The 288,358-nt window shown below is 38.9% G+C and overlaps 1 protein-coding gene and 1 pseudogene across 2 annotated transcripts; both read right to left on the reverse strand.

Annotated features, from left to right (window-relative positions):
* Positions 1-621: 621 nt before the first annotated feature.
* Positions 622-176,946, reverse strand: FANCC (FA complementation group C; the record flags this gene model as incomplete). The annotated part of the gene is made up of 15 exons (XM_080819948.1): positions 622-1,197; positions 1,600-1,779; positions 17,901-18,107; positions 22,279-22,453; positions 24,697-24,778; positions 27,228-27,303; positions 34,463-34,562; positions 35,880-35,932; positions 46,427-46,583; positions 66,760-66,924; positions 93,774-93,838; positions 94,740-94,853; positions 170,425-170,519; positions 174,961-175,045; positions 176,782-176,946. The coding sequence occupies 14 exons, from the start codon at positions 176,944-176,946 to the stop codon at positions 1,627-1,629; spliced, it is 1,692 nt and encodes a 563-aa protein (XP_080676074.1). The 3' UTR covers positions 622-1,197; positions 1,600-1,626.
* Positions 176,947-251,595: 74,649 nt separating this feature from the next.
* On the reverse strand, positions 251,596-252,888 carry LOC308353647 (large ribosomal subunit protein uL30-like; annotated as a pseudogene). Its single transcript has one exon. The product of its transcript is annotated as a large ribosomal subunit protein uL30-like (transcript).
* Between the last annotated feature and the right edge of the window lie 35,470 nt (positions 252,889-288,358).

Consider the following 288,358-nt stretch of genomic DNA (forward strand, 5'->3'; position numbering starts at 1 on the left):
AACAGTCTGAGGTGAGTAAATCTTGCTGATACTGTTTGCTGTGAAATACAGCATGAGTGAATTTTCACCACAGGAGCTGGATTCCTGACGGGCACTCGCGGTAGGGACTATCCAGGCTACCACATGACGGTCCCCTTCTTCATGCCCACAGAGGCTGCTCACAGCTTCCATGGCAAATAACACAGAAGAGAGGTCCTCGACTCCAAGTGAAGCCTACGACTCATTTTTCAACTACTGCACATTTTGATGAAACCTTTTTATATGAAAGTAATAATGGTGGTAGTTGCATCTATTTTATCAGAACACTGCTTAAATTGCAACATTTCTCAAAAGGCAGGCTCAGGTCAAAAATTCTTGAATTTTCCAGATCTTTGGGTGGATCCATATACCAAAAGAGTAATGCCCCTAAAACCACAACCTCTAATCCAAAAAATATTACTCCTACCTCAAACAGGAGCCCAGACTGAGGGTGATTCAGAGATTACTAACACATAAATGAAGGTGGACAGAAAGTTCTGACTGACCCAACCACCAGAATGTACACAGAAAAGCACATAATCAATGCATATTAAGAATAAACCTGAAAGGGGAAACATTTTTAAATTAATGTGAAGTAATATTGGGGTTACCAATTCTTTATTAGAAATTTCTAATTCCCAGGGCACCTGGGTGGCTCAGTTGGTTAAGCATCTGATTTAGGTCATGATTGTAGGGTCCTGGGATCAGGCACCTCATCGGGCTCCCTGCTCAGCAGGGAGTCTGCTTCTCCCTCTCTCTCTCTGCTCCTGCCCCCCCCCCCCACTCATGGTCTCTTTCTCAAATAAATAAAATCTTAAAAAAAATTTTTTTTTGAATTCCCACTTTGGTTAACTAGACAACTGATACATAATTGCTTCTAATGTTTCCAGAACATGTCCTATACTCTCCCGTCAGCCGTCCTTGAGGTCATACGAGCTCCTCTGGTGGCAGCATTTAGCAAACAGAAAGCAAAGAGAGGTAGCACTGGAACCGGCTTTACCCCGTTGGCAAGTACCGTTCTCCACAGCAGGGCTGGCTTGTGTGCCCACCAATGAGCAGTGGTCCTGTTCACTACCATTTTGCTATCAGTCTCAAGTGGACTCTGTTTCCCTTCTAAGGTCCCCGAAAGGCTCCTCGATGAAGAATTTCTCAGGGAATCAAGACAGTGTGGCTTTATCCCTGCAGGTCAAAAGAAACACCAATAACAGTAACATGATTTCTGAAAAAGAGACCTGTGCAAAAGAACGAAGTTACTTTCTAAATTGATCGGTGGTTCATGCATTTCTTGGTCCAAAGACTTTGAACCAATCAAGTCACAGTTGCGTATCTTGGTTTGATATGAGGGAAAGCAGAAGTAAAAATCTGTTCTCCGATGCAAGTCTTGTCTTTAGTGATTCTCTGACAGCTGGGATGAATAGGTAGGGAATGCTCGAGGCACAATCCAGTCACAAACAATAAACTGGACTGAGTGTGCGCTAAAGGACCTGTCTTCTCACTTTATAAAATATGTACCAGCAGATCATGCCAAGCTGTCTAGGGCTCATTCTCACTACTCATTCCATGAAGAGACGGTCTCATTACCTCACGAGGCCGCAGGGAGCCTCGTGCCTACACAGCAGTGCCGGCTGGGCGCAGCTCTGCGAGGAGCTCTCTGGCCAGCTTTCTCGGCCTCGTGGCTTCCATGCGGAGATGATCCCATCTGTACAAGGTCTGGTCAAGAAAGCCAGTCATCTCATGGATTAACTCATCAGTTGGAGCCATCTGCAACGAGCACAGAGGAGAGAGAAAACTAAAACACTAACCAGGCAGATTCATCTTAGTCCAGGGAACCAACCATACCCACCCTTCCCCGAAAAGCAGCTGCATTCCTTTTAGCTTCGAAGGGCCCTTGTTTTGTTTGCAAGGTGATCAGGGAGCAAGTCTGTTCTCAGAGGTTGGCCATCCAGTGGGCAGTGTCATTTCCTAGTGACCACCCTCTTCAGACGGCCAGGCCGAGCCCCGCAAGGGCTACAGAAAGGCACCGCATTTCCTGGAATGCCTCACAAGCCACGCCGCTATCCGCCGTGGGGAGCGAAGGCAAGTGAACATGCTGTGGCCTGACTGCCTGCACACAGCTCACACTAACACAAGAGCTGGAAACCGCTGGAAGGAAAATGCCACCTGTTTCCACACGAACAGCTTTATAAATGGCATTCTTGGGCTAGCAACCTGGGCCCACTTGTTTTTTAATAGCCATCTAAGGTTTTAACACCTGATTCTCAAGGGAAGCAGGAAATGCAGGAATTGTTAGCCCTGCTAAATATAGCCTCAAGGCATTCTTAGTTGTTGGTGTCTAAGTATTTTCCTATGAATTTCAGCTCAGCAAAAAGGGAAGGGTGAGAATCTCACAACTGAATTGTGTGAATAATTTCCTGTGATGTTTTTTTTAGACACAAGCACATGAAGAAGCCCTGATTGTGGAACTGATCTATACACTCACTTTGTGTGGGACACTTTATATAGACCCCTCAGTCAAACCGCAGCCAAAGGTCAGCTTCCCCCCATGTCCACAGGGAGCCTCTGATAGGGTGACCGCCTGCCCTGGGGCACTCGGACAATCCCACCACCCCGGAACCCCTTCAGCTCAGGGCCGCTGTCGTGGACCAGGCACTGAGGCAGCCACTCTGGCAGCAGAGGATGCTGGGGGCACAGCGCGACAGCATGACTCTTCAACTCCGGCTGACAGGGGCTCTGCCAGGGTGTCGGGGGCAGGCCACTGGCCAAGGGGGGCTTCACTGTGGCTCCTGGTGTCCATATTAACCACTGTGTGGGTTTTTTGTTTTGTTTTTACTGTGTTATTTTAGTCACCATACATCATTAGTTTTTGATGCAGTGTTCCAAGATTCATTGTTCACATACCATACCCAGTGCTCCATGCGGTCCGTGCCTCCTTAACACCCACCACCAGGCTCACCCCTCTCCCTACCGCCCAAACCCTCACTTTGTTTCTCAGAGTCCACAATCTCTTGTGGTTTTCGCTCAGAATCACAGATGCTGTGGATGACCTCTGACCTCTGTCAGATATAGTCTGTCTTTGCGGAGAAACTGCATGAGCCTCCCCGGAACACCTTAAGAGAGTCAATCTACTTCCTAAGCCCTAAGTGTGGGGAGAGTGCCAGTGACCCCAGGGGCTCCCCTGGGCTGTTAGTACGGCAGGGGCGTAGCCATAACAGCTGACTATGGAGGCCACCTGCCCTGACCTTGTGTCCCCAACCTTGTGCCATCTTCACGAGCCAGGTCACGGTCTCAAGTCGTGCATGCCCACCTCCCCGCAGCCCAGGCAGGCAACCTGGACAGATGACATGCATCTGTCTAGAGATGAAATTCATTTGAGTTCAACAACTAGAGATCTGAACTCTCTATTTCAGATGTGAGCTAACTTTTACCTGGAACTTCTGTGGTCCAGCAACAAAGATAACAGCAGAAGGAGAGAGAAACATGAACTCAGGACAGGACAGGAGGCAGGAGAGAGTGAGCCTTAAGGGCAGGAGGAATCCCAACACCACCTGAGCTGCTTCTGCCTCATCCTAGTCAAAGGGGCACAGAGGAAGTGAGCAGGGCAAGAAACCTAGTAGCCAGAGGAGCAGAACACCAGAACCCAGTGAAGGGGCAGGGCTTCCGCAGAAGTTGTTCAGTGGAAATTCTCAGAAGCCCAAGGTGGGAAGAAGCTGATTACTGGGGCCTGTGCAGGAGCCTAGGGGAGTAGTCTGTAGGGAGTGTCCTACAACGGAGGCTGGGGTGTGGGAGGCCACAGCCTTTAGACAAGGCTCAGACACACAGCCCCTGCTGTGTGCAGCCTAGAGTGTGCACAGCTCCCCAAAGTTGATGAGGGGATAAGAAGGGTAAGACCAGGAGCTCAGGAGCTGTTCTGCTCGGGTCTGAGTTCACATCAAAGCTAGGTCAGGGTTGGGGTCCTGAGGGCTCCTAGAAGAGAAAGGCCATTTCACCAAAACCAACACCTCGACCATTTGCCACCACCTGCTCCCAGACCAAGCAGACCTAGCCCAGGACTCCTTCCAGGGTGCTTTCAGAGAGAGGAAGTGATGCGATGGGGGATGAGGAGAAACCCATGAGAGGCTGGCACTGTGCAGAGGACTCCTTCCACCTGTCCTGTCTGTAGCTGCATCAGCCAGGATGCCTTCAACCTGTCATGAGCCACTACAGGAAGCCTTCCAGTTAGGAAATCTGGTATGTTACTAAAAATAGTTTCAAAACACCCACAAGGACGGTGTCCAGGAGGTTCTCTAGATCATGATGGATGGGCTCCAAGGTGCCCAAACAGCTAGCACCTACTAAAAAGCCAATGTGTAAAGAGAATTACTGTGTTTTCCCTTCAATGAATTTTTTTTGCAGCCGAGCAGACTTAATGATATTTTATAAAGATTCACTGGAGTTTTCCAACTTCACTTAGCCTCAGGTATAGGTCAGCAGCATTAATGTATGTCTAGGATACATGTTTTGTGTGTTTTGTGGGAATGGGCTGCCCAGGAGAGGCAGCAAACATAAATTTGTGATAATACTCTATCTCCTTATTCACAGCGTCTTCTCTATGGGGTGACTTATGGATGATCCAATCTGAATGTGGACTGTTTCCCCAGAATGGGTGGATATGTGATCGGAACAAACAGATGAGTATTCTCTGGGCCACTTTCTTCTTTTTATACCCTACGGGCAGGGTCAGGCCAGCTATCATCTCCATGGTTTGTGAAGCAGGGCAAACTCCAACATGGGCCTGCTTCTCCATTCCCAAGGTAACAGGATAGAAGCAGAACAGGAACTCCCTGGGGAGAAGGAGAGCACAGGCTCCAGGAGGAAGAGCTTGAGTCCCAGCTGCCAGGCTTGAGAAAGCACCCTCAGGGCAGAAGCTCCATCCACAGGAGGGCATGGTCTGGAGGTCAGAGATCAGGTCACAAAAGTACCACCAGTGTTTTCATGATTCACAAGTGCCTGCTGTTGACTTATCATGTTAAGAAATAATTGCAATATCTTATTAGTTTCAGGCTTATATCATAGTGATTTGGTATTTTTATATGTTGTGAAATGATTCCTGTGATGTCTAGTTATCAGGTCGTCATACAAAGTTATTACAACAATAGTGGCTATATTCCACATGTTATACATTATGTCCTCATGGACTTATTTTTGTTCACTTGTTTTGTTTTTTAGATTCCATATGTAAGCGAAGTCGTATACTTGTTTTCCTCTGCATGACTTCTTTCACTTAGCATATACCCTCTTAGTCCATCCATGTTGTCTGCAAATGGCAAGATCTCATTCTTTCCTACAGCTGTGTAATATTCCATTATGTACATATACCACCTCTCCTTTATCCATTCATCTATTGATGGACACTTAGGTTTCTTCCATATCTCGGCTATCGTAAATGAAGCTGCAATAAACAGGGAAGCATATATCTTTTCAAATTAGCGTTTCCATTTTCTTTAGGTAAATACCCAGTAGTGGAATTACTGGATTGTATAGTAATTCTATTTTAAAGTTTTTGAGGAGCCTTCATACTATTTTCCACAGTACTTGCACCAATTTACATTCCCTCCAACAGTGCACAAGAGTTCCTTTTTCCACATCCTTGCCAACACTTGTTTTTCTTGTTTTTGATTCTAGCCATTCAGACAGGTGTGAGGCGATACCTCATGGTGATATGGATTTGCATTTCCCTGATGATCAGTGATATTGAACATCTTTTCTTCATGTCTGTTGGCCATCTGTATATTTTCTTTGGAAAAATGTGTATTCAGGTCTTCTACCTATTTTAAATGGATTATATTTGTACTTTTGGTGTAGAATTGTGTGTGTCTTTTTAAAAGAGATTTATTTATTTATTTGACAGAAAGAGAGACATACTGAGAGAGAGGAAACACAAGCAGGGCTACTGGGAGAAGGAGAAGCAAGCTTCCCGCTGAGCAGGGAGCCAGATGCAGGGCTCGATCCCAGGACCTGGGATCATGACCCAAGCCAAAGGCAGATCCTTAACAACTGAGCCACCCAGGTGCCCCTTGGTGTAGAGCTGTGTAAGTTCATTATATATTTTGGATCTTAACCTTTTATCAGATGCTATTTGCAAATATCCTCTATTTAATAGATTGTCTTTTCATTTTGTTGATGGTTTCTTTTGCTATGAAAGCTTTTTATTTTGGTGTGATTCCAATAGTTTATTTTTGCTTTTGTTTCCCTTGTCTGAGGAGACATATCTAGGAAAATGTTGCTAAGGTCAATGTCAAAGGGATTACTTTCTACGTTTTCTTGTAGGAGTTTAATGGTTTCAGGTCTCACATTTAGGTCTTTGATCCATTTTGAGTTTATTTTTGTGTATGGTGTGAGACAGTGGTATAGTTTCATTCTTTGGCATGTAGCTGTTCAGTTTTTCCCAACACCATTTATTGAAGAGACTGTCTTTTCTCCATTGTAGATTCTTGCCTTCATTGTCATAAATTAACCATACAAGCATGGGTTTATTTCTGGGCCCTCTATTCTGTTCCATTCATCTGTGTGTCTGTTTTTGTGCCAATACCATAATGTTTTCATTATTATAGCTTTGTAGTGTATCTTGAAATCTGGGACCCTAATACCTCCAGCTTTATTCTTTCTTAGGATTTCTCTGGCTACTCAGGGTCTTTTGCGGTTCCAGACAAACTTTCAGTTTATTTGTTGTAGTTCTATGAAAAATACTATTGGTATTTTGATAGGGATAGCACTGAATCTAGAGATTGCTTTCGATAACATGGATATTAATTCTCCCAACAAACATGGCGTATCTTTCCATTTGTGTCATATTCAAATTCTTTCATCAATGTTTTATACTTTTCAGAGTATAGTCTGTCCCCTCCTTGGTTAGTTTATTCCTAGGTATTTGATTTTTTGGAGCTACTGTAAATGGAATTGTCTTCCTAATTTCTTTCTGCTACTTTCTTGTTAGTGTACAGAAAGCAACTTTACTGAATTCATTTATTCTAATAGGTTTAAGTCTATGGTTTTCTATGTGTAGCATCATGTCATGTGCAAATACTGAGTGTTTACTTCTTCTTACCAGTGTGGATGCCTTTTAACTTTTTTTTTTCTTGTCTGTTGCTGTGGAAAGGGCTTCCAGTACTGTGTTGAATAAAAGTGGCAAGAGTGGATGTCCTTGTTTTGCTCCCAATCTTAGAGGAAATCTCTGTGTTTTTTTCCACTGAGTATGATGTTAGCTGTGGGTTTGTCATATATAGTCTTTACTGAGATACCTTCCATTTAAACTTAACTCTGTTGAGAGTTTTTATCATAAAGGGGTGTTTAATTTTGTCAGATGCTTTTTCTGCAAATATTAATATGATCATATAATTATTATGCTTTGTCAATGTGGTGTGTCATAATGATTGATTTGCAAATACTGAACTATCAACCCCAGAATAAATCCCATTTGGTCATAGTGAATCATACTTTTTTTAATGTATTGTTGAATTTAGTTTGCTAATGTTTTGCTAAGGATTTTGCATCTATGTTCATTAGGAATAGTAGCCTGTTATTTTTTGTTTTGTTTTGTTTTTTTGCAGTGCTTTTGGTTTTGGTATGAGGGAAATATGCCGGCATCACAGAATATATTTGGAAGTTTTCCTTCTTCTATGTTTTTGGAATAGTTTGGGGAGAATAGGTATTAACTTTTCTTTAAATGTTTGGAAGAATTTACCACTGAATCTGTCTGGTCATAGACTTGTTTTTTGGGAGTTTTTGATAACTGATTCAATTTCATTACTAGTAATTGGTCTGTTCAGGTTTTCTATTTCTTCCCGATTCATTTCAGGAAGACTGTATGTTTCCAGGAATTTATCCATTTATTCTAGGTTGTCCAATTCGATCTCATGTAATTTTTCATAATAGTCTCATAATCCTTTGAATTTCTGTGGTTTTGGTTGTTATTTCTCCTCTTTCATTTCTGATTTTATTTGGGTCTTCTCACTTTTTTTCTGCTTAAAGGTTTATCAATTTTGTCTAACTTTTCAAAGAACTAGCTCTTATTTTCATTGATCCTTTTGTTTTTCTTTTTTCTTTCTTTCTTTTTTTTTTTTTGGTATCAGTTTCATTTATTTCTGCTCTGAACTTTAATATTTCTTTCCTTACACTAACTTTGGGCTTTGTTCATTTTCTACACTTCCTTTAGGTGTAAGGTTAGATTGTTTGAGATTTTTCTTGTTTCTTATGGTAGGCCTGTATTGCTATAAACTTCCCTCTCAGAACTGCTTTCACTGCATCCCAAAGATTTTGAACCATTGTTTTAATTTTGTCTCTATGTGTCTTTCTGATAGCCTCTTTGATTTCTTCACTGACCCACTGGTTCTTTAGTACCATGTTGTTTAGCCTCCATGTGTTTGTTTTTTTCTTGTGATTGAGCTCTAGTTTCATACCATAGTGTTTCGGAAAGATGCATGTGTGATTTCAATCTTCTTAAATTTATTGAGATCTGTTTTATGGCCTAACATGTGGTCTATCCCGGAGAATGTTCTGTGTACACTTGAAAAGAATGTGTGTTCTGGTGTTCTGGGGTATAACGTTCCGGGGCTGTTCAAAGACACTGTTTCCTTATTGATTTCCTGCCTATCGGATGATCTAGTCATTGCTATAGGTGGGGTGTGAAAATCTCATACTGTTATTGTATTACTGGCCATTTCCCCCTTGAACATCTGTTCTTTTTGCTTTATGTATTTAAGTGCTTCAATGTTGGGTGCATAGATATTTATAATTGTTATATCCTCTTGGTAGATCAATGCCTTTTCATTACATAATGCCCTTGTCTTTTGTTACAGACTTTGTTTTGAAGTCTATTTTCTCTGATATAAGTATTGCTACTCTGCCTTTCTCTCTCTCTCTTTTTTTTGGTCTCCATTTACATGGAGTATCTTTTTCCATCCCTTCACTTTCAGTCTGCATGTCTCTTTAGGTCTGAAGCAGAGTGTCTTGTAGGCAGTATATATATATATATATATATATATATGGACAGTATATACACACACATATACATATATACATATGTATGTATTTATTGCCATTTTGTTCATTGTTTTCTGGTTGTCTTTGTAGTTCTTCTCTCTTTTTCCAAAGATTTTATTTATTTATTTGAGAGAGACAAGAGGATGAGCAGAGAGAGGAAGAGGCAGGACTCAATCCCAGGAACCCTGAGATCATGACCTGAGCCAAAGGCAGACGCCCAACTGAGCCACCCAGGTGCCTGGAGTTCTTCTCCTTTGTCTCCTGTTCTTTTTCCTTATGATTGATGACTTTCTTTAGTGTTATGCTTGGCTTTTTTTCTCTTTATTTTTTTGTATCTAAGTTTTTGGTTAGTGACCACCGTGAGGTTCATATGTAACATCCTAATTATACAGCAGTCTACATTAAGTTGATAGTCACTTAAGTTTGGACACATTCTAAAAGAACTTCATTTTTACCTTCCCACCCAGTGTTACATATACTACTACTTTTTGCTACTTTTGTCTCTTAATCTTCATACTAGCTTGGTAAGTGATTGTTTTACTATCTATATGTGTTTCCTTTTACTCATGAAATTTTTTTCGTTTTTATAATTTTTTTACTTCCAATTATGGCCTTTTCTTTTCCACTAAGAGAATTCCATTTAACATTTTTTGTAAAACTGATTTCATGAGGATGAATTCCTTTGAATTTTATTTATCTGGAAAACTACCTTTCAATTTTGGATGATAATCTTGCCAAGAGAGTATTCTTGCTTGTATTTTTTTTTTCCTGTTCATTCCTGTGGGTCCCCATATGTTATTAATTGCTTCTCTCTTTCTGCTTTTAAAATTTTCTCTTTATCTTTAATCTCTGACATGTTACTTATTACACATCATGGTGTAAAAGTTCATCTTGTTTGAAACTCTCTGTGCTTCTTGAACCTGGATGTCTATTTCTTTCCCCAGGCTAGTTTAATTTTCAGCTATTATTTCTTCAGGTAAGTTTTCCAACCCTTTCTCTTTTCTCCTCTGGGACTCCTACAATGCAAATGTTTGTTCACTTAATGTTGTCCAAGACACCCCTCCCCTTAACCTCATTTTTAAATGAGGTTAAAAACTCTTTTCTCTGCTCAGCTTGGATGTTTTTCCATTACCCTTTCACATCATTGATCCATTCTTCTGCATCCTCTAATCTACTGTTGATTCCCTATAGTGTACTTTTCATTTCAGTTATTGTATTCTTCAACTCTTGATCGATTCTTTTTTACATTTTCTATCTCTTTGTTAAAGTTCTCAGTAAGTTCAGCCACTCTTCATTCTGAGGAGTATCTTTATGATCATTACTTTGAACTCTTTAGCAGGTAGACCCATTATCTCCCTTTCATTCAGTTTTTTTCCTGAGGTTTTGTGCTTGTTCTTCTGTTTGGAGCATATTCCTCTGTGTCTTCATTTTTCCCGACTTTCTGTGTTTGTTTCTATATATTCAGTGGTACAGTTACTTCTCCTAAACTTGAAAGAATGGTCATTTTCCATGTAGAATGTCTGTGCCTGGTGACTTTGACTGGATGTCTGGGTCTGTGTCTGGTGTAGGCTGGGGGACCCAGGATGCTCTGTGCAAGGGGCCTATGACGGGTCAGCAGAAGCCAAGGTGGGGAAGGGTTGGGAGGGCCCAGGGTGCTCTGCACTGAGGATATCTTAGCAAGTCATGTGGAGCCAAAGTGGTGCTGGCCTGCATTTTTGTCACTTTGATGAGATGGCTGGAGCTAGAGTGAATGCTGACCAAGGCTTGGGCTAGTACAGGCTAGAGGCCCAAGCTCACTGAGGTGATAGGCTGACTGGGGCACCTGAACCCTGCTCCCATCCATGCTATCAAGGTAGGGGGGAATGTAAACCATGGTGCTTGCCAAGGCCTTTGATCCAGAGGGAGTCCTCCCCTGCCCAATGACTGGCAAGGTTCTAGGGATGGATCCTTTATATTTTAGTTGCTCTTTTAAATCACATTTTTCTGTTTCTCAAGGTGTCTGTGGCTGTGTGGGCTAGAGGCATGGGGCTTGCTGGCTTTGGTGCCCAGACCTGCCTCATGTCTGTGCTATAAAGGTGAAAGGAGAACATAAATCATGGTGCTCACCAATCCCTCTGACCCAGAGAATTCCAGCAGCTCCTCTACTGTTTAGCAGGGCACTAGGACTGATTCCTTTATATTTTAGTTGGCTTTTTTTTTTTTTTCTGTGCCCCAGGGCAGACAAATCTACTCATGGTTCCTCAGTACTATCCCTCTCCAATGTAGTTCCAGTGTGTGTGTGTGTTGTGGGGGACAGGAGGTTTCCCTTCGTTACCGTGTCTCCATCTTTCTTGCCATTCTCTATGTGGTCTATCTTCTGTTGTGCAGAAGATTTTCAGTCAGCCCTCAGGTCTTCAGAAGGAATTGTTCCATAAACAGGTATAGATTTGGTGTGTCCATGGAAATAGGCGAGTTCAGCATCTTCCTAAATAGCCATCTTGGACCAGAATTCATGACTTAATTATTTTATAACTGGAAGCTTGTTCCTCTTAATCCCCTTCACCTGTTTCACCTCCCCCACCCCCAACAACCACCACTCTGGTAACTATCAATTTGTTTACCGTATCTATGAGTCTGTTTCCATTTTATTTTGCTTTTTCATTTGTTTTGTTTTTAAATTTTAATTTTATTTTTTTAAATAGTCAAGGACATTTTAATTTTATCTATCTATCTACTTTACGTAAGCTCTATGCGGGGCTTAAACTCATGACCCCAAGATCAACAGTTGCATGCTCTGGCAGCTGAGCCAGCCAGGTGCCCCATTTTGTTTTTTAGATTCCACATATAAGTGAAATCATATGGTGTTTATATTTCTTCTTTATTTATTATTTTTAAAAAAATCTTCTCTTTATTTTACTTAGCACAATACCCTCAAGGTCTATCTATGTTGTTGCAAATGGCAAGATTTCATTTTTTAAAAAATTTTTTATGGCTGAGTAATATTCCATATACATACCACATCCTTTTTAACCTTTCATGTACTAAGGGACACTTACGTTCCTTCCATATCTTGGCTATTAAAAATAATGCTACATTGAACACAGGGCTGCATATTATCTTTTTGAATTGGTGTTTTCATTTTCTTCAGATAAATACCCAGAAGTAGATTTGCTGGATTATATAGCAGTTGTATTTTTAACTTTTTAAGGGACTTCCACATTGTTTTGTATAGTGGCTGCACCAATTTACATTCCTGCTGTAGTGTATAAGGTTCTCTCTTCTCCACAGTCCTGTCAACACCTTGTGTCTTTTTGATAATAGCCCATCTGACAGGTGTGAGGTGATATCTCATTGTGGTTTTGATTTGTGGTTCCCTAATGGCTAGTGATGATGAAGATCTTTTCAAACATCTCTTGGCTATCTGTATTTCTTTGGAAAAAATGTCTAAGTCCTCTGCTCATTTTTTAATCAGGTTTTCCCCCTTATGTTAAGTTCTTTTTATATTTAGATATTAACCCCTGATCAGATGTATGATTTTCAAATATGTCCTCCCATTCAGTAGGCTATGTTTTCATTTTGTTGATGGTCTCCCCCACTGTGCAAAAGCTTTTTAGTTTGAGGTAGTCCCATTTATTTTATTTTAGCTTTTGTTGCCCTTGCCTGAGGAGATTGGTTCAAAAAAAAATATTGATGTTGGAGATGAAGAGCTTACTGCCTTATGTTTTTTCTTCTAGGAGTTTTATGGTTTCAGGTCTTATATTCAAGTCTTTAATCCATTTTGAATTTACTTTTATATGCGGTGTAAGATAGCGGTACAGTTTTCCTAGCACCATTTATTGTCTTTTCTCCATTGTATATTCTTGTCTCCATTCCTGTAGATTAACTAACCATATATGTATGGATTTATTTCTGGACTCTCAATTCCATTCATCTGTATGTCTGTTTTTTGCCAATACCATACTGTTTTGATTATGATAGCTCTGTAGTATAGTTTGAAATCAGGACATATGTCACCTCTACCTTTGTTCTTTCTCAAGACTGTTTTGGCTATTTGGGATCTTTTTTAACCACAAATACACAAACATAAAAAATTTAGGTTTCTTTGTTCTAATTCTGTGAAAGATGCCATTGGTATTTTAGTAGGGATTGCAATGAATCTGCAGATTGTTTTGGGTAATAATTTTAAGAATGTTAATTCTTCGAAACAATGACCATAGAATATCTTTCCATTTATTTGTGTCATCTTCAATTTCTTCCATCAATGTTTTATAGTTTCCAGAGTACAGGTTTTTCATCTCTTTGGTTAAATTTATTCCTACAGGGTGCCTGGGTGGCTCAGTCCATTAAGTGTCTGCTTCGGCTCAGGTCATGATCCCAGGGTCCTGGGATCAAGTTCAGCATTGGGCTCCCTGCTCATATGCAGCTCCCTTTACTCTCCCCCCTGCTCATATGCATACTTTCTCTTTCAAATAAATAAAATCTTTTTAAAAAGCAAATTTATTCCTACATATTTTATTCTTTTCAATGCAATTATAAATGGGGCTGTTTTCTAATCTCACCTTTTGATGTTTCATGATGCTTCATGATAGAAACATAACCCATTTCTGTATGGTAATTTGTATCCTCTGACTTTACTACGTTAATTTATTAGTTCTAATAGTTTTTTGGTGGAGCCTTTAGGGTTTTCTAAATATAGTACCATGTAATCTGCAAATGGTGACAGTTTTATTTCTTCCTTACTAATATAGATGCCTTTTTTTTTTCCTTGCCTGATTGCTATGGCTAGGACCTCCAGTGATATGTTGAATAAAAGTGATGAGAGTAGCATCCCTGTCTTTTTTCCTGATCTTAGAAAAAAAGCTTGCATCCTTTTTTCACCATTCAGTATAAATGTTAGCTGTGGATTTGTCATACATGGCCCCTGTTATGTTGAGGTACATTCCTTCTATATCCACTCTTTGCAAGTTTTTATTATAAATGGATATTAATTTTGTCAGATACTTTTTCTGCAGCTATTGAGATGATCATATGATTTTTATGCTCTGTTTTGTTGAATTTGGTTTGTGACTATTTTGTTGAGGACTTCTGCATCTGTAGTCATCAGGGATTTTGGTCTGTAGTTTTTTTGTGTGTGTGGTGTCCTTATTTGGTTTTGGTAGCCTCACAAATACGTTTGAAAGCATTTCTTCCTCTTCATTTTTTGGAATAATTTGAGAAGGATAGTCATTAACTCTTATTTATTTATTTGTAGAGAGTGAATGGGGAAGGGGCAGAGGGAGAGGGAGAGAGAGAATATTAAGCAGGCTCTACACCAAGCATGGAGCCCAATGCAGGGCTTGATCTCACAACCCTGACATCATGACCTGAGCTGAAATCAAGAGCAGGTCGCTTACCCAACGAAGCCACCCAGATGCCCCATTAGTTCTTTAAATGTTTAGTAGAATTCACCTGTGAAGCTGTCCGGTCCTGGAATTTTGTCTTTTGGGAGCTTTAAAATTATTGATACAATTTCATTTCTTGTAATGAGTCTACTCAGATTTTCTACTTTGTATTCAGTCTTGGATGGTTGCTTGTTTCTCAGAATTTATCCGTTTCTTCTAGGTTTTCCAATTTGTTGCTCTATAATTGTTTGTAGTAATCTCTTAGGAGCCTTTGTATTTCTGTGGTGTCAACTGTAATTTTTTTCATTTCTGATTTTATTGATTTCAGCCCTCTTTTTCTTAATCAGTCTGGCTGGAGGTTTTTCAGTTTTATCTTTTTAAAGAACCACGTTTTAGTTTCATTGATCTTTTCTTATGTGTTTGAGTGTGTGTGTTTGTGTGTGTGTGTGTGTGTGTGTGTGTGTGTTTGGTGCCTCTTTCATTTATTTATGCTCTGATTTTCATTAGTCCCTTACTTCTACTAACTTTAGGCTCTGTTCTTCTCTTTGCAGTTCCTTTAGATATAAAGGTAAAAGTTAGGTTGTTTATTTGGGGTTTCCTGTTTCGTGAGGGGAGCCTGTATTGCTGTGAACTTCTCTTTCAGCTGTTTTTGCTGTATGTGATTAATTTTTGAAAGTTGTTTCCATTTTCATTTGTCTCATGGTATTTCATTGGTTTCAGGTGACAAAAATACCTCCAACACTTTCATGATTCAAAAGTGCCTGCGGCTGACTTTTTGAAGTAACTTTTAATATTAGACCAGTTTTAGATTTATAGTTTACTGAAAAGATAATACAGAGAGATCCTGTATCTTCCACATCCAGTTTTCCCATTGTTAACATCTTAATTTTATAGTACATTTGTCACAATTAATAAACCGATATAGATATACTTTTATTAACTAAAGGCCAAACTTCATTCTGATCTCCTCAATTTTTCCCTGATGTCCCTTTTTGGTCCCAGGATCACATCCAACATACATTATATTTAATTTTCATGTCTCCTTATGCTCCTCTTGGCTGCAACAGTTTCTCACACTTTCCTTTTTTTGATGGCCTGGACAGTTTTGAGGAGTACTGGGTAGGTATTTTGTCAAATGCCCCTCAACTGGGGCTTGTCAATTACTTTGCTCAATATTAGACTGGGGCTACTGGTTTTGGGGAGGAAGACCACAGAAGTGCCATTTTCATCACATTATCCTAAAGGTAGCTATAATCAAAATGACTTATCACTGTTCTCGTTGACCTTGATCACTTGGCTGAGGCAGTGGCTGAAAAGCAACTATTACACTTATACCCGGCCAGAGAGAAAATGTTAGTTGTGACTGACGTCTATGGACCACATGGGACATTTTTTAGTTCTCAGCTATGAAGTTCATCCACCCTAAACAGACTTGAAATTAAGTGAGGTATGCATTGTATAAAAGTATACAATGGATTTTGTGCTAGGGTGGGTGCTGAGGAGATGGCACCTAGCATGTGTAACAGGTGAGTCCTTTTCTGCTCTTGGCAGTGCCCAGGCTCTTGAGAGGCCTTCTGTCTGAACATGAGAGGCAGGACTGACAGGCTGGCTGCTGCAGCTTGCCTGCTCCATGCTGACTCTTCTACTAGGACTGAGGAGAACCTCCCCAGTGTTGGCTTCTGAGATTCTTGGCAGTCCCACTTATCACTGGGACTCCCCTCATACTCACATTCAAACAGAACCTGCCCGGGGAAGGGAGCAAGAGGGGGCTCTCTGGGTTCTGGGAACATTCCTTTCTTGAGTTGGTTGCTGGCTGCATAGTTATTTTTGGTTTATGAACATTAATCAAGCTATTCATGTCCTGTATGTATATTACAAGTTAATAAAAAATAGAAACAAAAGCAAATAAAAATTCTAAGAGCCAGCAAGTGGGTGCTTTTTAAACTTGCTCTTTTAACCATTTTTAAGTGGACAACTCACTGGCATGAAGTAAATTCATAATACTGTACAACCATCACTATTACCCATTTCCAAAACTTTGTCTTTATACCAAACAAACTCTCCATCCCTCTCCCCTGCCCAGCTCTTGGTAACCTTTATTCTACTTTTTGTCTCTAAAAATTTGCTATTTTAGGTACCTCATATAAATCAATCATACAGTATGTAACCTTTTGTGTCTTGCTTATTTCAGCATAATGTCCTCAAGGTTCATCCATGTGGTACCATGTATCAGAACTTCATTCATTTGTAGGGCTTAAAAATATCCCATTGTATATACTGACCACACTTTATTGATTTATCTGCTGATTGACACTTGGGTTGTTTGCACCTTTGGCTATTGCGTGTAATGCCATTATGAACAGGGGTGGCTAAGTTTCTGTTTAATACTACAAATTCCTTTACAAAGAAATAGAATTGCCAGATCATATGGTAATTCTGGTTAATTTTTTCAGGAACCATCAAACTCTTCCACAGTAGCTGTACAATTTTAATATTCCCAACTGGAAATATGAGACTTCTAATTTCTTTCTTTCTTTTTTTTTTTTTTTTGAAAGTTCCAATTTCTCTACATCCTCACCAACACTTGTTCTCTTCCATTTTGTTGTGTCTATAACAGCCATCCTAGTGGGTGTGCATCATTGTGGGTTTTGTGGGTTTTGATCTGCACTTCCCTAATGGCAAATAATGTTGGGCATTTTTTCATGTGTTTAATGGCCATCAGTATATCTTCTTTGGAGAAAAGTCAATTTTGATCTGTTGCTCACCTTAGATTTAGATTTTTGCTATTGTTGATTTGTAAGAATTTCCAATATATTGTGGATACTAAACCCTTTCAGATATTTGATTTCCAAATGTTTTCTTCCCATTCCATGAGTTTGTCCTTTCACTGTCTTACTAATATCTTTTGATGAACAAAAGGTTTTAATTGTGATGAAGTTCAATTGACCTATTTGTTGTCGTTGCCTGTGCCTTTGGTGACATTATCCAAGAAGTCACTGCCTAATCTAATGCCATGAATGATACTCACTTTTGACTTGGACCATTCTTTATCCCTCACATCAGCTGGGTTTCAAGAAGGAATTCATTGTAAATAGTAAACATACATTTTTTTAAATTAACAAACAAAACTCTTTGGATTGCTACAGTGAACACATCTCACTGAAGACTTACTCCTCTTGAGGGGAATGGAGTCATGCAATGTAACTAAAAGAGTAAGTACATGGGGACACATAAGATCTAGCTTTGGCTATGGGCCCTGGTAGCAAGCTGTGACCTAGAAGAAGTCCCCTTCTTTCTCTGAGCCTCCATTTTCTCTTCCATGTCATGAAGGTGTTGCAACGGGGCAGGCTCTGGGGTCCCAACTGTCCTGCCCATCCCTGTTTGGATAGCACCCTGGTACACACACCTGTCAAAGGCCAGACCCTTGGCCTCTTCCCTGGAGACAATCCACCTCTTCCTTGGAATGTGAGTGAGACTTAGCGTGCTACAGAAGGGGAGACTTACAAGGGTGAGGACTTCCCCGGCAATCACATGGGCTCTAGGAGTCCAGAGCAGGAAGTTCAGGAGGAGGCGCCTGATGAGCTGTTGACACAAAGGTGGTCTGGGGTCTCTGTCTCGGCTCTCTGCAGCTGCTGCCTGCAGATCCTCGGCTGAGAGAATTGGACTTCTAAGCAGCTTTTTGAGGCGGATAAGCACTGCCTTTACCTCTACCTGGGAAGTATAAGGTGAGAGATTAAGGAAGAGTCAAGACATGCATGGTTCTAGGATTTATTTGGGACTTTGAAGCATGCCCCCAGAAAGACTAGAGGACTCATGCCCGAGGGAAGGCAGACAGAGGCGACTCATGTCTGAGCTTACACACTGCTCCACACAAACCCAAATGGGCGTAAAGGAAATTTCTTGACTTTCTTTCGTCTTGCTCACTAAGCAGCCAAGGCACCATGCCAGGAATTTTTTTTAAAAGAAAGGAAATGGAGAAAAATCCTCAGCAGAATGCAGTCAGATTTTTATATTGTGGGAAAAAGAACAAAAAGCTCCTTGAAGACTCGCTCACTATCACAGCCACAAATCAATTAAAGCCCCATGCAACTGGACCTCCACTGAGCCAATGTTCTGATAAGAATGAGGTTTGCCTTTTGCCTTTTGCTATCTTTGAGGGGAGGAAACATACACACACACCCCACATTTGTTTTGTTTTAGACACTAGAACAGTCTGTTCATACATGTTTAAAGCCCAAGCAGAGGTCACAAGTCTGTGGAATGCACATAATAATGGTGATTGTTATAGGTCTGTGGGTTGTTTTTACATAAAAAATTCTTATTTCATGCTGAGACTTCTGCTTGCTATAATGGTACATCGAGTTGTGACTTGGAAACAAAGAAAAAACTGAAAAGCCATAGATCCAAAATGCCACATGGCACTCATGAAGAGCTATGTTCCGTCACTTTCGGAAGACTACTTGGGCCTATTCTGAGAATTCCCATGACCAATTTTATGGATTTTGTGTGAGTCTTTTTTTTTTCCCCCTGGAAGTTAGAGCCTCATTCAATGAAGTCTGTCATAAACTCCAGTACACTAGGAGTGCTGTGTGAGCTATTCTGACCACAGTCTAAGACCGTGAGAAACTGTACCATGGGGCTCTTCCACGGAGAATGGCAGCATTCCAGTAGGAGAGACTACTCTCTCACCACCTGCTTCTGTCAGCTGGGCCCAGCCTGCCCTCATCTGATGGCATCTATGGGAGCCCAAGACCCTCCTGCCATCTGAATGGTGTACAAAAATGTCAGAGCTTAGGAAGCTCTGCCTTCATATCCATTTTATTCTTGACTGAAGAATATCTTCTTGACTTTCTACCTTTGTCCAGTACTCCCTAAAACTGGTCTACTTCATCCCGGACCATCTTTCCCTTTAAATGCCTTCCATGTCCATAAGCTTCTACCTGACAGGCCAAAACTTTAAACACTTTTTAAATTGTTTTTAGATAAAAGACATAAGCTTTCTTTTCTAAGTAATACTTTTTATCCTGCATTATGAAAATTTACATATGCTCACTGTAGAATTAGAATAAAAAGTATATAACCCCACCACCCAAATAAAAGTTCTGATCTAACTTAATCTCAGACTGGTCCTGCTCCATTTTCTCCAGAGGAGATGGAGGAAACCAGGTTCACATCCTTCTCATCTTTCTCCCATGCTTTGTGAACACAGCACGATGTTTTCTTACAGTTTTCACAATGCACTGAAAGCAATGTCATGTATCTATGGTCTTTGAGAACATGATTTTTCACAGCAGAATGCTAGTTCATGGTTAGAATATGTCATAATTTATTTAGTCAGTTCTTTACTATTGAAAGTTTAGGCCATTTGTAACATCTACAATTACAATAATGCTCATGTCTTTATAATGCTCATAAATCTTTGTATGGCTCTCTAATTACTTCCCTAGGATAATTCCTCGAGGTAGAATGACAAAGGCCATTAGAGAATGGCCTAATTCTTAGGGATATACAAACACAGGCAGTTTTTGTTTTTATCATGATCCAATTCAAAGTCAGCAAGAGAAGATGGACACTGGCTGGCAGTGAACATGGTCTGCAGAGAGCAGGACCGGTCTCTGTGCGGCGGTTGCTCTTGCTTCCTCATTACTGAACCTCAAGGACGGCTGGGGAGACAGTGCTTCTAGCCACGGTTTACTATCAGGACTGAGCAATTAACCGGATTTAATGACACATTTTGAGGAAAAGGCACAGATGTTGTCAGGCTCATTCAAATCTCCCAATAATCACACGTTCAAAGGCAGCTCACAGTTTGTTTCTCAAGTCACCCAACAGACCATCAAAGGGATTAAAGCTTGAAAAACCCAGGAAAGCCAGAGGTATGTCTTACTAGTTAAACTAGGAAAACTGAGCCCATTTGCTCCTCAGGACGTCACACACACCAGCGCCTCCAGCTGGGCACAAAGGAGGAAGAAAGAGGCTTTGGGATCACAAACATGAAGTGTGGCTTCAATCACAAGATGAATAGCCACCTCTGACAGGGTAGCTAAGACGGAAGCAAACATGCTGGCCCTAAACTACCCTCAGTGAACAAATTAATCTATTTTTTTTTTAAAGATTTTATTTATTTATTTGTCAGAGAGAGAGTACACACAAGCAGGCAGAGAGGCAGGCGGAGGCAGGGAGAGAAGCAGGCTCCCTGCTGAGCAAGGAGCCCGATGTGGGACTCGATCCCAGGACCCTGGGATCATGACCTGAGCCGAAGGCAGCGGCTTAACCAACTGAGCCACCCAGGCGTCCCAAATTAATCTATTTTTTTTTAAGATATTTTATTTATTTGAGAGAAAGCAAGAGAGAGGATGATCTGTAGGGGAGGAGGGAGAGGGAGAAGCAGACTCCCTGCTGAGCAGGAAGCCCAAGATCATGACATGAGCTGAAGGCAAACGCTTAACCAACTGAGCCACCCAGGTGCCCAGAACTAATCTATTTTTATCCAGTATACCTAAGCATCCTGGAGTAAGAACTATCCACAGGTTTTATTAAAAAAAAAAAAAAAAAGACAAAGTTAAGTATTAGAAAGACATGCCAATGCAGAACTTTCTAGAAATTACATTTTTGGGGGGGACAATTTATTTCTCTATAGTTCAAAAGTGAACCTCTGTTAGTTTCTATGATCAATACAGAATTTAACACATAACCTTCCAACTTAAGCTTATAAACAATCAAAGTATATATAACAGGGCTTTGCAAATCCTTACTGCTACATACATTTTAACTACTACTATAATTAAAAATAAGGATTTCCCTTAATTAGAATTAGGAGTTCCCTTAATTAGTTTAATTGATATTTTAAAAGGGAAATAGAAGGCTTTCTTTTTAATCATGCAGCAACCCTCAAGTACATTTTGTGGATTATGATAACTTCTTTAAAATGTTCTATTTTTGATCCAAAATAAATTATCGCCAAATTTCAAGTTTCCAAAATCCAAAACTCTTTCTTTCCTCTACCATGCAAGCCTTTAAACAAGTAAAATATACAGACATATCTGTATTAGTCTCTGCTTTTTTCCAACAACGGAAAACATCAAGCAAATAGGAGCACTGTTCTCTATATAAAGAAACCTGCTCCCTTTAATTATTGAAATTAGCAAAAAGTGCTAGCAGTTAAAGTTTTAAAAACTGGCAAATAAATGTATGCAAGGGAGGTGCCAATGCCTTTAATCAAAGCGTGGCTTCCTGTAATCATTACACTCCACATAAAACAACAACTCTCTTTGCCACAGACATTCAGTCTAGCACTTAGTGGCTCTGTTATTTATGGAATGCCCAAGACCTTTTTCAGAAGCTAAGGGGTTAACATCAGATTACTTTAATAAGAGTTCTAAACAAAGCTGGTAATGTGAGGATCTGTTGACTGATCCAAAAAAGCAGTAAGTCAAGACAGGCCAGGCTGCTGATCAGAGAGAGGACTGTGCTCCTCAGAAGAGCAGTCGGACTCTGCACAGCAAATGCTAGAGAACGTGGCCCCTGGGCCAGGAGCATCTATAAACGAGGGCAGAGGTGGCAGCCGAGCAAGAATAGATAAAACGTGGGGGATAGAAGGGCTATGCCTCGTCTACTCGATGCCTCCGAGGAAAGCAGAGCAGCAGTGTCCTGTCTAGTTGACTCTGTGAGGAAAGAAGACGTCTCCGACCACACACCCAGCACGCACACACCTATCTGGGTGAACATCGACTTCCTTCCACAATGAACACAGTGAACACTCAGTGCTTAGGTGCCTGGGGGTTAGTAGAAGCCAAACCCACAACAGGGCCCCTTCCTACAGGATCCTTTCTGTTCCCGAGACGGACCCGGAGCCCCCCACGCAGTGGGCCTTGCCACCCACCATGGTCTGTGCTCGCTTCAGACTCCCGTCACGTGGGCTGTAGCTGAATGCCAAGAGCCAGAGCAGGGCCTCAGGGGGTTCAGCTTCTGACATCACTAACTGCTCAGCCGCGATATCAGCCCATCCTCCAAAGTGAATGAACAAAAACCAGCACTCAAAGGGGCCTCCGTAGGACCTGGAACAGAACCAAAACACATGGCAGCCGGCAACTTGATTTCTTTCTCTTTTTGGTTCTTAAAGCTACTGTAATGTTTGTGAATGGTTGGCTTAAATTGTTCTTATGCACTGAAGTACAACTTGCAAGGAATACAAGTTAGACTCAGAAAAGTAGCTCACAATGCCACGCTGAACTCATCACAGGGCCATCAAAGGCAGGTCTTTCAAAACACCAGGTGCCCTGAGGACTTCACACATTTAAATCTTTATATCCAAGGACCATGAGTGAGTACAGGCCTTTGACAAAGAAAGATTCAGGACCATGACCAACAGGAATGCTACAAGATGAGAACCTACAGGCCCCCTCTGCTTTCTAGCTGGCCTGCACAGCTGGGCTGCCGTGGAAAGTGGGGCCCCCAGCCATGAGGCGGCCACCCAGGCAGCTCCAGAGCAAGAAATGAGGGGGCTCCTGTGGGTCCAGATGGAGACCAGGGAAGGGACGCAGACAGAAACATGCACTATTTCCTTTCTGACAAAACACAAGGTTCTGGTCAGTACTTTGGCAATTAGGAATTTTGAATGGGCTGCATACTGTATTCTTTCCTGTCATCACATGTATGTCCAAGCTGAAAAGTTAGAAGCTTTTGTGAAGCTATCCTTTTGTCACGCTGGGAACTGAGAGGTGCACTGGTTGTTTAAAGGGTAGACTCTGCTCAAGGAAATGACCTATTACTACGCACAATGACAGTGTCAGCAGCTTAATATCTCCCCTGGAGAAAATGGAGCAGGACTGGCCTGAGATCAGGGTAGATCAGAACTTTCCTTCTGAACCAGGGAAACTCCTGGAACAGGAGAGTTCTGCGCCTTCCTTGGTTGGATCTGGGCCTGCTGTACCTGTTCCGAGAACAAGTGATTAAATGTTGTAAAATCAAGCTTGTGGAACAGTGGAGAGAAAAGAAAGGAGGGTATTAATCTTACTTGTCCCACAGGAGGGAGATGTGGTGCTCTGTGGGCCACCTCAGTGGTCGGCTGGGTTGTGATGTCTCAAAAGCAAGGGACAGGCTCCACAGGGCCTCTTCCCTACAGACCTCACTATAACGTGAGCACCAAGGCTCTCTCACGCTTCCTGCTCACAGGTGGGCATCACACCTGGATGAGAGCTTAGAGTGCGGCTTGCACAGATGGGCCTGGTCCTTGCTGTTTTCTGCAGTCCCAGTGGCCAGCTAAGAAGTGTGTAAACCTGTTCACCCACTCCTCCCTGCAGGTGGAGACTGGGACCTACTTAAGACAGATCTAGGTTAGGTAGGAGTCCCACAGGGCTTGGGGGCTAGGTCCTGCTCTGCAACAGAGACAACCTAAAAGGATGCACATGGGGCTGACAGGTGTTACAGGTCATTACTATGGCCAAAACTCTATCCCTGCTTGGCTGCTAGTTCTTTTCCTCTCATGTACTGTTGGGGAGGGGTAGGTGAGTAACTGGCACAAAGCCTTCATCAGTGACTGCGAACATAAGGAGGACCAGCCAGACTTCGTGATGGCTCAGTGAGGAGATAACAGAGGATTTCAAGAGGGAATAGTGGCAAAAGGAACAAATGAAGCCAGCTTCAGTAGGTCAGCAGAGACAACAAATAAAAAATTTACACTCTATAAAAGTCTAAGTCAAGAGGAAGCAGAAGGGTATTATGTCACAAAGAACACAGTAAAGCCTAAATGTGATTGCTTTTAGGAAAATAATGTGAAAAGGTACTTAATATCATGTTAGAAATTAATTCATATTAGAATGGATTTTCTAACTTTAGACACATATTTATTAAAAAGAGGAGGAAAAGGGGCCATTTTATCATACTGTGCAAGAGAAGAGTTCCCTTCCCTTGAGAGTAAGAGGAAAGGAGAAGCCAAGGGACCCAGAGGGCACTGCCCTTCACCTTCTGCATGGCTGGGGGTGGGGCAGCATGTAGGCACCGCCTTTCTTACAGGGTCTATTCTTCTTATCGTTATGCTTGTATATTTCAAAATCCAAAACCAGTCATTATTGAGGACAGTTTCTACACAACGTATTTACATATGTACCTGTTGATTCTGAGCTGCTCAAAGTGATACGTGTAGCTGGCTATGTGTTTCCTCCACTTCTCAGTCAGCAATATGCTTACCTCTTTGGGGATGGTCGTTAATGCCAACCCCTGTCAGCCCTCCGTGAAGTAAAGATCAGGATCAAGAGAAAACACTACGATGCAGACCTAGGAGTCGTCAGGATTTGCTTACCTGTGAGTCTGGTCTTCAACTATTTCTCTGAGCATTTCGGAAATATGTTTCAGTGGCTGGTGCCACAGTTCTTGTGGGATCTCTGTGGGCAGAGAGACACACCAGAGGGAACTGAAGAAAAGTCAAACCCTTTAGGACTATCTGCTGCTAAGACCAGAAGAGCTTTGGAAAAAGGCCTTATTTTTCCTGATCCATGGGACCCATACCACTGGCCTCATGCTATTCCCAGCCGATATCCACCCCTTAGGCCTGGGAAAACCCTGTGTTACATAGAACTAAACTTCACAGGCTGTTTAATTCAGATATGCAGAAAGAGTCAAACCGCATAAGCAACCTGCCCTCGGACTGGAAATGTTGTAGGGCGGATAGCCCAGGTTTTTTTCTTTTCTACCCCCCACCCCATCACTGACAATTCATGATTTCAAAGTACATGGAGATGGGATAAAAGTCAACAAGGAACTAAGGATAGGCTGCCCAACTGTTTTTCTATGACTATGATGAATTCAGAATATGATTTCAGATTTAAACGAAACAAAAGGCCAGGAAAGTAATACACGGTATCCTACAAACAAATGTCCTTTCTTGAGTTAGTTTTTCTTGTTTGACAATTATCCTATGATTTTAGACACATCTGAACCTGTATGTGTCTGCAGTTCTAAACAACATCTAAAAAAGTTACCACTTTTCCATGTGGTGATAGATTCTGTAATTAAATATATCAGAGGATAATGTAAGCGACGGGGTAAGCACTGCCAATGACTCCACAAATGTCATGGATACAGGATCATACATTATCTTTCCCTCCTCTGAATGTCCGTAACTCTTGACTGGTAGCCTCTGAAGGCATGTTTCATTTTCTTCTTCGTATTAATTATTTAGACCCTTATTTCATGTCCCCCTCTACTTGTAGCTCTTGGATAGTCAGGGCTCATAAGTGATCTTTTATGCCCCACAGGACTTTACAGTGGGCACAAAATCAGTTTCTGATGAATAGAAAATTCTACTATTAAAAAATACTTCAGGGACACCTGGTGGCTCAGTCAGTTAAGCATCTGCCCTCAGCTCAGGTCATGATCCCGGGATCCTGGGATTGAGCCCCAATTCATGCTCCCTGCTCGATGGAGGGAGCATCTGCCCCTCCCTCTGCCCCTCCTTGTGCTCTTTCTCTGTCTCAGGTAAGTAAATAAAGTATTAAAAAAATACTTCAATTTGTGAACTTAACATTTTTCCCCCAAAAAGTAATATGTTGAAAAAAAGAATAGGAGGAACTACTGCTAAAATTCACTTACTTATTTTTGGACATAAGTCTGGGACAGTCACACAAAGGAAAAGATAAATGGATGACTTCATGCCCAAGGTATCACCTTAGTCTTTTGTTTATAGATTTCCCAACTTAAAAACTAACAATTCCCTTATTTTTTCTGGAGCTCATTCAGCTTTTCACACAGGCTGAGCCCAGGATTCTCTAATCTGACCTAAGCTATAAAGTGTACCCCTAGAAAGAGAAATGCTGACTTTTCTGTCTCGTTATCAAGGTTTTCCCATTGTGTTCCCACAGGATGAGTTTCACAACACTGTCGACCACAGGTTCCATCAGACTCATTATCACCTCTACTACTCGCACCTGAGAGGAGGGGCTCAGCTGGGTCACTCTGGGTGAGAATCTACAGCTTCTAGAAAAAGGAACAAGAACTGGATTTTGTTAAAATGCCCTGAAACTTTGAATCATCTACTTTCCTTGAATAAATCAATTTACTCAAGTCTTGGGAAAAAATGCAAGCAAAACTGACATAAAAAAGGAGTATTACCAGCTCTTTCTATCTTCTTTTTCCCTCCACAGTTAAAAATGCCTTCTTCTCTAGCAGAGTCTCTGCCTTTCCCTCAGATGCCAGGCTTCCGTGGGAAGGACTTTATTCTCTATGCCTGAAATGTAGCCTAAACACAAGTTCCCGCACATGCTAACAAGTCCACCCCAGTTGGGTTAAGGATGGAACCATCACTTCCCCAACTGGATGTGGCCAATGGAAGGCTGGCAAATGAGATTAGAGAAGGCCATGATCTATACACTTAACTGAATTCTTTCAAAAGTCTTCCCTTGACTCAGGAGAAATTTCCCCTAAATTTCCTAGGCATTGTTCATCATTTTATCTTTCCTTCTGCAACAAGCGGCACAGAGTGGAAAGAATGAAATACAAATATCTTCCTCAGCCAAATCTTAGCCTGTTCCTGGCATTCAGGTGGATCTGGCTAGCACCAGTAGAGGCCTATGTTATCCGGAGCAGACTATCAAAATCTAATGAGAGGATGATTTTTTTCTTTCTTTTGGTAAGTGATGATAACTGGGAAGTCCAGAAAATTCTCATATCAAAATCCCACAGAATGTGAGACCCTGAGAGGTTGAAGGGATGTTAGAGATGACCAAGTCCATCTCCCCTGTTTTATAGATAAAGGACTTGTAGTGAAGGGTCATGATTTGTCCATGTTCTTTCTTAGAAAATATTTTAATATGATCAGAATCAACTTTCACATACCTTTTGGGTGTTGTAGCAGCACCATAACAAGAGATGGAGAGCCATAAGGAAAGTAGGTCTTGAATGTAAACTTCAGCTACAATAGAACAAAAAATTCAAAACCACATGAACATTTGACTTGAAAGAGATATTAAGAAAGAACAAAATCTTGCATCATCTGCCCCAAAAAGACCTACTAGTACTAACATGGTCAGAATGTTTTCTTAAACATTTATTTTTAAAAAAATGCTTCCAATAACCTTGTAAATATGTTCCAGAAAAATGAACCTTTTTGAAATCACCTTCTGGGGCTTAAGAAAAATAAAGTTATGTTCCTGGTGTCTTTACAGCAGTTCTTTACCTCACATGAACCCAATTATGCACATAAATCTCCTATTTAAGTGAGAGTTTCCAAGGCAGTTGTGAGATGCTAGGTATTCCAGCATGATTTTTTAACAACAAAAAAAGCATGAAACAACAATGGTGCTCACAATACTTTGAGGGCCAAAGTAGTATAGTTCTTTATATCCTCTGAAGGCAGAGTGGCTTTTAAGTACTTTTATAAGAAATTAAACGAAAATCTAGAAAGAGTGAAGTGCTGAGGCTTTGATGAGTTTTGGTAAATCTGTAAATCCATCACCCCAGTCAAAACAGAGAACATTTCTGTCACCCCAAGAAGTTCCTTTGTGGTTCTACCACTCCCCAGCAACCAATATTTTTATTTCCACAAGAGAGTTTAGTTTTGCTTATTCTTGAATTTCATATAAATACAAAGAGTATGCATTCTTTTGTGTCTGGTTTGGCTCAACATCTTTTTTTGGAGATTCATCCATGTTACTATGCTTGAGTCATTCATTTTTACATTCTTTTTTATCGCCTGAAACAATCACTGTATGAATATACTGTAATGTTTATTCATTCTCCTACTGAGGGGTATTTGGGTTGTTTCCGGCTTGGGGTTACTATGAAAAAAAGCATCAAATTAACATTCATATTTATGTCTTTTTGTAGACACGTGCTTTCATTTTTCTTAAATACCACAGGAATGGAATTACTGAGTAGATGCCTGTTTAACTTTATTAAGAAAATGCCACGTAGTTTTCCTAAATGGTTGTACCATCTCACACTCCACCAGCAATTTATGAGAATCCCAGTTGTTCCACATAGCAAACATTTGATATTGTCAATCTTACTAATCTCAGCCACTCCAATGGGTATGAAATGTCACCTCTTTATGCATTTACTATGCATCTTCTTGACAGCGAATGATGTTGAGTGATTTTCATGTGTTTACTGCCAATTTATATATCTTTTTATAGCATGTATTCATTTCTTTTGTACATAAAAAAACAAGTTCTTTCTTAGGGAATAAGAGATTTATGTAATCTAGACACAAGTTCTCTGTTAAATGTATGTATTGAAAATATTTTCTCTTGCCTGGTGGCTTGCTTTTTCACTTTCTTAATGATGTCTACCAAAGAAAAGAAGATTTTCATTCTGATGAAATCTATAATTTACCTATTTATGGTTTATGCTTATGGTTTATGCTTATGGTTTATGCTTTTTTTTGCATCCCTTGTAAGAAATCTTAGATGGTTCCAATGTAAAAAAATATATATTCTCCTATGTTTTCTTCTAGGAGCTTTATAGTTTTAGCATTTATGTTGAAGTCTATGATCCATCTCAAATTAATTCTTGTATTTTGTGAGGTAGAGGTTCTTTTTTGCCATATAGATATCCAGCTTTTTCAGCCCATCTGTTCAAAACGTTCCTTTCCCCCGCTGAATTGCCTTTGTGTCTCTGTCAAAGACCAACTGACTATACACGCACATACACATGTATGTGCGTGTATAAAGGATAAACTATATGGATATATATTTCTAGACTCTTCACTCTTCAGTTCTACCGATCTATCTAACCTTTTGCTGATACCTCACAGTCTTGATCACTGTAGCTTAAAGTCTTGAAATCAGGTAGTCTGAGTCTGCCAGGTTTTTTTTGTTTGTTTGTTTTTTGTTTTTTTAAATTTGTTTTTCAAAATTGTTCTGGATATTGTTCTGGAATTATATGGGTTCTCTCTTCAAATATTTGTTTCTTTAAGCAATGTTCTGTAGTTTCCAGTATAGAGGTCTTATACACCTTTTATTAAATTTACTTCTAAGTATTATTTAAGATTAATTTATTTATTCTGGTAGGGGGAGGGCATGTGGACAAGGGGAGGAGGGAGAGGGAAGGCAGATTCCTCATTCAGCGCAGAGCCCGATGCTGGCCCAATCTCAGGACCCCGAGATCATGACCTGAGCCGAAACCAAGAGCTGGACACCCAACTGACAGCGACCGCCCAGGCGCCTCTTAAGTATTTTAAGTAACTGTGCATTCGTCTTTCTCTCTTTGCTTCTGTCAATTTTTGCTTCATGTATTTTGGAACTCTGTTATTAGGCCCATAGCCATCTATAATTGGTATTTCTCCTGACGACCTGACTGTGGTGCCATTATAAAATGTCTCTCTTTATCCCTGGTCATACCTTGTCCTGAAGTCAATGTCATCGCGGCTTGTAGTGCCATACCAGCTTTCTGTGCTTATTATCTGTATAACCTTTCTTTGCTTTTAATCTATCTGTGTCTTTATAGTTAGAATGGGTCTCTTGAAAACAACATATAGTTGGATCTTGTTTTTTTATCCAATCTGACATTTGTGCCTTTTTACTAGCATATTTAGCTAATTATTATTTAATTTTTGTAATTAATATACTTGTTAGTATGTTTGGGTTTAAGTGTACCTTTTGATGTTTTAGTTTGTCCCATTTATTTATTTTTTGTTCCTCTGGCAGCTAATAGTCCCGTCTTAATGACGTCTCAAGTCCATCAGTTCGTGCCTTCATTTCTGGGCATCCGTGACCCTACAAAACCCTCTCCCACTTCTCATATAAGAGATCTAAGGAGACAGTTAGCAGAGACCCCGATGTAGCTTCCTTTTTTCAAGGCTTAAATCTCCTCCAATTTCTATGTACTTTTTTGGTTGCTCTCTAGTACCTTCAAATTGTTTTTAAACATATTTTGCTCAGAGTTTATAATTTTTATGGGAGATTTAGTCTAATACATTACTGGACTCTGCCACAGCTGGAACCAGAAACTGAACTGATACGCAAGTTTAGAAAAAGTGGCTTGTTGTGGCAACACTAATCCAGCTGGGCACGTTGATGGAGCTGCACTGTACTTGCCAAATACAACAAGGGTGAGAGGAAAGGATAAAAAGAGAATGCGAAGCACTGAAGACAAACATTTCTGACAATGGGAAAGAATGTGGATGAATGGCATTTCTCATAAACTGTTGGGGGGAGTATAAATTGGCCCATCCACATATGAGAACAATTTGGCAGCATCTACAGAAGCTAAGTCTTTGCATACCTAATAACTGGCACTTCCATTCCTAAATATATGTCCCAGAATGTTCACAGCAACCTTATTTCTAAAAGAAAACAAAATCTGGAAACAACCCAGAGGCCTACCACCACTTTCCCAACAATGTACTATACAGCAACACCCCACCACGGACGGCTACACACAACATAGGGCAATCTCGGTGAATGGAAAAAACAAGGCTCAAAAGACTGCATATAGTATGCTACTCTTGTCTGTTGTTTGTTTTATGAAGTGCCAAAAAGTATAGAAAACATGGTTTAGGAAATCCATATATGTGATCATACTATTTTCAGAAAAAGCAAAGGAACGATAAACATAAATTCAAAACAATGGCTATGTGGGGGAGAAAGGCCAGGCTATGTGGATACAGATAAATTATTGTTACGGGTCCAGGTCTCGTTTGGATAACAGATTCATAGATACTCATTTCATTAAGAATAAATGCATGCATGAATGAATAAAACATAGAAAGGAAAGAGAGTTATTCATGGATCACACAGGACACGGGGTGTTATGCATTAAGGATTATGATTAATCTAAAAATGGGCACTCAAGAAGGCAGGAGATCAATGATGAGAAATGTTGTCAATTAAAAAGGAAGGCAATCAGGAACAGCCCTACAAAGGGAAATGACATAATACATTATATGAAGGCCTGTGCAAAGATAAGAGGTTACAGCTCTCTTATTCTGAGCCCAAAGTCAGGGCGATGAATTCTTCTTTCTTTTTTGGATCCCTGCCCTGCTTTCCACTGGGACTCAGCGTGTACCCCTTCATACCACCAGAGCCATGTAGCCTGAGCAGGGTAATATTCTAAATGAAAAGCAACAGAAATTAAAAAAGAAAAGAAAAGCAACAGAAATAGAACGAACAATCCTAAAATTTGTGTGGAACCACAAAAAACCCTGAACAGTCAAAGTGATCTTGAGAAAGAACAAAGCTAGAGTCAGCATACCCTCTGATTTCAAACCTTATTACAAATATATAGTAATCAAAGCAGTACAGTACTGGCATAAAAATAGACCTACAGATCAACAAAACAGAACAGAGGGCCCAGAAATAAACCCACACATACATGGTCACAGAACCAAGAATACACAAAGGGGAAAGGACAGTCTCTTCAATTAATGGTGTTGGGAAAACTGGACAACCACATGTAAAAGAGAAATTGGACCCCTATCTTAACAACATATACAAAAATAAACTCAAAATAGATTAGAGACTGGAACATTAGGACCTGAAACTATAAAACTCCTAGAAGAAAACACAGATGGGAAAATCCTCAATGATGGTCCTGGTGATGATTTTTGTATCTGACTCCAAAGGCAAAGAGAACCAAAGTGAAACTAAGTAAGTGAACCACATCAAACTAAAAAGCTTCTGTACAGCAAAAGATACCATCAGCAGAATGAAAAGGCAACTTATAGAATAGGAGAAAATATCTGCAAATCATATATCTGAAAAGGGGTTAATATCCAAAATATATAAAGAATTCATACAATGCAATACAAAAAAAGATCTGATAAAAAAAAAAGGATATATGAACAGACATTTTTCTGGAGAAGACCTACAGATGGCCAACAGGTACATGAAAAGGTGTTCAACATCATTCATTATCAGAAAAATACAGATCAAAACCACAATGAGGCATCACTTGACATCTGTAAGAATAGCTAGTATCAAAAAGACAAGAATAACAAGCGTTGGCAAGAATGTGGAAAAAAAGGAACCAGAGTGCATTGTTGGTGGGAATGTAAATTGGTGCAGCCCCTCTGAAAAGCAGTATGGAGGTTCCCTGAAAAAGTAAAACTATAAATACTATAAATACCAAAGGATCCGGTATGCCACTACTGGGTACTTACCCAGTGAAAATGCAAACACTAACTCAAAAAGTAGTTAACTAACTGCACCCCCTATGTTCATGTAGCACTTTCATGTCATCAATGACATGAAAACAACCTAGGTGTCCACTGACGGATGAATGAATAAAGGAAATGGACTATTATTGAGCCATTAAAAAAAGTGTTATCTTGCCATCTGCAACAACATGCATGGAACCTGAGGGCATTATGCTACGTGAAATAAGTCAGACACAGACAGACAAATACCATATGATCTCACTCATATGTGGAACCCAAAAAAACAAAACAAAGCAAACAGCACATGGGCTCAGAGATAGAGAACAGATCGGTGGTTGCCAGAGGCTGACTGGGGGGTGGGTGAAATGAGTGTAGGGGATCAAAAGGTACAAACACTTCCAGTTATAAAATAAGTTAAGTCTCACGGATGTAACGTACAGCATAGCAACTACAGTTAATAACACTGTATCGCATATCTGAAATCTGCTAAGAGAGTAGATCTTAATAGTTCTCACTATAAGGAAAAAAAATTTGTAACTTTGTGGAGACAGAAATTAACTAGACTTACTGAGAACATTTCACATTATACACAAATATTGAATCATGTTGTACACCTGAACCAGTATTTGTTAATTAGGCCTCAATAAAAAAAAATAAGAACAGACAAATCAATTAAAGCAACTGCAACTCCAGTCCAAATACATAGTGCCCTAAGCCAACAGCCAGGAGCAAGGCTGATAAGACAAGCACACTTAAGCTAATGCTTTAACCAGTGTCTTCTGCCCCAGCCTAGGTGTTGTTCAGGAGTCAAAGGGACAAGTCTTCTAGAGGTTGGTTCCTAACTGGGAATACAAAGAATGCACAAGAGAGGAAAAAAGATATTTATAATCATGCCTCAAAATGGGTGTGAGGGCCAACCAAAACCTTTCTGCAGAGCTCTCCTCCCTCCCGAATTCCACGCTGGGTACCACTGAAACGTGGTTTGCTACATTCTATTTAATCTCCTTAGGGAAAAAGGATGGGAGAAAATACATCATAAATATTTATGATTGCCTTAAAAAGCGGAAACATCTGCTAAAACCTGAGAGGTTTCTTTGGTGTAGGGTGAGCAGAGCTAGCATCACACAGCACGGCTGTCTTCAGTCAGGTTGCGGAAAGCATGTGAGGGACCGAGGTCCACCTCCTGGGAAGCTGCAGTGGACCCAGGTATCTGGACAGGCAAAGCACCACACACAGTACAGGTCACTTAACATGCCCGAAAGTGAAAGCTCTGGTAGAATGCTTCCTGTTTCACAAGGTCCCTCTAATCAGTCCCCCGGCCCTTGGCAGGGGTGGTCTGGCTTCTACTGATGGAGCACCACAGCGTAAGTCTTCCTGCGGCCCCCACGCCTGGCTTCTTGATCGCTGATGTGTCTCACTTGCACCTCTTAGTCACTGCCATTCCTAGCTGCTTCTCTATAATGATTCAAATCTCTTCTTGTCACTCTCACTGGCTCCTTTCTCTCCTGGAACCCAATTCACATTTGGGTCTCTCCTAGCGAGGCAAGGGAACTCTAGTAATTAAGAATGTTAAGTACTGCTTTGTAATATGTGGCATTTCCTTTTTAGCACATGCCATATAGACTCCACAATGCCTGGGCAGGGCAGAGGCCCGCTTGGCAGACAGCAGGCAACCCAGGGCCCAGAAAATGCTTCCTCCAGGTGGCACGTGCTGGCATGACAGTTCTCTGACACTATCGTAGGTAAATGCTTCTGAGTACCAGGCACAGGGCAGACAGGAACTACCCTGATTTATTTTCAATTTAAATGGTTTTACCGTTGCTGGGGCATTCATTTGGAAGCGTTCTTCATAAGCAAAAAAACAGTCCATCAACATTACTAAAAATAAAGTGCTCCTTCCTGGTGATTAGCTAGATACTCTTAACAAGCCTTTTCTGTCCTTGGGGGAATGATTAATATATGCAATATAACAAACCTGCTTGTTTTTTTTATCCAGAGCTTCCACAAAGCACCCTGTAAACACTTGAATAGCGGCTATTACTTCTGGGGCTCCGTTGGTTTCCAGGAGTGCATACCTGAGCAATGCAAAGACAGATGACAACACATTTAATGATTAATCTGGCAAACACGTGAGGCTGAATTGTAAAAGGGAGAGTGGACACATTTTGTGCCATAAGCTTCAGCAGTATCTTAGCTCATCAGATTTCAGTCCTTGTGTGAAAGTAGGAGAAATTTGTCATTCTTTTTCTAAGTTCTTTCCTTAAAATAGCAATCTGTGGAGCTTCTTTTCTTGGTTTTTAAATTATTAAGCACTGAATATCCCTTCCATACAGGCCTGAGTGCTCTTTAGAAATACTCACACGCTGTATGCCCAGGCATGCAAAATCAACAGACCTTTTGCTTTTCCAAGTGGAGAAAGAGCTGCCCAAGGGGTAAAATGCCTTGCTCAAATCCACCCAGCAAAGCGGTGGAAGAATCTGTGGGAGAATCTGCATCGTACCTGGATTGGTTTCTGTGCATTTTCTTACAACTAACTTTATGCTGAAACAAAAGGTATCACCTCAAACTCTGCTCGCTTTAAGCTAAAAAGATCATTCTGATTTACTCCCGTGCTCCCTTATTTAGCCTGAAGTTGGTATGCTTCAGCACCAACTCAAGGGCTGGGTTATTTGCTGTTGTAAAAATTCCTTTCCCTAGTGTTGCTGTCTGCCCAGGAGGCTCTGCTGCTGAGGGGAGGGGGATGGCTGGGGGAGGGTAAGCCCCCCCCCCCCCCCGGGCTGCACCAGCACCTGGAAAAGGGGACGGAAACCCTCCCTGGGTAACAAGCTCCCACTAACTGCCAACCATAACCCTACCTGCTATCCAGTGGTCTCCCATCTCTCATCATCTGGAAATCCAATGAGCTTCCTAAGAAGTACTCATATTTGCAAAATTAATGTGTTGCAGGATAACATGCATAACTGATTTTGCCTTTCAGCTCTCTTAAGAATGGCATTATTTATTTATTTTTCTTGGTTTCTCCTTAGCTTTAAAATCCTTTAAAAAGATTGGTCAGCCCTCATGTGGTGAAGGAAGTACACTGCTATGTTTTATTTTCAGCTGAGAAAAATCCAACATGAACATTTAATAATTTAATACCTAATTCAATTTTGCATTTCTATTATTATTATTAAAAATTTAAATGGCTTTAAAAAAGTTATTTTAATTCTTAGGCATTGGCTTTTAAATATACACTGACATTTCGGTTTTACCAAAGAGCTCAGAGTGGTGAGACAGAATCAGAAACTTAACTTCTCCATGGTAGAGCCAGAGACTATCACAAAAATTTTTATTCATATTTGGAAACTGAGCTTTTCTGGATCAGTTATTAGTAAAAACAGCACACCATTTACCTGAACGTTTCATCGACAACTCTGAATATGGCAGGGTGGCAAGCTGCTTCAGGCTGTGAAGGAAGAGACCAAAAGAAAGTAAAATACCAGAAGCATTTCACTGATAACATATGACCGGTAATTATCAGATTATGAGTTGTCCAGAACTGCTGGTATCTAGAAAATGGGCATATCCCTTCGGGTTAGATAAAACGAAAACAAAAACAAACAACCCTGAGTACATGGAAAAAGGTTTGCATTACAAACACGAACTGGTTCTCTAGGAGCAAAGAGATTATGGGCAAGCTTTATTTCCTCTTTATACTCCTGTATGTTCCACATTTTCTCCAATGGGCCAATATGATCCAGAGAAAGAATCAATAAGTATCATGGGAAATTTAAAAATACCTTTCACCAGCATGCTGTAGTAAAGGCAGAGCCTACCTGTGTAGCTAGTTTATACCTGCCCATGTATCTGGCTACCCCGCCATGGCCCAGGTCTGGGTCTGCTATCTTTTCATTCCTCCTTATTAGGCAATGAATACATAGTAATTTAGAAATATTATTAAGGATAACAGTGACTACCACCATCCTGGACTAAATGATATCACATCTCAGTGTACTATGAATTTAGCAGTTTAAATTATTTAGGATGAAAAAAGGGCCCATGAAAATAAAATGTAGATACCATCACCTTGAACAAGAAAAGTAATTTATTCTGTGAAATTTTTGTGATGATTTTGATGATTTCAATATGTAGAAGTTGACCTACTGTGGCCTAGGTGGGCTTCAGTGGGCCTGACCCAGGTTCTCTATCTTTTCAGCTAGAACTCAAAGCATAAGATTAAGCCAGATGAAAATGCCATTTGGGGCGGGGAGTGGGGTGGGGGGGTGAGGGTGGGGCGCCTGGGTGGCTCAGTTGGTTAAATGTCTGCCTTTGGCTCAGGTCATGATCCCAGGATCCTGGCATTGAATTCAGCATCAGGCTCCCTGCTCAGCGGGGAGCCTGCTTCTGCCTCTGACTGCAGCTTCCCATGCTTGTACTCTCTCTCTGATAAATAAATAAACAAAACCTTAAAAAAAAAAAAGAATATGCCATTTGTGTTCTGAAATAGAGATTTTAGAGTAGCATCCAAATGTGAGTAGATTAAGCTCTACAAGGGACATTTCTTTGAGTCCTACTGCACTTGATATGACCAGCTTCACAGCCCCCTCAACAAAAAAGAAGAAAAGATATGCTTTGCCTCCTAAGTTTTCTGGGTCATGCTGAAGAAAGAATGGAACCTATCTCCATTGATTTTCTTTTCCACTCTCCAGGATGCACTTTTGAATTGTAACATTGAACGTATGCCATCTAGTGTTCACATTCTGCCACTACAGGCTGTTGCAGGGGGCTCCCGGCTAGAACACTGCCACTTGTTCAAAGGATGGGAAGATTTCCTTTTAATTACTGGAAGTGAGAGATTTGTTCTTTACAAGTTACAAATTACTACTCTTTAAGCAGAGTAACCCATATTCCCTAATCCTTCACTGATGTGCATTTTTATCTAAAAGAAGCCAACTAAAAATTCTCATAGGTAAATTCATTATGTACTCAAGAAATAATTTGGCAGGACCATGGTTCAACAGAAGGGAGGCAAATTATTTCTTGGCTTTGATCTCAGGCAAGTCAGTTAATCTCCCTGTGTCTCAGACCCACTGTAAATAATAACAGTTATTAAGAGGTCACTGGATAAATGCCCAGAAAATATCGTAAATGTTTCTACATATTCATAATGGAAAAATCAAACAAGAAGGGAAAAGCAAACTATATGTCTTACAGTGATTCATCAGATTTTCCAAAAATTTTTCAAACGTTCATAGATGGACAATATGCCTGAAAAAGTGTTTAAGACCAAACAACACTGTCACGTGCCCACAAGCAGACAGACATACAGAGCCTGAAAATGTACTGCTAGAAAACCAAAATTGAAAATGGTAAAATAGTACCATTCTTTTCGATCCAAATGGTCTAACTAGTCCAGAGCCACTAGGTAAATTTGATGCTAGGAGAAAATCATTCAGTACTAATTACAGGGGGGTGCCTGGTTGGCTCCAGTCCGTTAAGCATCTGCCTTCAACTCAGGTTATGATCCCGGAGTCGTGGAGTGCTGGGATCAAGCCCTGCATCAGGCTCCCTGCTCAGCAGGGTGCCTGCTTCTCCCTCTGCCTTTCGCCCCACTTGTGCTCTCTCTCTAATAAAGAAATAAAATCTTAAAAAAAAATACTAATTACAGGGATTTCTAAATGGCCAATGAAAAGATAATCCAATGGGTAGAACAGGGGGAGAAGCAAGAATGTTCTAACTCAGTTTGTTAAGAGACAACTAGAGTTTGGACATACTTTTTCTTTTTTTTAAAAGATTTTATTTATTTATTTGACAGAAATCACAAGTAGGCAGAGAGGCAGGCAGAGAGGGGGGGGAGCCAGGCTCCCTGCCGAGCAGAGAGCCTGATGCGGGGCTCGATCCCAGGACCCTGGGATCATGACCTGAACCGAAGGCAGAGGCTTTAACCCACTGAGCCACCCAGGCGCCGCATGGACATACTTTTATGCAGTGTTTTCTATCAAAACCGCGCAATCCAATGTTTTAAATGTCTCCAGAATGTGTGGGACCGCCTGCTCTCTCCATGCCAATGGACTCTCTGCTTAGATTTCCTTCTGTCTAAATATTTCAGACTTTCGTTTGCTCTCAGCCTGCTTCTACAACTCATTTTAGCTTTTACAACAGATAAAATGCCAGGAGACAGGAGAACCTTGCTGAAACAGCAGTGGCGGAGATTCTGATTTAAAAACCAGTCTTCCTTGCTGCCCCAGAGCTGTGAACAGCTCTTTCTCATCTGCAGCCTTTACTGACGGTTCTTAAAGTGAGACTCTTTACGCTTTCCAAGCACATAAATTCAGGGTCAGTGAGTCCCCTCATGAGGCTGGAGTGCTCACAGGCCAGGCATGTGTCCCAGTGACATCAAATCACAAAAGTAAACTTAAGCTGCTTTTCTTATCAAGAGAATCCTCCAAATAGAATTAAAGTCTTTGGAAGCCATAAAGTCGTCCCCCCGCCCCGCCCCAGCCAATCTTTACAGCATCCTTGTGAGGGAGGAGCCAAACATTTAACCCCTCTGTGCCCTGTCATATTTGTAGAATGGGACCCTACAGTAACCCACCACAGGCCACTCTGCAACCCAGAGCTGCGAACCCTAGCTCTAAAGCCCTACAATCTGGGTGATTATCTTTCTTGTAAAAATGAGGGAAAGAAAAACTTTCTTGGGTTCCATCTGTTTGTCTGTTTTTCTCCATCCTACTAAAATCTGTTCCTTCTCAATCTCTGCTCTTCTCCATCTGGCCTAATGATTTCCATGTACAGATTATCTCAAGTCTAGGAAAACTATGTCACCAAGAGGCCATCAATAACACACATTTTGCCCTACTCCCCTCCCCTCACACCACCCCCAATCCTTTCACTGAATGTCGGAGGGTGAACAGAAGATGATGATGGAGTGCTCTGACTCCGGCTTCCTTTTCTTATGGACCAGATTGTTCTGTTGGGTGTCAGAGTTGGGGTTAGGGTTAGGGTTAGGGTTATCTCCTTCCCATCTTCCACAGCTACCCAGAAATGCACCGTTTATCTCCTCTCTGCCTAGAACAGCCCATTCCCAGCCCTCAACAAAACAAGGGAAGACAAAGTCAACACAGGAAAATGCGCTGTGGCCATGTGCTGTGCTCTCAGTCTGTGTTGTGGGGGAAAGGTGAGGGAGAGGCCAACTGTACCAATAACATCCATGCATACGCTCTGCCCTTGATGCCTAATCTGTTATTTTCATCCCAATTCATCAAGGATTATTACAAGCCACTTGTCTCTTGAAAGAGGCCTGAGAACATGGAAGTACAGAATTCTCATGGAAGAAATCTTTCCTCTCTCCTATGATTTTCTGATTCCTTGTGTGTGCTCGATAGAGTATGGGGAGGAGGGAAAGAAGAGAGAGAATACAAACCAGAAAGGGAAATTGTACTATGATTCAAGGTAATTCACAGACAAAAGTGAATGCCTCACAGAAGAAAGGGCAGTGAGAAAACAGAAAAGTTCTCAAGCCTTTTCCATTTATCATCCTTCATATCATCCTTAGATATTTTTATCTAAAAAATAAAGAGGGAAATTGGAGGTAAGAGATAAGATGAAATTCAGGAAGCCAGGAACAGATTTTAAGATAGTTAAATATTTTACTCAGGAATGGTCATTCTCTTTAAGAAGAAATGGCTGATGAGAAGCTTGCCCTCCAGTGAACACAGTGAAGCAGTCCCAGCCCACTCCTCTGAACCCCTGACGGGTGGGAGCCCCTATGGGGTGTGATTACGTGTTACACGTATATAATTAAAGGGTAACTATATTTATCAGAAAATAACTTTCCTCTTTTAAAAAAGGGATTCTCCAGGTGGTTCGTTTTAATAGTAAACTCCTTTATGGAATTCAAAAAACAATTTGGTTTTTTAAGATATCGACTTATATGAAATATTTATATCTATTGTGTAAGGTAAAGCATCTTTATTAGTATGTATATTTTATTACACCATTTTCTTCTTTTCTGCTTTCAGAATGCTAAACATAAGACTGTAAATATCCCTTTTACATTTCAGGACTTATTTTGTTTCAAAACACTCAAGTTTCTTTCAACAAATTTGAGCTTGGAAAAATTATTCTTTCTTTTTAATCTTTACCAGATGTTGTTTACACTACAAGCAATTTTTTTCAGTACTCCATAATGCAATTATTGTTTAATTATTGATAAACGTATCATTTCTGGGCTTAACAGAAAAACAACAACTTAAGCACCAAATATACTTCTTTTAAATTTACCCGTGCTCTCCAATGTCACTCTGGATGCAGAACTAAGACCCCCTAAACCTAAAGTTCCTTCTACCCTTGCCCAGTGGCTTCTACCTAGTGAACCTGTGCAGTTTGAGCTTCCTGCTGCTTCCTGGCTTAGTCACTAAGTGGCACCGAAACCCCGAACACTGCACTGTCTTTGTTTTTTGTTGTTGTTGTTGTTGTTTTTTCTCTCCCTTCATTTGTCTGGTCAGTTGCAAAGTCCTGCATCCCCAACAGTAAGAATCCTCAGCACTTGCAATCTGGGCCTCCTTTACAGAGATGAAGCTTAGAGAGGGGGAGGGGGTGTGTGTGTCTGGTGCCCCCTAGAGGTCAATGCTGGGAAGTGTAGCTACTGTCTCAGATGCAGATTCTTCCCCCCACCCCCACCCCCCGCCAAAAATTTTATTTATTTATTTCACAGACAGAGATCACAAGTAGGCAGAGAGGCAGGCAGAGAGAGAGGGAGAAGCAGGCTCCCTGCTGAGCAGTGAGCCCGATGCAGGGCTCGATCCCAGGACCCTAAGATCATGACTTGAGCCAAAGGCAGAGGCTTTAACCCACTGAGCTCCTCAGGCGCCCCTCAGATGTAGATTCTTTACCTTTTTGCTACAAGCATAAGGCACCACCATGCTTTTCTATCTGACCACTGCTAAATTACATGCACCACATTAAAGAGCTAGAAAGAAAGAAAGAAAGAAGTGCTTAAAAGACTGCTAATGAAAAAGCAGGAAAAGAAAACCCTAGAACATTAGTAAGAAGTTATTCAAGCACAGAAAACTGACATCATCTGGGATGTGGAGTTAATTCTTCAGTATAATCTTTTATTAAAGGGGAACTGTGCTGGGAATGTTGTGCAAAGGAAGTTTTTCTTTTTGAAGTGGCTACAACTGCTCTTTGGAGAATGAAGACAGGAACACATCCCATCTCACATCAGAGAGGACACTGAGGTATCTGCATGTTTTTTTACTCTTAAGCTCTTACTAGATTAAGAACCAATTCCTCCCCACCTGCCCCCAAGCTTTACTGAGGTGTACTTGACAAGATAAAGGAATTATTTTAATTGAGCTACAAAGACTTTCAGGTAGGACGGAATATGAGGAGTATTTTCCGATTCAAAATCTGAATAAACAAAACAAAATGAACCCGGCTGCCCTTTCCCCTCTCCTCCCTGCTCTTTCCTGGGCAAATCTTTCTGTGAAGGCGAGGGAGCAGCTTCTCTGGATCCAGCTGGAGGGGCAGGCAGCGTGCAGGGTCAGCCAACGAATGAGTGAATGAAAGGGCATGGGAATCGGGGTACATCCCGGCCCTGGCATGCAGCAGGGCAGCCAAGCACAGCGCCACCGTGCCACCCAGCCAGGGCTTCTCATTCAAATGTGGAGTAGAAACAATAGCTTTCTGGGCTCCACAGACAGAATTGTAACTGGAAAACATACATTCTTCTGATTCTGCTCAGTCTTGGGAAACCAAACAGTGTCAAAAAACCTGCATAATTAGCAAGCGGCTTTCACTGCTTTGGTGACATCAGTTTTTAAGGTAGGTCTGAAGCTATGGATTACGGTCTTACAGTGTGTGTTCTGTCAAGGAAAATACAAAACTATCTGCTTTGAAAAGTTTCGGTCTGCAGAGTAAATGACAAACTGAGGCTAATACTGCAATTTATTTAGAAGCCACCAGATGTGGCAGGTAGCCATGAACTTGGGGGCAGTTCAGCCCATGGAACCCAGTGGGTAAGTCTCAAAAGTAAGCAGGTTTTGAAAACTTGTTTTTATTTTATTTTTTTAAGATTTTATTTATTTATTTGTCAGAGAGAGAGAGAGAGGAAGAGAACATGCGCACACATGCAGGGGGAACAGCAGGCAGAGAGAGGAAGCAGGTTCCCCACTGAGCAAGGAACATGATGTGGGACTCAATCCCAGGACCCTGGGATCATGACCTGAGCCGAAGGCAGACACTTAACTGACTGAGCCACCCAGGTGTCCCTTGTTTTTATTTTAGAAGTCAAAAAGATATATATGCATTTAGAATTAAGGTAATATTAGATGGGTGCCTTATTACTTAGTCTTCAGGCCTTACAATCTACACATTTAATGCAATCTGTATCAAAATACCACCAGCAATTTTCACAGAGCTAGAACAAACAATTCTGAAATTTGTATGGAAGAAGACCCTGAATAGCCAAAGCAGTCTTGAAAAAGCAAAGCAAAGCCGGAGGCATCACAATTCTACACTTCAAGTTATATTACAAGCAGTATTAACCAAAACAGTATGGTACTGGCTGGCACAAAAGGAGATATGAAGATCAATGGAACAGAATTGAAAATCCAGAAAATCCAGAAATAAGCCCACAATTATATGGTCAATTATCTTCAACAAGGCAGGAAAGAATATCCAATGGGAAAAAGACAGTTTCTTCAACAAACGGTGTTGGAAAAACAGGACGCAACATGCAAAAGAATGAAACTGGACCACTTTCCTACACTGTACACAAAAATAATTTCAAAAAGGATTAAAGAACTAAATATGAGACCTGAAACCATAAAGATTCTAGAAGAGAACACAGGCAGTAACTTTTTAGACATCAGCTGTAGCAACTTCTTTCTAGATATGAAACTTCTTTCTAGCTATGTCTCCTGAGACAAGGAAAATAAAAGCAAAAATAAACTATTGGGACGACATCAAAACAGAAAGCTTCTGTACAGCAAAGGAAACAGTGAACAAAACGAAAAGGCAATCTATAGAATGGAAATCTGCAAATGCCATATCCAATAAAGGGTTGGTATCCAAAATAAATAAAGAACTTATAAAATTCAATATCCCCCAAAAAGAAACAACAAATGAGCAAAGGGAAAAAAGAGAGACAAACCAATAACAGACTCTTAATTATAGAGAACAAACTGATGGTTACCAGAGGGGAGGTGGGTGTGGGAAGGGGTGAAATAGGTGATGGGGATTAAGACTAGACTTATCATGATGTGCACCAGGTGATGTATGAACGTGTCGTATCACTACAGTATACATCTGAAACTAATATAATACTGTATGTCAACTACCGGGAATTAAAATAAAAAGTTAAAATAAAAAGAAGAAGAAGAAGAAAAGAAAATGCCAGGCTTGCAAGTCCCTGAGAGGCCAAAGCACATTTGGGGAGATCATTTCCCTTTATACAACCTGTACCACACTTTTATCTTTTGTTTTTGCAACATCTTGTAACTATAGAATTTCCAGGGCTATTTCTGGATAGTCCCAAGAGATGGAAACATAATTAACAGTGCTCCATATAAAATACAAGTTACTTAGACCATCACACTTTAATTACTCTCAGAATCCAACTCTAATGTAATAGGTATCAAGTTTCTTCTGGAGGAAAACACAGCAGGCCCCTGCTATCTGAGTCTTCCAGATCTCTCTGATACTTCTGCACGGCCTTGTCACTGCACCAAGATACTGTACTACGATAAATGAATCAGATGATGCAATTAGGAAGGAGGTTCTTCAGGTTACCCGTGTGATCACTCAGTCACGTCACAGGCATATTCCAGCCTGCCTGGTTTTCTGGCACTGTAGACCCAGGATGCCTGAGGAGAGCAGCCCACGCCAATCAGGGGCTTGCAGCTCTGTACTGTAATTACCTCCTTGAACCACAAGGCATACAGAGGTCACATCCTGCCAATGCCACAATGAATTAAACCAAGTAACACCCTCTGGAATCCTCATTTAACCATAATGGAAGCTCCGAATCCCTACACACATGAGCCTGATAAATACTTCTGTAGATCAACGGACTTTGAAGCTGTCTGCCTGGGGGACATTAAACTATGAAAGCTGGAGACTGAGGCTATGCAGTGCAGTGTTCAGTGCGGGGGCCTGCCTGCTGGCTCTCATATGCCGGGTGATCCTGTGCTTTCTGAAGCGCTTTCAAGCCGGAGGGCCACAGGTTTAAAAAGGACATGGGGGAGGTTCAGAGAAGAACCAAAGGACCAAAGAAAGCCTGCAGAGTCAAACCGACTCAGAAAAGCCGAAGGAAGTGGAATTTCTCCATAGGGACAAGACCTAAAGAAATAAGGACCCTGAAAGCAAGGAAATAACTCAGTTACTGCATTTTGTCCCTGAAAAAGGACTAGAGAAAATTAAATTATACCAAGTACACTTAAGTTAGAAATACAGATTTACCTGATAATAAAGGTAGTGTTTGGAATGGGCTGCCAGGGACTTCTAAAAAGCCTTTGTTCATTCTGAATTTTACTCAACTATTTTTATGTAAGGTGCATTCTTATTTCTCAACCTTACTATGCAACTCTTTTGAATGGTGAGGTCAAGCAGTAATTTTCCCCAAAACAAAAAAACCTCTCGTGCTCTCTCAGTCTTTTATATCTATCTTCTTTTTGTCCTTCTTTTCCTGTGAAACACTGTAAACGTCCACATCAGCTGGGCTCAGTTTGTGCCACTCAGCTTGCAGCCATATGGCTATGGGCAACGGGAGCACCATCCACAGCGGCCTGGGAGGCGCCAGAACATGAAGGCAGACAAGAGCCTGCAGAGTAAGGGAGAAGGCCTGGCAGTAGCACAGGAGAGCGGTGGGGACCTAAAGGGACAATGGGATGGTGGAAGAAGGCAACTGATTCAACTAGGATTCCCTAACACAGCCTCCAATTTGAAAGAGGAAACAAAACAGGAAGTTCCAACTAAATTAAAAAAAAACAGAAGGTGCCTGGGAGGTGGGCGTTGTGTGCACTCAGCCAACCTCAGAGCTCCCCACTTTCCAAGTCTCAGCTCAAGTGGGGAGGTAAACACTTTCTTTTGCCCAGTTTTCCTAGCCCCCAACTGAAGATCTGACTGTTCACCATCTCTGAAGTAATTTTCTCCACCTGTACAATAGGAAGAAAATCTCTGCGCCCTATGTTCCCAGGTTATGAAAGCTAATGAGAAAACATGTTAGAAACCACTGAGGTCCTCGTAAAACAGATGCCCAGGGAGCATGGCATCTCCTGTGGTTTTTGACTTGTTTTTTCAGGGTGCATTGGTCTTTATTCCTGCTCTCACAAAAATGCACATAAATTCCACAGAGTTGCCTCCCACGAAGGGAAAACACCCCCACGGTGAGATTCTGAGGACTGCCTGTGAGTCCTGCCATCTGACCCTGGTTTAGGAAATGAAGCCAGTCCATTTGGCCCACTGAGCCCCCAAATTCCCAGGCCTGAGAAGTCCCAAGTGCAAGGGAGGGCAGGTGAGCCACCACATGGAGGGAGGGTTCAAGGCTAGAAGGCTTATAGCAAAAGAAAACTTACAGAATTCTTAGTTGTTTTAACCTTTCTTCCAGGATTTTGTTTTATACCTCCTCTCATTTGTAAGGTCTTCATTTTTTAAAACTTAACTTTTCATGTGGAAATAAGAAATACTGTTTTAAAACAGTGTGCCTTAATATCAATTCTTGTGCATATGCACTATACGTTGTGGTGCGCTGATCCAGTAAATCTCACACCTCTCCCCATTTTCAAGACATGATCCAACTATGCAGAAAAGCCCCCTGTGCTGGGTATTTCTATAACAAAAGGCAGTTTAGGTGCCAACTGCTCTCTTGTTTACATTTCCCCTTGCTTTAACCAAAAGAGATGATACCCAGGGTCCTCTTTAAGGATTTTTCTCCTAATCAAAGCCCAGCACGTACCAGTAATGAATCTTTCAAAAAACATTCGATCCTTCTCAGGAAATTTCTCGCACTGGAGATTAGCTTTTCAAAAAGATGCAGTGTTGCTTTTTCAAGGCTGGGAAGGTTCCGAAGCCAGAGGCAGACTACAGCTGACTCGGGGAGAGAGATCTTCTTCCTTTCAGAAAGAATAAACAAATTTTAAACAGAAATGGGTTACTAAGAAAATAAGATTGAGAGAGATCAAAATGCAGTAACGAGTCCAGTTTGTGGATCTTCTTTTCATCATGGCCGTACAGCAGTTAACATTTACAGTAATCAATGAATATTTACCAAGTGTCCGTTTGCAAAATAATGTAAATCTGCTTTCAATTCAAGAAATTAGAGAAATGTCCAAAGTAAGAAACGCTTTCCAAAAGGAAAAACAAGCAGTAGTGATGGAACAAGTGTTTGTGAGGGAAGATTAGTGATAAAGAGTAAGACAGGAAAACGCCTTTAAGTATACAGTCCCGAATTTAAAAAATAGCTGTGTTTGAATGTACATTGTAAGGATTTCAAGTATGTACTCAGACCTGGGTTTGAGTCCCAGAGCCACCACCCACTAACTCGGTGGCCTTGGGAAAGTTACTTAGCCTCTAAACCTCAGTGCACTCATGTGTCAAGTGGGCCTACCTCCCTCACTGTGTTCTCAGAAGGATCGAATGCAATAATACATACATGTTCAGAGATTAGGACAACGCTTGACATCTAGTAAATATTCAGTGGCTGTATTTGTGAATCGCTTGCTTGAAAGTTAAAAAATATCTTCCTTTAGTAATAATTTCAAAAATGGCAGTTATGGCCTGGTAGAGCCACAGCTCATCCCCACCATGATACTCTATGGGCCCCCAATATTTTGTGTAGCTATGTTTCCACAGGAGAATGTCTTTGGAGGTTCCTCCTGAGTCATGTCAGTGAATCGGGGGTTCTACCCCCTCTCCTGGGAGGTACCATGAGGGCACACCTAATTCTGATCTACCGGAGGCTCTGGGACAGCAGTAGGGCTGTCGCCCCAGGGCACTGCCTGTGACCACTGGGCCTCTTCCGGCCTAGGGAGACTTCTCTTTGTTCTTTCAGCCCAGCTTTCCAAGGCCTCCCTCCCTCTTCACCTGTGGCACCACAAACAGCAGAGTGCTTTCCAGGTTCTGCCCAAGATGTTTACTGCCTTTACTAAGAAAAAGAAAAGCTCAGGGCACAAAGGCTCCCTATTACCCCCAAACCCCTTCAGGCTTTCCCTTCACCATTGCTTCTGGGCCATTTCTCTGCAGGAGCTGGCACGAAGCCCAGAGCATGGGTGCAGGGGCAGGAAATGAATAGGCGAGTCACAGGGCAATTTCTTGTGATTTCTCTTTTTTCTTCTCCCTCAGTGTAACTCCTGTAGACCTTTGTCTTGGATTAACTCTGGGGCAAGGCCAGACAAAGCTAAAGAGTTGGAAGGACTCTCACAAAGCAGGCAGAGTACAGGACAAAGGGCAGGAGCGAGGCCCTTCTGACCCTCTTTCTCATCTCACATTCTCACCCTGAGCTTCAGCTCTTCTGGGAAGTCTTGCAGGGCCCCTCCCCCTCACCTCCCCACACCTGGCCGGCTGGCAGGGGGGGCCCTCTCCTGTATCACCTGGCACATCGGAGGGCCACACTACCGATGTCCTCTCTTATGCCACTGGGGCTTTGGGCTGCAATTCCCATGCCACCTCCCCTCTCATCCTGGATGACAAGGAGCTGGTGGGCATCCATGCAAGGAAGAGGAGCACTTTCTGTGTGGAACTCAAAGTGCCAGGTGCAGGCCAAGCAATTGGGAACAAAACAGACCTGGTCTGTACCCCTAGCACTTGGGGCCCAGTGGGAGGTACATGTATACATACCAAATTGAGGAAAAGGCAATGAAGGAAAAGGACAGGCTGAGGTAAAAGAGGGTAACAGAAGGGGCCCGACTTGGACTGGGTGGTCAGGATGCTTCTCCAGCTGAGCTGAGATCAGCTAGGTAAAGAGTAGCCAGAAGGGCATTCCAGCAGAGGGAACGGCAGCCCTGATGGTCCTGAGCCAGGGAAGAGCAAGGTCAAAGGAAGAGAGAAACCCCAGACTAGCGAAGATGAGGTGGTTGTAAGGTTTTGGGATTCGAAATTTTGGGAAATCAGAAATTTGGGAATAGAAATTCAGTGATTATTCTGGTCCCAAGGACTTTAGAGAGGAGTGCCAGGATGCCGTTTACAGTCCAAGATCAGTCCGGCTGCAGCAGAGAGAACTGAGCGTGGGCCTAGAATGGGTGTGGGGAGCCCAGGAGCACAGAGGAGCCGGTGCTGGCGTGACCTGGGCAGCAGTGGAGGAGTGAAGTGTACTGGCACGTACCTCAGCAGTTACATCAAAAGGAACTGGCAATGAATGTGCTGAGAGGTGGTGAAGGTGAGGTAGGAATCAAGGCTTCCCAGCTTTCTTGAGCAACTGAGCTGGATGGAAAGAAGGAAAGATAAGATCCGTGAAGGATTTACTGAGAGCTCAGTTTGGGTCTAGGAATTTAGAGTATGTGAGGTACACTCAAAGAAGAGTGACTAAATACGTCCTTGAATATCCAGGTTGGAAGTTGTGGGGAGAGGCCTGGGCTAAAGACCTACATTAAGGAACCATCAGCCAGCATGGAGTGGCATGGAAGTGGAGAACTCCAAGAGAGGTCTGTGTGGGGAAAGAAGAGGGCCCAGGTCTATGCCCTGAGCAGTGTCAACAGGCCGATAAAGATGAGGTGTTGCAGATGGAGGAGGCAGGAGACACACCAGCAGGAACAATGTCACCAAGAAGGAGAAGGCCTGGCTCTGACCAGCACTGCTGAGACTGAGGACATGGGGAGGGAACCACATGCATGACACTGGGCAGGCCCTTTGAGACCTCCCCAAGGACATGGTTTTCATAGCATGACAGAAGCCAAGGGCAGTCTATAAGGAGAGAAAGTGGAAGTGCAGCCATTATTGAAGAAAGGTCTTCAGAAGGACAGCTATGATGGGAGTGACAGCAGGAGGCTGCACAGGGGTGGTCTGTGTGCGGGGCAGTATGGCCGACTGGTGAGCCAAGGGGATAGCTGCCATTTATTAATCACTTACCTGAAACCATGCTAAGCATTTTACTTGTATTTTAATCCTGCAAAACAGGTACCTTAATTATTCTTATTTTATAGACAAGGCATCTGAGGTCAGAGAGGGACCAAGGACTCACAGCTACGATCTGAACCCAGGAGGTCTGATCCCAGAGCTGGCTGTACCTGTTTCTCCACTCTGTGGACTGGAAAGTAGAGGGTGCTGCTCAGAAGAGGGGCCCTGGCCCAGGGGAGTGAGCAGATGGCATTCCTGGGTAAGCAAGATGCCTGGCCCTATGTTCACTCCCCTCAGTGTTTGGAAAAGTCTTTTCAAAGTCTAGGCTGTCAGCCAGTTTTAGTCACATTAACAGACCCCTGGGAGAGGTTTCCAACCAGCTTTCTACAGGAGAATATGCCTGGACAGGGACGAGGGTTATCTGTGGCCTCTGGCATAAACCACAAAGCCCACAAGAGGCTGGGATGCTCTGAGTGGCAGAGGAACTTGGCTGCTCAGTGGCTCCTTCCTTCCCAAACAGCAGGGATGTTTTTTGACCTGCATTCACCACATGTTATTTTATTTTTTTCAGGATCCATATGAAGTAACTATGTACAGCATTAGAGAAGTTTCTCACTTCAGTGAGAGTTTTTTTTTTTTTTTTAAGATTGTATTTATTTGACAGACAGAGATCACGAGTAGGCAGAGAGGCAGGTAGAGAGAGAGGGGAGAAGCAGGCTCCCTGCTGAGCAGAGAGTCCCATGCGGGGCTCGATCCCAGGACCCTGGGGATTATGACCTGAGCCGAAGGCAGAAACTTTAACCCACTGAGCTACCCAGGTGCCCATTCAGTGAGAGTTCTTCATGCAGCACCATTCCCAGGACCTCTGAGCAGCCATGTGCATCAAGTGTGACTTTCACCTAATCTAATGGTCACAGTGGCCGAGTGATGCCTGGCAGCACAAAGGTATGAGCTGTTGAGAATGAGCAGTGGATGAACACGAGCAAGTATAAAAAGGAAGCTAGTGTAAAATGGTAGTTCCATCAAATATCTGAAATAGAAGATATTGCTTAGTTAAAAATTTACATAAGATCTGCAAGATTATATACTCAAGTCAATAATATTTTTGTTCCATTCTCAAGACAGGGTTCTATTCTCTGTATTGTATGTTGGGCTCTGGGAGGCTTAATCGGTTAGTGGCTGCCTTCAGCTCAGGTCATGATCCCAGGGTCCTGGGATCGAGCCCCACATCTGGCTCCTTGCTCAGCAGGGAGCCTGCTTCTCCCTCTGCCTGCTGCTCCCCCTGCTTGTGCTTGCTCTCTTCACCCCCATCCCCTGTGTCAAATAAATAAATAAAATATTTTTTAAAACACAAAACATAAAAAATAAAAAATGTGTATGTTAACAATTACCTTTTTATTACCTTTTATTCAGAGTATACTCTATTATTTGCTGTGATTAAATTTATGAACCCACGTTTAATATTTGAACAAAACAATCTATTTTGCTCTAAAACATCAAAAATTTAACTCTTTATAATCAACACTGGTGAGGAAGAAATCATCAAAACAGTATGATCTTAATATACTTGCATAACAGAATTTGGACCAACACATTCATATCATGTAAAATGTTCTGGAAGTGTACCAGGTTGGTTTTGAAATAAAAAAGGCAAATTACATTATATGTCCATTATATCTCAATAAAACCAGTGGCTGGGAGAGGCAAATTATGAAAGGAGAATGCAAATGGCCAATAAAAGTATGCAGATTTTCAACCTTATTAAGAGTAAAGGAAGGTAAACTAATACAGCTATCATTTTTGTCCTCACACATCAGCAAATGTTTAGGACAACATTCAGTGCTAAAGTAGGTACAGGGGACATATGTTCTCAGAGGTGAGATGGAATGGCTCTTGCTCTTTTGGTTATGCATACCACCTAACGAATTGTAAAGCAGACATCATCCTGGCCTTCATAACCATACTTTTGTGAATCTGCCTGGCAGAAATACAAGCATCAGTTGGAGGATAGTCACTGTAGCAATATTATAAAAACAAAATTAAAAACAACTTGAATGCATGTATTGAAGTACCTGAATAAATTAATGTCCATTCATATCGGGGAATATGGTCCTATTTTATAAAAATGAGCTGGATTTATATCCCTTGAGGGCTAGTCAAGATGTGTTGGTTAAAAAACAGGTGTAATGCTGTTTTTGGTTTTTGTTTCTAAAACTACTTAAAAACTACTTAAAAAACTATTTTAAAAAAAGAGAAAAATTGTTTTATATAGATTCCTATGTTTACAAGAATATAAGGTATGGTTATCAGAAGTACTAGAGGGTGATAATGAGGATAATTGACATTTTCTGTATATACTTCTGTATTGTATAGTTTGACCTGATAAAATGAATATATATTTCTGTGGAAATTTAAAGAACCAATAAAGTCACAGAAGATAAAAATGTTTTAAGGGACACTGAAAAATTTCATTCTACTGAACATGTGTTAGTCATAGAAGCACTAAGGCTGTCCTTTTTCTACTCTAACTAAACCTACTCTATCTACCTAGCCCACACAATGATCAAAAGTTGGTTCTCCCAAATTCCTAGCTAATAATCATGGTGTGTTTTCTGCATTATAGCTATGTTTTAGGAAAATGAGATTGGGTGTTTGGGACTTAAGTGTAATACATTAAAAGTTTCTCATTTAAGGGGCGCCTGAGCAGCTCAGTCATTAAGTGTCTGCCTTCGGCTCCAGTCATGATCCAGGGTTCTGGGATCAAGCCCGAATTGAGAGCTCCCTGCTCAGCAGGAAGCCTGCTTCCCTCTCTCCCACAACCCCTGCTTGTGTTCTCTCTCACTGTGTTTCCCTCTGTCAAATAAATAAATAAAATCTTTAAAAAAAAGTTTCTCATTTAAAATAGGAGAAATAGGCTACTGGTCAGTGCTTTCCTGTAGAACATCTGAGTCTTATTACTTTTTTTAAAAAAAGATTTATTTATGTATTTGAGAGAAAGAGAGAGAGAGAGAACACGTGTGTGAAGTGGGGGGAGGGAGGAGCAGAGGGAGAGAATCTTCAAGCAGACTCTCAGCTGAGTGGAGAGCCTGACATGCGGCTCCATCCCACGACTCATGAGATCATGACCTGAGCTGAAACTAAGAGCTGGACACCCAACCCACTAAGCCACCCAGGAGTCCCAAACATCTGAATCCTAGTAACAATTTCTGACACAAAGCAGGAGAAGCCTGACAGGATACTACGTGTCCAACACCTCCCGCTATTAAAGTCTACTTGATAAATGCCTCCTTGGCATTTAGGAAACTGTACTTTGTTTTCCCAAAATACTGAGGCTATTGTTTGTCCCATCTTTTCCAAAAAGAGACAGTACATAAAGAAACTGGTTCAGGTGCTTAATAATTTTGGCTCCATTTTTTTTTGTCTAGCTACAATAAAAACAGAATGTGGAATTCAATTCTTTGCAAGAACAGTTCCTAATGAGGGCAGTGCCTGTTGGTAGGGAATGTCAGAGAGGCAAAGGGAAGGAAGAGGCCTCCTCACTCAAGACAAACATAGGCAGTATTCCACCTTTCCAAACCGGAAAGAGATCAGGGCTGTTTGGGTTGCCAGAGAAGCCCACAAAAATTGGGATCAGCTTTTCTGGAGAAGTACTTAATTCCAAGGAATTGGAAAGAATACTCTCTATTATATCCCAAAGGATATAATATGTATTTCCATGTATTCCATAATACGCACTTCATGTATTTCCATGAAAAGTTGATTTAAGAACTATAACGAATTTGTGGACTGTGCCATCACTGCCACTTACATGTTCAAAGAAATCACTTTTCAAAACAAAGAGCAGAAACACCAAGCAAAGGAAATGTCCAAACCCAAACATACTGGAATATCTATTACAAATCAGAATCAGCAGGTTTGTATTTGAAAAGCAAACTTTTTCAATGACTAATTTTGTGACCATATCTTATTGAAGTTTTTTAAAAAAGAGGATCTCAGGAAGTCTAAATAAATGGATAAATAAAGTTTTAGTTATGACTACTCTTCTTTGCTACCTTTCTGTCCTTGGTATTACTCTAGTCTTTCTTCATTTATAGACATTTGCCTTTATCATTTGACAACACTTGAACCCTGATTTTTCTTATCTGAGCTGAAAAAGCAAAGAACCAGAAGCTTGGCAAAAGGTCAGGCTTTTCTTGCAATATATTTTCTTTTACTCCAAAGGTAAGACCCTTTGGAGGCTGTATTAGTTCTTTCACCAACAGGATTTTAAAAAAAATTTTAATAGGGAATAAAATATATGTGTGTGTGTGTGTGTGTGTGTGTATGTATACAGGTATATATGTATGTACATACACACATACATATGTATGTATGTATGTATATATAGTTCAGCAAAAGGAAATTAGCTTACATTTGGTCTTGGCTCAGTAATATTTCCATTACAAGGAAAAGATGTAAGCTGAAACTTAAAAAAACTTTATAAAAATGATATAATTACTAAAGTCAACAGTAAAAGCAACATGTGAACAGTTACGAACATTTACTCTGGGTGCGAGGCACCACGCTAAACATATTACAGATATGAGACCTGTTCAAATACATTTCAGTGTGCCTTATGTCGGTTACCCCACCACAGTTATAATAGGCAGCGCCTTTTGAGCTCTCCAAAGTGTTTTGGTGACGATTATGAACTATATGGTCACACCGTGAGGCCAGCTGGCTGATCAGTCCTGCATCCATTCTTCCTTTCATTTGTTCAACTGACTTACTCATTCTAGTATGCAGAAAAAACTTGCTACCCGGTCATGAAACTCCTCGATATTTTTGAAGCAGTGGAGTTAGATTTACCTTAGAGGCCACGTCACATTGAATCACTTATACTCCACAGACCCCTGGAAGGATTTCAGCAGCCCTCCCAGAAAGGTTGTATGCAGCCAGCAGCCTGCATACACGCTGTGAGGGCAACTCCAGGAACAGACCTGAGAAGTTAGGTTTGACATTTAGGCCAATAAATTAAATATTTCCTCTAGGTTATCTAAACTGCAGAGGGGGGCAAGAATCTGCTGTTTAAAATTAGACAGGCAGCCCTTTTAGAAAATACATGACTGTATCTGGAAGCCAAGGCGACAGACTCCCAGCCAATAGTAAAACAGATGAAATTCCACTAGTGTATTGTGGTAGGCAAACAGATGGAAGTCTAAACACAGGGCAGGGCGCGCTGGTCAAAAAAAGTATGTGGTTTCTAAATGACCACAGAGCACATTTGGCGAACTGCTCAGGGGGCTGGAGGGAGAACAGTGCTGGGTGTGGGGTGGTAACTTGCACTGACTGACTGAATCAGCCTCCCCATGTCAACATGTGGCTGGGATGCTCTGTCCATGGGAAAGTGTCCATGGAAAAGTGCCAGCCCTTACGCCACTACTTGGGGAACTTGCTGAGCTGAAGCCATAGGAATTGGACAAGCTGAAGGCCACCCAGCATTTCTGGACTGTCTGTCCCCCATGGATTAGCAGATATAATTTTCCAAACCAAATAAATTTTATTAGTTGCTGAGGGATCACATGCTATCAGAAGTAAAATAAACAGCAAAGGAGTTCAGGCCTACCCATGAAGCCACTGCCCTCAGCATTCTGCTTGAGCACTGCGGGTGGAGCAAAAGTAGCCATTTTCTGAGCATGTCTCTTCCTCACCAGTAATTTCTGCAACAGTTGTGAGAGGTTTTACAGGGGATGCCACGGGGCGTTCTCCTCCCATTTCCCTGTAATTCAAGTCTTGCTGAAAAAGCCTGGAAGCACAGGTTGCTAAGCCCTGATAATCTGATAAAATGTATTACTAAATAAATCAGAAATAGAGCTGCAAAGGTGAAAGGCAAAGAGCATTTTACTTAAAAGTAAATACTTTGAAAAACTGCTTTGGAGTATGAAAAATGAAAGTTGGTAGGGTAAGCCACCAGAAACTGAAGTATGTGAAGCACATTTATCACATTATATAAACTTTTAAATTGATTATTACTTAGTATCTTACATAAATAACAAATATAATTGATCAGGGGCGCCTGGGTGGCTCAGTGGGTTAAGCCACTGCCTTCGACTCAGGTCATGATCTCAGGGTCCTGGGATTGAGCCCTGCATTGGGCTCTCTACTCAGTGGGGAGCCTGTGTCCCCCTCTCTCTCTGCCTGCCTCTGCCTGCCTCTCTGCCTACTTGTGATCTCTCTCTCTGTCAAATAAATAAATAAATAAAATCTTTAAAATATATATATATATTTGATCTAACTCCTCAGGAAATTCAGACATACTGGGTAAACTGTGACAAGTTTATAGTAGGTAGAAAAAGACTATATTTTTTAAACATGAGAATCCGGTTTTGATTTTTTTCAACATCAAATAATTTAACCTATTTTTTCTAAATCTTACTTTAACAAATTCCTGCATTATAACATTCCATGTAAAGTGAAATTAAAATTTACATTTTTACATTAATTTATAAGAGTTATATATGAAAAATAGCAAATACCCTACTGGTAATTACTTCCTCTGAGCTAACTGGAAGAATAACAGTGATTTTGAGATGTTCATTTTCCAAATGCAATGATATAATAAAAATCAGTTTAAAGATGGGGAGAAGATATGATTACTACAGATAAAAAAATTCAAAGAAAAAAAAACCCAAAATACAATTAAAACCTTCGAAGTAAAAAAATGTCTAAAACCTATATATGTGGAAAACAAGTAAAACACTCTTTTAAGACCAAAAAGTAAACCTGAACAAATGGAAAGACATAAGTGTTCTTGGACAGGTGGGCACAAAGTCTTCATGTCAGAAAGAGCCAGTTCTCTCTCAGTTAACCTATCTATTTCCCAAGAGCCTCCCCCAGACAACATTAGCTATCTTTCCTGAAGCTAGACACAATGGTTTCAAAGTTTACTTAAAAGATAAAACAAGCAAGAATTGCCAGAAAAACCCTAAAAAGCTAGAGAAATGGGGAGAACTACCTTTATTTTTATATTAGCTGTATTTGAAAGGCACCATCATTAAAACAAAGTGGTACTGGTATGTGAATATACAACAGGCCAAAAAACCCCAACAAAAACCAAAAACCAAAAAACCAACCCATAGAGCAGAAAAAAACAAAATAGGCCCAAATGCATACAGAAGCTGGAAGTGTGATTAAGAGGACAAGGAGTTTGCACACTTTATCATACTTGAAATGGCAGAACACTCTGTAATCTAAGAGTGGGTAAAGCAACCATATTACTTCAATAAATACTTTGCAAAACCAAAACAAAGAGAAATTGGGAACCTAGAGATTGAAAGAGACTTTTGAACCTATCAGCAACGTGTGAACTTGGGACTCTGATTCCAAAAGAACCAACTGTAAAAAAAAATTTCTGAGACAATCAAGAGAATTTACTGTCTGACTAAATACGTGATGGTGCTAAGGAATAAGTATCAATTTTTAAATATAATAATGCTATTGTAGTTAGTTATACAATATATATACATATTTTGAAAACAACCATATTTTCAAATATACTCTATGGAGACTTCCAATTTTCTGTTGCACATGAATGGAGCTTGGAAGTCACCACTCTATCTTAACAACAAGTACAAAGCAGAACACACTGAAAAATCAACAACTCTTCTTGTATCCTTAAAAGAGGGTAGGACATAGGACAAATCTTGGCCCCCAAGACTGAAAAGACAAATAAGCAAATATAAGAAATTGTGACTTACTCAAGTAGAGATCTGTAAGTAGAATCTACCCTAGGAACCAGTGCCAGGTAGGAAAACCTGAACTAGAATTAGTGAGTGGCTGGAGGTTCAGTGTGGACAACTCTGAGAGTTAAAAACTTCTGTGGGATCCAGTCATAGAGGGTCCCCATAATATTACGAAATTTGCCTCCAGGAGGTTAACCAGGTTCTCACAGTAAACGTTGGGAGTAAATCTACTTCTGCTTTAGGTTTTAAATATGATAGAGCACTCCATTCTTAACAAGGTCTGCCCTCAAGGAAAACTAGTTTACCAGAGCCTAACCTCATGTCATATGCTCAGAGCCTAACAGACCTGTGGGAAGGCAAATAACCAATTCCAGCCAGCTCTGGGCATCTGTCCTAAGTAAGGGGAAGGAAAAAAAGCCCGAGAAACCTGTGTGAGGTTCACAGTCAGAGGCATAAGCTCACTAAAGGACTGATACCTAATTTTAAGACCATAGAACACTTTCCCCCCACTCATATCTCACCACCAAACTATAAAAGCCTATTTACAGCAGTCTTGTTACACAGTACATCATCTCTAGCTATCAAGAAAAGAGTGACAAAGCATATCAAAAGGAGACAAACCCCCACAATTTTAAGAGACAGAGCAATAACCAGAACCAGGCATACAGAGATGTTAGAATTATCAGACTTGGAATTAAACACAACTATGATTAATATGCTAAGAGCACTAACAGACAGCATGCCAGAACAGATGGGCAATGTAAGCAGAGATGGGAATCTTAAAAAAACAAAGAGAAATACTAGAGATCAAAACCACTGTAACAGAAATGAAGAATACCTTTGGTGGGCTAAACCACAGACTGGCTGAGGAAAGAATGTACGAGCTAGAGGATATATCCACGGGAACCTTGAAAACCAAAAAGAGAAAAAAAAAAAGATAAAACAGAAGAGAATATCTAACAAATGTGGGACAACTGTAAAATATGTTACATATGTGTAGTAGGTGTACTAGGAGAAGAGGGAGAGAGAAAAAAATTTTTTTTGAAAGCAGTGACCAAGAATTTTCCCAAATTAATGTCAGATACCAAATCACAATCCTAGGAAGTCCAGTGAACACCAAGTGGGATAAATGACAAAAGACTACACCTAAGCATATCATTCTGGAAATACAAAAATATCAAAGATAAGGAAAATATCTTGAAAGAAGCCAGAGGGAAAATACAACACTTAAAAAATATATTTATTTATTTATTTACTTACAGAGAAAGAGGGAGAGTGTGAGTGGGGGGAGGGGCAGAGGGAAAGAGTCTTCAAGCAGACTCCCCCTGAGTGTGGAGTCCCACGCAGGGCTTGATCTCACAACCCTGAAATCATGACCTGAGCCAAAACCAAGAGTAAGACGCTTAACCAACTGAGCCACCCAAGTGCCCCTACATCTTAATTATAGAGAAAAGAGATAGGATTATATCCAACTTCCCAGAAATCATGCAAGCAGGAAAAGAGTGGAATGAAATATTTAAAGCATTGAGAGAAAAAAAAAATACACCATCTGAAATTCTGTACCCTGCCAAACTATTCTTCCAAAGTGAGGGAGAAACAAAGGCTTTTCCAGAAAAAACAAAAATTGAGGAGTTTTGTTGTCAGTAGACCTACCCTGTAAAGAAATTAAAGGAAGTTCTTTAGAGAGAAGAAAAGTAACATAGGTCAGATACTCAGATCTCCATAAAGAACATCAAAGAAAAAATTAATGAAGGCAAAATAAAAACTTTCATTTATCTTATTCTTAACTCATGTAACAGAAAATAGACTGTTCAAATAATAAATAGGAACAATGTACTTGATTATGTATATTTATGTGTGTGTATATATGCTTAGGGTGCTTACATATAAGTGAAATGAATGATACAAGAGACAGAAAAGAGGAATTAGGATTATTTTGTTATTTAAAGGTACTCATTGCGGCGCCTGGGTGGCTCGGTCAGTTGAGCGTCCGTCCATCCAATTCTTGGTTTCAGCTGGGGTTGTGATCTCAGGATCATGGGATCCAGCCCGGAGCTGGACTCTGTGCTCAGCAGGGCATCTGTGTGTCCCTCTCCCTTCCCTCACTTGGACTCTCTCTCTCTCTCAAATGAATAAATAAAATCTTAAAAAAATAAGGTACTCACTATCTGTGAAGAGGTATAATATTATGTGAAAGTGGATTTGGATTAGCTATAAATGTATATTGTAAACTCTAGGGTAATTACTAAAAAAGGTAAAAAAGAAAGTGTAATGAATATGCTAAGAGAGAAGATAAGAATGGTATCATGTTAAATCTTCAATTAAAACCACAAAAGGCAGAGAAAGAGTGGAAGACAAAAATGAACAAATAACAAGGATAACAAATATAAAACAGTAAGGAACATAATAGATATTAATACAACTATGTTAATAATCACTTCAATCACAATCAATCATCTAAATGCACCAATTAAAAGACGGACAGAGCAGGTCAAAAAACAAGATCCAACTATATATTGTCTACATGAAACCAACTTTAAGTATAAAGAAACATACAGATCAAAACTAATGGATGGAGAAAAATACACCATGCTAACACTAATCAAAAGAAAGCAGGAGTAGCTGTATTAATTTCAGACATAGTAGGCTTCACATCTAGCAAAGTTATCAGGAATAAAGAAATTCATTACATATTGATAAAGGCATAAATTCTCCAAGAAGATATAATAATCCTTACCTTGTATGTGCCTAATCATGAAGTGTAAAATTATATGAGGAAAAAGTAACAGCATTGCAAAGTAGATGAATCCACTATCATAGATGAAGACTTCAACATCCCTCTATCAGAATCAGACTGATCCAGCAGACAGAAAATCTGCAAGGACATAGCTAAACTAACAACATCATCAATCAACTGTATATATTGCCACTTTTGTATACTTCATCCAAACACAGCAGAATATGCATTCTTCTTAAGTTCACATGGAATATTCACCAAGATAGACCACATTCTGGGCTACAGAACATACCTTCATAAGGTGCCTGGGTGGCTCAGTCATGTAAGCATCCAATTCTTGATTTCAGCTCAGGGCATGATCTCAGGGTTGTGAGATCTATCCCTACAGCTCTGCACTCAACGTGGAACCTGCTTGGAATTCTCTCTCTCCGTTTCCCTATGTCCCTTCCCTCCCTGCTCATGCTCTCTCTCCCTCTAAAAAACAAGCAACCCCCCCCAACCTAAATAAATAAAATACATCCTCACAAATTTAAATGAATAGAAATCATACAATGTCTGCTCTCAAGATCACAATTCAATTATAAACTAGAAATCAGTAACAGAAAGATAACTCGAAAATCCCAAATTATGTAAAGATGCAACAACACACTTCTAAGTAACAAATGGATCAAGTAAGAAACCTCAAGAGAAATTTAAAATTATTTTGAACTAAAGAAAAATGAAAACAAAATTTATCAAAATTTGTGGGATGCAACAAAAACAGTGTTTAGAGGAAAATTTATAGCACTAAATACATACTCAGAAAATCAGCAATATCTAAGATCAATAACCTAAGTTTCCACCTCAGGGAGGTATTTAGAAAAAGAAAAGCAAATTAAATCCAAAGTATCAGAAGAAAAGAAAAAGTAATAATTAAAACAGAAATCAGTGAAACAGAAAACAAAAAATCAACAGAGAAAAATCAGTGAAACCAGAAGGTGGTTCTTGGAATTGATCAATAAAATCCAGGCTAACTTAAAAAAAGAGAGAGAGAGAGAGAGAGAGAGAGAACAGAAATTACTAATATCAGAAATAAAACTGGAGAAATCATTATAGAGCTTATGGACATTAAAAGGATAATAAAGGAACTGTATGAACAACTCTATGCCAATGCATTTGGTAACCTAAATGAAATGGACTACTTCCTTGAAAGAAAACATTCTAACAGAACTCACATAAGAAGAAACAGGCTGAGTAGGCCTATACCTATTAAAGAAATTAAATGAACATTTAATAACCTTTCAAAAAAGAAAGCACCAGGCCCTGCTGAATTCTACTAAACATTCAGGGAAGAAATTATACCAATTTTCTACAACCTCTTTCAGAGGAGAACAGCAGAGGAAATACTTCTTAACTCATTTTCTGAGGCCAGAAATACATTAATACCAAAAGCAGGCAATGACATTATAAGAAAACATAGAGATCAAAAACAAAACAAAACAAACCTTAGAGACCAGTATCTCTGATTAACATAGAAGTAAAAATCCTCAATGAAATATTAGCAAATTGAATCCAACAATGTATAAAAAGAATTATACATCATGACCAAGTGGAATTTGTCATAGGTATGCATGGCTGGGTTAACTTTTAAAAACGAGTTAATGTAATCAGTCACATGAAACAAGCTAAAAAAGAAAAGTCATGTGATTGTATCAATAGATACAGAAAAAGTATTTGATGAAATCCAAACCAATTCAATAAAAAAACTCAGTAAACTAGAATGGAGGACAACTTTCTCAAATTGATAAAGAATATCTTCAAAAACCTAACAAGAATATTGTTTTTTTAAAAAGATTTTTATTTATTTATTTATTTGAGAGAGAGAGAGAGAGAGAGAGACAGCAAGAGAAGAAACACAAGCAGGGGGAGTGTGGGAGGGAGCAATCTGATGGACCCCCGGACTATGACCTGAGTCTGAGCAGAAGGCAGACGCTCAAGATTAAGCCACCCAGGCACCCCAAATTAATATTGTTAAAATGTCCACATACCTAAAGCAATCTATAAATTCAGTACAATTGCTATCAGAATTTCAATGGCAGTTTTCACAGAAATAGAACAATCCTGAAATTTTTCTGGAACCACAGAAGTCCCCAAAGAGCCAAAGTAATCTTGAGAGAGAACAAAGCTGGAGTCATCATGCGCCCTGATTTCAAACTATTTTACAAAGCTACAGTAATTAAAACAGTATGATATTAGCATGAAAACAGGCATACGGATGAATGTAATAGAACAGAGAGCCCCAAAATAAAGCTATGCATATATGGTTATTCTATGACAAAGGAGCCAAAAATACACAATGGGGAGAGGACAGTCTCTTCAATAACTGAACTTGGGAAAGAACTAGAAAAATAATACTAAAAGTTATATGGCACCACAAAAGACCCTGAATAGCCAAAGTTAGAGATATCACAATCCCAAATTTCAAGATCTACTACAAAGTTACAGTAATCTGCTATGGTACTGGCAGAAAAACAGACACATAGATCAGTGGAACAAAATAGCCCAGAAATAAACCCATGCTTATATGGTCAATTAATCTGACAAAGGAGACAATAATATACAATAAGTAAAATACAGTCTCTTTGACAAATGGTGCTGAGAAAACTGGACAGCTATATGCAGGAGAATGAAACTGGACAACTTTCTTACACCATGCATAAAAATAAACTCAAAAGGATTAAAGACCTAACTGTGAGACCTAAAACCACAAAACTCCTAAAAGAAATCATAGGCAGGGGATGCCTGTGTGGCTCAGTCAGTTAAGCTGCCAGCGGCTCAGGTCATGATCCCAGGGTTCTGGGATCAAGCCCCGCATCGAGCCCCACATCAGGCTCCCTGCTCAGTGGGGAGCCTGCTTCTCCCTCTCCCTCTGCCTGCTGCTCCCCCTACTTGTGAGCATGCTCTCTTCATCCAATAAATAAACCAAAAAAGAAAAAAGCATAGGCAGTCATCTCTTAGACATCAGGCTCAGCCACATTTTTATGGATATGTCTCCTTGGGCAAGGGAAACAAAAGCAAAAATAAACTATCGGTACTATATGAAAATAAAAACTTTTGCATAAACAATGAATTGTGGAACACTGAAAAAAATTACATTAAATTAAAAAAAAAAAGCTTTTGCACAGCAAAATGAAAACAATCTGCTGAATGGGAGAAGATATTTGCAAATGATATATCTGATAAGGGGTTAATATCCAAAATATATAAAGAACTTCTACAACTCAACACACACACACACACACACACACAGACCCCACACACATCTCACAAAAAGTCCTATTAAAAAATGGGCAGAGAACCTGAATGGACATTTTCCAAAAAAGACAGGTGGCCAACAAATAAGTGAAAAGATGCTCAACATCACTGATTATCAAGGAAATGCAAATCAAAACCACAATGAGGTATCACCTTACACCTGTCCAAACAGCTAGAATCAGAAGGACAACAAATAACAAGTGTTGGTGAGGATGTGGAGAAAAGGGAACCTTTGTGCACTTTGGTGGGAATGCATTTTTGTGCAGCCATCATGGAAAATTAAAACTATCCTATAATCCAGCAATCCCATTTTTGGGTATACATCCAAAGGAAATGAAAACAGGATGTCAAAAAGATATCTGTACTCCCATGTGCACTGCAGCATTCACAACAGTCAAGATATGGAAACAACCTAAGCATTTGTAAGTAGATGAATGGATAAAGAAGATGTGATATATTTATATAGTGGAATATTATTCAGCCACGAGAAAGAATGAAATCCTGCAGTATGTGACATGGATGGACCTAAGGGCATTATGTTAACTGAAATAAGTCACAGAGAAAAACACAAATACTGTGATAGGATATCACACTTTATGTGATATCATACAGTATTTGTGGAATCTAAAAGATGAAATAAGTCACAGAGAAAAACACAAATACTGTGATAGGATATCACACTTTATGTGATATCATACAGTATTTGTGGAATCTAAAAGAGCTGAACTCATAGAAACAGAGACTAGAAAGATGGTTACCAGGAACTAGTGTGTGGTCAAATGGGGAGATGTTGGTCAAAGAGTACAAATTTCCAGTTGTAAGATGAATAAATCCTGGGGATCTAATGAACAGCATGGTGTGATTATAGTTGATACAGTATTATATATTTGAAAGATGTTAAGAGTAGATCTTAAATTTTCTCACCACAAAAAAGAAATGGTGATTGTGTGACATGATGAAGGTGTTAGCTAAGCTATGGTGGTAATCATTTTGCGATATAAAAAGTGTATCAAATTAACTTGTACATCTTAAACTTATACAATGTTATATGTCAATTATATTTCAATAAAGCAGGTCGGGTAAGAAAGTAAATAAGTAATAAATAAGTAAATAAGTAAACTAATATGTCCTTTTGTGCCTCCACGGAAACATAACAAGAAGTACACTTTGTTGTCTAATTTTGCAATAATATTTAAAAATTTTTTGGAAAGGGGCACCTGGATGTGGTTCAGTCAGTTAAGCCTCTCCTTCGGCTCAGGTCATGATCTCAGGGTCCTGGGATCAAGCCCCACAGTGGGCTCTCTGCTCAGTGGAAAGCCTGCTTCTCCCTCTCCCTGCTTCTGTTCCCTCTCTCACTGTCTCTCTCTCTGTCAAATAAGTAAATAAATAAATAAAAATCTTGAAAAGTCTAAATTTTATCTAAATTACTGTAGATCTTAAGTATATTTATATATACCTCACAAATGTATAACATTTTAGATTTTCTTGTAATTTGATATTTTACTCAAAAAGAAAATTCATTTATAATATATTTTCTTACATTTAAGAATGGATCATTGGTGTTACAAAGGAGAATTAAGATTTGCTTTCTCAATCATACCTGTTTCACTGGGAAAAGATGAAACCAATATACCAGAGATTTCCCTGACTCATGACCACGAGACATCTACTCCAAAGGAAGTGGACTAACCTCTAAGTGAAAGCAAATATGAAGAAAGCTATTTTCCCCTTGGTTTCATAGATGTTACTCATTTACCTTATTATGCCTTATTCGACAGAATGTTTTCAAGTACTCTTATAGTGCTAGCTAACTGTGGCATCAATTTGGTATCAATCATTCAGAGTTTAAACAAAAAGGAATTAAATAATTCAAACACAGATGTAGTAAGTAAATATTTCATCGAGAGAATTATACTTCTGCCTTAAAACGGAACCTCTAGATATGGCTGAACTTAGCTGTGTCACTTGTACTCATCTCGTATCAACACTAACTGAGAATAATGGTTCTGTTAAATGAGCTGGGCAGTGTACACTTACGGTAGAGAAATACTTTAAAGTGTTGAGTAACTCTTTTGAATCTCATGGTTTTTCCTGGAACAGCCGTTTGACATTTGCACTCATAGTATAATAGCATTAGCGAGTAAAACTACTATGCCCCACACGAGCCAAGCAGAGAACTAGTCACTGTATTCTTCACCACTGCCTACAGTAATAACACTGCCAGTCTCGCACAAAAATGTGTTTGAGGAAGCAGCACAAAATATTAATTTTACACTTGAAAATACTTTTTATAAAAAACGTTCTGTGTGGTGAAAAGGAAAGCATGCATACTGCACTTCTGCTGCATAACAAATCAGGATATTGTTGGGAGGAAAAGCAACTTGCAACTGTAGGAGCAGCAAGATCAACTAGCTGCCTTTTGTAACGGAAATTTACTTAAAAGAATGGCAGACAGTGGGTACTCCGAATTGAGTATTTGGCACATACTTTCTCAAAAATTAGTGAAATGACCCCTGTACCTCAAGGAAAACAAATGACAGCATTTCGTAGCCAATGATAAATTTGAGTTTTTAAGCACAAACTTGAATCTTGGAAAATTTGTTCCTGTCAGTGTGAGCTGACAGCTTCCTAATACCTAAAGACATTTCTGATGAGATTGCTGCTGACAAGAATAAAAGTGTTGATGCTAAAAAATAAACATGTCAGGGCCAGAAGATCTGCATAACTTAATAAACCAGTATCTCCCAAATGAAGCATGGGTTAAAAAGCCAGCCTACAAAATCCTGCTTGGGCAGAAGAGCTATCAAAAGTATACCACCAAAAAACCCCCAACCAAACAAAAATGTATCCCACAGACATTCAATGGGTTTGAATGTAACAGTATGAAAAGCTCATTGTTGTAATTTCAGATTCTGTGTAGCAACTAACCTTAAAACACTACCATTTTCAAATTTTGGTGAGGTATCTATTCAAGGAGAAAATCCACAATTATCTGAGATGGCTACTGCAATATTCTTGTCTTTTCCAACTATAAAATCTGTGTGAGGCTGAATTTTCATCATATACTTCAACCAAAACAACACATTGCACCAGACTGAACAGAAGCACATATGAGAACTGGCTGTCTTATGTCAAGTAATAAAGAGATGTGCAAAATATAAAACAATGCCACTCCCGTTAAATAATTTTCTTCTTGGAAAAGATCACTTTTTCATAAAAATATGCTATTTGTGTGAAGATGTAATCAATTATCTTTAAATGAAATAATAAATACTTAAAAACTTGTTTTAATTTCAAACATGGTAAAAAATATTGATAAATACAACCCACATTAAAAAAAAAAAAAGTTCATTGGGATCCTCAATAATCTTTAAGAGCATAGTGGTGCTGAGACCAAAAGTTTGAACACTGCATTTCTAATATAACGAAGCATTCTAAGAAATGGAAAAGCAAAGGTGGCTGAGAAAGTAAATGTGTATCACTTACAGCAGAAAGGCCTCATTCACAGCATCAAAGAACTCAGGCCAGAGCACTTCCTGAGGTTCATGTCCATGGTAGGTGAGAAGAGCCTCCACCAGTGGTTCAATCTCTGGCAGAGTTACAAGTGGTATACAAATTCGTGACAGGAGCCTTATTTTTTCAGGAACTATTCTACAGAAAAAATAAGAAATAATTATCCAAATCTTAGAGCCATGTGTAATTAAAGACAAAATCTTCATGCTGAAGACTGATGAAAGTTACTTGCTTTGTCCCTCACATAAAGAGGGCTAACACCACTGATGAACCTTTCTAAGAGAAATCCTCTTGGAGAACTCTCCAAGAAGAAATACTTCAGCTGAAATTTCCCTTTCAATGTCACTTACTGTCAGGACTTTGGCATAACTATCTACAGGCACTTCCAATTTACTACCCCTAAAACAGAACTCTTGAATTCCTTCCCCAAATGCTCTTTTCCCCAGTACTGCTGATCTCATTTGCTCAGGCGAAAGCCTTTCAAGGCCATCCTTGATTCCCCCTCTTTCTCATGCCCCTTACCTAATTCAGCATTGATATTGTCAACTCTTTTGACAACTTCTCTACACTCCATCACTACCCACTAATTCATCATCACCTGTGGTCTGAGTTACTGTAGAAGCCTCTTTACTTTCTCCCCAGTTCTGCCCTCATCCCTACCGTTTATCATAATAATAGTTCTCACAACCCTTTAAAAATTCAGATCACTTCACTTGTCTGCTCAAAGCCTTGCAATGGTTTCCCACCTCCAAGAAAAAGCAAAGTCTTATACTGGCTGCTGTGGCCTTCCATGATGGGGGTCGCTTCTGTTTCTCTGGCTTCATTTCCTTCTACTCTTTTTCTTACTCATCATGGCCCAGCCTTATAGGCCTCCTCCAACTACTCCAGATGAGGTCCTGCTTTTCATTCCGCCTGGAACCTACGGTTAGCTCCTTCATTTCATATAGGTTTCAGCTCAACTGTTGCCTTATGTTGACGGCATCCCTGACCATCCCATTTAAATGCACTGACCAATATGGTAGCAGTGAGCCACATGTGGCAATTTAAATTTAATTTAAATGAAATAAAATTTAAAATTCCATTTGTCTGTTGCGCCAGCCACATAACAAATGCTCAATGGGTACATGAGGCTAGTACCTTACAGTACTGGACACTGTAAATTTCCAGAACTTGTCCATAATGCAGGAAGCACCACAGGACACCAGAGCTTAACACAGAAAGTGCCCTCCCACCCCATCTATCTCTTTTATAGTTTTACTTTCCTTCAGAGTACTTTTCATTACCTGACCTATAATGTATTTATTTGTTTATTGTTCATGGTCTGTTTCTTCCTGCTAGGATATCAGCTTTATGAGGACAGGTACTTTTTTCTATTTTGCTCTCTGCACCATTCCCAGCATGCAGGAAACAACTCCTTACATATACTACATGCTCAAGAAATAGATCTTAAATGAAAAAATAAACTAGAGATCAATACAATGAAAATCTGAGATGTAGGCTATTAGATCTTTTTCTAGTTATATTCATGTATAATCATAAATGGAGAAATTTAGTCTTGTGTTTTCTGAAACACAAATGGAACCACAACGGAAAACAAAAAGCTGTCCCCCATTTTTTTTACTTGCTGCCTATTATTAAACCAATATGTATGTTTTGTAATTTGACAATGTCTTTATTTATAGGCATTTAGGTCATTTCTAATTTCTCACCATCACAGACACCACCACAGTAGGACCCTTGCACATGCCTATCTGAGACCATGTGTGAACATTTGCATATTGAATTGCACTCCGAAAGACATCCATTTTCCTTTTCCCAAACTCCAACCCAAGTGCATAATCTCCTCACAATACATTCAAATATATCTGACATTCTAACATTTTCATCATCTTAAACAAGTTTCTCCTAGAACCCTCTGACCTGTTACAACCCAGGCAGGTCACTTTTTTATTCCCTCTGTAGAGTTATCATCTTGGGATCTCTGTCCTGGGGATTTCCTTTACTTCTCTCCTAAACCCTACTTCTTTTTCTTTCTTGGTCCATTCTTCTTAAGTGGGAAAGGTACAAAAAAAGTATTTGAGACCTTGGGAAAAGGTATAAAAAAAAGTATTTGAGACCTTGTATGTCTCAAAATATCTTTATTTTATACTCCCACTTGGTTGATACTTTGGCTGAGTATAGCAATCTTATAACTTTCCAACAAAATTGTGAAGGTGTGGTCCTACTGTCTTCAAGCTTCTAGTGTTGTTCCTGAGAAGGTCCATGCTATTATGAATCTTTATCCATTATGTAAGTCCTTTTTTCACTCCCTTGAGGGTTTTGGAAATCCTCTTTGAAATTTCACACTGATGTGTTGGTATAGGATTTATTTTTATTCATTGTGCTGGGCACTCAGTAGAGCTTAAATCAGAAAATTTCTCTTCATTGTTTCTTTGTAATTTTCTATCCATTCTTTTATCTTCTCTTTCTATGAGAACACCAATCTTTTTGAATACTGAACTTCCTGGACATTTTTCTGTCCTTTCTTTATTTTTAATTTCTTGGTCTTTTGACTCTAGATTTTGAAAGAACTGTTCAAATTCATACTCCTTTTTTTTTTTTCAATATTATTTATTGAGAGAACATGAACAGGGGGAGAGGGGCAAAGTGAGAGGAAGAAGCAGACTCCCCGCTGAGCAGGGAGCCCAGCATGGGGCTTGATTCCAGGACCCTGAGATCATGATCTGAGCTGAAGGCCCACTGAGCCACCCAGGCGCTTCCCAATCTTATTGCGGTTTTCATTACTACTCTCTCATAATTAATTTACAGGAACTTTTTTTAATAGCCTTTTCTAAAAAATAGCATCCTGTTCTTATTTAATGGATATAATATTACCTTTTATTTTTATGGAGGCACTAATATTAATTTATTTGAGATATTTTCTTCGAATAATCTTTTTTATTTGTATTGCTTTCTATCTTCTCATATTATATGCTTAATATGATTTCCTTAAATATCTGGTGACCATTGCTGGTCTGCTTATATACACTTTTTATTTTTTTTTTTTGAGCTGGGTACAGAACACTTTATTGATGATACAGCACAAGATAAGTCTCCCTGAGCCTTTCTCCTTCTTCAGGAGGTCTGGGATAGAAACTGTGTAGAGATCTGGAGATTCTCAGTGTGTTGAAGTTTAAAGATTAAACTTTAAAAATTATTGAGAATACCAAAGAGCTTTTGTTTATGAGGTTGTAACTTTCAACATTTATGATGTTTGAAATTAAAGCAGAGACACCTGAAAATACCAACTCACTAAAAGTAACAATGATAAACTCATTAGATGTTAACATAACAACTAGATTTTATAAGACAAAGAAACAGTAAGAAGAGTGGCACTCATTTGAATGTTTGTAATCTTACTATATGGTCTGAAGGAAGACACTTGGATTCTTGTATACATTTCTGTATTCAATCTGTTGCACTATGTTTTGAACAAAGTATATGAAGAGAGCTTAGCCCCACACAGATATGTAGTTGTAAAAGGCAGGGGTATTTTAATAGCCTCTTCATATAACTACGCATATTATCTTTGACAAGACCAAAACTCACCAAGCACTGCCCACCCCCCCCAACCCCCCACTACAAGCCTGTCTATGAATGCAGGTACAGCTGCCCATCGTGGGTCTAGGGTATTGGAGATGGGTAGTCTTTACCATGATAACAGCTGAAATTTAGTGTCAAAGGCATCCCCTCAAAGCAGCAAGTCTTCAAGAGACTCCAGAGTTCCAAAACAGTTACATCAGGCAGAGTCTCTCAGTAAAATTTTGGTCTAGGTAAAGAGGTGGACTCCAGGCCCTTCATACTCCATTATCCTCCCCGACATCCCCCTCTGATCTCTTGTATTAAAATGGAAAAACAAGGGACACCTGGGTGGCTCAGTCGATTAGGCATCTGGTCAGGATCCTGGGGTCCTGGGACTGAGTCCCGCACTGGGCTCCCTGCTTGGTAGGAAGCTGCTTCTCCCTCTGCCTGCTCTGCCTGCTGGTCCCCTGCCTGTGCTCTCTCTGACAAATAAACAAAATCTTAAAAATAAATAAATAAATAAATAAATGGGAAAAAACAAAACCAAAATACTCCACCTTCTTACTTTCCACTTCTCTGTCCTTTTGTACTTTATCCCAGGAGAACTATTTGGCTCAATCTTTGAAGTCATTATTTGCTATTCAGCTCTAGCTCCTATTCAGCCTTTTATTTTTTCCTCTAAGTCCTTTTTTAGAAATGTAACCAATTTATTAGTATTTTAAGGATTTGTTAGTTTCTCTTATTATTCTTAGGACAATTAATTTTATCCCTTTAAAAAAAAAAACACTTGCCCAACATAATGCATTTAATTAGTATATTTGTATCTTCTGTTCCGTTGCATTTAGTTCATTTTTCTTCATGGTACTAGTTCTCCATGAATATCTGGTGATTTTTGTTTGTTTGCTCTTTCTGGGATTTGGGATTCCCCATTAGCCTCTCTTTTTACTATAGCCTCCCCTGGTACTTGTGGGGAAGGTTGAGATGTAGTGCTGGTTGGGGTTGCCAATAAACCACATTCTGCACATCAGAGCATCCTCAGAACTGTTGGAAATTAATAGCCATTTGGTGCTTATTTCTCCAAATCTTTCTCCCTCCTTCCTGTTAGAAACAGGACATTTCTGTCATCTCTTGTTTGAAGGCAGTGGATAAGGAGGAGTGTAGGGAGCCAGCTTCTGTGAATTCCAAGAGTCCAACAAGCTGTTTTGTTGGCTGCCACATGCACTCCTGCTCCATGAATCCACCCCAATGTTACTTGTACCTTTGCAGTAGTACTCTCCTGCAAGCTTTTTGGGCTGTGATGTTTCCCTTCAAAAATATCTTACTATCTGCCATTTGAAGCCTTTCTTGTAATTTGTGGGTCATCAAATGCTCCCTTGTTTTACAGTATTATATACTTAATTAATAAAATTCACCCATGATTTCTAGGAGTTGGAGTATAAAGTGAATGCTATGCCACATGTGCACCTAGTTCATCACTTGATTTATTCTCCTGCATTACATTTTCATCTTATTCTCTCCTGATTATGAGAGCCACTATTCTTCAGAGGTCTTACACTTTATTATTATTATTTTTAATTTATTTATTTTAATTTGTCGGGGGGTGGAGAGAGAGAACACAAGTGAGAGCATGCACGTGAGTGGGGAGAGGGGCAGAGAGAACTGCCAAGCAGACTCCCCATCAAGCGAGCCCGATGATGTGGGGCTTGACACCACAACCCATGAAGATCATGAGATCATGACCTGAGCCGAAAACAAGTTAGATGCCTAAGTGACTAGGCCCCCCAGGTAGCCCAGGTCTTGTACTTTAATCTTCAGAATCTGGCCAAGTACTCTGCATCAGAGATACTCCAAAAATACGATGCTCAGAATCAGCAGCATCAGCAGCATCAGCATCCCTATGAGTAGGGCCAAGAAACCTGCTTGTTAACATCTTTCTTAAAAAATTTTATTTATTGGGGCGCCTGGGCGGCCCAGTCGTTAAGTGTCTGCCTTCGGCTCAGGTCATGATCCCAGAGTCCTGGGATCGAGCCCCGTGTCAGGCTCCCTGCTCAGTGGGGCACCTGCTTCCCTCTTTCTCTGTCAAATAAATAAAATCTTTAAAGATGTTTATTTACTTTTGCGAAATAGAGTGTGAGAGAGAGAGGGTGTGTGTGTGTGCAAGAGAGAGCATGAGCAGGGGGAAGGGGCAGAGGGAGAAGCAGCCTCCCTGCTGAGCAAGGAACCCCATACAGGACTCAGTCCCAGGACCCTGGGATCACGACCTGAGCCAAAGGCAGATGGTTAACCAACTGAGCCACCCAGGTGCCCCTCTGCTTGTTAACATCTTAACATAAGATGATCCTCATGATACTGAAGCCCGAGAAATGCTGCTCTACACTACTTCTTCAGTAGCAGTCCCTAGAATAAGATATCAATCTCTAGTAATAATCTGAATACTTTAAGGAGACATGATAGAACGTATTTAAGATTTTTATGTTGGTTAATTCCTATAAATTTTCTGTTGAGCTGTATTATTTTCTTGGTAACCAACTGTAAAATTCTCACAGAAATGAAGTTTTGTCAAACTACACAATGACTTATTCTTATGTGTGAACATTTTGTCTCTTTCCCTCTATGATCACCTTTTCTAAAACTCACTTCTTGTTCTGTTCCACTTTCCTAAATGACCCCAGTCTCTTCAACAACAGATATCTTCCGCAGCGCTCTACCATCTTTCTCTAACCCACCACCAAGGTGGATTTAGATCTAAAAATAATTAATGTTTTCAAGTTCATCATCTAAGTTTAACAAAAAGAGGGATTTAGCTTGAGCTATAAATACCTAAAATTTTTGGAATTTATGAACTTACTGGGTAGGATAGAAGAAAGGAGAGTTGGTGTGTATGTGTGGAATGTTTTTTGTGTGTATTTTGCACAGAATCTAGCAGAATATTTTGCATAAACTAAGGGCTCTGTGGATGTTTGAGAAATGGAAAAATAGTTTTGTGTACTCATAGTAAATCCAAAACTCTGAAATAAAGAAGCAAGGAGGCAGTGCTTCTATCTTCTACCCTTCAGCAATCCTCCTCTCTAAAAGACCTGTATGTGCAACTTCTCTCTCATTACCTTTAAAGTCTTACATTCTCGGGATGCCTGGGTGGCTCAGTCGGTTAAGCCGCTGCCTTCGGCTCAGGTCATGATCCCACGGTCCTGGGATCAAGTCCCACATCGGGCTCCTTGCTCAGCAGGGAGCCTGCTTCTCCCTCTGCCTCTGCCTGCCACTCTGCCTGCTTGTGCTCTCTCTATGACAAATAAATAAGTAAAACCTTAAAAAAAAGAAAAAAAAGTCTTACATTCTCTAGTTACCTTAAAAGAGAGGAGTCAGAGTTTATCACTGGCTACTAGGTGTGTGGAAAAGACAATCCTGGCACCAAGGGCATTTATCAAGCACTGATGTTTATGGGCTGCAGATTGTATCTGCCAATTAGGCTGAAAAGGTCCAAGAGAATTTTCCTGAAAAATTCTAAAGTGTCATATAAATTTCAGCAGCTCTTGGTTCTACCAAAATGCAGGGAAGGTCAACTTCTGAAGGGCTTCAAAGTGCTCACAGCCTTCACGGCTCCCTCTTTTGGTCTAAAGCTTGCCAGAGTGTGGAGGTCCCACTTCGTCTATAGTTATGCAACACTTTCCAGACTGGATTACGCTAAGCATTATGTCTTGATTGATTGCCAGAGCAGCACTTCCAAATGATTTTTGCACAAAAATTCAACTGCAGAAGGCTCAACAGTAACCATATACTGCTGGAAATATCATTCCCATGTGGCTATACTGAAGCTTCCAAGCCATCTGCAGCAAACCATAGAACTACAAGATAAACGGATGATGCTCAGAAAACCCAGAATGTCATTCCTTCTGGACAGTTTAAAGCAAAGAACAGGAGATAATTTAAACATTCTGTCACTGAATTGTTGATTTTAGTTGGTGGCAAGTGAAATTCTATTTAAAATGCTATGACAAGACCATTTATCAGGCCTCTAAAAATAATGTAAAAGAAAACCAAACAGATTTTCCTTTTTTTTTTGTTCCTCTGACATTTTATGCATTGAAGTTATGAGATTAATTCTATATTTTATACAAGACTTTTGGGTCTTTTGAAATGAACTCTGAAGATTAAAGTAGTAGGTGCTTGGGTGGCTCAGTCAGTTAAGTGTCTGCCTTTGGCTCAGGTCATAAACCCAGGGCAATGGGATCAAGTCCCATATCAGGCTCCCTGTTCAGTGGGGAGTCTGCTTCTCCCTCTGCCCCAACCCCCACTTGTGCTCACTCTCTCTCTCTCTTGCAAAAGTAAATAAATAAAATCTTTAAAAAATTTTAAGTAGAAAAAAATGAAAAAAAAAAAAGTACAGATGCCCTCTGTTAAAAATAAAGAGAAAAACAATTGCATTGCTTATATGGTGTTTAAGTTTGAGAGGCTCTTGGTGGCTTGAATATTTTAAGTCTTCCTAGGGGAAGGAAAGTAATGAGCAAATTTGTGTCTCATAAATAGGGGAATATCTATAACCAAGTATACCAGAAAATAGTGTGCCTAATCTACTATATTCTTACTCAACTTTTTTGACTTTTAAATCTTAAAAATGTACAGAAAACTTCAGGTATGTATATAGTAGGAGAAATTTATATATTATAATGATGCGTATTATAGTTATATAACTTATGATAGCAACAACTATAATGGGTCCAGCATGTTTGGCAACTCTTTCAAATGTTATCATGATGCCATTCCACTACCTGATTTCATGAAATGTCTCTACTTGATACAAGAAAGTACACTTGGTTGGACTTAACAATTCACTAGAGAACTGTAGATGTGGAGTTCTGAGTCTCACATAAGCTTTAAGGGATCCAGGATCTTTTATGGATAGAGAACAGAACTTCCTGATTTGAGGTCTTAAAAGTAGGACTTTAAAAGCTCATAAAGAAACATAAAGAATGCTGAGCATCAAATTGCTTTTTAAATTCAATTTATACTTATCTTCTGATAAGTATAAATTAACTTAATTCAAGAGACTGAATTTCTCTAAAAAAATCAACACATTCAAAAAAATACCTGTAAGACATTCCTTGCTGAATTCTAGAATTCATTCAAAAATTAAGACTCCATAGTAAAAATTATTCAAAAGAGCAAATTAGGAATGTATGAGATATGCCAGTGTCCAGAGGACATTCTACTAATGGAAGCATCTCATACTCTTGGTAAATTCAGTTAAGAATTTTACTAATTACATCACTAACTTGCTTTGACTAAAGTTAGAGTTTTTAAACTACTAATCAAGTTAATCACTGCTGTATGCTTGCCGCTACCGCCAGCTGGAGTGCCAGTGTGGACACCCTTCAGTAAATTTTGCTCTGTACCAGGGAATATGGGGAATATGTGCATATTGTTTGAAGAATACACATCCTTACTGAAGAAACAATCGTAAATTTGGGAATGAACATGCCCCACAAAATGATCCAATCTGGCACGAATGGAAATTTTTCAGATGCAAAGAGAGTATTAGCTAATAGCTTCCAGGAGGCTTTCCTAATTGTGGTCAGTAGAGTTTAGATGCTTTTCTGAACTGCTACCCTCTCCTGTCTGAGGGTGAGAAAATGAAAAGCACACATTCTGATGAAAGAATCTGAAAGACCAGTAAAATGAAATAATGGGTACAGTGCAAAAAGATCTAAATAAAGGGGAAAAACTGCAGAGAGGAATAAATACTAAGCAATCTGAGGATGATTAAAGATGATTGTTTTTTCATGAACTACACCTGCTATTTTGGAAAGAAGAACCTGAGACAGGAAATGATTCTTTTATTATGAATAGTATCTTTTAATTTTCAGGATTTTACTAGCTAAAACTGTATTTACATTTTTTTAAGTTTAATTATAAAATTGTAAGAAAAACCTAGGGAATTATTAATAACATTAACTGGGTACTCACTGCCAAGATTTTACAAAGCTAACATTTTATTGGTATTTTCAGTTCAGGTTTTAAAGAAATGAAAATGTTTCAATTACAGTTGAAATACCCTTCTCCTGTCCCATTTCCTCTTCTCCTTCCTAGGAGCTGGCAATCCCCTAACATTGTGAGTCCTTTCTGTCTAGTTTTAACACTTTTACTTTATATGTTTGTGTTGTTTTAGGACATTATGCGTGTCTTTTTGCAACTTCCTTGCTATGGGTCTATGTGTTTGGCTTTATATCAGTACCAAAGAGACTTAATGATTATAGTTTTGAGTTATGTTTTCAAATCCAGAAGTGTTAGGCCTCTATCTGTTTTTCTTTTCAAGGTTTTTGGCTGTTTGGGGCCTTCTATACGAATTTTAGGGCCTTTTTCCCCCATTTCTGCAAAAGAAAAATGCGATTTGGATTTTAATAGGACTACACTGTATTTATGGACTGCCTGGGGTAGTATGGACACTTAAACAATATTAAGTCTTCTAATACCTCAACACAGAATGCCTTTTCATTTATTTGTGTCACACTTAATTTTTTTCAGCAATGTTTTATAGTTTGCAGCATACGAGTCTTTTATATCCTTGATTAAGTTTATTCCTAGGGGAAAAAAAAAGTTTATTCCTAGATTTTTTGTTCTTTTTGATATTATAATGGGCTTTTAAAAAAATGTCTTATTAGACTGCTGTTAGTGTATAAAAACACAACTGAGGGGCGCCTGGGTGGCTCAGTGGGTTAAAGCCTCTGCCTTCAGCTCAGGTCATGATCTCAGGGTCCTGGGAGCGAGCCCCACATTGGGCTTTCTGCTCAGCAGGGAGCCTGTTTCCCCCTCTCTCTCTGCCTGACTCTCTGCCTACTTGTGATCTCTGTCTGTCAAACAACAGATAAAATCTTTAAAAAAAAACCCACACAATTGATATTTAAGTATTGATTTTGCATCCTGTAACTTTATTCAAATCATTTATTAGTTCTAACAGGTTTTTCTGTGGAGTCTTAAGGTTTTTCTATGTATAAGATCATGTCATTTACAAACGGTAAACTGTCCCTTAAAATTCGGATGCCTTGAGGGGCGCCTGCGCGGTGCAGTTCATTAAACATCCAGCTATTGGTATGGGCTCAGGTCCTGACCTCAAGGTCGGGAGATCAAGCCCCACAGGGCTCCATGCTCAGTGTGGAGTCAGCTTGGGACTCTCCTCCCTCTGTCCCTTCCCCCTGCACACTCTCTCTCATTTTCTTTCTAAAAAAAAAAACAATCAATCTTAAAAAAAGTTAGGGGGGGGTGCATCTTGGTGGCTCAGTCGGTTAAGCATCTGCTTTCACCTCAGGTCATGATCCCAGATCCTAGGATGGAGTCCCACATCAGGCTTCCTGCTCAGCGGGGTGTCTGCTTCTTCCTCTCCTTCTGCCTCTGCACCCCCCTCATGCTCTGTCTCTCTCTCTTTCTCTCAAATAAAGAAATAAAATCTTTTTAAAAAAATTAAAACAAATTTTGGATGCCTTGGGGCGCCTGGGTGGCTCTGTCAGTTCTAAGTATCCTACTCTTGGTTTCTGCTCAGGTCATGATCTCAGGGTGATGGGACTGAGAGTCAGGTCTACCCTCAGCTCAGAGTCTGCTGAAAACTCTCCCTCTCGCCCCACCCCCACCCTCCTCCCATGTGCACTCTCTCTCTAAATAAATAAATAAAATCTTAAAAAAAAATCATAAAATAAAATTTGGATGCCTTTTATTTCTTTGTCTTGCCCAATTTCTCCAGTACTTCCAGTATTCTGTTAAAAAGAAGTGGTAAGAGAGGGTATCCTTGCTTTGTTCCTGATTTTAGAAGGAAAAAATTTTGGTCTTTCACCATGAAGGATGATGTTAGCTATAGGCTTCTCACACATGATCTTTATTTTGTTGAAGCAATTTCCTTGTATTCCTAATTTGCTGAATGTTCTTATCACGAAAGGGTGTTGAATTTTATCAAACATTTTTTTCTGATTTAACTGAAATTATCATGATGTGGTTTTTTTCTGTCATTTGGCTAACATGGTGTATTACACTAATTGTTTTTTGTATCTTGAATCATTTTTGCATGCTAGGAATAAATCCCACTTGATCATGATGCACAATCTTTTTAGTGTATTGCTGACATTGGTTTGCTTGTATACTGATGAGGATTTTTACACATCATCAATATTCATCATAAATATTGGCCTATAGTTTTCTTCTACTGTCTTTCTCTGCCTTTGGTTTCATGGTAACGCTGGCCTCATAAAATGAGTTTTGAAATGTACCCCTCCTCTTCGATTACTTCAGAGAGTTTGAGAAGGATTGGTGTTAATTCTTTAAATATTTGGTAGAATACTCTAGCGAAACCATCTGGTCCTGGGCTTTTCTTTGTTGGAAAGTTTTTGATTAGTGATTTAGTCTCCTTCCTGTATAGATTTGTTCAGATTTTTTAAAATTTATGATTCACTCTTAGTAGGTTGTATGTTTATAAAAAAGATAACCATATCTTCTAGGTCATCCAATTTGTTACAATGTAATTGTTCATAGTAGTCTCATTCTATTTTTTTAAATTTCTTATTTAAATTCAATTTAATTAACATATATTGTATTCTTAGTTTCAGAGGTAGAATTTAGCAATTCATCAGTTGCATACAATACTCAGTGAGCATTACCTCAAGTGCCCTCCTTAATGCCCATTATCCAATTACCCCCATTTGCCCACCCCCCTCCCCTGCAGCAGCTCTCAGTGTGTTTCCTATAATTAAGTCTCTTATGATTTCCTCCCTTTGTTTTGTCTCATATTAATTTTTTCCCTTCCCCTATGTTCATCTGTTTTGTTTCTTAAATTCCACATATGAATGAAATCATATGGCATTTGTGCTCCACTGACTTATCTCGCTTAGCATAATGTCCTCTAGTTCTATCCACATTGTTGCAAATGGCGAGCCTTTTTGATGACTAATATTCCACTGTATGTATGTATGTGTGTGTATATATATATATATATATATAGATATAGATATATATATTCTTTATATATAAATTCATCTGTCAATGGACAGCTGGGCTCTTTCCATAGTTTGGCTATTGTGGACATTGCTATTATAAATACTGGAGTGCGTGCACCACTTCACATCACTATGTTTGTATCCTTTACATAAATACCTAGTAGTGCAATTGGTGGATCATAGGGTAATTCCATTTTTAACTTTTTTTTTTAAAGATTTATTTATTTATTTATCTGACAGACAGAGATCACAAGTAGGCAGAGAGGCGGAGGGGAGACAGGCTCCCTGCTGAGCAGAGAGCCCGATGCGGGGCTCCATCCCAGGATCCTGGGATCATGACCTGAGCCAAAGGCAGAGGCTTTAACCCACTGAGCCACCCAGGTGCCCTCTATTTTTAACTTTTTGAGGAACTTTCATACTCTTTTCCAGAGTGGATGCACCAATCTGCATTTCCACCAAAAGCATAAGACAGTTTCCCTTACTCTGCATCCCTGCTAACATCTGGTGTTTTCTGACTTGTTAAATTTAGCCATTCTGACTGGTGTGAGGTCATTTTGGTATTGATTTGTATTTCTCTGATGTCAAGTGATGTTGAGCATTTTTTCATGTATCTGTTGGCCATTTGTATGTCTTCTGTGAAGAAATGTCTGTTCATCTCTTCTGCCCATTTCTTGACTAGATTTTTTGTTTTGGGGGTGTTGAGTTCAATTTTTTTATAGATTTGGTATACTAGCCTTTACCTGACAAGACACTGGCAAGTATCTTCTCGCATTTAGTAGGGTTGCCTTTTAGTTTTGCTGACTGTTTCTTCTGCTGTCATGAAGTCCCAATAGTTGATTTTTGCCTTTGTTTCTCTTGCTTTTGGAGATGGTCTGGCAAGAAGCTGCTGTAACTTAGGTCAAAAATTCCTCTAGGAATTTGATGGATTCATACCTTGCATTTAGGTCTCTCATCTATTTTGAATTTATTTTTGTGTGTGGCATAAGAAAGTGGTCTGGTTTCATTCTTCTGCATGTGGCTATCCAGTTTTCCCAACACCATTTGTTGAAGAAACTGTCTTTTATCCATTGGATATTCTTACCTACTTTGCTGAAGATTAGTTGACCATAGATTTGAAGATCCACTTCTGGGTTCTCTACTCTGTTTCACTGATCTATGTGTCTGTTTTTGTGCCAGTACCATACTGTTTGGATGATTACAGTTTTGTAATACTGCTTCAAGCCCAGAATTGTGATGCCTCCAGTTTTGATTTTCTTTCTTTCTTTCTTTCTTTTTTTTTTTTTAAGATTTTATTTATTTGACAGACAGATCACAAGTAGGCAGAGAGGCAGGCAGAGAGAGAAGGGAGGAAGCAGGCTCCCTGCTGAGCAGAGAGCCCGATGCGGGGCTCGATCCCAGGACGCTGGGATCATGACCTGAGCTGAAGGCAGCGGCTTTAACCCACTGAGCCACCCAGGCACCCCGATTTTCTTTTTCAACATTACTTTGACTATGTGAGGTCTTTTCTGCTTCCATACAAATTTTAGAATTTTTTCCAGCTCTGTGAAAAATATTGATGGTATTTTGATAGGGATGCTCTGGAAGTGTAGACTGCTCTGGGTAACATAACATTTTAACAATATTTATTCTTCTAATCCATGAGCATTTCTTTTGTGTCTTCCTCAATTTCTTTCATAAGTGTTCTATAGTTTTCAGAGTACAGATCCTTTACATCTTTGGTTAGGTTTATTCCTAAGTATCTTATGGCTTTTGGTGCCATTATACAATGGGATCGATTCCTTGATTTCTCTTTCTTCTGCCTCATTGTTATTGTATAAAACTGCAACTAATTTCTGGGTATTGATTTTATATCTTGTGATTTTGCTGAATTCCTCTATCAGTTCTAACAATCTCTGGACGGAGTCTTTAGGGTTTTATAGAATATCATGTCGTCTGTGAAGAATGAAAGTTTGATTTCTTCTTCGCCAATTTGGATACCTATTATTTATTTTTACTGTGTGATTGCTGAGCCTAGGACTTCCAGTATTATGTCAAACAACAGTAGTGAGAGTGGACACCCCTTCTCTGACCTTAGGAGGAAAGGTCTCAGTTTTTCCCCACTGAGGATGCTATTTGCTGTGGGCTTTTCACATATGGCTTTCATGAAACTGAGATATGTTCCCTCTATCCCTATACTGCAGAGTTTTTATCAAGAAAGGATGCTGTATTTTGTCAAATGCTTTTTCTGCAGCTATTAAGAGAATCATATAGTTGCCATCCTTTCTTTTATTAATATGGTGTATTATGTTGATTGATTTGTGAATGTTGAGCCACCCTTGCAGCCCAGTAATAAAACCCATTTGGTTGTGGTGAATAATCCTTTTAATATACTGTTGGATCACATTAGCTAGTAATCTTGTTGAGAATTTGTGGATCCATGTTCTTCAAGGATATTGGTCTGTAATGCTCCTTTTGGGTGGGTTTTTTTTTTTGTTTTGTTTGTTTTTTTTGTTTTTGTTTTTTTTTTTTTTGTTTTGGGATCAAGGTAATGGTGGACTCATAGAATGAGTTCGGAAGTTTTCCTTCTATTTCCTTTTTTTTTTTAAACAGCTTCAGAAGAATAGTATTAACTCTTCTTTAAATGATTGGTAGAATTCCCCTGGGATGCCATCTGACCTCTAGACTCTTGGTTTTTGGAAGATTTGTAATTAGTGATTCAATTTCTTTGCTGGTTATGGGTCTGTTCAGGTTTTCTACTTCTTCCTGTTTCAGTTTTGGTAGTTTATATGTTCATATGTAAGAATGCATCCATTTCTTACAGCCTGCCTAATTTGTTAATTGTTCATAATATTCTCTTATAATTGTTTGTATTTCTTAGATGTTGGTTGTGATAAGCCCCTCTTTTGTTCATGATTTTATTTATCTGGGTCCTTTTCCTGTTCTTTTTGATAAGTCTGGCTAGGGGTTTATCAATCTTATTCTTTCAAGGAATCAGCTACTAGTTTCTTTGGTCTGTTTTTTTTGTTTCTCTGATTTCTATATCATTGGTTTCTGCTCTAATATTTATTATTTCTCTTCTCCTGCTAGATTTAGGCTTTATTTGCTGTTCTTTTTCCAGCTCCTTTAGGTATAATGTTAGGTTGTGTTTTTGAGATTTTTCTTCTTCAGAAAGGACTGTTTGCGATAAACTTCCCTCTTAGGATCACCTTTGCTGCATCCCAAAAGGTTCTGAACTGTTGTTTTCATTTTCATTTGCTTCCATGTATTTTTTTTAAGTTCTTCTTTAATTTCTTGGTTGACCCATTAATTATCTAGTAGGGTGCTCCTTAACCTGCATGTATTCACAGTCCTTCCAAAATTTTTCTTATGATCGAGTTCAAGTTTTAAAGGACTGTCATCTGAAAATATGCATGGTATAATCTCAATCTTTTTGTACCAGTTGAGACCTGATTTGTGACCCATTATGTAATCTATTCAGGAGAATATTCCATGTGCACTCCAGAAGAATGTGTATTCTGCTGCTTTAGGATGAAATGCTCTGAATATACCGTAAAGTCCATCTGATCCAGTGTTGTCATTCACGGCCCTTGTTTTCTTGTTGATCTTCTGCTTCGATGACCCGTCCATTGCTGTGAATAGGGTGTTAAAGTCCCCTACTGTTACCGTATTATTATCAATCAGTTTCTTTAACTTTGTTAGTGACTGGTTTATCTATTTGGCTGTTCCCATTTTAGGGGCATAAATATTTATAATTATTAGCTCTCCTTGTTGGATAGATTCTTTTATTATGACACAGTATCCTCCTTCATCTCTTATTATACTCTTTGGTTTAAAGTCTAGTTTGTCTGATATGAGAATAACTACTCGGGCTTTCTTTTGATGTTCATTGGCATGAAAAATGGTTCTCCAACTCCTCTAGAGTTGGAGACTCTCCAACTCCTCTAGAGTTCCATCTAGAGGTGTCTTTGGGCCTAAAATGAGTCTCTTGTAGACAGCATATGGATGAGTCTTATTTTTTTGTTTCTGTTTTTGTTTTAGTTTTTTTAAGTCCAATCCGATACCCTATATCTCTTGATTGGGGCATTTAGCCCATTTACATTCAGAGAAACTAGTAAAAGATACGAATTTAGTGCCACTGTATTACCTGTGACATTACTGTTTCTGTCTGTTGTCTCTGTTACTTTCTGGTCTTTACTACTTTTGGACTCTTCTTTCAAAGGATCCCCTTTAGTATTTCTTGCAGGGCTGGTTTAGTGTTTATAAATTCCTTTAATTTTTGTTTATCCTGGAAACTCTCTATCTCTCCTTCTGTTCTGAATGACAGCCTTGCTGGATAAAGTATTCTTGGCTGCATATTTTTGCCATTTAGCACATTGAATATATCATACCAGTCCTTTCTGGCCTGTCAGGTCACTGCAGACAGATCTGTTGCTAACCTTATGTGTCCATCCTTATAGGTTAAGGACCTCTTGTCCAGAGCTGCTTTCAGAATTTCTCTTTATCTTTGAAATTTGCAAGTTTCACTATTATATGTTGAGTTACTGACCTATATTTATTGATTTTGGGGGGTGGGGGTTCCTCTCTGCATCCTGGACTTGAATGCCTGTTTCCTTCCCTAATCTAGGGATTCTCAGATATACATATAGTTCTCAGCTATAATTTGTTCAAATAACCCTTCTGCCCTTCTCTCCCTCTCTGCATCTTCTAGAACCCCTGTTATCTGGGTATTATTTCACTTTATGGAATCGCAGAGTTCTCAAAGTCTCCCTTCCTGATCCAATAGTTGTCTTTGTCTCTTCTTTTCAGCTTCCTTATTTTCCATCATTTTATCTACTGTATCACAGAGTCTCTCTTCTTCCTCATTTATCCTCACCTTGAGGGCCTCCATTTGGGACTGCATCTCAGTAACAGCATTTTTAATTTCAGTCTGACTAGATTTCAGTTCCTTTATTTCTTCAGTAAGGGATTCTCTCGTGTCTTCTATGCTTTCTTCAAGCCCAGCTAGTATCTTTGTAATCACTGTTTTAAATTCTAGTTCAGACATCTTACTTACATCCATACTGATTAAATTCCTGGCAGTGAGTACTACCTCCTGTTCTTTCCTTTGGGGTAAAATTCTCTGCCTTATCATTTTGTTCAGAAAAGAACAGAACAAAGAGAGAGAAAAGACAACAATAAAAACCACAGAAAAAGAACAAAGCAGAAGAAAACAAAAAAACAAAACAAGAAAAAAAATCAAATAGGAAACAAAACAATAAAACAAAAAACTAGATCCTGGGTGTATTTTGGTCTGCTTGTTGAAAGAAACTAGATCCCAAAACAGGAAAGAAAGAGAAACTTATATATATACAAAAATAAGATACAATGAAAGGAAGCCAAAAATTACATATATAACACATTCACACACACACCATATATATATATATATTTAAAAAGTAAAAAAAAAGAACTGAAAAAATAAAATAGCTAAAAAACAACAACAACAAAACCCTGAAAGACTAAAGAATTAAAAAACCTATGTTTTCTCCAAGAGCTGAAGCTTTGCAGTTCTCTATGATGAGTAAAGGGTGCAGCCAGTTGCTCCTGCTGGTCTTCTGAGGAAGGGGCCTGTTGGGCTAATTTTCAGGTGCTCTTGCCCTGGTAGAAATAGGTCTCTCTTGCCAGGGGGCCCTGCTCAGTGTAAGCAGCTCCAGATTACACAAGGTTGCACTGTTTTGGTCCCTGAGGGCTTTCATCACAGATAGGCAGGATGAGTATGGCGGTGCCCACTCTTTACCCCTGGAGCTGAAAGTTCTTGGCCTCTAGTTTTCAGTGAGCCCTCACAGAAACATAGTCAATCACTCTTGTCTCCCTGGTTTCTGTCAGAACTCTGTTCACCCAGCCTGTGACTGAGCATTTTTATCTCAGGCAAGCTCTGAGTTTCAAGTCTCCAAATTTTATGTACTCCTGCAGCACAGACCCATGCTGTTCCTCCTCCGGGACGGAGGGGAGTAGTCTCCCCTACGCCTCTGCCCTCGCTGGGCCCTTGCCAGGGGAGTGGCTGGAGGACCCTGCAAAGGTTTGTGGCTTATGGCAACACAGAGCAGAAAGCTGGCACTTAGATTCACTGTTTTCAGCCAGCTTCCCCATTCCAATGTCTGGGAACTCTGCTGCCCTCAGGCACCCCCATTCTTCTTCTAACACTGGGGATCCTGAGACTATGCTGTCCCACCTGGGATTCTGCCCCACTTCGCTACCTGAGCACCTTTAAGCCAGGGGTCTCCCTGACTGTAGCAGACTTCCAGAAGTTCTGATTTTGTGTTCCACTGCTTAAAATACTTTGCAGTGGCCTCCTTAAACTGGTTCCCTCTCCTCCACCTTGTCCTCCGATATTTCACCCTGGATTCAAGTCTCCACTACTTCTACCTTCCAAAAAGCAGTTGCTTTTCTATTTGTAGAATTGCAACACTTCTTTTCTCAGATGTCCAATTGACTTTGCAGGTGTTCAGAACAATCTGATAATTATCTAGCTAATTCCAACGACCAGACGAACTTAGGGTTCCCTACTCCTCTGCAATCTTAACTGCTCCTCCATAGTCTCTTACTCTTTTTATTTCTGTGCCACCAGTTGTAATGTCTTCTCTTTCATTTCTGGTATTTGTTGAGTCTTCTCACTGATTTTCTTAGTCTAGTTAAGGGTTTGTCAATTTTCTTGATCTTTTAAAAACAATTCTTTTTCTTCTATTCTCTCCTTAGTTTACTTCTGTTGTAATCTTTATTATTTCATTCCTTTTGCTATCTTTGGGTTTAGTTTGTTCTTTTTCTAGTTCCCTGAGGTATAAAATTAGGTTGCTGATTTCAGATCTTTTTAAAAGAAGGTATTTACTGCTACATACTTTCCTCTTAGTACTAGTTTTCTCTCATCCTATTCTTTTTGGTACACTGTGTTTTCATTTGTCTCAACATATTTTCTTTTTTTGTTTTTAATGGCTTTTATTTATTTGAGCACCTGGGTGGCTCGGTTTTTTAGGTGACTGCCTTTGGCTCAGGTCATGATCCCAGAGTACCAGGATCGAGTCCCACATCAGGCTCCCAGCTCCGTGGGAAGTCTGCTTCTCCCTCTGACCTTCTCCCCTCTCATGCTCTCTCTCTCTCTCTCTCAAATAAATAAATAATTATTTGAGAGAGAGAGATAGCAGGAGAGGGAACATAAGCAGGTGAAGTGGGAGAGGGGGAAAGCAGACCTCCCACTGAGGAGGCAGCCCAATGCAGGACTGGATCCCAGGACCCTAGGATCCTGGGATCCCGACCTGAGCCAAAGGCAGATGTTTAACTACTGTGCCACCCAGGCGGCCCTCAACATATTTTCTAATTTCCCTTGTGATTTCTTCTTTGACTCACTGGTTGTTCAAGAATGTGTTGTATAATTTGTACCTATTTAGGAATTTTTTAAAATTTCTAATTTCATACCTTTGTGGTTGAAAGAAACACTTGGTATAATTTCAACCTTACATTTCTTAGGACTTGTTTTGTGGCCAAATATGTGACCTATCCTGGAGAATGTTCTGCATGTGCTTGAGAAGAATGTATTTTGCTGTTATTGTATAGAGTGTTCTGTATGGACCCATATGGTTCAGTTGTTCTGTTTTTCAAATCCTGTTTCCTTATTGATCTTTGGTCTGGTTGATCTGCACATTATTGAGAGTAGGGTATTAAAATCTCCTATGATTATTGTGTTACTTTCAATTTCTCCCTTCAATCTTGTCAATGTTTGCTTCATATATTTCAATGTTCTGCTATTAGGTGCAGAGACATTTATAAACTGTTGTATCTTCCTGGTGATGTGAACAGTTTACCATTATACAAGGTCTTTCTCTCGTATAACAGTTTTTGATTGAACATATTCTAAAGAAGTAGAACCACTGCTGTTCTTTTGTGGTTAAAATTTGCATTGGCTATCTTCTTCCATCCTTTCCCTTTAAGCTTCTATACATCCTTACATCTAAAATGAATCTTTTGTAGGCAGCACATAGTTGGACCTTTTTTTAAAAAAATCCATTCAGCCATTCAACATCTTTTGATTGGAGAGTTTAATCCTTTTACATTTAAAGTAACTGCTGATACAGAACAACTTACTTTTGCCATTTGATTATTTTTTTACATGTCTTGTGGTTATTTTGTCCCTTTTTCCTCTCTTGCTGCCTTCCTTTATGTTTCGTTGATTTTTTTTCTTTCTTTCTTTTTTTTTTTTTTTGTAGTGATATGCTTTGGTTCCCTTCTCATTTTCCTTTGTGTAACTTCTATAGTTTTTTTGTTTTTTTGGTGTTTTTTTTTTTTTTGTCTTTACCATGGAGATTATATAAAACATCTTATGGTTACAACAATCTATTTTAAACTGATAACTTCAGTTACACACAAAAACTTTACTCCTTTATATCTCCTCATGCTTCATGTTATTATATCTCTTTGTTTTATACCCATTAACACAATTTTTTAAAAGATTTTATTTACTTATTTGAGAGAGAGCAAGAAAGTGCACAAGCACACCTGCAAGAGTGGGGGTGGAGGGAGGCACAGGGAGAGGGAAAAGCAGGCTCCCAGCTGAGCAGGGAGCCCCACATGGGGCTCAACCCCAGGACCCTGGGATCATAACCTGAGCCGAAGGCAGATGCTTAACTGACTGAGCCACCCAGGTGCCCCCATTAACATAATTTCGTGGTTACAGTTCTTTCTTTTGCTTTTATTGTCTAAATTTTACCAGATTTCAGAGTAATTTATGTATCACCATTATAGTATTACAGGATTTTACATTTGTTTATATATTTACCTTTACCAGAGAGTTTTATATTACAGTATGCTCTTGTGTTCCTGCCTAAAGTCCTTTGGTTTCAACTTGAAAAACTCCCTTTAACAATTCTTATAAGGCTGGTCTAGTGGTGATGAACTCCCTCAGCTTTTGTTTATTTGGGAAGGTCTTAATTTCCCCTTCATTTTTGAAGGATTCTTTGCAGAATATAATAATCTTGGTTGGCAGGGTTTTTTTGTTTGTTTGTTTTGTTTTGTTTTTTTAGCACTTCTGAATATGTCATCTCGTTCCCTTCTGGCCTTATTGTTTCTGCTGAGTAATCCACTGACAATCTGGAGAACTTCCTTGTAGGTGTTATATTCCTTGTGTTCTTTTTTTGCTTTTTTTTGCTGTCGACATTCTCTACCTCTTAACAGTTTGATTACAACATGTCTTGCTGTAGGTCCTTTTGGATTTATTCTAGTTGGGAGTTCTTTGAGCTTCTTGAATTAGGATGTCCAGTTCCTTCCTTAGATTTGATAAGTTGTCTTTTTCTCATTTCTGTGACTCCTGCAATACATATAACTGGCACACTTGGTGGTGTTCCATAAACTCTAAGGCTTAATTAACTTTTCTTCATTCGTTTTTTTTTTTTTAAACTTGATTTGATAATTTCAAGTGACATATCTTCAAGTTAACTGCTTGAGTAAGTCTACTGTTGAACCCCTCCACTAAATTTTTCAATTCAGTTACTGTGTTCTAGCTCCAGAATGTCTATTTGGTGTTTTTTTCTAATTGCTATCTCTTGATATTCTCATTTTGTTTATGCATCATTTTTCTGATTTCATTTAGTTATTTATCTGTATTCTATTGTAGTGCATTGAGCTCCTTTAGGATGATTATTTTTAATTCTTTCACAGGCAGTTCATAGCTCTCTACTTCTTTAGGGTAGGTTTGTGCAAATTAATTTTGTTCCTTTGTTTGGGCCATGTTTTCCTGTTTCTTTGTGTGCATTATTTTTTTTTGTTGCATTTTCTGCAGCCAAAGAAATAGCCACTTCTCCCAGGCTTTATGGACTTCCTTTCTACAGGAGAAGACCCTCACAATTCAACCTAGTGAGAGAATCTGGGGGTCCTTTGAATCTTTTCTGGGGATGTGTCTTCTCTGGGATTGTTTATGTAATTTCCCAGAGAGCTTGCCAGTTTTTCAGGAGTTTGCAATCTCTTCCTCCCTCTGGTGTTTGTCTTTGGTACTGCAGGTTCTCTGGTGCTACAATAAGCCACTAGCTCTTTAGTTCTCTGCAGACTCCTGACCTCCAAAGTAGGCTGGTTCTGTTATTGCTTCAAGTCATGGGAGACTGAAACGAATCCCTAAAGTAGCCCCTTCAGAAGATGGAAAATTAGATAAACATTCCACTCTTTTTTCTCACCCCCTGCCTCATCCAGACATTAGCTGGGAGCTGGGTGTTTTCTCCCTGAGCCTACCTCCATTGGCAGCACTGTCAGTTTCCTGGTGCTGCAAGAAGCAGCTGAGGACTCTCTAATGTTCCTCAGTCCCCAGGCACTGAAAGTCTGCTGGTTCCCTATCAGTGGTCAGAGTCAGGCAAGTGAGATACCAGCCCCTCAGGTGACCTCCCCAAAGCAGGAACACTGAACATATTCCATTCTTTTCTTTCCCCCTCAAAGGAGAAACTGTAAGCTAGAATTTTCCTCCCAATCCCACAACACTGAGCCAGTTTAGGGGAAGGGGTACTGTGGTTGATATGAAATGGCTTTCTTACCCATTTCAATATGGTTGTTTTTATCTTTGAGTTTGCCTGGGTATTATAGCATCTTAAGTGGTTTCTGGAGTTCTCATAAAGGCTCTTTGGGTCATACACCATTGCTAAGTCAGTGTTTCTGTATGGAAACAAGGACTGGAGCTTCCTATTCTACTGTCTTACTGACATCACTCTTGAATTTTTAAAAATGTTTGTTATTTACTATTTTCCTTTTTTTTTTTTTAGATTTTATTTATTTATTTGACAGAGAGAGATCACAAGCAGGCAGAGAGGCAGGCAGAGAGAAAGGAGGAAGCAGGCTCCCTGCCGAGCAGAGAGCCGGATGCGGGGCTCGATCCCAGGACCCCGGGACCATGACCCGAGCTGAAGGCAGAGGCTTTAACCCAATGAGCCAGCCAGGCACCCCCTGTTTTCCTTTTTTAGTAATAACTTACTTATATTTCTTGCCCATTTCTATACTGGAGTGTTTGCCTCTTTATGATTGATTTGCAGGAGGCATTTCTATACTTCCCATACTGATCGTCTGTTTTATAGGTTGCAAATATCTTCCAATTCTCTGGCTGATGTTTTCCACTTGTTAACAGTGTTTTTGTTTTGTTGTTGTTTCTTCTCAGTTAAGTTTTTAAAAAATCATTAGTTTGACATAGTTCAGGATGTTGGTAAAGGGTGTACATATACATTGTATCCTACTTATGTTTTAAGTCCATTTTAATAAAGTTCTAATTCTATTATTCAACATTCATCTCAAGCAAAACTGAAGTCTCTACCTGGCATGTAAATAAATTATTGTAAATGCTTTCCTTGCCTTCCCAGGGACTCTTTTCATTACTTTTTAGGTATAATTTATATCCCATAAAATGTACCTATTTGAAATGTTCAGTTAAAAGATTCTTAATAAATTACTAAGTTGGACAATCATTACCACTAATGATTCACTTTTAGGACACTTCTATCACTTCAAGATCTTTCTTTGCAGCAAATCTCTGTTCCTACATTTAGCTCCAGGCAGCAGCTAATCTACTCACTCTATAGATTTACTTATTATGGACATTATAAAAATGGAATCATATAATATATGGTCTTCTGTGACTGGCTTCTTTCACTAAGCATAATGTTTTTGAGGTTCACACACGTTGCAACATGAATCAGTAGATTGTTCCTTTCTTAGTGAGGTACAGTATTCTACGGTACAGACATAAGATATTTTGTTTATCCATTTGTGAGTTGATGGTTATTTGGGTTGCTTCCACTTTTTGCTTTTTGTGAATAATGCTGCTACAAACATCTGTATACAAGTGTTCATGTGCTTATCAGCCATTTGTATATATTTTTTGATGAGCTTTTCCAATCTTTTGCCTATTTTTATTAACTGGTCTTGTTACTGAGTTCTTTATACATGGGTTATTTGTCTTATTACTGAGTTCTTTATATATTCTGGGTAGGAGCCCTTTATCAGATACATAATCTGAAAATATACGCTCACAGTTTGTCTTGTCTTTTCATTTTTTAAATGGTGGTAACAGACAATACTTATTTGTTTATCCATCCAGTTAAGGTGGTCCTTTGGATCATTTCTGGTTTTGAACTGTTACAAAATTGAGCAACTGTGAATATTTGTATAGAAATATTTATGACTACCTATGTTTTCATTTGTTGTGAGTAAATACTCAGAATGGAGTTGATGGATATGTTAAGTGTGTGTTTAACTTTACAATAAACTACTACACTGTTTACCAAAGTGGTGATCCCACGTCACATTTTCACAGAGAGTAGATGAGAGATCCAGCGGTTCCATATCTTCTCTAACACATGTTGATGTAAGTATTTTAGTCATTTGAGGGAGTGTACAGTTGGTATCATGTTTTTTTTTTCCTTGCTTTTTTTAAACTGTGGTAAAACATACATAATTTTTATTTTTTTTAATCATTTGTACTTGGTAACCATTTAATGGCATTAAACACATTCACATACTGTGTACCCATCACCACAATCTATACCCAAGGCTCTTCATTATCCCTAAGCCCTAACAAAACCTATGGACCCATTAAACAGTAACCCCATTAGCTCTAGCCCCTGATAAACTCTATTCTTCTTTCTATCTCTATTGAGTTTTCCTCTTCTAGGTACTTCATACAAGTGATATCCTACACTATTTGCCCTTCTGTTTCTGACTTATTTCACTAAGCTTGATGTTTTCAAGGTCCATCCCTGTTCTTGCATATATAAAATTTGTATTCCTTTTTATGGCTGAAGAATATTCTATTGTATTTTGTTTATCCACATTTTATCGACTCCACGTTTTTCTAATGGAAACTTGGGAGTGTTGCCACCTTTTGGCTATTGTGAATAATGCTGCTATGTACATTGGTGTTCAGATATCTGTTCAAATCCCTGTTTTCAATTCTTCTGAATATATACCTAGGAGCTGGGTCTTATGGTAATTCTATGTTTAATTTTTTGAGGAACTGCCAAACTTTTCCACAGTGGTTGTACCATTTAACAGTCCCACCAGCAAGACTATCCTTTCAGGGATCATTTCTATAGTTTGTTACATTCCTACCAACAATGCACAAGTTCTACTTTCTTACCTTACTTGCCAACATTTATTATTTTCCATTTTGCCTGTTTTTTAAATTAGAGATCATGCTGATATATGTGATGTGGTATCCTACTGTATTTCTGATTTGCATTTCTCTAATAATTGGTGGTGCTGGACACTGTTTCATGTGCTTACTAGCCAGTTGCATATCATCTTTGGAGACATGTATAAACAACTCTTTCGGCCCATTTTTGAATTAAATATTTTGTTGTTGTTGAGTTAAGGGAGTTAAATCCTTATTGGATACATGACCTCCAAATGTCTTCACTCAGTCAATGGGCTGTCTTTTTGCTTTGATAGTATAACTCATAAAAATTCATAATTTTAATGAAGTCTAATTTATCTACTTTTCCTTTGTTGCTTGTGCTTATGGTGTCATATCCAAAAAAATCACTGCCAAATCAATAAATGAAGATTTTCTCCAGTGTTTTTGCTTAAGAGTTTTATAGTTTACTTTAAAGTTCAGATGCAAAGGATCATATAGGCTGAGAGCAAAGGCCATTTCTGATAGAGCTTTAATTGACAACAGCTTTATAAAAACAAACAAAAAGCAAAAAACAAGGACAAAAGTCCCTCATCCCCAGACTCTCTTGTTAATAATTTGTTAAAAATGAAATGCTCACCAGGGCACCTGGGTGACTCAGCTGGTTAAGCATCTGCCTTTGGCTCAGGTCATGATCCTAGAGCCTTGGGATGGAGACCCCACATCAGGTTCCCTGCTCTCAGCGGGGCTTCTGCTTTTCCCTCTGCCTCTGCCCCTACCCCTGCTCATGCTCCCACTCTCTCAAATGAATAAATACAATCTTAAAAAAAACCTGAAATGCTCACCAATGAAGACGACTGAATTCTCTCTGAGTGTAGACTATTTTGTAATGTGATTAATTGCCTTTTAATTTGAATCTATTTGATTTGTTTAGTCTAGATTTTGGAGTATTATGTTTCTTAAAATAACTCATACGTCCACATCAAATATCTATTACCTTGTAAATACTGTTTGTGTGTGTGTATTTTTAAGACACACACACACACACACACACACACACACACTCTGAGCTGAGCCTTTCCTTTGTGTTCTCTACTGTATATGTAGGGTTTTTTACTCAATGGGTCACAAGAGATGCTGCATGATTTACTGCCCTATAAAAGTTGAAAGAATAGTGATTAAAAAAGTTTCATAAAACTCACCAATTTGCCGTGTATAAATAATCTCTCCACACAGAATATAACTCTAACTATGAACATGCATTTCCAAAGAATTATAAAATTTTTCTCTCATAAGCAGACTGATACATTTTGAAACTTGAGAAGGGGGATGTTTAATTTAACACCTACCGCCTTTGAGTGTTAAATCCATTAAGATGATTCTCTCGGAGTTCAGACACTAATGATAAAACCATCTGTAAAACAAAATCAGTTGCAGGTTAACTCATACTGCAAAACAGGATTACATCAGTTCTATTTTTCTTGGTGTGAGTGATATTTCCGTTGAGATTCCCTCCCCTCCCCTCCCCGTCCTCTCCTTGTTTTACTTTGTCAAAATGAAAAGAAAGCAGTGAAAAGTCCATTTACTAATAACTTGGATTTTATTTTTAATGTCTGTTATTCCACATTCCAATTTAAGCAAATGAACAATAGACAGATCATTAATTTCCTAAGAAAATCAAACTTATTAAAAATAAAACCACATTGAAATTAACTTATTTTTTCCTTCCTAATTTAGTTCTAGTTATTTTTTAAAAATGCTATTTATGTATAAAATTTCTAAAAGACCAGAACAGTTAACAAACATTAAAAATCTTATAACAGTATTTAGAAGATCATAAATTAAAATTTCTTGAATTTGGCCAAACTTCAAGGCAGAAGAAAATGAAGCTTTAATACTAAGATGTGAATATATATTACTATTTACAACACTGTTACTTATTGAATTTTTTGCTTTAATGTAAAATTCCTTAAGGTTATCTTAAATACAAAATTTGTCCAACAGTAAAAGGGTGTGTTTATACTGGCTAAGAAAATCTCTTCTCCCAAAAATCTTTGAAAGAATAAACGAGATCTGTTAAGAGAAAAGAGGGGTTGGTTGATTTAGAATAACCTCTCCTGGTTTCCTTCATTTTTCTCATAATCTCCCGTCTCACATTTCTTCCTTACATGGCTGTTCAGTCCACCCAAGGTAAGAAGAGATAAACAGAGAAAAGTTAAACATCTTTCCTGGAAGAGTGAGGTATTTCTTACCCTTCTTTGCCACGGTACATTAAGCAACAAAAATTTCAATACTAATAAATTAAAAATACTCACATTTTTAAGCAAACCAGGACAGTAATCTGCAGGTGTAAATTCAAGACCTTGAATAAAAAGACCAACTTCTTTTGTATCAAATCTGAATGCTGAAAGTATATGAGATAACAACCCCTGAAAACCATAAACAGACAAAGTTATTAAAAGTGAGTGCAAGTGCCTATTATCTATAATGCCTGCAGTCTAGGTCATCTGTAAATGCACTCATCTCTGTGAAATGATTAATCTTAATTTGTCCAAATACCCAGTTTGCATGGATTCATGGTATAAAGAATAAGTCAGCATTAAAATTATCATGTTAAAAATAGGTTAATTTAAACAATTGTTAACAATGAGGCAAAAATATATCATGAATGAACAGTGCTTCAACCATATAAAGAATGCGATCATGGGATGCCTGGGGTGGCTCAGTTGGATAAGCGTCTGCCTTGACTCATGTCATGATACCAGGGCCCTGGGATCGAGTCCCGCATCAGGCTCCTTGCTCAGCAGGGAGTCTGCTTCTCCCTCTGCCGTTCCCACGGCTTGTGCTGACAAATAAATAAATAAAATCTTATTAAAAATAAAGAATGTGATATTTACTATTTTTAAACTCAGCAAAATATTTTATCAAAGTAGCTATAATAATTTAACACATGACAAGAAACAGACCACAAATTACTAGGCAAAGATGATGCAATAAATGGTGTTACACAGGAATGCTATTTGAAAAAAAAATTAGAAATGTTAAACATCAATGTAAAGAGATCAATGTAAAAATGAAGTAATAAGAAGAAAACGTAAGTACTTTTCAGGCATCTGAAAAGAACTTTGTAAACTGAGAATCAAGAGAGCAAATCATTGGTTGTTCTAAATAGAAATAAAACCTTGTGCTTTCAGAAACTAATACAAGCACAATCTAGGAAGAATATTACTAACAAATAACAGCAGATCATAAATAATGTGCAAAATATAACACTAAGAACATAAAAATGAGTATGAACAGATAATTCGTAAAAGGAAATACAAATGTGCAAGAAACAAACTGATAAATGTTCATCCTCATAAACTCAAAGGGTGAATTTAAACATCAACATACTATTTTTCACTTAATGAATTAAAGATTTTTACAGACCTAAATACCGAATGCTAATCTGGGTTCTCTGAAACAGGTACTCTGTGTGAGCTACTGAAATATAAATGGGTATCCCTACGTCCTGCTGCTCTGAATCACACTGAGGCACCCCCAGAGGGTCTGAGTGCATGTAACACAGCTCCCTACCCACCCCAAGCTTGGAGGCTAGTCTGCCCAGAGGTTTATAACCTCAACAAAGGTGCCTTATAGGTTAGTGGAGGCCTGCCTTATAGAGAGCAATTTGAAAATACATATTAAATGTTTTCAAAAGCGTTCATAACTTTTCATGTATCTGGCACATGTTTAAGGAAATAAATCCAAATATGATGATGGGGATTATACTCAGAGATGTTCACTACAATGTTATTTCTCATAGTGAAAAATGTCTAACAGCAGGAACTGATTAATTTATAAAACCCTCATACAGTGGCTCATTGTAAACCACTAAAATGTTTATAAAGATTTTATGAGAGCATTTTAAATGGTTATATTACAATGTCAAATGAAGAAAGGAAGATGCAAATGTTAATACACAGCAACAATCTTATCAATATAAAAAATAATCCATACATGGAAATGAAAAATATTGGAGGAAACTATCACCAAATGTTAACAGTCTCTGAGGTGGTGCTATTATGAGTATATATATTTTTTCTACTTTAATACATTTTCCAGTTTCCTATGTGTGTACGTGTAATATTATTATAATAGAAAAAAAATCACTTTTTGAAAAAGTGTTGTATTTGGAACTATTTTTCAACAGCAGCTTTACTGAGATACAATTCATATACTATAAAATTTACTCTTTAAAGTGTACAACCCCATGGTTTTTAGTATATTTACAGGGAAAGAGCCATTTTATTCTTTTTTAAGTCCTATACGACATTTTATAAGTACACATTATGAGATAAAATAAACTATGTGCATCTAAATGTATGAGTCCACACACAAATACTTGGAGGACCATTGAATCCAGGGAAAGAGAATGTTATTACCTCAGTGAAGGGTAGGCGACAACAAACTTACCAGTAACGCCCAGGGTCGATAGCATCATTTCAATTTTATCATGAACTGTTTAACATACTCAAAAAGACACAAAATAATATGACAAATTTCACCCATCATCACATTTAGCAAGCATTAGAAACACCAAGGAAGCCTTCTGTGCCATCTCTCTTTTTCCCCACCAGTTCTACAGCCGTCCTTCCTTCCAGGGAGAATTCAACCCTGATGTGGTATGCGCCCTTTCTTGTAGACCAGGTACTTTCTCCCTGTGAGCTCAGACTTGCCTCATGATCCTCAAAACAGGACTCCAGGCAACACTACTAAGTCATGCAGGTTAAACACTGCTGTCCCTGCATGTGATCCTATTTACTATTTCCAAACTGGAAAAACTTACAGCAAGTTAGGGGCGCCTGGGTGGCTCAGTGGGTTAAAGCCTCTGCCTTCGGCTTAGTCATGATCCCAGGGTCGTGGGATCGAGCCCCGTATTGGGCTCTCTGCTCAGTGGGGAGCCTGCTTCCCTTCCTCTCTGCCTGCCTTTCAAATAAATAAATAAATAAATAAATTCTTTTAAAAAAAAACAACTTATAGCAAGCTAAAGTGCCTTTGATACATTACTAACTACTTAGCAAAAGCTATTGATGATATTTTAAAAACCCAGCAACATCTATCACATGACTTTACAAATACAAGTCACTGAGTGGGGAGAAAAACAGATATATAGATGGTTAAAAGTAAACTTCTTATAAGGTATAAAATACTTAAGAGATCAGGGCACTTGGATGGCTCATTGGTTAACGTCTGTCTTCAGCTCAGGTCATGATTCCAGGATCCTAGGATCGATGCCCACATCAAGCCCCGCATCAGACCCCTGCTCGGGGGGGAGCCTGCTTCTCCCTCTGCTCTCATCTTCTGCTCTCTCTTATCTCTTTCTCTCTCTCTCAAATTAATAAAATCTTTTAAAATAAAAAATAAATAAATAAAATACTTAAGAGGCTTTTTACCAGGGTGAAAAAGAAAAGGCTGGATGGAAGCCATTTGCATATTATTTGTCTTTTTCTCTCTTTCAGTTCAAAGCCGTCCTTTAAAATACAGAAAGCAAACATGAACTGAGGACAGCCCAGTTGGTTTCAACCATCAAGTGCAATCTGGCTGAGAGTAAGCAGTCATGGTCAGGCTGGCAAAGCCAGGGGCAGTAAATTACAGCCAGTAAATTACAGCCAGCCATCCTTTGAGGAGCGGTGTGTACAGGTGAGTTCTGCATAGCTCACCCCAGCAAGAAGCCTACATTGTGTAAGTGGAAACTGGGGCCTGACTATGTGAAGTGCCATGCAGGTGCTCCAATGAAGAAAAGGCCAGCCAGTCCTGGCCAGCATATGCACATCCATGTGGAGGCACCCACACCAGACCCGACATGGGGTCTGGACTTGGTCTGGAAAAAGGCTGGGCCAAGGACTCAGAGCTGGGGGCAGTCTGGGTTTTCCAGGGTGGAGGTAAGCTAGACGGAGGGATGGCAGTACGGGAAGTGCTTAACTTTCTGCCATTAGACTTTCAGCATTCTATTTAACAAACATTTAAAGCACTAAGAGCTGTTCATATGACAAATAACAACTCACAGTTTATGCTATGAATATATTATTAAATCTGTGTTGGAGATGAGGAAACTAAAACACACTTAGCTTAAATAACACGCCCAAGGCTGGTTACTTATTTTATGGCCAAACCTTGTAAGGAACTCCCCTGTACCACTCTCCACAGGTGGATGGAATAGTTTTCTTTTTTTGATGACTTACAGTTTTTTGTTTTTTTTAAAGATTTTATTTATTTATTTGCCAGAGAAAGAAAGAACACAAGAAGGCAGAGTGGCAGGCAGAGGCAGAGAGAGAAGCAGGCGCCCCGCCAAGGAGGGAGCCTGATGCGGGACTTGATCCCAGGACCCTGAGATCATGACCTCAGCCAAAGGCAGCCGCTTAACCAACTGAGCCACCCAGATGTCCCTAGAATCACTTTCTAACATAACAATGTAAATGTGATTGCCGGGCTTATGACCCTTTATGGCTCTTAATTAGTCTCCAGGTAAAGCCTAAACTTATTCCCAAAGCTAAGCAACCCGCTAGGTCTGACTTTCCCTCACTAGCTTGTTTGGAGCTGCACAGGGCTACAGGCTCTTCGGCCCCTAGGGACTTTAGGATGTTCTAGTCCCTCTGCCATGACGGTTCCTCCAGACCTGGTTAAAAGCCACTTCTTGAGGGGATTCTAACAATTAAGACAACTAAAATTTATGGAATACTTTCCATGTGTGAAATACTGTGCTAAGTTCTCTAAGTATGGCATCTCACTTAAAATCCCATAAATCAAGTTTTTAATAAAATTTAATTAAGCAAGTTTCAATTAAGCCACCTATAAAGAGGTGGCTGCTGTCATAATTCACATGATTGACCCTTAAAGAACTAAAGCACAAAATACTACAAGCTTAGTTGGTATAAAAAGTAATAGTGTGTGTACAATAGAAGGAAACCAATTTCAAGGCTGTAACAGAGATCAGTTAAGATTGTAGTCTTAAGGAAAACCATGCCAAGGCTTTCCCCTATAAATCCAGTGCCTTCCAGAAGCACTCACATCCTGGGCCTTGGACCAATGCATGGAGGCTGATTTCCTAAAAGTGCATGAGTTACTTTGGCAGCTGAGCCAATGAAGTTTAAAAAAAAAAAAAAAGAAAAAGAAAGTAGAAAGAAAGAAGAGAAAAAGAAAAAAAGAAAAAAAAAACACCTAGGACATTCAGTAGACTCAGAGGGTGCAACTAGGGATTGTAAATAATTCCTGAGTAATGTTTAAGATAGCCATAAACAGTTCCCTCGATAGTATTCACAATGCTTGCATTATGTAAGCTGACTATAACATTTAAGGTCTTGGAAAAATAAAAACAACTTAACTGGCAGACCTGTCCTGGCCTAAATTCCTAAAATGATATGGTTAGAAACTGATTTTTAAAAAATCAAATGCTGTAAAAGTAATAGTTTCCTGCCCCACCTCCTGTTTAAAAAACAAAAACAAACAAAGAAAACCCCCAAACTATACTACTCAGTGTTGGCAAGGATGTGGTGAGAGGGGCACTTTGTCCCTGCTGGGAGCACAAATCTGTAAAGCCTTTCTGGGAAGTCACTTGATGATATATGTAGCCAAAGCATTACGGTTCATATCCTTTTACTCAGTAATTTAATTTCCAAGAATATATCTTAATGAAAGTTTTAGGTTCACAGCAGCATTACTTGTAACAGTGAAAAACTAGAAGCAACCCAAGTACCCCACACAACACTGGACTGGTTGAATTCATCATAGTCTATGCAACAGTGTGAATTATGTTGAAAGAGATATTTAATCACACAGGAAAAGACTATGTAACATTAATTTAAAAAGCAATGTGTCAAACTGTATGTTCAACGTGATTTTAATTGTGTATGGAAAAACAGTGCTGAGAAGAAATGTAACAAATAGTTAATACAGATTTTTTTTTCTATCAGTGATTTAAAATTTCTTCTTTCAACTATCTGTATTTCCAAAGTTTCCACAATTACCAAAGGTGGTTACTTACTCTATGGTCAAAACTTACATAAGGAACCTCCCTATATCCACTCTACATGAGGCAACAGGAATAGTTTTTTGTCATAACAATGCAAATCTGATTGGTTCTCAGCATAAGACTCTTTATGGCTTACTTTTTATCACAGAAAATGTTTGTAAAACAAAATTACATGCTTTAACTTATGTCTGTTTTTTCCCATAATTCCCTAATAAGAATTGCTATGGAGGGCCACAAGAGTTTTATCCCTAGTAAAATAAGCATAGGTCCTCAGAAACAGCATACTGAGGCCTGGATATGGTTACATAACTTCAGAACAGATACCTCAAACCCTAGACTTTCAAATATCTCTTTTAAGGTCAACTTAAGGGGTGCCTGTGTGACTCAGTGGGTTAAAGCCTCTGTCTTCGGCTCAGGTCATGATCCCAGTGTCCTAGGATCGAGCCCCACATCGGGATCTCTGCTCAGCAGTGAGCCTGCTTCCTCCTCTCTCTGCCTGCCTCTATGCCTGCTTATGATCTCTCTTTCTGTCAAATAAATAAATAAAATCTTAAAAAAAAAATAAAGTAAACTTAAAATTTGATAAGCACTTCTCCTCGTTAAGAATTCTTTTTACCGCCACCTAGTGGCTAACAGTCTAAACAGAAAACCATTAAAGATTCTGTGGGCACCCGACCCTTGGACAAAAATTCATTCCTACTGTAATATGCTAATTGATTATTTTGTAAATACTGACAGAGCAATCTTGGAAACCTCTATTTCAGTCCTCTCGTTTTACTGATGAACTGATGAGGAATGGCCTTTCTGAATACAGAAATCGGCATCCACAAAAAGGATGCGAATGTAAACACACAGGTTCTGACTTGAAGGGCATAGAGAAAACGTGCAAATACATCCCCCTGACTTGTGATCTAAAATCCTTAAGGGTGGAGGGTGTAGGAACAAACACAGCGGTGTACAAAACATTTGAAGCCCAATTTTGATTCATGCAGGAGTTTTAAGAACTGCTAATGTTTGAAAAGCCATCTTAAAACTGCTTATACCATGAAGGTAAAGTTTCATAAGGAGAGAAATTTTAAATAAATCAGAGGAAAATCCACTGCCCTTGTTTTCAGGTATTCTCTTCTGTCCTCACCTCACTATATCTGCTCCATCTTGTAACAGGCAGCACATTTACAGGCAGGTTAGGAAAGTTGGAGCAATGAGGCTGTGGTTTGGCACAGGGTTGGCTTGTGGAAGAAGGACTGTGGTTTCTGCTCAGGCTAGGAGAGCCAAACTGTGGTCAATCTTCTTGAACTGAGACGGAGCACATATTTCATGCTTCTCCAAACAATTTCTTCATCTGATCATTAAGTCTTTTAGAATTTCCAATACTTTGGTCTCTACTGCATCTAGCTCTTTATACATAATATAAATAAAAACTGTTTGTAAACAAGGATCCTTTATTCATTCAACAAACACACTGAATGTGATGTATATTCAAGCCATGCTATTAAGTGTTTGGGATAAGAAGTCCCTACAGCCCAAGGAAGGGAGATGGAGATTGAACAGCCATAATATAAGACAGGATGCAGTGAGTGCTACAACAACGGGTAAGAAAATCACTGTGGGAACAGAGGAAATAATGATTAATTCCAACTGTAGGGTTTTAGAATGCTACCAGAGATGATGACTTCTGAGCTGATTCTGACAGCTCGGTTCGGACAGAAAGAGTGAGGGGAAGGAGGCAGGGAAAGAGAGAAAGAGAGGCTGTGTGGTGGGACAGAGAAAACCACTAGGGAAGGAGCAGAGAGAAGTAGAGTGAAAGGGACCGTGGTAGGCAGGGCAGAGACACCTGGGGAAATGCTGCTGTCACTCCTCCTGCTCTCAGCCTTTGCTGCATGCCTAAGCATAGCCCTGCCGCCACCCCCTCCCCGCCTTGCCCTGGGGTGGGGGTGGGGGGCTCAGCCCACCTGCTCAAACTTCCCTCTCCTAGTCCTTCAATCCCTGCAATTTGGCCAGCCCCGCTGGTCACCACGTTCCCACCTCTGGACCATTTTTTTCTCCTAAGAAAACCCACAACCTCCACACATTTCTGACTGCCAAAATTACACATCTTTCAAAACCCTCTTTCTCCAAGACTCCTGATCCAGTTCCTCGCAGGATGAGATCAGATTCTCCTGAAATCTACATGGTGGCATCCTATCTGTATTTCTTTGACAGTGCCTACCAAGTTCTGCCTCACACTGTAGTCATCCTTTCCCTCCTCTAGTCATTAGCCACAGGCGCCCCAAGAAAGGGTCTATCTTCATACTCCCTAGAGCAACTGTTAACTAGCCCTCTGCTTTGCATACACTAGGCATTCAATAAACACTTGCAGAATAAAAATAAATAGAATGGATTGCTCATTTAAGTTACTGAACAATATAATTACTGCAGAATTCCTCTGTGACCTTGTTACAGTATAAAATGATAAATTTTCCTTTTTACAATTTGCTTTCCTAAGTTTCAGCCCATAAAATACCCACAGAAGAGTAGAAAAAAATGACATTGCTTAAGTGCTTTTACTTCAAAGGGGTTTACTTAATTTGGTAGCACTGACTGGAACCTGGCACACCAGTGTGAATGTAGTTTCACTGAATAATATGCTGCTTTGGGGCTACTAAGCTTGTGACAATCTACAAGTACCACAGTATGAGAGCACCCAGAAGGGACAAGGAGAAGCAGCAGTAGGGACCATCTCTGCTGAAAGGGGCACTGGGAAATCACAAATCTGTCTTAACTATCCTTGAATAAAAACTGTAATGCATAGCTACACATTTAAAAAACTTCTTCCTGCAAACTTGAATGGCAAAACAAAGCTTTTGCTAATTCAATCCAATTTATTCGATTATTTTTGACCAAAAAATTTAATCCTTGAGGTATAGCACATGTTTAATCTTCTCTTAAGCTTGTACAAAAGCATCTGGTCTATTCAGTCGTTGGCCAATAGAACTGAGGCCATTTCGAATACTGGACAGATTCATTTACCATATAAAATACCTGTGCCCAAATACTGAATTAGTCACTTCTTTTTTCATATTCTCATGGCATTTTATATAAACATCTAGTAAAACATTTATGTTATTATCCTGTTTGTTACACTTAATGTTAAAATTTCCAATTAATTAGATCCCTGAAAGTGATTTATATTTTCCTAAATTAGATACCTTAATGAAAACTGGCTAATTTTCTTAAACACAATCTTAAATCATCATTTCCCTTGACAACAAACACCATCTAGAATGCAGACCAACATATAAGCACTGCCTAAACACATTACTTCACTGAAAAAGAAGAAAAGTTGCCCTCTATAAATCAAACTGGACCAGCAGTGCTCTGTGCATGGCACTACATGACAAAACAACAAAGAAGATAAATGTCACAAAATTTTAAGACATCTATTAAAGATGTGCCTAAATGGAGAGAAATACTGTGGCCTCAGCAAGAAAAATTCAGTATCATAAAGATGTAAATTCTCTGTCATAGAGACTCAATGTAGTACCATTAATAATCCTAAATAGGTTTTTTTGGTAGAACTTTAGAAGCTTTTCTAAGACTTACATTGAAAAGTAAGCACAGCACATATTAAGGCAAAGAATAAAATTATAGAAATAAACACACAGCATGACTCCATTTCTCTGAAGTTCAAAAGCAGGCACATTAAACAAGGTGTTGGTCAGGGATACATATACAAGGGGCAGAACTACGAATTCTGCAAATTATTTCTGGATGAAGGTTCTAAGAGACAAAGTGGGATAAAGCAAATTAAATATTTTACACCATCACAATTATTCTGTGTCTGTTAGCCTGAAGCACCCATAATACTGACACTTCTCAGCAAAAAAGTACCATTACAATGATGTAGTTTCACTGCTAACTCTTCTAAAATTTGAAATCCTTAATATCTAAAATTATAAGGAAGACTGTTTTTATGTTATGTTATAATGCATACCCACTGCTCTTCATAAAACTATAAAAGAACTAAGATACAAATTGCTTGAAAAGTTATTTAGAATTCTGTTAATTAAAAACATTTTCTGGGCGCCTGGGTGGCTCAGTGGGTTAAAGCCTCTGCCTTTGGCTCAGGTCATGATCCCAGGGTCCTGGGATCGAGTCCCGCATCGGGCTCTCTGCTCAGCGGGGAGCCTGCTTCCTCCTCTCTCTCTGCCTGCCTCTCTGCCTACTTGTGATCTCTGTTTGTCAATTAAATAAGATAAAATCTTTAAAAAAAAAATTTTCTAAGTCTCAATAGTATTTTTTTATTTCTATAAATTAAGAATTTAAAAATGTTTCAAAATGTAGCTTGCAAATAAATGTAACTGGCGTACCACCAGGTACTAGAATAATCTGCAGTCCAAATCAAGAATAAATGATATGGTTTTATTTCTAGTATGCTCCTTCTAAAAATCAGACATGTTTAATTTAAAATCATTTTGAGAAAAAAAAAACCCTCATTTTCATTGCAAATATTTGTGATTATGCATACTTTAGCAAAGTGGCAATAAATAGACTTTTTAAGGGATGAAAACAGCCTAAGCTTAGAACTTATACATTATTTCCTTCAACACAAGATAGCAGTTTAAATAAATTAGCCTAAATAATGCCAATTCCCAATCTGGAACCCAACAATTTGTTTTCCACCAGTCTCACTTATTAGTCTTAGTTGGGCATGGAAGGTTCAATCTCACAGATCTGCAATTACCACAGTTCCTTTTATTTCAATTTAATATTGAAACTGCTAAATGATTTCTAATTTTATAGAATCAGTATCTACTCAAGCCAAAGTGGACAAAGTTTAATTCAGAGCAATTTACTACAGAAGGGAAACTAACCCCATAAAACCTGTTGAGAAACACCCTTCCCTACTACGTGGGGAAGCATGGTTCAAGAAATAAGGGTGCAATATTCAATAATTAGTCATTGATTATTTTGCCACTTTCATAAGCCACACACTGTGAGGTTTAAAAGTTCAAATATGATTGCAAATCAGGGAAGAGGCCAGAGCATAATTGCTTTCTTCCTCAGAAAACTTGAAATCCTACCATTTAGAACAAATGGATTTATTACTGGGCATTCTTTTAAGTAAAGGTTAGCGTTGAGAAACTATGTATCGATCAAGCCCTCCAGGACGCTGCTGAAATACCCTTAAACTGAGTAGGTTTTTCTCAGTTTCTGCATTGTTGACATTTTGGGCCCGACAATTCTTTGTTGTGGGGGGTTGTCCCGTGGCCTCTACCGACTATATGCTAGTAGCAACCCTCGCCCCAAGTTATAACCAAAAATCTCTCTAGACATTGCCAAACCCCCTCAAGAGCAAAACAGTCCCAGCTAAGAAGCTCTGGTTTAAACACAGAGCCTGCTTTTTAAAATTAGTTTGGATTAGAGTTTGTGCATGTTCCTGCTACTTCTGGTATAAAGATGAGTATTGGTAATATAAAGAAGACTCTGTAATTGATATAGAAATAACTACAGGAGTTAGTATTACGTGAAGAAAGTAAGTTACAGAATAATACATGCAGTATTATTCCCTTTATATGAAAAGAAACCAAAAAATTAATGTATTTTCATATATAAATGCAAAGACTAGAAGGATCTATAGATCTTCCACAACTTATGATAGGGTGTTCCAATAAGCATATCATAAGCTGAAAATATCTTAAGTTGAAAGTGCATTTAACATCCCTAATCTACCCAACATCACAGCTTAACCAGGGCGACCTTAATTAACTGCGTTCGGAACACTTACATTACCCTGTGGTTAACTTGACTATCTCACATAAATTATGGAATGCTGTACTGAAAGTGAAACGCAGAATGGCTGTGTGGGTACAGAATGGTTGTCAGTGTTACAGGTCCTTCACCCTCGTGATCACTGGCTGATGGGAGCTGTGGCTGCTTATCATCATGTGAGAGGATCGTACACATATCCTTAGCCTGGGAAGAGATCAAAATTCAAATTCTGAAGTATGGTTTCTACTGAATGTGTATCACTTTTGTACCATCATAAAGTCAAAAAATTGTCAGTTGAACCATTAAAAGTCAGGGACTATCTGTACAGTCTGTTGATACCAGAGATTACTTCTATGGAGGGGTATGGGATTGGGAGAAGCCTCCTATGTTTGGATTGTTTGATTTTTTTGGTCTATGAGACTATATTGACGTATTATTTGTGTAATTTAAAAAATAAAGAAAAGAAAAAGGTTGTGGGATTTTAAAATTAAACAGACTTTGATTCTAGTTCTATGATCTTGTGGTAATTTTTTTTAAAATAGTGTCAGACTTCCCTAGTTCCCATTTCTATAAAATGTAGGTGATAAAATTGATGTTTGTTACAAAACTAAGTGAGGCACACACATGGGAGTGCTGGCTCGCAGCACATCCCTGATCATCGGCAGCTGCTCTGCTCAATATCAGTTTGAGTAAGGAGAGACTAGGACAGCCAGCCAAGTAAACCTGCTCCTGGGTTTGGGGTAACTTTAACCTTCTCTCTCTTCATTATCATGGTCAAGGTCCACCCCCTGCCCCAGTCTTGCATATACTTATCCGACAGTGGGCCTATCACTTCTAGGCTTATCATCTCATGATCAGGTGAGAAATGGATGAAGAGACCAAGGAAGAGCCAGTGAAAACAGGGTGATCTACCTCAGTGTTTCTCCTGGTGTGATGTGGAGACACACACCTCAGCCAGAATAATCTGGGTTCTCATCACCATGCAGACATTCCACTGAATCAAAACCTCTAGGTATGGAGCTTTTCCAGCAGGACCAGCACCCACCTCACTGCATTGTGAAGTTTAAGGATCACTACCCTAGCACCTGCCCATGCCCAGACACTTTTATATTTATCTCCCACGCACTGGCGAAGAAATAAAGACAGAGAGAAGCCCAGGTCATCCTATCACTTCCCTACCTTTGCTGGAGTTAATCCTTCTCTGGTCCAAAATCTACTATAACAGTGAGCCAAACAAGTTTTAGACCATCCTGTGCAAGATTACTTGAGAAGCTGAATGAGAATACTTTGGAGTGGAAACATCCTAGGACTTGGGAGTCAGACATTCTTAGGTTCAACTGGCAACTCTTGCTCACTGGAAAATATCACTTACTGTCACTAAGCTTCAGTTACCAAATTATCTCTGAAATGGAGAAAATAATACCTCTCAAGGCTAGGAGGACTGAAAGAAATCTTGTACAAAAATCACCCGGCTAGAGATCTGGCTCACAGTAAGTGCTAAATAAATGTTAATTCTCACGGTTCAGTGCCAGGGCTGACTGAATTTCTTTGCGACAGGCCAAATGTCTAGAAGTTACCCTTATTAGGAAAAGAGAGAGAGGTCGTTGGTGCATTCTGTCTCATAATGTTTGCCTACAAATCAAACATTAAAAATCACTTATATCAAAGTTAAATATTTGCAATGTTCCCAAATTAGAGACACAAGCTGCACTCCCCCAGGAAGGCAAGTGTGTTGTCACTGTGGCCACAGCTCCAGGATGCATACAAGCTGATGTTGTTCATGTGGTCCTCTCCATTAAAAAAACTCCCATTGGCTCTTGCTCCTGCTTCCCTCCTATCATGACCTCATTTTCAAAACACCCTCCTTCCCAATCCAGCTGTCTTTGCTTCTGGGGAGAGGACATTGTCAGGGAAGTCCACAGGCCCAATGAAGAAGGTCAGGGTTCCTGGAAGGCAAAAATTCCCGCCCACTGGAAGGCAAAACATTAGTCTTCTTTGTACTTATTATTCCTGTCCATATGTTTAAATCTTCATAATCAATACAACTTATATCCCTAAGATTGTTGTTACCTGGTAGGCTGAAACAATCAAGTGTTTGGGTCTATTTTCTCTACAGATGATCTGTTTCCTACTAACTTCTACTCCCTGCAGTGCTCCACTGTATAATGTTTTTAAGTCCAGCTCTCATACCCCAACTATTAATCTTCCCCTGTATGACTTGTGGTCTCTTGTCCTAAAGCTTAATCTATCCTAATCCTTTTCTCATTTCACACTGAACACTCCAAGTTATCATCTGACATGCCTTCACAATTTTAAAACATAATACTGTAAATAAGAAATTATGAATATACTTAAAATCAACTTCAACAGGAGAATTTCTTTTACTGTAAAATTTGGCATATGCAATATTCTCAGCCTGGCATAGTATTTGGATATTCTGGTGCGCTATTATTCAAATCCTTTGTACATCAATTAAATGTACCATTTGCTCTCTCTCAAAAGATGAAACAAAGTTATTCATATCTCTTTTGCACTTTCACATCCACAGCCAAAACAAACTACCACAGACTTCTGTAGCTTTTCCTTCAAAATCCTGCCTTCAATGCTTTTTTTTTCTTCTTAAACTTTATGTGTCCCATTGCAGTTTAAATGAAACGATCTACAATAAAAACCTAACTGGCCTGGTATTTTTAGAGCCCTTTTTACTATGAAATAAACACTCAGAAATCTGGAGAATTGCAGTGGTTAAGTATGTAAGCGAGAAGGAAGGCTGCTCATTCATAGAACTGTGCAACACCCATTGTTTACATAGCCTATTCCATGAGCAGGATGCTGACATAACACAATTCACAGAATTTCCAAACACAGGTCCAATCATAACAAAGTCTGCAACTTTTACTTTTGCTTACAGAACCTCTTGCTTGCTCACTCATTAGTTCCGGAGAGGGGCGGGGGGGAAATATAGTTGGTTTTCCAAAAACCAAAATCAAAAGGCTTTGGAAAATAAGCCTGAACTAAAACAGCAGTATGAATGATTCAAACAATAGCACTAAAATATACCTATGATCACATAATATAGAAAGACAGAGGCAGGCAGACCTAGAAATGTATGCTTTACATTTACCATAAGCAGGTCACGTGCTTAGTAACTACCTTGCCAAGCTTAAACCATCACTCCTTTGCAAGCATCCTCAGCTCCCTGCTTGCCACCCCCACCTCTAAGTGCTATGGTGCCTGCCGTGTGAAACCCCAATCCTGTGAACCCATCTCTACCTTCTCTTCCCCAGCGCCCAGACAGCCAACACTGGTGAGAACATCAGACACCGGAGCCGCCTGCTCTGGCTCGGACTTCATGACCACAAGCCTTGAATGGGCCTGGCATTGCCGCACAGCTCTCCTATGCTTTCTGGTCGATTTGCTCCACAACTTTCTGAGTAATTATTTCGTATCTCCTCCACTGTCATCACACCACAGCCCCTTTCCTACAACTCCTGGCAGAGGACCTCGCCTCATCTATAGCTGGGAAAACAGCAATTAGCAAGGAGCTCTCTCATGTCATCACCAACCAGTTCATAAACTCACCTACATGAACAGCCCTGTTTTCTGTTTTTCCCCCATTCTGATGAAGAAGCATGTCTCTGCTCCTATAAAGCAAAGTTGTCCACTTGGGCTCTGGCCCCCTCTCCTCCCGTCTTTGCCAGGACTCTCTACAGCAGCGATCCTCGTTGTCTCTGGCACCATCACTGGACTGTTCACACAAGTTTATAACCATGCTCCGAGATTTCTAACTTGAAAAAAAAAAGTTCCTGATCCAACACCTCTCTCCTTCTAATTACTGCCCATTTCTTTGCTCTGCATTTAGCAATTCCCTGAGAAAGCTTTCTAAACTTGCCTTCTCTATTTCCTCCCTTGCATTCACTCCCCAATCTTCTCTAACATGGCTTCTGCCTCTACCAGTTCACTGATCCCAAGGCCATGATGAAACCAATGGTCCCACCTCTACCCCCATGCTGCTCAACTCCTTAGAGGTATCCTAGGTGTTGACTCTTCCCCCAGTGCTGCCATTTTGCATGCCTCCACTACACACTCCCCCGCCCCGCACATGCAGTGGTGCTGTAGGGCGCACAGGTGGGCGTATGGTGTCCCTGGCTTCGACATGCCTGAAACCTTTCGGTCTTAGCTGGTAGCATACTGTACTACAGTTTCTCTCCCCATCCAGTCTCATTTGCTGGTATTTCCTCAACTGCTGGGAGTCCTCAGAGCTCAGTGAACCTCCAGGAGATCTTTTCTTTGTTCTATCATTTTAGATACTGTTAATTACTTAAGTCTTCTTTTATAAAGCCTTTAAATCTACTTTTCATGTCTGTTTGCTGACAGCTTTCAAGTCCCACTGCTCCCCTTCCCCCCTTCTGCCCCATATCTGGACAGCTGACAAGAAGGCCTTCGTGTTCCTTCCTGTGGCCCCAGTGCAAAGCGCAAACCTCAAAAGGCTCAGTCCACACAAGACAACTCCTACCCAAGCTCATCCTATAAGCACCATAAAAGCCAACCAGCCTCCTCGTCAAGGTCCCTCAAGTCACTTCTGGAATAGCTGGGGAGCCAGTGCTGATCTCCCTAGAAAGCCCCGTTATATAAATTTTAAACCTCTCACACCCTCTTCATATGGGCGTGGTGCCCTTTTGCTTTCAGTGTGAGACCACTGATCTATACATCAGAACCAGGGGTATTAGGAGGCCCATCTCACTCTTGTTGGGTGGCTACAACACATTCCAAAATTCTAGCTCCCACCCTGCTCCTCCCCCTATGCTCCAGATTTGAATATGCAACCAGCTTACTTGGTATCTTTGAATGTGGAAGAGAGATCTCATATTTTATGATTCTAAGACTACTGTTATTCCTACCTTCCCCAAACCACATTTTCATTTTTGTCATCTGAGTGAATGTCACCATCCACATGGTTGTTTAAGTCAAAATTTTAGCTGTTACCATCAATTTATCCTTCATACCCTCCCCCTCATCCTCCATATCAGATCAATCAGCTGTCAGTTATACCTCACATACACTCTGCCCCGTGTACTTCTCTCCAGTGCCACTGTTTTCCCTCTGATCCTATCCACTATGACCTCTCACCCAATGTCACGGCCTCCTATCTGCTCTCCGTCTTTTAATTCTTGCCCCCCCACCCCAATCCATTTTCCATAGCACAGCAAGAAGGAATGTCAGGATGTAGCTCTCTCAGGGGCAAAACAATATTACAGTGAGAAATTCTGTGAGTTGAAGCGCCTGGGTGGCTCATTAAATTAAGCATCTGCCTTCTGTGAAGGTCATGATAGCGGAGTCCCAGGACCAAGCCCCACATCCAGATGCCTATTCAGTGGGCAGTCTGCTTCTCCCTCTGTTCCTCCCCCTGCTTGTGCTCTCTTTCCTTCTCTCCCTCTCAAATAAATAAATGAAATTAAAAAAAAAAAAAAAGGAAATTCAGTGAGTTTTGAATGCAGTAGTAGTTCTGATGAGACTGGTCTAATGGAACAGCAATCCAGGGAACAATGGGATCAGCCCCTTGGTAGCCTTCACATGGTTGAGACCGTTGACCTGGCAGCAGTTACCTTCACTTACTTCAGGATTTAAGGACAAGCAAGTCTGTTCAGTCTCTAGTTCCTGCCACAGATACTTTCAGCTGAAACTCAATACCCCAGTGATGCGAAACCCAATAATGAAACAGACCTATGTCCTGGTTTTATAACCCAGCCAGCTTTCTAAATGTTTCTTAACATTTAGAGCGTCACTTTCTCATTTTCAAAATGAAGATATATTTTTTATAGGGGATTGTTAAATGAATTTATGTATGAACAAACTATACAATGAAACACAAATTTAAGTTGTGACTATAACCCCTTCTGACATGCCCTTTAAACAAAAAATACTGTTAATTTGACTTAATTTTTTTATTACTAATAATTTTAGAGCAGATAGAGTAAAGATCATTATGGAAATTTCAGAGATCTAGAGCTATGCTCAGAAGGTAAAGGTTATTGGAACTTGCACAATTATAGAATTCTGTTCCCAGCTTGTATTCCCCCAGATGTCAGTCTTTTCCTAAACAGTTTCATTTTCTACCACACTCCCCGACCTCCATTCATGCATGTTATATGTGAGAATGGGAACAGGCAGGAGGATTTCAGCAAAAAATAATAAATTCATATACTGTTTACACCAATGGAAAAAAAAGTCTCTTGCCAGAGAGTTGTTTTACTATACAACCTTTATCATTGCGTATCTATGTTCAAAATAAGTGGATATTTACTGAGCACCTACTGTGTACCTCACTTTGGAGAAGTAAGAGTCAACAAGCCAGTGTAAGCTGCTGCACTCACAGTTTACCTTCCAGTGAGGGGAGGAGGAAGAGGGAATGAGTAAATGAAGAAGCACACGATAATTATAAGAGATGTGAGCAGGATGCTGTGACTAGAAAAAGCAGGGAAGAAAGAATGGGTTTATTGTTGAGAAGGAACTGAGGCAACTCTAAAGACAGCATATGACCAAGACCTGAAGGAAAAGGAAGGAAGAGCATTCCAGGCCATGGATCAGCAAATTCAGGTCAAAGGCAAGAAAGAATGCTGCTGAAGAAACCCTAAGAAGGCCAGTGATGCCGGGCCGTGTGAGCAGGGGTAAAATGGTATGCCATAGGATGAAGATAAAACAGGCTTCCAATCACACAGGATCTTACAGGCTGTGGTAACAGGAACTAGGGATGCTATTGCAAGCAAAAGAGGATGAAACTGAAGGGCATTTAGAAGGAAAATGGTTTGATTTGTATGTTTAACAAGTACTAAACTGAAGCTTTATTTTGTAGATGGTGAAGAGCAATGAAAATGTCTCTGAGGAGGGCAGCATCTGTGCTCTACGACGATGGGGTTGGCAACACCGTGCACGACAGACCGGAAGAAGAGACAACACTGAGCCCGAGACTAACAGCCAACTATCATGTGAAGTCACGATGTGGCGAGCGCCTGAACTGCCCTGAGAGCAAAGGACCAAAAAGAAAGGGTGAAAGGGAGACAGAGTACATGGGTGGCAGGGACAGAAGCTGGTTTGAACAGGAAAAACTGTAGGAAGTTTTCAACTAAGACACACAAAGTGTCAAGGTGGAGGCCCAGGAAAAGGAAAGAAATAGTTATTCAGTTTCAGCCACGATGGCCCTTGCTTCTCATTCTACAGTTACTCCTCTACCTCACTGCATTATTCTAGTCCAGTGTTCTAGTTGTTTCTCACCCAAGGCTGGGTACCAGTATCATTAGACCCCAAGCCACACACCAAACCTACTGAAAAAAAGGACATAGTGGTTATTTTAAAAAATTCCATCAGTGATTCTGATGTGCAGCCAGGGCTGGAACTCACTGGCGCAAGCAGAGTATAAAACCAGGATCGATTTCTTTTATTTTTTCGGTAGAAGATTATTTTGGTCATTTTCCTTATTAAAGAACAACTTTAGCATTTCCTTTACTGTGGGTCAGCTGGTAATACATTTTCTTACTTTTTGTCTGAAAATGTCTTATTCTGAAAAGAATGACAGCTTCCCCACCCCTGCCCTCTGGCATTTAAAGATCTCATTATACTGTCTTCTAGCTATCATTACTTGTACGAGAAGTCAACAGTCAGTGTAATCGTCAAAGCTGGTATCAGAGTGACAGAGTAAGGCACTTGCCTTTGGTGTGAAAACGGACCCACAGCCACATTCTTATCAGAAATGTATAAGCGGTCCAACTACTCTACATCCTCACCAGCATTTAGTGTTCTATTTTTAATTTGAGCCATTCTGATAGGTGTGTGATGTCACATTGTGATTTTATTTTTCACATTTTTCTGATGTCTAATGATTTGAACATCTTTTTATGTGCTTATTTACCATCTATATGTCCTTTTTTGTAAAATGTCTATTTATATCTTTTGCCCATTTTTTAATTGAGTTGTTTGTGCTTTTACTGTTGAGTTTTAAGACTTTTGTTCCTTTTTTTTTTTTTTAAGTAGGCTCCACATCCAGCATGTAGTCTAATGTGGGGCCCAAACCAAAGACTCCAAGATCAAGACCTGAGCTGAGATTAAGAGTCAGACGCACCAACTGACTAAGCCACCCAGGTGCCCCTAGATTTTTGTCTCCTTGTATGTACTGTGCTTTGGTATCAAGTCTAAGAACTCTTTACCTCGCTCTAATTTCTAAAGATTTCTTTTTTCCCAGAAGTTTTATAATTTTACATTTTATACTTGAAGTCCCTCGTCCATTTTCAGTTTTTATGTAAGCTGTAATATTTAGGCTGATGCCCAAGTACACCAGCACTACTTGTTGAAATTCCTCCACTGAATTGCTTCTATACTTGTCAAAAATCAGTTGAGCCTATTTGTGTGGCTCTGTTTCTGGAGTCTGTCCTGTTCCATTCACCTATGTGTTTATGCCTCTAACAATGTCACCTGATATAATTACTGTAGCTATTAGAGTAAGCCTTAAGATTGAATAGAGTGATTATTCCCACTTTATTCCTCTTTGTCAAGATTGCTATACCTATGCTAGAGCCTGGGCCTTTCCACATACGTTTTAGACTAAGTCTATGTGTACAAAAAAACCTTGCTGGGATTTTGACAGGAAATGCTTTAAACTTACAGATCAAGTTGAGGAAAACTGACACCTTTATTATGTTGAGTCTTTCAATGCATATATGTCTCTCTGCTGATTTAGGTATTTTTAATTTCATCAGCATTTTATTACTTTTATTTTTATCATTTTAATCACTTCTGGGTAAAAGTTATAAGCATATGTTAAGTATATATCTACAGATTTTATTTTCTTTAGGGGTGATTATAAGTGATACTGTTTTTAATTTCAGCTTCCATGTGTTGTTAGTATATGGATATATAGTTGATTTTTGTGTGTTGGTCTTTAATTTGATGACTCTGCTGAACTTACTTACCAATTCTAAGAGTTGTTTTCTTTTTTGTGACTTTCCACATAGACAATTATATTATTTGTAAATAGGGACAGTTTTATTTCTTCCTTTTCAATACAGGCCTTTTATTTCTTTCTCTTGCCTTATAGCAATGGCTAGAACCTCCAGTGCTATGTAAACAGATACCCTTCTCTTGTTTCTGATCAGAAGGGGTAGCATTCAACCTTTCACGACCAAGTATGATATTATTAGTTGTAGGTGTCTGGTAGATGCTCTTTATCTAAAGTCAAGGTAATTCCCCCTTATTCCTAACGTATTGAGAGATTTTTGTCATAAATGAGTAACTAGATCTTCTCAAATACTTCTTTTGCATCAACTGATATGAAAATACGATTTTTCTTCCTTTGTCTATTAATATAGTAGATTACATGGATTGACTTAGTATAGGTATTTTAAAGTCTGAGACTTTTAATGCCAGTATCTAAAACTCCTATGTGTCAGTTTTGCTCTCTGTTGTATCTACTGATTCAATTTTGCTGTTTTGGCTCTTTGTGTGCCTAGTTATTATTTATTTTTTGTGTGTGCCAAATATTACATTTACTATACTCCCCGTAGAAATAATAGCTTCTTCCAAGGAGGCTTCTACTAGACCTGAAGCACTAGGAATCCAGAACCATCTTAATCTAATTTCAGAAACTAAGATGATCTGAGACTAAACTGACTCCTTGTGAGGGCCTCCACTTCACATTTACTCTTAAGGTCACTCACTCAGGGTCCCAACCTACAGTGAGGGGTTCACCAGGGTTTCCTCACTGGTAAGGACATAGACTAAAATTCTTATCCTCCTGCAGTGCTGTTAAAATCACCTTGCTTCCTGTAAGGTTGGTCCCCCTGGAATTGGTAGATATCTTCAACCCCAAACAATGGATTTACCTGCCTTAGCATCTCTCCTTACCTGGATCCTGACATGGTAAGCCTTTACTATTTTATGGACTTTTTCATGTCTTTAAGCGTGTTTTTAATACATTGTCCAGACTTACTCCTTCTCAGGAAGAGGGTTTTTGAGTTTGCAACAGCTAGAAACAGAAGTCCCCTACAACCTATTCCAATTATTTGATGAAAGTTGTGAACTCCCTTCCAGGAAACCTATCCATACCAATAACATTTTAATACAATTTCATGGAATTTGCTGACCCTCTGAAGCCCATTCATAAACTTCAGGGTTCAAAGTCTTCAAGTTAAAAAGCCAAATATAGTAAAAAGAAAAAGGAACTGTATGCTAACCAGAGTGCAGGGGTACAGACCACTTTCTTTGTGTTAGTCCTCATGCTAAAAGAACAGCCCTATAATCATGCTTATTTTTGCACACCTTATAGTCTCTGCAGGAAGCATGGCTTGCTAGTACTAAAAGTGCTGGGCTGACTCCTGAGGCAAACCTGTAGTGCACAGACAGGAGAACTTTCTACTGCTGCTGCTGGCTGTGCTGCTGAACCCTGAGGAGCTACTAGGCAGAGGCCAGAATGTTTTGTCAAGATCTGCACATGTTTTAAACTGATGGAGCCATCTAAAGAGGCTTTCCTGGTGGGTGGAACAACATAGCAGAGATTCCCATAGGACCCCAAAATTGTACTGAAGGGGGCAACAGTGACCAATTTCCAGAAGGCCCTAGCAGATAGGCCAGCCTCAGCAAGGAAGATGGCTTACAAGCACGAGTCTAATCAGATGTTTGAGACTGAGACCCCTAGAATAGGCACGTGACTCCATGCCAGATGTAATGGCTGTAGCCAGGTCGGCTTAGAAATGTTCTAAAGGCACCCAAAGCCAGCACTCACAGAAGAAAGACATGCATCATGACTTAGCAGGAGCTAGGGCCAATGGAATTTCTAAAACGCTACCACACTTGACTGGAACTAAATGTTGAAGATATTAGGCAAAAAAGGGCTGTAGAGCAGAACAACAGTTCTCAATGTGACCAATCAAAACCCATTCCCTTCCCCCCACCCCAAATTTGTGGCTCTATTAGCATTTGCTAGTCAAGGAAGACTAGAAATACATCTTATACTGGTGAATGGTCAGACACAACTTTCAGAGTTTTAGTCAGAACTCTATCAGGAGTTGTCCACTGTTTTGGAAAGTCACCTCCCAGAAGGCAAGGCCACTCATGGTATTTTCCTCACCATCACATCACCCTCCTATATCAATCTACACTTGTGGGGGTCATATTCTCAGAGAACCTATGTGTAGATGCATACATCAGATTATTCATTATGTCTTCTAGGGTCATAATGTCAAAGCACTTACATTTTGAAATGTATATTATTTTATATACTTATCTTCATTTTAGTTTTCTTTATATTAAAGGAAACTTTTTTTTTTTGGAAGAGTATTTATGAATTTCACTTCAGGACAGCTAAGGAGACATTATAAAATGTTCTTAAAAAAAAAAAACTGGTGTTGTGTCTAAAAGTGTTGAGAATTCTGTTATGTACCATTGTCTTTAAAATAATCTATTCCACATACTCCACTCAGGCTACACTTTGAAAGTCCCTACATCTCTTAAGGTCCCTTTCCGGTAAGTAGGACTTTTATTTCATTTTCTTGTCTGATAATAGTGGCTAGAATTTCCAGTACTATGAGAACAGATGTCCTTGCCTTGTTTCTGATCAAAAAAGGGTAAAACATTCAACCTTTCACCATTAAACATGATGCTACTAGTTGTAGATACCTGGCAGATGCTCTTTATAAAGTTAAGGTAATTTCCCTCTATTATTAGCTCATTGAGAGACTCTTGGTTTTAGCTCAGGTCATGATCTCATGGGTCCTGGGACAGACACCCCAGTCTAGCTCCACTCTCAGGGGAGAGTCTGCTTGAGATTCTTTCCCTCTGCCCCTTCCCCCAACACGTACACTCTCTCTCTCTCTCAAATAAATAAATAAATTTTTAAAACTGAATAAAATAAAAGAGTAATGTGAGGAATAAAAGGCATCTATTTTAACTTCAAGATATTTACTTGAAGAATAAGCCTATCTCAATCATGAACATAACAGTAAAGTGTTCTTTTAGATTTAGACAATAAAAAGGTATTCCCTAGAACAAGTCAGCTGAGATGATGCCAAAGCTGTCGTGTACTACATCTCCCAACAAAAAAGCAAATCCCTACAATGCAATCTAGTACTTTGCAATATAAGAACACAATGAAAAAGACAATCCATCTTTGAAAACTTTTAACTATACAGCATTAAGCATTTTAGAACTGATTTTTAAAAATTTTAAGTACGTATGTACGTATATAAGTATTTAGGCTCCACTCCCAGCATGGAGCCCAACACAGGGCTTGAACCCACAACCTTGAGATTAAGACCTGAGCTGATAAAAGGAGTCTGATGCTTAACCACTGAGCCACCCAGGCACTGCTAGAATTGTTTGTTTCCTTTTTAAGCAACAAGCAAATGTTAACTCTGCTAAAGCATGTTTTTCAAATAAGGTGGGAGGGAAAGAGCTGCATCTAACACACACAGGCCCCCTGCACTCCTCGTCTCTCATCCACCCCAGCTCAGTGAACCTCTGTGAAAGGAGTGCAGGAAAAATAAACGGTGCTGCTACTGTGGCTCAGACCACACAACTCTCTAATGGAGCCATTCCAAGGCTTGAAGTTCCATTTGAAAGTCACTAATGAAATCTTTGGAAGTTAAGGGGGGAAAACACACACACACACACACACACACACACACCACCACCACCACCACCACCACCACCACCACCACCACCACCACCAACAACAACAACAACAACAACAAAAACAAGCCAGAGAACTGGAGGCCTGACTAGCCCTGAAGCCTGTGCTTATCCACACTCATGGAAAGTAATCACAGGTCCAGTCCAGTTCTGTCCCTCCTTCTGCATTCCCTTCAAAGCAATCCACTAACAAAATTGCTATTTCTGTTTTCAGGGGGGAAAAAAAAGGGATGAAGGAACAAAGACAGACTCCATATAAACTAAATGTGGAAAGAAACCACATTTACGCCACTACGTAACAAGAACGACAATAGTTCTTAACTAATCCACTTTGAAATCTGTTGGTTTCACACCCAGTGATTTAAAATTTGTTCCCTTTGCGTAAGAAACACCACACTCTAATACCAGCCAAGACTCAGAAGGCCACCTACTTAGACAGTTGTAGATTCCTTTTTAAGTGATAGGTAATAGCAGGTTTAAAGGTTTCCAAGTTTAAAAAGATTTCCAGAAACCAAGTCCCTTAATATACTCCAAACCTCAGATTAGCAATGTTGCATTACTTTCTATAATAACATATACACCTACATTTTGCTTACTTAAAGAAGCGTTTGCAGCTGTACCATGTAATACAGAAGACAGATGGCTCTTGACTACTATAATCTTGGAAGAAAACTGAAAAAATCAACTAGGTATTTGGCAGAACTCAACAAACAGCATAATAAGCTCATTATCATGCAAATCACCTACAATGCCAAATATAAAATTGCCGTATTAAGCTCAGAGGAGGAGGAAAACTTTCTCTCCATCCATGTGACTAGAAACTAAATGGAAGACTTCAGGAGCGCTGAAGTTATGAAAAGAACTGGGGAAACTTCCCCAGCAGAAGTGGGGATGTCTAAGCACAGAGGACAGGGTGTAATGGGTGAGAGACTGGTCTGGAGAAAGAGCCAGCTCTCCCAGCTTGGGACAGAAGTTATACAACTTCCTACAGACAGTGGATCAACAACCCCCACCATAAGTTGCCAAGGCATACTCTCTGTTTCTGGAGGTACTTCAAAGATAAGCAATCACTTGTTCTAAAGATTAAAGATAATTTTAAAGAGAGGAGAAAGAGCCATAACATCTCTTATCTATCTCCATTTCCAATATATAAGTTTGGTCCATAGGGCAGTTAGCCTCTTCCAAGTCAAAAGTAATCACCTTCTAAAGGATTAGTTACAAAGCAAGACAAACTAAAGAGAAGTAATAATAAAGGCAAAAATAATGGTTATTTTGCCAGTAACCTTTTTTAATCCTAAACTGTAATTCAAAAGAAAAACAAAAAATATTAGGTAACTTAGGCAGATGAGGTTAGAAATATCTGAAGTACAACTAAGATTGATGTATTTTATGCTTATTACAATTTCCATGGATTTTACGATTGCCATAGAATCATGAAAGATGGCAATCGATAATGGTAGTTACAAGCCATGTATTAAAATACAAATGGGTGCAGATTATGTCAAACTAGAAAGAGGCAGTTAAATAAGTAAAAGGGATCATAATTATGCAACCTATGGCTCCTTTTTAAATTTATAAGAGGACATTGGACGTTTGGCTTGATAGAACTTCATTTCTAAAAAGACTCATCATGGGGCACCTGGGTGGCTCAGTGGGTTGAGCCTCTGCCTTCAGCTCAGGTCATGATCTCAGGGTCCTGGGATCGAGCCATGCATGTGGCTCTCAGCATGCTCAGCAGGGAGCCTGCTTCCCTCTCTCTCTCTGCCTGTCTCTCTGCCTACTTGTGATCTCTGTCAAATAGATAAATAAGTAATCTTTTTAAAAATAAATAAATAAATAAAAAGATACATCATGGGTGCCTGGGTGGCTCAGTCGGTTAAGCAGCTGCCTTTGGCTCAGGTCGTGATCCCAGCATCCTGGGACAGAACCTGGCATCCAGCTGTCTGCTCAGCGGGGAACCTGCTTTTCCCTCTCCCTTTGCCCCTCCTCCTGGCTGTGTTCTCTCTACCTCTCAAATAAATACATAAAATCTTTAAAAAATAAAAAGATGGGTCGCCTGGGTGGCTCAGTGATTTAAGGCCTCTGCCTTCAGCTCGGGTCATGATCCCGGGGACCTGGGATAGAGCCCTGCATCGGGCTCTCTGCTCGGCAGAGAGCCTGCTGGCTCCTCTCTCTCTCTCTGCCTGCCTCTCTGCCTACTTGTGGTCTCTGTCAAATAAATAAAAAAATAAAAAATAAAAAAATACAAAATACAAAATAAAAAGATACATCATGAAAATTGTTCTAGAAATGTAAAGTGGACAGTTAACTAAAACCTCACGGTTGTGGGCTAATTTCATACATTAATAGGTTCATTTGGATCTGACTCTCAGAGAAGCCAACAGAACATTGATTTGAGAACCACATTAATAGTCCCAATATCTATAATAGCAATTCTTAGGTTTTCAGGTCCTAGGACCCCGAAGAGATTTTGTTTATATATGTTTTATCTGTTAATATTTACTGTATTGGTAATTAAACCTCAAAAAAATTTACAATATTATTATTACAATAGTCATTAGAGATAACAATAAACCCTTTATATGTAACAATATTATTTATGAAAAAAAAGATATTTTCCAAAACAAAAAAATTGTGAGTTGAGTGGCACAGTTTTACATTTTTTGCAAATCTCTTTGATGTCTAGCTTAATAAATGGTATCTGTTGTCTCATACCTGCTGCTGCATTCAATCTATTGTGATACGTTGTTTGGGTTCAATATTTGAAGAAAATCCAGCATCACAAAGATACAAAGTTGGAAAAGACATGGCAGAACTCTTAGAGACCTGAGGGTCCGTGGACCACACTTTGAGAGCTACTAATCAATAACACAAAACACAATGATGAATATTCCCAGTTAGGGTGGAATGAGGATAACACAGAACTGCAAATATTAAAAAAATTAAAAAAAGAAAAAAGAACTGCAAATATCATTGGGAACATATAAATACCATGTTGGTAATATGTCAATACGTTCTTTATAGACCCAAGACAAAGAAAGGAAATTAATTTCAAGAAAAATAATCAGAATTCATGTAATTATTTGTTTTAATTTCATTTAAAAAACCACAAAAAGTAGTATGTAGCACATTCAGTCTTCTAGTTTTCCTACTACTTCTGTCTCTCATATTGCTAAGTATCTTTTTTATGAAAGAAGTTAAAGGGGTTACATCTATATAAACCCATGACTCTCTGTCATGAGGACATTATCAGCTTTATTACATATTGGTAACATGGGAAATGTTCTGAAAGCACGTCTATGAAAAGAAACCTGCTGAACCTTCACTGAGCCTCATGCAGCCCACTCTGTGGGAACCACAACATGCACCTGAAAAGAGGTATTAAGAACTCTAAGGTGTGTTTTCTGTGGAGGAGAGTTTACCCTCGTGTCTTAAGGCAAATTCTGAGATCCATCAGGAAGCTCAGGGAAAGGAAGACTGAATACTCAGTCTTAAGTATATGTTAACTGGTACTATTAAAAAAAAAATGTCAACATCCCTGCTTTTGATATGGTTACTAAACTCCAAATGGTAATTTCTCAAACCAAAACCGACCTGCCTCACCCCTACTCCATTTAAAATTAAATGTAATCCTTCAATTTATAGATGAAAGACAATTCTAAAAGAAAGTTAAATTCAGCATCGTTAACTTGTCCCAGTTGCACCCAGACTCTCAAGTTCCAATCCCCTCTGCCAGAGGGTCCCACATCAAACACAGGATGGCTCCCCATAAACAGACTGTAACATAACATAGAACAAAGGGTGCCCAAAATAGCTTCAAAATACCAAAGGGGATTAGCCAGCAATTTTTTTTCTTAAATTAAGCCGTTGTGATCTAAAGCTTGGCAAGTAGCATCAGAACAGAGAATTAGATTAGCTTTATCATAAATGAAAATGACTAAAATATTTTGTAAGTGCTTTCATGAACAACAATAAAATTCTCCAAAGATCTATGTATAACACTGGATTTTTTACAGGTACGACTTTAAAAGGAACTTACTCCTGGTTTTGACAATGTCATTAAAAATGTAAGCAGTTTATTTATGTTCACTTTATGGAAAAAAGTACAGTACAATATGGCTTTATTAGGGACTGTGTCTTATGAAATATAATTTGCAAACTATTTTCTGTTTTTTAAAAAATCTCCTTTAGATTACTCAATTATATATGCTAATATAAAATATTATAATGTCATGTCTTATTAAAAAATTGATGACCAGGAACAGCCTGTTTATAATTTTAAGCAATAAGACATTATTCCCTTAAGGAAATCAATAGGGGTGAGGAGATAAGGGTATATATTTTTAAGATTAACTGGTCTTATATTAACATATCTATATTTTTCCAAGTCTTTCTTTTAAAAATCACTCTTTTAGGGAGAAAACATTAAAGCTTCAGACAATACATTATCATCGGTACACTCTGTCATTTAAAATAACTCCTCCCCAGAAAAACTGACCAAAAGTTTTCATAAACTCCATAGTTCTCATAGACAAAAACTAGTGACTGCATTTCTATCACTTGCTTTTTTTTGTTAATATTCATAAACATCAAGGGCTAGGATAATAAAAGTTTCTAAAAGGGGAAAAAGGATTATTAAAAATCAAAACAGGGGCGCCTGGGTGGCTCAGTGGGTTAAGTCTGCCTTCGGCTCAGGTCATGATCTCAGGGTCCTGGGATGAAGGCCCACATCCAGCTCTCTGCTCAGCGGGGAGCCTGATTTTCCCTCTCTCTCTGCCTACCTCTCTGCCTACTTGTGATCTCCCTCTCTGTCAAATAAATAAATAAAAATAAAATAAAATAAAAATAAAAACAGGCCAGCAAAGACATTTTTTAATAATTAAGAAAAAACTCCACAAATGATTCAGATTTTCATTCAGTCAAACAAACATCAAAAGTAACAAGGGGGAGAAGTTAAATGTTCTTAAAAAGTGAAATAAGGAAATAAATTGATAAATTCATTCTACTAGGGCTTACTATGAGAAGTTCCTAACTTCTAATGATCACAGTATCCTATGGATCATTTTCAGCTTTTGTGATGAAATAAAATTTTGAACATATAATTTTCAAAGAACAATTTTAAAAACCACTGGACAAGGAAGGCAACGGCATATGCAATAAGGCTTCATCTGATAAAAGCAAACAATTTAGGCAATAAACATTTAGAGGAGGAGTCTAAAAAAGGAGGAGAGAAAGGGGAAAAGCAACCTAAAAGAAATGCAATGCTTTCTCAAACTGAAAATCCTGAAAAGCCTGTGGAATGCTGTTTACTTGTGCTCTGCTCACAATCCCCCTTGCTCAGGGACTGGACTGCCTGAGATGTCTGCCGACCGTGACCACCCACACTATGGGAAGCACTGTGATTAAAGAGTGCTGTAGTCCAGTATCTGCCAGCACAGTCTGTGCCATGTTGTAATTATTAAATTTGCAGTCTTTTTATAATCTGTTGCATGTGTTGTGGCAAGCCCCCTACATTGTCTAACAAGAAAACCACTGAACATGAATAGCAAGTTATTTTTAACGTGCACAAGTGACTAGAAAACTGGATACTTTATATATTACACTTTCAACTTTCACAAAAATGGTTTAACTAACCAGATATCTAACACTACCATGAAAACAGATATGTGACTCCAAATTCCCTTTCAGTCCTCTTAAAGAAGATAACTGGCCCAAGTTAAATTTCTTAGTAAGTAGCTAAGATGTAGGTTAAACATATACCAAGAAACAATACACCCTTACAACTATCCAATGATTAAATACACAGAAGTATATTAAGGAATACAGGTACAAAATTCTGTAGGTTTATTTACTCCCAAACTTCTGTTTTCTATGAAAAATTTGCTTTCCGTTCTAATTATGTTCACAACAGTAATATGGCTTTAAAGATATACTCTTCGGGGCGCCTGGGTGGCTCAGTGGGTTAAAGCCTCTGCCTTCAGCTCAGGTCATGGTCCCAGGGTCCTGGGATCGAGCCCCGCATCGGGCTCTCTGCTCAGCGGGGAGCCTGCTTCCCTTCCTCTCTCTCTGCCTGCCTCTCTGCCTACTTGTGATCTCTGTCTGTCAAATAAATAAAAATTAAAACACAAACAAAAAAAACCCAAACAAACAAAAATAAAAGATATACTCTTCAAGGAGTATTATCACAGGTGGTGCTTAAATGTCAGCTAGGACACCTTTGACTCACCAACTTCCCCGACCCCACCCTCCCATCCTTGCTGAGGGAGCTTTCACCTAGGCACAGCAGGTCTTCTCTGTAGGAACTAAGACAACACAAAGTTTTTTCTAGGGGATCTTGGGTAACTCAGTCGGTAAAGCATCCATCTGATCTCAGGGTCATAGGATCAAGCCCCACATAGGGGTTCGTGCTTGGCATTAGAGCCTGCTTGGGATTCTCTCTCACTCTCTCCTTCTGCCCCTACCCCAGCTCCCTAAATACATACATACATACATACATACACACATAGATAAACAAATACATAAATAAACACATAAATAAATAAATAAATATGAACCAACCAACCAAAACCCAAAGTTTTTTCTGAAAGTCTTTTTAAAAAAGCTCCACTAGAAAATAGCAGGCAGGAAAGTAAGACCTCCAAACCTCTACCTAAACCCATCTACATAGGGGCTCCTGCCTTGGGAGGGGTGTGTGAGTGAACTCACACAGACAGCTGGCCACAGCTTCTATCACTAAAATGGAAAGAAACCAAGAAGAATTAAAGAAAACAAAAAACCATAAGAATTTTTTCAAAAGATCCTTTCTAGAAAAGCATAAAATCAAAACAACCAAAAAATTGTGACCCATCTCTGTAAGGCTCCTGCCAAGACAAGTCTTTCATCTGGAGGACAGATGACAGTCTCGCTTCCCTCTTCCTAGTGATCAAAGTCCTTGAAGATTATTTGCATAGGTTAAACAAGAAATGAGGATCCTTCTTTCCCAAACATACCTCAAAAGGCCATAAAATCCCCTTAAACCACAAGGCCGAGACTGAGAAAACCAACTTTGAACTGTGCTGGCCTCCAGGAGACTTCACATTTCCATCCCTCTCCTTGGACATATGCTCCTGTGGATTGCGGATGGCTCCACCATTCAGTGCTGGGGCAGGGAGTATCTCTCACACAGCTGTTAGAACCTTCCCCTACACCTACCTTATTATATACATTATATACTTTACCTGTGGCAAAATGCTTCAAAGTAATAAATGACACAAAGCTGTGTGAGCTATGAAATGATCTTACAAACAAAATGCAGTTTATGTTTAGAGGCTTAAGTTAGCAAAATTTACCTTCTTCCAAAGATTGGGAAAACAAATACATAGATGGATAGATGGATAGATGGATGGATGGATGGATGGACGGACGGACGGACAGACTAAGTTTATAAAGTTATTCACTTAAACTCCTCTGGTTGATTCAGATTTCCTTTTCGACCCTATTTTAGAATTTTACTAATAAATTAGATGTTTATGAGTATGACACAAATGGCTCTAATTGCAGCCAGGCTCTTCATGTAGCTGTCTGGCTTTTTATCTCCATCTTCGAATAAACTTTTCAGGGAGGACGGAAGCAATTCAGAGAGATCAGAGAAGAGAAACGTATTAAACTCTTTAAAAGACTTGTGCTAACCCACAGCCTTTCAAGAGAAAAATCACCCATATATGTCCTTTACCACATCACTGCCTTCTTATATGGAAGCCATGTACTTTTCTTTGATTAATCTGACACAATTTCAAATTTAAGAAGTTTGCAAGAGAGCCACACATCTTGGGCTCATAAAGTTATTGTTCCCTGCCTACTTAGCTTAAAAAATAAAATGGGGTTTAGAGCTTACACATACTTTAAATAACTCATTCATACACATTACATAGAATACACTGAACTTCATACACATCTCCTGAATTTTAAAGTGCCTGATTTAGGGACACAGAGATGAAAGATTAAAGCGGATGAGCCTGTGTTTTTCTGTATTACATACTGCCTCAGTGTAAACTAGAACAAAAATAATACCTGCAACATTTGCAAATCATTTACTTTTTAAACAAGTACTCCAAAAAAAAAAAAAAACCAAAACTGTTCATTTAAATCTGCAGGTGATGGCATCATCACCACTGTTGTTTCATAGATAAGAAAGCTGCTCAAGTTGCCAAGGTGAATGGCCTGTGAGCACCAAGTTTATGGTAGGTGTTTGTACATGTACGCACGTGTCCTATTCCCTGGAACCTATGTTACTTTACATGGCAAAAGGGAACTGAGGTTGCAAATGGAATTTAAGGTGCAAATCAACTGAACATAAGATAGGAAGATTATCCTGAATTATCCAGATGGGCTCCATATAATCATAAGAGTCCTTAAAAGTAAAAATAGGGGTGCTGGGTGGTTCAGTCATTAAGCGTCTGCCTTCGGCCCAGGTCATAATCTCAGTGTCCTGGGATGGACCCCCGCATCAGGCTCCTTGCTCAACAGGGAGCAGGCTTCTCCCTCTCCCCCTCGTCCTGCTTGTGTTCCCTCTCTCGCTGTGTGTGTCTCTCTCTCCTTCTGTCAAATAAATAAATAAATAAAACCTTTAAAAAAAAAAAAAAAAGTAAAAATAGGACGCAGAAGAGTGAGAACAGAGAGAGATGGTAGTTTTGTGAAGGACTTGTTGGCTCTGAAGGTAGGGGAAGGAGCCACAAACCAAAGAAAGTCGGGTAGCCTCTAGAAGGTGGAAAAAGCAAGAAGATGGATTCTTTCCCAGAGCCTGCAAAAGCAATGAAGCTCTGGGGGTACCTGAGTGGCTCAGTCAGTTCAGCATGTGACTTTTGATCTCAGCTCAGGTCTTGGTCTCAGGTCATGGGTTCAAGCCCTGCACTGGGATCCACACTGGGTGTGGAGCAAACTTAAAAAAAAAAAAAGGAATGAAGCTCTCCTGATACATGATTTTAGCCCCAAAATACTACTCATTTGGTCTTTGGACGTCCAGAACTACAAGATAAAAAAATGTATCGTTTAAGCCATTAAATTTGTAGTAATTTGCTAAAGCGGCAATAGTAAGAAACCTAGTACACAGCTTGTCAGTGCTAGGGCCGAGATTCAAATCCAGAGCTTTAGACCTGATATTATTTGCTATGTCCCTTAGCATATAAATTACGATTTTTTTTAACCTTCAAATGTCAAATGCATTTAAACTTACATAAACATGGACAAAAGGCCTTAATGGGATCATACGTTACCTATCTGAAACTTACCTAACTAGTAACTTCCACCCACACACCTCAGTACTGGATGTAATCAAGAGATAAATCCAAATCTCAGGGTATTCCTAAGAAAGCCTCTTGAGTATTTATTCAACATCATTACATATAATTGCAAACCATTTAGTTCTTACTTCGTTTAGATTGGATCAAAAACACCGTAGGAAAAAGAGAATAATGCATTCTACAGGCAAGCACAATGACATTAGGAATCACAGTTAATGAACTATTAAAAGTGTAAAAAAGGAAAAAAAGAAATACCCCCATATGAATTAAAGCAAAATAAAATGTCTCAACTGCTGGGAGAAGTAGCCATTTCAATAAATGCACCTCCATTTAAAATTCTGGGAGTTATCCTTGATATTTCCTCACTCTATCCCCACTTTTATGAAATACAATGCCAACAGCTGTTGACTGTATTTCAAAAATGAATCTGAAATTACCTGCTTTCCTCCATCTCTTGATAATCATTCTGGTTCAAACCCCCATAACCCTTTGCCTGGAATACTGCAACAACTCTCTTCCAATCTCTTCTGTTCCCACAGGGAGTCGGCTAAAGATTACTACCTCAAACTTATGTTTCTAGAAATATATTTAGAGAAACTCTAGCACATGTACATCAGGAGACATGTACAGACATTCAGAGCCATATTATGTTTTTAGAGTAAAAACCTAGAAATAAAGAAAATACTATACAACAGTGAAAATGAATGCACTATTGCTACACCTACCAATGCAGATGAATCTCAAAAAACAAAAACAAAAAAACACTGAGCAAAACAAGTGGAAGAATGTCATTTACATAAAATTAAAAAAACATGAAAGAGTATATGTTGTTTATGACTAAATAAATATGTAGTCAAACTATTTTTTATAAAGCAAGGCAATCATAAAAAGAAAATTCAGGATCAGAGATAATGGGAAATGTGAGGGGGGTGGAGTTTGTATGGCTGACTTTGAATGTAATAATATTCTTTTGCTAATGCCAAATGGTAGATATAAGTGTTATTTATTATTCTTTAAATTCTACAATAGACATGTTTTAAAAAAAAGAAGTGATGTTTCTATTAAAATGGTAAAAAACAATTTTGTAGTTTAGAGGAATAAATCTTAATCAAATCAGAAACTCAGCATGACAATTACAACAATGACAATAATAATGAATGTTAACTGAGCACTTAACATCAAGCATTGCTCTTAAAACTTTACACTTACACACATCATATATAATTATTTAATCCTCTCAACATCACTATAAGGTGGCAAAATTATTTTCCCTTTGCGGATGGGAAATTTTATTTCTGAGAAGTTCATGACATGTCTAATACCAAAGTAGTAGTTGGTAGACCCAGGATTTAAACCCAGGCAGTCTGTTGCAGAGTGCCTGTGCATAACCATTTTAAAACATGCAGTCTCAAAGTGCTTTAATTCCTGTCTGATCTTATCTAGAGGCCCAATGATTTTTTTTTAAATTTTACAATCTTAAATTAACCAAGGACAATTATTACAGAACAAATACTCTTATTAACGTATTTCATGTACATTCCGTAAACTCTTACAATTTATATGCTAATAAGGCAGGTTACAATAGAACTTTGTAACCTGAAAATGTTAGCTATACAGAGGGCAAGTAGCATATTAATATATATGCTAACCTATAAAACTGACTTGTCAACTTCCCGAAACTTTATTAATTTGTTCAAAGGTTTTTAAAGCACTCTCCAGTTATCTTCAAGACTTCCGATCCTAGCAAGCTATTACAATTATCTTCTTCCCCATACAAAAAAAGGGAAACTGGACAAAATGATTTCAGACATTTGACAAGAGGCAGCACCAGACTGCCTAATCCCTTAAAGTAGAAAAAACCAATGAGGTGAGTCCTATGATCAGCCTGGCTTTCTGACTGGATGCACTTTCTGAAGGACGGAGCAAAGACAGACATTGCAAGCAGAGCACAGAAGTATCACTGCATTAAGGAGACAGATACTAGAGTTTGGAAAGACAAAGGCAGCTGGAATTTGAGGGCAAACAGGGAGCTAAAAAAGAAAAAACTCCAGAAATCAACATGGGGGTTGTGACTTTAGCTGACTAATAATCCATGTAAATCCATATGTATATGGTGAAATTCCACAACAACAAACAAAAAACTGCCAAGGAGTAATAAACTAAACAATTCCCAGATATCACACAAGACTAGCAGACATTGGAATTCTGTGTTCAGGCAATCATTAGCAACCCAGAAAGGGTCACATCTTAATAGCAGGGTAAAGTTAGCCCTAGAAGAAGGTTACTACAGACCTACCCGGCACAGTTTAAATTCAAGCCTGGAAGGGACTAACCTATCTTCAAGGATCATAAATGTCTGTCAAGATAAAAGTAAACTAAAAAGACAACATAATCAAACATTCAATAATTTAACAATCACAATATCTAGCATCAAACAAAAGGTTACTAGACATGCCTAGAAGCAGCAAAATATGACACATAACCAAGAAAATTAAAGAAAGAAGCTGAAAATGACAGAGATGATGCAATTAGCAAGCAAAGACCTTAACAGGTATCTGTATATATTATAATTATATATGTGAAGGAAAATTATAACTATAATAAGGAAATAAATGGGTGGTGAAACAAACAAACAAACAAACAAACAAATCCAAACAGGCATACCAGGACATCTGGCTGGCTCAGTTGATAGAGCATGCCACTACTGATGTCAGGGTTGTGAGTTCGAGCCCCACATTGGGCATACAGCTTACTTTAAAAACAAAACAAAACAAAACAAAACACCCACAGGCATACCTTGAAGATACTGTGGGTTTCATTCCAGACCACTGGAATAAAGTAAATACTATAATAAAGTGAGTTAAATTAATTTTTTGGTTTCCCAGTGCATACAAAAATTATATTTATACTACGCTGTAGTCTATTAAATGTGCAATAGCATTAGCTCTAAAAAAATAATGTATATGCCTTAATTTTAAAATACTTTATTGCTAAAAATACTAAACATCATCTGAGCTTTCAGCAAGCCATAATCTTTTTGTTTGTGGAGGGTCTTGCCTTGCTGTTGACAGCTGCTGACTGATCTGGGTGGTAGACGCTGAAGGCTGAGGTGCCTGGGACAAGTACTTAAGACAACCATAAAGTGTGCTGCATCAACTGACTCTTGCTTTCATGAACAACTTCTCTGTAGCATGTAATGCTGCTTGATAGTATTTCGCCCACAGCAGAACTTTCAAAACGGGAGCCAATCCTCTGCTTTATCAACTAAATTTATCTAATATTGAAGACCTCTATGGTCATTTCAATAATCTTCACAGCATCTTCACTAGATTAGATGTCAAGAAACCACTTTATCTGCTCACCTATAAGATGCAATCCCTCTTCCTTTCAAATTTTATCATGAGATTGATCACCATCTCCAGGCTCCGCATCTCATTCCAGCTCTCTTCCTATTCCTACCACATCTGCAGTGACCTCCTCTACTGAAGTCGTGAACCCCTCAAAATCATCCAGGAGGGCTGAAATCAACTTTCAAACTTTTGTTAATGTTAGTATTTTGACCTCTTCTCATAAATCATGAATATACTTAATGATATCTAGAATGATGAATACTTCCCAGATTTTCAATTGACTGTGTCCAGATCCATTAGAGGAATCACTGTCTCTGGCAGCTATAGCATTACAAAATATATATATTTTTAAAGATTTTAATTATTTATTTGACAGACGGAGATCACAAGTAGGCAGAGAGGCAGGCAGAGAGAGAGAGGGGGAAGCAGGCTCCCTGCTGAGCAGAGAGCTCGATGTGGGGCTCAATCCCAATGACCCTGGGATCATGCCCTGAGCCGAAGGCAGAGGCTTTAACACACTGAGCCACTCAGGTGCCCCACAAAATGTATTTCTTAAACAGTAAGACTTGAAAATTGAAATGACTCTTTGATCCATAGGCTACAGAATGGATATTGTGTTCACAGGAATTAAAACATTAATCTCACTGTACATTTCCATCAGGGCTCTTGGGTGAACAGGTGCATTGTCAATGAGCAACAATATTTTGAAAGGAATCTTTTTTTTTGAGCAGTAGGTCTCAACAATGGGCTTAAAATATTCAATAAACCAGGTTGCAAACAGATGTGCTGTCATGAGGCTTTGTTGTTCCATTTATAGAGCACAGATAGCGTAGAGTTAGTATAATTCTTAAGGGTCCTAGGATTTTTGAAATGTTAAATGAGCACTGGCTCCAACTTCAAGTCACCAGCTACACTAGCCCATAACAAGAGATTCAAGCCTGTTCTTTGAAGCCAGGCATTGACTTCTAACTATTGAAGTCCTTGATGCCATGTTCATCCAATAGGAGAAGGCTACAGTGAAAATCTGTTAAGTGTACCTACCTTAAAAAATTGTCTCTGCTAGGGATGTCTGGGTGGCTCAGTCAAGCTACCTTTGGCTCAGGTCATGATCCCAGGTCCCAGATCCCAGATCCCAGCCACACATCAGGCTCCATGCTCAGCAGGTTGTCTGCTCGTCCTTCTCCATTTGCCTCTCCCCCTGGCTCCTGCTCTCTCTCAAACAAATAAATAAAATTTTAAAAAAAAGAATAATTACCTTTTTTAGACCTTCTGGATAACTTGCTGCAGCTTCTACAACAGCACTTGCCGCTTCAGCTTGCACTTTCACGTTATGGATATGGTATCTTTCTCTAAACCTTATGGACAAACCAACCTTGGTTAGTTTCAAACTTTTTTCTTTCTCACTTCTCTCTGTGGTCATAGAGCTAAGAGAGTTAGTGCCTTCCTTGCTCTGTATTAGGCTTTGGCTTAAGGGAATGTTGTGGCTGGTTTGATCTTCTGTCCAAACCAATAAAACTTTCTCCGTATCAGTAATAAGGCTGTTTCATTTTATCACTTGTGTGTTCACTGAGGTAGTATTTTTAGTTTTCTTCAAGAACTTTTCCTTTGCATTCACAACTTGGCTAGCTGTCAGGTGCATGAGGCCTAACTTCTGGTTCACCTCAGGTTCTGACATGCCTTCCTCACTAAGTTTAATCATTTCTAGTTTCTGATTTAAAGTGAAGACATGTGACTCTTCACTTGAGCACTTAGAGGTTACTGCAGGGTTACTAACTGGCCTAATTTCACTATTGTTGTGTCTCAGGCAATATGGAGAACCAAGGTGAGGAAGAAAGATGGGGAATGGCTGGTCATTGGAACACCAGCACCAGTGGAACACCACTTAATCTATGAAGGTCAGTATTGTATATGGGCCCCAAAACAATTACAATAGTAACACCAAGGTTAGTAATCACAGATCACCATAACCAATATAGTAGCAATGAAAAAGTACAAAATCTTGCAAGAATTACCAAATCTGACCAAAAAAATCAGTAAGTAAGCAAATACAATTGAAAAATAGTATTTAAATAGTATTTAAATTAAAGCAGATTAAATACTGCAAAAGAAAGGTCACTAAACTAAAAGAGAGTACAAGTGAAACTATCCAAAATGAAACAGACAGAGAGAAGATAGGATAACGTATGACAAAAATATCAATGACCTTTGGGGAAATATCAAGTCACTTAACGTATATGTACCTGAAAGCCTAGAAAAGAAGCAAAGGACATGATAAGTATTTAAAGAAATGATGGCAAAACTTTTTTCCAAATTTTATAAAAACTGTAAATGTACAAATATAGGAAGCTCCAAAGATTCTAACTAGGAAGAATACAAAGAAAACCATAGCATGATACATCATAACTAATTTTCTGACAACATGTGTTAAAGAAAAAAAAAATCTTAAAAGCAGGCAGAGGGGGAAAGACATAGATGAATAAAAAAGATAAAAAGGACACTAGCTTTCTCAAAACTATACAACACAGTCAACCGATTTACATCTTTAAAATGCTAAAGGACAAACGACTTACCAAAACAGAATTCTATATCCAGTGAAAATATCATTTAAGAATGAAGATGAAATGAAATCTCTACAGAAAAACAAAAGCGGAGAGAATTCGCAGCAGCAGACATGTATTCCACCCATTGTTAAAAGAAGTTTTTCAAGAGAAAAGAAAGTGTTACAAAATGGAAATGAGCATTTACACAAAGAGTGCTGACGATAGCAAATATATGTGTAAATATAAAAGATTTTGGGGCGCCTGGGTGGCTCAGTGGGTTGGGGCCTCTGCCTTTGGCTCCGGTCGTGGTCTCAGGGTCCAGGGATCGAGCCCCACATGGGGCTCTCTGCTCGCAGGGAGCCTGCTTCCCTTCCTCTCTCTCTGCCTGCCTCTCTCCTTACTTGTGATCTCTGTCTGTCAAATAAATAAATTTTTTTAAAAAGTTTAATAAATAAATAAATAAATAAATAAATATAAAAGATTTTTTTCCTTTTCACTTTTGTTAAAAAAAAGTAACTGATTACTTAAAGCAAAATTAATGACAATGTACTGTGGGTTTATAAGACTCTCATTTAAGTATAATCTACCATAATAGTAAACAAAGGGGAGAAGAAAAGAAATGGATGTAAATTGCTATAATGGTCTAATTTTATACACATACATACTATACATATAAAGGTAATAAACTATAAAGGTAATAAACTCTTATATGACACAAAATACAAGTATTCTAAATCGTAGAGCTGTGTTGCCCTATGCGTTAGCCAATGGCCACTTACGGCAAATTGGAACTTAGAACATGACTTGTCTAAGTTGAGATTTCTTATAAATAACTTACATTTTGAATTTCAGTGAGTTAGTATAGAGAAAAAGAATGAAGTATCTCATTTTTAAATACTGACTACATGTTGAAATAATAATAACTGGCTGTATTGTGTAAAATAAAATTTTTTTTTAAGATTTTACTGCACTTTCACAAGAGGGCACAATCGAGGGGAGGGGCAAAGGGAGAGGGAGGAAGCAGATTCCCCACTGAGCAGGGAACCTGGTGTTGGGCTTAAACCCAGGATGCTGGGATCATGACCTGAGCCAAAGGCAGATGCTTCACTAACTGAGCCACCCAGGCACCCCAAATATATATTTCTGGGCTCTCTATTCGTTGATTGATCTGTGTGTCTGTTTTTTTGTTTTGTTTTGTTTTTTTAAAAAGATTTTATCCATCCATTTGACAGAGATCACAAGTAGGCAGAGATGCAGGCAGAGACAGAGAGAGGGAGAAGCAGGCTCCCCGCCATGCAGAGAGCCTGATGCGGGGCTCGATCCCAGGACCCCGGGATCACGACAAGAGCCGAAGGCAGAGGCTTTAACCCACTGAGCCACCCAGGCACCCCTGTGTGTCTGTTTTTGTGCCAGTACCATACTGTCTTGATGGTTACAACTTTGTAATAGAACTTGAAATCTGGAAATGTGATGGCACCAGCTTTGCCTTCTTTTTCAACATTCCTCTGGCTATTCAGGGTCTTTTCTAGTTCCATACAAATTTTAGGATTATTTGTTTCATTTCTGGAAAAAGGTTGATGATATTTTGGTAGGGACTGCATTAAATATGCAGGTTGCTCTAGGTAGCACAGACATTTTCACAATATTTGTTCTTCTAATCCATGAGCATGGAATGATTTTCCCTTTCTTTGTGTTTTCCTCAATTTCTTTCCTGAGTATTCTATAGTTTTTTGAGTACAGATTTTTGCCTCTTTGGCTAGATTTACTTCTAGGTATCTTATGCTTTTGGGTGCAACTATAAATGAGATCAACTCCTTAATTTCTTTCTTCTGTCTTGTTGTTTGTGTATAGAAACGCAACGCATTTCTGTGCACTGATTTTATACTCTGACACTTTAATGAATTCCTGAATGAGTTCTAGCATTTTTGGGGTGGTGTCTTTTCAGTTTTCCACATAAAGTATCATATCATCTGCAAGAGTGAGAGTTTGACTTCTTCTTTGCCAATATGGATGCCTTTTATTTATTCTTATTGTCTGATTTCTGAGGCTAGGACTTCTAGTATAATGTTGAATAGCGTGGTGACAGTGGACATCCCTGCTGTGTTCTTGACATTAGGGAAAAGCTCTCAGTTTTTCCCCATTGAGAATGATATTTGCTGTGGGTCTTTTTCTTTTTTCTTTTTTTTTTTTTTTTTAGTATTTTATTTATTTATTTGACAGAGACACAGCGAGAGAGGGAACACAAGCAGGGGGAGTGGGAGAAGCAGGCTTCAGGCTGAGCAGGGCACCCAATGCAGGGCTTGATCCCAGGACTCTGGGAAGGCAGACACTTAACTACTGAGGCACCCAGGCGCCCCTGTTGTGGGTTTTTCGTAGATGGCTTTTATGATATTGAGGTATGTTTCCTCTAGCCCTATACTGTGAAGAGCTTAATCAAGAAAGGATGCTGTACTTTGTCAAATGCTTTTTCTGTGTCTATTGAGAGTACCATATGGTTCTTGTTCTTTCCTTAGTTAATATAGTGTATCTCACTGATTGATTTAAGGATGTTGGACCAACCTTGCAACTCCAAAATAAATCCCACTTGGTCGTAGTGAAAAATTCTTTCAATGTATTGTTGGATTCTATTGGACTAATATTTTGGTGTGAATTTTTGCATCCATGTTCATCAGGGATATTGGTCTGTAACTCTCCTTTCTGATGGGGTTTTTGTCTGGTTTTGGTATCAAGGTAAAGCTGGCCTCATAAAATGGGTTTGGAAGTTTTCCTTCCATTTGTAATTTTTGGAACAGTTTCAAAAGAATGGGTATTATTTCCTCTTTAAATGCCTGGTAGAATTCCCCTGGGAAGCTATCTGACCCTGGGCTCGTTTGTTGGGAGACTTTTGATTACTGCTTCAATTTCCTGGCTGGTTATGGGTCTGTTCAGGTTTTCTATTTCTTCCTGGTTCAGTTTTGGTAGTTTATACATCTCTAGGAATGCATCCATTTCTTCCAGATTGTCTAATTTGTTGGCATATAATATTTTCATAATATTTTCTTAGAATTATTTTTCTTTGGGGTTGGTTGTGATCTCTCCTATTTCATTCATGATTTCATTTATGAAATCTATTTCTTTTCTTTTTTTTTCTCTTCTTTTGGTAAGTCTGGCCAGAGGTTTATCAATCTTATTAATTCTTTCAAAGATCCAGCTCCGTTTTATTGATCTGTTCTACTGTTCTTTTGGTTTCTATTTCATTGATTTTTGCTCTGATCTTTATTACTTCTGTTCTCCTACTGGGTTTAGGCTTAATTTGCTGTTCTTTCTCCAGCTCCTTTAGGTATAGGGTTAGGTTATGTATTTGATACCTTTCCTGTTTCTTGAGAAAGGCTTGTATTGCTATCTTAGGACTGCTTTTGCTGCACTGCAAAGGTTTTGAACAGTTGTGTTTTTGTTGTCATTTGCTTCTACGAACTATTTAAATTCTTCTCTAATTTCCTGGTTGACCCATTCATTCTTTAGTAGGAGGCTCCTCAGCCTCCATGTATTTGAGTTCTTTCCAACTTTCCTCTTGTGATTGAGTTCCAGTTTCAAAGTATTATGCTCTGAAAATATGCAGGGCATGATCCCAATCTTTTGGTACCAGTTGATACCTGATTTCTGACCCAAGATGTGGTTTATTCTGGAGAATGTTCCAGGTGCATTCAAGAAAAATGTGTTTTCTGTTTCTTTGGGATAGAATGTTCTGAATGTATCTGTGAAGTCTTTGGTCCAGTGTTTCATTTAAAGCTCTTATTTCCTTGTTCATCTTTTGTTTAGATGATCTGTCCATTTCAGTGAGGGGGGGGTGTTAAAGTCCCCTACTATTATTGTATTATTGTTGATGTGTTTGATTTTGTTATTAATTGGCTTATCTAATTAGCTGCTCCCATGTTAGGGGCATAAATATTTACAACTGATAGATCTTGTTGGATAGACTCTTTAAGTATGATATAGTGTCTCCTTTCTCATCTCTTATTACAGTCTTTGGTTAAAAACCAAATTTGTCTGATATAAAGATTGCCACCCCAGCTTTCTTTTGATGTCCATTTGCATGGTAAATGGTTTTCCACTCCCTCACTTTAAATTAGGAGGTGTCTTTGTAACGAAAATGAGTCTCTTGCAGACAGCATATCAATAGGTCTTGCCTTTTTTATCCCATCTGATACCCTGTGTCTTTTGACTGGGGCATTTAGCCCATTTACATTCAGGGTAACTATTGAAAGATGTGATTTTAGTGCCACTGTATTGCCTGTAAAGTGACTGTTACCATATGCCGTCTCTGTTCCTTTCTGGTTTATGTTACTTTTAGGCTCTTTGCTTAAAGGACCCCTTTCAATATTTATTGTAGGGCTGGTTTGGTGATTGCAAATTCTTAGTTTCTGTTTGTCCTGGAAACGTTTTTTTATCTCTCCTTCTATTCCCAATGACAGCCCAGCTGTATATAGTATCCTTGGCTGCATATTATTTCTCATTTAGTGCCCTGAATATATCATGCCAGTCCTTTCTGGCCTGCTAGGTCTCTGTGGATAGGTCTGCTATCAATCTAATGTTTCTACAATTGTAGGTTATGGATATCTGGTCCCAAGCTGCTTTCGGGATTTTTCTCTTTGTCTGAGATTTGCAAGCTTCACTATTAAATGTCAAGGTGTTGACCTATTTTTATTGATTCTGAGGGGAGATTCTCTGTGACTCCTGGATTTTGATGCCCATATCTTTCCCCAAATTTAGGGAAGTTCTCTGCTATAATTTTCTCCAATATACCTTCTGTCCCTCTCTCTCTTCCTTCTGCTTCTGGGATCCCAGTTATTCTAATGTTTCACTTTATGGTATCACTTTTCTCTCAAATTCTCCCCTCATGATCCAGCAGTTGTTTCTCTCTCCTTTTCTCAGCTTCTTTATTCTCCATCATTTGGTTTTCTATATCACTAATTCTCTCTTCTGCCTCATTTATCCTAGCAGTTAGAGCCTCCATTTTTTTATTGTACCCCATTAATGGCCTTATTGATTTTGACTTGGTTAGATCTTATTTCTCCAGAAAGGGATTCTCCAGTATCTTCTATGCTTTTTTCAAGCCCAGCTAGTATCTTTATAATCATCATTCTGAACTCCACTTCTGACATCTTACTAATGTCCGTATTGATTAGGTCCTTGGTAGTCGGTACTGCCTCTTGTTCTTTTTTTTTGAAGTGAGTTTTTCCATTTTGCCATTTGGTCCAGAGAAGAACAGATGAATGAGACAACAAAATGCTAAAAGGGTAACAATGATCCCAGAAAAATATACACTAAACAAATCAGAAGAGACCTGTATCCTGGGGGGGGGGCAGGGGGGGTAAAAAAAAAAAAGAGAATATGATGAGGCTGCTAAACAGAATAGAGCCACACACACTAGATTTTGGATGTATTTTGGTCTGTTAGAACAAACTGCCTCCCAAAATTTTAAAGAAAGAAAAACTCACATATATACAAAAATAAGGGTAAATACAAAAAATAAGGGTAAATACAATGAAGGAATGGAATATGAGTGTAAAAATGAAAATTAAAGAAGATTTTAAAAAAGGACTTGGTATGACAAGAAGCTGACTGGAAAAAGAAAGAAGAAAAATTAAAAAAAAAAAAAAAGGAGAGAATGTGATCAGGCAGATGAATAGAATAAAGCCATACACTAGATTTAGGGTACATTTTGGTCTGTTAGAAGAAACTGCATCCCAAAATCTTAAAGAAATAAAAACATATGTATACAAAGAATAAGGTTAACTACAATGAAAGGATAGAATATGACTTTAAAAATTAAAATTAAAAAAAGATTTTAAAAGAGGAATTGATAATAAAAGAAGTTGGTTGAAAAAGGAAAGAAGAAAAATTTAAAAAATAGATAAAGAACATTTAAAAAATTAAGTTTGAAAGACTAAAGAATTACAGGGAAAAAACCATGAATTCCATGTGCTGAATTCCCCTAGTGCAGAAGTTCTGCAGTTCTCATTGATCAGTAAACTTGGTCTTTAGTGGATGTTCTTGCTGATCTTCTGCGGCAGGGGCCTGCTGCAGTGATTCTCCAATGTCTTTGTCCAAAGTGCAAGTGTGCCACCCTTGCCAGGGGCCAGCTAAGTAGTCTGGTTGGGTTTGCTCTCAGTAGCTTTTGTTCCCTAAAGGCTTTCAACGCAGCTTTAGAGGATTAGAATGAAAATGGTGGCCTCCCAATCTCTGGCCCCAGAGGAGCATAGAGCTCAGGGCCCCACTTCTCAGTGCACCCTCAGAGAAAAGCAGTCAATCACTCCGTAATTATCTGGCCTGTGACTAAACATTTTTACCTCTGGCAATGACCATGTTTGGAGTCTCCAAATCCAGCAGATTCCTGGGATGTGCTCCCACACTGCTCCTCCCAGGATCTGCTGTTTTTTGGGCCCGTGCTCAAAGAGCAATGATCTGACCGTGCCAGGGATCAAGGTTTATGGCAACCCCACGCTGAGAGCCCACTCCTGGGCTCACTCTTTGCGGCTGGCTTCCCTGCTCTGATACCTGGGAGCTCTGCCATACTCAAGCACCCTCAGTCGTCCTGTGACCCCAAGAGTCCCTGAGACCACACTGTCCCAGTGAGGGTTCCACTCCGTGCTTAGCCACTGGAGTGATGTCCCTCACCAAAGCAGACTTCCAAAACTTCTGATTTTTGTGCTCCATTGTTCTTTTGCTTGCTGGTAGCCGGCTCACAGAGGCACCCTCCCCCTTTGTTCTATCTTCAAGTATATCGCCTCAAATTCACTCCTCTGCATCATTCTACCTTCCAGAAAGTGGTAGTTTTTCTTTCATAGAGTTGCTGCTATTCTTTTCTTTGATCTCCTGTTGAGTTTATGGCTGTTCAGGATGGTTTGGTAACTATCTAGCTGAATTCCTGAGACCAGATGATATTTAGGTCTTCTACTTCTCCACCATCTTGCTAGACCTCCCAAAATATATTTTTTTAAGATTTTATTTATTTATTTGGCAGACAGAGATGATTACTAGTAGGCAGAGAGGCAGGGAGAGAGGAGGAAGCAGGTTTCCTGCTGAGCAGAGAGCCCAATGCGGGGCTCGATCCCAGGACCCTGGGATCATGATCTAAGCTGAAGCAGAGGCTTTAATCCACTGAGCCACCCAGGTGCCCCCCAAATTATTTTTATAATTAATTTCACCTGTTTAATTTTTTAATGTGGCTACTGGAAAATTAAACTTACATACGTAATTATGGCTCACATTATATCTCTAATAAGTAGTGCTGTGCTACAGCAACCCTTATAAGATAAAACAAGAATGTCTAGCTATTAAACTAAAGTAGAGATGAAATAGAATAGCAAGAATAAATTTTTTTTAAGTTAGGAGTATAGGAAAAAATAATGAACAAATGAGAAAAACAGAAAATAAACCATGATATTAGATATGGCAGTCTTTTTTTTTTCTTTTTCTTTTTTTTTAAGTGACAGTCTTAAAAATGGTCCTAAATATCTTTGATACTCTTCACATTGAGAGGTGGGGTTTCTGTCTTTTTCCCTTGAACCTGGGTAGGGGCTTATGTCTACTACTACTTCAGTGAGTACAGTGAAAGTGTCACTCTGTGATTTCTGAGAGTAGGTCACAAAGAATAGGTACCTTCCACCTGGTTCTTTTAGAGACATTTTCTTGAAACCCAGCCACCATGCTGTGAGGAAGCCAAAAAGCCCCATATAGAAGCCATGGATACGGGGGGTTCTAGCCAATAGCCCTAGGTGAGGTACTAGCTAACAGCCATCATCAACCACTATTAATGGAGTGAGCCTTGAGATGATTCCAGCCCCAAGTTATTCCATTATGACTAGCATACAAATCTCCCCATCCAAAGCCACTGACATTGAGAAGTAGAGCAAGCCATCCCCAATATGTCCTATCTGAGTTCCTGACTGATAGAATCCAAAAAGGCATTAAAATGATTACAATTTTATGCCACTAATTTTGGGATGGTTTGTGACTTAGCAATAGTAACAAATACAAAAGATTTAAATCTAGCACATCAATAATCACATTAAGTAGCAATATTTTAACATTCCATGAAAAGGCAGCAGCTGTCAGACCGGATAAAAACCAAGAACCAATTATATGTTACCTACAAGAAACTCACTATCTATCTATCTATCTATCTATCATCTATTTATTTATTTATTTATTTATTTATATAACGAGGGAGATTAAGAGAGAACAAGCAGGGAGGAGGGTCAAGGGGGCCGGGGGGGAGAAGCAGACTCTCTGCTAAGCATGGAGCTGACTCAATCCCAGGACCCTGAGATCATGACCTGAGCCAAAGGCAGACGCTTTACCAACTGAGCTATCCAGGTGTCCCATAAGAAACCCACTTTAATAAGACACATTAGGTTATAAGTAAAAAGGATGAAAAGGATATACCATGCAAACACTAATCAGATAAAAGGTAGGGTGGTTTTTGTTTTTCTTTCGAACATCAAGGTATACTTCGGAACAAAAATTATTACCAGGAAATTAAAGTTACTTTATTAATAATAAAAGGCTTGATTCTTCAAAGATGTCACAATTTTAAACGTGCTTACACCCAATAACAAAGCTTCAAAATAAATGAAACAAAAAAAGTAACAAAATTGAAAACAGAAATGGATAACTCACAGTTATAACTACAGACTTCGACATCATCTATCAGTTAGTAATTGGTAGAAAACAGAAAATCAGTAAGACTGATTGAACAAAAGATTTGAACAACAGTGTTATAGGGAGGTAATTCTCTATTAGTCTCTTGCATTTCTGCACATTTTGTGAGCCAAGGCAGTGACTGCCTTTGTGTCACACATCCTTTTCAAGGATGCTTCTATAACAAATACAACTTTGGAAGAGAGAGGTAGGGTCTCAATCAGAAGCAAAAGGCAGCTTTGTTTACTGTCTAATATAATGTTTCTCTCCAGGGTAAAAGGAAGTTTGCCTGCCATCTATTATAGAAGATTTAACTACTCCAAGCTGAAGGTTCTTCAGATATGACTCATACCCTCCTATTTGCCTGGGACTCTTTGCACCTCCTAGAGAAAACAGGGGACACAGGGAACAGACATATACACCAAAGTCATACTGTTTACTGTGTTATAATAAAGCCCTTTGTTTCTACCAGCAGCCATTAAAACATGACAGACTAACCTCCCTAACATGCAAGGAGGAAAGAAATCTGAGACCTTCACAGTCTTCAAGAACTATCAACCATGTTGACCCAACCCACATCTACAGAATACCCCATCCAATGTTACTTTCAACTTAATGTGTAAGTCACCATAACAGACCAAATTCAGAGCCATAAAACACATCTCAGAGAATTGAAAAGAACTAAAATAATACAAATATTTTCTCAGACACATCAAAATTAAATTATATATCACTAAAAGAAATATGAAAAATCCTCGCATATTTGAGAATTAAACAAAACATTTCAAAATAACCAGAATCGAAGAAAAAATTATGAGAGAAAATTAGGAAATATTTTGAGGAAAATGAAAACACAATGTCCCCAAAATTCAAGAGAAGCAACTAAAGGGTAAATTACAGCTTTAAGTTTTATGTTTCAAATGAAGAAAGGTCTCAGATCAAGTATTTAAGTTCCAGCTTAAAAGTTAGGAAGCAAAAATCCAAGTAAATCCAAAATAAGGAGAAAGGAAATAACAAATATGAAGGCAGAAATAAAAGAAATAGAAAAATGTATAAACAAGAGGTAAAAATCAATGAGGCCCAAAATTGGGTCTTTTTAAAAACTTAGTAAATTTGTCAAACTCTAGTCATGGTAAAAGGGGAGAACAAGTCCAAGAAAAAAAAAAAAAAGCACGTTCTAATGTCAGAAGTTAAAGTGAGGACATCCTACAGATGTTAAAAGCATTATAGAAGACATTATGTCAACAAAGTTGCAATGAATAAATTCCTTAAAAGGCAAAATTACTAAAACTGACTCAAGAAAAAAATAGGGGGCGCCTGGGTGGCTCGGTGGGTTGGGGCCTCTGCCTTCGGCTCGGGTCATGATCCCGGGGTCCTGGGATCGAGCCCCACATCGGGCTCTCTGCTCCGCGGGGAGCCTGCTTCCTCCTCTCTCTCTGCCTGCTTCTCTGCCTGCTTGTGACCTCTGTCTGTCGAATAAATAAATAGAAATCTTTAAAAAAAAAAAAAAAAAAAAAAAGAAAAAAATAGAAAATCATAACAGAATTCACCTATTAAAGAATTTGAACCAATAATTTAAAAACTTCCCCCCAAAAGCATTTCAGGACCACATAGTTTCATTAGTGATATTAAGCAAAAATTAAAAAAAAAAAAATTCCTACATTCACTTAGAAAACAAAGGTGAATTTATTTACCTGATATCAAAGTCAACAAAGGCATTACTGGAAAACTACAAACCAATATTCCTCATGACCATGGATGCAAAAACTTTTAACAAAATTTTATTTATTTTTTAAAAAGATTAATTAATTAATTAATTAGAGAGAGAAAGAGACAGAGAGTACAGGGGGTAGGGGTAGAGAGGAAGAGAGAGAATCCCAAGCAGACTCCATGCTAAGCCCAGTGCAGAGTTTGATCACACAACCCTGAGACCATGACCTGAGCCAAAATCAAGAGCTGGACACTCAACCTACTGAGCCACCCAGGTGTCCCTTAAAAATTTTTTAGCAGTAGAAAGCAACCATATATAAAAAGAATAACACCACATTACTAAATGGGGTTTATCCCAGTAATGAGAGGTGGGGTTAACAACCTAAATTGCAATAAATGCTATATTGACTATCTTAGTGTTGACAGTATAAAGGAGAAATATCATACAATTATTTCAACTAATATGTAATCATTTAAAACATTCAATATTTGATAGTATAATGTCAGCAAAATGCAGACTAGAAAGTCTCAGGCCCTCGTTCCCTCAATGGAAATATCAAGAAAACAAACACAGACTGACTGACAAAAACAACTTTGTAGGAATTCTGAACAGCAGTCAAGGATCTGCAGGAACCAATTAAACACCCAATCAAGAAAAAGCCACCCTCAAAACAATATGAAATTTCATGGCATTTTTGCTTCCCCTTGTCTACCCCTCCTCCCTACCCCCATGCAGTTCAGAAGGAAGGGGCCCAATTTCTAGCCTCCTCCCTCCTAACAATAGAAAAAGAGTGAAACTTGTTTGTACTATTAAGGGCTGCCTAAGCCTGCCCAAGGGACTGCTTTCTCTATTGCCTGACTTGGATCTCCAATGCAGATGGTGGCACAATTTGGAGGATTTCAGGCCTTAAGTCACAGAAGGCAGTAGTGAGTACTGCAGTGTGTAAGAACTACAGGGGTTGGGAGACCAAGAGACACCTGGTGTAAGATTACAGGCAAAGAAAAACAGTAGGACACCCAATACCATATAAATAGGCAGGAAAGAGACTCTTTAAATAATTAGGATATTTTAGTGCTTGCTTCAACAGCACACATAAAAAAATTAGCATATTTTAACGAAGCCATGTATACAGAAAACTTGGAAAAAGAAAACGTACAGGCCCAGGAAAAAAGTCATCCTGAGAGGCCTGAGAAAACCTTAAACCTTCATGCCAGGCTAACTAGGAAAGTTTCTCTCACACAGGGCAAACCTGTTAAGACTGAGAAAATTGGATTTTTAAATAACGAATTTTCAACAAATATAACCAGGCATGCAAAGAAAAAGGGAAATATGGACTATTCGAAATAACAATATGAATCTCCAGACTGATCCTAAAAGAAACAGACTTTGGACTTCTTATGAGAAGACATAAAACTGTCTTAAGTATGCTCAAGGCACTAAGGAAAAACACAGAGAACTAAAGAAATTCAGAAAAATTACCTCTGAACAAAATGAGAATATTTTATCAATATAAAAATAAAAATGTCTTTAAAAAAACTGAAATAGAAACTCTAGAGCTACAGAACAGAACAAAATTGAAAAATTCACTGAAGGGATTCAATAGCGGGTCAAACCAACAGAATGCAGAATAATGAATTTAAGGAAAGGTCATTTGAATTATTGAATCAAAGGAACAACAACAACAAAAAGAATGAATAAAGTAAAGAAAGCCTACGGGACTTAGGGAATCCATGAAGAACACCAATATATTCATTATGGGAGTCCCAGAAGGGACAAGTGAGAGAAAAAGGTATAGAAATTATCTGAAAAAATAATGGTCAAAAACTTCCTAAATCTGAGGAAGGAACTGAACATGCAAATTCAAGAAACTTAAGGACTCCAATTAGCATGAACAAAAAGAGGTCTACACTGAGACACACAATCAAACTGTCAAAAGTCAAACACAAATAGAAACTTGACAGCAGCAAGAAAAAAGCAACTCATCACAAATAAGGAAGCCCCTGGAAGATTATCAATGGCTTACTTAGCAGAAACACTGCAGGCCAGAAAAGAATACGTGATATATTCAAAGTGCTAAAGAAAGAACTGCTAACAAAGATTATTGTATCTGGCACAAATGTCCTTCAGAAATGAAGGAGAAATTAAGACCTTCCCAGATAAGCAAAAGTGAGGGGAATTCATTACCACAAGACCTACCATACAAGAAATACTACAAGGAGTCCTTTAAGTTAAAATGAAAGGATGATACACAGAAACTCAAAACCATATGAAAATATAAAGTTCTGTGATAAAGTTAAATATGCTGACAAAAATAATTCATGTATTATTATAACTGAGTTGTGTATATCCATTTTAATTCTTTTAGGAAATTTAAAAAACAGAAGCATGAAAAATAAATGTAATTTAATGGGTACATAATATATAAAGATGTAATTTGTGACATCTATTTCATAAAGTAAAGAGGCAGAGTTATAAAGTAATTTGATTGAAGTTAAGTTGGTAGCAAACAGAATCTCAACTAAAGGAAATAAGAAAGGGAATCAGAACATGTCATTACAAAAAAATCAACTAAACACAGAGGAGGAATAAGGAACAAAAACTTATGACATCCAACAAAAACATAATGGCATTAGTAAGTCCTTCCTGTGATTACTATAAATGTAAATAGAATAAACTCCCCAAACTAAAGAGAGATTAACAGAATGGGTTAAAAAACAGAAACAAAAATAAACAGCAGATCCAACTATATGCTGTTTAAAGTGAATTCACTTTAGATTTCAGGACATACATAGATTAAAAGTAAAAGCATGAAAAAATATTTCATGCAAACAATAAGCAAAAGAGGGTAGAGTTGGATATATCACATTAGACAATAAAGACTTTAAGTCAAAAACTAATATAAGAATCAAAAGATTTGATATAATGATAAATGTGCCAATTCATCAAAAACCTATAACTATAAACATACATGTACCAAACATTAGAGCTCCTAAATATATGAAGAAAGCAAACACTGACAGAATTTAAGGGAGAAAGAGACAGCTCTACAATAAGAATAGAGACTCCGATATCCCACTTTCAACAATAGATGGGATAACCAAACATAAAAGCAACACAAGGAAAGAGAGGACTTAAAAAAAAAAAAAAGCACTACAGACTAACTAGACTTAAGAGACATATATAAAACATCTACTCAACAACAGTAGAATGCACACTTTTCTCAAATGTACATACAGTATTTTCCAGGATAGACGATATGTTAGGCTACAAAACAAGTCTTAATAAATTATAAGACTAAAATCACACAAAGTATTTTCTCCTATCACAATAAGACAAAATTAGATGATAATGGTAAAAGAAATACCAGAAAATCCACAAATAATGTGGAAATTAAATGTTACACTCTTTTTAAAAAAGCATACTCTTAACCAGTAGTTCAAAGAAGAAATCACAAGGAAATTAGAAAACATCTTGAGACAAATTAAAGTAAAAACAAAATATATGAAAACTTATAGGATACAGCAAAAGAAGTAGTAAGTAGGAAATTTATAGCTGTTAATGTTTATATTAAAAAGAAGGATCCTGGGATGCCTGGGTGGCTCAGTCAGTTAAGTGTCTGCCTTTGGCTCAGGTCATGATCCCAGGGTGCTGGGATCGAGCCCCACATCAGGCTCCCTGCTGAGCAGGGAGCTTCTCCCTCTGCCTGCTGCTCCCCCTGCTTGTGTTCTCTCTCTCTCTGACAATTAAAATCTTAAAAAAAAAAAAAAAAAAAAAAAAGAAGGCTATTAACAAGCTGGCTTTAAACCTCAAGACAGAAAACGAGGGGGCGCCTGCATGGCTCACTCGGTTAAGCGTCCAACTCTTGATTTCAGCTCAGGTCATGATCTCAGGGTCGTGGGATGGAGCTTCACATGTCCTGGGATCAAGCCTCACGTGGGACTCCACACTCAGTAAGGAGTCTCCTTTCCCTCTCCCCCATCGCTTACATGCACGTGCACTCTCTCTCTAAAAGAAACAAATCTTAAAAACAAACAAACAAACAAATAAACCCTAGAAAAATAAGAACTAACTCATAGTTGCCAGAAGGAAGGAAATAATAAGCATTAGAGTACAGATAAACTCCAAAAGAGTAGAAAAACAACAAACAAATATCAATGAAACCTAGGTTTGCTCTATGAAAAGAATACAGAACAAAAATTGACAAATGTTCATAATGCCTGAATGAGAGAAAGAAAGAGAGAAAGAGAGAGAGCAAAGACAACACAGTAGGAAATGAAACAGAGGACATGTGACAGAAATAAAAAGGATTATAAGTGTGCTCTAAACAACTATATACCAACAAATTAGATAATGTAGATAAAATAAACAAATCCCTACAACAACATAACCTATCAAGACTGAATCATAAAGAAATGAAAAAACCAAACAGACCTATAACTAGTAAAAAGATTGGGTAAGTAATCAAAAACCTCCCAACAAAGAAAAGCCCCAGACCAGATGGCTTCCCTGGACAATTCTAACAAATTTAAAGAATTAACACCAATCATTCCCAATCACTTCCAAAAAATTCAAGAGGAGAGAACTACATCATTGTATGAGGACCAGTATTATCCTGACATCAAATCCAGATAAAGACACTTAAAAAAAATTATAGGCCAATATCTCTGATGAATAATGATACAAAGATCTTCAACAAAATACTAGCAAACCAAACCCAGGAACACATTAAAAGATTATAACCAAGACTAAGTAGAAGGTGTTCCTCAAATGCAAAGATGATTCATCATACAAAAATCAATCAATGAAATAAATCACATTAACAGAATGAAGAAAAAAAAACACATGATCATGTGAATTGATACAGGAAAACTATCTGATAGAATTCAATACCCTTTAATGATAAAAACACTCAAGAAACCAGAAATACAAGAACACTATCTCATAATAAAGACCATATGTGAAAAGTCCACATCTAATATCATACTCAAAGATGAAAAACTGAAAACTTTCTCCCCAGCATGAGGAGAAAAGCAAGAATGCCCTCTCTTGTCACCTCTTTTCAACACAGAACTGAAAGCTCTATTCAGGGTAATTTAGTAATAAAGAGAAATAAAAACTATTCAAACTTGAGTAGTACTCTGTTAAAAGATGACATGATGTTATGCGTGGAAAACCGTAAAGATTCTACCAAAAACGCAGTAACAAAAAACAAAAATAAACCCTGTTAGAACTAATTAATGAATTCAGCAAAGCTGCAGGATACAAAGTCGACACAGAAAATCAATTGTGTTTCTCATTACCTGAACAATAATCACCAATAAGGAATTAAGATAAAAATGCCATTTATAATAGCATCGAAAAAAACAAAATACTTAGGAATAAACTTAGCAAAAAGAAGAAAGACTTAAAAACTAAAAACTACAACATGTGCTGGAAGAAATTAAAGAAGATGACAATAAATGAAAAGGCATCCCTTATCTATGGGTTGGAAGACTTAATATTATTGTCAGTACTACCCAAAACAACCTACAAATTCAACATAATTCCTACCAAAATCCCAATGATGTTTTTCCCAAAACTAAAAAATTTACCCACCATTCAAACGGACTCTCAAGTGTCTCTAAATAGACAACACAATCTTGAAAATGAAGAACAAAGTAGAGACCTCACACTTCCTGATTACAAAATCTACTACAACCATGCACTAATCATATGGTACTATGAAACAGACTAACAGAACAGAGTAGAAAGCCCAGAAATAAACTCTTGCATATATATTCAAATGACTTTGAGCAGAAGTGTGAAGTACATTCAATGGAGAAAGGGCAATCTTTTCTACAAATGGTGTTGGGAAAATTGGATATCCACATGCAAAAAAAAAAAAAAAAAAATCCTGAAGTTGGACAGTTACCTTATACCATATACAAAAGTTAATTGAAGAAAGATCAAGATTCTAAATTTAAGGCCCAAAACTTTCTAAAAACCATTAGAAGAAAATACTGAGGAAAAGCTTCATGACTTTGTATGTGGCAATGATTTCTTACATACGACAGCAAAAACACAGACAGCAACAACAAACTGATAATTGATACTTCATTAAAAAATGTAAAACTCCTGTACATCAAATGGAGCTATCAACATAGTAAAACACAACCACTTACTATGAAAATATATCTATAAATCATGTATCTGATAAGGGGTCAACATTCAGAATATATAAAGAATTCTTACAACTCATAACAACAAAACAAAACAACCTGGTTAAACAGTGGGCAGAAACTTGAACAGACACTTCTCTAAAGATTTATAAATGAACAATAAGCACATGAAAAGGTGTTCAACATCACTAATCATTACAGAACTGAAAATTCAAAACCACAATGAGAAACCACTTTTTACCACTAGAATGACTATTACTAAAAAGAAGCAAACAGAAAATAAGTGTTGGAACAATCTGGAGAAAGTACACTCCTGGTGCCCTGCCATACACTGCTGATGGAAATACACTCCAGACAATAAGAAAAACAGTATGGCAGGGCACCTGGGTGGCCGAGTCAGTTAAGTGTCTGCCCTGGGCTCAGGTCATGATTCCAGCATCCTGGGATCAAGTCCCGCATTGGGCTTCCTGCTCAGTGAGGAGCCTGCTTTTCCCTTTCCCCTAACCCCTCCCCTCTGCTCGTACTTTCTCTCTCAATAAATAAATAAAATCTTAAAAAAAAAAAAAAGGAAAAAAGAAAAAGAGTATGGCAGTACCTCAAAAAAACTAAGAGTATTACTACATGATCCAGCAGTTCCATTTTTGGGTATAATCCGAAAGAACTGAAAGCAGAGAGTCACAACTACTTATAATATGTAATATATAGTAAATAGTATATAATATATAATGATTTATAATATATAAAAATAATAATTTATAATATATAAAAAGGAGAAGCAGCCAAAATGTCTCTTGACAGGTCAAAGGACAAATGAAATGTGGTATATACATACAATGGAATATTATCTACCCTTAAAAAGGGAGGAAATTCCAACATGTATCACAACCTTGGAGACATAATGCTGAATGAAATAAGCCATCACAAAATGACAAATATTGTATGATTCCACTTACATGAGAAACCTAGAGTAGTCAAATTCATGCAGACAGAAAGTAGAATGGTGGTTACGTGGGGCTGGGTGGGCAGGTGGGGAATGTGGAGTTATTGTTCAATGGGTACAAATTCCAGTTTTGCAAGATGAAAAATCCCCTAAAGAGGGATGGTACTGATGGTTGCACAATAATGTGAACATACGTATGCAACCAAACAGTACACTTTAATATGGTTAAAATGGGGGTTGCCTGGCTGGCTCAGTCAATAGACATGCAACTCTTGATCTCAGGGTTTTAAGTTTGAACCCTACATTGGGTGTAGATGTTACCTAAAAAATAAAATCTTTCAGAAAAAAATATGGTTAAAATGGTAAATTTTGTTATGTATGTATTTGACCACAATTCTTAAAAATTAAGTAAAATGAAAAATAAAAAAATATTCAACATTCATTTATCATAAAAACTTTAAGTAAGTTATAAATACAAGGGAATTCGCTCAACATTATAAAGAACACCTATGAAAAAATCCACTTAAAGTCATGCTAATACTAGGGGTACATGGGTGGCTCAGTAGGTTAACCATCTGCCTTTGGCTGAGGTCATAATCTCTGGGTCCTGGGATTGAGCCCCACATCAGGCTCTCTGCTCAGCGGGGAGTCTGCTTCTCCCTCTGTGCTCTCCCTCTTTCTCTCTCTCTCAAATAAATAAAATCTTAAAAATAAAAAATAAAGTCATGCTAATACTGAAAGTCTAAACGCTTTCCCCCTAAGATCAGGAAACAGGCCAGGTGTCCGCTCTCAAAGCATATATTCAACATTGTGCTAAAGGATTAGCAAGTTCAATTAAACAAGAAAAAAATTAAGGGCATATAGATAGGGAAATAAAAATTAAGGTATGATTATGTACAAAATCCTAAGGAATCTATGAAAAGCTGATAAATTCAACAAGGCCCCAGGACACTAAGGCAATAAACAAAAGTATATTTCTATGTATTGGCCACAAAAGACTATAAAACAAAATAAATAATAAGCATCCAAAATCATAAAATACTTAGATATAAACTTAACAAAATATGTGCAAGAAATGTACACTATAGACTTCCGGAAAAGATGGTAGACTAGGAGGATCATAAAATCATACTGTCCCACTGACACAATTAGGTAACACCCACATCAATGTAAATAACCCAGAATACAACTTGAAGACTGGCAGAATGTAGCTAAATGTAGAGAAGAGGCCACACTGAAGAGGGTAGGAAGAGCAGAGATGCAGATGGGAGACAAAGACAACCATGGGATATCTACAGGAGGGACACAGCAGGCACAGAGTGGGGTGAGGGGCAGATCCCCTCCAGACACAGCAGGCATGGGAAACCCACGGGGTAAGATGAATCCCCGTATCATTTGGCTTTGAAAGTCAGAGGAGCCTAACAAGCAATATGGCTTAACATCTGCAACTTTAAAAATCAGCAGATTTGACTCTGGGAGAGCCAGGAGAGTGGAGCACCACTTAAAGAGATAGCACAACAAACATCCCCCACTGATACACAGCACAGAAGCAGCATTTTTAAAAACACCTGGAGTATATGGGAAGGAGATTTATTTACTAATTTTGAAGTGTATGCTGGAGGGGCAAGGATCTTTGAAAGACCTCTCCAGGGATACAAGAGCTGGTAGGCACCATTTCCCTCTCCTTCACCCCCAGGCTAGATACATGGAAATCTGTGGGAACCAGCATAGCTCCAATATACTCTACCTAAATTGCTAACAGCAAGCCCCACCACTGCATTGCTCTTTGGACTCACTCTCTCCACCTTGGCCATGCCAAGAGTTTTTCTTGGTGGCTACAGGTCCCCTCCAACAGTGGATCATCACAACCTTGCTGGCAGCACACACCCTGCCCCTACATTCTCCTATGGACTCATCCCCTTCAACCTGCCAGGAGCTGGCAGGATTTTTTCTAGGCAGCTGTAGGTCCCCACCAAGAACAGGCCAGAACAATCTTGCTGGCACCTATCAGTCTGCCCCTGTGTTTTCCTATGGACTTGACCCCTCCAATATGCCCTTAGCCACAGACCATCCAAAGCAGTGCCACAAGCCTGGCAATAGGGTCGGCACCACTCCAAAGTGACTCCTGCCCCAGAAAGGGGTGGGAGATAACCACACACACCAGTCCAATTGCAGTTTCAGAAGTGGGAGGGGGGCAGATATCAGATCCAACTGTATGCCCTGCCCACCAATAAAAGCTTCTCAAAGGACAACACAGGGAAAGAACCCTACAATTTGGTGCTACTGCATCTCTGACAAATACCTGGTATGATTAAACTCAAGCCCAAGGAAACCCCAGACTGGCCCACTAACAGAGGGACCAAACCATGCCTACAAAAGGCAAAGAAAGTCATTGTAGATGGCTGGACTGAAGGCAACTGCAGCTCAGCCACAACAGTAGGGTGTGTACAACACACACAGGAAACATCCCTGAAGTGCCAGGTTGTAGTAAAGGGGGGACCCTGCACTATAAGGCACTTTACAGGACCTCTTCATAAGGCCACTACTTTCAAGAATAAAAGACATAACGGACTTTCCTAACACATAAACAGAGACTTAAACTAAAAAAGGAGAAAGAGGAATGTGTCCCAAATGAAAAAAAACAAGACAAAAATCACAAGAGAACTAAACAAAATGGAGATAAGTAATATGCCTGATAGAGAATTTAAAGTAATGGTCATAAAGGTACTCACTGGATTTGAGAAAAGTGGAGGACCCAAAGGAGACCCTCAACAAAGAGACTGAAAACATTAAAAAAAAAAAGAACCAACCACAGATGAAGAACTCAATAAATGAAATTAAAAATACACTGGATGGAATAAACAGTAAACGAAAGGAAGCACAAGAACTAATCAGTCACCTGGAAGACAGAATAATGGAAAATGATCCAGCTGAACAGGATAGAGAAAAAGATAATAAAAAATGAAAACAGACAAGGAGAATTCAGAGACACCATCAAGTGTAATAACATTCGCTTGAATCTTGGAACGCTGAAAAAATTAAATCAAATTAAAAAAATAAACAGATAAAGGGATCTCAGATGGAGAACAGAGAGAAAGGGGGCATAAAATTTAGGGGAAGGAAACAGAAATCCAGATCCAGGAGTCACTGAAGGCCCCCAACAAAATCAACTTAAGAAGGTCCACACCAAGACACATATGTAATTAAAATGGCAAAACGTAGTGGTAAAGAGAATTTTAAAAGAGGTAAGAGAAAACAGCTACATACAAGGGAAACCCCATAAGACTCTCCACTGATCGTTCAGCAGAAACAGTGTAAGACAGGAGAGAGTGACACAATATATTCAAAATACTGAAGAAAACAAAACAAAACAAAACAAAAAACCCCTGCAACCAGGAATACTCCATCTGGCAAGGCTATCATTCAGAATAGGAAGAGATAAAGAGTTCCCCAGACAAAAAAAGTTAAAGGAATTCATGAACCACTAAACCAGCCACACAAGAAATGTTAAAAAGGACTCTGAGTGGAAATAAAAAGACAGTAAGTAGAAGTAAGAAAAGTGGGAAGCATAAAACCTGAAAAATTAAGTAGATCTTAAAAAAAAAAATCAGTCAAGGGATTTACATAATAAAAGGATGACAATATGACACCATATATCTAAATTGTGAGGGTGGAAGGAGCAAAGAATGGGTTCAAACTTAAGCTACCATCAACTAAATATAAACTGCTATATGCATAAGATGTTATATATAAACCTAATGGTAACCACAAATCAAACACTGGTAATAACATGCAAAACATAAACAGACAGGAATCTAAGAATATCACTAAAGAATACCAGCAAACTGTAAAAAAAAATAAAAGAGCAAGAGAAGAAAGGAAGAGACAAGAATTACAAAAACAACCATAAACAAGTAAAAAGTGGCAAAAAGTATATGCCTATCAATAATTACTCTGAATGGATAAAAAAGCTAGACTTGGGGGTGCTTGGGTGGCTCAGTCATTAAGCATCTGCCTTCGGCTCAGGTCATGATCCCAGGGTCCTGACATAGAGCCCTGCCTCAGGCTCCCTACTCGGTGGAAAGCTTGCTTCTCCCTCTCCCACTGTCCTTGATTGTGTTCCCTCTCTCTCCTTCCCTGTCAAATAAATAAATAAATTCTTTAAAAAAAGAAGTAAAAAGCTAGACTTATCTACCTATAAGAGACAAATTTCAGAGACTCTTATACTACCTATAAGAGACTAATTTCAGATCTAAAGACACATGTAGACTGACAGTGAGGGGATGGAAAAGCATTTATTATGCAAATGAAAGTTAAAAAAAAAAAAAGTCCAGTATTGATACTTACTTTGGACGAAAACAGACTTTAAAACAAAGACTGGTGTGCCTGGGTGGCTCAGTCGGTTAAGTGTCTAACTCTTGATTTCAGCTCAGGTCATGAGATCGAGCCTTGCATCAAGCTCCCCACTCAGCAGGGACTCTGCTTGAGCTTCTTTCCCTCTGCCCCTCCCCTGACTTCCACCCTCTCCTTCCCTCTCACTTGCTCTAAAATAAATCTTTAAAAAAAAAAACAAAGACTATAACAAGAGACAAAGAATGACACTATATAATCATAATAAGATCCCTTCATGATAAAAATTCTCAACAAAGTAGCTTTAGAGGGAACATAATAATTCAACTTAATAATTAGGCCATATAAGAAAAATCCATAGCTAACATCATATACAATGGTGAAAACTGAGAGCTTTTCCCTTGAGACCAGGAACAAGACAAAAATGTCCACTCTCATCACTTATTCAATATAGTACTGGAAGTCCTAGCCAGAACAATCAGACAAGAAATAGAAATAAGAGGCATCCAAATTGGTAAGGAAGAAGTAAAACTTTTAGTATATGCAGATGACATGATCCTATATATAGAAAACCTAAAAACTACCAAACTACTCCAACTACCAAAACTACTACCAAAACTACCAAACTAAAACTACCAAAAACTACCAAAAAACTATTACAACTGATAAATGAATTCAGAATGGTTACAGGACACAAAACTAATTATACAGAAATAAGTTGCACTTCTATACACTAATAATGAAGTGCCAGAAAGAGAAATTAAGAAAACAGTTATATTTACAATTACACCAAAAATAATAAAATACCTAGGAGTAAGCATAACCAAGGAGGTGAAGGACATGTACTCTGAAAACTATAAAATATTGATGAAAGAAATTGAACACAATACCAACAAATGGAAAGATTTTCCATGTTCATGGATTGGAAGAACAAATACTGTTAAAATGTCCATACTACCCAAAGTAATCTATATATTTAATGCAATCCCTATGAAAATACCAAGAGCATTTTTCACAGAACTTGAACAAATAATCTTAAAATTTGTATGGAACCACAAAAGACCATGAATAGCCACAGCAATCTTGAAAAGGAACAAAACTGGAGGTATCAAAATCCCAGATCTCAAGTTATACTACAAAGCTCCAGTAATCAAAACACTATGGTACTGGCACAACAAAAGACACAGATCAATGGACCAGAATAGAGAGCCTAGAAATAAAACCACAATTATATGATCAATTAATCTTCAACAAAGGGGGCAGGAATATGCAATAAAAGGGCGCCTGGGTGGCTCAGTGGGTTAAGCCTCTGCCTTCAGCTCAGGTCATGATCTCAGGGTCTTGGGATTGAGTCCCGCATTGGGCTCTCTGCTCAGCTGGAAGCCTGCTACCCCCTTTATCTCTCTGCCTGCCTCTCTGCCTACTTGTGATCTCTGTCAAATAAATAAGCAAAATCTTCAAAGAAAAAAAAAAGAATATGCAATGAAAAAACAATCTCTTCAACAAATGATGCTGGGAAAACTGGGCAGGTACATGCAAAAGAATGAAAATGGATCACAAATACAACAAAACAAAACAAAACAAAATGCAACCCCAAAATGGATTAAGGACCTAAATGTGAGACCTGAAACCATAAAAATCCTAGAACACATAGGAAGTAATCCCTTTGACACTGGTCTTAGCAACCTTTTTCTACATTTATCTCCTGAGGCAAGGGAAACAAAAACAAAATAAACTATTGGGACTACATCAAAATAAAAAGCTTCTGCACAGCAAAGGAAACAATCAACAAAACTAAAAAGCAACCTACTGAATGGGAGAAGATATTTGCAAGTGACATATCTGATAAAGGGTTAATACCCAAAATATATAAAGAATTTATACAACTAAATACACATACAAAAAACAAATAATCCAATTAAGAAATCGGCAGAAGACATGAACAGACAGAAATATCTATTTCTCCAAAGACACAGATGACCAACAGATACATGAAAGATGCTTAACATCACTAATCATCAGGAAATACAAATCAAAACTACAATGAGATATCATCTCACACAGTCAGAATGGCTAAAATCAAAACATAAGAAAAACAATTACTGGCTAGAATGTAAAGGGAAGCCTTCTGTACTGTGGGTGGGAATGCAAACTGGTACAGCCACTATGGAAAACTGTAGGCAGCTTTCTCAAAAAATTAAAAACAGAACTACTATATGATCCAGTCATTCCATTACTGGTATTTACCCCCAAAATATGAGAAAACATTAATTCAAAAAGATATATGTACTCCTATGTTTACTGCAACATTATTTACAATAGCTAAATTATGGAAGCAAACTGTGTCCACCAGTAGATGAATGGACAAGGAAGAAATTGTACATAGAAGAAATTGTACATAGGTATAATGGAATATTACTTAGCCATAAAGAAGAATAAAATCTTGCCACTTGCAATGACATGAATAGATTTGGAGGGTACAATGTTAAGTGAAATAAATCAGAGAAAGACAAATACTGTATGATTTCACTTGTGGAATTTAAGAAGCAAAATAAATGACCAAAGTAAAAAAAGAGACAAACCAAGAAAACAGACTCTTAACTACAGAGAACAAACGAATGGTTACCAGAGGGGAAGTGGGCTGGAGGATGTGTGAAATACGTAAAGGGGATTAAGAATATACTTATCATGATGAGCACTGAGTAATGTATAGAATTGTTGAATCACTATATTATACATTTGAAACTAATGTAACACTGTATTAATAATTAAAATAAAAATATAAATTTTTAAAATTTTAAGAATTAAAAAAAAGAAATGTATACTATAAACTATAAAATACTGGTGAGAGAATTTAAAGAAATAAAATTAAATGGACAGCTAGGGGAGCCTGAGTGGCTCAGCTGATTAAGTGTCTACCTTCAGCTCAGGTCATAATCCCAGGGTTCTGGGATTGAGCCCTGCATTAGGCTTCCTGCTCAGTGGGGAGTCTGCTTGTGCCTCTCCCTCTGTCTCTCACTCCTACCTGTGCTCTCTTTCTCTCTCTTGCTTGCTCTGTTCTCTCTCAAAAAAACAAATAAAAATCTTTTTAAAATAAAATTTAAAAAAAAAAATAAATGGACGGCTATACTATGCTCCTGAGTTGAAACACTTAATACTGTTAAGATGCCAATTCTCCTCAAATTGAACTATTGATTCCAATCAGAGTCTCCTCAAACATTCTTGAAAAAAACTGATAATTAATATATCTGGAATAACTAGATATCAATTTAGAAGAAAACAAACCTCTGCCCTTGCCTCAAATGCATATAAAAAAGTTAACTCAAAGTGGATTATATATCTAAATGTAAATAGACGCTAACACTATAAAATTTTTGGAAGAAAACACAGAGAAAATCTTTATAAACTTGGTATAGCCAAAAATTTCTGAGGACACAAAAAGTTTGAATCAGAAAAACATGGACAAATAAAGATTTCACCAAAATTTAAAACTTAGGCACTTGTAATATATTATTAAGAAAAGGAAAAGGCAAACCACAGATGGAGTGAATATCCCCCCATATATACATATATTATATATAAAACATATATATATGTGTGTGTATATATATATAAAATGTATGTATAATATCTCTATCTGCAAAAGAAACAGTAGCTAAAATATTTTTATTAACATATAATGTATTATTTGCCCCAGGGGTACAGGTCTATGAATCATCAGAAAAAAATATTTTTTTAAAAAAGCACTCTTACATTTAATGAGATGGCAATATTTTTAGGAGGCAATTTTTAAATAAGCAAAATATCTGAATAGACACATCACAAAGGAAACAATAAGCACATGAAAAGATGCCTTAACATCAAGTGATGAGGGAAATTCATATTAAAACCAAAAAAGAAGACCGCTATACAAACATGAGAACGACTAAAACCGAAACAAACTGAGTATACTGAGTGTTGGTGACTATGTGGAGCTACTTGAACTCTCATGCATTGCTGGTAAGAATGTGACCCATTTATGTTACATATAAATGTATCACACAATCCAGCAATTCCAATCCTAAGTATCTATCCATAAGAAATTAAAACATGATTACGTAACTCTTCTACAAGTATGTTCACAGCAACTTATTCATAATAGCCAAAAATCAGAAATAATCTAAATTGCTATCAACACATAAATGGATAAACAAAATGAGTGTTGATACAAAGAACATTCAATACTAAAAAGGAACCAACTACTCAGATAAGCTACAACATGGAAAAATCTCAAAAACATTATTCTGGATGAAAGAAACCAGACAGAAGACTCAATACTATACTACTCTGTTTATAAGAAATAATAGAAAAGAGAAAAGCAAATCTGTGGTGACAGAAAACAGATCAGTAGTTGACTAAGGCCAGAGTTGAAAGAGTGACTGTAAAAGGGCAATACAGAACTTTTTGTGATGACAGAAATGTTTTATTTCTTGATTGTGGTGGTGGTCAGAAGGATGTATACATTTGTCAAAACTATCAAACTACACACTTTAAAAGGATACATTTTATTGTATGTAAAATTTGCCTCAAAAAAGTTGATTTTTAAAAAGACAGTGTTACAACCACAATACATTATCGTAATTCAATGAAACAAAAGCATACAAATTAAAAGAAATATTAAAAGGAACAATCCACCCAGATCCCACTATCCTAAAAAAGTTTTTCCATTTCTGCTTATAATCTTAGTCAGAGGATATATATTTTGCACAGCTGTTATTGTTTTGTATAAATAATTTTACATCCAACTTTTTATTTATGTTATACACATTTTTCACATTTCACAGGCTATGCAAAATGACATTATATTTCTTCAAATAGATTTGCTATAAAAAAGTAGATATGCTGTAATTTAGTTAACCACTAATCTTTAGACATTTGCATTGCTTCTCATTTTTTCCTATCATAAAAATTACTGTAATGAACATCATATATAAAGATCCTTTTTTAATTTGAATACTATTTGGGATAAATTCCCAAGAATCACAGCTAACTTTTTTTTTTTTTTAGAAATTATGTATTAGTAGGCTAGCGCTGCTGTAACAAAGTACCACAAACCGAGTGGCTTAAACCACAGAAATTTATTGTCTCAGGGTTCTGGATGCTAGAGTTCTGAGATCAAGGGGTCATCATCAGGATTGGTAGTTTCCCGACAATTTTTGGCATTCTTTGGCTGGCACCCCAATCTCGGCTTTCATATTCACATGGCATTCTGCCTTTGCGCATGTCTGTGTCCAAATTTTCCTTTATTATAAGGACACCAGTCACACTGGATTAGGGGCCCCCCTACTTCAGCTGACTTCATCATCTTAACTAATCAATTCACATGCAAAGATCCTATTTACAAATAAGATCACATTCTAAGGTTCTGAGATTTAGGACTTGAACGTACGAATTTAGGGAGAACACAACTCAACCCAAGACAGAAGTTATACTTGTTATTAAAAACTCAAAAAGCAGGAAAAAATATATGAAAGAAATAGTAAAGGCCCTTCTCAGTCTCTACTTTCCACAGAAGTTATAGCTATTAACCCCCTACCTATTTTCACATTTGAATTGACAACTTGGCCTCCCATAAAGGCATTTGTTGTTCCTGATGTACCACAGACTAAATCTAGCATGCAATTTTAGTTCAGTATAAATGACAGAGGGGTGATCTCTGAACACCTGAACATTTGAACTTTCTTTTTACTCACTTGAAGGATCTCTGCAGGGTCCCTAGGACATCTCGGAATCCTAGAACCACAGACTCCAGATCTCTGCAGGGTCCCTAGGATATCTCAGAATCCTAGAACCACAGACTCCAAAGCAGTAGAGATAGACTGGCTTAAGTTTAGCTGGCAGCAATGTATTTTTTGAATGGCTTTAAAGTCACACCTAGGTCCAAAATGGTCTGCCACTTCTAGCTAGTAAATTACTTCTCCAAATCTAAATTCTCTTATCTATGACACAGGGTAATGATATCTGCCTTCATGGAGTCATGAATATTTAATAAGATAATTCATCTAAAACACATACTAAACATCCAATTTGACAGTAACACTATCCATCAAAATTTCTTTAAATTTTTAAAATTGTGATTAAAAACACAGAACATGAAATTTACCATCTTAATCATTTTTAAATACACAGTTCAGTAGTGTTAAGAATATTCACATTATTGTGCAACAGATCTCTAGAACATTTCTTCTTACAAAACTGAACTCTATTGAACAAATCCCTTTCCCCTTCTCCTCTAGCCCCTGTTCTACTGTTTCTATGAATTTGACTACTTTAGATATCACATGTAAGTAGAGTCATACAGTATTTTCCCTTTTTTAAGATAGGGAAATGAAATATGTAACTTCTATAATATCTCAGTAGCAGAGCCAGAAGAAATCTGGACTTTCTGATTCTTAAAAGAGGGACCCAGCTGAGGGTTTTTTGTTTTTGTTTTTTAGTTTCAGTTGAGCTACATAAGCTGCCTGATAGCCAGCATTTTTATAAGTACTGCTTGTGTCTACTATATAGTAAAGGGCTATTTAAACCAAAAAGCCTTTAAAGACCTGAAAATCAAGATTTATGGATTTAAATATGTCTGGTTCTTTTGCCATGCTGCTAATTTATACAAACTCCAATGTTGTCAATATTAAATAGAACCAGGTCTGATAGGAATAGTCAAACTAAGATAAAGTTTAACAACGTCTAGGTCAAAGAGAGTAAGCCAGTTATAGTTACCAGCTTATAATGCCTGAATCCTGGGAGGGATGAATGTCAGCTCCCTAAAGAAATGCACATGTGGTCTGGGAAACAACTGAACTTCAAAACAGATGTAGAGATCATGTCACCACATGTAGTGCAGACATCCACATGGCCCTCAATGGTGGCTATTCACTATGAAAGACCTCCACTACAGGCATTACTGTTTAAATTTACTTTTCACAGGAATTTATCCCAAAATAGCCCAAGGAGCGCTGCCCAGGCAATTTAGGTTGAAATACAGTGAGCCTATGTCTTAGAAACATATATTACACCTGTAACATATACACCTCAAAATTCCCTTTTTACCCCAGAATGAGGTTGGGGCACAACAGGAGAACTGGGTGAAGGAGTTGTAATAAGGAGAAGGCTGGGAGTTATAGAAAGGGATCTGGTCAATGTTCTATTAATGAAGCCAAGTCAATTAAAGTTATGGCTTAATGGAAAAGCCAACATGATCATAAAACAAAAATAAAACAAAATAAACAGAAAACATAAAACAGGTCATCCGGAGAACATCACCAAACATCTCAAACATCCTGTTCCTAATTGGCAATAAATGCCTAAATCTGGCCCATTTGAGCAGTGGCAACTTACTAAAAAACAATCTGATACAATTTAGAATTAAAATAAGCAGAAATCCACCTTAAAAACCCATTCAAGAACACAAATGGTATCCCATTTTGCCCTCTCAGAGGAAACAAATGTTTATTCCAGGAAGTTCAATAATTAAGTTCAGTGTCTTCACATTAATGACTCAGGAGACAGTTAGCACTCCCCAAAATATGCACAGAGAGAGACATAAACATTCACAATTCAACTTCATGTGTAGAATGAATGCTGATCACACTGAATGGATGTAAAATACTCGGGAAAGAGAAGAGCAGTGTTTGCACATTTTCTAGAACCCTGCAAATACTAACTACCATTTTTATATCGCAAAACTATGAAATGCTGAGGACACTTTATCAGGCTAAATAAGAGCACAATATTTAGTAAGGCAGATGTTATTTCATGGAGTTACTGAAGTGCGCTGAATTGGGTAGCCTACTACTAGACACCACTGCCCTAAAACAGTATGGCAGACAGCTTTGGTGGTTTCCAAAAGCCATGGGGAAAACACATTTACAAAACTATAAAGAAATTTTCTACGCTTTCCTTTTTTCCCAGCCAGTCCTATTCAATAACGGACAAGAAAAGGAGAGGACTCAATTTGTATTATATTCCCTGCTTAATGGGCCCAAAAGGAAAACCAAAAGGCAGTGAGAAAACAGGGTCTCTGCATTCCACTGTTCTGGAAGATGGCACAGAAGACAAATATTGGACAGCTGCTGGGCTGACCTGATGTCGTCTTCCTTCCTCTTGTACTTTCTTACTTGGCTTACTTTAGGGATTCTCTCCCCTTCCCCTTTTCTCAGTGAATGGTACTACCACAGATGCTCAAGTCAAAAACCTAGGAATTCTCTCTTAGATTAGAGGGCAACAAATTGCCTGTCCTCATGTTTCCAGAGAATACGGAATGTCCACCCTACTCCCAGGAGGACAAAGCAGAAAAGGAACAGCTTTGGCATCTATGAAGGAGGTTGTGATGGCACATTCGTCTCATTACCATCTCTGCCTTGCCCAAGATCAGACCTCCTTCCCTGAGTGGCTACATTCCAATGTCTAACAGAGGCGCAGGCATAAAGGCCCAGCCCCCCTGTCCCAAAGCAGGAAAGCTCTGAAGGGTCTCCCATCTCTCTCCCTGTAGGCACAGCAGAAGTTTCCATTGAGACTGCACTGTAGCTGGGCTTTTTCCTCTGCACGATCCTGTGTCCTTCCTTCCCCCTCGACAGCTGTCACTCCCTGCACATTATCTCCACCTCAAGGCCAGATTCCTAGAAAGCCCAACCTATGACATCATCTGTCAGTCCTGTCCTCTCTTTTCCCCAGAAGAACTGACCTAGTTGGTCAATTTGGTAGAAGAAACTGAAAAAAAAATTCCTCTCCCAACTGTCTTTCTGACTTGCCTCATCTGCAGAAAGGATGTATTCTAGTTTACCACTGCACCATGCTTAGTTGGGCAGGCTCATTCCCTGCCAGGTAGGCCTACTGTAGTCCAGCTAAACTGGGACTGGCTCACGTGTCTACCACAGGCAGATGGGCCCAACTGAACCATTGACAGACAGAAGCTACATTGTTAAATCTGTTTTAGGAGTTAAGGGACAGATGTTCGACATCCATCTACCTAACTGATATATCTCAATAGTTCCTAACTCAGAAGACATAGGTGTTATTTATTAGTTCCCTAAAATCTTTCAACACTATCCTAAACTGCTCCCCTTTCCTTTCCCACCAAACAACTCATTCGTACCAAGTCCTGCTCTCCTGTACTTTCAAATGTATTTTCAGCACTGAAGCCACTAATTCATATTTATATAATGTAAGTGCCCCCCGCTCTCCTATTTAAATCCCTCTAATTAAAATCCCTGCTTTCCAGGTTAAGGACACTCTTTACTAGGGGCCATTTGAACCCTCAGGATCCAGCCCTGTCTGCCTCTCATGCATAGCCAGTACATAATAGATGGGATAGGCCATTCTTATTATCATTACCAGGAAAAGCTTTTCTACCTTTCTCTCTGCCTATTGTCCTACATGCACCTCAAATCCTTTTCAGTTCTTCCAGTTCCATGAACACCCTTAGCCTTTGCCTCCCAGGGAATGCCTACGTCATGATGCAAGCTCCACTGTCATTTTCTGAAAGCCTTCCTGACCAGCTCTGCAAACCTCCCCAACTCCCAATGAGGCTTTTTTTTTCCCTTTTCACTGGGCTACCACAGTACCTTCAATATGCTGTCCTTCTACTCCTTCACATGTTACTTTGCAATGAAACCACTTGATCCTGCAAGGCAAGATCTTCATATCTCCCAATATCTGCTTGTACATGGTAGGTACTCAGGATGTATTTATGGAATAGATGAATAAAGGACTGAGAAAGACTAGAGGAGAGCAAGGCAAAAAAAAAAAGGGATACCAGGGGCGCCTGGGTGGGTCGGTGGGTTAGGCCTCTGCCTTCGGCTCAGGTCATGATCCTGGGGTCCTGGGATCGAGCCCTGCATTGGGCTCTCTGCTCGGCGGGGAGCCTGCTTCCTCCTCTCTCTGCCTGCCTCTCTGCCTACTTGTGATCTCTGTCTGTCAAATAAATAAATAAGTAAAATCTTTAAAAAAAAAAAAATGGATACCAATCATGGCCAATGCCCCTCTCCCAATGCCACGGTTAAAACTTTCAGTAGCTCCTTCCTTTGCCTTATGCTACTAATTTATGAATTCACAAACTGGTATCCATGGCCCTCTGAAATTTTTCCCAAACTGTTTTTCTCTAATCTTAATTTCTACTTTTCTCGATAAGTACCTTCCTCTCCAGCCTAAATGGAAAATCATTTTTTCTTGTCTATACCCAACCTTCTGTCTGTTCACTATCTTCTTTCCAAGTGGAATCCACCCTGCCCCCTGCAACACACACACCAGGGTTTACCATCTAAAATCATACTCCTTTATTTACTCATTCAGCAAATAATCACTGCATTCTTACTATGTGACAGATATCATTCTATACTTGTAGAACAAAGTCTCTACTCTCATGGAACTTGTAGCCTAGATGGGAGGGAACAAGCAGACAGGGGGGAAAAAAAATCAGTATGTCGGGGAGTGATCAGCACCAAGAAAAATCAGTCAAAATGAGAGTTGAGTGCCTGAGATAGGATGATGAGGAAGGCCTCTCAGATAAGGTGATATCTAAGCAGTGGCCTGAGAGAGGTTCTGGAAGGAGCCATGTGGTTCCCCGAGGAGGAGCTGTGGAAACAATTGCATACAGTCTAGGGAGGAGGTTGCTGGGTCCAGGAAAGTCATGCTATATTTGAAAGTTTCAAATGTGCAGAATAAAGAAGTAGACAGTTCAAATGCATTTAAAGGAGAATTTTCATGGGGATGAAAATCAAAGAAAGAGATATTTTTTTATTTTTTATTTTTTTTTCTTTTTGAAGATTTTATTTATTTATTTGACAGACAGAGATCACAAGTAGGCAGAGAGGCAGGCAGAGAGAGAGGGGGAAACAGGCTCCCCGCTGAGCGGAGAGCCCGATGCAGGGCTCGATCCCAGGACCCTGAGACCATGACCTGAGCTGAAGGCAGAGGCTTTAGCCCACTGAGCCACCCAGGCACCTCGAAAGAGATATTTTTTAAAAGAAGTGTATATGACCAGTCCTTTGTTATCTGGTAAGCTGTAACACCAAAAAAAGGCGTTACTTGCAGACCAGTCTCTTTTGCCAAGATCCCGTGGTGGTGTTCAACTACTGGGCTTATGCTATTAGTGTGCAACCATGGAAATGAGTGTGAGGTGACCAGCATATTGAGAATTTACCGCAGGATTGTGCAAAAAGGTAAAACAGACTTGAGGCTATGAAGGACTCCTTTATTTCACTCATTTTTAATATATTTTAATTTATTCATTTAATTTAATCCATTGAATGAAATGGATTATCTCCTTTAACCTTCAAAAAAAATTAAGTAGAAACTGTTAAAATCTCCATTTCTGATGAAGTAAGCCTTAAATGAATAACTTCAGTGAAGCTAATGAGAGATGGAGTAGGGATGTCACAGCATTCCTGCAGGTCTTAAGGGTTAACTTGCTTCAAGGTCCCACAATCCTCACACGCTGACTTAAAGTCCTTGATCTGTTAACAGAATTAATTTACTCTGAAATTTGCAGACCACTGGCCTTGGGGTACAAAGGACCAGAACGTGCCTAGGCCACAGTGGCCAACAAGTCTGTTTGAAGCTCCCTTAGCTTTCTGCTTAGCCCAGCAATCTTTCAGCAAAATGTTTTTCATTTTTAAGGTTATACAAATGACTTCACTGACCTCCCTCTACACATCGGTAGACCTCGCCCTCCTTTGCAGAAAGAACAGAGCACTCTCACACAACGCCTGGATACCAAGGACTCAGATGTTCCCGCACAAGCCCCTCTGGGCACCACGGAACTAGAATTTCTTGCACAACCTCCAAGCACCAAGATAACTCTGTAGCTGGCATTACCGAGTCTACACGTAATCCAGAAATGTCACAGACCACTGCACTCCCTTTAAAAATCTCTTGGCCAAGCAGAAAGCTTGGAGTTGGCCTTTGGACAAGAGCCCACCTTCTCCCCACGTGGCCAGCCTGCTGAATAAAGCTCATATTCCTTTACCATAAACATTCGTCTCTTGAATATTGGCCTTTACAGCAACGGGCAGACGAACTTGGCTTTTAGTAACAGGGAGGCAAATTAGGTGGGAGCTGGTATCTTTCTCTTTCAGGTCTCCAAACATTATGTATGCTTGGCGACAGAATACAAAGAAAGTATATTTCAACTTTGAATTTTTTTCAGAGAGAGAAAGAGCATAAGCAGGGAGAGCAGCAGGCAGAGGCAGAAGTAGGCTCCCTGCTGAGCAAGGATCCCAGTGCCGGACTCGATCCCAGCACCCTGGGATCATGAGCTGAGCTGACAGCAGACGCTTAATCGACTGAGCCACCCAGTTGTCCCAAAAACTTCTTATAATCATACATTAGGCTTCATGCTTCATCACCAGCCCTACAAAACCCCAAGCTCAACCATTATCTAAGTACCTTCAGTTCCCTGAAAAGAGCATCGGCTTTTTTTTTTTAAGATTTTTAAAATTCAAAGAAACAAAGAAACTGCAGGTTTTAGAAAGTCAAGCAAATAGAATACAGGTAGGAAAAGAAACTAGTATTGTGTTTGTTATTTCAAAAGTAAAATCAAAACAATCATACAGGACTGCCAATGTTTTGTCAGGGTAGAGCTATGGAAAAGAAATCTCCTGCATCCCCAGCCTTGTCCCTGAATTTCACCTTGCCTCTATTGTCTTTCACTAATTGCCCTTAAGAAATATGCTATTTTCCCTTTTAAATTACCATTCAAACTTGGACAATAATTAAAATTTATTTATTTGACACAGAGAGAGAGATCATAAGTAGGCAGAGAGGCAGGCAGAGGGAGAGAAGGAAGCAGGCTCCCCGCTGAGCAGAGAGCCCGTGGGACTCAATCCCAGGACCCCGAGATCATGACCTGAGCCGAAGGCAGAGGCTTAACCCACTGAACCACCCAGGCAAAGGCATTGGCTTTCTTACCACCATCTTTAGGTGTGCTCTTTCTGCTGACAGGAATATCCTTCCTAAACCTCTATCCCTGCCCTCCTAGTCACCCTTCCAAACTCAGCTGGTGGTATCACATACTGTAGGACACACCTACAAAGCCCCAAGTCTGAGCCTGTGTCCTCTGTATTGCTATCAAAACTATACACAGCTCTGGTTACCAGTCTATGAATTTCCTGATGGCATGAGTTAAGATTTTAAGTTAACCTTCCTGTGCTATATTTCATACGTACCTATTGATAAATGGACACAGTATTAAATAAGAGAAATCCACAGAATAAAATGCAAGACTAGAAATTTTAAAACAGGCCAATAAAGTCATGCGTTTAAATGAAGAAAGTTGACCCAATGACCCTAAAAACACTTTATTGGGTGGCCTATTTCAGGACTTAATGAACTAGCCAATACAAAAATATATCCTAAGTAATCATTAAAACATCAAAAGCAACAATTAAAAAAACTAAAGACTATATGTGTTATTCTATTTCTATAGCTTTTTTTTTTAATTTCTATGTTTTTCAGACATTTTCTTCCCTAATTCTACTTATCAGTTCCTTTCTTTAGCTCTTTAGTGTAATTTACCTTCCAGTTCAAGTTTGTACCTTTCCTTCCCCAACCCAACCCTTTTTCACTTCTACTGTCCCTTCAATTCTGCCTTTAAATCTAACAGAAAAATATAAACACTGTCTTTGTCAGCTCTGTCAGCAATTTTGCATAAAACAAAGGAATGGTTAAAAAGCAGTGAATGGAATGATATCACCAGTCAGACTGATAGACAAAACTGTATGCATTAATCTGGGTGGGTGATTTCATAATACTAAGCAGCTAATCAGAACCATATGCATACTACATGGAGTTTGACAGGCATCAGCTAGTCCGTGGGGTTATTACAGCAGGACAGTGGGGGTGGGTATGAGAAAAGAACAGGCAAGTTGCTGGTGGTGAGGGCAGCCACAGCCCAGCCTTACAGCATTCGCCAACTTGTGCCTGCCCTTCAAGAGAAAGCAGAAATAGACAGGGGGAATGCAGGAAGCTGTCAGCTATGCGGCCCAGCACAGTCAAGGAACCGATTTGATGTTGTGAGCAGCGACAGCCAATAATTTATTCTGTGGTGCTAGTCTCAACACCTTGGCCTGGATACCACCTTCAGGTATAAAATAAAGACAGCAGCTCCCAGGGCACTTCTGAATTTTCATTTTACTACAGATTAGATCCTGAGAGAGAGAGAAATACTTAGACAGAAATTACTTAAGTATTTAAACTAGGTTGGTAAGAAGGAGCAATTTTTTTGAAGGATAGCAAATGCTAGAAGGAAAGAGAGAACATTCTTTATATTACCTGGAAGTAACTTTTCAAAATCACACAATATTAGGTCTTCCAGGCATGAAAAAGTTCATCCTAAAGACTGCTATCTTCTGGAATTCACAATCAAGCAAAAATGAAATCTCTTAAATAACTACACCCAGCAAGATAATGGAACAGCAAAGACTGTATTTGAAAAAGTTCTAAAACATCACAGAACTGGACTATCAAAGAAGCACCTTTTTAATCAATTCAATGCACAGCAGTACAGGGCAAGATTTACTCTTACCCGTGTCCAGGAGTTAAGTTTCAATTCTTCAGAATTCTGTGGTTCTTTATTAATTAGACAACATAAGCACCATATTAGAATTTTCTGGCTTTCATCTGCAAAAAGGAAAACTAAAATAAGTAGGTTTTATCAAATAGGAAGAAAAGATAATCAGTATAAAAATTCTTTAAACACTGTATTTAAAGGAAATATATGTATTATATTTTAGGAAAATCTCAAACTATTAAATTCATGGAACAAACATCCAGGACCATCTGTGAAACTTAACTTCATGGGGTTTTTTATTCTTGTGGTTTTGGGATCACTTATGCTTAGCCCTTGTGTGGTCAATTACCTTTCTCATACAGCAACAATTTTTAAAGCCAAAAGAGAATGAAAGAAACAACTAAAAGGACTGCACTTTTCCCAAGATCAGTTCTCTTAAAGCATATTTCAGACTGATAGTAATTTCAACCTTTTAAAGGCAATATAACTGTTATAGGCAGTAGTCAGGATTTCTGTCTTAATCTTTTAATCTTCTAGTTTCCCAAAACACCCCTCACTTGTTAAAAACAAATTTAACAAAAGGATCGTTTTAAAACATATTCTGTTTTTCTAAATGGTTTGGATAAAATAGAAGCCTTTTACATGTTCCTCATTCTTTAAAATTTAAAACTTTACCAAATATGTGATGAAAACGCTGAACTTTGAAATCTTATACTTGGCAAGAATATCTCCTCGGTGAGCCATTTTCTTTTTCCTCGTTTGGTAACAGAGTCCATTCCAGTTGGAGATTTTACAACACAACTAAGAAGCAAGAATGATGCAAAAAACTGAAGACATCAGTACCTACACAAGAGCCAACCAACCGTGGCCTTCATCCGAAGGCCGTGGAGTGGCAGCTGAGGAAGCCCAGCACCAGGAATCAATCCTCTGCAGAATCACCTGATACCCCTTACCCTCTCATCTTCTATGGTCTAAGAAACACAGCATTTCTAAGAGCTATGGTAACAAGAAATAAGGAAAACAAAAACAAGAAATAAGGAAAATATAACCTTTTATAAAATATAAAAGCTACCCCTGCATTTTCAACCATACACTAAAGAACACTAACAGTAAATGTTTATTAAGCCTACTTTTCTCCCCCATTAACACTGTAAATTTCTGCTCCCCTAATAACATCTCTGGACAAACTTTATCAGGGATTATTTTGAGGGACATTCATTTTTTTCCTAGTTTTTAATGAGCTCAAATGTCTCACCAGCTTGCCTATTACAGGTTTATTTCATGAATCATGTCATTTAACCTCTGAAGATCCTAGGATTCTTCAGGCTCAACCAATGCCACTGATTTAAAATTTGACCACTGCACTTCCTGTGCTTTAAATATTAGAAGAAAGTCTAACTATCTTCATGTCACAGAGTGTCAAGACACATCCAATGATATGCTTACTACACAAGCGGCTTCCCCTGTTAGGAAAAAAATGCACCCGATGGGACAGGAGGAGGAGGGGAGGAAGAGAAAAAGAAAGAAAATAGTATTTTATGGAACTTAAGTCATCTAAAAGATGGAAAATTTCCCCAGGTGTTGAGTGAATCTGCACATTTAGTTCAACAAGTATATAATTTTTCAAAATTGTCCCTCAAAACAAAACAAAAACAAAAACAAAGAGCAGCCAGAGAAATGTTCACCCAGCCTTTAGGAGGTGCCTTCCCTTGCCCAGGGTCAATGTACTGAAATGGACTGAAATGCACTGAAATGTACTGCTAATGAGCTTATTTTGCTTTAGGGATTTATAGATGCAAGCCATTACTTGTTATTCATGAGTGCCACCAACACTCACTGCAGGGGAGAAGGCATCTGTCAGGTTCCTCTCTGAGGCTCCTAGATTCAGAGTGGACATCCTGCAGGCCAGTTGCGTGAGATGGGAAAACACCTGGGATTCATCAAGCAAAGAGTCACTGCCACCAGGTCTTTGTGAAAATTTAGATTCTAAAAATGAGTGGAACGGGAAAGAATATGCCAGCATATATTTGCCACCTAGTATTTTTTTTTTTTTTGTATCCTGAGCTAGTATTCCAAATGAAAACTAAATTAATTCTTTAAAATTCTTTTAAAATTCCTTAATCTACAATTTAAAAGTATGAAGGTAGCACTTTTTTAAGACAATAAATATTTGTTATTTTAAGCTGCCAAGTTTGGGGGCAAATTTTTATATAGCAATAAATACCAAATAGTGGGGTTATAGCTGTTATGCTTAATCCTGAGGGCATAGCTCGAAACAAGCAGCCATAATTCCAAGAAGGTGAAAGTGGTAAGCTTATGTGGAAAACACCCCTGAATAAAAGGTATTCCCTCCCTTTCCATTATCTGTTTTTTCTCTCCTCTTCATAGTGTCTTTTCATTTCCAAATCTTTCCTCCTTTTTTATTATCCTTATTTCTGATCCAATTCTCACCTAGCATAATCAGAGACTCAACTTCTTTCTTTGATGGAAGCTGTCACCTTTCCTGTATTTAAGGTTACTTTGATATTATAAAACCATAAGAAAAGACCCTTTCCTGGACTAAAGTACCCAACTAGCAAAACAACAGTAGTAACACAGGCAAGACTTAATTCATCCCGGAGTTCTGTTGCCTGTCAGTCTTCACTAAGCTCAGAACCCAAGGCACACCTCAAACAGGAAGCTGAAATTTAACAGGCAATTCAAAACATAACAGAGGCACTGAAACAAAAAGAGATGAAGGATTTGTTTCTGGCTGTCAGAGGGGGCCAATGTAATGGGGACAGGTGCTAAGGAAAGATCACAGACAGATACAAGTTTAAGGCTATAGGGAGAAATCAGTCCAGCCTCCTGCTTTTACAAATAAGGAATCTGAAACCTACCGAGTCTGGTGGCTTGTCTCAGAAAGTCCCATCTCATCTACTGTTCCCTAAGAGTCAGCCCCAGCTTGACCTCCCCTGAAAAACTCTCCTTTAATTCTCAGCTGCCTGTTCAGAGCTCCATAAACACAATCCATTTCTGAGTCAGGCTGATCTGCTGAGGTCTCTTTTCTCTGTGACTGGATGCTTCCAGTGAGAGAAATCGTAGCCATGTTTTCCTAGGCTTCACATATTTAAAAAAAAAAGAAAAAAAAAGCTTAGTAAGTATCTGTCCAGTGAGTATATATATTTATGTGAGGCTGGTTGGTGTTAAAGCAGGAACTGGGCCACTTCAACCACCACGGTGTGATCCTGAGGACAAATCATTATAACAATGCAGGCTTTAGAGGGGTGGGATCCTAGCTTTTATCAGTTTTACATTATGGGGAAAGTGATTTCTTTGCTCTAATCCATAATTACAGATCCTGCAAAACTACCGTCAAGCAAATATTATACTAGCTAAAAGTATGGCCAGGTCAAGGCAATAAACCTCAACTGTACACCTTCAGATGTGCCTGTTCTCCCCTACACTAGGCCCCGGAACGACAAAAACAAGTAAAACCACAGTCCCTGCTCTAGAGAAGTATTCAGTCCTCCAGGACATCAGACAGGCAAACCGATAATTACAAAACAGTGCAGTAAGTGTTAGAATTCAGGGAGATGCGATCAGCTATGGTGACACTAAGAGAAGTTCCTAACTCAGCTCTAGCAAAACTATTTCAAAGAAAGTTTAAAAGGATAGGAGATGAAAACAGAGCTCCAGGCAAAGGAGTCACATGTCACCAGCCCTGACATCACGTGCCTTCAAGTCACTGTTAGAAACTCAACTCAACCTGACTACCGTGTGTGGTGTGGTTGTGGGGGATTACACGGGAAATGAGGCTAGACAGGTATGCAGGAGGTCAAGAAAGGAACATCTACCCCAAAGTGTCCCCAAATTCCTCTTCATCTTGGGTAAAACTACAGTGTCATCCGTAAACAACGTCAGGGCCATGGGAGGATTAAGACACTGAAAAATGATTTGATGCATGGAAAAAGGTAGAATGTGAGTTAACATGAAATTGTGAAACAAGAAATTATTTCACTATTATAACCATTTCACAATGAATTAAAAATGAGGTTACGATAATTATCTGGAAGAATCTACTCTATAACACAAGTTCTATTTTCTTACTGATACGCATGTGTATAGGTGTGTGTATGCACATGTGTGTGAGATAATCTATGTGAACATATAAGGACAAGAAAAGAATGTCATCTCTTTTTGCTGTTGTTTTTTTTTTAAAGATTTCATTTATTTATCTGAGAGATAGTGAAAGCAAGAGAGAGCACAGAGGGAGAGGGAAAGGGAGAAGTAGACTCTCAGACTTGCCGCTGAGCAGAGAGCCCAATGTGGAACCTGATCCCAGGACCCTGAGATAATGACCTGAGCCGAAAGCAGATGCTTAATTGACTGAGTCACCCAGGCAACCAGGATGCCATTTTTCTAATGGAACAATGAATAAACCTTAATCGTTATTCTGTAAACAATGGGACAAAATTTATAATTTGAAGCTCTGTATTTTGTTAAACAATGCATAGATTAAAATTATTATTAGAAGTTTGTATTTTGAGAAGACAGGCTTTGGAGTCTTACCAAATGCTAGGATAAAAGGATTCCAGCAAGTTTTTGCCAAGAGTTGACCAATTGTGGGGAACCTTTCAATGATCGTATTTGAATCCTATAGAAGAAAAATATGTTTTGGTCAATAAAAGGACACTACACAACTCAGAAAGTTAAACTGATACTATAGGTTGAAGGAGTCTGAATATTCAGTATATATTTCAGAAAAGTGGGAATTTCAAATAAAATTTAACAAGCAACCACCTTACTTCATCCTTACACCATACCACCAAAACTTGAAGATTTACAGCACATTTACATAAAATCAAGCTTGTTATAAAATTACCTTTATTTTATTTATACTTAGGAAAGGCCAATTTGTTTAAAAATTTAAAAGAATGTATAGCAGTGAACAAAATATTGTGGGGTTTTTTTACTCCACCATAAGAAAGGTTCCTAACTCAACTTTAGTAGGGCTATTTCAAAGAAGGTTTGGGAGGACAAGAACTCTAGAACTTGTAAAAAGAAACAAAAGCAGCTAAAGCATAAAGATATATATCTCTGTTTATTACTATTTCGGTTACTAAATGCGAAATGACATCATACTTACTCTATAACAATCTGAGACCAGCTCAACCAAATAGAAAACAGCTTAAGATTAAACAATCTACATGCTATTGTAGCATGTACAACTGGCCCTCTTCCCCCTTTACCTTTCAAGAAAGTTCAAAAATAAGACCTAAATGAGGTAACATGTATATAAGCTGAAATGTAAGCTGCTGCACCAATAAATTCTTCACATTTGTCTTAGCATCAAGGTCAGTCCTAGACTTTCTGGGACCAATTTAAAGCCAAGCTGCAGAAATCCCATTACAGAAAAACAATTTTAAAAGGTAGTGTCAGTTGCTCATACAGACTCTATCTTTCCTTCTAGTTGCTAAAAACACATGAACTCATATCGTCAACATGAATAATTCTTCAAATTTCTGACTTGCTTCTTTAAGGGAAGTTTTCCTTTGTTATATTTTTTATAACAAAAGAACATCTATGTTAAATGAAAATTATACTTTTCATTTTGAATTTAGAAAGTATAAAACAAATAATATTTTCATAATATAAAAGCATGTTAACTCATAAAAATATTCATTGTAGTAAAAATGAGAAATGTCAAAACGAAAAAATATCAAATTTGAACACATTATACAATAGCAGTGAAGACACTCAAAATCTTAATATTCACCAGAAAAGACCACTTAAAATATTCAAAAGAAGAGATCTTATTATTTATCATCTCATTGTAGAACCAACTTTAAGACAGCACTAAAGAAAGGGTAAGCACTGGGGTGCCTGGGTGGCTCAGTCGGTTAAGTGTTCTACTGATTTTGGCTCAGGTCATGATTTCAGGGTTGTGAGGTCAAGCCCAGTGTTGTGCTTCACCCTGGGCATGGAGTCTGCTTAAGATTTTCTCTCTTCCTCTCCCCATCTTTTTTCCCTCTCTTAAAAAAAGGCGGGGGGGGGGGGTGGTAAGCACTTTGGAAAACTCTTCAATATTTAAAAAATGCAAAGGCCTTTAAAAGAATCCCAATTATTACCTGACAACAAGGTCAAAGTCTTGTTTTTTTAAAAAACAACTTTACTGGTCAGGAAGTCCCATATGACAATGTAACTAATCGAGAAGATTGAAATCATAAGAAATCAGAGGTCAGGAAACTGCCCCCTGTCTGTATTACCTATGGGTAATTTGTCTTTCCAACTCAACAATACATCGGGTCAATAACACAAGTCCCTGACCCTAGATAATTTTCAGGCTTAGTTAAATGTAGTAGAGATTCATTATTTTGGTCTACCACTTACCATCTCTTTCAAGACTTCATACATCTGCCTCAGGAACTCCTGAAATTGAGGCAGGTGAAGGCAGGTATCTTGCTGGGTTTCCAAAGTGGAGGCCTGGTCCCACACAGAAAGCTTCTGCATCCAAAACTGATAATCAGAAGAAAAGCCTACTGAATCCTGAGCCATCTTGGAAAAAGGAAAAGGTGATGGACCTTCACAGTGGCCTGCCAAGCACTGAAAGAAACAGTGAGCACACATCAAATCTAGAAGAAAGGGGAAAAATGAAACATGTTTAAAAGGATTTGTATTGGTGATTTCATATTCCACTGATGAGTGAAAGGGGGAATATAAGGGACTAAAATAGAATGCCTTCAATGGAGTCATCTTTGAATTATTTTAAAACGTGTCACCCAGCTGTAGCTTCAGTTTTCACCATCTGAACTTTTATCATGAATAATATTCCACTAGAAGTCATTATACCTCCACAGACACATGCTAATTATGCACAAAAAGCACACAGCTGATAATACTTTATATCTTCTTTTTAAGACTGAGCTATTTTTAAATGTTCTGAAGTTCATTTGGGTATTTTAATGTAATGGGAAATCAAAAACATCCTCGGGTGTTTAATAATAGGCTGTGTCTAAAAATGTTTTTGAAGTTTTCATGTTTTATATGCATTTCTGGCTTCTCATTAAGGTGTTCAAGAAAATCTCTATGCATTACTGTCTACTGAAATTTCTTTCTAGTCTCTCTTCACTTTTTAGGAAAAAGTAAAATAATTCATTCCACATGCATCAATTTGAGCAACCTATTTAAAAGACTAGTATATATGCTTGATCTTAGTTCACAAGAAGAAATCATATTTTAGTAAAATATGAAAAACTGCAATTATTGAGGTGTACTAGTCCTAAAGGACAGAACATCGCCCATAAACGTGACTCACCACACCTGAAGTACATGTTAGAAAGAACTGGGGAGGGTGGCTCAGTTGGTTAAGCAGCTGCCTTCGGCTCAGGTCATGATCCCAGGGTCCTGGGATCGGGTCCCGCATCTGGCTCCTTGCTCAGCGGGGAGCCTGCTTCTCCCTCTGCCTCTGCCTGCCTCTCTCTCTGTCTGCCTGTGCTCACTCTCTGACAAATAAATAAATAAAATCTTTAAAATAAAGAAAGAAAGAAAGAAAGAACTGGGGAGTGGCACAGTGAGCATGGGCCTCAGGCAGAGCTGGCTAAATAAACCCAGGTGTCCCCCCACCATCCCAGCTCCTCACCATCCTCACCCATAAGAAGCACACCGGGCAGAGGAGGGAGAGCTGCTTCTCAACTGTGCAGGCTTTTACAAGGTCTCTGACTTTCCTGGGACAGGGATGATACCCAGCTATATGATTTCAAAAGACAGCTCTGCAAAGGGTGAGTTTAAACGTTCAGCAGTAATAATTAACAGATAAAATGGTCCCAATTAAGTGCCAAAAACAACAACAAAGGGGGTTTCATTATTAAAGAAGAAAATCAAAATACTTAAGGAGGTCATACAATTTGGTTGTAGTACACAAAACTAGAGCAGGAAGGTGGAAATTTTTAAATAGTACTAAAAATTTGATCTTAAGTAGGACCACGAGGGAAAAAAAGGTTTAATCATGGGGGAAATACATGCATCCTGTTGAATGGCACATAATAACCAAAAATTTATTCCTTCTCCCTGAATCCTCCCTTTCTCTCATTGTCCTTCTTATCCAAGCCATCACCAACACCTGTCAATTCTACTCCTAAAATAAAAATGCATGATTTCATTCAACTTATCCACTTCTAATTCCACTGCTGCATCCCATCCCATTCCCATCCATTTCTTCCCACCCGTCCCTCTCCAATTCTTTCTCTATAGTCCACAAAAACAACGTTCCCAAATGAGAATCACACCCAGCATACTCCTGCTTAAAACCTCCCCCCCAACTTCAAAAGCTTCCTGGGAAAGAAATCCTGACTCCCTGTAGAAAAGATCCTAGCTCCTTCCTTTAGTCTTTGAAGTCTTGCAAAAACTTAGCTCTGGCACCTGCTCTCTTTTCCCATGCTGCCACTCCTCTGCTGCGTACCATCTGGTCCAGGCCTCTCATCTGTTCCACCAACACATGGTACCCTTCCCTGCATTACTGCTTTCTGCTCCTTCCTCCACACCTCTTATCCCATCAGTAGTTATTTGCTCACTTAGTCACTGCTTCCTCTACCCGTATATAAATTCCCTGTCTCCTAGAATTTAACAAATGCCTAGCAAAAAATAAATATTAGATAAAGGAATGAATAATTCACTGATATTTTTCAAAGTATAGTTCTAAACTAAACACCATAACAAAATGCCTTTGCAGATATAGCAATTTAACTTTTAAAAGGTAACTTTCCCAGAAAAAAAAATTTTTAAGGTGTATCTATGTGAAATTTTGTTAATATCCCATTTTAGAAATACAGTAATAGCTTATACACACATACCCTTACTATGCTCTTGACAATATGTTAAATGGTTTACACACAGTAGCTAATTTAATCCTGTAAGCAACCCTATGAAATGGGTACTATCATTATTCTCATTTTACAGAGGCACAGAGAAATTATGTAATTCCCCAAAGTAAGATTACATAAAAGCCCAAAGCTAGGAAATAGCAGAGCTACAGGTTGTGGGATTTGATTCACAGAGTCTAGCTCTAAAGTCTGTGCCCTAAACAAAGAAATAAACCAAAGAAACAAATTAATGAATTTCTTACATAGTTCACACAGTTCTAGGTGAGGCCTTTTTAGATATCTGGAGACACTAAACTGAAAACCTTTTTGGTAGAAGAGACAGAAAACATCATTTTATTACAGCCAAATTACAAACAACCTTTTGCTTAGCAATGGGAATACATCTGATGGTTTTAAATGGAAACAACTTTAGGGATCATGCAGCCATGGTGCTGAGGGGCTGTTCTACAGCCTGTCTGGGGGAAGATGGTCATGGCTGGGAAACAAGGGTGATCTGATTGTGATGCTTAGCAGTGGGAGTGCTGCTGGCATTTAGTGCCCAGGAGCCAGGGATGCTGAGCATACTGCAATGCACCGGTTCAGCAGTGCACGAAAAATGGCCTTCCCCCAAAGGTCGATGACACCCCTACTGAGAAATGATGACCTAATCCAAACACTCTGGAATGGGCATCTGTTGACTATGCCTGTTGAGCATTCCTCCTCCCTTCTTTTGGTTACAACACCTCACCGTCCCTTGAGGAAAGAACTTCTCCTCCATTCCCCAAGTCTTGGTGAGCCTATTAATCAAGGCACCTTGGCGCCATCTGTGATAGGTGAAATTATGATTCAAGTTAGGCAAACCAGACCCTGTGCTGGGAATCTGAATCTTGAATAGAATGACATAAGGATGGAACTAAGTCATTTCAAAGACTCACTCAGTCTAGATCCCAAGGCCACCCTACATCATGTCCTTAACAAAGTATAGCCTTCCAGCTCTCTACTTTTTTTTAAGATTTTATTTTTGGAGTGCCTGGGTGGCTCAGTTGATTAAGCATCTGCCTTTAGCTCAGGTCATGATCTCAGGGTCCTGGGATTGAGGCCCACGTTAGGCTCCTTGCTCAGCAGGGAGCCTGCTTCTCCCTCTCCCTCTGCCTGCCGCTCCCCCTGCTTGTGCGTGCGTGCTCTCTCTCTCTCTATCTCTCTCACCAAATGGATGAATAAAATCTTAAAAAAAAAAAAAGATTTTATTTTTAAGTAATCTCTATACCCATTGTGGGCTCGAACTCACAACCCTGAGCTGAGATCAAGAGTTGCACGTTCCACCCACTGAGCCAGCCAGGCGCCCCTCAGCTCGCTCTTTAATTCCGTCCACTACCCAGGGCTTTCTGCAAAATCCGTTTTTCCCCCCTTAAATGAACCACTGTTGGTTTCTGTGGTTTCAGGAAAAAAAAAAAAAAGCAACTACAAACTGATATAGTTTCATATATACTGATGTAACATCTAATGTAAACCAGATAGTGGGCTACAGGCAACAAACCTTTGAAGAAAGAAGAGGAATTTAGAACTGGTTACTGGGCCAAATCATGGAAAACGGCAGGGAAACTTCTGTTCATATTAAGGTATTAGAAACCAGAAATCCATGGAACAAGAAGGTAATACAGGTCAATGAGGTATTGCCTATGATCAGGGACCCTACCTTGTTATACCCTTCTAGTAGGAATGGCCAAGTGAAAGACTGGATTATCAAAAAACGGTATCTGGTGATCTACAAAAAACAAAAACAAAAAAAAACAAAAAACAAAAAACAAAACAACCGTCTTTCCAACCAGGAGGCCAGTTGGTCTTAGTCAATGATATTGGGCTATCATAGACACAATCAAATGGCAACTCCAACTCAAGCTGTACTTTCAGATGTGGACCCTACTGGAGAAAACTAATACCACCCCAGGCACCTAGAATGCAGTTATGAAGCTGGTAATAAATGCATTTCTCCATTGGGATAACTTGAGGACATGTGAAAGTGGTTCGAACTGCTTTCACCTCCCTTAAAGGTATCAACTCAGAACACAGTGTATTACACTAGTCTACCATATTGAAGTTATCAGGCTGACAGAACTAAACTAAGAGATTAAGAAGACACAGGTGCCTTGCATGTATTTCAGATGGTGGGATATAAATCCCATGAATATACAGGGCCTGCCACTTCAGGACATTTCTTGTGATCTAAGCATCTGTACCAAGTCAGGATATGCCCTTTAAAATAAGGATAAACAACAAACTAGTACCAGTGGTTGCCTCCAATGTGGAGACCTAGATAGCTAGATAAGTGCAGAAAACAAACATGGGTTTTACTGTCCACCTTTTTTGCATCTTTTTGAAACATTTGGCTGATATCTTTGGGACTCATGAACATAAACTCTCATGGGTTTTAGACCATTTATCTGCTTCTACCTATTTTCTGGCAGTGAGAAATATGAGTAGGACCCAGAGCAAGAATCACTGCACAGTTGATTCATGCTAAAGTGCTCTGCCACTTGGCACACATGTCCCAGCAGATCCAATGGTGTTTAAAGTGTGTGTGGAAGATCTGGATTCTGGGCAGAGCCTATAGCAGGCCTCAGTGACTGGACTGACTGTCCAAGCCACAGAGCTGGGTGTGCCCAGCAGTACTCTATCATCATGTGCAAATTATGCCTTCTTGAGCAAAATACATGAGTGAGGTTTTTGGATGCTATCTGTGTATGTCTTTCCTGCTGTGTCATATAATTTTTTTAAAATTCCCTTCCCTTTCATTTTTTCCTCTCTTACTACTGCATATATAAAGTATATTATTAGTAGATAAATTTTCTAAAGTCTATAATTTACCAACTATCGCAGAGATGGGAAGAGGAACTGACATTATCCAGAAATCTTGGGCCTGAAGCCAGAAGCATTAACCAGGCATTACTTCAGATATCTCCCTTTTTGAAGGGAAAGCTAAATTATGTTAGTTGGAAGTGTTTTAAAAATTCTTTGTGTAGGGGCGCCTGGGTGGCTCAGTGGTTGGGCTCAGGTCATGATCTCAGGGTCCTGGGATCGGGTCCCGCGTCAGGCTCTCTGCTCAGCGGGGAGCCTGCTTCCGATCTCTGTCTTTCAAATAAATAAATAAAATCTTAAAAAAAAATTCTTTGTGTAGACAGCAGTAGGTCTGAATGTCCTGAGTAACCAGCAAGTGCAAAGTAGTCGGTATCTGTGGTTTTGCCCACCTAGCAACCTTTTCTTATTCCTTTAATATGAATGCACCCCACTTTTGCTCTGAAGAACTGCCCTTCGTCCATTCCATATAATCTTACTAAGACTATGAATCAAGTTGTGCTTCTTTAAGAGTGAGAGAGTTACATAGGTCTCACAGATGAGGCTAACAGGAAAGAATGCTATGCAAATAAAATAAAGTTTATGTCTCTTTATCTGACACCACTCATAAACAGCCAACTTTTACCCAACAGAGAGAACAGCTTATAATAATCTCACTTAAGGCACAGGCTACATAATACAAGTGAACTTTTGTTTATGTTTTTTTTTCCTGTTTAATGACTATTTTCAAATACACCAAAAAGCAGACAAAACAGCCAAAAGAACCCCTATGTACCCATTAATTAGTTCAAGCAAATCACAGACATCATACCACTTTACCCAAAATACTTTGATCTATATCTCTTTTTTCTAAGGACTAAAAAAAAAAAAAATAAAAGAAAGAAAAAGAAACTTAACTACACTATCTTTCATATCCAATAAATCCAGTAATAATCATCTAATAACCCATCTATATTCAAATTTCTTTAAAATTACCCTTTAGGTTGGGTTGTTTATATTAGTATCCAAACAAGATCCACACATTGCATATGGCCAATACTGATATCTCTCCTTTAATCTGTTATAAAATAATATAAAAATAAGCCTCCCTTAATCTTTAATAATTACCCCCTTGATTTTCATATCATTTATCCCCTGAAAAAACAACCAGTAGAAGAGGCTAATAGAATCTACTGTATTGACTAATAGAATCCTTCACACTTGTGCATTTGGCTGATTGCATTCCTCTGGTGTTAGCATGTTTTGCCAATCCCTATATTGCCTACAAACTGAGAGCACAACTTACAGGTTTTTTTAGGTCCAGGGTCAATCTTTTTCCAAGAATACTTTATTTGTAGTGGTGTGTGCTTTGAATCAAATGAGAAGGCACATACTGGTTGTCTTACGTACCATAATGTGGAAACTGATCAGTTGTTTCACATACAGTCAACCTAATCCATCCATTATAAAGTTCACCATCAACACTTTCCTGAATGGTCTTCTGAACTAATGATCATTTTAGATCCTTTAGGTGATGAAAAACAGTGATTTTGCTATTTTATCCACTCTCCTGCTTTTATGATATTTCTTGATGTATTAAAGCCTTAAGGTTTTAGGTAGTAAGAATAACAATCTCTTCCTATGGCAATCCAACATTACGTCTCTCTAACCCCGTGAAATTGCCAAAAGCATTGTTAACTTCCCTGACCCCCCTCCTGCAGGTTCTTGGTCTCTCCCAGCTTCTCAAGAAATGGCAATGCCCTGAGGGTGAAAAGCTGCTAAAGAATCTGTTCAGAACTCTGCACTTCCTTTCATGCCAGTGTTAACCCCTTGAGTACTGAGTATCTCTGCAGTTTTCCAATGGCTTCAAAAGATGTTTTATCTGGCTCTTCTTGGCACTGTAAACAGCTGGAAGTAAAAGTCTATCATAAGTTCTAAGACAGGTGAGGTAAACAAAAGTACAAAAGTATAGTACATAATATATTTAGTGTAAACATACTTAATTAAAATTGCATCTTATTTCAGTCCTATGTCAGATAATGGTAGACTATACAGTTGAGACCAACCTACCTGCTAAGCATTATTCTGTAAGGCTACATGCAATACAAAAACATAATTTAAAAATCATCAAGGAATCAGAAAAACAGTGTTAAATTATAGAGAAAGATCTTAGCACATGGGTTACATAGGCCTAGGGATGCATTTCTAATCCTATAGATGCAGTTAAAACGCAAAGGTTAAAAAGCTTTTCCAGGTGTCTGGAAGATACAAACAAAACACCTCTTCGAAGGAAAATAACATCTAACTATTCCTAAAAATAATTTTTCAAATACAACAAAAATTATATAATGAAAGACAATCAAGCACACAGGAAAAAAAGAACACATGAAGAAAAACTCCCAAACAATGGACAAAAATGAAAAAATAAAACAAATAAAAGAATACGGTAGAAATTCTAAAACTGAAAAAATAAGACAAAACAAAACTAACTGAAACTAAGAATTCAACAGACAGGTTCAATAGCTGATCAGACCCAATTGAAAATAGAATTAGAGAACTTGAAATATATAGAAGAAGAAACTACACAGAATTCAACATGGAAAATAAAACAATGGAAAACACAGGAGAAAGGATAAGATACAAAAAAATACAGCAAGATAGCCAGAAAACATACCTCCAATACAATAAAAGTGGGGAAAAAAAGGCCAACCCAGAATACTATACCCAACTAAAATATTTAAGATAAAGTGAAATAAAACATCTGACACATCAGAGAATCTGCCACCAATAAGCCTGCTCTTAGATGAAAAATGATCCCAGACAGAATTCTGGAGGCATGAGAAGAAATGACAACAAAAATGGTAGAATATGGAAAAATTTAACATTTATGATATAAAATAAGAATAATATCATATAGTTTTAAATATATATATAGAAATTAAGATATATAAAAACAACAGTATATAAGCCTGGAGAAAAATAGTTAAAGAGTTCTAAAGTTCTGCATTTTCCAGGAAAATGAAGATAAAAGTGTTAACATTAGGTTTTAATAATTCAAGAATGCACACTATAATTTCTAGATATCCACTAATAGAATATCAACAGGTAGTATATAATTTCCAAGTTATCAGAAGAGAAAAATTTACAATTAAAAAAAAAAAAACCCAAAAGGGGAAGAATGGAGAGAAAAACAATATAGAATGGACAAGATTTAAAAAAAGCAGAGTGAGATGGTAGAATTAAATTCAAATATATCAGTAATTATACAATATACTAACGGCTTAAATTTCTGAGGAAAGCCATTTATTTAAATTCCAGTTAGTTAACATACAGTGTAATAATACTTTCAGGTGTACAATATCATGACTCAATACATCCATATATCACCTGGTGCCCATCACAAGTGCAGTCCTTAATCCCCATCACCTATTTCACCCATTCCCCTTCCCCTCTGGTAGCCATCAGTTTGTTCTCTGTAATTAAGAGTCTGTTTCTTGGTTTGGCCTCTTCTCTTTTTTTGCCCCCCTTCGCTCATTTTTTCCCCCTAAATTCCACATACAAGTGAAATCATATGGTATTTATCTTTCTCTGACTGATGTATTTCATCAGTTTCATCATTTACTTAACATAATACTCTCTTGCTCCATCCATGCTGTCACAAATGGCAAAAGTTCATTCATTTTCATGGCTGAGTAATATTCGTGCGTGTGTGTGTGTGTGTGTGTGTATGCATACCCCACATCTTCTTTATCCATTCATCAACTGATGGACATGGGCTGTTTCTGTAATTTGACTATTGTAGATAATGTTATCAGTTTTCAATTTAAAAAAAAAATGTTGCTACAAAAGACACATCTAAGACATAAAGATATGGTGATTCAGAGAGGCTAAAAGAATAGGGAAAGAAAAACCATACAAACCTAACCAAAGAAATCCAATAAACTGTACCAACTCAAATACACTTTGGGACAAAAAGCATTACCAGAGGTAAAGAGGGTCACTTAATAATGACAAAGTGTTCAATTCACCAGGAAGATTAAACAATTCTAAATTTGTATGCTCCAATAATACAGAAATGAAAAAAAACTATAAAGCTCAAAATATAACACAGAAACTGACCTAACTGCAAAAAGAAACAATCAATTCCAATCATACTGGGAATTTTCAATCATCCCTCTCAGTAAATCATAATCATGCAAAAATGCACAAATTACAAGCTCTCCCTCAAAGAATACTCCAAGCTTATTGGTTACTGTGCACCAGCACATAGGAGCACTGTTCATAATAGACCCAAACTGAAAAGAACCCAAATGCCAGTCAAGAGTAGAATGAATAAATTAAATGTGATATAGTCATACAAAGCAATACGATACAGCAATGAAAATGCGGGATCTACCACTACAGGCATAGAGATGAATTTTCCATCATAATATTGAGAAAAAGAAAGCAACCCATAAGAATATCTAAGATATGATTCATTTACACAAAGTTCAAAATCAGGTAAAACTAAACTGCAGTGGTTACCCCGAAAAGTCAGGAATCCTATTACCATTAGAGGAAGAAAAGAAGTACAATGGCAATCACGATGCGGGCAATATTCTATTTCTTGACCTGGATACCAGTAAAATGTGTATTAACATTTTAATAACTTATAAAACCATGAGTCATGTTTATGTGCTTTCCTCTATGTGTTACTTTCCACTACCCCCCCAAAAAAAGCTTCAACTTCTAAATATACATTTACCATCCAGATAATACCCCAAAGGAAGAAAAGAAAAAATGTTATAGCTTATAGTTCCTAATCATTAAAGTATCTGAATACAATAAAATTTTTAAATTATTGAAAGAAACCAGAAGTATTTTATATTTTCTAGCTGAGTTCTCTGAAAATATTACAACTGTCAGAATTGGCCAGAGATACAATCTTAGTGCTTGTTTTCTTTCTCCTTCCCATCCTCAAATAACAACTCCACTTTCCCAGTCTTGGTTCTCAGGAAGAGAAAATCCACAGCTTTCTCTACCTGCCCCCACATCCCCGTAGCTATGTGGCTACTGCTCTGCCCTAAGAGGGCTATTGTCATAAGGTGGAAGAGACATCCAATTCATCACTCAGGGGAGAGTAACCAGTGAGAGGTCCATGCTCAACCAGACAAAATGAGGCGTCCATGCAGCTAAAACAAAATGCATGCCTCATAAAAGAGAGGATTCTTCAGTTTCAGGGTAATTTCAACTTTTTTCACAAATGCATTAATTTTTGTATCCCAGTTAATCTCCGCACTTACTAGACAACTGAGGTATGAATTTACATCTTTTGATTGATACCAAATTCTTGATCTTGCCCCAAACGTAAATCTTTGACTTCCTTATGAGTCTGCTTAGTGTGCATGCCCTCACATGGATGTCTATGCCCATATTCATTTCACTGAAGCAACTGGAGAGATAATGTTTAGCATCTTTTAAAAGCATAAAAGAGGGCGCCTGGGTGGCTCAGTTGGTTGAGCAACTGCCTTCGGCTCAGGTCATGGTCCCAGAGTCCTGGGATCGAGTCCCACATCAGGCTCCCAGCTCCATGGGGAGTCTGCTTCTCCCTTTGACCTCCCTTCTCGTGCTCTCTCTCACTCTGTCTGTCTCTCTCTCTCTCTCAAAATAAATAAATAAAAATCTTTAAAAGCATTAAAGAAAGGTGGATGTCAATGACATTAACTCAGGATTTTAAGAAGAATTTTGTACACAAATTGTATATGCTTACGTGGCAAAAGCAAATGGCATGGAAAGTTGGAAGGACATCCTCATTTTCCATTTCTTATTTCTCTTTTGGCACATTTACCCTGTCCTAAGGAATCAAAACCATGATTTCACCTTCTCCACATACACAGACTAAAAACAACAAAAGTTCTTAGTCCTCTCACTATATATTTCCAGGGGAAAATAAAATGACTTCAGAAATAGCCATATAGAAGAGACTAAAGAAATGTCTTATGAGCACAGAGAGCTTAGACACCCAAATGCAATCGACCGTCTAGTAAAGGATCCCATGTACTTTTCATGTCTCTTGCTTCTTGCTATCAGAGGAGATTCTACAGAGGAAGGAGGCAGAAGTAAGAGGGATAAAGTAGCGAGGGAATCCAACCATCAGAGCCAGCAAACATCAGATATTGAAACAGGTCTGGTTCAAAATGGTGTCAGCTCTAGGGGTGACTGGATGGCTCAGTTGGTTAAATGTCTAACTTCAGCTCAGGTCATGATCCCAGAATCCTCGAATCGAGCCCATTAGGCTCCCTGTTCAGCCAGAAGCCTGTTTCTCCCTCTCTCTGCCTACTCCCTCCCATCCCGCCACACTTGCATTCTTGCTCTCTCTCAAATAGATAAATAATCTTAAAAAAAAAAAGTGATGTCCGCCTTGGATCACTGCCTCCCCCTCTTCTCTCATTTATAAACCGCTTGAAAGTTACTCTGCTACTTGCAAAGTACTATTTTATTAACTCAGATCACCATGGCACAAAGATACACCACTATCCATGAGGGTTCACAGTGTTAGCTACCAAGACAAACATGGCCTGGATTCAAAATACAGCAAGTGAAAAAGAGGTAATGCTTCAGTGCTAAAAGGTTCCTCATTTTGGTGCTTTCTGTTCTTTGGGAAAAGAATACATTCAAAAACTTAATGGAAATGTGCTTCACAAAGAATATGGATTTTACCAACCACCATTCATGAGAAGTAATGAAGGAAAGAAAAGTATCACAACACTTAAGCAATGTCTGAAGAATGATGATGAAGAGGAAAGAAACAAGTAGGTGACAGGCTGGGGCAAAGTATCCTTAAAATTAATTAAATTTAAATAAATTAAATTAATTCATTCATTAAAAAACAAAGCCATTTCCCTTAATTTAGATATCAAGTGTTAAAAGCCTGGCAAGGGACAGCCCCCACACCAGTGGTTCTCAAATTATCTTTCAGAAAGCAAGGTGGGTTCCCAAAGTTCCATGTTGGCACCTGAATATTTAAATAGCCCTGACTTTAAAACCTGCAGGCCCAGGCAGGAGCACGCAAGATGTTCCATCTACCATAGGACTGGGAGGGATCAGGAATGGCATGAGCCAGCAATTCCAGCCTCTCATTTAACAATACATGACATTATTACCCTCTCTTAATCTACAAAGTTTCAGGACGGAAAATCCCTTCTATAATTTAACCTGCAATTTTCTGATCCTCCATTAGTACTGCTATTGAAAGGCAACTCACTATCTCAAAAGGGCTGTCCCATCTAGAGACAACTCAGAACTCAACTGATTTTAGATTTTCTGAAAAATCTAAAAAGTATCCTTATTCAGATACGATGAGGAATCTGGTGCCTTTAAAGTCCTCTCAAAGGCTACAACTGGCACAGATGTAAAGGAAAAATATTTAAAGAATCACTTCATTTTAATCATTATTGTTTTCTTTCATGGCAAACAGTTGGTAATATATAAAGCCAAGTATGCAAATAAGAGCAGCCAGGGCTAGATTTTGAACAGTGTGAGAAATTCAAAAGTAGTTATTATAATTTAATTGTGAGCACTGAGTAATTACCAAGTTCCTACCATCTGTATCTTCTAAATCAGTACAGTGGGTAAACATCTAGGATGAAGTCACCAAAGTGACAATGATCACAACAGTGATATAGAACTTTAAAGTTTTTAAAAAATTGTTTAATGAAATGAGACCTTGTGTAAAAGTTCAACACATAAAAGGGACAGACCTGTGCAAATCATGTATCAAATAAGGGATTAGTAGCCCAAATATATTAAGAACTCCCATAACTCAATGACAGAATGGAAGGAAGGACCCCAGTTTTTAAAAAATGGACAAAGGACTTGAATAGATCTCTCTCAAAGATATACAAATGGCCAATAAACACATGAAAAGCTGCTCAACATTACATTATATTACATAACATTATCATTATGGAAATGCAAATCAAAACTACAATGACATACTACTTTACATCCATGAGAGTGACTATTATTTAAAAACACAAAAAATAGCAAGAGTTGGTGAAGATACAAAAAAACTGGAACCCTTGTGCATTGTTGGTAGGAATACTAAATAGCATAGCTGTTGTGGAAAACAGTATGGTGGATCCTAAAAAATTAAACAATGAATTACCATATGACCCAGCAATTCCACTTCTACACATATACACAAAAGAATTCAAAGTTAAGAGCACAAATGGGTATTTTACACCCATGTTCATAACAGCATTATTTACAATAGCCAAAGGGTGGCAATAACACAAACGTTCATCGAGAGATGAATAAATATACAAAATGGGTATATACATATAATGGAATATTATTCAGTCTTAAAAGGAAGGAAATTCCAATACATACATGGACGAGCCTTGAAAAGATTATGCTAAGATAAACAAGCCAGACACAAGGACAAGTATTATATCATTTCACTTACAGGAGATACCCAGAGTAGTCAAACTCATAGAAATAGAAAACAGAATAGCAGTTGTCAGGGACTAGGTGGAGAATTATTATTTAATGGGTACAGTGTTTCAGTTTGGGAAGATGAAAAAGATCTGGAGATGGATGGTGGTGAAGGTTGTACAACACTGTAAATATAATCAGTGCTGCTGAACTGTACATTTAAAAAATAGTTAAAATGGTAATTGTGTTTATATACACTGTACTACAATTAAAAAAGAAAAAGAAAAAAGAACAGACTTGAGCGTGGCTCTAGTCAAAGCAAAGATAGAGCCTAGAGTACGCACTATGTCCCTGCCATGTTCTCTTCTCCAAGGCCCCCTCATCAGAACAGTCCTACCTACACTGCAAGTGGTCTACCTGACAGTTATAACTCTTCTGTTGCTTCTTTGTTAACAAAATCAGTTCATCCAGGAATCTCACAGCCATGAGTCTTGAGGAAGGTGGGATGTGCCTCAATGCCATGGGCAAACATGTTGATTAATGGAGACCAAGAAATAGGAAACATTTTTAGGACTCTTTTATTCTTAAACATTGCTGAGGACATTACTGAGAGATTTTGTTTATGTGGGTTATACATACATTTACCACATTAGAAATTAAACCTGAAAAAAATGTAAGATCCAAAAATATACATACACACATTTCACTAGCTGCCAGAGCAATGATACCATCATACATCATGTAATCTTTGACTCCACTGTAGATTAGGGAGAAAATAAGAGTGGATGATGTATATAATGTCTTAGCATTATTATGAAAATAGTTTTGTTCTTATGATCCCTGTGAGAGGGAATCAGGGATACCCAAGGTTCTTGAGCCACATTTTGAGAATGGCTGGTGTAGACCAGTCACGGTATTTCCACCTCCCCACTACTAACTGTAGGAATGGCCAATGTTTCTCTACTTGGGACAATGACAACTGAGCTTCAGCTGAAAGGTTTCTGACAGTCTTTCTCAATCTAAAATAAATTCACATTTTTTCATATTAGATATTGTAGTCTTCATGTGACACTTATGATGGCAGCAGTTGCATTGGGATCCAGCAGTAAATATGCCTGAGGGGACTGGCCAACAATCTACAAAGAGCAGAGCAGAAAGATGGACCTGGGTCCTCTCACTAACACAGCGGAAGCAATTAAGTAGCCAACTTTGAATTTTCCTTAGGGATTAAGACACCTTTTATTGGGTTTTCTGTTACCTGCAGTCAAACACATCCTAACTGGCACATATCCTTAGGACCAAGTTTGCTAAGCACATTCGGACACCAATGCTGTGCACGGTTGCTGGCACACAGAAACTCAATAAAGATTTGTTGAACAAATGTGTGATACATAAATAAGTCCACTAAGGCTGTTGTAGGGGAGAAACTAGATAGATAAAATTTGAGAAGATTTTGTGTTGACAGAAGCCCATGCAGCTCCCAGACTGTCAACATTTCAAAGTTCCTTAAAAACTTCATAGTCTCAAACTGGCTATGTATCATGACTGTCAGGGACCCAGAAAGTTATAAATTGCCTTCCTTTGGTCTATTCCATCTCTAGGCTAGAGGTAAGAGAGGTAAGTCTATACGTGCCAAATACAGCCCATTACCAAAGCGCCAGCCTGATAAAAAGTACTATTTTTTTTTTTTTTTCATTTCCCCTGAGCATGAGTCAACTGAAGCCACTTCTCCCATGAAATAAGCACCAGAGATTTAAGGGCAGAATGCTGTGAAACACTCCCTATGAAAGAAGAAAAAGACAAATTAAATACCTAGCCTCCAATCAATGTCATCAACTAGGGGCACAATGGCCTTATCAGAAAATATTTAAGGATACCTGGCTGGCTCAGTCAGTAGAGCATGTGCCTCTTAATCGCAGGGCTGTGAGTTCAGGCCCCACACTGGGTGTGGAGCCTACCTAAAAAGAGTGAGAGAGAGAGAGAGAGACACAGAGAGAAAATCTAAACCTTGAGGAATATAACCAAAAATAAAATTAAGAAATGTATATCCACCTACACTTAAGGTTGACAACACACCTCCTCAGCCTTACTGAGAGTCTGATACCATTTTCTTTAATTTACTAAAAAATAACGCTTCTTCGCTTCATTATTTTAAATAAGACTGGCCAATTTGCCCCTGTGTTTGTGAGTCACAAAGGTCACAATAAAATATTCTTGTTTCCACATAAAATGCTTAAGAAATAAATGATATCTCCCCCTCTAAAAACAACGAGGTTTTAAAAAAAGTTCCACTAGGAGGAGCTGGCTTTTTCTCTGTTGAGTTTCTCCTCGGAGATAGTCTAATCAAAAGCCAGACATGAAATTTGCAGATAATTTCAAACAAACCTCAATCGTAAACAAAATCTAGATCTGAGGAATCAGAAGAAGTAACTGCAATCCAGGAGTACGGTGAACACACTTTTCAGATGACTTTGAAAGAATTAAGGAAATTTAATCTAGCAGATAACTCTGCCTAAGGATTTATGGAACTCCATTCTCCAGTCTATGTCCCCAGGTATGTGAAGAAAAGTGCTGCTCTCTGGACCAACTTCCAAGGAGAAGCACCCCTTTGTGATAGTGCTTGTTTTGGGAGCTACCAAGGCCAAGCCCCCTGACCTTGGTCTCTATCAGAGTACCAAAGAACAACCACTGGGCTCAAAAACAAAAACAAACAAACAAACAAAAACCAGTCTTCCTACATAAATTCTGCTAGAAATAGTGGTTACTTACTTTCCTTGCATTCTTCTTAATTTTCTTAGAGTAGACTATGACATTTGGTGAGAACAGAAGTTTGAAAAATGGACTGAAGAACACATTAGATACTAAAATATTAGTAATCTTACCTTTGTCACTGCTGATTTGGCTCCAAGTTATTTCTGTCTCTTTCCACCCTTGGTTCTACTCATAATTTACTACTAAGTAAACAAAAACAAAAACAAAAAAAACCCACACAAAAAAATAAAGTGTAGGGAGCCTACATTTTATGACAGAAACTCTCAAGAACACTACAAGTAAAAAGATGGCAGTGTGTTCCTTGCTCTCAAGCAACCTATGGTTAATGAGAAAATCAGGATCTATAAACAGAAAAAACACAATCCCTTGTGGGAAGGGCTGGGAAAAAGAAAACAGAAGGTGCTGCAGGGAGCACTAAGAAGGGGTACCTCACCCAGCACGGGGGTGTCAGACACTTCCAGAGAGAAAGGATGCTTATGCTGAGTAAAAACATGAAGTATGAGCAGGAGTGAGCCAGGCAAAAACATAAAACAACAACAACAACAACAACAACAAAAACCCCACAGGATGCTACTACACTGCACAGGAAAAGTTAAGCTACCCTTTGATCCATGTTTCTCAAACTCGAAGAAAAAACTGCTGAGTGTTCTCAGAGCCATCTAAAACCATTTTTAACCTGTTAAATACAAGTATAAAACCAGTAAAACTATTATGCTTATAACTCTTATTCACCTACAAAACTTGACGTGCACAAATACCAACAAATCAAAAAACTGAATAAAATTTCAATTGACAAAATGAATTCAGTGTGATCAGGACAAAGGTTACTAAGTCTCACTTGGACTGGTCATGTAAATCTGGTACTGGCTACCAAAAGCTAGCAGCAGCTTCTGTCATTTGTTACCCTGCATGGGGATGGCTAAATTCACCCTTTTCTCTTTTTAAACTACGGTGAAACAGCAATCTCTCACTGAGCTCAAATATATGATTTACTTTCTCACCTCTATTCATTTCTCAAGATCTAAAAGTAGTGCTACTTGACACCAATACGAACATAACTGCAGGCACTGACATCTTAAGACACTATTCAGTTAGAATTGTGGGCATTTAGGTGTTTGGAAACAACCGAATTTTTAAATTATCATCAAAATGAAAAATAAAAGGTGAAATCCTTGTAGGGAACCACGGAATCCTAATAAATCCCACCTGCTTAATCCCACTCATCTTCTTGGGGCTGCAAGCCTCTGAAGGAAGAGCTTAAATAACTGTATGCTACGGGTCACTGAACTCACACAAAAAAGCATTTTTGTGGTTAGTGTTTAGTACTATGTAAAACCAAATATCTCACTTTATTTCCTTTAAACCCCCAGTCCACATGACTTCCAGTTAAGATGGCACAGTAAATTCACTTTGATGGAACCTCTCTACTCCAAACATACAGCAATGAGAGGGAAACGTAAGAAGAGAAAACCAAAAAGATGTAGGCAAGCTCAAAAATAATATAAACATTTCTGTGAAACAGATATGGGGCAGAAACTCAAAGAGGGAGGCCCTCAAAGTTAAAGCCTTGAGCCTCTTAAGTTCAGGATCCAGGAACTGAAGCTGGAAGTATCAGTCCTACAAAGTTTTGAGGCAAAACATAATTCACAAAAGACAGAGTCAGACCTAGCATCACTGTGTGACAGCATGGTCAACATGGTAACTGGAGGAGGCCTCCCATTCCTAAAAAAAAAAAAAAGGCTGGAAGCTCCTTGAGCCATACAGAGCTGGGGCATAGGGAGGAAGGAGGACACGGGCCAGCCAGTGGTCAGTAACTCACTAGGACAGCCTATGATTGCCCAAGTATAAACTACCACTGTAGTTCTAGACTGAGGTTCCATGGAAGCCACCCAAGACAACTCTAAAATAGCTACCAAGAATGAGCAGAGAGGAAGAGAGGTGGAAAATGAATAAATGAATGAAAACAATACAAAATAGATCTCATTTAAAACATGCCATTCAACCAAAGTTCTAAAGTACTTGAAGAAATCCAATGCCAATAAGGGCATTGGGTGAACAGAATCAGTCATCAGACCACTAATTCACTTCAGATGAAATTAATATTATCAAACAGTCCAAGAAAATAAGCATATTTAAGATGCTTTTAAAAAGCTAATTGAAAAAGAATTAAAAATTATAAAACAAAAAGGCAGAATTAAAACAAGAGATGGTTAAAAAAGAATCAATCAGAAATGATGTGGATGAAGAACATAGTCATTAAAGTTTAAAACTCAGCACACAAGACACTTTGGACTGGACAGAATTGAAGAAAGAACTGGTAAACTTGAAGATAATATCAATAAAGAATTCACTCAGAATGTAACCCGGAAAAAAAGAAAGAAAGAAAGAAAAGCATGTAAGAAAACTGAGCGACAGCTTCACAAACATCTAGGAGGTATCACAGCAAAAGAAAGCAAAGAAAATGGAAAAGAAGAAACATTTAGAGACAAAAGCTAAGAACATTCAATTCTTGAGTTCTCACATTAAAAGTACACTCTGGGGGTGCCTGGGTAGCTCAGTCAAGCACCCAACTCTAGATCTCAGCTCAGGTCTTGAGTTAGGGATCATGTATATTCTGAATACTAAGAAAGTTAAATTTAAAAAACAAGAAGATAACAATAGGAATACCCAGCTGACACGGAGTCCAGCAAGCACTTGCCCCTTCCTTAGCAGCTGGTAAATACAAGGTGAACCAACTGTCTTTCACTGCAGAGAAACTTCCTGAGGAAAGAGACCCCTAAATGTTTTTGGCAATTTCTGGCAAAAAGAAATTTGTCCTGTTTGGAATGAATACTTGGTCTGGATTTAAATTTCTCTTCTTGCCCACTACACTTCTGCCAGCAGCACCAAACGTGGACTTTACTGGATGCCTTGTTCATGATCATAATATCGCAACCAACTCTGAACCAAAGAACTCTATGCAGCAAAAGAAGTGAGGCAAAGGGCTGATGCCAACTACGTTCACTGTCAGCTGTAGTTATTACTGGCACTGCTTGAACTCAATGTTCTTCATCTATATTCCTTCATCATTTGTCAGTTTCCCTCCCATATATTAATTTTATTCTCCTCCATCTTCTCTGAAGCTAAAGGAAAGGAAAACATAAAGAAACCAGAATGATAGCCTGAGTTATCTGGAAAGGAACTTGATTGAGAGGTTCACTGATGATTTGCAATAAAAAAAGAACGGTCATGGGGAACCTAGGTGGCTCAGTTGCTTGAGCGTCTGCCTTCAGCTCAGGTCATGATCTCAGGGTCCTGGGGTCAGCCCCCCATCAGGCTTCCTGCTCAGCGGGGAGTCTGCTCCCTTTGCCCCTCCCCCGGCTTGTGTGCTCATGCGCGTGCTCTCACTCTCAAAAGTAAATAAACAAAATCTTAAAAAAATAAAAAAAGAATGGTCATAGAAAACTGGTAACATACAACACATCGCAACCGTTTAGATAAAAACTAGAGCCAAAAAATTTTTTAAGAAGATTTTGAGAGAGAAAGAGAGAACGAGCACAAGTCCGGGAAAGGGCAGAGGGAGAGAGTATTCAAACAGACTCATACTGAGTGGGGAGCCTGAAGCAAGGCTGGATCTCACGACCCATGAGCTCAGGCCCTGAAACGAAACCAAGAGTTGGATGCTTAACTGACTAAGCCACCCATGGGCGCCAAGCCATGAAATTTTTTAAAAGCTTAGTAAACCTCTCAGGTTCCCCTAGAAAGCAGAGCTCAGGTAGCTCAGGTGGCTTTAGAGAAGGTAAAGACATGAATTTACCTCATTTCCAGAACAAAACAAAACAAAACAAAACCCTCTCGCCAAAAACACCCATATGTTGCTATCCAACTGATGCGCCTGGCCCTGACCCACAGGATCAATAGGGACACCCACTGTGGTGTCAAGAACCTCTCTAAAAATATTATGGCACAAGAGCGCCCCCTATTGAATTAGTTAAAAAGGGCTATATACGCCTACTTCTACCCAACTGTTTATCCTGGCTTCAAAAAATATGACTGTGGAGGGATGGATTTCAAATCATTTCAACCTAACTAGCTGTCTCTTTCTCTTTTAAAACTAGGCCCTTGCTAAGATCTCCTGAAAAAGAAACAGCCTACCTTCTCCTTATTCCCCCCATTTTTGCTTTAATAACCACAGCAAACTGAATCTTGTTAGTACAATGTCTTCTTCCCTCCTATGCAGCTTCAGTTATCTTAGTGAATACTGTTAACTTGTAGATCTCTTCATCTATCTGTTTTTGAAGGGGCTGAGAAAACTCAAGGGGAGAAGCTGTAGGAGTTCTAACAGGTCTGGGAAGGAGATAAAAAGGGTCACTCAGTCAAGTCTTTCAAGTCTTTCATAAGCCCAACTGGGGAATTGTGCTTTTTCAACTCACTTAAAGATGATTATAATATAGTCTCCCACGCCCACCCTGAAGGAATTTAAGATGAACGTAAAGGTTCTACACCAGCAAAGCTGGAGGTCAAATGATCTGTTAGTAAAACAGAAAATAGTCAGTAGGGAAAGATAATTTATGGGATAAGTAACAATTAGGACAGAATGGGTTGTTTCTCCTATGCTGTATACATATAGAATACAACTAAAGCCAGAACAAAAACAGAGTTCTTTCTGGAGCCCTTCATGGCTTGTGTGAATGAAGCACCAACATATTGCCAGTGACAAAAACCCCAACACAGACTCACTCACTTGAACAATCCGTATAAATTCTAGCCTGTATGTCACTTAGCTTTATTACATTTTATTGGTCTGCAGGGGCACTCTATTTATGAGCCATTGTATGTGTAAGCATTACTATGCTTCAGTTGTGATAGAAAAGCAGCAGCCTGTGTTTATTCCCAATCATGTTGCATTCCTTCTCATCCAGTACTAGTCAGGCTTTCCCTTACGGTCAGAGCACTTGCATGAAAATAGAGAAAGGATCCTCCACACAGCACAGTCAAGAAAGAAATAACACATATCCCCCAAAACACCAGTCATCTGATGCCTATCAAAGTACAGATCTGTTCATTTGTAAATCATAGAAACTTCAAAACAAAATAAATGTGCCTGTATTCTGTATCAATTACTTCACACGGGAAAAAAATGACCACTTAGAACAATTCCAATCACAGTTCTCTAGTGCAGAAATGGCAATGCTAAATGCAGTCTGTACTACATTGTGTGTTTGCTAATGTCCCATGGCAAGGGGCAAGAGACACAGTGTCACAGGGAGGGTAAATCCCACTGAATGTGAAAACCTTAGGGAAGAGACCTGTTGAAAAAGAATGAAGTTACGCAGGGACAAAAATCCTAAGCTGAAAGAGCAGCTCTTTGACATTTATTAAGCAGAAAAAACAACCTGGGATTCTTAGCCCCATGGAATTTTTTTTTACAGAAGTGTAATATTAGGTTTTACTTTTCTAATATAAAAAATCATAAATTAGAATATACCAACAGGGATCTAGCAAAAATTTAGCAAGCCTGCCAGGTTTGACCCATTTTGGGGTCCTTATTAGAATTTCAGGTGTAGTAGATATTTGCAGTTACCTCTCCAGCACTCATTTTTTCTACCTTCTTCCTTCCTAACAAGACTTGAAATTTTCTACCCAGCAGATTCTGGTGAAAGAAAAATGGGCTCTGATTGGGTCAGAGCAGTGATTCTTAACCAGGAACAATCCTGACACAGAGGGGACCTATGACATTGTTTGAAGACATTTTTGGTTGTCATGACTGGGGAAAACAGTGCTATTTGCATCCAGTGGAGAGAGGCCAGAGATGCCACTATACATCCTACGAGCATAAGAAAGTCCCCAACAATCAAAAATTATTTGGCCAAAATGCTACTCCCTCACCCATGCTAAAGTACTCTACCTTCTCACAGAAGAGATACTGGAAAAAGGATCCCCACTAGAAACAAAAGCTCTAGTTGCTGCTGGAAACCAATTCACAACACAAAGAAGCCAGCTTTAGGATGAAATGTGGAAGGCAAACAGAGTTCAAGTGATGGCTTCTTGCCATAAGACCTCTTAAAAAGATGCACCACTTTGGACGATGATTGCTTTTCCCCCCTGTCACTATACAACCTTTTCAGGATATAGCACACAAAGTAAATCACTATCAGCTAGTATTTTAACATAACTTAAAATAAAGAATGGCAGTTTCTTTCTAAGAATAGCCTATGGAACAAAAATGTTTAAAAATTGTTTCGAATATGCCATCTCATTTGTAGTAGGCTAAATGTGGCCCCCAAAATATATGTCTACATCCTAAGACCCCACAGCCTGTAAAGACCCCACAGGAAGCACACATCTCACTGATCCAGGGAACCCTTTCACTTCATAGAAGAGGTAGTAGGGTGGCAGAAGGATGAAGTACCTTCCTTAGACTAGCCATTTGGTTAGAATCTCAGCAAGAACAGAATCCAGGTCTCCTAGCACCTACTTCAGTATTCTACTTGAGGTTATATAAAGAAATTGAAGAAAAATGTGATAATGAAAGAGGGGAAAAACAGCAGAAATTTTTACTGTTTTGAGAAAAGATGAAATGACGTAGGCATTCTTTAGCCTAGAAAAGGGAAGGGTGCTGAATGAGTTAATAAATGCCAGCAGGTAAAGGAAACAATGCCAAAAGGCTACCCACATACACTTATTTTGCACTGATAATCAAACCTTGGTTTTCCATCTTTCTGTGTCTTTCAACCCAGAGTCTTCAAGATTTTTAATTCTATAAGAATCTATTTGACTACCGGCACTGTGTCTCAGCTGTAGAACAAAACCCCACACAACTAGCTTGAGTCAAATGGGAAGGGAGGCATTCTGAAAAGGCTACAAAAAAAGATCTCACAGATACTCAAGGAAAGAAAACAAAGTTAGCTGGATCAAGTGAACAGTGGGACTAGAAGCTCCTGCCACAATTCTCATGGGTCTGTACATGTGTCCTCCACTATCAGCTCCTCTCTGTAGACTACCTTCCTCTACTGACTCATGGCTTTTTTTGTTTCCCCTGGCTGGCACATGATGTAAGTTATGTAAGTATATGGGATAGTTCAGAACCTGGTCACAACTCAAGAAGATCTTTCACCCCAAGCATTCATCATCATCTAATTAACTCAGTATCTCAAGGTTCCCATTCTCAGGGAAGAAGAATCCAATGGGCTCAATTCAGCCAATCGAGTCTCTAGACTGGTTTCTACTAGATCAGCTGCTCATCCTGCAAAGATTGGTGATCAATTGGGTAGTAAAGTCTGGGAAGATTCTTCCAAAAGGAGTGCAGGAAGGAGAAATTGATCAGCATGTGCATTAAGATACCCAAGAATTATAAAGCTGTGTTAAGTAAGGCTACACAGCAAGAACATGTCATTTCTGTATTTGAGATCTGTGCAAGAAGTGACCATAACCTCTAAACAGAGAATAGTAAACATATTTTTAAAGAATTATTTATTTATTTATTTGGCAGAGAGAGAAATCACAAGTAGGCAGAGGCAGGCAGAGAGAGACGGGAAAGCAGGCTCCCTGCTAAGCAGAGAGCCTGATGCGGGCCTCGATTCCAGGACCCTGGGATCATGACCTGAGCCGAAGGCAGAGGCTTAACCCAATGAGCCACCCAGGCACCCGAGATAGAAACCATTTTTAAATTTTCTTCTACCTCTATGGGGCTAAAGCAAAACCTTACAACTTAGGGTTGTATTATCAGATTTTATCATTTGTCCAGAAGTATCTCCAATTAGCAGATCAACAAGGAAATCTCAAGAAATAAAAGAATATCACTTTTACACAGTATGGTCGCTGACATGTCATTAATAGGAGAAAGAAAGGGAAGAAAGGAATAAAAGGAAGGATCAGCAGTCCTTACATAAGTAGAAATTTTCTGAATTATATTATAGTCAAAGTACATGTAGTTCAACAGTTCAGTAAGGAGTGGAATTATAACAGAACTGATTCCTTAAGTAATTTTAAAAATAAAAGAAAAAGTCTCACAGAGATTGAGGAGTGGAAGATGAAAAGGCAGAGTACAGAGGATTTTTAGGACAGTGAAACCAGCCTGTGTGATAATATAATGGTAGGTACTGTCATTATACATTTGTCTAAACCCACAGAGGTACCACCTCAAGAGTGAACCTTAAGGCAAATGACATAACTGGATGATTATGATTTGTCAATGTAGGTTCATCAGCTGTAACAAATGTACACTCTGGTACAGGATGTCAATAGTGAAAGAAGTTGTACAACTGAGGGGAAATGGGATATACAGGAACTCTGTGTTTCCTGCTCCATTTGGCTGTAAATCCAGGCCCACCCACCCACCCCCACTGAAAGAAAAAAAAAAAAAGGCTATTTAAAGAGGCCATGGTGGCATAGCAACTTTGGACCCACAAGATTCAAAAACTACTCCAGACTGTGGACATAAAGAACAGAAATATCAGGAGAGTGAGAAAAGCAAGAACGGATCTCAACTACATCTGGCAGCAGCCACAGCCCTCACACCCTATATAATAAAATTAATCAGTTCTCTGAGCTCCAATTTCATACAACCAGATGCTTGGTTTATCCAACAGGGTAATTCCTGTTGGTTGCACTATGAGGTATTATCTGCTTCCAAGTCTAGTATGTGAACTCCTCAACCACCAGGAAATTAAATACAAAAGCTTTTATTGCTTCTTCCCCTAACGCTCCCCTTAAGATAGTATGCATTTCCAATGTCAACTAAAAATTTCATAGGGGCAATCTCTCACATCTAACATATGAAGGGTTTTTCTTGTTGTTGCTAGGTTTGTTTGTTCGTACAGAAGTTCTCATCTTGACTTAGACTACAGGATATTCTAGAGTACCACATGGCCTCTGGCATTATTAATTTGTGGACTGACTTTTCCTTAAACCTTTCCTCTAACAGATGCTCCTCTTCCTGTCACAGGGAGCTGGTCTTTCTCTTACCCTCCTTGCATAATCTTCAAGACGACTCATTTAGGGGCAAAGTAATCTTAAATAACAACAGGATTATGTATGTATGTACCTAGCCTAAATCGTAATAAAGTACCACTGCTCATTCCTTGTTATGCCCTGAGAACTGTATTTGGTCTGGCAATATTCAAAAGGTTTAACTACATCCACTTGGGTGGGATTTCAAAAAAAATAAATAACTCAAAGAAACTGTATGACTTATTTTGCCTACTAACTGTGAGGAAAGATCTCAAAAAATGTCCACTAGCTTAAAAAGCACAATTGTAACATTTGGTAATTAAAGTTAAGTTTTGAGAATAAACTAGTCCACACTTAATTCTGTCATGCAAAACTGGTGAAAATTATTACAACAACTATTTAAAGCTTCTAGAAATGGTCTCAAAGGTAAACAGCAAATGAAAAAAAAAACCTATTCAAGAAAACCTATGCAAATTTGATAAGAAAGAGTGTGTGGTATTTGAACCAAGAATACTCCCCTACCTCTCTCCTCTCAGCTGAGCAAGAGTACTCCACACTGCAAAAGCCAGAATAGCTCCCTCTGCCTCCAGCTACTAGCCAGATGGGCATTCTTCCCAAGAGGAGCAGGACTGCCTCCAGCTGCCAGTTGCTGAGGCTAAGTTGCAAAGGAGTATGACTGACAGGTGGAGGGTCCCTTCTTCCATCCAGACCCCACTGTGGAATAACAGCTCTAAACTGAGTGTGTCACATCAAGAATAATGAGGCCCTGAACATTCCTGCCACAGTGGTGGCAGGTGGAGGGTCCCTGACAGGTGGAGGGTCCCTTCTTCCACCCAGACCCCACTGTGGAATGACAGTTCTAACTTGAGTGTGTCACATCAAGAATAATGAGGCCCTGAACATTCCTGCCACAGTGGTTCCACACCAGGAGTGGCAGCTGAGTAGACCTCGGGCTGCTGCACTTCCACCAAGCATTCCCCAACTAGAGCAAGAATGCCACTCAAAGAGAAGCTTTTCATTGTCACCACCCCAGCTCCAGAGCCCTGACTCAAAGACTTTGCCAGAAGGGGGAAGCAGGCCATAACAGATAGCTTCTAACCTCTACCCAAAGAAACCTTCTTCATTTGCAACGTAGTGTGGAGAAGTTCAAGCCTAGTGTGCTCTCAAGAACAGTGAAGACTGTGGTGAAAGGCAACTGGGAGGAGATTCAAGATACATGCTAAACTACAGGCCAGCTAGTTTGCAAGAGAGAACTGGGAATCGGTTGAGAGAAGAAGCGCTCCTGCGGTTGGAACAAATATCAAACACTGACCTCAGAAGTAATTCCTTCAAAGAAGACATAATTTGACTAGATTCATTTACAGAGCAATTATTATCTCAGAGCATTATTAAAAACAATAGAGTAATTATCCTGCAATCAATAGAACTCAACAGTTGGGTATGATCAGAGAGAGAGTTGAGAAAAACCCTACCAGTCTCACTGTCATCCCAAGGTAATTATGGGCATATGCAAAGCTTCCGAGGAGCAACATCAGAGGCTTAATACTGTTGGAAGGGAAACAGACTGGTCAGTTAATAGAGAAATAAACAAGCAAATCATATACCATGGCCTGAAAGGGGGCAGTAGAGGACAACCAGTGCCCAAGGCTGCCACAGTATATTATATGAAATGTGCAATTTCCAACAACAACAACAGCAACAAAACATGAGGAAGCCCGTAAATAAGAAAGTATGACCCATATACCAGGGGGGAAAAGCAAGCAACAGAAACTGCCTGTGAGAACAATCAGATGTTGAATTTATCAGAAAAAGATTTTAAAATAACAATTATGAACATATTCTCACAAATACAGAAATCTATAATTAAAGAAGTAAAGGAAGGTATGATGATAATATTGGATCAAATAGAGACTATCAATAAACAGAAGTTATTAAAAAGAACCAAATGGAAAGTCTGGAGTTGAAAAGTACAACAGAAAAAAAAAGAAAAAAAAAATCTCATTAGGGTGCTTCAATAGATTTGAACTGACAGAAGAAAGAATAAGCAAACTTCAAGAAAGATAGAGATCAAGAGAGATATCAGAAAGAAAAAAGAATGTGGAAAAATGAAGAAAGCCTCACAGAAATATGGGACATCATTAACTGCACCAACATACTTATAATGAGAGTACCAGAAGGAGAGGATAGATAGCAACAGCAACAACAAAAAGTCATTCAAGAAATAATGGTTAAACTTTCTCAAATTTATTGGAAAAAAAAAAAAAAGTCCAAGATTGACTACAGCAGACTTCTCAGCAGAAACAATAGAGACCAAAAGAGAGTGGGTAACACATTCAAAGTGCTCAAAGGAAACTGTTAACCAAGAATCTCATATCCAGCAAAGTTATCTTTCAAAACTGAAGATGAAATCATAAATTTCCCAGATAAACAAGAACTGTGATAACTTGCTCCTTAGAAGACTCACCTTACAAAAAATATGAAAATAAGTTAAGACTGAAAGCAAGTAACCACGGAAGGTAATTCAAATCTACATAAAAAACAAAGAACATCAGTAGAAGTCATTATAAATGCATATTCTTCTTGCCTATCATAACTGACAAATATCAACTATATGAAACACTACATACATAACATGTCATTAGGACTATAACATACAAATATGTAAGATATATGTGATACATCTGTCAATTACCAATGCAAATGAGGTATGTGGGAGCAAAGTTGTATTAGGCCAAGGAAATTACTACATATGGTAAAGGAGTATCTATAACAATACATTTTTGGATCTGTAACATTAAAAGTGCAATATGTATACTACAAAAAGTGGGGAGGAGAAGGCAATAGAGCTATATAGAATTAATGTTTCTATATACCACTGCAATTAATCTGGTATAAATCTGAAGCTGATTCTGATACATTAATATATATATGGTAAGCCCTATAGAACCACTAATAAAAATACTCTAAAAGTATAGTGAAAACATCATTAAAGAAATTAGAAGGATAAATTTTTAAATGTTCACTTAAGGCAAAAAAAATGCAATAAAAAAGAAACAGAAAAGACAATACAAAGAATGAAAGTAAATACAGAAAAACAGTAAATACAGTAAAAGCAGAAAAGACAATACAAAGAATGAAAGTAAATAAATAAAAAGTAAATGTGTCAAAAATAAATCTAATTATCGTTGACCCTTGAACAACATGGAGGGGGGTACCACATGCAGTTGAAAATCTATGTATAACTTTTGACCCCCAAAAGACTAAAGTACTAATAGCCTACTGTTGTCCAAAAGCCTTATAGATAACATAAACAGTTGATTAACACATATTTTGTATGTTTTATGTATTATATCCTGTATTCCTATAATAAGGTAAGCTAGGAAAAAAGGTTATTAAGAAATCATAAAGGAAGAGAAAATACATCTATAGTACTCTACTGTATTTATAAAAAAAAAATCCTACCTATAAGTGGACCCATGTAGTTCAAAATCAGTGAGTTTATGGATAACATCACTAAATGTGAGTGGAATAAACAACCCAACCAAAAGGCTGAGATTATCAGACTGTATTAAAAAACATAATAAATTTATATTTATACTTATACAGAAAATATACTTTAGATTCAAAGATACAAATAGAAATGGAAATAAAAAGACAGAAAAAGATGTATCGTGAAAACATGCAAAAACAAGAAAGGTGGCACAACTATACTAATATTAGAAAAAACAGACCTTTTTTAGCTTTTATTTTTTTTAAGTAACCTCTGCACCCAATGTGGGGCTTGAACTTACAACCCTGAGATCAAGAGTCACATGTTCTACTGACTGAGGCAGCTAGGTGCCCCAGAGAACAGATTTGAAAACAAAAAATGTTACTAGAGATAATATAGGGTATTTTATAATGATAAAAGGGTCAATCCATGAGGAAGATATAATAATTATAAATATGCGCAGCTAACAGAGCAATAAGCACATGAAGCAAAAATTGACAGAAATGAAGGGAGAAATAGAGACTTTAATGTTAAAAAAAACTTCAAAACCTCACATTCAGTAGTAAACAGATAAACTAGACAGAAGATCAAGGAAATAGAAAACTTAAATAACCAACTAAACATGAAAGACATCTCTAGAACACTCCACCCAACCATAGTATGTTCTATGGAACATTTACCTAAAAAAAGATATACAAATGGCCAACAAGCACATGAAAAGATGCTAGATATTATTAACCATAATAATAACACCACTTGATATTATTATGTAAAGTGATACCACTTCACAACCACTAGTCATGGTTAGAATCAAAGAGTCAGATAATAACAAGTGTGGATGAGGATGTAGATAAATCAAAACAACCATACACTGCTGATAGGAATGAGAAATGATGTAATTGCTTTGGAAAATTCTGGCAGTTCCTCAAAAGGTTATAGAGCTACCACACGACCCAGAAATTCTACTACAGTATACACTCAATAGAACTGAGAACACACATTCATATAAAAACATGTACACAAATGTTCATAGCACTGTTTTTAATAGCCAAAAAAGTGGAAACAATCCAATGTCCATCAACTGATAAATGAAAAAGCTCGGATAGAAACATGACAGTGACTACTAATAGGTATGGGGTTTCTTTCTGGAATGATGAAAAAGTTCTACAGTTGGGCTGTGGTGATGGTTGTTCAACTTTGTGAATGTACTAAACTACGATGAAATGTACAATTGAAATGGAAGAATTTATGGTATATGAATTCTATCTCAATAAAGCCATTGAAAAAGAAACTATGAGGGGCACTTGGGTGGCTCAGTCAATTGAGCATCTGACTCTTGATTTCTGCTCAGTTCATGATGTCAGGGTGCTGGGACTGGGCCCCAAGTCGGGCTTCATGCTGGGTGTGGAGACGGCTTAGGATTTTCTCTCTCTCCCTGTGTACCTCCCCACAACATGCATGCTCGTTCTCTCTCTCTAAAAGAAAGAAAAGAAAAGAAACTATGAAAGAGTATAATGTAGAATAGCAGTTTCAGAAACAATGCCCTAAAGAATTAATTTTACTTCTAATGCGTTAAGGGTCTATAGTGGAGTCACAGAAAGAGGTGGTTTTTCCTTTAAGTCTCTCCGAAAGCAGGAGAGTCAAGTTTGGTATTAGATTCAAAGAATTTTAGGCAATGTCTGAAGCAATCACAAACTGTACTAGAATTATACATCTAGGACAAGCAAAACCGGGTATTCTATGACCACTGAAGGGCTGAATATAGGGACTTGGTTAATTCCCTCAGGTAAAACCCTGGGCTTACCCTAAAATAGGCTGGATCATAACTTTCCAAAATTTACACAAAATCCTCAAGATCACCAAATTTTGCACTGGAAAAAGTAAGAACTGAAACTAATCCTGAATACTCGTTAAATTCCCAAGTCAGATGGAAAAACCTGCAATCCAGAGCTGTTCCCCAACTCCATTATTTTCTTAATTATGCTTGCTTTTATTGTATTGATTTTTTAAAATACCTCCAACCTGCTCCATGAATATTTAAGGTGGTTAACCTTTACTCATTCAATTAGACCCTGCAAAATACAACCTAAGGCAAATGGATGGGGGAAAAAAAAAAAAAAAAACTAAAAATGTCCTATACCCCAGAACCTGTGAATATGTTATCTTACAAGGCAAAGGAGACTTTGCAGAGGTGATAAGTTAAGGATCTTGAGAAGGGGACATTATTCTGTATTACCCAGGTGGCCCAATGTAATCACAAGAGTCCTTATAAGGGAAGGAGATAAGCCAAGAGCTAAGGAATGAGGGTAGCCTCTAGATGCTGGAAAAGGCAAGGAAAAAGATTCTCCCCTAAAGTCTCCAGAAGTAATCAGCCTTGGCACTCCTTTATTTTATCCCAGAGAAACTAATTCCAGAATTGGGCCCTTCAACAGTGTAACACAGGAAATTTATGCTCTTTTATACCATTCAGTTTGTGGTAAACTATCACAGAAGCACGGGAAGAAATAGAGGTTAGCACACAAAATGGCACCAAGTAGCTCTGTATGTTTTCAGGGCCAACCCCAAACTGGCAGACAAATCATGAATCAGTTTGGCCAAAGGCTAAACAGAAATCAACTGTAAAGAAGAAGAACAATTGTTCCTGACACTCTTTCAGAGGAGAAATTTCTTAGGCTCTTTATAAAAAGATGTTCTGCCAACTCAGGTAATAAAGAAACTACCTATGTACACAGAATTTCCAACCTAAAAAGTTCTAATAATAAACAGTTTCTACAGTTGGGTTGAAAATAGCAGTGCAGTGAGATCTTGAACTTACCTTCCTCTATGGACACAACAAAACTATACTTGTATATGGAATAATTCCCTCTGAAAGGAATTTGAAAAACGAATGAACAGAGCCTCCATAACAAAGGATAAAAGGACAGCACTGAGACAGGAAAGAGAGGCAGAGAACAGACTGAAACAATATCAAAGAATTCCCAACATACAAAACTCCAGAACCACTTTAATTGTCAAATTCTACCAAACATTTAAAGCAGATTTAATACCTAGCTTTCTCAAACTCTTCCAAAGAACTAAAGAGGAGAGAAAGCTTCTGAACATGTTTTAGTCCAGCATTACCGTGATACCAAAACCACACATAGACACCACAGAAAAAGAAAATTATGACCAATATCCTTAAGGAACACAGATGCAATAACCTTCAATAAACTATTAGCAAACCAAATGCAACAATACATTTAAAGGAGCATCACCACAATCATGCAGAATTTATTTCAGGGATAGAAGGACAGTATAACATCCACAAATCAATCAACATGATATATCAAATTAACAAAATGAAAGATAAAAATCATATAATCATCTAATAGGTGCAAAAACAAAAACAAAATACTTGAAAAAAAACACTTGACAAAATTCACCATCCATTTGGGATAAAAACGTTAACAAAGTGGGGATAGAGGAAACATACCTCAACATAAAATAGACCAGATATGAGAAACCCACAGGCAACATCATACTCAATAATGAAAAGCTGAATATGTTTCCTCTAAGAACAGGAACAAAACTAGGATGCCCCACACTTACCACTTTTATTAAACATAATATTGGAAATCCAAGACACAGCAATTGGGCAAGACAAATAGAATAAAATTAAAAAAGCATCCAAATTGGAAAGAACTAAGTAAAATGTTACTATCTGCAGATGATATGATGTAATATATAGAACACTCTGAAGATTCCACCAAAAAACTATTAGAATAAATGAATTCAGTAAAATTGAAAGATAGAAAATCAATATACAGAAATCAGTCCCATTTACAAGTACATCAAAAAGAATAAAATACCTGGGGCGCCTGGGTGGCTCAGTGGGTTAAAGCCTCTGCCTTCGGCTCGGGTCATGATCCCAGGGTCTTGGGATCGAGCCCCACGTCCGGCTCTCTGCTCAGCGGGGAGCCTGCTTCCCTTCCTCTCTCTCTGCCTGCCTCTCTGCCTACTTGTGATTTCTGTCAAATAAATAAATAAAATCTTAAAAAAAAATTGATTTCTCTCCAGAATGTGTTATGTTATTCAGTAAATATCTAGTATTCATTCTCACATTTTTTATCTTTGGCCAACAAATTTTTTTATTTATTTCACTTTCTCACAGATATCAAAATTCCGTTTATTTTTAAATTTTTTTTTTCTTTTTGCTTTCCCCTTTGTTCCTTGGCTCAGACTCTCTAGTTTCTTTCATTGTATTTGTAGGTGGGAAGAAGAGGGAGCCTTAAAATTCAAAGAAATGATAATCACTACAATGTCAAATTGGACACAGGCCCGTGAGCCTGGACTATGGTTAATTAAAAACATCAGTTCTTTAACAAAGTCTCATCCAAAATCAACAGTCAAATATGTGGTATTTGAGCAAATGAAAAAATAGTAAATCTGTGAGCATTTCTTATGTATAAAGAATATAACTTAATTTTTAATGTCTTGAAAGATGACCTATTTACCAATATATTTTAAGAACAGAGTCCAAAAATTACTCTGAAGAGTTCAAACAATCAAATAATCATTTGCAACACATCACAATATAGAAGAGAAAAACTAACCAGATTAACCTTTCATTAAAAAAAGCAAATGAGGGGTGCCTGGGTGGCTCAGTGGGTTAAAGCCTCTGACTTCGGCTCAGGTCATGATCCCAGGGTCCTGGGATCGAGCCCCGCATGGGACTCTCTGCTCAGCGGGGGGCCTGCTTCCCTTCCTCTCTCTCTGCCTGCCTCTCTGCCTACTTGCGACCTCTGTCAAATAAATAAATAAAATCTTAAAAAAAAAAAAAAAAAAGCAAATGATGGGTGCCTGCGTGGCTCAGCTGGTTAAGCATCTGCCTGATCCCAGGGTCCTGGAATCAAGCCCCCCCACTGAGTCCCACATCAGAATCCCTGCTCAGCGAGGAGCCTGCTTCTCCCTCTCCTCCAGGCTCATGCTCTCTGTCACAATCTCTGTCTCTCTCAAATAAATAAATAAATCTTTAAAAAAAAAAAAAGCAAAGGAAATAAAACTGGTCTCAATTTCTATGCATTACCAGTATCAAGGGTGGCCTACACAAATTATTAGACCACAAAATCAGTTTTTGAACTGGAAGCAACTTTAGGGATTGTCTAAACACAAATTCCCCAGTTCATAAATGAGGAGATTCAGATCCTGTATCAGTCACTTACCCAACTAAACTCAGAATGACTTGTATTATAGAAACAATAAAAACAAATACACGGAAGAAAGCGCAATGACCTTGATTCCAGTCTTTGTTCTGTACTACTGTCTTAACTTTGGAGTGTACTTTCTAGTGGTGATATACAAAGATTTTCTAAGGAGTACACAGGCACAATTAGTTTTAAGATCAATTTCTAGATCTTCAACTTTCTTAAGTACTCTTAGTCTGTTCAGGCTGCTGTTAAAAAACACCACAAACTGGGTGGCTTTTAAATAACAGAAACACATTCCTTATAGTTCTGAAGGCTGGGAAATCCAAGTTCAAGACAGTGCAGATTCAATGTCTACTAGGGATCTGTTTCCTAGTTCATAGACAGCCGTCTTTTTGCTGTGTACTTACACATTAGAATGGACTATGAGGCTCTCTGGGTCCTCTTTCATAAGGGAGTAATTCCAGTCATAAATGCTCCGTCCTCATGACCTAATCACCTCCCAAAACCTTACTTCCAAATACCATCACTTTGGGGATTAGGTTTCAAACTATGAATTTGGCACCACTCTCTTTCCTAAAAACTATGTAAGAACTGAAGTCTAAGCCTCTGTTTTCCTCCCTCTCCTGTCATAATCATTCCTCTCTCACTTTGTAGAAGAAAGCTGTGATGCTCCACTGTGTAGTATGTAGTAAGAAATATGGTTTTTGGTCTTCATCCAATGTTCCTGGCTCACAACTCCCAAACCCTTGGAATTTCCTAAGTGATAAGAGTAATGGGAACATCTTCTGTTATATTTGGTCTCAAGTTCTCAGTTACTGAAATAGCTTCACAAGCCATAAAGGTGAAATGGGTGTCTTGTTATTTATAACAAGCCACTTTCGACCACACTTGAGTTTATGTTAATGCTTTTGGAAAGCTCCTAAGGATAGAGGCTGGTTGTCAGGGGAACCAATCATGATTCACGGGTTGGAACTTTTAGTCTCACCCCTCCACACACACCTCCAATGAGGAGAGAGGGGCTGGAGGCTGAATCAGTCACCAATGGCCAACGATTTCATCAATCATACCTACATAACAAAGCCTCCATAAAAATCCCCAAACTTTGGAGTTTAGGAGAGCTTCCACGTTGGTAAAGAATGCATCCACGTTCAGGATGGTGGTGCATCCCAAACCCCACAGAGACCAAATCTCCTGCACTAGGAACCCTCTGCCCCCTTCCTTTCTGACACTATCTCTAGGTGGTATCAGAATGAGTTAAATTGTGGACCCTAGCTGGTATCCACAAGTGTGAGAAGCAAAACAAAGTATTCTGTGAGCAGAGTATTAAAAATAAAGGAGAGCTACTAGAAGGGAAGTGGGTTTTTCCTTCTTTAAAGAAGCCATTCCTGATTCTTACTCTATCTGACTCTCACCTTGGTACATGATAGTGCTAAGATGCAAAACCCAGGGCTCCAAACAGAGATCACTCAAAAAATCTGCACTACTACATTTCTCAACAGAAATACCACTATGCTCCCCAATCTACCCATCAAGATCTGCAATTGTTATGAAATTTTACTTTTATGTTTAACAGATTTTTATTTTTATTTTTTTAAAATATTTTATATTTATTTATTTGACAGACAGAGATCACAAGTAGATGGAGAGGCAGGCAGAGAGAGAGGGGGAAACAGGCTCCCTGCTGAGCAGAGAGCCCAATGCGGGGCTCGATCCCAGGACGCTGAGATCATGACCCGAGCCGAAGGCAGAGGCTTTAACCCACTGAGCCACCCAGGCGCCCCTATGTTTAACAGATTTTTTTTTAATTTTTTTTTTTTTAGGATTTTATTTATTTATTTGACAGACAGAGATCACAAGCAGGCAGAGAGGCAGGCAGAGAGAGAGGAGGAAGCAGACTCCCTGCTGAGCAGCTCATCCCAGGACCCTGGGATCATGACCTGAGCTGAAAGCAGAGGATTTAACCCACTGAGCCACCCAGGTGCCCCTGTTTAACAGATTTTTAAATTTGTCAAATGTTTACATCATTTTAATCCACTGTATATTAGGAATAATCAAAAAGATAACTCAATTCTGGGGCACCTGGCTGGCTCAGTCAGAAAAGCATGCAGCTCTTGATCTTGGGGCTACGAATTTGAGCCCCATGTTGGGTGTACAGACTACTTAATAAACTTAAAAAAAATAAAATTAAAATTATAAAATTAAAAAGATAATTCAGAAAAAAAGTTAAATTATAATCTTAAATTCTATGCATTTTTATTGTAGAATCTTTTGAAACTCTTATTACCTGTATTCTTGTATTCACTGTGCTCAGTCAGAGGCAGTCTCTCCACCTTTCAAACTATGTCTAGAATGTCCTCAACTTCCCTACACTTGTCCCATTGTCAAATGAAACTGCATCCTTTCCTGAGGTCTCCTGGACCCCTCTCTTTCCCCACCCAGGCTATACTCCTATCCCTTCCCATCTCATTTAACACTTTTCTCCATCCACTGTTCTCCCCATCCATCACCTCCTTTTCTCTTGGCATATTAAAACAAACAAACAGACAAACAAACAAACACTTTCTTTCCTCATCCTGAAAAAGAATAAAGTAAAAAGCTTTCCCTTGATCGTATCATCCTATACACTTATTTACTTTCACAGTCAAGCGTCTTGAAAGAATAGTCTACACACTCACTCACTGCTGTCTCCATTTCCTCAGTAATTATTCATTCCTCAGTTTCCAGAAATGACTTCGGTTCCCACCATCATGTTGAAGATACCTGAGCAAAAGTCAACAGCAACTCTGTGCTACCAAGCCTCCTGAGACAAGTGCAGTATTAATTGTTCTGGTCTTGTTTGCCTTCTCTGCAGCATCAAACAGTTCAGTGCTTGCCCTACACATGCCCTTCTCCCTTGGTTTCACGGACATCACTCTTCCTTTCTCCAACAGTACCTTCTAAGTCAGCCCTTCTGAGAGCTCTTTCTCTGGCCATCATGCAACATACATGCTTCTAAGGATTGATTCTCTGTCCTTGCAGATTTTCAATTGTGTAAAACATCTCACGTACACACACAAACCACAAAAGCCTATCCCCTTGCCATTTAAAAAAACCTAGGCTGACATTCTCACTATGTCCTTGCCCTGGTAGATTGATCTTGACCATTACCAAGGAAAAAATTCTAATTCTAAGACCAAAGGGATAATAAGAGAGGCTTCTGCAAAAGATGAAAAATAGGGAGAGATTTATGCTTCTAGATCCCTTTACCCTTCACATGTTACTTATGATCCTAACTCCATATTGTCCCCTAGGCCTGCTAGTGATCCCTGAACTCAGACCAGTAGCTGATTCCACCACACACTGCTACCTTAGGGACAAACAGAGAAGCAACTGTGCCACATCTGAACTGACCAATTCTGACCAAGAGACACTCTTAAGTGACAGCTTTCTAAATTGGCCAAAACTACACAATCAACTACTTCCAAAAATTGGGTCAGAATTTTCAGTTTAATTTCCCTAATTCATTCACCTCAGTAGTCCTGATAAGAGGCAGTGAGCAGGAATGGTATAGAACACAGGGTAATATTAAATGCCCAAAGATGATAAACCAAGTTTTCATTTACTCATCAGTTTTCAACTACGGGAAGAGGAGGAAGGTGAGATTAAAACTGTGCTCTGCAATGAGTCACTTCCATCATTCACCCTCATCAGTATCAGTCATCCCACCAGTGTTAACTTGGGCCACCCAAGTCTCCTTCTTGAGACCTAGACTTGGCAACAGAACAAGAAAGACTGATGACAGAGAGACAAAGATGAAAAGGAGAAACAACCTGAGCTTCAGGAAGGAGTGAAACAAATCGTAACAGTAATATAGCCTGGCCTCTGACTCTTTTATTAAATGCAAATGCCCTCCTAAGAAAAGGCATACCATACTTATAAATATTAATATGACTATCTTAGAAGGGATTTGTTGACAATGAGTAAAGTGGTTGCACCCCACCTAGTATTGGGAAAGGCAGAGATGACCAAGTGCCAGTGACAGATGAAATGAGAAGGTGTCAAAGACAAATTCTGCCTATAGCCAGCCTGGGCAATTTCAAAATATTCAGTCTGCCATTTCTGAAATATTCATTATAAAGGATAGAGTGCAAGACCAATAAGGCATGGTCTACACTACCAGAGAGTATTAAACATTGATCATCGATCATTCTGTGACTGTTACTATGATTCTGAATCTACTCTCCAAAGCTGTTTTAAACACTGTCTTTCTAGGAGACCATTTTGTTTACGGGAAATGCAATCTTACCTACATTTGTATAACACGAAAGAATATGCTTGACTCATTATGTCCCACCATAATATTAGGTGCAGCATGACTCATTTTATGAGTCAAGAATTTAATGAATGGCAACTGCTTAACTATTTTGAGCTGCTACCAAGCATCAAGTCAGCCTTTCCAAAAACATGAATGGCTATTTCTGAGTCACCAATGCCTCCCTCTCTCCATCTAATAAATGTTAGTGTAACAGAGTGACGAAGGAGGCAGACTTTGGAGGTAGCTGCCAAGGTTTGAACTCCCACTCTGCCATATATAAGCCCTGTGACCCTAAGAAGTTATTTAACCTGTCTGTTCTTCAGTTCTGGTATCTGTAAAATGGGAAAAAAAACTAATAGGGCAACCGTGAAGCTTAAAATGGGTCAATATACAGAAAGCACTTGGACCCGTGCCTGGCATTCAAGAAATGTTAGATACTACTGATGAGGGAGCAGGAGGCTGGCTGAGGACAAAGCAAAAGCTGGCACCTTGCATCCCCTCTCCATCCGCTCCCCTCGGTGATGTGTGTGGCATTCCTCAGGTACCCCTGACTGCCAAAACAAATAGTTAACTTGCTGAGATCACAATCCCGCAAGACAGGAGTCTCTCTTGGTTTAACAAAGAAGTTACATTATCAATAGCACAATTTCCAGAGGCAAATGACTCAGTACCTCAAGCCTTAATGTCACCCTCCCCTCCATAAACAAAACTGAAGGAGGCTGGGGTAGAAGGAAATGTAAGTGAAGTTAAGTTTCTTCTATACCTAAATCTCACTAACAAAGACGCTTGATAGCAGGATTATGACATTCCACCAGGAATCTCCCAACCATCTTGATGTTAATGGCTTGCCAAAAGACAACATTGATCAAGCCTCCGGTATCCCTGCACCTTGTAGACCCCTTTAACATATGAAAACTCTGTTCAAACCTCTGTTTCCCTGCCTTCCCCAACCTTGTAGACCTCTTTAGCATATGAAAGCTCCATTGAAACCTCCCTTTCCCTCACCTTCCCCCAACCGCAGGGTACAGAACCTGCCATCCCTCACAACCCGGGGCAGCAGCTCTTCCTGCCCACGGGTCCTGTCCCCGTGCTTTAATAAACCACCATTTTGCACCAAAGATGTCTCAAGAATTCTTTCTTGGTCATCGGCTCTGGACCTCAGCCCACCAAACCTCACCCAGGTTCAAGAACTTCATCACTATCACAAATTATTGTATTTCTAATAAAAAGAAGCTGATGGCTTTCTCTAAGATTTCTCTGCTAGGTAGAAATAATCTCCCTTGGAAAGCCTAAATGTTGACAACACTGCTCATGAAAGCCAGGGAGTCAACAATGAGAATAAGCATCAATGGCCTGGATAGGCTGTGCTCCACACAAACCTGAAAGCCCCAAAATTGTTTACTGTACCACAAATATTAGAGTCAGAGGTTTCAAGATTTTGTTAAGCCAGTTCCTGCTACATTCAAAATATGGTAATGTAAGATGGTTTGGTCAAGTGTCAAGTCATGGGTTGTACAAACACTAGTTTACAGCAAAAATGACTATAAAAGTGGTATGGTTCTTACTGGCTTTATTAAATTATATTTGAGGCCTTTTATTTTTCTAGCTGCCAATAATAGGGAGAAGAGTCCACTTGAGAACAAGAACCAAATTTAAATTAATTATAAATTTCAACATAACTTGGAAACCTCAGTTCAGCCTCTTTCCACATGCAAGACCAAACACAGTATAGTTTACAATTTAATATTCAAACATATCACTAGCAAGCTAGGTTCCAATCCCACTATTAGCTGTATGGCCCACAATATTTCATCTCTCTATAAAGGAAAAGGATATTGATAATAATCTCATAGAACCAAAAGAGAAGGTTACATGAGAAAAATGTTAACAATAAACAGTAGTTATAACTATTAATAAATAACAGAAGAAAATGTCACTTACTCAAGCTCTGAGACACACCCCCACACACACACACAATTACAATTAAAAAAGAAAAAAAGAATCTGAGCCAAGGAGTAAGAAAATAATTTTAATTTCTTTCTATACAGAGGAAAACAGATTTTGATACCGGGAGAATATGAAGATAAATAAAATGTTATGTTGCCAAAGCAAAGAGGTGTGAGGAAGAATCATAAACAGTTACTAAATAACATAAAAGAATTTGGAAAGAAGAACTTATTTTTCATTCGGTATCAAAGGTGAAGTCTATAGGCGGGAGGATGTATGATGGAAAAACTCACCCAACCAGAGAAGGCTCTGAGATACTATAATTTAAAATGATTATATCATAAATTAGGTATATTAATATTTGGAATAGCCAATTTAAAATAGATTGTCATAAATTTATTCTATGTCGTTTTACACTTACCTTTAACACACTTTATGCTCTGTATTTTATGTGTATCACAATAAAAAAGGAAAAATGTAAAGGATATGCATAGATAATCTACACAAGAAACACACATTTATTCTTTCATTCAATAGGTATCTACTTTTGCTAATATTCAATAATACTGGTAATCCAAAAAGCAGAGAAAAACAAAAGAATACCACATTTTGTCTGTAAAACTAGCAATTACAAAATAATTCCCAATGCTGACAAGAACACAGTTAAATAGCCACTCACATACACGTGTGTGGAAGTGTAAATGGCACAGGTTTTCTGGAAGGTAACTAGAGAAGTACACCAAAAGCTTTGCAAGTATTTATGCCCCTTCACCCACATTCCTTACCACAGATGTACACAATGACTGATACTATCGGGTCTTTACCATATACATAGTAAAAATTTACTGATGATCTCAATCTCTAACAATAAGCAATTATTTAAATAATTTGTAACATAGCCATATGAAAGAACACAGAAGACCACTCATCTCATGTGACATGAAAAAATTCATGTGTTGTGTTAGATCACTAAATTTAAGACTATAAAACACTATGGGGGTGCCTAGGTGGCTCAATCATTAAGCATCTGCCTGAGGCTCAGGTCAGGATCCCAGTGCTGGGATTGAGCCCCGCACCTGGCTCCTGCTCGGCAGGAAGCCTGCTTCTCCTTCTCCTACTCCGGCTGCTTGTGTTCCCTCTCTTGCTGTGTCTCTCTCTGTCAAATAAATATATAAAATCTTAAAAAAAAAAAAAATTTAAAAAAAGAGTCTGAACCTACATACAACATGACTACAATTTTCTAAAAAATAAAAAGTGGAAAGCTAAACACCACAATGTTAACAATAGTTATATCTATGTGATGATAGTTTTAAAATTTTTTATACTATGCTTTTTATTATTTTCCAAATTTCCTATGATAATCACGGATTATTTTTATAACCAGTGCAGTGGTCTTTCTGGTTTACACCCAAAATACCTATTCCACCTAAATCAATCCTGGTAATTCCACTCCTCTTGTCAATGACTGTATCCTGGGGCCAAGGAGAAGAGAGAAGGAGACACCTAGAATGGGGGCTTCAAGGAAAGGCTCCCTTGCTCCTGAGAAGGAAAGTAAGAGCAATATTGCTTTCTTCTAAATAAGGCTGCATCTAGATGATTCATTTATCTATCATTCAACACACATTTACCTCAACATCTAACTATGCAGTTTTCAAGCTATCTATAAATATGGAGATTATAGTTGCTATTATTTCTAGGAGTCCTAATATAATAACTTTAATAGTTAAACACAAAAATCATAATTATCACTGATAAGGAAATTTTCAACCTTTAATATTTGTAAGTCCTCCTTCTGGGCTCCCAGGGAAGCTATAGTTATATTTACTAAGGTCAAAATGACTCCACAAAACCTCAAAGCATGTGCCCTATTTGTCCCCTGTGTGTGTACTGTACATATGCTTCATTAAAGAAAATAACCAAAAAGGAGCATCCTAAACACAAAAGATAAAAAAAAGGGAAACTTCCCTATTCCCTTAAGATTAATGTCACACTGCCCTGCATATGCTAGAATCCTAAAATAAGGTCTGCAACTTTCTTGAAATGTCTTTTGTCTAATGATTTGTAACTTTGTATATAAAAATGTATATGACCCTAAACCAAATGCTCCTTTGCCAGAGCATTCTCTTCTTTGTGAAGACTGTGCATCCCAGGCAGCTGTCCTAACTTGGGCTCAAATAAAACTCTCTACCTTTTTTTAGAAATTCTAGAAGGTTTGTTCATTTTGCATTGACATCCTCCATCTTCCACTTTCTTCTTCACAGGAAAGAGACTTTGTTGGATAAATGATAGTACTGTGGGGGCGCCTGGGTGGCTCAGTGGGTTAAAGCCTCTGCCTTCAGCTCAGGTCATGATCTCAGGGTCCTGGGATCGAGCCCCGCATCGGGCTCTGCTCAGCAGGGAGCCTGCTTCCTCCTCTCTCTCTCTGCCTACTTGTGATCTCTGTCTGTCAAATAAATAAATAAAAATCTTTAAAAAAATAAAAAATAAAAAAAATGATAGTACTGTGTAAGAAAACAAAACAAAGACACTTACCACAACAAAAACCCCAACTGACCACATATAAACAAAACAAAAACAAGATAAGATAGTTTCAAACCATCATTGCCATTTAACACATTATGGACAATAGTAGAAAAGCCAAGAGGAAAAGGGAAACTCTGGAAGGAAAATTAAGGGTTCTATTTCTCTCATGCTAATTTTGAGGTTGTAAAACACTACATGAATCTTTCATTTCCATGCACCCAAGAATATACTAAAGCTAATGGAAGTTGTTAAAAACAGAGTAGGACGCCTGAGTGGCTCAGTTGGTTAGGAGTCTGCCTTTGGCTCAGGTCATGATCCCAGGGTTCTGGGATCCAGTCCCACATTAGGCTCCCTGCTCAGCAGGGAGTCTGCTTCTCCATCTCCCTCTAATCCCTCCTTGCTGCTCATGCTCTCTCTCTCATGCACGCACTCCCTTTCTCTCAAATAAATAAAATCTATTAAAAATAAAAATAAAATTTAAAAATAAAATCAGAGTAATGTTAAGTGTCAAAACTTGCTTTATGTATTCAAGATGGAAATCTTTCTCAAAAGCAGTTACATAATTCTCTGTCTTTTTAAAAAAACATCCTAAAATTTGGATGACTCAGGGGCTGCCTACCACTGAACATTACTGTACACTTTTATGATATAATAATGCCCTTAGGGATCACAGAGGTGTATATACTTCTTTGCCCCTAGACTAAACAGCCCAGGTGGCTATGTTTTTTTATGTGACATTTGTTGGCTCATGTTTTAATTTGGAAAATATGCTACGAAAACAGAAATCATCCACAGTTACTAATATTTTTCAAAATTGTTTTTCAGGGGCATCTGGCTGATCAGTCAAAGGAATGTGTGACTCTTGATTTCAGGGTTAGGAGTTCAAGCCCCATATTGCGGGATAGAGATTACTTATATAAGCAAAACTTAAAAAATTAATTTTTCAAAGGTAACACAGACATAAATCATCTTAAATGCTAAACAACTCATTATTGATTTGTTTATATATATATATACACACACACACACACACATATATTTAAATATTTTATTTATTTATTTGTCAGAGAGAGAGAGAAAGCGAGCAAGCACAAGCAGGGGGAGCGGCAGGCAGAGGGAGAGGGAGAAGCAGACTCCCCATTGAGCAGGGAGCCTGACGTGGTACTCAATCCCATGACTCTGGGATCATGACTTGAGCTGAAGGTAGACATTTTACCAACTAAGCCATGCAGCCATCCCCTGATTCATTTATATAAAAAGACATCAAATATACTAAGGTTAGGCAAGGAAGCAAATAGCTTCTCCCTCAAAAGGGTCTCTTAATCTACTAAAATAAAATGATGATGGTAATTATTATTATTGCAGCACCTAACACTTACATAGTGCTTACTCTATGACAACAATTATAAGCGCTTTACACAAAGCTCAATCCCCACAATCCCATTTTATAGATGAGGAAACTGAAACAAAAAGCTATTAAAGATCTCCTCTAATGTCACACAGGGCCAGTCCCTGAGAAACACATCACATGCTCATCCACATCACAAATCACTGATGACATGTCACAAAAGGAGATGAAAGTTGAATATGAAGAGTAACTTTTGTTTGTTTTTATCCATATCCAAAGCAAAATTTTTCAGGGACCGCAACCTGAAATATTTGGCTTCTTTTCTTAAAAACTATCATGTTATTCTGAGCAGTCCCGTTCCTCACTTCTGTCGGCACTGCTCAATTCCTCTCTTAAGTCTAACAACCCTATCCCGACCCATCCCATCCCACCTCCTCAGTGCCTGCAGTCACATGCTAAATGCTCAGTGGGTCTTTCCAACAGGCAGAGGCTATCTCTCTATCTGTTTACACATCCTAAGTTTACCCAACCAAACTTCCAAAGGGAAACCACAATGTCTGCCTCTGCCAAAGGAGAAAGGGAGCAAAATGTTTTCCACACAGTTTAAAAGAATTCTATTTGTCAAACCAATCTGATGATGCTGGATGAACTGAATACTTCCATCTGACTGCCTCACCATCCACTATTTCATATGAAATTGTTATGATTTCCAAAAGGAAATCATTTAAATTGCCTTCAAGGAGTAAAACTAGAATTTTTTCTTTTTTGTCAACAACAAAAAAGGAGGCAGCTGTAAATAAGAGCCACATATCTGCAACATGCTTTTTTTCTGTATAAGAATTTATTTCTATCCACCTCATATAAAAATTCAAGACAGATCTCCAAAATAAGGGTTGGAGTCAATTTTTTTTATTGTTATCTAGTAGTAAAATCAGTTTTTCCACCTGATAAGTTTCCCCCATTCACCCAAGTTCATAATTTCTCTTAAGAGTTCTGAAATTTTAATTCTCAGCTGCAGATTATTGTGTCAAATTCTTAATAATCTATGTATCAGAAAAGGGATATTAGAGAGAAAAGTAAAATAATTGGCATTTAATATTAACAAGTGGGATAAGAAATTGTTTCTTCTTTTCTAAAAGCATTCTTAACTTTCTCTAAAACACAGGCTAATGTTCAGCAAGAAAGTACAATTTGTAAAGTACTGTTTTGTTTATAATTTCATTGTTCACATTGATCATGTCTTTTTTATATAAGATAATCTGTCTTTGCTAAGACCATATATAGAAGAAAAGTCAACTCGCTATGGCTGGTGTAATAACTATTGTTCCAGAAGACCTTAGTTATAAATGTTGATGTATTTTATCTGCCCATACAGTTGAAAACTACTGGATCATTTCAAGGCAGTGATTTAATCTTAGTATGCACTGATACAAACTCTATTAGCAAGTTATAATTTAATACGTATACCATATTTATGGTTGTGCTTCCCATAAATGTCCCTTTACATGTTCTCATAATAGCTAATAGTTACAACACTTAGCACATGGATTCAGCGTTAAGTCTGGTCCCTGATATTCTGCATTACCAAGCTCTTGCCATGACACACATTTCCTGTGCTCTTCCACCTTGAGTACAGTTTGTTGAGTATTCACATCTTGTGCTTCTGATTAATCCTATAGCATTTCACTCTTTTCATTATTTCCAATTATACTTCCTTTCATTATTTTCTGTTTGTCTTAGAGTTTCATTTCATCTAAGAGTTTCATTTTAATCTACAGTTTATCTTTTATATATATTATTAGTGTGTCTTCTACAATTTCTCACAGGTACTTCAGTTCTTCTTTCTCTAATTTTCCAAACCTTAAAAATATCAGTCGAGGTAAATGTTCCGATGCATACAAAATTCTTATATACAGCATTATCTGTGTGTCTCCCAACAGTGAAGTATACATAAATTAACAAAGTATGGTTTTCACACAATCACTAAGTGTCTGCATATCCACTGGGTTGGAGTGGGAACCTATAAACTACATAACCAAACCTTGAGTATACTATAAAGACAGCACTCTATAAAAAGGTAGCTGCCTTTCAGAGGGGAATAATAATTTCATGCATTAACACCAGTAAGTTAAAGCTTATGATCATACTAAAATTCATAAATCATCCCTCTTCACAAAATTTACATAAACCCCAATATTCAGGGATGCGTGAGAGGTTCAGAGGATTAAGTGTCTACCTCTGGCACAGGTCATCATTCCAGGGTCCTGGAATTCAGCCCTGCATCAGGCTCCTTGCGGAACCTGCTTCTTCTTCTCCCTCTCCTTCTGCCCGCTACTCCCCTTGCTTGTGCTTTCTCTCTCTCTCTCTCTCAAATGAATAAAATCCTTTAAAAATTTTTTAAAAATACTCATGAATTCTCTGTCATCCTTTCAAATTAAAAAACATTATTTTATTATTTTTATTATTTTTAAGATTTTATTTATTTATTTAACAGAGAGAGATCACAAGTAGGCAGAGAGGCAGGGAGAGAGAGAGAAGGGGAAGCAGGCTCCCTGCTGAGCAGAGAGCCCGATGCGGGGCTCGATCCCAGGACCCCAGGATCATGACCTGAGCTGAAGGCAGAGGCTTTAACCACTGAGCCACCCAGGTGGCCCCATTATTTTAATTTTAACCTTAAATGTAAGATACATATTGCAGAACAGAACTTAAACATGCCTAAAGTTTAGGCTTGCTAAGAGACTGCTCCCAGAAAACTGTTCATCATGTATATCTAATCTTGCAGTAAACTCTGAAGACTGTAGGGGGATTGCGATGCATCAGTTACTCCTACTGCCTGAGTGAGCAGGCATATTACTGGGTTCCCGAACAACAACACTCTAGCAAGGGGAAAGGGATGACCAAAAACATGTAAAACCTCATGAGAACTGCTAAAGGGGTTTCTCATGCAAGGCAGAACCACCATATGGGAAACTCTGGGGCAACTGAGAAGCCTGTACTTCAGTCAGGGATCATGTATGCTTTCCTCTTGATCCAAAAGTTTCTAAACTTTTGCCATTAAGAAAACCAAACATCTCCCAAGTTTATCTTTTTGTCACCAGTATTCACATTAACCCACAGATCTAAAAGCCTAATTAACTGCCAGAAAGATAAATGCCTTATTTTGGGTTCCCCAGAAGCAGATCATGAGAAAACAATTTGAGTAGAGATCATTTATTTGGAAGGTAAACACTATTAGACAAGTGGAGGTGACAGAGGGAACAAAAGGGAGCTAATAAAGACTTATTAAGCCAACTACCTGGGTCAGTAACTGGAGTTCAGTCCAAGAGCATTTTCCGGGGAACGGTACCAAACACACTCCTCAGAAACAAAATATATAGTAAAACTGCAGAAAACTAAAGGCACAGAGGAAGCATACAGAATCTCAATGTTCTGGATGAAACTGGTAACCCAGAATTCTATAACCAGCAAAAGTATTTTTTAAGGATGGGGGCGCCTAGGTGGCTCAGTTGGTTAAGCGTCTGGTTAAATGTCTGCCTTTGGCTCAGGTCATGATCCCAGTTTCCTGGGACTGAGTCCCACATTGCACTCCTTGCTTGGCGGGGAGCCTTGCTTCTCTCTCCCCTTCTGCCCCTCCACTTGCTTGTGCTCTCTCTCTCAAAGAAATAAAATCTTTTTTTAAAAAGTTGTTGTTGTTTTTTTTTAAGGATAAAGATGCAATAAAAACATTATCAGGTAGATTTTAAAAAGTGGGAGAGTTTACCAGTAAACCAGCAAAGAAAATTCTGAGGAAAGTTCTTTCGGTAGAAGAAAAATTATCCCAGGAGGTAGATGGAAGGCAGAAGTAACAGAAGAAAAAAGCAATTATGTAAACAAATAAAATGTAAACAATTGACAACAGCAAAAGTGCATATACTAGGAGTTAAACTGTTACAAACTCTTTATATTGTCCCAGAGAAGAGGAAAGGTAGAGTTCTGTAAATTAAATATGTATGTTGCAATTTCTAGGCTAACCATTAAAAAGAACAGAGTACGTAATTTTGAAACTAACAGAAATAAACTATGAAGTGATTTTTTTTTAAATCATCAAAAGAATCCAAGGAAGGAAGGAAAATGAAATACAGAGTGGTTGAAGCTAAAAGAAAAAAGGAAATAAAAGGCAGACTTAAATCCAACTGTATGGCTGGTCACATTAAATATAAATATACTAAAGAATCTAGTTTAAAAAAGATGGCTGGATTGAATTTTTAAAATTCAAACATACACTGTTTATCTGAGTGACAACTAAAACTTAAGGATAAAGAAATGCTGAGTATGGCTACAAACATTAACAAGAAGAAAGTTGGTGTAACTTTCTATTTAAATCAGCTTTACGGCAAAATCATTACTCATTTAATAATGATAAAAGTCAATTCACAACCTGGCGAATTGCTATAATTGCTATACTACTACTATTAAGACTTATATTTGGTATATACCAAATAATATAGTATCAAGCCACATAAAGCAAAAACTAACAAAACTCCAAGAAGAAATAGAATAGTTCCATAATCAAAATAAGTAGGATGGAATTAGAGCATTTATAGCTGTGAATGTATTTATTTTTTTAAAAGACTTTAAAATTAATGTACTCTAACCTTGTACTACTACTCAAAATGGATCAGAACTTTAGTATAAAGGCAGAAACTATAAAACTCTTAGAAGAAAACACAGGGGAAAGGCTTCATGACATTGGATTTGGCAAATGATTTTTTCCACTTTACCATCAAATTTACAGGTAACAAAAGAAAAGTATAAAGAAACTGGACTTCAGGGGCACCTGAGTGGCTCAGTGGGTTAAGCTCTGCCTTCGGCTCAGGTCATGATCTCAGGGTCCTGGAATTGAGCCCTGCATCGGGCTCTCTGCTCAGCGAGAAGCCTGCTTCCCCTCCTTTCTCTGCCTGCTGCTCTGCCTACTTGTGATCTCTCTCTCTGTGTCAAATAAATAAAATCTTAAAAAAAAAAAAAAGAAAGAAACTGGACTTCATAAAAATTAAAAACTATAGAAAATTAAAAACTTTTGTGTAGCCATCATGGAAAAGTTTAGCAGTTCCTCAAAAAGTTAAACACAGAGTTATCATACAATCCACAATGCTACTCCTAGATACAGACCCCAGAAAAATGAAAACAGGTATCCAAACAAAAACTTGTGCATATACATTCACAGCAGCATTATTCTTAACAGCCAGAAAGTAGAAGCAACCCAAATATACACTAACTGATGAACAGATAAAATATGGCATATCTATACAATGGCGTATTATTCAGCCTTTAAAAGGAATGAAAAACTGACACACCACACTATGGGAGAACCTTGAGAGCATGGTAAGTGAAAGAATTCAGCCACAAAAAGCCACATACAGCCGGACTCCATTTATATAAAATATCAGAAAAGACAAATCCATAGGGATACAAGCAGATTAGTGGTTGCCAGGGGCTGGGGTGAGGGAGAGGTTAAGCAGGGATTGGGAATTGACTCCTTACTGGGTAAGGGGTTTCTTTTGGGGGACAGTGGAAATGTTCTGAAATTAGTAAGTGGTAATAAGTTGCACAACAACATGAGTGCACTTAAAGCTAATGAATTATATGCTTCAAAATGGTTAAAATAGTGGTCTTTTAAAATTTAGCCTCAAAAAATAAAAGCCAAATCATATAAAATTCTGCCATTAAAATCTACTCAATGTTACGTAACATCCTACTACAGAAGGATGGAGCATCCATTCACTGAACTAAGAGGTACCAAAGTGATTCTAAATGATGAGTGACAACACTTTAGAAGGCTATTCATGCCTTACAGCAGCACCCAAGATGAAACATCCGAAAGAGCATGTTATAACCTTGCAGTGAGGTCCTTCTGACCTTGTGGTGGCCATCAGCAATAATATCAGAAACAAAACAGGCGGTGGAAAAAAGACAAAGGGGACGGTTTTAAGTCAAAATGTGGGAAGCTTGAAGGAGAACCAAAAAAGTGGCAGATGGTTTTTTAAAGAATACTTTATAACTATTTTTCCCCTTTCTAGCTTTTCTAGAAATTTCTCTACATGAGGCTAATGAGAAATTTCCTGCTCAGGCATTCTTAAATCTCCACTTCATTACTACAGTACAAGTGAGGAACATGTCACTTAGCAACCCTAATATTAAACTACCTCACTGGAGTTAGGAACATCACACACAGCTTCTTCATATTCCTCATCACCATTTTTGTCATCTGTGTGGAGACATTTCCAGTCTATAACACCTTCACCTTCTAGAATGCAGGAGGAAACGTTCCCCTAGCATTATGATTGGTTAATGCTTCACATTAACTTTGTGTTACACAAAGAAAATCATGTCTAAAAATTATGAAGTCAAACTGGACTCACATGAAAGGTTATTTTAGGAACTGACAAATGTCTTCAATATTGGATATTTCCTATCTGTTATCCAGCTCTGACCTTTTACAGAATATCTCCATAAGAATAATGAACTCTTCATATCCTCATAGCACAAACTATTCATCCACCCAACTTCTTCATTTTCTCATTCACTGGAGCCATATTCACACTGGCAAGGGTACTCACTGAAACAGGCTCACCAACTTGATGACTTTCATGGACTCATTCAGGTTATAGTTCACAACTACAATTTAATTAGACAACGTAGTCTTTATCTAAAACTTCACTGTTCACACCAAGAACCAGCATTTTCTTAGATTGTAAGGTTTTCTCTTCTCTTTCATCAATAGGACTAGCAGTTGGCTTTCTTTATGAAACCATGAAAAAAATGCTTTATTACGTCATGAGAACTAAGGTACAAGCTCTGATGATGGGTGGATAGTAAAGCTACCCTGAGAGGCAGGTTATGAGGGCTGAGATAGGCTTACTACATCAATGCCTCATGCCCCCAACCTGATTCACAGTACCTACTACTCAAATATGAGTCTCAGCAAAACCACAATTCAGTGTATGTCATCAATTTTTTAGATCAATTGAGAACAGTCAAAACTACACAAGCTAAATCTCAAAATATCAAGTCTGCTGCATATTATATTAAAACCCCTCTATATTAATTTCAATTTAAAATGACATAAGGATAAAAATACATTGATTTCACATATGAGGAGGCTTCATTTCCAAAAAAAAACCAAAGAGCCAGATGTCTTCTGGATGACAAAGATGACTTTGGTAAAGTATGTGAAAAAAACATCATATATGTAAGAACTATACTTTTTTCATTGCTCCTTTACATAGTATATCAAATCCATAGTCCTTTATTAAGACTTTCTCTTTCTTATTCAAAGGTAATTCATTTGCATTTTTCAATAGGGTTTTAGCAAAGTATAAATTAGGAAATTACATAGCCTTTGTGGTACAATACTTCGGGCATATTAAATTCTCCTGACTATAGAAATAAAAGTACTCTCAGAAACAACAGTTCCAGACAACACTGCCTTAGGAAAAATACATGGTTAATGAATCTATCAGGAAGGAAGGTAAAGCCTAAGTGTTAAAGATGCTAAGAAGTTTTAGGCAGAATTTGGGTGTTAGAGAAAACGCAGGGTATATTAAGATAGCCAAATAAGCACACATCCTGTGTTAGGACAAGACTGGACTGGCTTGACAGGTGGAATATATACCAAAATAAAAAATACCAAACATGAACACTGGCATTCACATTCAAGACATTCACAACTGGACTATGGCCAGCCCCTCTCATTCACAGAATAGCTTATGGAATGCTGTATTACAAATATTTCAAAATTGTAATTAAGGTTCAAAGAAAATTCATGGCTTTGGTGGTTTCAGGAGTAGAAAAATATCTCATGACTCAATCCTCTTGAAAACACTCCTAAAACCCCCTTCATTCCAAATGATAAAATTAGTTATACTCACTGAACTTAAAACATAATCTAAAGCTGTAGTATAAGAAGCAGTCTTGTGGTACAGGAGATTCAGCAGAGCACTTAACCCAGACTTAGGGTGTCAAGGAAGGTCTACAGGGAAAGAGATCTGAACCATACGCAAAGGTTCATTAAGGGAACAGCAGGTAGAATGTTCCAAGCAGAGGGAAAAGCATTTGTAAAAAACTGACGCAAAAGGACCTGTCTTTAGACAAAGCATAGACTAACAAGATATAATGCAACTGTTTTTAGAATCTTGCCAAAATCAGGGATTACTCTCTTCTCTGGGAGAGGCCTACAGCTGACTTCTTTTTCCATAGTGAAAACAAACATTTTAGGGTATCTAAGATAGAGACCAGCTGAACAATTACTCTATTAATGCTTTTGTATTTTTTAAAAGATTTATTTATTTTAGAGAGAGAAAGAACACGTGCACACGTGCACGCACAAAAGTTGGAGAGGAGCTGAGGGAGAGAAACTTCAAGCAGACTCCCCACTGAGCATGGAGCCTGACATGGGGCTCAATCCCACGACCCATGAGATCATGACCTGAGCTGAAACCAACAGTTAGATGTTCAACTGACTGAGCCACCCAGGCACCCCAATGCTTCTGTATTTTGACCTCACCATTTTTTATCCCCTCTACTGGTGACATTCCTTCCTTTGTTCCTTCCTTCCTGCTTCTCCTCCCAAGACTTTCAGGAATCCCATTCTCTTAGGGAATAATATTCACATCCTATAGCCAACCTCTGCCAGCCTGTTTAGAAAACAGCTTCAAAAGGAGCAGATGGGGGCGGCGCCTGGGTGGCTCAGTGGGTTAAAGCCTCTGCCTTCGGCTCAGGTCATGATCCCAGGGTCCTGGGATCGAGCCCCACATCGGGCTCTCTGCTCAGCGGGGAGCCTGCTTCCCTTTCTCTCTCTCTGCCTGCCTCTCTGCCTACTTGTGATCTCTGTCTGTTAAATGAATGGAATCTTTAAAAAAAAAAAAAAAAGGAGCAGATGGGGGCACCTAGGTGGCTCAGTCAGTTAAGCGTCTGCCTTTGGCTCAGGTCATGATCCCAGGGTCCTAGGATCGAGCCCCACGTCAGGCTCCCTGCTCAAAAGGGAGTCTTCTTCTCCCTCTCTCTCTGCTATTCCCCCCAGCACCCTCTGCTTGTGCTCTCTGGTTCTATCTCTTTGTCAAATAAATAAAATCTTAAAAAAAAAAAAAAAAAAAAAGAGCAGATGGTTAACTCCTTTATTACCAGTTCTTTTTATTTATTTTTTTAAGATTTTATTTTCTTATCTGAGATACAGAGCAAGAACAAGCATGAGTGGGGGGTGGGGGGGCAGAGGGAGAGGGAGAAGCAGGCTCTCCACTGACCAGGAAGCCCGACACAGGGCTCAATCCCAGGACCCTCAAATCATGACCTGAGCCAAAGCAGATGCCTAACCGACTGAGCCACACAGGGACCCCTTTTATGACCTGTCCTAGTTATTAACCCAAAATGACAGGCTGTGATGGCATCCGATCACCTCCATTACTTTGTCTGGCCCAGGATCAGTAGACAGGCTCTCTATAGTTTGTAATAAAAACATTAAAACAACATCAAGCTTAACTTCTAGATGAAGACTTCTCAGAGGAAGCTGCCAACCAATATAACTACCTTCTTCACTATGTATGATGGATCTGTAGGAAGAGGGGTGCACAGATCTGACAGGGGCTTACTAAGGACCAACAGACCATAGTAAAAAGTTCTTGCTTCTCATAAGAAAAGAAAGTGTCATGAATAGTGTTAGGGGGACTTCAGGCTATAAAAGTAAATCTAACCAAGTCTGTCACCTTGCTCAGGCAAGCAACAGATGAATTGAAAGGAACTTATAAGATGTGGTCAGGACCTTGGACTTTCCTGTAAGAGCAACAGGAAGCCACTGAAGAATTTTAGCACCAAAGTGATATCATCGGATTTGTGCTTTAGAAAGATAATACAAAAGCAGTGTAGAAAAGGGGCTAAAAGGGGAGACAGGAAGATTGTCTTCTAGTTACCTGAGGCCCAGTCAAGGGGCATGAAAGAACGAAGAAAAGTTTCCAGATGTGAGAGCCACGTAAGAGGTAGAGTGTATGATACTGACTATCTGACTGAACACAGCAAAAAAGAACAGGGAGGAAACAGGATGGTGCTCAAGTTTCTGATTAGGGAACGAGGTGTACAGTACCAACATGTACTGAAGAAGCGAACCGGGAACTAAGGACTTTCTTGGCTAGTAAGATGAGTTCAGTTTAGGGCACAATGAATACAAGACACTTGGGGCATCCACTCGAAAACATGCAATTAGCAACAGGATATATGAGTACGAAGGCTTAGGAGACAGATCTGAGCTAAAGACATAGATGTGGGAACCATCAACACACAGAAGGTAATTAAAGCCATGGAAATGGATGACATAATCCAGGGAGGATGAGAAAAAAGGTCTGGGCCATGGAAAAATGGGATGTAAGAACTAGGGAGGGTTTAACTGACCTGTGGACATTTAACTGAAGAAACACGGAGGGGAGGGGGGCTAATCATGACAGTAGTTATGTTAGGGAGCAGTCCGGCACTAGTTCTCCTGGGAAAAATTAGCAGACATGTAGTATGGAACAGGAGGAGCGCCCACCCACTCTGTTCTTGGCTCTAGTTTCCAGGTTCAGTCTGCCACCTTCACAAAGACTACAGTCATCCAAAATAAATAAAAATCAGTAAAAAACGAACTGGCAAAATCATTGTTGTTCTAGTTTTCTTTTACTTAGTAGATTCAAAACTGATACCATCTGTGCAGTCAAGCAACGTATGTTATACTTAAATACAAGACTCATTCTTGTACCACTAATGCAATCCAAAAGCTGTATCAGGACAGCACAGACATAGAGTAATATCAGATGTAGTTTTAAGTGCTATAAAACAAAATGATTCTACATTTTGGTTCCAGGCTTTAAAAGTACTATAGTATATGTGGTTTTCTGTAAGATTCTAAACTGCAGTCAAGTTCTTAAACTAGTTTTTTTCTACTCAAGTGCTGACAGGAAAAAATATAGTTTCAGTCTGACCTTATAGGCATATACCATTTACCCTACTTTTAACTTGATTTAAACCTTAAGGGTACTCTTGCAAGACAACAAAAATGTGCATAAGTGAGGTCAATTAATAACCAGTTTGTAAAATCTACTGAATTTTTTGTTGGACAATATCAAAATCCCTATAATTTGTAATGAGTAATAATAAAACTTGAAATTTTTATAACTTTAATTAAGATTTCCCCAAAGACAAAAAAAACACATTATTTTTAAGAAATTCTGATTCATCTGTATATATCTTTAAGTGTTTCATTAACAACTATCCTATTGCTAGATATAATAAATATCCACAGACCACATCTTAGTAAAAAGTTATCCAATTCAGTACTAAAGTTGTCAGCCATGTTTAATTGTCTTCCAAATAAAAAGCCTTATTTTCCAAGCCCCCAAACAGGTTCTATCCCTTAGTCAATATTTAACCTTTCTTCAGTATATGTGCTGCCAAAGCAAGCATTATTTAACCTTTCTTCAAATAAAAGTTAACACTGACATAAAACACCTCTGTATACTGAAAACTCATATGCTTTTGAAAGTTTTTCCGTTTTTCTCTATCATCCATTCACAATGTATGTGTCTGATAGTAGTTTCTTACTGTCCTGTTGGTCTACCTTTGCTGACATATTCTTCTCACATCTCCTATGTGGGCTGGTCTTTCCACCCACGACATGTACTGATCTCCTAGGAAGTAGGGACTTACCAGTCTTCTTTTTCTAAGACTGTACATACAAGCCATGTGATATTAGTGTCCAGCTAATTCTATGGTCTTCCAAATATAAGGAATCAAAAAGGAATTAGGCTCCTTAATACCTTGTTTTATGTTAAACACAGAGCAGGTGGCATATTTACCACCACCTTCCTCACCTCACCCTCCCTGTCCCCATCCACTGAAAAACCAGATTAGATTTGGAAGGAAAATCTGATTAGCATAAGACTAATTTTAAAAAGGGAAGAAGTCTGAAGAATCAGAAGAAGAAACGTGAATATAAGAAAAAAATGATCAAAGAAAAATGACTAAAAGGAAAATGTGAGCCAAAGATAATAAAAGGGAATAAAATAAATAATAATGAGGCAATAGGATCCAACGATGACCAAGAAAAAAAAGACTGTAAGAAATAAATTCAATATCTTGCTTAAGTCGATCACTAAACCACAGCTCACAGGACAACTAACAACTTTTAAATCCCAGGCCAGGGATATGTGGTTATCCCACCCTGGTACTTGTTATGCCAAGTATTACTGCTGACTTGGGATGCTCCTGAGTCAACGGAGAGGACCACCATCATTTCTGTTCCCTGCCAAGAAACACATCAGCGACTGGGGGCTGGAGGGAGAGCCAGTGGCAAAGACAGCACAACAACAGGCCAAGGACTGCACACAACAAGTCTGGTACTGAGGTTAAAATTAAATGAAAGGAAGAGAAATAGACAAAGGAGAATGAGAAGAGCAAACACCGCATCAAACTGAGTTCTTTCTATATGCAGGGAAAAGCAAACATCTGGAATTATTTGGTGTTAAGTGCCACCAAATTTAAGACTTTGTTCCCGTCTTTCAATTGTTTCTTAGTAACACCACAAATACACACACACAAAAAACAAACCTGGAGGCTAAAATGAAGAGTCCTCAAAGTGGGTATAACAATAACCATTTAAAAAACAAAGTGCATTTTTAAAGCAACAGAGCAGTTAACTACACAAAGACATATTCCTGACTGAACTTTGAGAGACGTTTATCCTAAATTGGTAAGTAAAATGAGGAAGCTGCAGACAGATATGTATGATACATAACATTTTTTATAAAACCATGTCTATATAAGCACAGGAAAAATCTTTAATGTTCCAAAATAAGTTCTGGTTTTATGATTTCTCCTTTAAAAAAAATTTCTGTGTTTTTAATATAATTAAAATAAAAATAACAACAATCTCTTAAAATAAAAGGAAAAATATCCCCTTCCAGGTCATTCAGTCTTTACCTTGACTTAAGTGTGTATAGAAATTACAAAAAACCCCTTTCACATTGAACACAGCTTTGAGAGACCTATTCTCACCCAGTGGGGAGATAGGGCCACTGCCCAAGCCCAGCTGCATTATGGTGGAAAAAAGCACACAAGCTGTGAAGACCAACGGAAAGATCTGGATCCAGAATCTCTATTTACTAGCTCCATGACCCAGGGCAAATTATATGAAATTTCTGAGTGCTGCCTTCACTTGGCTTTAGCAATGAAATAATACCTACCTCACAGGGCTGTTTTGAGGATTCCTGAGAACACTTCACACATACAACAACATGGATGGGTAGAATGGGTACCAGGGAGAATTCGAACCCTTCTGACCACTATTATACTTACTATCTCATGAAACAATCTGTTCTGAATAATGCCAGATTGTTTGCAGCTTCCACTGACCTCCCCTTGGCCTACGATTCCTCAGACTAATCAGTGCTCAGCAAAGCAGCCTGGTAACTGATGTGTCCTTTTATAACATCTGTACTTACTACCTCCAGGAGAATAAAACAGGAAAGCAGGTGTCAGAGAACAAATGTGTGCTTATCCAAGTTCTGTGTCCTACACATATACAAGCAAACTCAGTAGGGGTAGAAAACACCTCTTCTAAAGGCACATACTGCAGAAGAGTGACCAAATGAATAGAACGATAATTGTAGATATTGGTATAGGCTCTGTTTGACATATTATGCTTTACCAGAATTTGCACTACAACTATTGTTCATTTCTCAGTGTTGTTTTACAACCTTTAAGGATGCCCTCCAAAAATTTTAGTATTCGTAAGTATGTTTTGAACCAGGAAAAGTTCAGAAACACTGAGACAGAAAATAAAGGAGAGAGGAGAGAGGTGTGGAGCAACAATCTAGAAGAAGGCTGCCTGGCAGGACTTTATGCAATGATGGTAATGTTCTATCCATACCTATCTCATTCACTGTGATAACCACTAGCCACATGTGGCTACCGAACATATAAAATGAGGCAAGTAAAAATGAAGAAATGATTTTATTTTATTCTAATTTAAATTAATATGATCAAATGTGGTTATTAACTATGGTACTGGACTGCAAGATCTAAACCCTCGCTTAATAATTGTGCTATTCAAAAAGTATGGTATGCGGATGAGTCAGCTAAAAGCAAAGACAAAAACAGAATCAAAAAAACAACCAAAAAACCAACAAAAACAGACACCCAGTGCCATGTTAAAATTCTCTTGCTCCACACAGAGTACACCCTGATAACACCTTGATAAAGCTGAGGTCCTTATCTGATCCCAAGCTGCCTCAGTCTGCTCAGGCTGCCATAACAAAAAACCATACAGTGTGGGTAACTTAACACAAATTTATTGTCTCAGTTTTAGAAGCTGGAAAGCCCATGATCAAGGTTCTGGATGACTTGGTTCCTGGTGAGGATCCTCTTCCTGGTTTGTGGATGGCCACCATCTCTCTGTATGCTCACACAACCTCTTATTTGTGCACATGCAGAGAAAGACATCTCTCTTTAAGGCAGCAATTCTTACACTAAACCAAATCAGAACCCCAACCTTATGACCTCATTTAACCTTAATTACCTCTGTAAAGGCCCTGTGTCCAAACACAGACACTTTGGGAGTTAAGGTTTCAACATATGAATGGAGGGGGGATGGGCAAGCAGAGTTCAGTCCACAGAACAACCCTCCACTAAACCATAACTAGTTTTCTTATCATGAGTTCCAATATTCCACAGAATATATTTCTCACCCTTAATTCATAATCTCCTAGAGGCTTGGTCTTCTACCTACTCTTACCATGCCACCAGTTTACACCCGTGTAAAACTTTAACCCTGCCTTCAGACACTTCTGCAATTTACCAAGATTAAAATATAACTGTGAACCTCAAAAATGACTTCTTAACTCCTAAAATGATTGTACAGAAAAGAGTTAACACAGCAGGCCTGAAACTGCTCTTCTCAGAAAGGACTGTTTGTAACACTGGTGCTTGGCTACACTCCACAAACTTGGATAGTGCAAGACCTCCCTAACTACTAAGAGGGGCTCACAGTGCCTAAACTGTACAGACACTGCGATTTCTGCTGAACATCTGCTTTGCCTTTCAGGGTCTGGAATTTGGTACCTGCTAGGCAAATGATGACTATGTGACCAGCCCCCAGTAAAAACTTTGGGCACCGACTCTCTCTAATTAATTTCTCTGATGGATGACATTTCACACATTACCACAGTTCTGCTAGAGGAAATGAGTCCTGTGTGACTCTATAGGGAAAGGATCCCTAGAAGCTTGTGCCTGGTTTTCACCTGACTTCATCCTATATACCTTTTCCCATTGCTCATTTTGCTTGGTATCCTTTCCCTGTCATAATCATGACGACAATACATGCTGAATTATGTGAAGTTTTCCTAGTGAATCATCAAAGTTGGAGTAGTCTAGAAGACATCTGACACTTCAACCCACTTCTTAATTTATATCACCAAACATCTACCCTAGCAAAAGAACCCCATATTCCTCTATTTTAATCTTCCCAAGCTCCACTCCAACCCATAATTCTCCCAGCCCAGGCCTTATCCAGTCAATTTTCTACAATTATCACAATCACTCAGATTAAGATAACCATCAGCTCTCTGTGTATCAGTGCTTCTGTTAAGTGGGGTGAATATGCTCCAAGAGATAGCAACAGGGTTTTGGGGGTTTGTTTTGTTGTTATTGTTGTTGTTTTTTAAGACTTTATTTATTTGTTTGACAGGCAGAGCTCACAAGTAGACAGAGAGGCAGACAGAGAGAGAGGGGGAAACAGGCTCCCTGCTAAGCAGAGAGCCCGAAGCGGGGCTCGATCCCAGGACGCTGAGATCATGACCTGAGCCGAAGGCAGAGGCTTTAACCCACTGGGCCACCCAGGCGCCCCGGGTTTTTTTTTAATATAAAAATGTTCATTTCCTAAGTCTTTTAGTAAAAAAGGCATTCCCAGGCACTTCTCCACGTTGAGCCTCATTTTACTTGATCTTTCTGCAAGGGAAGAAGCTGCAGAGTACTTCTGTCTGCCTATAAGCTTCTTTCTCCAAGCAGCCTTAAATGTCAGAGCTCCACAGGTCTCCATGTTCTGCCACTTTCATCTCATTTCCCACACACCATTCCATCTACTTCCCTAACCTGAGCTTCTACTTACATTCCCTACATCTTTGAGTTCAGCTTTGTCGCCTGTCCTAAGCCCCAGAATCTTAACCTCCAACACCTACAGGATAAATATTTCTATGGATCCTACTGATCACTCAGACTGATAGTCTTCTTGACACTTCTGTACAAAAAAATCATCTAGGTCTGTTTGCTTTACAATTCCTTTGGTATGCCTACGGCTACTATATCACAGCAATCCCAAGTTACAGAAGATTATCTGAATTCTTTCCTTAACACGTCTTTTTTACATTCCAGCCTACACTGTTCCCATTTAGTGATTCACTATTACAGTAGAGCCTGGTGCAAAGTTACGCACACACCAGACATTTAATAAATTTTCAGTCAATAATTAATATCATCACCCATCTATCAGACCTGTGGCAAACAGAATGGAACACCGTGCTGGTAGCCCAGCTGCATGTAGAAATGTCATTCCTGGTAATCTCAATTTATTAGTTCTACATGAATCACAATTTTTAAAGAACAGTTTAGAATAACAAGCTAGCCATTTTAGGGATAAAATGTGCATGAAGCTTTAAACTTCAAAAATTAAATCATTAAAGAAAAAAAAAAGAAGAGGGGTATTTGCTGGAGGAATTTCCAGATAAGGATGGTAGATTGAACATAAACATAGGTTTCATTCCTCCCTGAAACTGTACAAAGATGAAAAAAAGGAATTTACTTTTCATTCTTTTTTAAAGTATAACTTATAAGGATGAAGAGATAGAAAAGGAGAAAACAGCAATAGAATTTGACAAGCTAGAAAGTGATAGGCCAATGGTGACTAACTTAATAGACTGGAGAAACAGGAAACTGAGAAGGACAACAACACAGCTAAAGCCAGCCCATTTTACATCCCATTTTATACCACTGGACTCCTAATAGGATCAGGAAATGAAGAAATCTATGACATCTAGAAATAGGGATGAAGGGAGACCTAAAATAAAGTCAACTGGTTTAAAGGTTATCTAAGAGGCAGTCAGAGCTCCACAGCCTCATTCCAAGTAGTGGCAGCCCAGCCCCCCACCTGACCAAGAAGAGGTAGTTTATTCTCTGGAGATGATAGAACAGAGGCTCTCTGGATTAGAAGTCAACAGACACAGCTGAGAGCAGAGCCACAGTGCCACAAACAGGGGATAGAGTACAGCAGAGGTGCAAGGTTGGGAGTTAAATAGCAATATGTAAATGGGGATACTGAACGCTGAAATCTGTACCCGCTGCTCTGAGTTTTCTACCCCACTCAGGCTTTAGAACAGTGGTAGTCTGGCTTACAGATGACAAGCAACTCTAATAAGCCTAAGAGTAAAGATCTAAAAATATGGATATGGGAGAATTCCCCAACATTCGGCCGAGCCTCATCGTAACAGGAATCTAAGTCAGTTAAGTATCTCCCGTGCACTCAGAACTTCCAAGGAGACTTTTAGTTCCCTGTTCTAAATAAAATCATACAACCAAGGACTGATTACTAGACATCTGAAGAAACCTCAAACACAAAAGATGGAAAACAAAATATATAGATAGGTCTGACTTTTCAAGGTGGCCGAGGAGTAGGAGACCTTAGTTTTGTCTGGTCCCAGGAATTCAGCTAAATACCCATCGAATCATTCTGAACAACTCTGAACTCAATCAGACATCTAAGAAAAGAACAGCTCCAATTCTACAAATAGAAAAGCAACCCCTTTCTGCAAGGTAAGAGCTACAGAGAAGTGAAACCAAGGCAATACACAGCAAGGGGAGGGAGCTTCCATCAGCCAGCTGCCAGAAAGTGATACAACAGTGGAGAGCAAAATTGGAACTTCAAGTCTGCTCTGATGGGGGATGTCCCTGCCTGAAAGGTGCTCAGGTGGTAAAAAGTGGGGCAGAATCCTAGATGGAACAGTGCACTCTCAGGATCCCTATGTTCACAAAAAGAATGGGGGTGCCTGATAGCAGCAGAGTTCCTAGGCATCAGAATGGGAAAGGCAGCTGTAATCAGTGAGCCCAGGAGTGGGCTTTCAGCTCAGTGTTGCCATAAACCACAAACCCTGGCACTATCTGGCAACCACTCTCTGAGCAGGGGCCCACCAAGCAGCAGAACCACAGCAAAACCCCTGTCCTTCCCCCAGGAGAAGCAGCTTGCCACAGTAGTTCATAGGGTTTGGAGACTCAAGACAAGGTGCATACTTGAGATAAAAATCCTGGGTCACAGGCCCTGTAAGCACCAAGAGTGAACAGGTGTGAACCAGGGAGACTGCTTTTCCCCGAGGGTACAATGAAGGTGCGGGCATGAGCTCTTGGCTCTAGCATTAGAGACTGGGAGGCCACCATTCTCATTCTCATCCTCAAAATGGCATGGAAAGCCCTCAAGGGAACAAAAGCCACATACAATCCAGAGCCACTTACTTAGGTTCCTCCTCCCCCCACCCCCCACGCAAAGGTGGTGCAGTTAGTTCTGCATGAGGCAAAGATATCTGAGAATCAGTGCAATAGGCCCCTGCCTCAGAAGATCAGCAAAAACATCTGGGATGTGATTACCGATCACACAGGTCTGTAAAACACCAGTGCAAGGGGGAAACAGTATCTAGAAATAATGGTTGTTTTTTCTCATGATTCTGTAGTCTTTTAATTTTGTTTTTTTTCTCTTTCCTTCTCAACCAATTTCTTATTTTATCAACTTTTTTTTTTTTTTAGATTTTATTTATTTATTTGACAGACAGAGATCACAAGTAGACAGAGAGGCAGGCAGAGAGAGAGAGGAGGAAGCAGGCTCCCTGTTTGAGCAGAGAGCCCGATGCGGGACTCGATCCCAGGACCCTGGGATCATGACCTGAGGCGAAAGCAGAGGCTTTAACCCACTGAGCCACCCAGGTTCCCTTACTTTATCAACTTTTTAAAAGTCTTTTTTAATTTTCATTTTTACAGTTACAGTTATATTCTATCCTTTCATTGTACTAAATTTTATTTTCATAAATATATTTAAGTTTTTCTTTCTTTACAATTTTGGGATGCAATTTCTTCTAACAAACAGACCAAGATATACCCAGAATCTAGTACATTTCTCTGTTATCTTTACCTGTGTAATTTTATTGTTTTTTTTTAAGACTTTATTTATTTATTTAACAGAGAGAGCAAGAGAGCACAAGCAGGGGAAACAGTAAAAGGAGAGGGAGAAGCAGGCTCCCCAATGAGAAGGGAACCTGATGCAGGACTCAATGTCAGGACCCTGGGATAAATACCTGAGCTGAAGGCAGACCCTTTACCATCTGAGCCACATAGGCGCCTGTTATTCTTCCTTTATTGGCTTTTTTAAAAAAATCTCTTTTAATTTTCATCTTTACAGATACATTCTTTTTTTTTTTAAGATTTTATTATTTGACAGAGAGATTATTACAAGTAGGCAGAGAGGCAGGGAGAGGGAGAGAGTGAAGCAAGCCTCCCGCTGAGCAGAGAGCCCGATGCAGGGCTCGATCCCAGGGCCCTGAGATCATGACCTGAGCCAAAGGCAGAGGCTTTAACCCAGTGAGCCACCCGGGCGTCCCTGGATACATTCTTTTTTTTTAAGATTTTTTTTATTTATTGGAGAGACAGAGAGGAGAAAGCACAAGCAGGGAGTGTGGCAGGCAGAGGAAGAGGGAGAAGCAGAACCCCCCACTAGGCAAGGAATCTGATGCAAGACTCAATCCCTGGACCCTGGGATCATGAACAAAGCAAAAGGCAGATGCCTAACTGACTGAGCTACCGAGACGCCCCCTATCCTTTCATTGTATTTAATTTTATTTTTGTACATATATAAGTTTTACTTTCTTTACAATTTTGGGATCTAGTTCTTTAACAAACACACCAAAATACACATAAGATCCAGAGTATTGCTTTGTTCTATTCACCTGTCTGTTTATATCTTCTCTCTCTTTTCTTTTCTCAATTTTCTTTTTGGTTTCGGGTCCCTTCTGATTTTGTTTAGTGTGTATTTCTCTGGGGTCATTGCAATTTTAGTACTTCTATTCTCTGGATAGAGTGACAAGACAGAGAAACTAAGATCAAGGAACAGAAGAGGCAGTCCTGACTGCCAGGGACCTAATCAGTATAAATATAACTAAGATGTCAGAACTACAGTTCAGAGTAACGATTATAAAGATACTAGCTGCACTTGAAAAAAGCATAGAAGACACAAGAGAATCCCTTTCTGGAGAAATAAAAGAACTAAAATCTAATCAAGTCAAAAATTAAAAAGGTCATTAATGAGATGCAATAAGAAATGAAGGCTCTGCTAGGATAAATTAAGCAGAAGAAAGAATTAGTGATACAGAAGACAAAATGAAAGAGAATAAAGCAGCTGAGAAAAAGAGAGATAAACAACTATTAGAACGTGAGGGGAGAATCTGAGAGATCAGCTATACAATAAAGCAAAATAATATAAATTAATTGGGATCCCAGAAAAAGAGGAAACCAAGAAAGAAGGGCAAAGGTATATTAGAGCAAATTATAGTGGAGAATTTCCCTAAGCTGGGGAAGAAAACGGGCATTCAAGTTCAGGAGGCACAGAGAAACCCCCTCAAAATCAATAAACAGAGGTCAACACCTTGACATATAATAGTGAAGCTATTATTACATATCAAAGAAACAAAGAAAAAAAATCCTGAAGGCAGCTCAGGACAAGAGGTCTGTAATCTACAAGGACAGAAACATGAGACTGGCAGAAGACCTATCCACAGAGACCTGGCAGGCCAGAAAGGACTGGCATGATACATTCAGGGAGCTAAATGTGAAAAATATACAGCCAAGTATACTTTATCCAGTAAGGCTGTCATTTAGAACAGAGGGAGAGATAAAGAGCTTCCAGAATAAACAGAAAATAGAAGAATTTGTGATCACCAAACCAGCCCTTCAAGAAATAAAGGGGATCCCGTAAGTGAACAGAGAACCCAAAAGTAACATAAACCAGAAAGGAACAGGGACAATATACAGAAACAGTCACTTTACAATGGCACTAAATTCATATCTTTCAATAATTACTCTGAATGTAAGTGGGCTAAATCCCCCAGTCAAAAGACACAGGGTTGGGACACCTGGGTGGCTCAGTTGGTTAAGCGGCTGCCTTCGGCTCAGATCATGATCCCAGGGTCCTGGGATCGAGTCCCACATCGGGCTCCTTGCTCAGCAGGGAGCCTGCTTCTCCCTCTGCCTCTGCCTGCTCTGTCTGCCTGTGCTCGCTCGCTCGCTCTCTCTCTCTCTCTCTGACAAATAAATAAATAAAATATTAAAAAAAAAAAAGACACAGGGTATCAGATTGGATAAAAAAGCAAGACCCATTGATATGCTGTCTGCAAGAGACTCATTTGAGGTCCAAAGACATCTCCAGACTGAAAGTGCGGGGTGGAAATCCATTTATCATACTAATGGACATCAAAAGAAAGCTGGGATAGCAATCCTTATACCAACCAAATTAGATTTTAAACCAAAGACTGTAATAAGAGATGAGAAAGGACACTATATCATACTTAAAAGGGTCTATCCAACAAGAATATCTAACAATTATGAAAATTTATGCCCCTAACATGGGAGCAGCCAAATAAATAAACCAATTAAAAACAAAGTTAAAGAAACACAATAATAATATACTAACAGTAGGGTACTTCAAGACCCCATTCACTGAAATGGACAGATCATCTAAGCAGAAGATCAACAAAGAAATAAGGACTTTGAATTACACACTGGACCAGATGGACTTCACATATATTCAGAGTATTCCATCCTAAAGCAACAGAACATATCTTCTTCTCAAGTGCACATGGAACATTCTCCAGAAGAGATCACATCCTGGGTCACAAATAGGTCTCAACCAGTACCAAAAGACTGGGATCAGTCCCTGAATATTTTCAGATTTCAATGCATTGAAACTGGAACTCAATCACAAGAGGAAATTTGGAAAGAACTCAAATACATGGAGACTAAAGAACATCCTAGTAAAGAATGAATGGTTCAACCAAAAAATTAAATAAGAATTAAAAGAATCCATGAAAACAAATGAACATGGAAACACAACTGTTCAAAACCTTTGCAGTGCAGCAAAGGTGGTCTTAAGAGGGATATAGCAAACAAGACTTTCTCAAGAAACGAGCAAAGTCTCAAATACACAACCTAACCTTACACCTAAAGGAACAGGAGAAAGAACGGCAAATAAAGCCTAAACCCAATAGGAGGAGAGATTAATAAAGATTAGAACAGAAACCAAGGGGCGCCTGGGTGGCTCAGTGGGCTAAAGCCTCTGCCTTCGGCTCAGGTCATGATCCCAGGGTCCTGGGATGGAGCCCCACATCGGGCTCTCTGCTCAGCAGGAAGCCTGCTTCCTCCTCTCTCTCTGCCTGCCTCTCTGCCTACTTGTGATCTCTCTCTGTCAAATAAATAAATAAAATCTTAAGAAAAAAAAAAAAAAAGAACAGAAACCAAAAGAACAGTAGAACAGACTAATGAAACTAGGACCTGGTTCTTCGAATTAGTAACATCAGTACACTTTTAGCCAGACTTAAGAAAAAAAAAGAGAAAGGACCCCAAAAACATAAAATCATGAATGGAGAGATCACAACCAACATGAATGAAATACAAACAATTATACGAAAATATTATGAGCAACTAATGCCAACAAATTAGGCTCTCTGGAAGAAATGGATATATTCCTAGAGATGTATAAACTACCAAAACTGAAACAAGGAAGAAATAGAAAATGTGAATAGACTATCACCAGCAAGAAACTTGAAACAGTAATCAAAAGTCTCCTCATAAACAAGAGTCCAGGGCCAGATGGCCTCCCAGGGGAATTCTACCAAGCATTTAAAGAAGACTTAATTACCCATTCTTCTGAATCTGTTTCAAAATACAGAAATGGAAGGAAAACTTCCAAACTCATTCTATGAGGCCAACATTACCCTGATCCCAAAAAACAGACAAAGACCCCACCAAAAAGAAGAATTACAAATCAATATCCCTGATGAACATGGGTGTCAAAATTCTCACCAAGATACTAGCTAATAGGATCCAACAGTACATTAAAAGGATTATTCACCATGATCAAGTGGGATTCATTCCTGGGCTGCAAGGGTGACTTAACATTTGCAAATTAATCAATGTGATATACCACATTAATAAAATCAAGGACAGGAACCTTATGATCCTCTCAATAGAGGCAGAAAAAGTGTCTGACAAAGTACAGCATTCTTCTTTTGAATAAAACTCTTCACTGGGCACCTGGGTGGCTCATTCGGTTAACCATCTGCCTTTGGTCATGATCCCAGGGTTCTGGAATCAAGCTCCGCATTGGGCTCCTTGCTTGGTAGGGAGCTTGCTTCTCCTTCTTCCTCTCCCTCTGCCTGCCTGCTTGTGCTCTCTGTCAAATAAATAAATAAAATCTAAAAAAAGGGGAAAAAAAACTCTTCACAGATAGGGATAGAGGGAACATACCTCAATATCATAAACGCCGCAGATGAAAAGCCCACAACATATATTCTCAACGGGGAAAAACTCAGAGCTTTCCCCCTAAGGTCAGGAACTTCAGATGTCTACTCTTACCACTGTTGTTCAACACAATACTACAAGTCCCAACCTCAGAAATCAGACAACAAAAAGAAATAAAAGGCATCCGAATCAGCAAAGAAGTCAAGCTCTCTCATTCTTTGCAAATGACATGATACTCTACGTGGAAAACCTAAAAGACTCACCCCAAAATTGCCAGGATTCATAGAGAAATTCAGGAAAGTGCCAGGATATAAAATTAATGCACAGGGGCGCCTGGGTGGCTCAGTGGGTTAAAGCCTCTGCCTTAGGCTTAGGTCATGATCCCAGGATCCTGGGATCGAGCCCTACAGCAGGCTCTCTGCTCAGCAGGGAGCATGCTTCCCCCTCTCTCTGCCTGCCTCTCTGAGTACTTGTGGTCTCTGACTGTCAAATAAATAAATAAAATCCTAAAAAAATCAATGCACAGTAATCAGTTGCATTTCTATACACTAAAAGTGGGACAGAAGACAGAGAAATTTAGGAGTCAATTCCATTTACAATTGCACCAAAACCCAAATGACACCTAGGAATAAACCTAACCAAAGAAGCAAAGAATCTGTACTCAGAGGACTATAGTATGCTAATGAAAGAAATTGAGGAAGACACAAAGAAATGGAAAGACATTCCATGCTCATAGATTGGAAGAACAAATATTCTGAAAATGTCCATGCTACCTAAAGCAATCTATACATTCAGGGGACTCCCTATCAAAATACCATCAATCTTTTTTCACAGAAATGGAACAAATAATCCTAAACTTTGTATAGAACCAGAAAAGATCCCTAATAGCCAGAGGAATGTTGAAAAAGAAAAGCAAAGCTGGTTGCATCACAATTCCGGACTTTAAGCACGGTTACAAAGTTGAAACCATCAAGACAGTATGGTCCTGGCACAAAAAGAGACATACAGATGAATGGAACAGAACAGAGAGCCCAGAAACAGACCCTCACCTCTAAGGTTTACTAATCATAGACAAAGCAGGAAAGAATGTCCAATGGAAAAAAGATAGTCTCTTCAACAAATGGTATTGGACAGCCTCATGCAGAAGAATGAAACTGGACCATTTCCTTACGCCACACACAAAAATGGACTCAAAATGGATGAAAGACCTCACATTTAGAAAGGAATCCATCAAAATCCTTAAGGAGAACACAGGTAGCAACCTCTTCAACATCAGCCGCAGCAACCTCTTCCTAGAAACATTGCCAAAGGCAAAGGAAGCAAGGGCAAAAATGAACTATCGGGACTTCATCAAGATCAAAAGCTTTTGCACAGTAAAGGAAACAGTCAACAAAAGCAAAAGACAACCAACAGTTCGGGAGAAGATATTTGCAAATGAAATATCAGATAAAGGGCTAGTATCCAAAATGTATAAAGAACTTCTCAAACTCAACACCCAAAGAACAAATAATCCAATCAAGAAATGGGCAGAAGATATGAACAGATAGTTCTGTGAAGAAGACCTACAAATGGCCAACAGACACATGGAAAAATGCTCAAGAACACTCGACATCAGGGAAATACAAATCAATACCACAATGAGATACCACCTGATACTAGTCAGAATGGCTAAAATTAACAAGCCAGGAAACACCAGATGTTGGCGACGATGTGGAGAAAGGGAAACCCTCTTATACTGTTGGTGGGAATACAAGCTGATGCAGCCACTCTGGAAAACAGTGTGGAGGTTCCTCAGAAAGTTGAAAAGAGAGCTACCCTATGACCAAGCAACTGCACTACTAGGTATTTGCCCCAAAGATACAAATGTAGTGATCCAAAGGAGCATGTGCACCCCAATGTTTATAGCAGCAATGTCTACAATAACCAAACTATGGAAAGAGCCCAGATGTCCACTGACAGAAGAATAGATAAAGAGGATGCTGTATGTGTGTGTGTATGTACACACACTCAATGGAATATTAATCAGCCATCAAAATAAATGAAATCTTGCCATTTGCAACAACATGGATGGAACTAGAGGGTATTATGCTAAGTGAAATAAGTCAATCAGAGAAAGACAATTATCATATGATCTCAATCATATGTGGAATTTAAGAAACAAAACAGAGAATCACAGGGGAAGGAAAAATAAAGTAAGACAAAATTAGAGAGGGAGAAAAACCATAAGAGACTCCTAGTCATAGGAAACAAACTGAAGGTTGCTGGAGGGGAGGGGGTAAGAGATGGGGTAACTGGGTGATGGATATTAAGGAGGGCACATGATGCAATGAACACTGGGTGGTATTATATAAGACTGATGAATCAGTGAGCTCAACCTCTGATACTAATAATACACTATATGTTAATTAACTAAATTTAAATTAAAAATATACAGATAAAAAGCAACAAGGAAGTCACAAGGAGGAATGAGAGACTTTAAAAACTTTTTCAAAAAGTTGTTAACATTCATATCTTTATAGTACGGAGGTGTACCTAAAGCAATCTATACATTTAATGAAATAAGGAAAGAGTATTAACATGAAATAAGGAGAGAATATTAACATGAAATAAGGAGAGAATATTAACAAAATGAACATTCAGAGGATGATCTTGGAAATTAAACACATAACATTAGAAATAAACTCAACAGAAAAGAAAGAATTTGAAGTTGAAAAAAATGTCTCAAAAGTAGAGCAAAAAGACAATGTGATGGAAAACAGGAGAAAGATAAGAAAGATTATCAGTCCTAGAAGCCAAATTCCAAATAAAGGGGTTCCAAAGAAAATGGAAGGGAGGATACAGTGAATACAAATTTTCTTAGAACTAAAAAACAAGAGTCTCCAAACTGAAAGGGCAAGCCAAGTGCTCAACACAATGGATGAAAAGAGCATCACTGTACATTACGGCACATCATCAGATAATTATAAAAGCTCTAGAAGGTAGAAGGAAATGGAACAATGTCTTCATAATTCTGAAGGAAAATTATTTTTAATGTGAAATTTTATGTCCATCAACCTATCAATATCAAGTGTAACTAGAATCACAACACATTCAATAGGCAGTGACCAGAAAATACTTCACCTTCTACACACCCTTTTCAGAAGACACGAGAGTATATCCACCACCAAACCCAGGGAATAAACCTACAAAGAGAAACAACAAGATATAAAATCAGGGTAAGAGTAGAAGAATGGATGATAATGAAGGAAAATCCTACAATAACTGAAAAAAATTTTTAAACAAAAAGAGGCTTTTTGTATGTGCTCAGATCTCCTTCTCAAAATACAGAATTTTATGTAAATGCTGAAAGAGTTTACAAAACCTCCACAAACTCTTATATTGGGGGGGAAAAAAAAGGAAAGCAGAAAGAAGGGGGAGACAAAAGCAACAGCAGTCATTGTGGTATACCAGTCTTCCATACTGTTAGAAAAAGCCAGTTCTGATCAGCTCTGTGCTTCCAGTTACCAACTTTAGGTTACAACAGAGTACTTGACAATGGCTGGCTTCAGTTCTTCAGGTCAGAAAATGTTTAACAGAAATTAAAGAACAAATGTAAATAAGGGAGACTCACCTGCCTTCTTTTAATAAATGTTGCCTCTTTTTAATTACGGACTAAAGATAGGTTAGTAATAGTCATTCAACAATTTTACTACCCAATTTAAAGGCTTCTTCAACAGTCCATTGGAAAAATTCAGTAAAGGTAAATGGAATTTTAAAATGTGGTCACCAGCGGCACCTGGGTGGCTCAATAGGTTAAGCATCTGACTCTTGCTTTCAGTTCAGGTCACAATCTCATAGGTTGTGGGATCAAGCCCTGCATCAGGTTCCTTGCTCAACAGGGAGTCTGCTTGAAAGATTCTCTTCCTCTGCCTCTCACACTGCTCCTGCATTCTCTCTCTCAAAATAAATAAATCTTTAAAATAAATGAGTTCACCAATAAACAAGCAAACAAAAACAAAACAATCACACCCACTCCTAGAACTATCTGATCCACTCAAAAGAGCCTCCAGCAGACTCCTGTATACTCTTATTCATTCAAAGAGCCTCCAGCGGACTCCTGTATACTCTTAAATTTGAGCCCCCCCAAAAAAGAAAATAAGATTTCATAAGAAATCAAAGCAGAGAACGTAGTTCTAGAAAATACTAAATTGCTTAACTGATACCTCACTAGTAATCACACTAAGTGGAAAATGAGGAGAAAAACAAATTGAAGTAGTGCAGGTTTTGAATGCTTGTTGTACCACAGCCTAACTGAAAGAGAAGTTCACAAGAAATATGTTCATAATCATTTAGATTAAAATTCTTTCCTTAAACACAGCATTTTAAATGGTCCAACTGATATGATTCTAAAATATCAACTATTTACTATCTTTCTAATTGACTAATGCAATTGGATTCCATTAACAGCTAATTTTTGCCAAATTTCATTCTAAGAAAACTCATTTAAGTTTAAAGAGCATAAAGAATAAAATACTGTATTTTTGGATTCCTACAATTCAAAAGGAACAGAATCAATTTTTTTCAGGATGTGAATAAACATGCCATACTTCAGGTTAAAAGCATATTCTATTCCAAAATTAGCAGTGAAAATAAGCTCAAAAAGAAATGACTTCCCAGCCTTGAATTCAGTGGCATTAATATTAATGACAATCCCACTCATTTCAAAGGCATGTCCCAGAGTGTTTATATTATGAAAAATGGCTCTGGAATGTCATCTTCAGTAAATTTTAAATTGTTTAATCTGAGGTTTTGCTAGATTTTTAACAGCTGCACTTGTGTTTATAACTATAACAAGATCTTTACAGTATGGCACTCCTTTACACATTTTTTAGATCTGGTTGGTAGGAACATGTTGTACTGATCAATGGAGAAAAGAGTTTGGTATCTCTCAATAGCTACAAATTTGGTCAGAATAAAGTTTTGTTTTGGATTAACATTGTACAACAAATGCATCATAGACCTTCAGAAGTTTTATGGTATTGGTTACAGAAAGAAAGGACAGAAACTTCCATTCATATACAAACATTTGGAAAATGACTCAATTTGTGTTTGTGGAATTCAAATTTTGTTTAGGGAGAAGATATGCATATCGAATACACTGTGGATTCAATTTGTTTGCTGGCATTCACGGAGGGTCTCAGGGCAAGTTACCAAGCAGAAACTGATTAGGCAGTATTCAAAAACCTACATTTCTTCTAATACCTTTATTTACATAATAGAAAAATGCAACAAAAAAGCCTGCCAAAGACTTGCTTAAGAATGTTTCAACAGGGAGCATCAGCAATCCTTGGCCATGGGGCTGCTGGTGCAATGAAAAGAGCACCAGACCAGAGTCAGTTTCGGGGGTAACTATCAACAGCTTTGCCACTAACCTCAGTTTCTTCCTCTGTAAACATTTCAAAGAGAAGTTATTATTGAAGGTGAAGGTTCTCTGCTAAAATAAGTTGAGTCTGGGTAATCAGAAATGCCCAGCTCTTTTAGAAACTGAAAAGATGATCATCCCATAATAATTAAGACATATTTAAAAGTTGCACAAACAGAAGTAGCCCCAAAAGTTCTTCAGCACTATGCTCTTTGGGCTATCTCTCAGGAACTCCTAATCCAGGTCAAAACTAATTTCTTGAAAAGCTTTCACTCTATTTTTCCTCTGTTTTTTTTTTTTTTTAAGATTTTATTTATTTGACAGACAGATCACAAGTAGGCAGAGAGGCAGGCAGAGAGATAGGAGGAAGCAGGCTCCCCGCTGAGCAGAGAGCCCGATGTGGGGCTCGATCCCAGGACCCTGGGATCATGACCTGAGCCGAAGGCAGAGGCTTTAACCCACTGAGCCACCCAGGTGCCCCCCTATTTTTCCTCTGTTTTAAATGCCTCTCTTACCTTGGCACATGTGGTTACTGTGAGGATCACATTCAATCTATGGGAGAATTACTTGGAAAATGCAAAATACATTTAATGGGGCTTATGACCTAAGTGCTGCTACAAATAAACCAGGAAAACAAAAGAAGTTTCAAAAAAAATCCATGCTTATAAAATCGATAAATTTTTTAAAAATCGGTAGGACAAAAGCTCTGATTTCTAAAGGATATATAGCATATTATTGCTCAGGAATAATAATAAACTTTTTTCTATAAGCATGAAACTTCAAACTCACCAGAGAACAAAGATTACTGTAGTACTTTCCATAAGAAGTATGAGAAATTTGTTCAGAATTGCCCATTTTCCCCCCCTAGGTATTACTTTGACAACTAAATGCATTTCAAAATGATTCAAGTGTTACTAAATTACTTTAGACAAAGGTCATAAATTCAAATGTCCAGAATGGATAAGTTAAATGAGTAAAGCAATCAAAAGGGCTTAAGGTTACTGGAAGACAAACCACCATCCAAAGAAGACAGGCAGAACTTAAGCTCCTGCCAGCTGCTGCCAAAGGAGAAGTCAGAGTTAGTTGTTCTACTGCCTTAATAAAACTCAGAATATATGGATTTTTTAAAGGTGAAACTCCTTAGTGTTTAAATGTTAGTGAATGATCAAAAAATTTGAAACATCATGCAAGCCATACAAAACTTAACTGCAAAGCAAATCTGTTCTTTGCTTTATTATCTCTACCATGTTTGTTTTATATGGATGTATTTAAAATATCATTACAAGGTAGAAAAAAAGTTGGTGACTTTTTTTAGTGCTTCAATTATACTACGACTTATGTCGATATATTCAACAGAGTTCATTTCTTCTTTTTTTCTTGAAGTAAAACTTATCTCCATTGTGGTCTTCATTATTTCATCCCTTTAACTAACTTTGGGCTTAGTTTACTAATCTTTCTCAAATTCCTTTAAGTGAAAAGTTAGATTGTTTGATAATTTTCCTGTTTCTTGATGTGGACTATATCACTATAAACTTCCCTTTTAAAACTGCTTTTGCTGTATCCCATAGATTTTGCAATGTTCTATTTCCATTTTTATTTGTTTCAAGGTATTTTTTCATTTCTGCCGTTTTGATTTCTTTGTTGAGCTAATGGTTGCTCAGTAGCATACTGTTTAATCTCCACATTTTGGTGTTTTTCCTTGTAATTGATTTCTAGTTTTATACCATTGTGGTCAGAAAAGATGCTTCATATGATGCCAGTCTTTCTAAATTTTGAGGTTTTGTGACCTAAGATGTGATATACCCTGAGAATGTTCCATGTGCTCTTGAGAAAATGTGTATCCTGTTGCTTTAGATGAATGTTCTGCATACATGTATTAAGTTCCCCTGGCCTAATGTGTCATTTAAGGCCAATGTTTCCTTATTGATTTTTTGGGGGGGGGAGGGGTCTGGATAATCTATGCATGGATTTCAATTTCTCCCTTTAAGTCTGTTAATATTTGCTTTATATTTGTAGGTACTCCTATGTTGAGTGCACAAATATTTAAAAGTTATATCTTCTTAAACTGACCCTTTTGTCATTATATAATGCCATTTCTCCCCCATTTGAGAGCAGTCATTTATTAATTGACCAGATTACAAAAATAGTCATGGTAGATACCTTAGCTCATCCTTCTAATAACCCTATTGAGTTGGTCTTCTCTGTTGCCAGCATCTCCACCTTCTACACAATGGGTGGTTTTTTTCTTCATTTCCCCTCAAGGAGAAGATAATTTGAAGGGCCATAAAAAGTTGTTTGCTTCTTTGAAATGTTTTCCAACAGTATAGACCTCGTGAATCAGATCCTCTGTGCAGATGATGCCATATTTACCAAGAGATTGGGCAATCAATGTGTTATCTGTCAGGGCAATTCACTTCTTATTGATTTTGCCGTAACTACCCTTGTAGATCAATTCATTCACCAACTTCATAGCATGGTACAACCATGCTATGTATGGCTCCACAATCCTTAGCATGTTAACTGAAGCCTTATTGAGCTTAACAAAGGTGCCATTGAAGATCTGGTGAAGAAACTGCAACACTTTCCGAACCTTTGGGCTCACACCACTGATACGTCTGATCCTAAAGACAAACGCCAATTTGGGTTCTGCAGGTACATAGAAGTTGCCAGCTTTTCTTGCCATCCTCGCCATTCAAATCTCAGTTCTGTACATCTGCCTATATTCTTTGTGCTAATACTTAGCTTTATCATTGATAAGCTTCCTCCTCACCTTTGAAAGCATCTTTTGAGCAAACTTCTTCCTCAGACACTTGATCTTCAACTCTGCAAAATTCCTTCGCTTCTTCTTAAGGGTTTCTGGCACAGGAGGAACCTTCTTTTTCTTCTCTTCTGCACCCTCCATGGTTCCAGCTGGAAAAGAGCCGTAATGCCCTTCTTTGTCCTTTACTACATTTTGTTTTAAAATATACTTTTTCTGATATAAAGTATAGCTACAGCAGCTTTCTTCTTGTTTTTATTTACATAGACTATCTTTCTCCATCCCTTTACCTTCAGTCTGTGTATGTGTTTAGATGTGAAGTGAGTCTTTTAAAAAAATATATACAGATGAGTCTTGTTGGGTTTTTGTTTTTTTTTTAAACCCATTTAGCCACTCTACACCTTTTGATTGGAGAATATAATCCATCTTTGGAGAGTATAATCCATCTACATTTAAGGTAATTATTGATAAGTATGCACTTATTACCATTTTGTTAACTGTTTTCTTGCTGTTGTTTTGTAGTTCCTCTCTTTTTCTTTCTTCTTCTCTTCCCATGCACTTTGATGAATTTCCATAGTGTTATATTTACATTCATTTTTCATTATCTTTTGTACATGTATTTACAGGTTTTCGCTTTCTGGTTACCATAAAGTTCGCATATAACAGCCTGTACATATAACAGTCTATTTTATGTTGGTAGCAACTTAAGTTTGAACGCATTCTAAAAACTCTCATTTTCACTATTCCCCCCCATCAACTTTTTGTGTTCTCATATCTTCTTCTACACCTCTTTATTTTGTGTATCCAACATTTATTCATGGTAAGAACTCTCAACAATATAGGAAGGAAAGTTCTTCAACCTGATAAAGATCACCAACGGAAAACTTATATCTAACATCATATCTTTGGTAAAATTAGATGCTTTCCCCTTAACACCAGAAACAAGTCAAGAATGTCCACTCTCCCCACTTCCATTCAGCAATGTACTGGAAGTTTTAGCCACCCACTCCCCTGCAAAAAAAAAAGAAAAAAGAAAAAAAAAGTACCCAAATGCAAAGGGAAAAATAAAATTGTCCATATTGACAGATGAAATGACAGTGTATGTAGAAAATTCTAAGGAATTCACAAAAAACCTGCTTGAAGTAATAAACAAGGTTGCATAATACTAGGTCAATATATAAAAAACCAACTGTATTTATATTTTCATATACTAATAATGAACAATCCAAAAATGAAATGCAAAAAACAATTCTATTCACAATAGCATCAAAAAGGAAACACTAAGAAATAAAATTAACAAAAGAAGGGCAAGACTTGTGTAATGATAATTACAAAACAATGCTCTAAGACATTAAAGATCTAAACAAATGAAAAGACATTCCATATTCATGTTATTACATTTCTCCCCCAAAAGAGATCTACAGAGTCAATGCAGTTTCTATCAAAATCCACCACAGCAGGCTTTTTTGGGGGGAAAAATGACAGGATGATAGTAAAACTTAACATAGAAATGTAAGGAACCCAGAATAGCCAAACCAATTTGAAAAAGGATAAAAGCACTGGAAGACTTCTATTACCCAATTTCAAAATTTACTATAAACCTTCCATAATTAAAATAGTGTGGTGCTGGTATAAAAATATACATACAGATCACTGAAACAGAAATGAGAGTCTAGTTATAATTATGGTCAACTGATTTTTTTTTTTAAGATTTCATTTATGAAGAGAAAGAGAGAGGGGCGCCTGGGTGGTGCAGTGGGTTAAAGCCTCTGCCTTCGGCTCGGGTCATGATCTCAGGGTCCTGGAATCGAGCCCTGCATCGGGCTCTCTGTCGGCAGGGAGCCTGCTTCCCTTCCTCTCTCTCTGCCTGCCTCTCTGCCTACTTGCAATCTCTGTCAAATAAATAAATAAAATCTTTAAAAGAAGAGAGAGAGAGAGAAAGAGAGAGCTTGTGTACATGTGGGGGGGGGGGTTGGGGAGCAGAGGAAGAGGGAGAGAGTCTCAAGCAGACTTTGTGTTGAGCATGGAGCCTGACACAGTGCTTGATTTCTTGACCTGAGCCAAAATCAAGAGCTGGACACAACCAACTGAGCCATCTAGGCACTCCTACAGCAAATTGATTTTTGATAAAAGTAGGGAAAGGTCCGTTTTTTTCAACAAATAGTGCTGGCACAACTGGATAAACATGTACAAAAAAGATAAATTTGGATCCATATCTCATGCAACACACGAAAGTTTATGGAAATTAATCATAAACCCAAGATATAATGGAAAAAAATCATAAAATGGACTTCCTCAAAATTAAAACTTCTGTACTTCAAAAGATACCATGAAGAAAATGAAAAGACAAGTAACAGAATGAGAGAAATTATTTGCAAAACATGTGTCTGATAATGGGCTCCTATTCAGAATCTACACAGAATGCTTACAACCCTGTAATAAGACAATCAACTGTGAAAAATGTGTTAAGGAAACCTACGTCAAGGGGCGCTTTGGCTTAAGTGGCTTAAGTGGGTTAAGCTTCTGCCTTTGGCTCAGGTCGTGGTCTCAGGGTCCTGGGATCGAGCCCCACATTGGGCTCTCTGCTCAGCAGGAAGTCTACTTCCCCCTCTCTCTCTGCCTGCCTCTCTGTCTACTCATCATCTCTCTCTGTCAAATAAATAAATAAAATCTTAGGGGGGAAAAAAAAAAGGAAACCTAACTCAAAATTGGAACTGGGAAGCCATGAAAGGAAGGCTTTCACATAGACCCATTTATTGCAGCTTGTTTGGTCCAACAAGAAGAAAGATTTCCTCTCTGCACAACAAGCTACAGGCCCCCAACAACAGCAACCATCCTTAACTGTAGCCAATGAGAGGCTGTCATCACTTCACTCACCTACAGCCAATGAGTAGCCACCAACATTGTGAACTCTCATATTCTTCCAATGAACTTTGTCCAAAACAACCCCTCCAAATTCCTCCTTTCCTCTGTAAAAGGATGCTCCTCTCCATTGTTCTCAGGATTTGCCTATCGTTCACCATAGTTTCCTTCTCTTGAATTGCAATTTCTCAGCTATTTCCAAATAAACTTGATTTTTTTTTAAGATTTTTATTTCTTTGACAGACAGAGATCACAAGTAGGCAGAGAGGCAGGCAGAGAGAGAGGGGGAAGCAAGCTCCCCGCTGAGCAGAGAGCCCGATGTGGGGCTCGATCCCAGGACCCTGGGATCATGACCTGAGCCGAAGGCAGAGGCTTAACCCACTGAGCCACCCAGGTGCCCCTAAACTTGATTTTGCTGGCTATTCGCTTACATTTCTCTTTTAAAAAGGTTGACATTTCATGGTGTCAGAAGTGGGATCCAAAGGCAATGAACCCAAGAGGAACTAACAACCCCTAGAACCACATTTGCCACCCACTTGTACCTCTTATTGCTCTCTGCTTGATTTGTCTTCTTCCTTTCAGTTCGGTAAGTCTTCTCTCAGCTTCAAGCTCCCTCCTTTTTGTTGAGCTCTCCAATTTAATTGGCGATCTGTTTTCTTGAAGGTATATTCATTGATATTCTGAACCTCTGCTTTTGAAGTATGAGACGATCCCAATCCTCTAAATTCTCTCAAGACAGTCCTCCTTCCGGGATCCCGGTCAGTTTTATGTTCAAAAACTACAGTCCCTCCCCTTGTGCATCCTTAACTAAGTGGGATAACTTACAACTTCAATGGCCATTGTGGAGAATCTTCAGTCACCCAAACTTATTTTTCAGAACCAAATTAGAAGACCAGAGCTCTGAAATTAAACAGACTAAATGGGATCCCTATCTTAATTGGTACCTGGAGGCTTCCTAATGTACCCAAAATACCTTTAGAGATACCCGCGCTTTTCTCCTGAGTTTCTCTGGCCCTATTCATTTATTAGACCAAGATTTCTTAGAAAAATATCATGTTGGGATTTTTCTTCCAAAAGGTGGAAATAATTCTAGGATTTGACAGCAGCAACTGAAATAGCCAACTAGATAAGACAAATGACCCTTCAACATCTCTTATTTGCTCCATCTCTGATATCAGTATAGCTATTCTAAGGACACTAATCATTTGTCCCTAGTGGATCAGCTACCATCCTCTCTATGGCAAAATCCTCAACTGATATTTACAGGATCCATAGTGCACCTCCTATTAAAGATCCAAACAGATTCTTCAAAATCTCTACCCGGAATTAACCAATACCCTATAAATAAAGAGGCCCTTCAAGGCATTATGCCAATTACAGAAGTCTATTAGACCTGGTGCCTCCTTATCCCCTGCACCAGGCACTGCAACACCATTTTAACTGTGAAGAAACCAAATGGCCACAGATGGAAGCTCATCAGGACTCCTGAGCCATAAACAATATTGTCATTGCTTTGCCACTCTGTTGTCCCTAACTCCAACTTATTAGCCTCCATCCCTACAGAGAGCAAATTTTCTTCCATGATGAATTTATGTAGTGTTTTCTTCAATATCCCAGTAAATAAAATTAGTAAGTATCTTTTTGCCTTTACTTGGGAAGAACAGCACTATAACCTGACCAATAATGCCCCAGAGTTTCATGGAAAGCCCTTATTTCTCGCAAACCTTAAAGCCTGAGCCAGATGATACCAAATTCCCTGGAGACTCTACTTTAATAATGTATGTGGATGACTTACTTCTCTGCTCCTCTTCCCAAGCCTCCTCATAAGAAGATAATGTGTTTGCTAAAACTCCAAGCTAAAAAAGGATAGAAAGGCTCTTAAAAAATTATGATTTGTTCAAATTTAAATTTGATACTTAAAACATTTAACCTTAGAATAAGGACAGCATCTAGATCACATAGCCTGATGGCACACTGAACTTCTCAAAGTCCAAACACTAAATATCAGCTGTGAAGTTTTCTCAAGTTGACAGGCTATTGTTGCAACTGGATCCCAAACTTTTCCCTTATGGCCCAACCTTTATAAAACTTGTTTAAAAACTTCTAACCTAGGAAGATTGTGATGACATGATTTTTCAGATCTTGAAAGATTTGGTTTAATAACCATCTCCTGGCCCTTGGACATCCCAATTATCAGCTCCCTTTCTTGGCTGTATATGAAAAATGGAATGCCCTTGGGATACTCACCCAAAAACATGAGGAGCACCACCAACCCACAGGATATTACAGTCAACAACTAAATCCCGTAGCCCAGGGATATCCCCCTTCCTCACTGCTATACCTGCTACTGCCCTTCTTGTAAAGGCCACTGAAGGAACAATCATGGGATTCCCTTTAACCATCTTTGTGCCACATGCTGTCAAAGCTCTTCTTAACTCTCATTATACAGAACATCTTTCATTTAGCCATTTCACTTCCTATGAAATCGTCCCATTAACTGTCCCTTATATCACTCTTGTTCACTATAGTAACCTTAATCCTGCTAATCTTCTCCCCTCCTCTACTGAAGAAAGCCCCCCACAACTACTAAATACTGACAAATCACCTGCTGCCTCACATGATGATTTACAGAAAACTTCAGATAACACTGACTTTTCATGGTTCACAAATGGTTCTTACCTGAAAGATGAAAATTGTAAATATTGTGCTGAGTATGCAATATCAACTTTTAAAATAATTGAAGCAGCACCTCTGCCTTTGGCTATTTCAGCCCAAATTATATGCACTCTTTAGGGCTATATCCTAAGCAAGGGCTTAGGATAACATTTTCACTAAGAATAGACATGCCTTTGGAGTGGCTCAGGATTTTGGAATGTTATATAAACAACGTGGCTTTTTTTACTTCCAGCAGAGATAAAATTGAAAACAGCCCTTACCTTCAGTAATTATTGGATGCTATATTCTTACCTGCTGCTTTGGCTAGTATTAAGGTCCAGGGGCAATATAAGCTTGACTCTCTGAAAGGTAGAGGAAATCACCTCACTGACTTTTCCACAAAAGATGCTGACCTCATAGGGTCCAAAAGTCAAACCTCTGTTACGGTCCAAAGGAACTCACCTCCAAAGGATAGCCTGGAGAGACTGACTAGAGACACCAACAATCAGCACCAGAAAAGGAAAAACAATATTGGCAATCAAATGGTGGCTGGTATGATAAAAAGAGAAACTTGTGTTTTGGGCCAAATAAAAACTCAATCCTGCAAGAAATTCTGTAATTCTAGTTCTTTCTTCCCTTTTTTTTTTTTAAAGATTTTTATTTATTTGACAGACAGAGATCACAAGTAGGCAGAGAAGCAGGCAGAGAGAGAGAGGAGGAAGCAGGCTCCCCGCTGAGCAGAGAGCCCGATGCAGGGCTCTATCCCAGGACCCTAGGATCATGACCTGAGCCAAAGGCAGAGGCTTTAACCCATTGAGCCACCCAGGTGCCCCTCTTTCTTCCCTTTTTAAATAAACATATGTTAAACAACTAGTGTTATGTTCATTTCAGGTGTGTAACACTATGATTCAACACTATTATACATTCTTCAATATTCATCAAGGTAAGTGTACCTCTTCATTTCCTTATTTATTTCACCCATCACTTCATCCACCTCTCCTCTGGCAACCACCAGTTTGTACTCTGTATTTAGGAATCTGGGTTTTTTGCCTCTTTTTTCTGTTTGTTCATTTGTTTTTATGTCTTAAATTCCATGTAAGAGTAAAATCACATGTGTGTCTTTTTCTGCCTGACTTATTTCACTGAGCATTATACCCTCTAGGTATATCCATGTTATTGTAAATGGAAAGATCTCTTCTTTATGGCTGAGTAATATTTCAGTGTGTGTGTGTGTGTGTGTGTGTGTACACCACACTTTCATCCATTCATCTATCAATGGACATGAGTTATTTCTGTATCTTGGCTATTGTAAATAATGCTGCAAAAAACATAGGGTGTATATATCTTTTCAAACTATATATGCTTTCATTTTCTTTGGGTAAACAGCAGCAGTGTGATTACTGAATCATGTGATAATTCTATTTTTAATATTTCGAGGGGTACCTGGGTGGCTCAGTCATTAAGCGGCTACCTTTGGCTCAGGTCATGATCCCAGGGTCCTAGAACGGAGTCCCGGACCAGGTTTCCTGCTCAGCGGACAGCCTGCTTCTCCCTCTCCCACTCCCCCTGCTTGTGTTCCCTCTCTCACTGTGTCTATCATTATCAAATAAATAAATATTTTTAAAAAATTTTTCAGGTAAACTCCATACTGTTTTCCACAATGGTTACACCAATCTGCATACCCATCAACAGTGCACAAGGGTTCCTTTTCCTCTCCACAACCTCATCAACACTTGTTATTTCCTGTCTTTTTTATTTTATCCATCTGACAGGTGTAAGGTGATATCCCAGGGAGGGTTCAATCTGCATTTCCTTGATGGCTAGTGATGTTGAGCATCTTTTCCTATGTCTTTCAGCCATCTGTATGTCTTCTTTGGAGGAATGTCTATTCAGGTCCTCTGCCCACTCTTCATTGGATTTTCTTTTCTTTTCTTTTTTTTTTTTTTTTTTTTTGGTGTTCAACTGTATAACCTCTGTATGTATTTCAGATATCAACCCATTATTGGATATGCCATTTGCAAATACCTTCTCCCATTCAGTAGGTTGCCTTTTGTTTTGTTGATGGTTTCCTTAACTGTGCTACAGTTTTTTATTTTGATATATTCCCAATAGTTTATTTTTGTTTTTGTTTCCCTTGCCTCAGGAGACATATCTAGAAAAATGTTTTATGGCCAATGTCAAAGAAATTACAAAGAAATTTCTTCTAGGAATTTTATGGTTCAGGTCTCACATTTAGGTCTTTAATCCATTTTGAGTTTATTAAATTCCCATTATTGACCACTGTACATGCTCTAAACCAGTGGTCTATGGATAAAATGATAAGGTTTCTGAATCAATGCCAGTGGGGAAATATTAACAAAGCCACAAAAAAGGCCTACTCTGACTACCCCACTTGCCCAAAACACAATCCAGGGAAACCTAGCCTCACTGCTCCTGGGCACTTTAAATTGCCAAATGAAGCATTCGAGATTTGGAAAATAGACTTTATTCAGCTACCTCCATTTCATGGGTACAAATATGTCTTGTCAATGATTCATATGTCTTCCCACTGGGCCAAAGCCTTTACATGTAGACAAACAACTTTCCTCTTCAGTAGCTAAAATCCGACTGGGGAAAAAAAAAATCATCCCTACCTGAGGAACCCCTCTTAAACCCTACAGTGACCAAGAAACTCATTTTATTGGTCAAATACTATGGTGAGTCTGTGATGTCTGGCCGGCTCTGTAGCATTTTCACTGTCAATTATCATCCTTCACATCCTTCTTTCACTTATCATCCTCAGTCTTCAGGACTAACTGAATAAACTAGCAGCAAAATCAAAACTCAACTGGCAAAATTTGTGGAAAACTTTCAAATACCCTGGCCCAAAGAACTGCCTTAGTTCTTCCTAATCTCAGATCCACCCCTTTGGAATCCACAAGTTCTCACCTTTGAGATAATTATTGAGTGCCCTATGCATCTAGCTTCAACATTTTTTGACCCACACCTAATAAAAGGAGATATACTTTGTAAGGACCTATATTTTATATTTTAGCAAGAGGCTTTCACTGAGGTTAACAATAACTTTGTTTTTTAACCCTTAAACTGTCCCTGTTCCCCTTCCCCCAGGGGACCTACTTAAAAACAAGTCCTGGAAACCAGCTCCAGGTAACAGAGCCCAGATACAAGGGTGGGTCAGGCCAGGTGGAGACATCCGATCAGTGGGGGGTTGCATACTGTCTCCCTAGCTACCAAGGAGTATGGGCCCCCGCCCTTTGGGAGCCTTTTTGGCGCCAATCCTAATCAAGGTGTAATAGGCTGGTTCAAATATCTACTAGGGTAAATTGTAATTCAATTGGTCACCTAGCATCACTGTGGAGTTTCCTGTGTGTGTTACAATCTCATTGGTCACCTATGTGTGGCCAGGACCAACCGCATGGCCTTTGCCCTTAAAAGCTAGTCTGTGAAACAGAGAAGGGTCGCCCTCTCTTGTAAGAGGTGCGTCCCCGAAAGTTCGGTTAGATTCTTGGTGCGAAATAAAGCCTTGCTTGACCTTCACTTTATATCAGTCTCCTCCTTTAATCACAGACCCGTTATTGGAGCATAACAACTTCAGTACTGCAAAGGTCTAATTATATCCCTTGAAACAGTAATGCACTAATAGAACAATCTTTTCACAGCATGTTCCCAGGAGATGAAGACCCCAAGCACAACACCCTGTAACCTGGGGATTTCCTTTACTAGAAAGGACAACTTCAAAAAGACTCTTCAACCACACTAGAAAGGTAATTATTGACTTATTCTTATGCCAGCAAATTCCATGGAGTTGACTCCTGGATCCATGGGTCTCATCTAAAGAAACCCTCAAACCCGGACTAAAAATGCACACCAAATGGTGACCTAAAATTAAGGATTTCCAGGAACCGAAGCAAACAACAGCTAAAGCAGAGTTCTCCCAAGATGATGAGGGCAGACCTGTACATTCTCTCCTTTCTGCTTTTTCTCACCTTATTTTCTTCTTCTCTACGCTGGAGAGACAATGCCCTTGTCTGCATTTTGTAGAAGCCATTTTTGGCCAAAAGGTTTGAGCAGTGGAAACTTGATCAATGGAAAAGGGCCCACAGCAACCACTTGGCCACCCACCTCCTAATACCCATAAGCCCTAACTGACCAAATGGCTACTTACAACCAGGCACAGTTACCAAAAAAGGGAAACTTCCATGTCCCCATACCTCCTCACCTTCCACCTTTAAAAACCCACTACCGTGGCAGACAATCTCTCCTTTGCTATCTTGCCTCCTGCTTCCCTGGGTGTATTAAATAAATTTCTATCATCTTTGTTCTGCCTCAGGTGAATCCTTTCATCACCCATACTGCTGGCTTCCACCCTGTCAGGTCACCCCATCCGACTGGGAGAGACACCACACATTTCCCTTTCACTGGCAAAAGGGGAAGAATTTCTCACTGTTGAAACTGTCATCAGAAACCTGGACCTGTCCACGACAGCTGTGAACTTATAGTCTTCCCTGCAGCCAACTTTGCCTTCATCTCCAATGCAACCACTAACTATACCCTCATCCTTCAGGGTATTTCTTTCATTTTTTTTTCCCAAGCAAACTTTTTAAAAAATTTAAATCCAATTAATTAACATATAATGTATTATTGGTTTCATGGATAGAGGTCAGTGATTCATCAGTCTTATAATAATACCCAGTGTTCATAACATCACTCTTTTACCCCATCCCCCCATGAGACTCTTAATCACAGGAAACAAACTGAGCGTTGCTGGAGGGGAGGGAGGTGAAGATATTTCTTTCTGAGTCAAATTTCTACAACAGTTTCTACAGGTTTTCTAAGGACCTATTTAACCAGAGGCTTCCATTCCATTGCTGTTTAACCCTTAAACTGTGCCTGCTCCCCTTCCCCTAGGGGATTTACTTAAAAACAAGTCCCAGAAACCAGCCTCAGATAACAAAGCACAGATACAAGGATGGGTCAGGCCAGGTGGAGACATCCGGATCAGTGGGGGGTTGCATACGGTCTCCCTAGCTACCAAGGAGTATGGGCCCCGCCCTTTGGGAGCCTTTTGGGCGCCATCGTAACCAAGGTGATAGGCTGGGTCAAATGTCTACTATAGGGTAAATTGTAATTGAATTGGTCACCTAGCATCACTGTGGAGCTTTCTCTGTGTGTTACAATTTCATTGGCCAGGCCCAAAGGCATGGCCTTTGCCCTTAAAAGCTAGTCAGTAGCAACGCCTGGGTGGCTCAGTTGGTTAAGCGGCTGCCTTCGGCTCAGGTCATGATCCCAGCGTCCTGGGATCGAGTCCCACATCGGGCTCCTTGCTCCACAGGGAGCCTGCTTCTCCCTCTGCCACTCTGTCTGCCTGTGCTCACTCTCTCTCTCTCTGACAAATAAATAAATAAAATTAAAAAAAAAAAAAAAAAAAAAAAAGCTAGTCAGTAAAGGAGAGCGGGGTCGCCCTCTCTGTAAGAGGGGCAGCCCTGGCCGGTCAGTTTGATTCTTGATGCTTGGCTCGAAATGAAGCTTTGCTTGACGTTCACTTTGTATCAGTCTCGCTCCTTTAATCATGGACCCATTATTCGGGCATAACAGTTTTCTCTACCCTCTGTCCCATCATAACTCTCAATGCAACTAATTACACCCATTCCACTCATACAGTTCCCCATTCTCACTACTACCTCACAGCTGCTTGCTGTAGCAAAAAAAAACCCCGTCTGTACGGCCTTCAAGAACAGAGTCCACAGAACAAGACAGTTTCTCCCTAATTATTCCCTACAAACCAGTGACCCTGGGCTCAAAAGGGCCAACTGAATAATACCAACTAATACCATTATTAATAATCAAACCACAGTAGGGGTCCTATGTGCAGTATGAGTTTTATCTTTGTCTGTGGTGAATCACTGGGCCTCTCATTGGGCCTATGAATGTTTAGACCACCAGGGGCAGCCAGTGCATACTTGGATTTCTAACTGCCCCCACGGACATCCACAAGAAATCTGAAGCCTCACATGGGTTTTCCCAACTAAAACTTCATTGCCACATTAAAAAAGTAACTCCCAGGAGGTATATGACTGGATTTGCCTCCATCAGAAGGGCACTCACCCTTTTTGTGGACTTCCATGACAATGGACAAAATGAACGAATGACTAGAAATCTCCCTCTGGAACTGGGAAAACTTGTCAAGCCCTGCTGTAAGACAACAGGAGCCCAACAACAAACACTCCGTCACTTGCTAAAGCACAGGCATTCTTTATTTAACTGTGCTTCACTTTATAGCACTTCACAGATACTTCAGTTTTTTTTTCACATACTGAAGGTTTGTGGCAACCCAGAGTTAAACAAGTCTATTAGTGCCATTTTTCCAAAAGCCATTTGCTCACTTTGTGTGTCACCTTTTAGTTATTCTCATGCTATTTCAAACTTATTCATTATTATATTTGTTACAGTGATCTGTGATCAGTGATTATAACTTTCTGAAAGCTCAGATGGTTAGCATTTTTTAGTAATAAAGTCTTTAAATTAAGGTATGTATTTTTTAAGACACAATGCTATCATACACTTAATAGACTACAGTATAGTATAAACTTAACTTTTATATGCACTGGGAAACCAAAACATGACTCTCCTTATTGCTATATTTACTTTACTGTAATATTCGCCTTATTACAGTGTTGGAATTGAACCCACAACATCTTTGAGTTATGCATATAGCCTTTGATTACCTACTTGCTGAAAAAGGAAGCATTTATGCAATAGCAAACACCATCTGTTGCACATGGATAAATCCTCCAAAGTGGAAACCCAATCACATAAAATTAGGGAACAAATACATTAGCTACAATAAATTCCACCTGAAGATCTAGGGTGCTTTGCTCTGTAGCCAGTCACTTTCGGGTTTGGGCTCCTGGTTCAGGACTATTATATAAATTGATGTCATTATTCTGCTCCTCATATCATTCTGTATAATCATTTTTAAGCTTTGTACCTGTTGTCTGTCAAAATCTTGTAGAAAGGACATACCCAACTGGGTGATGCAGCCTCAACACTTCAAGAGATCTCCAATGCTTATAACCTTGATAAGATACAGACTTTGAATCAGAAATACCTGAGAGTTCTCCCTCCCACTGTTCCTTGTTACTCAAAGGTGGCTTCAGTGGTTTTCAATCTGTGTACCTCCCTATGCTATGGGACATGAGGTATAGGAAAGGTCCTTCCTAGCACCAAAAGACAAAAACAGATGGCTCAACTTTTGATCAGTGATACTAAGAAAGGTTTGAAAAGGCGTTAAGGAAATCTAACTCAAAATTGGAATTTTGAAACCATGAAGAGATGACTCACACACTTATCACTTGTCCCAGCTTACATAGTCCAGCAGTAAGAAGGAAGGTTTGCTCTCCGCCCAGCAACAACAAGCTGCCCTCACCTACAGCCAATGAGAAGCTGCCACTGTTTCAAATTCTCATTTTCTTCCATTAAATTCCTGTTCAAAAAAGACCCTCCCAAACTTCCTCCCTTACTCTAAAAAGGACATGCCTACTTTGCTCTCAGGACTTTTACAGTTCACCACAGTTTGCTTGTCCTGAATTACGGTTCCTCTGCTGTTCCTAAATAAACCTGATTTTGCTGCCTGAATCACCTACCTTTTACTTTTAAAAGGTTGACATAACCCAATTAAAAACAGATATTTCAAAACTGAGGAAGAAATTGCTAATATGCATATGAAAATATATTCAACATCATTGGCCAATAGGGAAACACAAATTAAAACCACAGTGAGGGGGGCACCTGGGTGGCTCAGTGGGTTAAGCCTCTGCCTTCAGCTTGGGTCATGATCTCAGGGTCCTGGGATGGAGCCCCCTGTCGGGCTCTCTGCTCAGCAGGGAGCCTGCCTCGCCTCTCTCTCTGCCTGCCTCTCTTCCTACTTGTGATTTCTGTCTGTCAAATAAATAAATGAAATTTAAAAAAAAAACAACAACACAGTGAGGGACACCTGGGTGGCTCAGACTTTGGGCCCTGGGCATACGCCTTCAGCTCAGGTCATGATCCCTAGGTCCTAAGATTGGCCCTTGTCTGGCTCCCTGCTCAGCAGGAAGCCTGCTTCTCTCTCTCCCAATCCCCCTGCTTGAGTTCCCTGTCTCACTCTCTTCCTGTCAAATAAATAAATAAAATCTTTTTAAAAATAAAATAAAATAAAAATAAACCACAATGAAATACTACTTTCATACTCACTATGATGACTATTTTAAAAAGACACAATAAATGGTGTTCTGGAAAAATTAAAACCCCCCATACACTGCTGGTGGGAATATAATATGGTACAGCCCCATTCGAAAAGTCTGGCAGTTTCTTTAAAAAGTTAAACATGAACTTATGATACAACCTTGCAATTCCACTCATAAGTATCTATCCAAGAAAAATGAGAACATATTTCCAAAGACTTGCACATGAATGTCCACAGCAACATTATTCCTAATAGCCAAAAAGTAGAAGTAACTCAAGTGTCCACCAATTCCACAAACAGATGAACAGATAATCAAAATACGGTATATCCATACAATGGGATACTACTTTGCAATAAATAAGAAGTACTGATACATGCTACAAAATGAATAAATCTCAAAAACATCATGCTAAGTGAAAGAAGCCAGAGATAAGAAGCACTAACTTTATGAATCCATTTATATGGATGCCCAAAGGCTAATCTACAGAGACAGAACACAAATCAATGGTTGCCTGATTGCCTAGCTGAAAGCCATAGCTAGGATCAACTACGAACTTGCACGTGCAAACTTGTTAGGGTGGTATAAATGTTCTAAAAATGAATTGTAGTAATCACTGCACAATTCCAAAAAACTAAATTTACTAAAAATTACTTAATTCTTTAGAAAACAGAGTATACAGAGTCAAAAAGGTGATTTCCATATGAACTCGGCTTCCCCATAACTAGAGAAAGGTACCAGGAAGATTATAGATGTTCCTGTATCAGAGACCTTAAGAGGGAAATTATTTCTGCATACCTAGCAGAAGAAGAGCCTAAGAGAATGGATCAGTAAACACTGCAAGGTCTCTTCCAAACAGAGTAATAAAAAAGAAAAAAATGGTATCTAGTAGGAAATAAAATGCTCAAGATTTGTAGCATTATCTAACTTTTCTGTAAATTAAGTTTTTTCTTCTCTACTACATTTTGTTGAAGCACTGTTAATTCGAAGTACTTCTCCCATAGGTGTTCTTTCATATTAAAGTAAGTCATTCAAGATCCATAAACAAGAACAGAGAATATACATACCCCAACTTAAATTTTATAAATCCATTTTATAAATACCCCACTGATTTTCAGCCTGCTTTGAGGCTCCACTACTACGAATTTGGAACTGCCACACCATGTGAGATTTTTCTACCCATGTGGCCTAGGTAATCAATCCAACTTTCTACTGGCCAGGCTGGCCTCCTTGAAGCTGGTTTTCATAAATACAAAATTTGTATAATTGTTACTGGAACTACTTGCTGAAATATGGAACTGGTTTAAAATACTATTTATTTTTAAATGTACATGCACGGTTTCACATACATGCAGCAACACATCTTCCACACCCAGTTAATGCTTTTCATTAGAGAACAAAAAATCCCAAAATACTTTGCCTTTCTTTTCTGGAACCTTAGTAAATGTTTTTCAAGAAATCAAGAGAAATACGACTGAATAATGAAAAAGATTAATTAAAATATAATATATACTAAAGTAAAATTAGTCCAATTCTAAATAAGCAGGACCTAACTTTAACTCTGGGGAAAGAGGTCTTTAATACAACGAGGAAAAGCAAATTCTGTTTTGATGCATATAAATGCTTCTATCCCTGTGAATCTGGCACAGTCCATTATATTGAAACGTTTGATTTAAGTTTAATGGATAAAGTCACAATGAACATGTTTTCTATCTAAGCTTATGTAATAAATGATCCCAACACATGGTATGAATTCAATCATTTCTAACAACCTTTCCTCTCCTCTTTAAGGGAATAATGAGAAAAGGTTCTGAGCTGCACATCACTGAAGGTGAGTGACATCCATAAATAGCTGAAGTTGGGTGGCCCAACAGTGCCCTCCTCATGTGATAAATGGTAAGTCAATCACATCACAGTTAACATGCACTAAATGGGCAGGTTATTAGGAAACCGGCAGCCAGGGGTTCTTCCAACAGTTTCAGATTAGGAGAAAAGCACTGGCACATACAGGTCTTTGCTGGAACAGTCTTGGGCCTCTTTCCTTAAAAATTCTGGTCCCAAATTTCTCATGTTTCAAAAAGTCCTGATCCTTTCCTCCTCCAGACTTCTAACCCATACAAGATGACCACAGAAGGTTCATGGTTGTAAAAGCGCCCACGTAAATACAAAAAAGCAAGCCAAGAAACAACACTTCCCCCCCCAAAAAAATCTCTCAGGGATTTGGACGCGACTTGGCCTGGCGCTCAAAGAAAGACTGTTGAGGGTAGACGGTCGCCGATCAGAACCTTCCTCCCCGTGTGCTATGAAGGGCCTGGAGGGCGGGAAGGGGTAAGAGCCTCGCTCCCTCCCAGCGCCCTGGGGGCCGGGGGACGGAGAGCAAGCGGCCAGCTGTAGAGGGTGATGGGTTAGAAGAGGCGAATTTTCACAGCTCCCACGGATCCCGGGTGAAGAAATTCACCTTTGCACCTCTCCTTTTAAGCAGACATAGCTGCCAGCGTTCCATGAACAAAAAGAACCGAAACGCCCACTCCGAGGTCTCACCGCTCTGGGGGCTCGCTTCCGCGTACCCCTGCGCCGGCTCCACCCCCGGGCCTGGCCCGCCCTCTGTCCCCGCCCCTCGCCCGCCGCCCCGCCCCTCCGCGGGCTGGCGCCACCTCAAAACTCTACCCACCGCCCCTCTTCACCCCCAGCACACGGCGGGGGCTCCGCTCATCCACCTAGACGCGTAAGGCACGGCGAACGTTCTCGCGAGTCTTCCCTCGCTGCGCTCCCCCTCTCCACCCCCATCCCCAGGCTGACGTGTCGGCCAGACCCCCGAGGGAAGCAGCCACCTTCGCTCTCGTTCTGCGGCCTCTCTCTTACCGGGTGGTCTGCGCCAGAGCTGCTTCAGCAGTTTGGGCAGTGGCAGAAAGGACGTCTCCGCCCGGGTTCTGTGGCTTGCAAATTTGGCTTTGCCCCGTACTGGTTTTTTGTTTTGTTTGACTTTTTTGGAATTTTCCCGCGGTCGCTCGGCAGTGGAGCGGCGCTCGCGCACTCTAGACCCGCAGTGCACTCTGGGGCCCGGCGAGCGGTGCCGCGCATCGCCGGGGCCTCGCGGGAAAATTGCGATGAATCTCGCGCTCTTGGGGGAGGGAGGGGCGTCTGGCTCCGGCCCGGCCGGAAGTCGGCCAGGCCTGGCGCGCTCCAGGGATCCTGGGGAAGCTGCAGTTACCTCCTTAGCTTTCAGAGCAGTGGCAAGGGCTAGATGGCGGGAGACACCCGGGGAGGAGAAGCCTGGGGTTTTTAATCAGGTTGTTGCCCAAGTGTTGCAGGATTCAGTCCAAAATGAAGAGGACGAAAAATGGAGATAGTTTTTTAAAAGAAAAATTGAGGCTTTGTCAAGGAGTAAAACCTCTAAACAAGGCCTAGCATTTGGTTTTGTAGCTGTGGTCATACACAAAAAGGGAATCTTTTGGGGGTTAGTAATCCTTTTCCCTTCCAATCAACTCCATGCAGTGTGAATGGGTTTCAGATAAATTCAAAGAAACCACCAAAATAAAAGAATTTTCTGTAAAGTTCTATTCCTGTTAATAGCATTAGCTTGTCTTGGTGATTTTTTTAAATTTAGTGCATGGAGGTTTTTCATAGATGTTTCAAAGAAAGAATCTGTGGAACCTAACCAAGCTTTTAAAAACACTTTTTGAAAAGTATCAGTGCCTCATAATTTTTTTATTTTAAGAATTTAATCATTTGACAGAGACAGAGACAGCAAGAGAGAACAAGCAGGGGAAGTGGGAGAGGAAGAAGCAGGCATCCTGCCAAGCGCGGAGGCGTCTGATATGGGGGTCCATCCCAGGAACATGGGATCATGACCTGAGCGGAAGGCAGAAGCTTAAGGACTGAGCAACCCAGTCATCCCAGTGCGCAGTCTTAAAACTACAACTTAATGGGTGCTTTCAAAAAAACTTATTACAAGGCAGTGCATGCATGTCATAAAAATATTCAGACACTTCCAGCTTTCGGTGATGAAGGAATACCCATTTTCTATAAGAAGAGATTGAATACAGGGATTAGGTTACATCAAGCTTACACAGGTCCTAAGTGACAAACTTAGCCTGTAGGTGAGTGGTAGCAACCATCTTTTTTTTCAAAAAGGGAGATACAAAAGTAACCCAATCCAGAATTTGAGGCAAAAATAGGGAGGATCTGCAGCTGTATTAAGGAATCAGGTGTTAAATATATTCTTGAAAATATCCCTTGCCAACTAAAGAAGTCTGTGCTATATTGATGGGTACATAGCTCATTGTGCATAAACCTAAAGCAGAACCTGTGTAGAGAGATACACACTTGAGTGACACTCAGCATGGCACCTTGGCCATAAGGAGAAAGTCATTGTGTTTGTGGTGACAAATGTGACCAAGTTAATATTTAAGACTTGGCCTCTGCCAGCAAAGGAAAGACGCCATTTATTTCCCTAGAGAAAATGCTATTGTGGTACTCAAGTCCTTTTACATATTTGCTGAAAAATTATTTCCGGTATTTGTAGCATTAATAATTGAGGTCTCGGGGCGCCTGGGTGGCTCAGTTGGTTAAGCGACTGCCTTCGGCTCAGGTCATGATCCCAGAGTGCTGGGATCGAGTCCCACATCGGGCTCCCTGCTCCTTGGAGAGTCTGCTTCTCCCTCTGACTTTCTCCCCTCTCATGCTCTCTCTGTCTCTCTCTCAAATAAATAAATAAAATCTTTAAAAAAAATTATTTCCGGTATTTGTAGCATTAATAATTGAGGTCTTGGGACACCTGGGTGGCTCAGTTGGTTAGTAAGCATCTGCTTTCAGTTCAGGTCATGATCCAGGAGCCCAGGGATTGAGCCCTGCATAGGGCTCCCTGCTCAGTGGGGCGTTTGCTTCTCCCTCCCACTCTGCTCCTCCCCCACTCATGTTCACTCTGTTTCAAATAAATAAAATCTTTAAAATAATAATAATAATAATTGAGGTCTTGCCATATTGCAGTTATATGTCTTTTTGATTTAGTGGTTAATAAAGATTTGCTAGGCTAATTCAACTTTACTATAGATAAAAGGATGTCATGTTTAGGCCTAGTTTAGACCCAAATTAGTAACATGTATAGTATAAACATATATAAATATAAATTTATGGAGATTTATAGATACTTATTTTATTTGGCATCCATATGTATGGAACTATCCTAATACTTTAATCAGTAATGAAATGAACATTTTGTAAAATGCCTGAAAAATTTCCTGAGAAATACCTAGATAAAAATCCTAGTTTTGGGGCACCTGGGTGGCCCAGTCAGTTAAGTGTCAGCCTTCAGCTCAGGTCATGATCTCTCTGGGTCCTGCTCATCAGGGAGTCTGCTTCTCCCTCTCCCTCTGCCCCTCTTGCCCATGTGTGCTCGCTCTCTCTCTCTCTCTCTCAAGTAAATAAAATCTTAAAAAAAAAAATTCCAGTTTTAATCAGCTTATAAAACTGAGTGTGTGTACCTCTAGAAACAGTTTTGGTTATGGTACAGAGTCTAATTATATTTAAATAATGTAGCAAAAGTGAAAAGTGGCCTGTGTAGGTGAAAATTATTTCATTCTTAGAAATAATTAGAATTTATTCTAATGGAATCTATCCATTAAAATCACTATATTCTAGAGGGGAAAACATCACAGGTAAGTGCCAGAGAGTACCTGATATCAAATCTTTTAAAATTCAACAAACAAATAGAATCAACTGTCTCAGAGTCTAGCCATTGTAGTAAGACTCATATTTCCAGAAATAGTCCAGACACCCACCTAGTTTTCAGCTTTCATATGGTATCTCAACACTGGATTGTCCACAGTTCTGATACTCGCCTGTACTGTCTCAACTGTGAGTATTTAGGGAGTATTTCTTAAGTTCAAGCACTGGGCTGATGCCTTGAACTGATTATTTAATTATTACAGTGATCTTACGTGATTGGTAATATCCCAATTTCACAGCTATTGAAAACGATGCACAGAACAGTCTTTACTAATAGTAAAGGAGTACCTTCAAATCCAGATAGATTGACTCTGGCGCTTTGCTTCTTACCACTTGCTATGCTCTCATTCATTCCCCAGGCTTGGAACTAGACACTTCCTAAGTTCTTGATGGGGCAGAAGTTGGGGAGGGGGTGATATGACTTTAGAGGCTTATGTATGGTAATCACCACATTGCTTTCCTCTTAAAACATTCTGTCTGAAGAAATGTGCATGGAATTAGAGAAGAAAACAATAAGAATGTTTGTGCACAAAATGCTTTAAGAAATGGTGCAAGCAATAGTGAAGGTCTTCGATCTGCCACCTAATGGGGGAAAAGGACCTGACATCAGGACCCAGAGGGAGGCTGGAGGTGGAAATTAATGGAGGGGGAAAAAATGTACTATAACTGTGGCACATAACTTTCCCTCTCCTCACATGCTCACTCTCTAGGGGCTGCTGAAAGAATATACTTTAGAAGGACATATTTGTACTAATTGCCTCACTCCTTGCCATAGCTTTTGGAACTAGGAATGGTAACATGACCCTCACTGAATCAATGAAGCTATTGCTGGGGAATCTGGAATGGCAAAATAGAGATTGTACCACAGGAGCCAAACCCCCATGCCAACAAAACTTACTGGGGGAAGAAAAATATATAAGTAGTAAAGAAATTTGGTTCACAGAGAGAAGCAAAAAAGAACTTGAAAGACCATGTTATTCCATGAGAAATAGAGATAGCTTCCACTCCCAACTTTTAAAAGCCCAACTTTAAGGCAAACTGACTATATTTTTCTGTTCTTGGCTGTCTGTGAGATTCCCCTACATCCTCATAACAATTACCCCTTTATATATCGTTCAATGAGTTTCTCTCTTTTTATTTTAGAGAGAGAGCATGCATGCACGCAAGTGTAGGGGGAGGGGTAGAAAGAGAGAATCCCAAGCAGACTCCCTGCTGAGCAAAGAGCCTGATGCCTGGCTCATTCTCACACCTCTGAGACCATGACCCAAGCCAAAATCAAGAGTTCAACACTTAACCAACTGAGCCACCAGGTGCCCCAAAGAGTTTTTCTCTCTTTCTGCAAAGTGTTAACTGTGTAGAAGTTAAGAAATAAAACTGTCAGTTATTTCACCAGCAAAAATTGGTTTTATTTGAGAATAGCAAGAGAATTGCAATTGCGGACATGCAAGCTTCTGCAAAACCAAAAGCAAGTTTGAAGAACAAAGGAGAGGAATACTGTCTCAAAGGGGAGGGATTTTGAGGGGCTGTTATAAACAAAAAGTCCAAATTGGGAGTTCCAATACAGTTGCTTTTCATTGGTTGAGTTGGGACAGTCTCTCATTGGCTGCGCTGTTGTTGGGGTAGGAGAAAATCTTACTGTCTCCTGCTGAGGTAAGAATCTATAGGCTTCTTCCTGTTGTGGGGGTGGTGGTCTGCAAGAGGACAAATGTTAAGGTGAGAGCTCCCCCTTCTGGCCTCCTGCCTCCATTTTAAATGAAGTTTACTTTATTCAATTTCACAAAAGCAAGCCCTGGCTGTGGACCTGGAGGTGGCAGCTCTTCTCTGTGTCTCTAGGTGTTAGCACTTTGGCTAACAGGGGAGATACTTGATAAATTAGCCAGTGTATTACCTAGCAAGAACTTCTAAGCAGAAGGCAGGAAGCATATAGGCTGTGTTGAAGACACAGTTCCATCTGTGTATCTTGGAGTAGGGAGAAATCTTACAGGTCACCTATGCAGTCCAAGAATTCCCTAGATTTTGAATTTCTTGTACCAGTAAAATGTCAATAATATTAGAGGACTAACAGAGTTAACAACTCATTATCTGGTCAGGTAAAGACTTTAAGAGGGGAAAAAAAATTAACATCATTTCAATTTTTTAAAAAAACATTTTTAAGTTTAAGAATAGATGGGGTGGGTGGGGGGTTGAATCCAAAGACTAGTCCTATAAACGGAATAAATTTGCTTTACAGAAAACTCATTACATTGTCCTTACTGATCTCATTTTACCACTTTCTCCCCTTGTTAGTATGAGAACACTATTTTTACTTAGCATGGCTAATGTGCCCAATTAAAAAATTTACATTTCCCAGACTCCCCTGTTATTAGGTGGCCCTCTAACTTAATTGTAGCCAGAAAAACACAAGTAAAAGCTGTTGGATAGGATTTTCAGAAAGGCTTCTTAAAAGGTAGCAAGACAAGAGGAAAGAACTCTTTAGCCCATTTCCCCTTTCAACTGCTTCCTACCGAATGTGGGGCAAAATGGCCGGAGTTCCAGTAGTCTTGAACCATAAGTTACCCCCAAGGATGATAGCCATGGAACAAGGATGGCAGAGCAAAAGAAATGGATTCTGGGTGTACAGTAATCATAGGAGTCACCTACTTTGCCTAATACTGAGCCTTTTTTACAATAAAGAAAAATCTGTTTTGTTTCAACTAGCATTTTGGATCCCTGTTGCTAACAGCTGAACTCAGCTACGGCACTATGGTAGGGTCTGGAATTAACGTGGTGAAAAAAAGAAGAAAAAAAAAACCCATATTCTCTGTGCTTGTAAAATTTATTCTATTGAAGGGAATCTGTCTTTGATTAATCAACACCTTTCCTTCCAGCAGCATAGATGAGTAGACATAGATTTGTTAAAATGAGATAAACTCAAGAGAATAGCCAGTGTCATTCCAATGAAGGTAGGGGAGGAGGCCTAAACCACACCAAGAGAGAGGAAGGCAAGGGACTCTCTTAGCCATTTCTAAAATTCTGTCAACATTGTAGAATGGGAAAACAACTTTATCCTTGTACAATCTCTAAAACAGAATTTCCAGAAAACAAAAATCTGTCATTTTGGGGCACCTGAGTGGCTCATCTGGTTAAGTGGGTGCCTTTGGCTCCAGCCATGATCCTGGGGTCCAGGGATTAAGTCCCACATCGAGCTTCCTGCTCAGTGGGGAGTCTGCTTCTCTCTGTCCCTCTGCTGTTCCCCCTGCTTGTGCTCTCCCACTAATACTCTCTCTCTTTAATAAATAAAATCTTTTTTTTTAACTGTCCTTTTTTCATTGAGCAATGATACACTCTGTTTCAAAAAATATATACATATTAAGGCAGTGTTTGTCTGATTTTCTTTAGTTCAGTAAAAAATGCATTCCTATTTAGAACATGCATTCCCACCAATCGTGGTGTGTTGTAACTAATATAGCACATTTTATTGCCTGCAGAAAGTACTAAATTATATTTTTAAATGAGCACATGGTTTAAAAATATTTTTCCTCATAAGTATTTCATAATGGTTCATTTAACATGAAATTAAAATTAAAGAACTGCTAAGAATAAGCACTTAAAAATTCCAAATGAAAAGAAATTATGCACATTTATGATCTGATTAATTCTGGCAACTATGAAGTCAAAAATAAGTAAGTTTCATCCCATTCCTGTGTCTGTTTCAGATTGACCCTTTAATTGCCTAGGGTTTTCCAGTAAGACTGCATCTTTCTGTTTATTCATGTACTAAATTAAGGTTCCAGAACATTCAAGTTGCACAATAAAACAATTGTTTGCAGTGGGGGTAATAAGAAGATGTTAGTCAAAGGGTATAAACTTCCAGTTGGAAGATGAGTAAGTTCTGGGGATCTAATGTACAGCTTGGTGATGATGTTTGACAATACTGTATTATATACTTGAAAACTGCTAAGACAGTAAATCTGAAATGTTCTTCACCAAAGGAAGAAAGAGAAAAGGTGGGGAGGTGATGGAGGTGTTACCGAACCCTATTGTGTGTAGTAGTCATCTCACAATATGTATGTGTATTGCATCGTCACGTTCTACACTTTAAACTCATACAATGTTCTATGTCAGTTATATCTCAATAAAGCTGGAAAAAACTGTTGCACATTAAAGGAACAAACTTCAAGCATGACATCCACATGTATATATATTATGCTTTTATTACTCAAGATCTAAGATCTATATGGGCAAGTAGAAAGAATTAGCATTTAATGAGCACCTACTACATGTTAAGCATTTTGCTAAGCCCATTACCTTTATTGTCTTGATTTAGTTTCTCTGACATAATCTCATTACATGGAAGTATAATGAACATGTCACTCCCGTGTTCCATGTAAGTCAACAGAGATTTGGTATATCTGAAGAAATCAAGTATGTGTTTTATGTATAGCAAGTGACAGACTATCATTAATAGAAAACCACTTTTCCTCTGCTTATGTTTAGGACTCAAAAAATTTCAGAAGCTTTCATACTTCTTGTCCTCTGTATCCCTCCATCATCTGTATTTATTTCCTATTGTTTCTATAATGAAGTACCACAAACTTAGTGGCTTAAAACAATACAAATTTATTATCTTGTACTTCTGGAGGTCAAAAGTTCCAAATAATCTCGATGGACTAAAATCAAGGTGTCAGCAGGGTTATGTCCCTTCTTGGGGTTCTAGGGGAAAATCCATTTCCTTGTCTTTTCTGGCATTTGGAGGCTGGCTGTATTCCTTGGCTCATGGCCCCATCCTCCAATTTCTCCCTTTCTGATTCTGACCCTCCTGCCTCCCTCTTATAAAGACCCTTGTGATTACATTGTGCCACCTAGATACTGCAGGATAATCTCCCTACCTCTAAATCCTTAACTTAATCACACCAGCAAAGTCCTTCTTGCCACATAAAGTAATGTTCACAATTTCCAGGAATTGGGACATGACCATCTTTGGGGGAGGGAGCATTATTTAGCTTGCCATACCCTATCTGTTTATTCAAATGAACTTTCATGACTTCATTTCAGATAATGATTCATTAAATGCCATTTGTATGTTGTCTCCATAGTACTGAAGGCAGTTGCAAACCATACAACTATTAGAAAATCTTTTTCTTTCTGCGAGGACTCTGTTTCTTGTAGTATTCATGGCAGATTCCACTAATATTTGAATGAATGATGAATCTATTTCTCAAACCAGAATTGTCTCAAGTCCCTGTTACCTACTTAACTATCACAGTTGGAGCTGAACAATAATAACTTCACGGTCTATCCATCATCACTAACTAACCCACTCAGACCAGGTAAAGATCTATTTCCCATGCATAGGGCATTTCTATAAATCACAAGATTCAGTGCTGGGCTAGTATCTGCAGTCTCACTGGGGCTTGTTTTCATGGCTTCCTCAAGTGGCTCACAGTTGCAAACACAAATCTTTGTGTTGCTTCCTGGCTACTCCATACGCACACATCATAGCTCCCAACAAGACCACACTCATCTGAAGAGCTGAAATCAAATCCTCTTCTTTTATAGCTCTCAAAGGCCTAGCAAAACACTGAACCAGAGAGAGTAAGCAAGCACCCCAAAGTCTGCATTTGGCCAACAGAGTTAGTTAAACTTGAAGGATGCTTGGGAAAAAATTAATTGAAAATATTTAGAAATCAGAATATTTCGAAGAAAATTGTATATCCCCAGTTCCCTTTAAGAAATTGGGCAGTATAGGGGCACCTGGGTGGCTCAGTGGGTTAAAGCCTCTGCTTTCAGCTCGGGTCATGATTCCAGGGTCCTGGGATCGAGCCCCACATCGGGCTCTCTGCTCAGCAGGGAGTCTGCTTCCTCCTCTCTCTCTCTGCCTGCCTCTCTGCCTACTTGTGATCTGTATTTGTCAAATAAATAAATAAAACTTAAAAAAAAAAAAGAAAAGAAAGAAAGAAAGAAAGAAATTGGGCAGTATAGACACACTAGGCCAGCATTTCTGCCTGGGAACTATTAGCTGGAGTTCAGGAGCAGAATGCCCTGTCCACAGGTAGAGCTTCTCCAGTGGATGGTCTCCACTGAGCGCTGACTGACCCATACAAGCACTTACGTCTGAGACTCCCATACTGGGTACCCTTGTAGAAATCTTTAGTGATCTGCCTCCTAATAGTATCCCTTCATTTTTCAAGCATGGAAACTGCTTGTTAAACCCCTCTTTGGCCCAGGAACTACTTGAGGATATATCCACAAAAAGTTTTTTAATGTATAAGCTGTCCTCTAAAACCTTGCTAATCAAAGTATAATCCACAGACCAGCAGCATCACTGTAGATTGGAAGCTCGTTAAAACTTCTACTAAGGGGTGCCTGGGTGGCTCAGTCAGGTTAAGCCTCTGCCTTTGGCTGAGGTCCTAAACCCAGGGGTCATGGGATCGAGCCCCGCTTCGGGCTCCCTGTTCAGGAGGGAGTCTGCTTTTCTCTCTGCCTGCCTCCCACACTCATGCTCTCTCTCTCTTGCTTTGTATTCTCTCTCAAATAAATAAAATCTTTTAAAAAATAATAAAAACAAGCATATCCTTGTGACCTAGAAATTCCAAATCAGGCAATACATCTGAGGGTCTAGAAAAACTCTCACATCTTTAGTAGGTGGGTACACCAAAAACATCATTGCCTTGTACTTTGTGATTGTGAAATATTAGAAACAACTGAAAGCCCATCAGACAGGGACTGGCTAAGTGAACACAGTACTGGACATCCCTCTGACTGTCGGGCAGCAGCAAAAAAAAAGAAAACACAAGTGCTCTGAATCAACAAGCATCCCAAAGCGAGGTAGCAGATTGCGGAATAACATGCATCTAATCTGATACCATTTATGTTCTTAATATGTAGTGCTGTGTAGTTCACAGAACATACAGAGAAAGTTCTGGAAGGCTACTCAGCATATCATAGTATTGTACACTTTGGAGGAGGTGGAGAGGAAGGGGGCCCAGCCTGGGAGAGAAGGGGGATAGTCAGAAGAGACATGAGTTTTATATGTGGCTGTTTTAATTTTTCTTAAGGAGAATATATTTATGTATTTCTTCTATAATATTTTTAAGAGAACAAGTTAAAGGGGTGCCTGGGTGGCTCAGTCAGTTAAGTATCTGCCATTGGGTCATGATCCCGGGGTCCAGGGATGGAGGCCCCTGCTGGGCTCCCTGCAGGGGAGAGTCTCTCCCTCTGCCCCTCCCCTGGCTTGTGCTTTCTCTCTCTCAAATAAATAAATAAATAAATAAGCTCTACTGAAGCAGGATCATACCCAGGTGACTTGAATATATATTAAAATTTGAGAAGGGCCGCTCTAGACAGAGCTTATGGCTAACACTATCTCTCTCTCTCTCTCTCTCTCTCTCTCTCACACTCACCCCCCACCCCACCACCACACACACACACTAACAACAAGACCAGACCTAACTCACTCATTTATGTGTCATGGAAATACTACTCTGAAAATTATTACCATGTCATTCTCTTACGCTTTTCTAAATGTAGAATCAGGGGCACCTGACTGGCTCAGTCGGTAGAGCATACAACTCTTGATTTTGGTGTCATGAATTCGAGCCCCACCTTGGGTATAGAGATCACTTAAACAAATGATTAAAAAGATTAATGTAGAACCAGAGGCATCCTAATAAACAGGTAGGAAGAGATTTAAAATACCAAGAATACTCAAAGGAAAAAAAGGAGGTAACTTGTAAGGTTAAGGCCAGGGGAACCTAACTTACCTATAGAATTTACCTGTCGTTCTTGATGGCAGAAGGAGGGTACATTACAGGGAAAGGAAAAAGAAAGTACCACCTTTTTTAGCAGTGAGAACGGAGGAAAGACTACAGAGGCAGGAGAGACACTCAGTTCAGGATGTGAGTGTACAGAGTCTATAGGGCCCACACTCAAGGCACAGGGTCTTTTGTCCTCATTCTTCTCTTAAAATCTGCCTCTGACAAAAGGACAGGTGGCACAATTTAAAAATGGGCAAAGAACTTGAAAAGACATTTCTCCAAGAAGATCCGCAAATGACCAATAAGCATCTGAAAAGGTGTTCCACTTCATTCAACAGGGAAATGCAAACCAAAACCCCCTCATACTTACTAAGATGGCTATTATGTAGCTATTATTATTATGGCTATTATTTTCCACAATGGAAAACAGCACTTGTTGGTGAGGAGGTAGAGAAGTTGGAACTCTCCTGAACTGGTAGTCATAATGTAAAAACGAAGCATCTGCTGTGGAAACCAATTTGGCCGTTCCTCCAAAAGCAAAACAGGGAATGACCAGATGACCCAACAATCCGCTGCTACCCCAAGGAATTCTCACCCCGGAGAACTGGAACTGGAGACTCAGTCAGGTCGCGTACACCAGTGTTCGTGGCAGCATTATTCCCAACAGCCAAAGGTGCAGACAACCCAAGTGTCCACCAAGAGATGATGGATAAACAACATGAGGTCTACACACAACAGAATATAATCCGGTCTTAGAAAGGAATAAAGTTCTGTCAAGCTCTGTCACATGCTACCACATGGATGAACCTTGAGGACGTTGTAGTAAGTGAAATAACCAGACACACACAAGTACAAATATTGTATGACACTATTCCTTACATGAAATATCTAGAATAGGCAGATTCATAGAAATGGAAAGTAGATTAGAGGCGACCAGGGGCTCAGGGAATGGGGTAATGAGAATTTCTGTCAGGAATGTTGAAAATGTTTTGGAAAGAGTGGTGACGGTTGTCTAATATGACAAATCACAAAATGCTACCGAACTGTACACTTACAATGGTTAAAATGACAAATTTTATGCTGTATGTATTTTTCCCACAGTAAAAAATTACTTTTTTGCCACAACAAATAAATACATATTTTTTGCCTCTGGAGCTTCCCACACCAGTGTGGGTGACTTAAACTTGATGGTCGGAGTGAGTGGATATTAAATAAGCCCGGGGCTGCTGAGCCCAAAGGATGGAGGGAAACCACGGAACAGACCCCAGTGTCTATAGCTGGTGGCGGCTAACATTATGATGCCAAGTCAGGAGGGAATCACTCCATACTGTGATCAAACTGACAGAGACCAAACCAGGGGTGAATGACATCTGGGGAGCTACAAACAGAGGTGACTAAGAGCCATCATTCTGGAGGCCAGAGAAGTCAGCAGACACCTCAATTGCAGCCCCCAGCCCTTCTCTGTCATCCCAGGAGTTGTATAAGATGTACTCTACCCTCCATAGCTCAAGATACCATCTTAGGAAGAGAAGCAAGGGGTGGGGGGTAACTGAGGAGATAAAGAGACTGATCACATTTAAGTGAACAGATGAGAATCCTTAAGTCAGATAGAATTAACGGTTAATTTTTAAACTTCTTCTCTACTCCCCACTCCCACCATAAACCAATGGGTAGGGATTCACAAAGAACAGAATGAGTAGAGACGAAGAAGTTGCCTCCAGCCCCTGCTACCTCTTTTGGATTCTCTGGGCTTTTGCATTCAAGTTCAGGCCCTGTGGTGATCTGCTTTGGAGAACTGGACTTGGACTCCTGGAGTCACCTCCCTTGCAGGTGCAGACTCTGACACTGAACCTTTGCTTGGTTTCTTCCCTTCCCTTGTCCTTCCTGTCTCCTTCCTGGAATCTTTAGGGGGTCCTCCCTAATAGACCACTTACACACAAAAGCTCACCTCCAGGCCTGTTTCTGGGTTACCAACCTAAGACGTGCCTTTTTTCTACCCTCCCAAGATTTTTCAACCTTGCCACATCTGTTGCTTGGCTGATGCCAAAAGCATTTGAGTCTGTGGTCCCTGTTCTAGACGTTCTGCCTTGTTTGTGGGAAGCACTGAGCCAGCTCTGTGCTGGGAGCACCTCGGGGAGGGAAACTTTGAGTAAGGTCTGCAGAACCAGTTAATGAGCAAGATCACAGAGGTGGGCTTCCACCTCCTTCCTTCTCATTTTAGCCACCCCCTCCCCTCAAACCTGATTCTGCTTCTATATGCCTAGCTCTAGGCAGGTGAGGTGACTCCAGGGGTTCAAGTCCATTTTTCCAAAGTGACTCACAACAGAACCTGACCCTAAGGGCAAAAGCAAACTCTTTAACATTTACAAGGTAACGTGGATTTCTTAGAGGAAATATGGACCAGTCAGAAATAAATAAAAATAAAACCAACGTATTCAAAGCTTCTATTATATATCCCTGAATCCATTAACTTTGTTCTCTTTTGCTGCTTTCCATTGGATGCTTTGATATTCCTTCTGCTAGTTTCAGTTATAAGATATTTTTGCTCAGTGATGGTTGCACTCATATTTATTTACCCCTACGGATTTCTTAAGTTTATCACCGTTGGCATCTTTCCCTAAGAGGGCCACTCCGCAGCTAGTAGTCTGGTCCCAGGTATCATGGTCTCTCACCTGGATCACTGTGATGCCTCGCCCTTGGATTTCTCTGCTTCCGCCCTGTAGCCCCATTTGACAATGGGGCTTTTAAAAATTTGGCTTTTAAAAGCCAAAGTGGGGCGCCTGGGTGGCTCAGTGGGCTGGGCCTCTGCCTTCGGCTCAGGTCATGATCTCAGGGTCCTGGGATCGAGTCCCACATTGGGCTCCCTGCTCAGCAGGGAGCCTGCTTCCCCCTCTCTCTCTGCCTGCCTCTCTGCCTACTTGTGATCTCTCTCTATGTGTCAAATAAATAAATAAATAAATAAATCTTTAAAAAAAAAAAAAAAGCCAAAGTGGACATTCATTCCTCTACAGAACATCCTCCAGAGGTGCCCTATCTTGACTCAGGGTAAGAAGTCCACGTCCAAGTCAAAGCTTGGCCCACAGGAACCCATTGGGTCTGAACTCCTGCTCTTGCTTTGCCACAGCCCCTATTCATCCCCTCTTAGCACACCGGGCTTCAGCACGCTGGGATTTTTCTCCTCCTTCAGCGTGCTGTGGAACGTCCTACCTTAGGGCCTTTGCAGTAACTGTTGCTTCTTGTTTCTCTTGCCTCTTTCCTGTCTTTGCTCAGATGTTTTTCTTAATCAGGTATACCTTCGTCACCCTATTTAACACGAAAACTAGAAACAAAACAAAACAAACAAACAAACAAAGCCCCTCCTATGCTCCCTATACCTTTACTCTGCTCTATTCTCTTCCTCCTCCTCCTCCTCCTTCTTTTGGCCGAAGCACCAATTATCTCCTAACATTTTATAGAATCTACTTATTTATTACATGTATTGTTTATTTTATGACTCCTCCAACTAACATGTGAAGTCTTAGAGGGCAGGGGTCTTCTACTGGTTTGTTTCTACTGTAGCCTGAATATCTAGGCCAGTGCTAGTACAAAACAGGCACTCACTGAATATTGATGGAATGAATGAATGAGAGTGAATGATGCTCTACTTTTCTTATAATTTGTCTTCCAATTTTCTTCTCTTTAAAAAAGATTTTTATCTATTTGAGAGAGAGCATGAGCAGGGGGAAGGGCTTGGGGGGGGAGGAAGGAGGAAAGAGAGAATCTCTCTCTCTCTTTTTTTTTAAATTTTATTTATTTATTTGACAGAGAGAGACACAGCAAGAGAGGGAACACAAGCAGGGGGAGCGGAGGAGAGAGAGAAGCAGGCTCCCCGCTGAGCCCAGAGCCTGATGCAACACTTGATCCCAGGACTCTGGGATCATGACCTGAGCTAAACGCAGACGCTTAAGGACTGAGCTACCCAGGCCCTCAGAGAAAGAGAATCTCAAGCAGACTTCATGCTGAGTGTGGCCCGCAACACCAGGCTCTATCTCACAACCCTGAGATCATGACCTGAGCCAAAACCAAGAGTCTGAAGCCTAACCAGCTGTGTCTCCCAGGTGTCCCTTGTCTTCTAATCTTCTAATTGTCTTTTTCCTTTTAATTACCAGGATACTTAGTCATCTTTAGTTTTGAGTATTATGCTAAAATTTACGTACTTCTGCAATCATATATGATTTACAAAAGCTCTTTCATATTTTCCAAACATTCCTTGTTTATGATCTGTTGGTATCACGGATGCAATACCTTCTCTTATTTTGAAGTTTTCTTGAATTATCTATGCTTTCTCTGCATTTCTGTTTTTATTTCCCAAAGGAAAAGATTTCTTCAAATTTATGACGAACTTCTCCTATTCATATTTAAGATTGAGGCATTAAAGCCTCATTGGAAATTCCACATACCTGGGTAGGACCTGTCAGTGGGTTGGCCTCACTCTCACTGGGTGGTGATAGGTGTCAGCCTGTCCTTTCTGGAGGGGAACCCCAAATATCAGTATCTACAGAACTGGGAAAAGGGGGCTGGTTGTTTCCCAGTAGAGGAGAAAGCTTAGCTCTGGCCTGGGGCCATATTCCTGGCTACAAGTGTTAAGGGACCTGAGCAGATACACCGGGCTTTGGGTGTCCCAGCTCAGTGTGTAGACGTGCACTTATGATTTTCAGGACAAACTTTATCCCTGTTGGACGGTGTATCCCCAGCATCAGAGCCCACTTGCTTAAATGGGTCCTATCTTCTGCCTGCGAAGGGGCAGGCCTATTCTCAGGCTGTGTGGTGGGTCGGGGTGGATTGCTGCGGGAGGGTCTGTGTTTAGCTCTACTCTGTCCTCCTGCTTCTGAAGGACCCAGGACTTCCAATTCCAGAACCATCTCAGGGTTAGGAGTTTAGATCTGCTCACTGCTGATCTTCCCAGCAGGCCGAGACGTTCTGCTTTACTGTGACGGACGCCATCCATGGATCTGCTTGTCAGCTTCCAAAGTTTTCTTGAGTTCTTGCCTTTGTTGCCTCTTCTTTCTTTATTCTTCTGGGCTCATGCCTGTTTAACTTATTTTGCCCTGTTTAGTGGAATATTGAGAGGGAGCAAAAATTAAAATTTATTAGTCACTGTATTTAATTGTAGGTGATTTGTATTATGTTCAGTATAAATAATATTTATGTAAAAATAAAAGAAAAATACTTCAGCCATAGAACAAACTTAAAATAGAGCAGTAGTTATAGTAATTATTAAAAAAAAACTACTTGAAAAAAATTCATTTTATGAAGATGAATCACTGACTTAATTAAGATTAATATCTGTATTTAAGATATTATGTAATTTTTAGTGCATAGTTATATATAATGACCCAGGGATTATGGAATTGAGTTTATGTGAGGACACTGATTATCAAATAAAACCGAGATTTACTCCATTTATACCAATTTGTGTCATACTATCTTTTTTTTATTAAAGATTTTATTTACTTATTTGACAGATAGAGATCACAAGTAGGCAGAGAGGCAGGCAGAGAGAGAGAGGAGGAGGAAGCAGGCTCCATGTTGAGCAGAGAGCTGGATGTAGGGCTTGATCCCAGGACCCTGGGATCATGACCCGAGCCAAAGGCAGAGGCTTTAACCCACTGAGCCACCCAGGCACCCCTGTGTCATACTATCTTTTAATATTATCTTAAGTATGTACTTCTTAGAGGCATATAAACATGTTTAAATGATGGGTGGAAGCAATGTGATTTGAACGTTTATAACAATTATTTACTCTACTGAGACACTTTCCAACATTTTAAACTTCACATCTCTTTTGGACAAATACCAAATTCACCATTTCTCCCATCCTTGCCATTTTTGGTGAATTTCTCTCTCTCTTTATTCAAGTATAATTAACATATATTAGTTTCGGATTACAATATAGTGATTCACCAGTTCTATACATGACTCCATGCTCATCACAATGCTCATTCTTTTTTTTTTTTTAAAGATCTTTTTAAATTTTATTTGTCAGAGAGAGAGAGAGAGCGCGTGCACAAACAGGGGGAGCAGTAGGCAGAAGGAGAAGCAGGCTGCCCACCTAGCAGGGAGCCTGGTACAGAACTCAATTCCAGGACCCTGGGATCATGACTTGAGCCAAAGGCAGACGCCTAACGGACTGAGCCACCCAGGTGCCCCATCCACGATCCTCATTCTTAATCCCCTTCACCTTTGCACCCGTCCTCCCTCTGATGTGTTTCTCTTAAGAGCCTAGAAGATACTGGTTAAGACTTATCTTTTATATTTTGAATTATAAAACTAAGATTTTATTTTTATTTTCAAATATAAAGTATTGAATAGAAGTACTTCAAATCACTTTTTCTCACTTTTCCAGATTTTAATTAGTTCCCCCTGCTGGGAGTGGGAGGAAAGACAGGTGAGCCTCCCAGGTTGGCAATTCTATGTTGAGAATAATTTTAGAAGTAATATGTTTTTCCCCCCTTATTCATGAACATAACTGTTCTGTGAAATTTGGGACAGGGGAAAAAAATTGTCAAACGCTCTAAGTATATTACTACGTACAGGGATTTCCAGAGGGGGGCCCCTTCCCTTCCAGACTTGACTAAACCATTGTGATAATTGAACTGCTGATACAATGTGCATCTGAAAACTGAATGACTAGATATACGTCTTCATCACGAAAAGCAGTCCCATGATAAGTTACCATTGCAAAACTAAATGGACAGCATTTAACATCTCCATAACCACAACACAATTGTTATTTCATGCTTTTAGTAGCTTATTTAACTGCATAAAATTTATTGGTGGAAAAGTTATTTTTAAAACCAATTATAGAAGTATAGAGAAAAATACAAGTGAAAAAAGAAAAATTGTATAACTAAGGTTTCACCAAAATTTAAAACTTTATGCTTCAAATAATATCATTGAGAAAGTGAAAAAACAGCCTTGACAGAATGGGAGAAAATATTTTTGCATGATATTGCTGATGAGGGACTTGTATCTAGAATGTATAAAGAATTGTTACAACTGAATGACAAACAGGCAAAAAGACTGATATAAAAATCAAGCAAATTAGGGGTGCCTGGGTGGCTCAGTCATTAAGTGTCTGCCTTCAGTTCAGGTCATGATCTCAGGGTCCTGGGCTTGAGCCCCACTTCAGACTCCTTGCTGAGCGGGGAGACTGCTTCCCCCTCTCCCACTCACCCTGCTTGTGTTCCCTCTCTCACTGTATCTCTCTCTGACAAATAAATAAATAAATAAATATTAAAAAAAAAAAAAATCAGGGGGGCCTGGGTGGTTCAGTCCTTGGACGTCTGCCTTCAGCTCAGGTCATGATCCCAGAGTCCTGGATCTCTTTCCGAAGCAGGAAGCCTGCTTCTCCCTCTCCCTCTGCCTGCCTCTCTGTCTACTTGTGATCTCTCTCTGTCAAACAAATAAATAAAATCTTTAAAAAAAAAATCAACAAACTATTTGCATAAACATTTCTCTAAAGAAGATACACAAATATTCAAAAAACACATGGAAAAATTCTCAATACCATTGATTATTGTGGAAATGCAAATCAAAATCACAATAAGACACTACTTCATATTGACTAAGATGTTTGTAATAAAAAGGCATGACAGTAAGTGTTGATTAGTGTATGGAGAAATCTGAACCCCCCCACATCACTGGCGGGGTGTACAATGTACAGCTACTTTGGAGAAACAGTTTGGTAGTTCCTCAAAATGTTAAAATGGAGCTACCATATGACCCGGCAATTCCACTTTTAGGTATCTACCCCCCAAAACTAATAATATATGCCCATATAAAAACTATACATAAATGTTCATAGCAGTGTTACTCATAATAGTCAAAAAGTGGAAATAATCCAGATGTCTGTCAACTTCTGGTTGGGTGAACAGAGGTGGTGTATCCATACAAAGGAATGTTATTCCACCATGAAAAGGAATGAAGTACTGATACAATGTAACATAGATGTACCTTGAAAGCATTGTGCTAAATGAAAGAAGCCATACTCAAAAACCCACATAGTGTCTGATTCCATTTATATGAAATGTCCAAAAAAAGCAAATCCACAGGAAGAGAAAATAGACTAATCCTTCCTAGGGGCTAAGGTGATGGGAAAAAACAGCAGGGACTGATAATGACCATTGGTTGTTTTTTTGGGAGGGGGTGATAGAAAGTTCTGGAATTAAATAGTGGTGAGTGGTACACAATATTGTGACTATACTAACATCACTGAATTGTACACTTTTGAAGTGTGAATTTTTTGGCATGTGGAGTTACGTCTCAGCAAAGCTATTATTAAAAAAAAAAGTAATTTCCCTAAATATTTCAAAAATTCTTTGATTTACCAAGTAGTTGTTGGAATCAAGATCTACCAAGATCCACACGATT

The sequence above is a fragment of the Martes martes genome (assembly GCF_963455335.1).
Source record: "Martes martes genome assembly, chromosome: 12".
Taxonomy (NCBI): Eukaryota; Metazoa; Chordata; class Mammalia; order Carnivora; family Mustelidae; genus Martes; species Martes martes.